The sequence below is a fragment of the Hesperophylax consimilis genome, chromosome 22 (genome assembly GCF_061612785.1).
Source record: "Hesperophylax consimilis isolate HC1 chromosome 22, BYU_Hcon_1.0, whole genome shotgun sequence".
Lineage (NCBI taxonomy): Eukaryota > Metazoa > Arthropoda > Insecta > Trichoptera > Limnephilidae > Hesperophylax > Hesperophylax consimilis.
In genome coordinates, this window is record NC_142857.1 from 23,414,222 (window position 1) to 23,675,060 (window position 260,839).

Here is a 260,839-nt window from a genome sequence, read left to right on the forward strand (position 1 = left end):
CCCACTATAATAGCTGGGGACACGAACGCAAAGCACGGATCGTGGCACAGCCTAAAAAATAACACCAAAGGTAACGTACTCGCAAATTACGCGAGTACCCATCCTATCGTAGTCGATGCTCCAGATAGACCAACAATTCATCACCATACCGGAAATCCGGACGTGATTGACATCGTCATTCTTAAAAATACTAGCCATCTGCACTCCCTCCGAGTACTTAACGAACTTTCATCTGACCACGATCCAGTTCTCCTCTCTCTAACAGGAGGCTCTAACCCTCTGGTCCCCGTTAATCCTCTACCAACTAAAATTAAATGGAATAAACTTAACGAACTAATGAATAAAAATATAACAATTCCCACATCAATTCCCGACGAAGCCACTCTTAACGCTGCTACCTCCGCCTTAATTCAAACATTAAAATCATGCATCAACGAGGCGTCCGTTGAGATTCCTACCAACACCACACGACATGGAATACCCGAAGAGATCAAAGATCTTATTAGGGAAAAAAATCTTGTTAGGAAAGAGTGGCAGAGATCTTGCAATCCAATAGTAAAGCATCATTTTAATAGACTAAACAGAGAAGTACGTGAGGCCCTCAGCAAATTCCGCAACGAGCGATGGCACGACTTCATCTCAACTCTCGAAGACGATAGAGCAGCGTACTGGAAGATCTCTAAAGCACTCAGACGCCCAAAAACTAAAATCTCTCCGATTAAAGGCCCCAACGGATTAGTATACTCCGCTGCAAACAAGGCTGAAGCCTTCGCAGATAGCCTTCAAAGTCAATTCTCTCCCAATACAGACTACGACGACCCAGCTTTCGTAGCAAAGGTGGATTCAAAAGTAGAATCAATCTTAAGTCTAGATCCTGAAGACCCTCCAATCAGGTTCGCAACTCCTAAGGAAATAAACAACATAATTAAAAAATTAAAGAAAAAAAAGCAGCCGGTCCTGACGGCATCTCAAATAAAATCTTAAAATATCTGCCAAAGAAAGGCATTTGCGCTATTACAGCCATCTGCAACGCGTCGCTGAGATTACGTTGCTTTCCAAAGGATTTTAAAGAAGCTGACGTAATTTTAATTCCCAAACCAGGCAAGGACCCACTATTAACGGAGAATCATCGGCCTATTAGCCTCCTTCCTTGCCTAGGTAAAATCCTGGAAAAAGTTATACTATCAAGATTAAACTCATTCACTCAGGACAGTAAATTCTTGCCAGACTTCCAACATGGTTTCAGAGCAGGTCATTCCACCTCTCACCAACTCCTGCGTGCTGTGGAACACATCACGGAGGGATTTAATACTAGGAAAAAAACAGTAATCCTCTCACTCGACGTAAGTAAAGCCTTCGATAAAGTCTGGCACAACGGCCTTTTATATAAAATGAACGCTCTCGGGTATCCTTTGAGACTTACGCAATTAATAGCTAGCTACCTGAGAGATAGATGCTTTAAAGTCAAGTCAGAAAACGTCTTCTCCACAACCCGCCCCTTATCAGCTGGGGTCCCTCAAGGCAGTCAACTCTCTCCATCCTTGTATAACATCTACTCTAGTGACATTCCTAAACCCATTGACCATAACATTCAAATCACTCAATTTGCGGATGACACTAACATCATGTCTAGTTCAACAGTCGAGAGCATCGCCACAAAGCGTGTTCAGAGACAGGCCACTCTAACTGAAGAGTGGTGCAAAAAGTGGAGAATTTCAATAAACCCTACTAAAAGCGCCGCGACCGTTTTCTCAAAGACACGGCCTAAGCGGCCCCCATTCATTAAACTGTTTGGGGAAAAGGTTCCATGGGAAAAGTCAATTAAATACCTAGGTGTAACGCTTGACTCCAAGCTCACCTGGAAGAAACATATAACTATTAAAATAACAGCAGCAAATAAATGTCTAGCATCACTTTATCCAATGATGGGAAAGAAAAGTCGTTTATCAACGGATAATAAATTACTTCTTTATAAAACAACAATAAGACCAGGTTTCACTTACGGATGCCCCATTTGGGGGCACGCCGCCCCAAGTCTAATACAAAAGATTGAATTATTTCAAAATAAAGCCATTAAACTTGCTTTAAATGCACCTAAATGGATTAGAATTTCTTCTATCCATAAAGACACCAACATTCCGTTGATAAAGGACTTAATTGTTTCCCAAGCAACCAAATTTTATGCCGGCCTTTCCAGCCACAGTAATCCAACAATAAATTCACTTTCCAAATATAGCGAAAACGATAAATTTAAATTTAAAAAACCCAAGATAGTCCTCCGGAAGGAATAATAACCTGCCTACAGCCGCAGTATAGTTTTTAAGCTCTTTTTCAACACCACTATAATAATAAAAATAACAGTAAAGTATCTAAAGATAATCAATTATAATTATGTTAGAGTCAGTAAACTCATGTTTAGGAACTCTGTAAAATAAAGTAAATCAAAAGTCAAAAGTCATGTCTATGTAAGAACATGCATTTAAGTCCACTTTTGGCACCTGAAATATGCGCGAAACAGAATTTTTATTAACTTGACGAGCCTTTAAAATGCGTCTTGCAGCGAGTTCTCTAGTGTGTTTACGGGAATCTGTTATCATACCCAACAACAAGTTTTCTGGATGAGCAAAGTAACTGTTTTGAATTATAACAGGGTCCACTATCTCTAACAACTCGTTGGAAAAATATCTAGTGCTGTTAATGAGCTTCCATAAATGATTTGAACCATCTTTGCAGGATGAATGTGTTTTGATAGCAAACCAAACAGGAGGGTATGATTATACGACAAACGTTGCCAAAGTCACAAGATTTTGTTGTGGATTTTCTTTCGAAATATACAAATGCAGTATGCGATTAGCTCTTGTCAACCAGCGAGCATGGGGTAGTTTACCTGGGCTTCTCTGTAATAAATCAGGAGAACAGGATCTATTTAAGACAGCAGTAGTAATTTCTTGTAAATATTTCTGGTCTGTACTGTTATCTGTGGATATTTGTGGAGGTAGTTCACCTTCTATCTTCTCAAAGTTGGCCAACGGCAGCGTCTCGCATATCTTGAATGCTTTACCAATTTGACCTGCAAATGATTTAGGTCCTGCAGTAGGGCCATCCAAATAGGTAAACAAATATCTCAATGGTAACTCATTGGCGTGTAAGACACAAATTATCCATTGCAATGGTCGAGATAGTCTGTTTTCCAAAAGACAAATCACGCCTCCCACTTTCCCTGTATTTGTGTTTGTTCCATCACAGCTAACAGCCATTAAACCTTCTAGTGATATCTTTTCAGTCGTTAAAAAGCTGTGGATAGCTCTTTCAATATTTTTTGCACTGCCCGATGCTGGAACCCCTTACCCAACATCAACAGTACCTGGTTCTTTAATAATCGAAATATGTTCCTCTTGAACAATCACTCTAAGCCTTTTCGATCTTTTTAAAACAGTTTTAGCCGTCTTTTCTTTTCCTTCCATCGAAATATAATGAAGGAATTTCTGTTACTCTTTCTTCGGTTAAAATTTGCTCGCGTACTTTCTGTCTTATTCTTCTTAGTTTAATCCTATCTATTATGAGACATGTGCCTTGCACAGCACATGTCAAAAGGTCATTGATGTGCAACAAAAACAAAGTCGGAGACAGAACCGATTCCTGTGGGACGCCAGCATTTATAGAGTGTGAGGAAGAGGTGAAACCGTCTGCAACCGCCTGAATCGACCTATCCCTTAAAAAGTCAGCAATCCACGTACACAGCGATGCGGGAAGTCCGTAAGAAGGCAATTTGTTGACAAGTCCTCGGTGCCAGACCCGGTCAAAGGCGTTTCGGATAGGAAAAGAAGGTTGGGACGTGACAAAAGATGGTGATGAACAGAATTTAAATTTGTGTGCAGGCCGCGAATGTTGGCAAAATTTACCAACAGTTTTGGCCCGCACCGGAGACGCCTGCTACTAGCCGCTGTAATGATGTTAAATTTGTTTTGATGTATATTCATGACTTTAAGTTTTTTTTTTTTTGGAAAGGAAATGTATGAGGGGTGGGTAGGAATCTGGGGTTCAGGCTGTCCAGGAGTGATTGGTTCCAGCCCACCCACTGCGGTGCTAGGCGATAGGCCGGGAGAGTCCGGCTGGAGAGGGCATCCAATGCGCCCCAAACGCTGCTGCTGGGTCCCCTCCGGTCACGAACCGGCACAACAGCAGTGGCGGGGTTTTTTCACTCGCTGATGGGGCAGCCCACCCTTAGTCATAACCCTTAGATATAAACCGTTTCAAACAATTTTAAAAAAAAATCGCTAAATTAGTCTGTTTCAAGCTCTAAATGTAGAAAAATGTAGTTTAGTAGCAAGACAAACAAAAATACATAGATACGATTTAATTAGAGGGGCTCTCTTCAGAACTCCACTTATGATTTGGAGAGGACCCGCGTGGTCCAAACCGGTTACAGAGAAAGGCCTGTTAGGGGTGATTTGGTCCATAGGCAAATTACCCATAATTTGCTGGCCTACGACGGGGCGGCATCTAAAACATATTATACAGTTATGTAATATTCGTTTTTCTGTGTTTTTACCGAATATCGGCCAAAATTTTAACCTTATTTCGGCTAGTAACGCTTGTGCTCCCGCATGTAAATTCGCATAATGGTAGTGACGTATTATTAATTCTGTCAACTTATGCCTTGCAGGTAAAATAATAGGATGTTTTTGTTGAAAAGTTAAATGTGTTGCTGTGGACAATCTCCCACCAACTCGTATTAATTGGTCATGTAAAAACGGGTTGAGAGCCTTTAAAGAACTAACTAACTGTATTTTTGTGACAATACAATTAAATATTTCAAAGCTAATTCAAATTCTTCAACGTTTAAATTTCCTGATATTTTGGTCTTTAACTTATCACAATTATTTATAAATCTTAATACATAGGCAGTTGCAGGTTTTAGTTTAGTTAAAGAAGAGAATATTTTAAAGATGTCCCATTCTTCCGGATTAGTTACAATCAAAACATTTTTTCCTTTAATTTCAGGAGGGTTTGAGCAAGATATTTTCGATACCGGCCAAGTGTTGTTTTCTCTAGTCAACCACTCTGGCCCATGCCACCATATTGAGGAATTCACTAGTTGATCAGCAGTAGCTCCTCTTGATAATATATCTGCTGCGTTGTCATAGGATGGCACATGACGCCATTGTTCTGGGTTACTAAGTTCTTGAATTTCAGCGACTCGATTCGCTACGAATGTGTTCCAACGTGCTGGTTGACCTTTTATCCAACATAACGCTATAGTAGAATCACTCCAATAATATTTTTTATTCTTGGGTTTGTCAGACAGAATTTTTTCAAAATTGTTCGGTCCGGCAATTTCAGCTTGGCCCGACTCGGATGACAAATCCAAGCCATTATATCTCCATTTTCGTAACCTCATGCCTGCAGACAGCAATATATCAATTGATTGACCTTTTAAATTTCTACAGGATTCCAAATTATCGTCTCCAGGTCATCCATGTAAAAATTGTTTTTTATGACTTGACTAGCTTTAGGAAAAGTAATTTGGTTATCCATACCAACTTGTTGTAGGCATCTTGTAGCTAGGAAAGAGGAGGGACTTAACCCGTATGTTACAGTTTTCACTTTATAAATTATTGTCATTACCCACGATACCTACTATCGCTGTAGACAACAATACTAAATTTTCTGCCTTACCTACGGCAGAATGATTGTTAACTGAGACATCTTCTTCCTCAGTTTCTAAATTTGGAGATTCTACACGGAATCCCTCTTTATGAAGCAACGTATTGTGATCATTACTGTCACATTGTTTGCATTTAAAGGTGATCCTGCAATCCTGTGCAAGATGACCCGGCTTCAAACATTTGAAGCATGCTTGGCTCTTTTTCAAGGCTTCTATCCTTTCCGACTTTTTGCAGTAAAAGATCGGATGATCCTCACCACAGAATGTGCATTTTCCCTTTTTTACAGATAATAACACAGCTGATTCCCTATTATTAATTCCTAAATGTGATTTAATTTGGCTGTGCGGTTTTTTGTCCATAGTTTGCATAAGTTCTAAAGTTTGAGCTCGTAAAGCTAAACATTTCAAGAACTCTTTCAGTGTTGGCAACTTCTCTTACCTTCAATAGGGCTTTGTTCCCAATGTTTTCTAGTAATCACGCCTAATTTGTTTGAAATTATGTAAATAATTAAAGCATCCCATTGATTTACTTGAACTCCTAAGTTGTGTAAAGCTTTTAAGTTAACGTTAGTTCCATCTATCAATGCAATGCGACTGCATCTTCCTGCTTCATTTCCTTCATTTGGAATATGAATTACAATACAGTTGCCCTTAAATTAGAATATCTCTCATGTAATAATTCCCATGCTCCTTGATATCCAGAATCAGAGATCTCTAAATTCGAAATGATTTAAATTGCTTCTCCCTTTAAGCAAGATTGCAAATAATAAAATTTCTGCACATTGCTTAACGAATTATTATTGTGAACTAAAGTCTTAAAAGTTTCTACAAAGGTGTTCCAATTTTTCTGGTCTCCGTGGAATTCTTGTAACTTTAGGTCAGGTAATTTTATTTCTACCCTCGATTGTTCTACGGATTCTAATGCACCTTTAACCGTTGCCATTAATGAATAATATTTATTTTCAAATGATTCTCTCTGAGAAGCATTTTCGATTTCATTTACATCTGAAATATCCTCAATTTCATCCTGAATAACTTAAAATTCATCAATTATCGATTTAATTCTGTCAGATCTTAGTTTTATTTCGTGAGTTGAAAGAGTATTCAATGCATCATTGAATCTGGTTAATTTTCCCCTTAAAACTCCGCATTTGTTCACTAATCCTTTCGATTTCTCCATCGTATTATGAATAGCGACAATAAATTTCCGATAATTAAATGATCACTACAATAAATCACTAAAACTAGTAAATTATTCGCGTATTAATACTCCAATTTGAGAGAAATGATGACAAGATCCTTACAATATTTACTATTTTCGATATAATCTGCATATAAAACACGTAGCTAATATTGTTATTGTGAAATGTCATACAAAATTAAGTTTTGATTTGCAATTTTTTTATGATATTGACAAACAGTAAATCGGAGATCTTGTAAGAAATTATTTCTGATTTTATTATTTGAATAAAATAATAAAGATATTTTGGAATTTTTGGATATGATAGGTGATGGATATGGAAGGATTGACACTTATCTGTCTGATCCGATGGCGTGTTTCCAGGTTCTCAGACTTCCAGCTGCCTCCAGCTTGATCTCTCACGGATCTCTTCAATATTTTTGGCCGCTTGGTTTTTGTGTAAATTTCTGTAATCTCGCTTGGATTACAATATCCGGCTCGAAGGACCATGTTATAAATTAGGGTACTTTTAATTAAACTCCGTTATTGAGAACAAACTGAATCACTTTATTTAACAATAAATATCCACTATCACATGATATGACTAGGTACGTTTTATAGGTAAATACTCTAGATACAGACTAGTTCCTGTGGTTCTTTAGGAAATGTGAAACCTTTGGTTGTTTTTGAGCAAGAGCGAGTTTTTAAGAAAACCCAACCTTTTATATGAAAAGACTTTTTTTTTTTTTTTTTTTTTAAAGAAAGACAAACATTCCCAGGTTACGAATAACCCAACAATGTTTGAAAATCTCCTACTACCACCACAGAAAGCCGAAAATGTTGCTTGTGTTGTGATGGAGGACTTAGCCAGCCGAGGAATCGAACACGCGACGCTCGGGTGAGACCCAAGCGCTATGCCCACTCAACCACTGACCGGTCAAACTATTGGCATACTTCAAATTCAAAAAGCCGCAAAACAGGAATCGGCCTTGCCGACGCGACTTAATTACAAACAAATAGCAGAGGCGAGAACTTTTCATAAATACTATTACCTAACCTTCATAGGTGTCACTAGTGGTACATAATTACTCTGAAAATTGTACAATGGAAACATAATTCCTGATTTTATCATCAAAGAGATCCCATTCAATTAAGTGGAGATTATCTCCTAATTCAATGTTTAAAATTTTGATTTTTAATTCAATGTTATTTCATTATTTATATGCATTAATTAAATCTTCTTTTAACCACGCCATTTTGGCTTTATTAATCGAAGAGGACACTGATAAATTATTATTAAAACTTCAAGTCAAATGATTGGGGAACACTTTCATTTTAATGCACTGTAGATAGAAGTTGATATTGAATACATTTTTGCTTGTTTAGCCGTACTCGTCGATATTAATTTTTCACTTATAGCAAACACTTTGAGGGTATACATAATACACCTTTGTGGGTTATACCGCTGGTAGAAATATATATCTAAACTCAGCATTCTGTATTTAATAGAAAAGTTTTTAAATAATGTTGCTTTGTTGGCCGTACTTTCCGATATTACGAATTTGTAAAAAGCATTAACTTTGTGGCTCGTCATAATTTACAAAAAAAATACATAAATTTGTTTTTGACCACTTTAATTTATTTAAACTCTAAATTTTTTTAATATTCTCCTGATGAAGGAAGAGTTCTTCCGAAATAGTTATTACCACAACATACCTACCGCATACATCCCGGTCAACTGTTGATTGAAATATATGTTAGCATCCATTATCGTCCTTATTTCTTTAGAAATCTCCTCGAATGCAGTTAGAGCTGACGTCACAAAGGTCGGTGTCAACTCGTGACTTTGTACGCCTGAGCCAGAATAATAATTCAATAACGTTGTAACGTATTCTATTACACATTAAAATTAACCGTAAATCAAATCTATAATAAAATACGACAGTAAAGAGCTCATTCAATTGGTTTTGAATAAATCACGGGAAAAGTGGAATGAAGGAAACAGCCTACCTGGAATTCCCATGAATCCGGGCAATAGGGCTCTCGATGCATGATTACTAATTAAAGGCGCCTTAAAAGAAGTGCTGCTTTCTTGATGATTTGGCATTTTATCCTCATTCTGTAAATGTAACAAAGTATTGTGTGAATTCATACCACACTTGCGATAATTATATTTGCTTTTACAACCAGTAAATCTATGACCTACCGATAAGCATTTTTGGCAAGCTTTTAACCGGCGTATTGTTGTCATTCTCTCAATTTTAAATTTAAAAATTTTTGACAGTTATAAATATAATGATTTTGATTACACTTTATACATTTTAACTGTTGCAATCATAAAGAAACCATAGCTTCCTTTTTAAAATTACGCGGAAATCCTTTGACTTGGTCATGTCGCTTATCGCTTGGTGTTGAAAATTATAAAACTTGTATTTTTTCAGTATAATTTTAAAGTTAAACTGCTGTAGTCTAACCGCCCACCGCGCTAATCTTCCCGACGGAGACTTTAAGTTCGTAAGCCATTTCAAACTATAGTGATCTGTGATAACTGTATATTTTTCTGGTTTTGGACTTTACTGAAAACACTTGGAGCTTATTTTAACTTTTTTTATTTTGTATCACAAAACATGCTTTTTATAATATTTACGTTGACAATAACAATTTATTGATAACGGGCCCGACCCTTGTACAGCTAAACACTGTTTACTGTAATAAATTTCTGAAGGAAAGAACACTTTTAGACTGGGAACAGGACCTTTATAGATTAAAAATACTAATCCATTGACAGTTGTTGACATACACAATGAAAAAGAAGGCAACTGTTTATCGACATATTCTTCTTCTTCAATGGCGCTACAGCCCATTTCGAGCCTTGGCCTCCTTTAACATGAGCCTCCACCGCCCTCTGTCCTCGGCCGTCGTCTTCCAATCTGCAACATGGAGTAGTCCTCTGGCATCTTTCCTGACATCGTCCTCCCATCTCAGCCTAGGTCTGCCCGCCTTTCGTTTGCCTCCCGGGTGTCCTGTTAGAACCTTCTTTGGTACACGTGTGCTTGGCATTTGGTGCACATGTCCGGCCCATCTTAGTCTTTGGAGCCGTAAATGAGTAGAGAGTCTGGGAGCTTGGTAGATGTCATATAGCTCCTTATTGTGGCGGATTCTCCATGCCTCTCCCTCTCGCACCGCTCCTAAGATTCTTCGAAGTACGTTTCTTTCGAAGGTGTCCAGCCGTTCTGCAGACTTTGCTGTCAGTGTTCCCGCCTCACATCCATAGGCCAAGACCGTTCTAATAATTGTTTTATACAGGGTTATTTTGGTTTTCCTATGGACATTTCGGGATTTGAATACTGGCAGCAACGCAAAGTAAGTGTTGTTAGCGGCTGTGATGCGCTTTCTTACTTCTACTGGGTCTTCGTTGTCCTGCGTTATGATGAAGCCCAGGTAGGCAAACTCTTCGACCACTTCAAAGTTATAGGAGTTTTTAAAATTCACTTTATCTTTTATTCTGCGGTGTGGGGTTCTGGTTTGCATCATGATTTTAGTTTTGTTCTCATTGATTTGCGCGCCCACCTCTCTTGCTGCAGTCTCCAAAGGGTCAAACACCTCTCTTACAGCCTGTAAGGATCTTCCGACAATGTTAAGGTCGTCTGCATATCCAACTATTTGATTGCTTTTGTAGCAAATGTTTGAGTCGGTAGCAATCATTGTCTTCCTCACGACGTGCTCCAGAACAATATTGATAAGAGTGGGAGCTAAGCCATCACCTTTTTTCAGCCCCTGGGAGACGTTAAAATCCTCCGTTGTTTCACCTCCTATCCTTACTCGACATCGTGAACCAACCATCGTTGCTTTTACAATCTTATCGACATATTAGAGCTCTAAAAATGTTAGCACATATTCACACCATTTCTAATAATTAACTATTCAAACAATACATAGATGGCGACTGTATCCAGATTATTAAAACTTATATTTTACAAAATTGAACATGCAGACGGGCCGGGGATGAGGAAATCAATTAAAAAATTGATTTGTGAAATTCCTAAAGACAGTAACTAATAATAATAACAAAATAATACTTAATCCACAGACAGAGCACAAGAAAATAATAAATCACAAAAAAATATCAAATTAATGAATTTCTACCTCTGAATCTGAGTCTTTACTCAAAAGGCAATATAATCTAATTCCATTAATCTACTAGCACTTATCAAAAAAAAAACATTTACGAATTATTCACAATTAGACACTCATTGTTATTTTCACTAAAACAACACAATTGTTCATTTTCTCTGGCCTCTGCTTGATCCGTCCAAGTTGATGTTTTTAAGGGCTTCTCAGGAAGTTGCATAGTAAAAACTCATAAAAATTCCTGGACATCTGGAGGTTGATTATAGAGTTAAATGAGTCATCATTGTATTACTCATCAGCGTATCAGTTGTTCCTGAAGTCATCTAAATGAGTGAGAGATTTTTTTTACACTTCGGGAGAATCCGGAATTTCCAAGCGTTCCAGGAGGTTGGGCCGGACAGTTTCAGGTTCTGGATCCGAGTCCATGGGCATCAAGCATATTTTGGTGATGGGCCTCACGAAAGTTCCTTGAGAGGTTTTTAGAGTGACCACTCTAACTACACCATCAGCGCCAGGATGAGTAGACAGGATCCGAGCCATTTTCCACATAGTAGGAGCCAAATCGTCTTCCTTCAGTATAACCAGGTCGTCTTTTTTTAGCGCCCGTTGACTGCTGGTCTGCCATTTAGTCCTTTTTTGTAACTCCATCAGGTAGTCCCGTTTCCATCTGGACCAAAAGGATTGAATTAGAGAATTGATCTTTTGATATTGGGTTAGCCTGTTGGCTGGTATCGTCTGGACGTTGCTCTCGGGTATGACGGAAGATGCAGTGCCTATAAGGAAATGGTTAGGTGTGAGTGGTTGGTAGTCATGGACGTCGTCGGACAATGACGTTAGGGGACGGGAGTTCAGACAAGCCTCAATTTGACAAATTAGAGTGTACAAAAGTTCAAAAGTTAATGTAGAATTGTTAGTGACTCTATACAAATGAATCTTTGCGGACTTTACCGCAGCTTCCCACAACCCGCCGTAATTTGGGGCTCGAGGAGGTATAAATTTCCACTCGATACTTCTATTAGCTAAGTAATTATGAATCTTGTCATTGTTTTCCCTTAAACTGGCGTAAAGCTCCTTGAGCTTGCTGCAAGCACCTTTGAATGTTGAGGCATTGTCGGACAATATCCTTTTAGGCTGCCCTCTACGGGAAATAAATCTTTTTAAACAATTTAAAAAAGCATCGCTAGTCAAATCTGAAACTAACTCTAAATGAACCGCCTTTGTGGAAAGGCAAACAAAGATACATAAATACGATTTCACGATAGAAGCCTTTCTTAGTGTCCCGCTTTTAATAGCTATCGGCCCTGCATAGTCGATTCCTGTGGTTGTTAATGGTCGGCTCGGAGTGATCCTCTCGATTGGCAAATCACCCATAATTTGATGACCGGTTCGAGAACGGCATCTAAAACACACAATACATTTATGTAGTATCCTTTTGACAGTATTTTTTCCAAATATGGGCCAAAATTTTAACCGTATTTCTGCTAATAGGGCTTGAGGTCCTGCGTGTAAATTTACATAATGGAAGTGGCGTATAATTAATTCCGTCAGCTCATGTTTTTCAGGTAAGATAATGGGATGTTTTTGCTGGTAAGATAGGTGCGTAGCTAAATTTAGTCTACCTCCCACATGTATCAGACCTTCAAATAAGAAGGGGTGAAGCGCCTTTAAATTACTCTTTTTATTTACTGTGCCGTGATTTTTCAATTCTTTCAACTCCTTTTGAAAGACTTGTTCTTGAGCTGCACGCAATAGGCATTTTAAAGCTGATTCCAGTTCAGCCACACTCAAATTGCCCGAACTTATTCCTTTGAGCTTTCGGCAATTATTTACAAACCGTAATAGATATGCGGTAACTCTCTTCAATTTCGTAAATGAAGAAAAATTTTTGAATACATCACATTCCTGAGTTTCAGTGGATAATAGAACATTTTTGCTCTTGAGTTCAGGAGGGTTTAGGCAAGAAAAATTTGATTTAGGCCAAGCGTTGACTTTGTAACGTGTATTACCACATAATAATAAACTTACCATATACCGGTTATTTGCTCTACTGTAGCTTGCAGCAATAAAGGGAATGAAATGAATACAGCAATATTAATTGTGATAAAACAACATGGGGTATATTTGAGATTTAACTTGAATACAAGAGCAATACTTATATTTAAATTATCAGGGGTGGTTGGCTACTAGATAGCCAACGTAAATTGAATTCGGCCACGATGTTTAACTTGTATGATTATATTAACTATGAAGCTAAAAAAATAAGACATCACCACTGAGCGCCAGTCTAGAAAACTCATCTAAACGAATTTATATTCATGGTGATATCTAAGAGATGTGTCTAATTCATGTGGATTAATCAAATTTGTCTCACGTGCGCGTATTAATCTCCGACATTCAAACAGCCCGTCTCTCCGATGTCCTTCCGCCACCTGCCACGAAAACCAACTGCCGGCTTCTCTAGAATTCCACGCTCGGCTACTTGAAATCAACGAGTGGCGGCAGAATTCTATGCCAACGAGTGTCTAGAATTCTTCTTATGTGAGCGGACAGTTCCTACCGCTACATTACCCCCCTGGCCAACAGAATTTCTGCAAGAAATTCCACTACGCCACCTGGCGCCTGAAGTCGCATGACAGAAGAGTGTTGCAGTTTCCAAAAGTAACTTGAAGCCATCCTAGAAGACCAACGTGAAGACGTCCAAGGAGCCATTCCCACAGAAGAAATAATTTCAGTACCCTCCATGTTACTTGAAGTCGGTTTGAATGTCAGACTGGTGAGGTATTCTGGAGTAAAAGTGGTGCCATCCGTAAAAGCGGTTCCAATTGAAGAGAGACTTCTGCATACTCAATGCCAGTTAGCTTCAAAATTACCAGCATACTGTAGACGTCCCGAGAAAACTGAAGAGCCTTTCTTGAAGAAGTTCCAATTGAAGAAATGTTTCTGCATACTCAATAGGATTTAGCTTCAAAATTACCAGAAGACTGTTGACGTCCCGAGAAAACTGAAGAGCCTTTCTTGAAGAAGTTCCAATTGAAGAAAGATTTCTATATTGTAGGTTAGAGATGGTTGTAACCGATGACTGATGTTGAGATCCAGAAAGAATTCCTAGTGACACGTGAGACCTACTGATGGATATACTAAAACTTACAAGAAAAAATCACTATGTTTTGAAAGATCTATGTTTTGAAAAAAATGAAATAAGATATACAATATTAACCGTGATAAACAAAATTTGAAAGCATAAGAGAAAAACTCTATTTTAAATTATCAATTGATCTCCACCTTATGTAGTTGCTGATGAAATATATAAATATTGAATTGAAATGTTAAATAATAGTATACTGACCCTATTATAGAACCCTAGAAAAGTAATATACAAGAACCAAACCTCGAAAGATTCATCAGAAATTTATCATTGAAAATTATTATTATTGTTATTTTTTTTTTTTAAAGATAAACAAAAAAATTAACTGTAAACATCTGAGATCCACCCCATAAAATGATCACTAGAACTAATTAAAACTTCAGTTGAATAAGTTTGTTTAAATTCTAGAAGAATAATATTCCTCATAATTAATTAATATTAAATTCGAGATTCGTATATCACTCAAATGTAATAACTTTTAAACATGCAACAGAATTTCCTAAAACTCTGGAAAAATAGATATTATGAGCTTCTGTAGCTATCATTTTCAATGTACATATTTATCTGGTGAGGAAAGTTAAACCTCCTCTGGAGAGCAAAATAACTCAAAAAAAAACTTAATATTCTAAGACAAACACTACACACATGTTAAGACTAAATAATACACACAAGATTAGGATCATCATACTTGTGAGAAGTATACATTCCAGGGATCAGAATGAACACTTCTAACAACCACGTTGTCATGCAAAAGACATTCCCGTTCCTTTCCTTACGTAATTATAAAAAAAACAACAATGTCAACTACAAATCCAACATGTCTGATATTTCTCAACTATACCTAATCAAAGTATGGTCGTGATGGCCAGTCACTCCCACACTCTGACAACACTTAAGAAAGATAAAAAAAATATATAATAAAGACAAAACAACTACAATACCCAACAAATACAAAACACAATCACCACAAACATTCAACGTAAGGACACAAAGCGCAATCGTGTTCTCACGATGAATGTAAGTTTGCAAACATAATGTCGGTTTATGTATGCCACACAAAAATAGCGGTACTACAGACCGAAATAAAATCTCACCAAGAGAACAAAGTTTTGCTAGAAAAAAAAAAGATTATGACACAGAACCATCAACTTGTTCTACTTTTAGCATATCTTTCACATGAAAGGTACCCAGTGCCTTCCCATTCATGTCAGCTAATTGATACGCAACCGGGGAAATTTTCCCTACCACCTTGCTTTTGATGAATTTTGGTGCAAGTTTAGCAGAAAAATGTTTGCTCGCATCTGAAAGAATGAACGATCTACTAGAACCTTATTGACGCGTTCCACCGGATTATTCTGCGGGTGGTACCTACAGTTGTAAAACAAATGCCTAATGTTGAATTTTTTAACTAAAGCCTTCATGTCCCGTGAAATGTACTGTGGCCCATTATCCAAGACGATGGTGTCTGGTACCCCAAACTTATAAAAAATTTCATCTTCAAGAATGTTAGTAATGTTATTCCCAGTAGCTTTTCTCAGAGCGAAAAGTTTGGTATATTTAGAGAAGAAATCAGAAATAACCAATAAATAAGTGTACCCTTTCTTGTATGAACTCGGATAAGGACCTAGTGAATCCGTCGCAATCATCTGCCATGGGCGTCGGACTAATTTGGGATTTCCCATAAGCCCTGGTGGAAGCAAATTAGTGCTTTTATACCCTAAGCAAATTTGACATTTGTTAATCAATTGTTTCACATCTGCTGCCATCTTGGGCCAGTAATATTTATGCCTTATCCTATTTAACGTTTTCATTATACCAAAATGAGCACAGACCGGAGGAACGTGGTGTTCTACAATAACAATCTTTCTAGCTTCTTTATGAAGAACCTCCTTCCAATCATACGACCTATGAAGGGCTTCCATGCTTTGAATGTGTTTGTAAATCTTATTATTAACCACTTTCCACGCCGAAAATTTATCAGGACTGGCAATAATTTTTTCTCTTAATTTGATGTACCATTTATCAGATGTGTCAAAGGTTTGAGCAATGATGTTAACTTGTAAGGGGTCACGCGATAAGGCATCTGGAATTATGTTGTCCTTTCCTTCACGGTGAATAATTTCAAAATTAAATTGTTGAAGCCTTACTGCCCAACGCGCCAACCTTCCCGAAGATGATTTTAGGCTAGTAAGCCATTTGAGACTATAGTGGTCCGTAATTATTTTTACCGGAATTGTTGAGCCTTCGATATAGCCTCTAAATTTTTCTAACGCGAAAATCATGGCATTTAATTCCCTTTCTGTAGTGGAGTGATTTCTTTCTTTTATTTATTTATTTATTTACACATATACGGCACAACACGTGCCATTAACATAATTGACATACTTATAATAGTACAACAACATGAAGAATAACAGTATAATGTTAGTAAAATTTAAGAAAATAGGTAAAAAGTAAGGTAATAAGTAGTGTATAAAAACTATAATGTATAAAAGTAAATTGTAAAGTGAATAGTTTAAAATATAAAGTATTAAAGTACAAACCATAATTTATTAGGAAAAAGTATAAATAAAAATAAAAATTTAAAGATTGAAATAAAACAATAAAATGTACCAATAAGATACCTATCTCAAGGTACCGACAATGATTTAAATATAAAAAGTAATAAATCCTGGATTATGTTAACCGATATGATAAATTTTACAAGTACTTATGATTTCAAGTGCATTAATAGTTTTAGAAGTACTGGTAGGCATATTATGTTTACATGATGTATTTACGTGGTACTAGCAAACAAATTTAGTTTAACGCATCTTTTGTATGAAGACAGATTACCGGCAGCGTGATCAATATTAGCATATTCATTGCCTAAAATATGCAAGCGATTGATGGTTGAGTTTTGTTCTGCGTTCGTCATAGTATTGTCACAGTGAAAAGGTGTTTTGAGTCGAGTCGGTCTACTAGGTACATGGTAATTTATTAATGAGACCAATTCAGGGGAGTCAAACCAGTTATTGTTTATTTTAAATAAGAAAATAAGATCATTGAGTATTCTTCTATCTTTTAACGATAAGAGTCTCATTTTTTGTAATAAAGATTCATAGTTTATGTCAACCGCAGGAATACCTAATTTGAAATTAATTGATCTGAGAAATTTGCGTTGGATTCTTTCAATGGAGTTTGCATGGCTTTTGTAGAAAGGGTTCCATATGGGGGAATTGTATTCTAAATGACTCCTAACCAGAGTTGTATATAGTATTTTAAATGTTTGGATATTTTTAAAATCTTTACAAATTCTTACAATGAAGCCCAGAATTTTCATTGCTTTACCCGTTATTATATCAATGTGATTGGTAAATAGTAGTTTAGAGTCGAAGGTTATTCCAAGGTCCCTTATTACAGGTACTGACAATAAACTGTGATTGTTAAAAGAGTAACTATATTTGATAGGGTTTTTAATTCTAAAGAAACTCATGATTTGACATTTTTTTATATTAAGTGTAAGTTTGTTAATGGTACACCATTCTACGAATTTTATAAAATTGGATTGGAGGGACAAGCAGTCGTATATATTTTTTATGATTTTATATATTTTCATGTCATCGGCAAATAATAATATGTTAACATCAGTGAATATGGAAGTGACATCGTTTATGAATAGTATAAACAATATTGGACCAAGGTGCGAACCCTGAGGCACACCACTAGTGGCTTCAAATTCGTAAGATAAGTGTTCTTTAATACAGACAGTTAGTACACGTTTTGATAAATAATTCTTAATCCAACATAATAAATTACCACTTATTCCTAATTTAGACAATTTATTTATAAGAATTTTAATGCAAACCTTATCAAAGGCTTTACTAAAATCCGTGTAAATTGAATCAACTTGTTCTCTATTAGCAAGAGCACCAGAGATAAAATGTTCATACAGTGTAAGGTTAGTTAAGGTAGATCGTCCAGAGATAAAACCATGTTGAAATGATGAGATATTAAATTTTATGCAAGAACATATTTTTTGGAGAATTAACTTTTCAAAAATTTTTGGTATTGACGATTGTATGCATATTGGTCTGTAATTTTCAACTAAAGACTTGTCTCCGCTTTTGAATATAGGAGTGAGAAAGCTATTTTTCCATATTTGTGGGAACTTGCCTGTTAAAAGTGATTGATTAAATAGTAGGTACAGAGGGTAAGAGACACTACTCCCACAGTTTTTTAGAAATACGGGGGGAATTTTATCTGGCCCTGAGCACGATTTAGGTTCCTGTAGTTTGATACATGCTGCAATTTCTTTAATCTCAATATGTATCTGAGATAGTTGTAAATTTATATCGGACTCAAAGTTTGGAATGTCTTCATCAGGGATATCTGTTTCATATACATCCTTGAAAAAATCTGCAAACAAATTGACAATATCTTTGATTTTACAGGAAGTTTTCAGTTTATAGTGCATAGTTTCAGGTATGCCAAGGTTGTTGTTATTTTGAGCTTTACAATAGTTGAAAAAATATTTTACATTGTTACCAATCGAAAATTCCACATTCTTAATGTAATTATTATAACAAATGTTTGATAATTTATTACAATCTTTTCGCAGCTTGCTGAAAATTATAAAATCAGAAAGATTTGTTGTTTCTTTGTAAATTTTATGCGCTTCTTTCTTCTCAATTACTATGTTAATGAGGTCCTTGCTAAACCAGCGAGGGAAATTTGAAGATAGTTTATAACTAATTGGGACAAAGTATTCTATGGTTTTATATAGATGATCGTAAAAGGCTTTAATATTCTCATCGAGATTACCTCCTTCTAGTATAGACCAGTCAGTGTTATAAAGATAATCGCGTATTGCAACATAATTGGCTTTATTAAAGTTAGGATATTGTGTCTGGTTTTTAATTTGGCATTTTATAGGGTTACATAATACAGTAATATCTAAAGGTGGGTGATGAGAATCAGGGGGAAGAACTGAATCGAGTGACTTTCCAACCGCAGTTGACAAGTCGGTACAAAGAACAAGATCTAGTAATCTATTATTGTCATTTTTTACATTGTTTAATTGAACTAGGTTAAGGAAATCACATAATTCAACTATTTCTTTTTCTGTGTCAGTTAAGCTAGAGTTTTGAGATAATGTAGAATTGTCGCGGGTACCCCAGTTGATTTTTGGTAAATTGTAATCACCGATGATAGTGATTTTACTATTTGGAAATTTAAACGACAGTTGTTCAATATCCTCGAAATGACTTTTGTATACACTTATATCTGATGATGGCGGAATATAAACACTGCCTATGATATTTTTTTGATTTTTGCCGTTTAGTAAAATGTAAACTTGTTCCACATTAGAATTTTTGGTTTTCAGAAGTTTTGAAGAATGTATCTTGTTGACAGCTATCATGACGCCACCGCCTCTAGATTTAGCGCTGGTTTGTTGACTTCTGTCAGACCGGTAAATATGATGGTGGGGTAGACCAAGCTCAGCAGAGTTGATGGATGGTTCCAGCCAGGTTTCCGTAAGAATGAGGATGTCATGTGGCAGTGTTGGGGCATGTATTTTAAAGTCCTTAAGTTTAGTTTTCATGCCTCTGACATTTTGGTAATAGCACTTCAGTTTGTTTACATTGTGTCGTTTTTTGGAAGGGTTGTAACAATAGTTGGTTTGGAGTTTATGTACTTTATGGTAAGGTTTGGTTCACCATTCTCTTGACGGAACAATAACTGCTTTCTAAGCTCCACCAATTGATTCCTTTGGAGGATGGTTAAGTCATTACTTGCTTTGATTCCGTCTTTAAATTTGGTGCTATTACGTAGGAGAGTTCTCGGTGCGATATTGTTTGTAAATTCCAATTTAATTGGACGATTTTTGTTGGCAATTTTCTTGGCACCCAGTCGGAATACTTTGACGTTGATTAGATCTAATGACGGGTCGATAGCTTTTATAGCCGAAGAAACTTTGTCTCTATCTTCCGTAATGATGACTGCCTTTTCATCAGAAAAGCTCTCGGGAACGTTATATAATATGACGTTGTTAGATCTGATGGCCCTATCTTCCATTTCGGTGACAATATCACCCATATTAATGTCAATCGGGTTGGTCCTGCTGAGTTGCGTATTATTTTTCATTGAATTTAATTCTCCTTGCATTACTCCAAAATCGACTACCAATTCTGCAATCGTAGCCATAAGTTCGGTTGTTTTTGGTATTATTTTTACGATATTTTCCTTAGAGAATTTATTGCTAGGCTCATGAACGATTGAGATCAATCCACTGATTATCGCATTTACTTTGGTAATGTACTGCGAAGCTTTATCACTCAGAGCCATTGTTATTTTTATTTTTATTTTTATTTTTTTTTAAACAGTTGTGAACCCCTGGATTTTTGGTAGGGCGTGTAAGTACTACCGCTGGCGGCGCGGGCGGTGTAGATGCGGGCGCGGGGGGCTTATAGCAACTGTCACTTGATTACACTAATCCTTGTTTTAAACACTTTTAATGCACTATATACTTTTCTGACAATTAGTAAACTTTAAGCCAGTGTTAATTTAATATAATTAGGTGAAACACTTTAAATTTAATACTTTTTATGACTGCTTTAGATGATTTTGTTAGGATAAAAATAATGCGTGTGCACTCTCCGTATTGTTGTTGTTGTCAAAAAAAGTGTGTTGTTGTTGTTGTTGTTGTTGTCAATCTTTCTTGAGCCGATAATGATCTCGATATGAAGGAAATGGGGTGTTCTATGTGATTATCATCATGTTGGCTAAGAACCGCACCGAGGCCAACACTTGATGCGTTGCAGCTAATTGTGAAAGGCTTATTAAAGTCAGGACAAGCGAGAACAGGAGCATTTATCAAACAGGATTTCAATTTTTCAAAAGCCGCCTGAACTTTCTCGTTCCACGCAATTTTTTTCCCCGCGAATTCTTTCTTTGTTAAGTTATGTAGAGGAGCAGCAATAATAGAAAAATTAATAATGAACCTTTTATACCAGGAAAGAACTCCTATAAATCTACGTAGGCTCTTTTGAGATGTAGGCGTTGGAAAGTCAACAATTGCTTTTACCTTATCTGACTCGCCTTCGACTTCACAGTCCCCACCAGCACTTTCTCAACTTCCTCCAACAAACTTTTATTCTCCTCATTCCCGTGGCCGATTCATAGTATACGCCCAAAAAACTGAGCAAGGAAAAACCATCCACCCTCTTGAATTTGGCAAATTCCTATCAAATAGCAAGAATCTTTCAATCAAGCCTGGAGGTGTAAAAGCCGAGGGTCGCTTCCGAATCTCCGTCGAATTCCTCTCAGGGCCAGCTGCCAACAGTTTCATCAAAAATATCTTCATTTCATCTAATTCAAAGTTTAAGGCATATATCCCTACTTTCAATGTCACTCGCATGGGCTTGGTCAGAGGTATCTCGACCGATCTGTCCATCGAAGAAATTCTGTCTTCACTTTCAACCCCCCAACACATTGGCAATCCCATAAAAGCCAGGAGGCTAAATTACAAGGACTCCTCTGAGGGTATAATTTCTTGGAAGCCCTCCCAATCTGTCGTTATCACCTTTGAAGGTCAATCTCTTCCCTCCCATATATATTTATTCTTCAACTCATTACCAGTTGAAATGTATACTTATCCCACCACTCAATGTTTCAATTGCTGCCGTTTTGGTCATACCAAAGCTGCATGCAGATCTCAACCCAAATGTTTTAAATGTGGAGAAAACCACGCAGCTGACCAATGTCCTTCTTCCTCCTCACCTAAATGTTTTAACTGCTCAGGCTCACATACAGCTATCAACACATCTTGCCCAGAACAATCTCGCCAAAAAAATATTAAAATTTCTATGGCCTCTCAGAACTTGTCTTTTCTGCAGGCTTCTAAACTATTCCCGCCTGTCAAAAAATCATTTGCTGAGGCTTTATCCAGCAACTCCTCATCCAACTCTCTTCCCTCCACTACAACAACTTCTTCTCGTTCAACTAAATTCACATACAAAAACGCTATCTCTAAACCGGCTCCTGGATACGATCAGCAACAACACAACTCACTGCTCTTAAATCCCAATGGTTGACCTCTTTCAAATGCCACAAATGGGTGTGCAAATAATTATAATCCGTCCTCAATGAACTCTCTTAAACTTTCTGAAAAACTCTCCCAAGACAATTCTTCATTTATCCAAACTCTTATTATGCTTCTAATTGACCTTATTTCTTCTCAAACTAATCTACCGTCCAACGCTGCTACTATTATTTCCACATTAAAATCATTTATTCAAAATGACTCTTCAGGATGTCAGAATACTTCAGTGGAATAGCCGAAGTGCTATTTCTAACAAATCTGATCTCCTTAACCTATTAAATTCCAACATAATTTCTTTGGCTGCTATCTCGGAGACTTGGTTTACTCCATCCACCCACTTTAATGTGGGAGGGTATTCCTGTCTCCGCGACGACCGCCCGGAAGGTTCGGGCGGCGGTGCTGCCCTTTTTATTAAAAAATCCATATCATTTTCCCCAATAAATAATATCAAACCCCCCAATGCTGACTTCCAAATGGTTGCAGCTAAAATAAAGGACACATCCTTTATTTCAGTCTATCTTCTCCCAACAGCCCACTTCAATAAACAAACTTGGTTGCAAATTGTAAGTCAACTAAGCCCTCCTTTCTTTATATTAGGCGATTTTAATGCCCATTCCCCCGTCTGGGGTTCTGCTTTCTCCGACCGAGATGGTCGAAGTGTGATGGATTTCCTAGATCAATCCAACCTTTTCCTTTTGAATGACGGATCTCCTACTAGGATCTCACGCCCCAGCACAAACCCCAGTGCAGTGGATCTATCGATATGTTCTACTAGTCTGGCTCCTCTCTCCTCGTGGGTGGTGTCCCCCGACCCTTGCTCCAGTGATCATTTCCCGATCATCATTACTTATCAAACTTCTTTCCAATCGGACAAGTCTCATATTTCGACAAAGATTAAAACGAAACACACCAAATGGGATGAATTTAACTCTCATATGGACAAGTTCCTACTAAATTCACCCGCCACCGATATATTTTCCGTCAAAGATGATTATAATAACTTCAAATCAATGCTCATAACTGCAATAAATAAATCAAATCCTCCCCCTAAAACTAAATCTCTCAAAAAACTCCCTCCAACTCCCTGGTGGGATGAGGAATGTTCCAAAGTAGTAAGAATTCGGAAAGCTAAATCTCTTTCCTATCGTTACAATATGACTATGGAGAACTATCTTATATACAAAAATGCTGAATCCAATGCCAAAAGGGTTTTGAGGTCAAAAAAAAAGATCTGGGTGGTACAACTTCTGCAGTTCAGTATCTCCGAACACTCCAATTTCGGAAGTTTGGTCTATGATCCGAAGATTTAGATCCTCCTTCAGTTCACCATCTCCTCGAGCGTCTCATTCTAAATGGATGGATGAATTTTTGGACAAAATTGCCCCCCCTTCTGTACCTAACTTAGATGAAATAACGCCCATCTATAATACTCCTATGTCTAATCATTGGCTAGACTCTCCGTTCACCTTAATTGAGCTAAAAAATTGTTTATCAACAGTCAAGGACTCATCTCCAGGCAGAGATGGTATACCTTACAGCATAATCAAAAATAGTAATGATAATGTTCTAAACCACTTCTTAAGCATCTTAAATAAAATCTTCCAGACTGGTATAATGCCTGATGACTGGAGTTCTCAAATAATCATCCCTATTTTTAAAACAAACAAATCACCAAATTCTGGATCCAACTACAGGCCAATCGCTCTTTCATCCACCCTCAGTAAACTTTATGAAAAATTAATTAAAAACCGATTAGAATTTTTTGTCGAGAGTAAACAGCTTCTCTCTCCATCTCAATTTGGATTTAGGAAAAAAAAATCCACTCAAGATAACCTTGCCATCATCAGTACTGATATTAATTTATCAATTTCTAAACAGGAAGTTTGTCTTGCCGTCTTTATAGATATAGAAGGCGCCTTTGACAATGTTTCCATCCCAATCTTGAAAAAAAAACTTCTAGGCCTTGGCCTTCCCCCCATGTTTGTCCAATCTATTATTAATCTATTTCTAGATAGAAAAAATTTCATTGAACTTCCATATATTTTTCCTCAAAGTAGGTCTATTTGGAAGGGTTTACCACAAGGCGATGTATTGTCCCCCTTACTGTATAATATATACACATATGATATGCATGTCGCTATTCCCCCACAAGTAAAAGTTATTGAGTTCGCAGATGACATAGCTTTCTTCTTATCATCCAAAATCATCCCTCTCGCCGTCAAATATCTTAACGAAGCCATGAATGCCCTTTGCACATGGCTCACGTTAAATGGTCTTGAACTTTCAATCCAAAAGACTCAGTGTGTCACCTTCTCAAACCGCCATAAAAACCCCCCCGTTCAAATTTTATTTAAAAATTCTCCAATCCCCAACGCTTCTGAAGTAAAATTTTTGGGAGTAACATTTGATAGGAAACTTAAATGGTCTTCCCATATTAATAATTTAGTTACTAAATGCGAAAAAAATTTAAATATCATCCGATCATTATCTGGCGTTTGGTGGGGAGCTCACCCTACTTGCATTAAGTTGCTTTACAACGCACTTATTCGAAGCCATCTTGACTATGCCTGCCCACTTTTTAGTACTGCCTCAAAAAATGTAATTGATAAATTAGACAAAATTCAATCTAAATCTTTGCGAATTATAACTGGAGCGATGCAATCGTCACCCATCAATTCCCTTCAAGTAGAATGTTCTGATCCTCCTCTTTATTTAAGGCGTCAACTATTTGCTGACAAATTTGTTCTTAAATGTTTAAATTCTAAATGTCATCAGGTTATCCCCAGCGTCTCGTTGTTCATTTTTTTTTTTTTTTTTTTTTTTTTTTTTTATTCACATTTAAACCCGCTAAACTACTTATGTAGTTTGTCAGCAGCTTGACTCAACTCATTCATCTACAATCAGAGCTTCAACTAAACCTATTCCTGACATCTGTAAAAATTTTAAGTCTCTCTCAGAGCTTCACATTATCCAAAATGATCTACTTCCCTTATACAAATTAAAATATAGTCACGTCACCCTATCCCCAACAATAATAGAAGGGATCGGAATCCTTAAAAGTTATTCCAATCTCCCGGCCCGAACTGTCAATAATATTATTATTTTTCGGAATAACTTATTGAGTAAAACCTCAAATTATAATATTTAAATATTGAAGACAATATTAGTGATTCTTAAACGCAAATCTCAGGTTTTACTCAATAAGTTATTCCGAAAAATAATAATTCATTTCTAGACTTGCAGAAAAAGTCAATAGATGTCGCACATTAAAAATAAAAACAATAAGATAGGTTTATCTATAAGACGCTGTCTAGGATTGCATTTAGTTCGGGTTGAATCTTGCGATCATACATAAAGATAGTTGCCAATAAAAATGTGCGGTGAAAAAATGAAGACAACGTTGGTAGTTCTTATTCGAAGTATGATACAGTTAAAAGTGACCGATGAGGATAGGGTCCCATTAGCGCAGTTGGTAGAGCATTGTCCCGGAAAGCCAAGGGTCCTGGGTTCGAGTCCCAGATGTGACCGTTTCCTTTTCTGATTTTTCTGTTTCAGATTTGCGTTTAAGAATCACTAATATTGTCTTCAATATTTAAATATTATAATTTGAGGTTTTACTCAATAAGTTATTCCGAAAAATAATAATTCATTTCTAGACTTGCAGAAAAAGTCAATAGATGTCGCACATTAAAAATAAAAACAATAAGATAGGTTTATCTATAAGACGCTGTCTAGGATTGCATTTAGTTCGGGTTGAATCTTGCGATCATACATAAAGATAGTTGCCAATAAAAATGTGCGGTGAAAAAATGAAGACAACGTTGGTAGTTCTTATTCGAAGTATGATACAGTTAAAAGTGACCGATGAGGATAGGGTCCCATTAGCGCAGTTGGTAGAGCATTGTCCCGGAAAGACAAGGGTCCTGGGTTCGAGTCCCAGATGTGACCGTTTCCTTTTCTGATTTTTCTGTTTCAGATTTGCGTTTAAGAATCACTAATATTGTCTTCAATATTTAAATATTATAATTTGAGGTTTTACTCAATAAGTTATTCCGAAAAATAATAATTCATTTCTAGACTTGCAGAAAAAGTCAATAGATGTCGCACATTAAAAATAAAAACAATAAGATAGGTTTATCTATAAGACGCTGTCTAGGATTGCATTTAGTTCGGGTTGAATCTTGCGATCATACATAAAGATAGTTGCCAATAAAAATGTGCGGTGAAAAAATGAAGAAAACGTTGGTAGTTCTTATTCGAAGTATGATACAGTTAAAAGTGACCGATGAGGATAGGGTCCCATTAGCGCAGTTGGTAGAGCATTGTCCCGGAAAGACAAGGGTCCTGGGTTCGAGTCCCAGATGTGACCGTTTCCTTTTCTGATTTTTCTGTTTCAGATTTGCGTTTAAGAATCACTAATATTGTCTTCAATATTTAAATATGTCAATAATATGTTCAATGACATTATTTCATCTAAATGGCCCAACTTTTCTCTTTTATTTACTGATGGATCCAAATCTCCCGACTCTCCTAACTGTGGTATAGGTATTAACGTTTACCACAATAATTCTAATGACAGAATATTTCATTCAATTTCAAATCAATTTTCAATATTTTCAGCCGAGTGCATTGCAATAATAGAATCTCTCAAATATATAATCAAAAATAATTTTGAACATTCCCTCGTTCTCTCTGACTCTCTCAGTTCCCTCCAAAAACTTAAATCCAGTCCTCTTCTTCATCCTGATGATCACTTTGTATGCCTTATTCGAGAGATGATAGCCTCCATTCAAAGCTCTGGTAAAACTGTAACTCTGATTTGGATTTCTGGACATGTTGGTATCATGGGTAATGATATTGCGGATGCCTTGGCAAAACAAGGAGCGTCCAACCCTGTTGTTACCCTCGTAAACCACATTCCCCTATCTGACATTTTTTCCATCATCAAAGATAGATCCCGCAATGTTTGGTCGGAGTATTGGCACATTGCTAGTCAATCCAAGGGAGCCTGCTATGCCTCAATACAAAGGACTATTCCATCAAAACCGTGGTTTCAGCAATTTCCTCATTTTTCCAAAAAAGAAATTTCTTCACTCATTCGAATGAGGATCGGACATTGTTCCGTTCCTTCCCATCTTTTTAAAATTCACGTTGTTGACTCCCCAGATTGTACATTCTGTGGTCTAGAAGTGGGAACTTTAGATCACATATTTTTTGGTTGTCCCTCTCTAAACAAATATCCTCTCTTCTATCAAGCCTTATCTAAAATTGCCTCCCCTCCATTCAACATCTCATCTCTTCTAAGTCTGAACTCGACTCCAATTTTCATTATAATTTTGAAATTTTCCAATTTAAATAAAATTAATATTTAAATTCACCTTTCATTTCTCAATAATTTTAAATGATGGCCAAGAACACCCTTGAAGGGTGAAAGCCAGAAATAATAAGAAAAAAAAAAAAAAAAAAACCTCAACGCGGACTTTTCTGGCAGTGATGTTACCCTTTATCGAGCTAACTTCAGCGTTTCGGCAAGGTGTTATCTTTATTAACAGACTTTTCTGGCAGTGATGTTACCCTTTATCAAGCTAACCTCAGCGCGTCAGCAAGGTGTTATCTTTATTAACAGACTTTTCTGGCAGTGATGTCACCCATTTATGTATAGCTAACCTCAGCGCGGACTTTTCTGGCAGTGATGTTACCCTTTATCAAGCTAACTTCAGCGTTTCGGCAAGGTGTTATCTTTATTAACAGACTTTTCTGGCAGTGATGTTACCCTTTATCGAGCTAACTTCAGCGTTTCGGCAAGGTGTTATCTTTATTAACAGACTTTTCTGGCAGTGATGTTACCCTTTATCGAGCTAACTTCAGCGTTTCGGCAAGGTGTTATCTTTATTAACAGACTTTTCTGGCAGTGATGTTACCCTTTATCAAGCTAACCTCAGCGCGTCAGCAAGGTGTTATCTTTATTAACAGACTTTTCTGGCAGTGATGTCACCCTTCATGTATTACTGCAAGCTAACCTCAGCGCGTCAGCAAGGTGTTATCTTTATTAACAGACTTTTCTGGCAGTGATGTTACCCTTTATCAAGCTAACTTCAGCGTTTCGGCAAGGTGTTATCTTTATTAACAGACTTTTCTGGCAGTGATGTTACCCTTTATCAAGCTAACCTCAGCGCGTCAGCAAGGTGTTATCTTTATTAACAGACTTTTCTGGCAGTGATGTCACCCATTTATGTATAGCTAACTGTAACGTATTGATGTTTTACAGGATAGAATACTGGGCCCTTAGTCTCCAGTATTCTAACGAGGATAGGGATCTGGTAATATCTCTATTAATAGTCGTAGATTCTTATATACGGAGGTTGTTTAATTCGGAATATAATAAACTGACAATACAAGTAACAAGTTGCCTGAAGGCCGTCTAGCGACAGAATGGCTTCCCGCCACCCGACGATGCAACCCGAGGCCTTTAGTAGCGTTCGGTTATGTTCGGTAGAACCCGAAGCTACCCGAATGCAAACACCAAACACTACACCTTCCCTCCTTCAACTCTGAAGCCACTTACAAACTTCGTTAATTACCACATTAGCCCTAAACGGATTAATGTATGAAATACTATTATTCTGGGATTGTTCAAAAATCGGATTAACCTTGTGATTCCTACATAATTTCTTCAAATGCCCTACCTTGTGACAATTAAAACATTTTGCGTTCTTGAATTTACAATATTTTTCTACATGATATTCACCGCAAATCGTACATTTTTTATTCCTCGGTTCGGGGCTCTTTGAACGAGATAACCTTGAAAAACTTTGAGTTTCTCCCGAACGTGACGAATGTCTCCCGGGCGAATTTGAACGTTTCGAAATGGCGTTCACATCCGAATTCCCTGCGGAAAATTCAGATTTAATTTCCGGAACCAGATTGTCTAAAGCTGAAACCGTTATTGCTAACTCTTCCATCTTGTTAAATGTTAATTTAGTTCCCTCTAGAAAAATTTTCTCCTTAGCCCGGCCTGGTAAAATACCGATTGCAAAGACATCCGCTAAGCTTTCTGGTAAGCGTGTTCCAAATTCGCAAAAAGAAGATAAACCCCTTAGACGGACTGCGAAATCTCTGACCGATTCCCCATGCGATTGCTTGGCTTGATAAAATTTCTCTCGTTCCTTGAATACCGATCGCGGTCTGGAACAATGTTTCTCAATTAACTCTATTAACTGATCGAATGCCACGTCTGTAACTTTAGCAGGGAAACATAAGTTGATCAAAAGAGTTAATGTCTCCGCTTCTAGAAGATTCAGCAAATAAGCGCGTTTCTGTGAAGCATCTAACTTAGTCGTTTTTATGTCATCACGAATTAAAAGGAACTGTTCTAACCTCAAGCGGAATAGACTCCAATCTCCATTAACGTGGGAGAACCTGGAAATTCCGCCCGATTCCATGATTGCAACGACAACAACAACAAAAAACCCACCCGGCAACAATAACACCTTCCAGAAAACAAACAAGAAACAAGACAACCTGACTCCAGGAACCGGCGCCGATGCAGTCCAGCGCCCAGCCGCTTCCCGGAATTCCAAGTCTTCTTCTTCTGTGAAACTTGTCTGGTCTTTGTTACCCAGGGCCACCGATCTGGTCTTTGTTACCCAGAACCACGTGATTATTTATTCTTCGCTGGATTCTTAGTCTGGTCTTTGTTACCCAGAACCACGAAATTATTGATTCTTCGCTGGATTCTTGGTCTGGTCTTTGTTACCCAGAGCCACGTAATTATTTACTTCCAATTGTCCTTAATATGCCCAGTTTATCTCCTTTAACCATTTATTGTCACCTTGACAATAAAATCCCGGAGATTTTTGCAAGTCACTGGTGTGAAATAGACCGACTTGCCGGCAATCCAAAAAAACTATTTCCGTATACTCCTTTTAAGCTGCGCCACTGTAACGTATTGATGTTTTACAGGATAGAATACTGGGCCCTCAGTCTCCAGTATTCTAACGAGGATAGGGATCTGGTAATATCTCTATTAATAGTCGTAGATTCTTATATACGGAAGTTGTTTAATTCGGAATATAATAAACTGACAATACAAGTAACAAGTTGCCTGAAGGCCGTCTAGCGAAAGAATGGCTTCCCGCCACCCGACGATGCAACCCGAGGCCTTTAGTAGCGTTCGGTTATGTTCGGTAGAACCCGAAGCTACCCGAATGCAAACACCAAACACTACACTAACCTCAGCGCGGACTTTTCTGGCAGTGATGTTACCCTTTATCAAGCTAACTTCAGCGTTTCGGCAAGGTGTTATCTTTATTAACAGACTTTTCTGGCAGTGATGTTACCCTTTATCGAGCTAACTTCAGCGTTTCGGCAAGGTGTTATCTTTATTAACAGACTTTTCTGGCAGTGATGTAACCCTTTATCAAGCTAACCTCAGCGCGTCAGCAAGGTGTTATCTTTATTAACAGACTTTTCTGGCAGTGATGTCACCCTTCATGTATTACTGCAAGCTAACCTCAGCGCGTCAGCAAGGTGTTATCTTTATTAACAGACTTTTCTGGCAGTGATGTTACCCTTTATCAAGCTAACTTCAGCGTTTCGGCAAGGTGTTATCTTTATTAACAGACTTTTCTGGCAGTGATGTTACCCTTTATCAAGCTAACCTCAGCGCGTCAGCAAGGTGTTATCTTTATTAACAGACTTTTCTGGCAGTGATGTCACCCATTTATGTATAGCTAACTGTAACGTATTGATGTTTTACATAATAGAATACTGGGCCCTTAGTCTCCAGTATTCTAACGAGGATAGGGATCTGGTAATATCTCTATTAATAGTCGTAGATTCTTATATACGGAGGTTGTTTAATTCGGAATATAATAAACTGACAATACAAGTAACAAGTTGCCTGAAGGCCGTCTAGCGACAGAATGGCTTCCCGCCACCCGACGATGCAACCCGAGGCCTTTAGTAGCGTTCGGTTATGTTCGGTAGAACCCGAAGCTACCCGAATGCAAACACCAAACACTACACTAACCTCAGCGCGGACTTTTCTGGCAGTGATGTTACCCTTTATCAAGCTAACTTCAGCGTTTCGGCAAGGTGTTATCTTTATTAACAGACTTTTCTGGCAGTGATGTTACCCTTTATCGAGCTAACTTCAGCGTTTCGGCAAGGTGTTATCTTTATTAACAGACTTTTCTGGCAGTGATGTTACCCTTAATGTACATATTACTGCAAGCTAACCTCAGCGCGTCAGCAAGGTGTTATCTTTATTAACAGACTTTTCTGGCAGTGATGTCACCCTTCATGTATTACTGCAAGCTAACCTCAGCGCGTCAGCAAGGTGTTATCTTTATTAACAGACTTTTCTGGCAGTGATGTTACCCTTTATGTATTACTGCAAGCTTACCTCAGCGCGGACTTTTCTGGCAGTGATGTTACCCTTTATCAAGCTATCTTCAGCGTTTCGGCAAGGTGTTATCTTTATTAACAGACTTTTCTGGCAGTGATGTTACCCTTTATCAAGCTAACCTCAGCGCGTCAGCAAGGTGTTATCTTTATTAACAGACTTTTCTGGCTGTGATGTTACCCTTTATCAAGCTAACCTCAGCGCGTCAGCAAGGTGTTATCTTTATTAACAGACTTTTCTGGCAGTGATGTTACCCTTTATGTACATATTACTGCAAGCTAACCTCAGCGCGTCAGCAAGGTGTTATATTTATTAACAGACTTTTCTGGCAGTGATGTTACCCTTTATCAAGCTAACCTCAGCGCGTCAGCAAGGTGTTATCCTTATTAACAGACTTTTCTGGCAGTGATGTCACCCATTTATGTATTACTGCAAGCTAACCTCAGCGCGGACTTTTCTGGCAGTGATGTTACCCTTTATCAAGCTATCTTCAGCGTTTCGGCAAGGTGTTATCTTTATTAACAGACTTTTCTGGCAGTGATGTCACCCATTTATGTATTACTGCAAGCTAACCTCAGCGCGGACTTTTCTGGCAGTGATGTTACCCTTTATGTACATATTACTGCAAGCTAACCTCAGCGCGTCAGCAAGGTGTTATATTTATTAACAGAATTTTCTGGCAGCGATGTTACCCTTTATCAAGCTAACCTCAGCGCGTCAGCAAGGTGTTATCCTTATTAACAGACTTTTCTGGCAGTGATGTCACCCATTTATGTATTACTGCAAGCTAACCTCAGCGCGGACTTTTCTGGCAGTGATGTTACCCTTTATCAAGCTATCTTCAGCGTTTTGGCAAGGTGTTATCTTTATTAACAGACTTTTCTGGCAGTGATGTTACCCTTTATCAAGCTAACCTCAGCGCGTCAGCAAGGTGTTATCTTTATTAACAGACTTTTCTGGCTGTGATGTTACCCTTTATCAAGCTAACCTCAGCGCGTCAGCAAGGTGTTATCTTTATTAACAGACTTTTCTGGCAGTGATGTTACCCTTTATCAAGCTAACTTCAGCGTTTCGGCAAGGTGTTATCTTTATTAACAGACTTTTCTGGCAGTGATGTTACCCTTTATGTACATATTACTGCAAGCTAACCTCAGCGCGTCAGCAAGGTGTTATATTTATTAACAGACTTTTCTGGCAGTGATGTTACCCTTTATCAAGCTAACCTCAGCGCGTCAGCAAGGTGTTATCCTTATTAACAGACTTTTCTGGCAGTGATGTCACCCATTTATGTATTACTGCAAGCTAACCTCAGCGCGGACTTTTCTGGCAGTGATGTTACCCTTTATCAAGCTAACTTCAGCGTTTCGGCAAGGTGTTATCTTTATTAACAGACTTTTCTGGCAGTGATGTCACCCTTCATGTATTACTGCAAGCTAACCTCAGCGCGTCAGCAAGGTGTTATCTTTATTAACAGACTTTTCTGGCAGTGATGTTACCCTTTATGTATTACTGCAAGCTAACCTCAGCGCGGACTTTTCTGGCAGTGATGTTACCCTTTATCAAGCTATCTTCAGCGTTTCGGCAAGGTGTTATCTTTATTAACAGACTTTTCTGGCAGTGATGTCACCCATTTATGTATTACTGCAAGCTAACCTCAGCGCGGACTTTTCTGGCAGTGATGTTACCCTTTATGTACATATTACTGCAAGCTAACCTCAGCGCGTCAGCAAGGTGTTATATTTATTAACAGAATTTTCTGGCAGCGATGTTACCCTTTATCAAGCTAACCTCAGCGCGTCAGCAAGGTGTTATCCTTATTAACAGACTTTTCTGGCAGTGATGTCACCCATTTATGTATTACTGCAAGCTAACCTCAGCGCGGACTTTTCTGGCAGTGATGTTACCCTTTATCAAGCTAACCTCAGCGCGTCAGCAAGGTGTTATCCTTATTAACAGACTTTTCTGGCAGTGATGTCACCCATTTATGTATTACTGCAAGCTAACCTCAGCGCGGACTTTTCTGGCAGTGATGTTACCCTTTATCAAGCTAACTTCAGCGTTTCGGCAAGGTGTTATCTTTATTAACAGACTTTTCTGGCAGTGATGTCACCCTTCATGTATTACTGCAAGCTAACCTCAGCGCGTCAGCAAGGTGTTATCTTTATTAACAGACTTTTCTGGCAGTGATGTTACCCTTTATCGAGCTAACTTCAGCGTTTCGGCAAGGTGTTATCTTTATTAGCAGACTTTTCTGGCAGTGATGTCACCCTTCATGTATTACTGCAAGCTAACCTCAGCGCGTCTGCAAGGTGTTATCTTTATTAACAGACTTTTCTGGCAGTGATGTTACCCTTTATCAAGCTAACCTCAGCGCGTCAGCAAGGTGTTATCTTTATTAACAGACTTTTCTGGCAGTGATGTCACCCATTTATGTATAGCTAACTGTAACGTATTGATGTTTTACATGATAGAATACTGGGCCCTTAGTCTCCAGTATTCTAACGAGGATAGGGATCTGGTAATATCTCTATTAATAGTCGTAGATTCTTATATACGGAGGTTGTTTAATTCGGAATATAATAAACTGACAATACAAGTAACAAGTTGCCTGAAGGCCGTCTAGCGACAGAATGGCTTCCCGCCACCCGACGATGCAACCCGAGGCCTTTAGTAGCGTTCGGTTATGTTCGGTAGAACCCGAAGCTACCCGAATGCAAACACCAAACACTACACTAACCTCAGCGCGGACTTTTCTGGCAGTGATGTTACCCTTTATCAAGCTAACTTCAGCGTTTCGGCAAGGTGTTATCTTTATTAACAGACTTTTCTGGCAGTGATGTTACCCTTTATCGAGCTAACTTCAGCGTTTCGGCAAGGTGTTATCTTTATTAACAGACTTTTCTGGCAGTGATGTTACCCTTTATCAAGCTAACCTCAGCGCGTCAGCAAGGTGTTATCTTTATTAACAGACTTTTCTGGCAGTGATGTCACCCTTCATGTATTACTGCAAGCTAACCTCAGCGCGTCTGCAAGGTGTTATCTTTATCAACAGACTTTTCTGGCAGTGATGTTACCCTTTATCAAGCTAACCTCAGCGCGTCAGCAAGGTGTTATCTTTATTAACAGACTTTTCTGGCAGTGATGTTACCCTTTATGTACATATTACTGCAAGCTAACCTCAGCGCGTCAGCAAGGTGTTATATTTATTAACAGACTTTTCTGGCAGTGATGTTACCCTTTATCAAGCTAACCTCAGCGCGTCAGCAAGAAGTTATCCTTATTAACAGACTTTTCTGGCAGTGATGTCACCCATTTATGTATTACTGCAAGCTAACCTCAGCGCGGACTTTTCTGGCAGTGATGTTACCCTTTATCAAGCTTACTTCAGCGTTTCGGCAAGGTGTTATCTTTATTAACAGACTTTTCTGGCAGTGATGTCACCCTTCATGTATTACTGCAAGCTAACCTCAGCGCGTCAGCAAGGTGTTATCTTTATTAACAGACTTTTCTGGCAGTGATGTTACCCTTTATGTATTACTGCAAGCTAACCTCAGCGCGTCTGCAAGGTGTTATCTTTATCAACAGACTTTTCTGGCAGTGATGTTACCCTTTATCAAGCTAACCTCAGCGCGTCAGCAAGGTGTTATCTTTATTAACAGACTTTTCTGGCAGTGATGTTACCCTTTATGTACATATTACTGCAAGCTAACCTCAGCGCGTCAGCAAGGTGTTATATTTATTAACAGACTTTTCTGGCAGTGATGTTACCCTTTATCAAGCTAACCTCAGCGCGTCAGCAAGGTGTTATCCTTATTAACAGACTTTTCTGGCAGTGATGTCACCCATTTATGTATTACTGCAAGCTAACCTCAGCGCGGACTTTTCTGGCAGTGATGTTACCCTTTATCAAGCTAACTTCAGCGTTTCGGCAAGGTGTTATCTTTATTAACAGACTTTTCTGGCAGTGATGTCACCCTTCATGTATTACTGCAAGCTAACCTCAGCGCGACAGCAAGGTGTTATCTTTATTAACAGACTTTTCTGGCAGTGATGTTACCCTTTATGTATTACTGCAAGCTAACCTCAGCGCGGACTTTTCTGGCAGTGATGTTACCCTTTATCAAGCTATCTTCAGCGTTTCGGCAAGGTGTTATCTTTATTAACAGACTTTTCTGGCAGTGATGTTACCCTTTATCAAGCTAACCTCAGCGCGTCAGCAAGGTGTTATCTTTATTAACAGACTTTTCTGGCTGTGATGTTACCCTTTATCAAGCTAACCTCAGCGGGTCAGCAAGGTGTTATCTTTATTAACAGACTTTTCTGGCAGTGATGTCACCCATTTATGTATAGCTAACCTCAGCGCGGACTTTTCTGGCAGTGATGTTACCCTTTATCGAGCTAACTTCAGCGTTTCGGCAAGGTGTTATCTTTATTAGCAGACTTTTCTGGCAGTGATGTCACCCTTCATGTATTACTGCAAGCTAACCTCAGCGCGTCTGCAAGGTGTTATCTTTATCAACAGACTTTTCTGGCAGTGATGTTACCCTTTATCAAGCTAACCTCAGCGCGTCAGCAAGGTGTTATCTTTATTAACAGACTTTTCTGGCAGTGATGTTACCCTTTATGTACATATTACTGCAAGCTAACCTCAGCGCGTCAGCAAGGTGTTATATTTATTAACAGACTTTTCTGGCAGTGATGTTACCCTTTATCAAGCTAACCTCAGCGCGTCAGCAAGGTGTTATCCTTATTAACAGACTTTTCTGGCAGTGATGTCACCCATTTATGTATTACTGCAAGCTAACCTCAGCGCGGACTTTTCTGGCAGTGATGTTACCCTTTATCAAGCTATCTTCAGCGTTTCGGCAAGGTGTTATCTTTATTAACAGACTTTTCTGGCAGTGATGTCACCCATTTATGTATTACTGCAAGCTAACCTCAGCGCGGACTTTTCTGGCAGTGATGTTACCCTTTATGTACATATTACTGCAAGCTAACCTCAGCGCGTCAGCAAGGTGTTATATTTATTAACAGACTTTTCTGGCAGCGATGTTACCCTTTATCAAGCTAACCTCAGCGCGTCAGCAAGGTGTTATCCTTATTAACAGACTTTTCTGGCAGTGATGTCACCCATTTATGTATTACTGCAAGCTAACCTCAGCGCGGACTTTTCTGGCAGTGATGTTACCCTTTATCAAGCTAACTTCAGCGTTTCGGCAAGGTGTTATCTTTATTAACAGACTTTTCTGGCAGTGATGTCACCCTTCATGTATTACTGCAAGCTAACCTCAGCGCGTCAGCAAGGTGTTATCTTTATTAACAGACTTTTCTGGCAGTGATGTTACCCTTTATGTATTACTGCAAGCTTACCTCAGCGCGGACTTTTCTGGCAGTGATGTTACCCTTTATCAAGCTATCTTCAGCGTTTCGGCAAGGTGTTATCTTTATTAACAGACTTTTCTGGCAGTGATGTTACCCTTTATCAAGCTAACCTCAGCGCGTCAGCAAGGTGTTATCTTTATTAACAGACTTTTCTGGCTGTGATGTTACCCTTTATCAAGCTAACCTCAGCGCGTCAGCAAGGTGTTATCTTTATTAACAGACTTTTCTGGCAGTGATGTTACCCTTTATCAAGCGAACTTCAGCGTTTCGGCAAGGTGTTATCTTTATTAACAGACTTTTCTGGCAGTGATGTTACCCTTAATGTACATATTACTGCAAGCTAACCTCAGCGCGTCAGCAAGGTGTTATATTTATTAACAGACTTTTCTGGCAGTGATGTTACCCTTTATCAAGCTAACCTCAGCGCGTCAGCAAGGTGTTATCCTTATTAACAGACTTTTCTGGCAGTGATGTCACCCATTTATGTATTACTGCAAGCTAACCTCAGCGCGGACTCTTCTGGCAGTGATGTTACCCTTTATGTACATATTACTGCAAGCTAACCTCAGCGCGTCAGCAAGGTGTTATATTTATTAACAGACTTTTCTGGCAGTGATGTTACCCTTTATCAAGCTAACCTCAGCGCGTCAGCAAGGTGTTATCCTTATTAACATACTTTTCTGGCAGTGATGTCACCCATTTATGTATTACTGCAAGCTAACCTCAGCGCGGACTTTTCTGGCAGTGATGTTACCCTTTATCAAGCTAACTTCAGCGTTTCGGCAAGGTGTTATCTTTATTAACAGACTTTTCTGGCAGTGATGTCACCCTTCATGTATTACTGCAAGCTAACCTCAGCGCGTCAGCAAGGTGTTATCTTTATTAACAGACTTTTCTGGCAGTGATGTTACCCTTTATGTATTACTGCAAGCTAACCTCAGCGCGTCTGCAAGGTGTTATCTTTATCAACAGACTTTTCTGGCAGTGATGTTACCCTTTATCAAGCTAACCTCAGCGCGTCAGCAAGGTGTTATCTTTATTAACAGACTTTTCTGGCAGTGATGTTACCCTTTATGTACATATTACTGCAAGCTAACCTCAGCGCGTCAGCAAGGTGTTATATTTATTAAAAGACTTTTCTGGCAGTGATGTTACCCTTTATCAAGCTAACCTCAGCGCGTCAGCAAGGTGTTATCCTTATTAACAGACTTTTCTGGCAGTGATGTCACCCATTTATGTATTACTGCAAGCTAACCTCAGCGCGGACTTTTCTGGCAGTGATGTTACCCTTTATCAAGCTAACTTCAGCGTTTCGGCAAGGTGTTATCTTTATTAACAGACTTTTCTGGCAGTGATGTCACCCTTCATGTATTACTGCAAGCTAACCTCAGCGCGTCAGCAAGGTGTTATCTTTATTAACAGACTTTTCTGGCAGTGATGTTACCCTTTATCGAGCTAACTTCAGCGTTTCGGCAAGGTGTTATCTTTATTAGCAGACTTTTCTGGCAGTGATGTCACCCTTCATGTATTACTGCAAGCTAACCTCAGCGCGTCTGCAAGGTGTTATCTTTATTAACAGACTTTTCTGGCAGTGATGTTACCCTTTATCAAGCTAACCTCAGCGCGTCAGCAAGGTGTTATCTTTATTAACAGACTTTTCTGGCAGTGATGTCACCCATTTATGTAAAGCTAACTGTAACGTATTGATGTTTTACATGATAGAATACTGGGCCCTTAGTCTCCAGTATTCTAACGAGGATAGGGATCTGGTAATATCTCTATTAATAGTCGTAGATTCTTATATACGGAGGTTGTTTAATTCGGAATATAATAAACTGACAATACAAGTAACAAGTTGCCTGAAGGCCGTCTAGCGACAGAATGGCTTCCCGCCACCCGACGATGCAACCCGAGGCCTTTAGTAGCGTTCGGTTATGTTCGGTAGAACCCGAAGCTACCCGAATGCAAACACCAAACACTACACTAACCTCAGCGCGGACTTTTCTGGCAGTGATGTTACCCTTTATCAAGCTAACTTCAGCGTTTCGGCAAGGTGTTATCTTTATTAACAGACTTTTCTGGCAGTGATGTTACCCTTTATCGAGCTAACTTCAGCGTTTCGGCAAGGTGTTATCTTTATTAACAGACTTTTCTGGCAGTGATGTTACCCTTTATCAAGCTAACCTCAGCGCGTCAGCAAGGTGTTATCTTTATTAACAGACTTTTCTGGCAGTGATGTCACCCTTCATGTATTACTGCAAGCTAACCTCAGCGCGTCTGCAAGGTGTTATCTTTATCAACAGACTTTTCTGGCAGTGATGTTACCCTTTATCAAGCTAACCTCAGCGCGTCAGCAAGGTGTTATCTTTATTAACAGACTTTTCTGGCAGTGATGTTACCCTTTATGTACATATTACTGCAAGCTAACCTCAGCGCGTCAGCAAGGTGTTATATTTATTAACAGACTTTTCTGGCAGTGATGTTACCCTTTATCAAGCTAACCTCAGCGCGTCAGCAAGGTGTTATCCTTATTAACAGACTTTTCTGGCAGTGATGTCACCCATTTATGTATTACTGCAAGCTAACCTCAGCGCGGACTTTTCTGGCAGTGATGTTACCCTTTATCAAGCTATCTTCAGCGTTTCGGCAAGGTGTTATCTTTATTAACAGACTTTTCTGGCAGTGATGTCACCCATTTATGTATTACTGCAAGCTAACCTCAGCGCGGACTTTTCTGGCAGTGATGTTACCCTTTATGTACATATTACTGCAAGCTAACCTCAGCGCGTCAGCAAGGTGTTATATTTATTAACAGAATTTTCTGGCAGCGATGTTACCCTTTATCAAGCTAACCTCAGCGCGTCAGCAAGGTGTTATCCTTATTAACAGACTTTTCTGGCAGTGATGTCACCCATTTATGTATTACTGCAAGCTAACCTCAGCGCGGACTTTTCTGGCAGTGATGTTACCCTTTATCAAGCTATCTTCAGCGTTTTGGCAAGGTGTTATCTTTATTAACAGACTTTTCTGGCAGTGATGTTACCCTTTATCAAGCTAACCTCAGCGCGTCAGCAAGGTGTTATCTTTATTAACAGACTTTTCTGGCAGTGATGTTACCCTTTATCAAGCTAACTTCAGCGTTTCGGCAAGGTGTTATCTTTATTAACAGACTTTTCTGGCAGTGATGTTACCCTTTATGTACATATTACTGCAAGCTAACCTCAGCGCGTCAGCAAGGTGTTATATTTATTAACAGACTTTTCTGGCAGTGATGTTACCCTTTATCAAGCTAACCTCAGCGCGTCAGCAAGGTGTTATCCTTATTAACAGACTTTTCTGGCAGTGATGTCACCCATTTATGTATTACTGCAAGCTAACCTCAGCGCGGACTTTTCTGGCAGTGATGTTACCCTTTATCAAGCTAACTTCAGCGTTTCGGCAAGGTGTTATCTTTATTAACAGACTTTTCTGGCAGTGATGTCACCCTTCATGTATTACTGCAAGCTAACCTCAGCGCGTCAGCAAGGTGTTATCTTTATTAACAGACTTTTCTGGCAGTGATGTTACCCTTTATGTATTACTGCAAGCTAACCTCAGCGCGGACTTTTCTGGCAGTGATGTTACCCTTTATCAAGCTATCTTCAGCGTTTCGGCAAGGTGTTATCTTTATTAACAGACTTTTCTGGCAGTGATGATACCCTTTATCAAGCTAACCTCAGCGCGTCAGCAAGGTGTTATCTTTATTAACAGACTTTTCTGGCTGTGATGTTACCCTTTATCAAGCTAACCTCAGCGCGTCAGCAAGGTGTTATCTTTATTAACAGACTTTTCTGGCAGTGATGTCACCCATTTATGTATAGCTAACCTCAGCGCGGACTTTTCTGGCAGTGATGTTACCCTTTATCAAGCTAACTACAGCGTTTCGGCAAGGTGTTATCTTTATTAACAGACTTTTCTGGCAGTGATGTTACCCTTTATCGAGCTAACTTCAGCGTTTCGGCAAGGTGTTATCTTTATTAGCAGACTTTTCTGGCAGTGATGTCACCCTTCATGTATTACTGCAAGCTAACCTCAGCGCGTCTGCAAGGTGTTATCTTTATTAACAGACTTTTCTGGCAGTGATGTTACCCTTTATCAAGCTAACCTCAGCGCGTCAGCAAGGTGTTATCTTTATTAACAGACTTTTCTGGCAGTGATGTCACCCATTTATGTATAGCTAACTGTAACGTATTGATGTTTTACATGATAGAATACTGGGCCCTTAGTCTCCAGTATTCTAACGAGGATAGGGATCTGGTAATATCTCTATTAATAGTCGTAGATTCTTATATACGGAGGTTGTTTAATTCGGAATATAATAAACTGACAATACAAGTAACAAGTTGCCTGAAGGCCGTCTAGCGACAGAATGGCTTCCCGCCACCCGACGATGCAACCCGAGGCCTTTAGTAGCGTTCGGTTATGTTCGGTAGAACCCGAAGCTACCCGAATGCAAACACCAAACACTACACTAACCTCAGCGCGGACTTTTCTGGCAGTGATGTTACCCTTTATCAAGCTAACTTCAGCGTTTCGGCAAGGTGTTATCTTTATTAACAGACTTTTCTGGCAGTGATGTTACCCTTTATCGAGCTAACTTCAGCGTTTCGGCAAGGTGTTATCTTTATTAACAGACTTTTCTGGCAGTGATGTTACCCTTTATCAAGCTAACCTCAGCGCGTCAGCAAGGTGTTATCTTTATTAACAGACTTTTCTGGCAGTGATGTCACCCTTCATGTATTACTGCAAGCTAACCTCAGCGCGTCTGCAAGGTGTTATCTTTATCAACAGACTTTTCTGGCAGTGATGTTACCCTTTATCAAGCTAACCTCAGCGCGTCAGCAAGGTGTTATCTTTATTAACAGACTTTTCTGGCAGTGATGTCACCCTTTATGTACATATTACTGCAAGCTAACCTCAGCGCGTCAGCAAGGTGTTATATTTATTAACAGACTTTTCTGGCAGTGATGTTACCCTTTATCAAGCTAACCTCAGCGCGTCAGCAAGGTGTTATCCTTATTAACAGACTTTTCTGGCAGTGATGTCACCCATTTATGTATTACTGCAAGCTAACCTCAGCGCGGACTTTTCTGGCAGTGATGTAACCCTTTATCAAGCTAACTTCAGCGTTTCGGCAAGGTGTTATCTTTATTAACAGACTTTTCTGGCAGTGATGTCACCCTTTATGTATTACTGCAAGCTAACCTCAGCGCGGACTTTTCTGGCAGTGATGTTACCCTTTATCAAGCTAACTTCAGCGTTTCGGCAAGGTGTTATCTTTATTAACAGACTTTTCTGGCAGTGATGTCACCCTTCATGTATTACTGCAAGCTAACCTCAGCGCGTCAGCAAGGTGTTATCTTTATTGACAGACTTTTCTGGCAGTGATGTTACCCTTTATGTATTACTGCAAGCTAACCTCAGCGCGGACTTTTCTGGCAGTGATGTTACCCTTTATCAAGCTATCTTCAGCGTTTCGGCAAGGTGTTATCTTTATTAACAGACTTTTCTGGCAGTGATGTCACCCATTTATGTATTACTGCAAGCTAACCTCAGCGCGGACTTTTCTGGCAGTGATGTTACCCTTTATGTACATATTACTGCAAGCTAACCTCAGCGCGTCAGCAAGGTGTTATATTTATTAACAGACTTTTCTGGCAGCGATGTTACCCTTTATCAAGCTAACCTCAGCGCGTCAGCAAGGTGTTATCCTTATTAACAGACTTTTCTGGCAGTGATGTTACCCTTTATCAAGCTAACCTCAGCGCGTCAGCAAGGTGTTATCTTTATTAACAGACTTTTCTGGCTGTGATGTTACCCTTTATCAAGCTAACCTCAGCGCGTCAGCAAGGTGTTATCTTTATTAACAGAATTTTCTGGCAGTGATGTTACCCTTTATCAAGCTAACTTCAGCGTTTCGGCAAGGTGTTATCTTTATTAACAGACTTTTCTGGCAGTGATGTTACCCTTTATGTACATATTACTGCAAGCTAACCTCAGCGCGTCAGCAAGGTGTTATATTTATTAACAGACTTTTCTGGCAGTGATGTTACCCTTTATCAAGCTAACCTCAGCGCGTCAGCAAGGTGTTATCCTTATTAACAGACTTTTCTGGCAGTGATGTCACCCATTTATGTATTACTGCAAGCTAACCTCAGCGCGGACTTTTCTGGCAGTGATGTTACCCTTTATCAAGCTAACTTCAGCGTTTCGGCAAGGTGTTATCTTTATTAACAGACTTTTCTGGCAGTGATGTCACCCTTCATGTATTACTGCAAGCTAACCTCAGCGCGTCAGCAAGGTGTTATCTTTATTAACAGACTTTTCTGGCAGTGATGTTACCCTTTATGTATTACTGCAAGCTAACCTCAGCGCGGACTTTTCTGGCAGTGATGTTACCCTTTATCAAGCTATCTTCAGCGTTTCGGCAAGGTGTTATCTTTATTAACAGACTTTTCTGGCAGTGATGTTACCCTTTATCAAGCTAACCTCAGCGCGTCAGCAAGGTGTTATCTTTATTAACAGACTTTTCTGGCTGTGATGTTACCCTTTATCAAGCTAACCTCAGCGCGTCAGCAAGGTGTTATCTTTATTAACAGACTTTTCTGGCAGTGATGTCACCCATTTATGTATAGCTAACCTCAGCGCGGACTTTTCCGGCAGTGATGTTACCCTTTATCAAGCTAACTACAGCGTTTCGGCAAGGTGTTATCTTTATTAACAGACTTTTCTGGCAGTGATGTTACCCTTTATCGAGCTAACTTCAGCGTTTCGGCAAGGTGTTATCTTTATTAGCAGACTTTTCTGGCAGTGATGTCACCCTTCATGTATTACTGCAAGCTAACCTCAGCGCGTCTGCAAGGTGTTATCTTTATTAACAGACTTTTCTGGCAGTGATGTTACCCTTTATCAAGCTAACCTCAGCGCGTCAGCAAGGTGTTATCTTTATTAACAGACTTTTCTGGCAGTGATGTCACCCATTTATGTATAGCTAACTGTAACGTATTGATGTTTTACATGATAGAATACTGGGCCCTTAGTCTCCAGTATTCTAACGAGGATAGGGATCTGGTAATATCTCTATTAATAGTCGTAGATTCTTATATACGGAGGTTGTTTAATTCGGAATATAATAAACTGACAATACAAGTAACAAGTTGCCTGAAGGCCGTCTAGCGACAGAATGGCTTCCCGCCACCCGACGATGCAACCCGAGGCCTTTAGTAGCGTTCGGTTATGTTCGGTAGAACCCGAAGCTACCCGAATGCAAACACCAAACACTACACTAACCTCAGCGCGGACTTTTCTGGCAGTGATGTTACCCTTTATCAAGCTAACTTCAGCGTTTCGGCAAGGTGTTATCTTTATTAACAGACTTTTCTGGCAGTGATGTTACCCTTTATCGAGCTAACTTCAGCGTTTCGGCAAGGTGTTATCTTTATTAACAGACTTTTCTGGCAGTGATGTTACCCTTTATCAAGCTAACCTCAGCGCGTCAGCAAGGTGTTATCTTTATTAACAGACTTTTCTGGCAGTGATGTCACCCTTCATGTATTACTGCAAGCTAACCTCAGCGCGTCTGCAAGGTGTTATCTTTATCAACAGACTTTTCTGGCAGTGATGTTACCCTTTATCAAGCTAACCTCAGCGCGTCAGCAAGGTGTTATCTTTATTAACAGACTTTTCTGGCAGTGATGTCACCCTTTATGTACATATTACTGCAAGCTAACCTCAGCGCGTCAGCAAGGTGTTATATTTATTAACAGACTTTTCTGGCAGTGATGTTACCCTTTATCAAGCTAACCTCAGCGCGTCAGCAAGGTGTTATCCTTATTAACAGACTTTTCTGGCAGTGATGTCACCCATTTATGTATTACTGCAAGCTAACCTCAGCGCGGACTTTTCTGGCAGTGATGTTACCCTTTATCAAGCTATCTTCAGCGTTTCGGCAAGGTGTTATCTTTATTAACAGACTTTTCTGGCAGTGATGTCACCCTTTATGTATTACTGCAAGCTAACCTCAGCGCGGACTTTTCTGGCAGTGATGTTACCCTTTATCAAGCTAACTTCAGCGTTTCGGCAAGGTGTTATCTTTATTAACAGACTTTTCTGGCAGTGATGTCACCCTTCATGTATTACTGCAAGCTAACCTCAGCGCGTCAGCAAGGTGTTATCTTTATTGACAGACTTTTCTGGCAGTGATGTTACCCTTTATGTATTACTGCAAGCTAACCTCAGCGCGGACTTTTCTGGCAGTGATGTTACCCTTTATCAAGCTATCTTCAGCGTTTCGGCAAGGTGTTATCTTTATTAACAGACTTTTCTGGCAGTGATGTCACCCATTTATGTATTACTGCAAGCTAACCTCAGCGCGGACTTTTCTGGCAGTGATGTTACCCTTTATGTACATATTACTGCAAGCTAACCTCAGCGCGTCAGCAAGGTGTTATATTTATTAACAGACTTTTCTGGCAGCGATGTTACCCTTTATCAAGCTAACCTCAGCGCGTCAGCAAGGTGTTATCCTTATTAACAGACTTTTCTGGCAGTGATGTTACCCTTTATCAAGCTAACCTCAGCGCGTCAGCAAGGTGTTATCTTTATTAACAGACTTTTCTGGCTGTGATGTTACCCTTTATCAAGCTAACCTCAGCGCGTCAGCAAGGTGTTATCTTTATTAACAGAATTTTCTGGCAGTGATGTTACCCTTTATCAAGCTAACTTCAGCGTTTCGGCAAGGTGTTATCTTTATTAACAGACTTTTCTGGCAGTGATGTTACCCTTTATGTACATATTACTGCAAGCTAACCTCAGCGCGTCAGCAAGGTGTTATATTTATTAACAGACTTTTCTGGCAGTGATGTTACCCTTTATCAAGCTAACCTCAGCGCGTCAGCAAGGTGTTATCCTTATTAACAGACTTTTCTGGCAGTGATGTCACCCATTTATGTATTACTGCAAGCTAACCTCAGCGCGGACTTTTCTGGCAGTGATGTTACCCTTTATCAAGCTAACTTCAGCGTTTCGGCAAGGTGTTATCTTTATTAACAGACTTTTCTGGCAGTGATGTCACCCTTCATGTATTACTGCAAGCTAACCTCAGCGCGTCAGCAAGGTGTTATCTTTATTAACAGACTTTTCTGGCAGTGATGTTACCCTTTATGTATTACTGCAAGCTAACCTCAGCGCGGACTTTTCTGGCAGTGATGTTACCCTTTATCAAGCTATCTTCAGCGTTTCGGCAAGGTGTTATCTTTATTAACAGACTTTTCTGGCAGTGATGTTACCCTTTATCAAGCTAACCTCAGCGCGTCAGCAAGGTGTTATCTTTATTAACAGACTTTTCTGGCTGTGATGTTACCCTTTATCAAGCTAACCTCAGCGCGTCAGCAAGGTGTTATCTTTATTAACAGACTTTTCTGGCAGTGATGTCACCCATTTATGTATAGCTAACCCCAGCGCGGACTTTTCTGGCAGTGATGTTACCCTTTATCAAGCTAACTACAGCGTTTCGGCAAGGTGTTATCTTTATTAACAGACTTTTCTGGCAGTGATGTTACCCTTTATCGAGCTAACTTCAGCGTTTCGGCAAGGTGTTATCTTTATTAGCAGACTTTTCTGGCAGTGATGTCACCCTTCATGTATTACTGCAAGCTAACCTCGGCGCGTCTGCAAGGTGTTATCTTTATTAACAGACTTTTCTGGCAGTGATGTTACCCTTTATCAAGCTAACCTCAGCGCGTCAGCAAGGTGTTATCTTTATTAACAGACTTTTCTGGCAGTGATGTCACCCATTTATGTATAGCTAACTGTAACGTATTGATGTTTTACATGATAGAATACTGGGCCCTTAGTCTCCAGTATTCTAACGAGGATAGGGATCTGGTAATATCTCTATTAATAGTCGTAGATTCTTATATACGGAGGTTGTTTAATTCGGAATATAATAAACTGACAATACAAGTAACAAGTTGCCTGAAGGCCGTCTAGCGACAGAATGGCTTCCCGCCACCCGAAGATGCAACCCGAGGCCTTTAGTAGCGTTCGGTTATGTTCGGTAGAACCCGAAGCTACCCGAATGCAAACACCAAACACTACACTAACCTCAGCGCGGACTTTTCTGGCAGTGATGTTACCCTTTATCAAGCTAACTTCAGCGTTTCGGCAAGGTGTTATCTTTATTAACAGACTTTTCTGGCAGTGATGTTACCCTTTATCGAGCTAACTTCAGCGTTTCGACAAGGTGTTATCTTTATTAACAGACTTTTCTGGCAGTGATGTTACCCTTTATCAAGCTAACCTCAGCGCGTCAGCAAGGTGTTATCTTTATTAACAGACTTTTCTGGCAGTGATGTCACCCTTCATGTATTACTGCAAGCTAACCTCAGCGCGTCTGCAAGGTGTTATCTTTATCAACAGACTTTTCTGGCAGTGATGTTACCCTTTATCAAGCTAACCTCAGCGCGTCAGCAAGGTGTTATCTTTATTAACAGACTTTTCTGGCAGTGATGTTACCCTTTATGTACATATTACTGCAAGCTAACCTCAGCGCGTCAGCAAGGTGTTATATTTATTAACAGACTTTTCTGGCAGTGATGTTACCCTTTATCAAGCTAACCTCAGCGCGTCAGCAAGGTGTTATCCTTATTAACAGACTTTTCTGGCAGTGATGTCACCCATTTATGTATTACTGCAAGCTAACCTCAGCGCGGACTTTTCTGGCAGTGATGTTACCCTTTATCAAGCTAACTTCAGCGTTTCGGCAAGGTGTTATCTTTATTAACAGACTTTTCTGGCAGTGATGTCACCCTTTATGTATTACTGCAAGCTAACCTCAGCGCGGACTTTTCTGGCAGTGATGTTACCCTTTATCAAGCTTACTTCAGCGTTTCGGCAAGGTGTTATCTTTATTAACAGACTTTTCTGGCAGTGATGTCACCCTTCATGTATTACTGCAAGCTAACCTCAGCGCGTCAGCAAGGTGTTATCTTTATTGACAGACTTTTCTGGCAGTGATGTTACCCTTTATGTATTACTGCAAGCTAACCTCAGCGCGGACTTTTCTGGCAGTGATGTTACCCTTTATCAAGCTATCTTCAGCGTTTCGGCAAGGTGTTATCTTTATTAACAGACTTTTCTGGCAGTGATGTCACCCATTTATGTATTACTGCAAGCTAACCTCAGCGCGGACTTTTCTGGCAGTGATGTTACCCTTTATGTACATATTACTGCAAGCTAACCTCAGCGCGTCAGCAAGGTGTTATATTTATTAACAGACTTTTCTGGCAGCGATGTTTCCCTTTATCAAGCTAACCTCAGCGCGTCAGCAAGGTGTTATCTTTATTAACAGACTTTTCTGGCAGTGATGTCACCCATTTATGTAAAGCTAACTGTAACGTATTGATGTTTTACATGATAGAATACTGGGCCCTTAGTCTCCAGTATTCTAACGAGGATAGGGATCTGGTAATATCTCTATTAATAGTCGTAGATTCTTATATACGGAGGTTGTTTAATTCGGAATATAATAAACTGACAATACAAGTAACAAGTTGCCTGAAGGCCGTCTAGCGACAGAATGGCTTCCCGCCACCCGACGATGCAACCCGAGGCCTTTAGTAGCGTTCGGTTATGTTCGGTAGAACCCGAAGCTACCCGAATGCAAACACCAAACACTACACTAACCTCAGCGCGGACTTTTCTGGCAGTGATGTTACCCTTTATCAAGCTAACTTCAGCGTTTCGGCAAGGTGTTATCTTTATTAACAGACTTTTCTGGCAGTGATGTTACCCTTTATCGAGCTAACTTCAGCGTTTCGGCAAGGTGTTATCTTTATTAACAGACTTTTCTGGCAGTGATGTTACCCTTTATCAAGCTAACCTCAGCGCGTCAGCAAGGTGTTATCTTTATTAACAGACTTTTCTGGCAGTGATGTCACCCTTCATGTATTACTGCAAGCTAACCTCAGCGCGTCTGCAAGGTGTTATCTTTATCAACAGACTTTTCTGGCAGTGATGTTACCCTTTATCAAGCTAACCTCAGCGCGTCAGCAAGGTGTTATCTTTATTAACAGACTTTTCTGGCAGTGATGTTACCCTTTATGTACATATTACTGCAAGCTAACCTCAGCGCGTCAGCAAGGTGTTATATTTATTAACAGACTTTTCTGGCAGTGATGTTACCCTTTATCAAGCTAACCTCAGCGCGTCAGCAAGGTGTTATCCTTATTAACAGACTTTTCTGGCAGTGATGTCACCCATTTATGTATTACTGCAAGCTAACCTCAGCGCGGACTTTTCTGGCAGTGATGTTACCCTTTATCAAGCTATCTTCAGCGTTTCGGCAAGGTGTTATCTTTATTAACAGACTTTTCTGGCAGTGATGTCACCCATTTATGTATTACTGCAAGCTAACCTCAGCGCGGACTTTTCTGGCAGTGATGTTACCCTTTATGTACATATTACTGCAAGCTAACCTCAGCGCGTCAGCAAGGTGTTATATTTATTAACAGACTTTTCTGGCTGTGATGTTACCCTTTATCAAGCTAACCTCAGCGCGTCAGCAAGGTGTTATCTTTATTAACAGACTTTTCTGGCAGTGATGTTACCCTTTATCAAGCTAACTTCAGCGTTTCGGCAAGGTGTTATCTTTATTAACAGACTTTTCTGGCAGTGATGTTACCCTTTATGTACATATTACTGCAAGCTAACCTCAGCGCGTCAGCAAGGTGTTATATTTATTAACAGACTTTTCTGGCAGTGATGTTACCCTTTATCAAGCTAACCTCAGCGGGTCAGCAAGGTGTTATCCTTATTAACAGACTTTTCTGGCAGTGATGTCACCCATTTATGTATTACTGCAAGCTAACCTCAGCGCGGACTTTTCTGGCAGTGATGTTACCCTTTATCAAGCTAACTTCAGCGTTTCGGCAAGGTGTTATCTTTATTAACAGACTTTTCTGGCAGTGATGTCACCCTTCATGTATTACTGCAAGCTAACCTCAGCGCGTCAGCAAGGTGTTATCTTTATTAACAGACTTTTCTGGCAGTGATGTTACCCTTTATGTATTACTGCAAGCTTACCTCAGCGCGGACTTTTCTGGCAGTGATGTTACCCTTTATCAAGCTATCTTCAGCGTTTCGGCAAGGTGTTATCTTTATTAACAGACTTTTCTGGCAGTGATGTTACCCTTTATCAAGCTAACCTCAGCGCGTCAGCAAGGTGTTATCTTTATTAACAGACTTTTCTGGCTGTGATGTTACATTTTATCAAGCTAACCTCAGCGCGTCAGCAAGGTGTTATCTTTATTAACAGACTTTTCTGGAAGTGATGTCACCCATTTATGTATAGCTAACCTCAGCGCGGACTTTTCTGGCAGTGATGTTACCCTTTATCAAGCTAACTACAGCGTTTCGGCAAGGTGTTATCTTTATTAACAGACTTTTCTGGCAGTGATGTTACCCTTTATCGAGCTAACTTCAGCGTTTCGGCAAGGTGTTATCTTTATTAGCAGACTTTTCTGGCAGTGATGTCACCCTTCATGTATTACTGCAAGCTAACCTCAGCGCGTCTGCAAGGTGTTATCTTTATTAACAGACTTTTCTGGCAGTGATGTTACCCTTTATCAAGCTAACCTCAGCGCGTCAGCAAGGTGTTATCTTTATTAACAGACTTTTCTGGCAGTGATGTCACCCATTTATGTATAGCTAACTGTAACGTATTGATGTTTTACATGATAGAATACTGGGCCCTTAGTCTCAAGTATTCTAACGAGGATAGGGATCTGGTAATATCTCTATTAATAGTCGTAGATTCTTATATACGGAGGTTGTTTAATTCGGAATATAATAAACTGACAATACAAGTAACAAGTTGCCTGAAGGCCGTCTAGCGACAGAATGGCTTCCCGCCACCCGACGATGCAACCCGAGGCCTTTAGTAGCGTTCGGTTATGTTCGGTAGAACCCGAAGCTACCCGAATGCAAACACCAAACACTACACTAACCTCAGCGCGGACTTTTCTGGCAGTGATGTTACCCTTTATCAAGCTAACTTCAGCGTTTCGGCAAGGTGTTATCTTTATTAACAGACTTTTCTGGCAGTGATGTTACCCTTTATCGAGCTAACTTCAGCGTTTCGGCAAGGTGTTATCTTTATTAACAGACTTTTCTGGCAGTGATGTTACCCTTTATCAAGCTAACCTCAGCGCGTCAGCAAGGTGTTATCTTTATTAACAGACTTTTCTGGCAGTGATGTCACCCTTCATGTATTACTGCAAGCTAACCTCAGCGCGTCTGCAAGGTGTTATCTTTATCAACAGACTTTTCTGGCAGTGATGTTACCCTTTATCAAGCTAACCTCAGCGCGTCAGCAAGGTGTTATCTTTATTAACAGACTTTTCTGGCAGTGATGTCACCCTTTATGTACATATTACTGCAAGCTAACCTCAGCGCGTCAGCAAGGTGTTATATTTATTAACAGACTTTTCTGGCAGTGATGTTACCCTTTATCAAGCTAACCTCAGCGCGTCAGCAAGGTGTTATCCTTATTAACAGACTTTTCTGGCAGTGATGTCACCCATTTATGTATTACTGCAAGCTAACCTCAGCGCGGACTTTTCTGGCAGTGATGTAACCCTTTATCAAGCTAACTTCAGCGTTTCGGCAAGGTGTTATCTTTATTAACAGACTTTTCTGGCAGTGATGTCACCCTTTATGTATTACTGCAAGCTAACCTCAGCGCGGACTTTTCTGGCAGTGATGTTACCCTTTATCAAGCTAACTTCAGCGTTTCGGCAAGGTGTTATCTTTATTAACAGACTTTTCTGGCAGTGATGTCACCCTTCATGTATTACTGCAAGCTAACCTCAGCGCGTCAGCAAGGTGTTATCTTTATTGACAGACTTTTCTGGCAGTGATGTTACCCTTTATGTATTACTGCAAGCTAACCTCAGCGCGGACTTTTCTGGCAGTGATGTTACCCTTTATCAAGCTATCTTCAGCGTTTCGGCAAGGTGTTATCTTTATTAACAGACTTTTCTGGCAGTGATGTCACCCATTTATGTATTACTGCAAGCTAACCTCAGCGCGGACTTTTCTGGCAGTGATGTTACCCTTTATGTACATATTACTGCAAGCTAACCTCAGCGCGTCAGCAAGGTGTTATATTTATTAACAGACTTTTCTGGTAGCGATGTTACCCTTTATCAAGCTAACCTCAGCGCGTCAGCAAGGTGTTATCCTTATTAACAGACTTTTCTGGCAGTGATGTTACCCTTTATCAAGCTAACCTCAGCGCGTCAGCAAGGTGTTATCTTTATTAACAGACTTTTCTGGCAGTGATGTTACCCTTTATGTACATATTACTGCAAGCTAACCTCAGCGCGTCAGCAAGGTGTTATATTTATTAACAGACTTTTCTGGCAGTGATGTTACCCTTTATCAAGCTAACCTCAGCGCGTCAGCAAGAAGTTATCCTTATTAACAGACTTTTCTGGCAGTGATGTCACCCATTTATGTATTACTGCAAGCTAACCTCAGCGCGGACTTTTCTGGCAGTGATGTTACCCTTTATCAAGCTAACCTCAGCGCGTCAGCAAGAAGTTATCCTTATTAACAGACTTTTCTGGCAGTGATGTCACCCATTTATGTATTACTGCAAGCTAACCTCAGCGCGGACTTTTCTGGCAGTGATGTTACCCTTTATCAAGCTTACTTCAGCGTTTCGGCAAGGTGTTATCTTTATTAACAGACTTTTCTGGCAGTGATGTCACCCTTCATGTATTACTGCAAGCTAACCTCAGCGCGTCAGCAAGGTGTTATCTTTATTAACAGACTTTTCTGGCAGTGATGTTACCCTTTATGTATTACTGCAAGCTAACCTCAGCGCGTCTGCAAGGTGTTATCTTTATCAACAGACTTTTCTGGCAGTGATGTTACCCTTTATCAAGCTAACCTCAGCGCGTCAGCAAGGTGTTATCTTTATTAACAGACTTTTCTGGCAGTGATGTTACCCTTTATGTACATATTACTGCAAGCTAACCTCAGCGCGTCAGCAAGGTGTTATATTTATTAACAGACTTTTCTGGCAGTGATGTTACCCTTTATCAAGCTAACCTCAGCGCGTCAGCAAGGTGTTATCCTTATTAACAGACTTTTCTGGCAGTGATGTCACCCATTTATGTATTACTGCAAGCTAACCTCAGCGCGGACTTTTCTGGCAGTGATGTTACCCTTTATCAAGCTAACTTCAGCGTTTCGGCAAGGTGTTATCTTTATTAACAGACTTTTCTGGCAGTGATGTCACCCTTCATGTATTACTGCAAGCTAACCTCAGCGCGACAGCAAGGTGTTATCTTTATTAACAGACTTTTCTGGCAGTGATGTTACCCTTTATGTATTACTGCAAGCTAACCTCAGCGCGGACTTTTCTGGCAGTGATGTTACCCTTTATCAAGCTATCTTCAGCGTTTCGGCAAGGTGTTATCTTTATTAACAGACTTTTCTGGCAGTGATGTTACCCTTTATCAAGCTAACCTCAGCGCGTCAGCAAGGTGTTATCTTTATTAACAGACTTTTCTGGCTGTGATGTTACCCTTTATCAAGCTAACCTCAGCGGGTCAGCAAGGTGTTATCTTTATTAACAGACTTTTCTGGCAGTGATGTCACCCATTTATGTATAGCTAACCTCAGCGCGGACTTTTCTGGCAGTGATGTTACCCTTTATCGAGCTAACTTCAGCGTTTCGGCAAGGTGTTATCTTTATTAGCAGACTTTTCTGGCAGTGATGTCACCCTTCATGTATTACTGCAAGCTAACCTCAGCGCGTCTGCAAGGTGTTATCTTTATCAACAGACTTTTCTGGCAGTGATGTTACCCTTTATCAAGCTAACCTCAGCGCGTCAGCAAGGTGTTATCTTTATTAACAGACTTTTCTGGCAGTGATGTTACCCTTTATGTACATATTACTGCAAGCTAACCTCAGCGCGTCAGCAAGGTGTTATATTTATTAACAGACTTTTCTGGCAGTGATGTTACCCTTTATCAAGCTAACCTCAGCGCGTCAGCAAGGTGTTATCCTTATTAACAGACTTTTCTGGCAGTGATGTCACCCATTTATGTATTACTGCAAGCTAACCTCAGCGCGGACTTTTCTGGCAGTGATGTTACCCTTTATCAAGCTATCTTCAGCGTTTCGGCAAGGTGTTATCTTTATTAACAGACTTTTCTGGCAGTGATGTCACCCATTTATGTATTACTGCAAGCTAACCTCAGCGCGGACTTTTCTGGCAGTGATGTTACCCTTTATGTACATATTACTGCAAGCTAACCTCAGCGCGTCAGCAAGGTGTTATATTTATTAACAGACTTTTCTGGCAGCGATGTTACCCTTTATCAAGCTAACCTCAGCGCGTCAGCAAGGTGTTATCCTTATTAACAGACTTTTCTGGCAGTGATGTCACCCATTTATGTATTACTGCAAGCTAACCTCAGCGCGGACTTTTCTGGCAGTGATGTTACCCTTTATCAAGCTAACTTCAGCGTTTCGGCAAGGTGTTATCTTTATTAACAGACTTTTCTGGCAGTGATGTCACCCTTCATGTATTACTGCAAGCTAACCTCAGCGCGTCAGCAAGGTGTTATCTTTATTAACAGACTTTTCTGGCAGTGATGTTACCCTTTATGTATTACTGCAAGCTTACCTCAGCGCGGACTTTTCTGGCAGTGATGTTACCCTTTATCAAGCTATCTTCAGCGTTTCGGCAAGGTGTTATCTTTATTAACAGACTTTTCTGGCAGTGATGTTACCCTTTATCAAGCTAACCTCAGCGCGTCAGCAAGGTGTTATCTTTATTAACAGACTTTTCTGGCTGTGATGTTACCCTTTATCAAGCTAACCTCAGCGCGTCAGCAAGGTGTTATCTTTATTAACAGACTTTTCTGGCAGTGATGTTACCCTTTATCAAGCGAACTTCAGCGTTTCGGCAAGGTGTTATCTTTATTAACAGACTTTTCTGGCAGTGATGTTACCCTTAATGTACATATTACTGCAAGCTAACCTCAGCGCGTCAGCAAGGTGTTATATTTATTAACAGACTTTTCTGGCAGTGATGTTACCCTTTATCAAGCTAACCTCAGCGCGTCAGCAAGGTGTTATCCTTATTAACAGACTTTTCTGGCAGTGATGTCACCCATTTATGTATTACTGCAAGCTAACCTCAGCGCGGACTCTTCTGGCAGTGATGTTACCCTTTATGTACATATTACTGCAAGCTAACCTCAGCGCGTCAGCAAGGTGTTATATTTATTAACAGACTTTTCTGGCAGTGATGTTACCCTTTATCAAGCTAACCTCAGCGCGTCAGCAAGGTGTTATCCTTATTAACATACTTTTCTGGCAGTGATGTCACCCATTTATGTATTACTGCAAGCTAACCTCAGCGCGGACTTTTCTGGCAGTGATGTTACCCTTTATCAAGCTAACTTCAGCGTTTCGGCAAGGTGTTATCTTTATTAACAGACTTTTCTGGCAGTGATGTCACCCTTCATGTATTACTGCAAGCTAACCTCAGCGCGTCAGCAAGGTGTTATCTTTATTAACAGACTTTTCTGGCAGTGATGTTACCCTTTATGTATTACTGCAAGCTAACCTCAGCGCGTCTGCAAGGTGTTATCTTTATCAACAGACTTTTCTGGCAGTGATGTTACCCTTTATCAAGCTAACCTCAGCGCGTCAGCAAGGTGTTATCTTTATTAACAGACTTTTCTGGCAGTGATGTTACCCTTTATGTACATATTACTGCAAGCTAACCTCAGCGCGTCAGCAAGGTGTTATATTTATTAAAAGACTTTTCTGGCAGTGATGTTACCCTTTATCAAGCTAACCTCAGCGCGTCAGCAAGGTGTTATCCTTATTAACAGACTTTTCTGGCAGTGATGTCACCCATTTATGTATTACTGCAAGCTAACCTCAGCGCGGACTTTTCTGGCAGTGATGTTACCCTTTATCAAGCTAACTTCAGCGTTTCGGCAAGGTGTTATCTTTATTAACAGACTTTTCTGGCAGTGATGTCACCCTTCATGTATTACTGCAAGCTAACCTCAGCGCGTCAGCAAGGTGTTATCTTTATTAACAGACTTTTCTGGCAGTGATGTTACCCTTTATCGAGCTAACTTCAGCGTTTCGGCAAGGTGTTATCTTTATTAGCAGACTTTTCTGGCAGTGATGTCACCCTTCATGTATTACTGCAAGCTAACCTCAGCGCGTCTGCAAGGTGTTATCTTTATTAACAGACTTTTCTGGCAGTGATGTTACCCTTTATCAAGCTAACCTCAGCGCGTCAGCAAGGTGTTATCTTTATTAACAGACTTTTCTGGCAGTGATGTCACCCATTTATGTAAAGCTAACTGTAACGTATTGATGTTTTACATGATAGAATACTGGGCCCTTAGTCTCCAGTATTCTAACGAGGATAGGGATCTGGTAATATCTCTATTAATAGTCGTAGATTCTTATATACGGAGGTTGTTTAATTCGGAATATAATAAACTGACAATACAAGTAACAAGTTGCCTGAAGGCCGTCTAGCGACAGAATGGCTTCCCGCCACCCGACGATGCAACCCGAGGCCTTTAGTAGCGTTCGGTTATGTTCGGTAGAACCCGAAGCTACCCGAATGCAAACACCAAACACTACACTAACCTCAGCGCGGACTTTTCTGGCAGTGATGTTACCCTTTATCAAGCTAACTTCAGCGTTTCGGCAAGGTGTTATCTTTATTAACAGACTTTTCTGGCAGTGATGTTACCCTTTATCGAGCTAACTTCAGCGTTTCGGCAAGGTGTTATCTTTATTAACAGACTTTTCTGGCAGTGATGTTACCCTTTATCAAGCTAACCTCAGCGCGTCAGCAAGGTGTTATCTTTATTAACAGACTTTTCTGGCAGTGATGTCACCCTTCATGTATTACTGCAAGCTAACCTCAGCGCGTCTGCAAGGTGTTATCTTTATCAACAGACTTTTCTGGCAGTGATGTTACCCTTTATCAAGCTAACCTCAGCGCGTCAGCAAGGTGTTATCTTTATTAACAGACTTTTCTGGCAGTGATGTTACCCTTTATGTACATATTACTGCAAGCTAACCTCAGCGCGTCAGCAAGGTGTTATATTTATTAACAGACTTTTCTGGCAGTGATGTTACCCTTTATCAAGCTAACCTCAGCGCGTCAGCAAGGTGTTATCCTTATTAACAGACTTTTCTGGCAGTGATGTCACCCATTTATGTATTACTGCAAGCTAACCTCAGCGCGGACTTTTCTGGCAGTGATGTTACCCTTTATCAAGCTATCTTCAGCGTTTCGGCAAGGTGTTATCTTTATTAACAGACTTTTCTGGCAGTGATGTCACCCATTTATGTATTACTGCAAGCTAACCTCAGCGCGGACTTTTCTGGCAGTGATGTTACCCTTTATGTACATATTACTGCAAGCTAACCTCAGCGCGTCAGCAAGGTGTTATATTTATTAACAGAATTTTCTGGCAGCGATGTTACCCTTTATCAAGCTAACCTCAGCGCGTCAGCAAGGTGTTATCCTTATTAACAGACTTTTCTGGCAGTGATGTCACCCATTTATGTATTACTGCAAGCTAACCTCAGCGCGGACTTTTCTGGCAGTGATGTTACCCTTTATCAAGCTATCTTCAGCGTTTTGGCAAGGTGTTATCTTTATTAACAGACTTTTCTGGCAGTGATGTTACCCTTTATCAAGCTAACCTCAGCGCGTCAGCAAGGTGTTATCTTTATTAACAGACTTTTCTGGCAGTGATGTTACCCTTTATCAAGCTAACTTCAGCGTTTCGGCAAGGTGTTATCTTTATTAACAGACTTTTCTGGCAGTGATGTTACCCTTTATGTACATATTACTGCAAGCTAACCTCAGCGCGTCAGCAAGGTGTTATATTTATTAACAGACTTTTCTGGCAGTGATGTTACCCTTTATCAAGCTAACCTCAGCGCGTCAGCAAGGTGTTATCCTTATTAACAGACTTTTCTGGCAGTGATGTCACCCATTTATGTATTACTGCAAGCTAACCTCAGCGCGGACTTTTCTGGCAGTGATGTTACCCTTTATCAAGCTAACTTCAGCGTTTCGGCAAGGTGTTATCTTTATTAACAGACTTTTCTGGCAGTGATGTCACCCTTCATGTATTACTGCAAGCTAACCTCAGCGCGTCAGCAAGGTGTTATCTTTATTAACAGACTTTTCTGGCAGTGATGTTACCCTTTATGTATTACTGCAAGCTAACCTCAGCGCGGACTTTTCTGGCAGTGATGTTACCCTTTATCAAGCTATCTTCAGCGTTTCGGCAAGGTGTTATCTTTATTAACAGACTTTTCTGGCAGTGATGATACCCTTTATCAAGCTAACCTCAGCGCGTCAGCAAGGTGTTATCTTTATTAACAGACTTTTCTGGCTGTGATGTTACCCTTTATCAAGCTAACCTCAGCGCGTCAGCAAGGTGTTATCTTTATTAACAGACTTTTCTGGCAGTGATGTCACCCATTTATGTATAGCTAACCTCAGCGCGGACTTTTCTGGCAGTGATGTTACCCTTTATCAAGCTAACTACAGCGTTTCGGCAAGGTGTTATCTTTATTAACAGACTTTTCTGGCAGTGATGTTACCCTTTATCGAGCTAACTTCAGCGTTTCGGCAAGGTGTTATCTTTATTAGCAGACTTTTCTGGCAGTGATGTCACCCTTCATGTATTACTGCAAGCTAACCTCAGCGCGTCTGCAAGGTGTTATCTTTATTAACAGACTTTTCTGGCAGTGATGTTACCCTTTATCAAGCTAACCTCAGCGCGTCAGCAAGGTGTTATCTTTATTAACAGACTTTTCTGGCAGTGATGTCACCCATTTATGTATAGCTAACTGTAACGTATTGATGTTTTACATGATAGAATACTGGGCCCTTAGTCTCCAGTATTCTAACGAGGATAGGGATCTGGTAATATCTCTATTAATAGTCGTAGATTCTTATATACGGAGGTTGTTTAATTCGGAATATAATAAACTGACAATACAAGTAACAAGTTGCCTGAAGGCCGTCTAGCGACAGAATGGCTTCCCGCCACCCGACGATGCAACCCGAGGCCTTTAGTAGCGTTCGGTTATGTTCGGTAGAACCCGAAGCTACCCGAATGCAAACACCAAACACTACACTAACCTCAGCGCGGACTTTTCTGGCAGTGATGTTACCCTTTATCAAGCTAACTTCAGCGTTTCGGCAAGGTGTTATCTTTATTAACAGACTTTTCTGGCAGTGATGTTACCCTTTATCGAGCTAACTTCAGCGTTTCGGCAAGGTGTTATCTTTATTAACAGACTTTTCTGGCAGTGATGTTACCCTTTATCAAGCTAACCTCAGCGCGTCAGCAAGGTGTTATCTTTATTAACAGACTTTTCTGGCAGTGATGTCACCCTTCATGTATTACTGCAAGCTAACCTCAGCGCGTCTGCAAGGTGTTATCTTTATCAACAGACTTTTCTGGCAGTGATGTTACCCTTTATCAAGCTAACCTCAGCGCGTCAGCAAGGTGTTATCTTTATTAACAGACTTTTCTGGCAGTGATGTCACCCTTTATGTACATATTACTGCAAGCTAACCTCAGCGCGTCAGCAAGGTGTTATATTTATTAACAGACTTTTCTGGCAGTGATGTTACCCTTTATCAAGCTAACCTCAGCGCGTCAGCAAGGTGTTATCCTTATTAACAGACTTTTCTGGCAGTGATGTCACCCATTTATGTATTACTGCAAGCTAACCTCAGCGCGGACTTTTCTGGCAGTGATGTAACCCTTTATCAAGCTAACTTCAGCGTTTCGGCAAGGTGTTATCTTTATTAACAGACTTTTCTGGCAGTGATGTCACCCTTTATGTATTACTGCAAGCTAACCTCAGCGCGGACTTTTCTGGCAGTGATGTTACCCTTTATCAAGCTAACTTCAGCGTTTCGGCAAGGTGTTATCTTTATTAACAGACTTTTCTGGCAGTGATGTCACCCTTCATGTATTACTGCAAGCTAACCTCAGCGCGTCAGCAAGGTGTTATCTTTATTGACAGACTTTTCTGGCAGTGATGTTACCCTTTATGTATTACTGCAAGCTAACCTCAGCGCGGACTTTTCTGGCAGTGATGTTACCCTTTATCAAGCTATCTTCAGCGTTTCGGCAAGGTGTTATCTTTATTAACAGACTTTTCTGGCAGTGATGTCACCCATTTATGTATTACTGCAAGCTAACCTCAGCGCGGACTTTTCTGGCAGTGATGTTACCCTTTATGTACATATTACTGCAAGCTAACCTCAGCGCGTCAGCAAGGTGTTATATTTATTAACAGACTTTTCTGGCAGCGATGTTACCCTTTATCAAGCTAACCTCAGCGCGTCAGCAAGGTGTTATCCTTATTAACAGACTTTTCTGGCAGTGATGTTACCCTTTATCAAGCTAACCTCAGCGCGTCAGCAAGGTGTTATCTTTATTAACAGACTTTTCTGGCTGTGATGTTACCCTTTATCAAGCTAACCTCAGCGCGTCAGCAAGGTGTTATCTTTATTAACAGAATTTTCTGGCAGTGATGTTACCCTTTATCAAGCTAACTTCAGCGTTTCGGCAAGGTGTTATCTTTATTAACAGACTTTTCTGGCAGTGATGTTACCCTTTATGTACATATTACTGCAAGCTAACCTCAGCGCGTCAGCAAGGTGTTATATTTATTAACAGACTTTTCTGGCAGTGATGTTACCCTTTATCAAGCTAACCTCAGCGCGTCAGCAAGGTGTTATCCTTATTAACAGACTTTTCTGGCAGTGATGTCACCCATTTATGTATTACTGCAAGCTAACCTCAGCGCGGACTTTTCTGGCAGTGATGTTACCCTTTATCAAGCTAACTTCAGCGTTTCGGCAAGGTGTTATCTTTATTAACAGACTTTTCTGGCAGTGATGTCACCCTTCATGTATTACTGCAAGCTAACCTCAGCGCGTCAGCAAGGTGTTATCTTTATTAACAGACTTTTCTGGCAGTGATGTTACCCTTTATGTATTACTGCAAGCTAACCTCAGCGCGGACTTTTCTGGCAGTGATGTTACCCTTTATCAAGCTATCTTCAGCGTTTCGGCAAGGTGTTATCTTTATTAACAGACTTTTCTGGCAGTGATGTTACCCTTTATCAAGCTAACCTCAGCGCGTCAGCAAGGTGTTATCTTTATTAACAGACTTTTCTGGCTGTGATGTTACCCTTTATCAAGCTAACCTCAGCGCGTCAGCAAGGTGTTATCTTTATTAACAGACTTTTCTGGCAGTGATGTCACCCATTTATGTATAGCTTACCTCAGCGCGGACTTTTCCGGCAGTGATGTTACCCTTTATCAAGCTAACTACAGCGTTTCGGCAAGGTGTTATCTTTATTAACAGACTTTTCTGGCAGTGATGTTACCCTTTATCGAGCTAACTTCAGCGTTTCGGCAAGGTGTTATCTTTATTAGCAGACTTTTCTGGCAGTGATGTCACCCTTCATGTATTACTGCAAGCTAACCTCAGCGCGTCTGCAAGGTGTTATCTTTATTAACAGACTTTTCTGGCAGTGATGTTACCCTTTATCAAGCTAACCTCAGCGCGTCAGCAAGGTGTTATCTTTATTAACAGACTTTTCTGGCAGTGATGTCACCCATTTATGTATAGCTAACTGTAACGTATTGATGTTTTACATGATAGAATACTGGGCCCTTAGTCTCCAGTATTCTAACGAGGATAGGGATCTGGTAATATCTCTATTAATAGTCGTAGATTCTTATATACGGAGGTTGTTTAATTCGGAATATAATAAACTGACAATACAAGTAACAAGTTGCCTGAAGGCCGTCTAGCGACAGAATGGCTTCCCGCCACCCGACGATGCAACCCGAGGCCTTTAGTAGCGTTCGGTTATGTTCGGTAGAACCCGAAGCTACCCGAATGCAAACACCAAACACTACACTAACCTCAGCGCGGACTTTTCTGGCAGTGATGTTACCCTTTATCAAGCTAACTTCAGCGTTTCGGCAAGGTGTTATCTTTATTAACAGACTTTTCTGGCAGTGATGTTACCCTTTATCGAGCTAACTTCAGCGTTTCGGCAAGGTGTTATCTTTATTAACAGACTTTTCTGGCAGTGATGTTACCCTTTATCAAGCTAACCTCAGCGCGTCAGCAAGGTGTTATCTTTATTAACAGACTTTTCTGGCAGTGATGTCACCCTTCATGTATTACTGCAAGCTAACCTCAGCGCGTCTGCAAGGTGTTATCTTTATCAACAGACTTTTCTGGCAGTGATGTTACCCTTTATCAAGCTAACCTCAGCGCGTCAGCAAGGTGTTATCTTTATTAACAGACTTTTCTGGCAGTGATGTCACCCTTTATGTACATATTACTGCAAGCTAACCTCAGCGCGTCAGCAAGGTGTTATATTTATTAACAGACTTTTCTGGCAGTGATGTTACCCTTTATCAAGCTAACCTCAGCGCGTCAGCAAGGTGTTATCCTTATTAACAGACTTTTCTGGCAGTGATGTCACCCATTTATGTATTACTGCAAGCTAACCTCAGCGCGGACTTTTCTGGCAGTGATGTTACCCTTTATCAAGCTATCTTCAGCGTTTCGGCAAGGTGTTATCTTTATTAACAGACTTTTCTGGCAGTGATGTCACCCTTTATGTATTACTGCAAGCTAACCTCAGCGCGGACTTTTCTGGCAGTGATGTTACCCTTTATCAAGCTAACTTCAGCGTTTCGGCAAGGTGTTATCTTTATTAACAGACTTTTCTGGCAGTGATGTCACCCTTCATGTATTACTGCAAGCTAACCTCAGCGCGTCAGCAAGGTGTTATCTTTATTGACAGACTTTTCTGGCAGTGATGTTACCCTTTATGTATTACTGCAAGCTAACCTCAGCGCGGACTTTTCTGGCAGTGATGTTACCCTTTATCAAGCTATCTTCAGCGTTTCGGCAAGGTGTTATCTTTATTAACAGACTTTTCTGGCAGTGATGTCACCCATTTATGTATTACTGCAAGCTAACCTCAGCGCGGACTTTTCTGGCAGTGATGTTACCCTTTATGTACATATTACTGCAAGCTAACCTCAGCGCGTCAGCAAGGTGTTATATTTATTAACAGACTTTTCTGGCAGCGATGTTACCCTTTATCAAGCTAACCTCAGCGCGTCAGCAAGGTGTTATCCTTATTAACAGACTTTTCTGGCAGTGATGTTACCCTTTATCAAGCTAACCTCAGCGCGTCAGCAAGGTGTTATCTTTATTAACAGACTTTTCTGGCTGTGATGTTACCCTTTATCAAGCTAACCTCAGCGCGTCAGCAAGGTGTTATCTTTATTAACAGAATTTTCTGGCAGTGATGTTACCCTTTATCAAGCTAACTTCAGCGTTTCGGCAAGGTGTTATCTTTATTAACAGACTTTTCTGGCAGTGATGTTACCCTTTATGTACATATTACTGCAAGCTAACCTCAGCGCGTCAGCAAGGTGTTATATTTATTAACAGACTTTTCTGGCAGTGATGTTACCCTTTATCAAGCTAACCTCAGCGCGTCAGCAAGGTGTTATCCTTATTAACAGACTTTTCTGGCAGTGATGTCACCCATTTATGTATTACTGCAAGCTAACCTCAGCGCGGACTTTTCTGGCAGTGATGTTACCCTTTATCAAGCTAACTTCAGCGTTTCGGCAAGGTGTTATCTTTATTAACAGACTTTTCTGGCAGTGATGTCACCCTTCATGTATTACTGCAAGCTAACCTCAGCGCGTCAGCAAGGTGTTATCTTTATTAACAGACTTTTCTGGCAGTGATGTTACCCTTTATGTATTACTGCAAGCTAACCTCAGCGCGGACTTTTCTGGCAGTGATGTTACCCTTTATCAAGCTATCTTCAGCGTTTCGGCAAGGTGTTATCTTTATTAACAGACTTTTCTGGCAGTGATGTTACCCTTTATCAAGCTAACCTCAGCGCGTCAGCAAGGTGTTATCTTTATTAACAGACTTTTCTGGCTGTGATGTTACCCTTTATCAAGCTAACCTCAGCGCGTCAGCAAGGTGTTATCTTTATTAACAGACTTTTCTGGCAGTGATGTCACCCATTTATGTATAGCTAACCCCAGCGCGGACTTTTCTGGCAGTGATGTTACCCTTTATCAAGCTAACTACAGCGTTTCGGCAAGGTGTTATCTTTATTAACAGACTTTTCTGGCAGTGATGTTACCCTTTATCGAGCTAACTTCAGCGTTTCGGCAAGGTGTTATCTTTATTAGCAGACTTTTCTGGCAGTGATGTCACCCTTCATGTATTACTGCAAGCTAACCTCGGCGCGTCTGCAAGGTGTTATCTTTATTAACAGACTTTTCTGGCAGTGATGTTACCCTTTATCAAGCTAACCTCAGCGCGTCAGCAAGGTGTTATCTTTATTAACAGACTTTTCTGGCAGTGATGTCACCCATTTATGTATAGCTAACTGTAACGTATTGATGTTTTACATGATAGAATACTGGGCCCTTAGTCTCCAGTATTCTAACGAGGATAGGGATCTGGTAATATCTCTATTAATAGTCGTAGATTCTTATATACGGAGGTTGTTTAATTCGGAATATAATAAACTGACAATACAAGTAACAAGTTGCCTGAAGGCCGTCTAGCGACAGAATGGCTTCCCGCCACCCGAAGATGCAACCCGAGGCCTTTAGTAGCGTTCGGTTATGTTCGGTAGAACCCGAAGCTACCCGAATGCAAACACCAAACACTACACTAACCTCAGCGCGGACTTTTCTGGCAGTGATGTTACCCTTTATCAAGCTAACTTCAGCGTTTCGGCAAGGTGTTATCTTTATTAACAGACTTTTCTGGCAGTGATGTTACCCTTTATCGAGCTAACTTCAGCGTTTCGACAAGGTGTTATCTTTATTAACAGACTTTTCTGGCAGTGATGTTACCCTTTATCAAGCTAACCTCAGCGCGTCAGCAAGGTGTTATCTTTATTAACAGACTTTTCTGGCAGTGATGTCACCCTTCATGTATTACTGCAAGCTAACCTCAGCGCGTCTGCAAGGTGTTATCTTTATCAACAGACTTTTCTGGCAGTGATGTTACCCTTTATCAAGCTAACCTCAGCGCGTCAGCAAGGTGTTATCTTTATTAACAGACTTTTCTGGCAGTGATGTTACCCTTTATGTACATATTACTGCAAGCTAACCTCAGCGCGTCAGCAAGGTGTTATATTTATTAACAGACTTTTCTGGCAGTGATGTTACCCTTTATCAAGCTAACCTCAGCGCGTCAGCAAGGTGTTATCCTTATTAACAGACTTTTCTGGCAGTGATGTCACCCATTTATGTATTACTGCAAGCTAACCTCAGCGCGGACTTTTCTGGCAGTGATGTTACCCTTTATCAAGCTAACTTCAGCGTTTCGGCAAGGTGTTATCTTTATTAACAGACTTTTCTGGCAGTGATGTCACCCTTTATGTATTACTGCAAGCTAACCTCAGCGCGGACTTTTCTGGCAGTGATGTTACCCTTTATCAAGCTTACTTCAGCGTTTCGGCAAGGTGTTATCTTTATTAACAGACTTTTCTGGCAGTGATGTCACCCTTCATGTATTACTGCAAGCTAACCTCAGCGCGTCAGCAAGGTGTTATCTTTATTGACAGACTTTTCTGGCAGTGATGTTACCCTTTATGTATTACTGCAAGCTAACCTCAGCGCGGACTTTTCTGGCAGTGATGTTACCCTTTATCAAGCTATCTTCAGCGTTTCGGCAAGGTGTTATCTTTATTAACAGACTTTTCTGGCAGTGATGTCACCCATTTATGTATTACTGCAAGCTAACCTCAGCGCGGACTTTTCTGGCAGTGATGTTACCCTTTATGTACATATTACTGCAAGCTAACCTCAGCGCGTCAGCAAGGTGTTATATTTATTAACAGACTTTTCTGGCAGCGATGTTTCCCTTTATCAAGCTAACCTCAGCGCGTCAGCAAGGTGTTATCTTTATTAACAGACTTTTCTGGCAGTGATGTCACCCATTTATGTAAAGCTAACTGTAACGTATTGATGTTTTACATGATAGAATACTGGGCCCTTAGTCTCCAGTATTCTAACGAGGATAGGGATCTGGTAATATCTCTATTAATAGTCGTAGATTCTTATATACGGAGGTTGTTTAATTCGGAATATAATAAACTGACAATACAAGTAACAAGTTGCCTGAAGGCCGTCTAGCGACAGAATGGCTTCCCGCCACCCGACGATGCAACCCGAGGCCTTTAGTAGCGTTCGGTTATGTTCGGTAGAACCCGAAGCTACCCGAATGCAAACACCAAACACTACACTAACCTCAGCGCGGACTTTTCTGGCAGTGATGTTACCCTTTATCAAGCTAACTTCAGCGTTTCGGCAAGGTGTTATCTTTATTAACAGACTTTTCTGGCAGTGATGTTACCCTTTATCGAGCTAACTTCAGCGTTTCGGCAAGGTGTTATCTTTATTAACAGACTTTTCTGGCAGTGATGTTACCCTTTATCAAGCTAACCTCAGCGCGTCAGCAAGGTGTTATCTTTATTAACAGACTTTTCTGGCAGTGATGTCACCCTTCATGTATTACTGCAAGCTAACCTCAGCGCGTCTGCAAGGTGTTATCTTTATCAACAGACTTTTCTGGCAGTGATGTTACCCTTTATCAAGCTAACCTCAGCGCGTCAGCAAGGTGTTATCTTTATTAACAGACTTTTCTGGCAGTGATGTTACCCTTTATGTACATATTACTGCAAGCTAACCTCAGCGCGTCAGCAAGGTGTTATATTTATTAACAGACTTTTCTGGCAGTGATGTTACCCTTTATCAAGCTAACCTCAGCGCGTCAGCAAGGTGTTATCCTTATTAACAGACTTTTCTGGCAGTGATGTCACCCATTTATGTATTACTGCAAGCTAACCTCAGCGCGGACTTTTCTGGCAGTGATGTTACCCTTTATCAAGCTATCTTCAGCGTTTCGGCAAGGTGTTATCTTTATTAACAGACTTTTCTGGCAGTGATGTCACCCATTTATGTATTACTGCAAGCTAACCTCAGCGCGGACTTTTCTGGCAGTGATGTTACCCTTTATGTACATATTACTGCAAGCTAACCTCAGCGCGTCAGCAAGGTGTTATATTTATTAACAGACTTTTCTGGCTGTGATGTTACCCTTTATCAAGCTAACCTCAGCGCGTCAGCAAGGTGTTATCTTTATTAACAGACTTTTCTGGCAGTGATGTTACCCTTTATCAAGCTAACTTCAGCGTTTCGGCAAGGTGTTATCTTTATTAACAGACTTTTCTGGCAGTGATGTTACCCTTTATGTACATATTACTGCAAGCTAACCTCAGCGCGTCAGCAAGGTGTTATATTTATTAACAGACTTTTCTGGCAGTGATGTTACCCTTTATCAAGCTAACCTCAGCGGGTCAGCAAGGTGTTATCCTTATTAACAGACTTTTCTGGCAGTGATGTCACCCATTTATGTATTACTGCAAGCTAACCTCAGCGCGGACTTTTCTGGCAGTGATGTTACCCTTTATCAAGCTAACTTCAGCGTTTCGGCAAGGTGTTATCTTTATTAACAGACTTTTCTGGCAGTGATGTCACCCTTCATGTATTACTGCAAGCTAACCTCAGCGCGTCAGCAAGGTGTTATCTTTATTAACAGACTTTTCTGGCAGTGATGTTACCCTTTATGTATTACTGCAAGCTTACCTCAGCGCGGACTTTTCTGGCAGTGATGTTACCCTTTATCAAGCTATCTTCAGCGTTTCGGCAAGGTGTTATCTTTATTAACAGACTTTTCTGGCAGTGATGTTACCCTTTATCAAGCTAACCTCAGCGCGTCAGCAAGGTGTTATCTTTATTAACAGACTTTTCTGGCTGTGATGTTACATTTTATCAAGCTAACCTCAGCGCGTCAGCAAGGTGTTATCTTTATTAACAGACTTTTCTGGAAGTGATGTCACCCATTTATGTATAGCTAACCTCAGCGCGGACTTTTCTGGCAGTGATGTTACCCTTTATCAAGCTAACTACAGCGTTTCGGCAAGGTGTTATCTTTATTAACAGACTTTTCTGGCAGTGATGTTACCCTTTATCGAGCTAACTTCAGCGTTTCGGCAAGGTGTTATCTTTATTAGCAGACTTTTCTGGCAGTGATGTCACCCTTCATGTATTACTGCAAGCTAACCTCAGCGCGTCTGCAAGGTGTTATCTTTATTAACAGACTTTTCTGGCAGTGATGTTACCCTTTATCAAGCTAACCTCAGCGCGTCAGCAAGGTGTTATCTTTATTAACAGACTTTTCTGGCAGTGATGTCACCCATTTATGTATAGCTAACTGTAACGTATTGATGTTTTACATGATAGAATACTGGGCCCTTAGTCTCAAGTATTCTAACGAGGATAGGGATCTGGTAATATCTCTATTAATAGTCGTAGATTCTTATATACGGAGGTTGTTTAATTCGGAATATAATAAACTGACAATACAAGTAACAAGTTGCCTGAAGGCCGTCTAGCGACAGAATGGCTTCCCGCCACCCGACGATGCAACCCGAGGCCTTTAGTAGCGTTCGGTTATGTTCGGTAGAACCCGAAGCTACCCGAATGCAAACACCAAACACTACACTAACCTCAGCGCGGACTTTTCTGGCAGTGATGTTACCCTTTATCAAGCTAACTTCAGCGTTTCGGCAAGGTGTTATCTTTATTAACAGACTTTTCTGGCAGTGATGTTACCCTTTATCGAGCTAACTTCAGCGTTTCGGCAAGGTGTTATCTTTATTAACAGACTTTTCTGGCAGTGATGTTACCCTTTATCAAGCTAACCTCAGCGCGTCAGCAAGGTGTTATCTTTATTAACAGACTTTTCTGGCAGTGATGTCACCCTTCATGTATTACTGCAAGCTAACCTCAGCGCGTCTGCAAGGTGTTATCTTTATCAACAGACTTTTCTGGCAGTGATGTTACCCTTTATCAAGCTAACCTCAGCGCGTCAGCAAGGTGTTATCTTTATTAACAGACTTTTCTGGCAGTGATGTCACCCTTTATGTACATATTACTGCAAGCTAACCTCAGCGCGTCAGCAAGGTGTTATATTTATTAACAGACTTTTCTGGCAGTGATGTTACCCTTTATCAAGCTAACCTCAGCGCGTCAGCAAGGTGTTATCCTTATTAACAGACTTTTCTGGCAGTGATGTCACCCATTTATGTATTACTGCAAGCTAACCTCAGCGCGGACTTTTCTGGCAGTGATGTAACCCTTTATCAAGCTAACTTCAGCGTTTCGGCAAGGTGTTATCTTTATTAACAGACTTTTCTGGCAGTGATGTCACCCTTTATGTATTACTGCAAGCTAACCTCAGCGCGGACTTTTCTGGCAGTGATGTTACCCTTTATCAAGCTAACTTCAGCGTTTCGGCAAGGTGTTATCTTTATTAACAGACTTTTCTGGCAGTGATGTCACCCTTCATGTATTACTGCAAGCTAACCTCAGCGCGTCAGCAAGGTGTTATCTTTATTGACAGACTTTTCTGGCAGTGATGTTACCCTTTATGTATTACTGCAAGCTAACCTCAGCGCGGACTTTTCTGGCAGTGATGTTACCCTTTATCAAGCTATCTTCAGCGTTTCGGCAAGGTGTTATCTTTATTAACAGACTTTTCTGGCAGTGATGTCACCCATTTATGTATTACTGCAAGCTAACCTCAGCGCGGACTTTTCTGGCAGTGATGTTACCCTTTATGTACATATTACTGCAAGCTAACCTCAGCGCGTCAGCAAGGTGTTATATTTATTAACAGACTTTTCTGGTAGCGATGTTACCCTTTATCAAGCTAACCTCAGCGCGTCAGCAAGGTGTTATCCTTATTAACAGACTTTTCTGGCAGTGATGTTACCCTTTATCAAGCTAACCTCAGCGCGTCAGCAAGGTGTTATCTTTATTAACAGACTTTTCTGGCTGTGATGTTACCCTTTATCAAGCTAACCTCAGCGCGTCAGCAAGGTGTTATCTTTATTAACAGAATTTTCTGGCAGTGATGTTACCCTTTATCAAGCTAACTTCAGCGTTTCGGCAAGGTGTTATCTTTATTAACAGACTTTTCTGGCAGTGATGTTACCCTTTATGTACATATTACTGCAAGCTAACCTCAGCGCGTCAGCAAGGTGTTATATTTATTAACAGACTTTTCTGGCAGTGATGTTACCCTTTATCAAGCTAACCTCAGCGCGTCAGCAAGGTGTTATCCTTATTAACAGACTTTTCTGGCAGTGATGTCACCCATTTATGTATTACTGCAAGCTAACCTCAGCGCGGACTTTTCTGGCAGTGATGTTACCCTTTATCAAGCTTACTTCAGCGTTTCGGCAAGGTGTTATCTTTATTAACAGACTTTTCTGGCAGTGATGTCACCCTTCATGTATTACTGCAAGCTAACCTCAGCGCGTCAGCAAGGTGTTATCTTTATTAACAGACTTTTCTGGCAGTGATGTTACCCTTTATGTATTACTGCAAGCTAACCTCAGCGCGGACTTTTCTGGCAGTGATGTTACCCTTTATCAAGCTATCTTCAGCGTTTCGGCAAGGTGTTATCTTTATTAACAGACTTTTCTGGCAGTGATGTTACCCTTTATCAAGCTAACCTCAGCGCGTCAGCAAGGTGTTATCTTTATTAACAGACTTTTCTGGCTGTGATGTTACCCTTTATCAAGCTAACCTCAGCGCGTCAGCAAGGTGTTATCTTTATTAACAGACTTTTCTGGCAGTGATGTCACCCATTTATGTATAGCTAACCTCAGCGCGGACTTTTCTGGCAGTGATGTTACCCTTTATCAAGCTAACTACAGCGTTTCGGCAAGGTGTTATCTTTATTAACAGACTTTTCTGGCAGTGATGTTACCCTTTATCGAGCTAACTTCAGCGTTTCGGCAAGGTGTTATCTTTATTAGCAGACTTTTCTGGCAGTGATGTCACCCTTCATGTATTACTGCAAGCTAACCTCAGCGCGTCTGCAAGGTGTTATCTTTATTAACAGACTTTTCTGGCAGTGATGTTACCCTTTATCAAGCTAACCTCAGCGCGTCAGCAAGGTGTTATCTTTATTAACAGACTTTTCTGGCAGTGATGTCACCCATTTATGTATAGCTAACTGTAACGTATTGATGTTTTACATGATAGAATACTGGGCCCTTAGTCTCCAGTATTCTAACGAGGATAGGGATCTGGTAATATCTCTATTAATAGTCGTAGATTCTTATATACGGAGGTTGTTTAATTCGGAATATAATAAACTGACAATACAAGTAACAAGTTGCCTGAAGGCCGTCTAGCGACAGAATGGCTTCCCGCCACCCGAAGATGCAACCCGAGGCCTTTAGTAGCGTTCGGTTATGTTCGGTAGAACCCGAAGCTACCCGAATGCAAACACCAAACACTACACTAACCTCAGCGCGGACTTTTCTGGCAGTGATGTTACCCTTTATCAAGCTAACTTCAGCGTTTCGGCAAGGTGTTATCTTTATTAACAGACTTTTCTGGCAGTGATGTTACCCTTTATCGAGCTAACTTCAGCGTTTCGGCAAGGTGTTATCTTTATTAACAGACTTTTCTGGCAGTGATGTTACCCTTTATCAAGCTAACCTCAGCGCGTCAGCAAGGTGTTATCTTTATTAACAGACTTTTCTGGCAGTGATGTCACCCTTCATGTATTACTGCAAGCTAACCTCAGCGCGTCTGCAAGGTGTTATCTTTATCAACAGACTTTTCTGGCAGTGATGTTACCCTTTATCAAGCTAACCTCAGCGCGTCAGCAAGGTGTTATCTTTATTAACAGACTTTTCTGGCAGTGATGTTACCCTTTATGTACATATTACTGCAAGCTAACCTCAGCGCGTCAGCAAGGTGTTATATTTATTAACAGACTTTTCTGGCAGTGATGTTACCCTTTATCAAGCTAACCTCAGCGCGTCAGCAAGGTGTTATCCTTATTAACAGACTTTTCTGGCAGTGATGTCACCCATTTATGTATTACTGCAAGCTAACCTCAGCGCGGACTTTTCTGGCAGTGATGTTACCCTTTATCAAGCTAACTTCAGCGTTTCGGCAAGGTGTTATCTTTATTAACAGACTTTTCTGGCAGTGATGTCACCCTTTATGTATTACTGCAAGCTAACCTCAGCGCGGACTTTTCTGGCAGTGATGTTACCCTTTATCAAGCTAACTTCAGCGTTTCGGCAAGGTGTTATCTTTATTAACAGACTTTTCTGGCAGTGATGTCACCCTTCATGTATTACTGCAAGCTAACCTCAGCGCGTCAGCAAGGTGTTATCTTTATTGACAGACTTTTCTGGCAGTGATGTTACCCTTTATGTATTACTGCAAGCTAACCTCAGCGCGGACTTTTCTGGCAGTGATGTTACCCTTTATCAAGCTATCTTCAGCGTTTCGGCAAGGTGTTATCTTTATTAACAGACTTTTCTGGCAGTGATGTCACCCATTTATGTATTACTGCAAGCTAACCTCAGCGCGGACTTTTCTGGCAGTGATGTTACCCTTTATGTACATATTACTGCAAGCTAACCTCAGCGCGTCAGCAAGGTGTTATATTTATTAACAGACTTTTCTGGCAGCGATGTTTCCCTTTATCAAGCTAACCTCAGCGCGTCAGCAAGGTGTTATCCTTATTAACAGACTTTTCTGGCAGTGATGTCACCCATTTATGTATTACTGCAAGCTCACCTCAGCGCGGACTTTTCTGGCAGTGATGTTACCCTTTATCAAGCTAACTTCAGCGTTTCGGCAAGGTGTTATCTTTATTAACAGACTTTTCTGGCAGTGATGTCACCCTTCATGTATTACTGCAAGCTAACCTCAGCGCGTCAGCAAGGTGTTATCTTTATTAACAGACTTTTCTGGCAGTGATGTTACCCTTTATGTATTACTGCAAGCTAACCTCAGCGCGGACTTTTCTGGCAGTGATGTTACCCTTTATCAAGCTATCTTCAGCGTTTCGGCAAGGTGTTATCTTTATTAACAGACTTTTCTGGCAGTGATGTTACCCTTTATCAAGCTAACCTCAGCGCGTCAGCAAGGTGTTATCTTTATTAACAGACTTTTCTGGCTGTGATGTTACCCTTTATCAAGCTAACCTCAGCGCGTCAGCAAGGTGTTATCTTTATTAACAGACTTTTCTGGCAGTGATGTTACCCTTTATCAAGCTAACTTCAGCGTTTCGGCAAGGTGTTATCTTTATTAACAGACTTTTCTGGCAGTGATGTTACCCTTTATGTACATATTACTGCAAGCTAACCTCAGCGCGTCAGCAAGGTGTTATATTTATTAACAGACTTTTCTGGCAGTGATGTTACCCTTTATCAAGCTAACCTCAGCGCGTCAGCAAGGTGTTATCCTTATTAACAGACTTTTCTGGCAGTGATGTCACCCATTTATGTATTACTGCAAGCTAACCTCAGCGCGGACTTTTCTGGCAGTGATGTTACCCTTTATCAAGCTAACTTCAGCGTTTCGGCAAGGTGTTATCTTTATTAACAGACTTTTCTGGCAGTGATGTCACCCTTCATGTATTACTGCAAGCTAACCTCAGCGCGTCAGCAAGGTGTTATCTTTATTAACAGACTTTTCTGGCAGTGATGTTACCCTTTATGTATTACTGCAAGCTAACCTCAGCGCGGACTTTTCTGGCTGTGACTTTACCCTTTATCAAGCTAACCTCAGCGCGTCAGCAAGGTGTTATCTTTATTAACAGACTTTTCTGGCAGTGATGTTACCCTTTATCAAGCTAACCTCAGCGCGTCAGCAAGGTGTTATCTTTATTAACAGACTTTTCTGGCTGTGATGTTACCCTTTATCAAGCTAACCTCAGCGCGTCAGCAAGGTGTTATCTTTATTAACAGACTTTTCTGGCAGTGATGTTACCCTTTATCAAGCTAACTTCAGCGTTTCGGCAAGGTGTTATCTTTATTAACAGACTTTTCTGGCAGTGATGTTACCCTTTATGTACATATTACTGCAAGCTAACCTCAGCGCGTCAGCAAGGTGTTATATTTATTAACAGACTTTTCTGGCAGTGATGTTACCCTTTATCAAGCTAACCTCAGCGCGTCAGCAAGGTGTTATCCTTATTAACAGACTTTTCTGGCAGTGATGTCACCCATTTATGTATTACTGCAAGCTAACCTCAGCGCGGACTTTTCTGGCAGTGATGTTACCCTTTATCAAGCTAACTTCAGCGTTTCGGCAAGGTGTTATCTTTATTAACAGACTTTTCTGGCAGTGATGTCACCCTTCATGTATTACTGCAAGCTAACCTCAGCGCGACAGCAAGGTGTTATCTTTATTAACAGACTTTTCTGGCAGTGATGTTACCCTTTATGTATTACTGCAAGCTAACCTCAGCGCGGACTTTTCTGGCAGTGATGTTACCCTTTATCAAGCTATCTTCAGCGTTTCGGCAAGGTGTTATCTTTATTAACAGACTTTTCTGGCAGTGATGTTACCCTTTATCAAGCTAACCTCAGCGCGTCAGCAAGGTGTTATCTTTATTAACAGACTTTTCTGGCTGTGATGTTACCCTTTATCAAGCTAACCTCAGCGGGTCAGCAAGGTGTTATCTTTATTAACAGACTTTTCTGGCAGTGATGTCACCCATTTATGTATAGCTAACCTCAGCGCGGACTTTTCTGGCAGTGATGTTACCCTTTATCAAGCTAACTTCAGCGTTTCGGCAAGGTGTTATCTTTATTAACAGACTTTTCTGGCAGTGATGTTACCCTTTATCGAGCTAACTTCAGCGTTTCGGCAAGGTGTTATCTTTATTAGCAGACTTTTCTGGCAGTGATGTCACCCTTCATGTATTACTGCAAGCTAACCTCAGCGCGTCTGCAAGGTGTTATCTTTATTAACAGACTTTTCTGGCAGTGATGTTACCCTTTATCAAGCTAACCTCAGCGCGTCAGCAAGGTGTTATCTTTATTAACAGACTTTTCTGGCAGTGATGTTACCCTTTATCAAGCTAACCTCAGCGCGTCAGCAAGGTGTTATCTTTATTAACAGACTTTTCTGGCAGTGATGTTACCCTTTATCAAGCTAACCTCAGCGCGTCAGCAAGGTGTTATCTTTATTAACAGACTTTTCTGGCTGTGATGTTACCCTTTATCAAGCTAACCTCAGCGCGTCAGCAAGGTGTTATCTTTATTAACAGACTTTTCTGGCAGTGATGTTACCCTTTATCAAGCTAACCTCAGCGCGTCAGCAAGGTGTTATCTTTATTAACAGACTTTTCTGGCTGTGATGTTACCCTTTATCAAGCTAACCTCAGCGCGTCAGCAAGGTGTTATCTTTATTAACAGACTTTTCTGGCAGTGATATCACCCTTTATGTATTACTGCAAGCTAACCTCAGCGTGTCAGCAAGGTGTTATTTTTATAACTAGACTTTTCTTGCAATGATTTTACTCTAACGTTAATACTGTAAGCTAACCTCATCGCGTCAGCAAAGTGTTATTTTTATAACCAGACTTTTCTGGCAATGATTTTAACCTCTATGTATTACTGCAAGCTAATCTCAGCAGTCGGCAAGGTGTTATTTTTATTACTAAAGTCAGGTCAAGTCAGCGGTAAAAAATTTTTGACTTTGATTTACTGAATTAATTTTGTCATTCTACTTTTGCTGGTGCGTTATCAACATTGATGTACATAGTCATATAGAAGTCCTGACTTCAGTCATTGACTAGTGAGGTACAAAAATAAACGTGAAATAAAGGAATTTTTTCCCAATCATGCATTTACTTACCAACTCAACCTTACCTAATATTTTACATATCTATTCAATTTGGTTTTATCCACTCGAGCGTTGGGTTTTCAGTTTTCGATTTGGTTAATTTCATTCCTTAAAATATTAATATATTTCAAAATATTATATAATGAACTGCTTATACTACTGATTGAAGCCAATGAACGCACTTAGATTTCACCAACTATCCCATATTTTTAAATCTGCCATAATACGCTAAGAATTGTTTGAGTGGTTATAACTCTTATAAGGTTGCATTATTAATATGTTGGTGTGTATTTTTTAATAAAAATTATGCAACAAAATTTGTGTTTTAATATTTTTTATTCGCCTTTGAATGCATGCATATTTTCGACAACCAAAATAAAATATCAAATCAATAAAAATTACAAATAAATTAGTTATAATAATATTTTTAAATAATGCAATAGATCTAACCTAGTGAACACTAGGTTTACATTGCACTTAAAGCTTACACAATATGTTCTTTGAAACACTGAAAAGTGTTAATTTTATCAAAAAGAAGTTTGGCATAGTACTTGTTTTGCTTTTTGACAGGAAAAATTAGGACATCTAACCACAGAAACTCTCGACACAGTATCAAGTAACATTTGAACAACTAATCTTGCTGACAAAATATGGAACAACAGACAATATAGCTGTCAAACAATAAAGTGATTACCGAACTCTTGCTGTCAACTGTTGAAAAGATAGTAATCTTGCTATCAAACAAATTAAAATCAAAATCTGGCTGTCAAACAATTGAACAACAACAATAAAACCAGTTGTCAAATAATATATTGCATAGCAAATCTTACTTTCAAGACAGACAATAATGGCTTTTGCTGTCAGCCAACAAATCATCCAACAATTTTGCTGTCAACAACGAATATAAACAAAAAAATTGCCGTCAAACAATCTAACGACAGCAAGATTTGTGACATTACATATTACAAAGAGTAGTTGTTTTATGGCTTATGTGATGTGAGTGCGCTCACTTGGCCTTGCCCTGGGCGGCCACGGCAGCCATGGCCTTCTTGACCGTCTCCTCGTCACCGAGGAACTGCATGGACACCACGGGCTTGAAGTTCTCGTCCAGCTCGTAGACAAACGGAATTCCGGTGGGCAGATTGAGCTCCATGATGGCCTCATCAGACAAATCTGTGGATTGAAGTCATTCATATTTAACATTTTTTTTCATTTTTGACAAAGTCTAACCTAGAATTTTATAAGTCTAATATTCACGAGCGAGCATGTTCCGTCGGACATGTCCGTGCGTAAAATTTTATGAGAATACCGCAAAAGAGTCCTAACTGCAACCAACTGTATGGAGCCAGTGAGAGTATGGAATCCCCAAGAATGAAGTTAGTGGGATGGGAAGAAGATGGGGAAGAGGAAGGTGGTGGAGTACCTGAATATTCAGATCTGATCATTTCAAGCAATGTTTCAATTCTGAATGGTGGTCTTACGCCAGGGCGATACTGAGAGTATCTTCTTCCACTCTGGAACGTACTGCATGTATACTATATATTATTTTAAATGTATAAATTGTGAAATAACACAAATTCATCATATAAAATTTACTCATGCATACAGGGATTTGAACCTGCGATCTTTGGATGGCTAGTCGACAGCCTGACCCCTCGACCACGGAGGTAATTAGACATTCAACAGTTACTGGTGATTTTAGACAACGTTGGACCTAAATTCGACTAGGCAGGAATTAGCAGGTTCAAATTCAGTTACTGGTGATTTTAGACAACTTTGGACCTAAATTCGACCAGGCAGGAATTAGCAGGTTCAAATTCTATAACATCCTAGATAAGGAAACAAAGGAAGACATAGCTTGAAAGCGTGCTGAGTGTCAATGCCGTGCTACGACCAAACTGCACGAACTATCAAAGCGGCCGCCGAATGAAAGTTATGCGTTTGGTAGGTAGAAATAAAAAGTGGTGTGACACATAGATGTGATTTGCAGTAGTATAGGTGAGCGCGGTTTCATACTAATAATGGTTCATAGCCCTCTCCCCATGGGTTATGGTTACTTGGATATGTTCACCACATGTGTTTGTTTAGTTTAAAACTTGTGTACTCACTGTCCAGATGTTTGACGATTCCTCTCAAGCTGTTTCCGTGGGCGGCGATGATGATCTTCTTTCCTGCCTTCATCTGTGAATCAAGATAATAATAATAAATTCAAATTATAACATTTTACAATCCATGCGACATGGCAACGCGCATGTGCAAGTCAGATATTTCAACAAACTCGTGGTATTCGAAAGAGAGACTACGAAAACGCTGCGCAATGCAGTTGTGAACAATACTTGAAAGACAAATAATTATAAGCAATAATTAGTCATCCGAAATACTAATACAAATTGAAAATATCTCCAGAGTAAAAATAAATGCCGCCGACGGGAATTGAACCCGTGCCTTCTGATGTCCGGTCGGGTGCTCTGTATCCACTGAGCTATGTCGGCTTATTTCCAATCCGCCAAATGATTCAATATGTACTAGTACCTCAATCAACAATTACTGCTTATTATATTTTTTCACCTGTAAACAACCAACTTTATTTTTGTAGGAAAGGCTTTGTTAGTGCTAAATTTCTCACTAGATGGCGTCGAGACATATAATATCTTCATTTATTGGTGAAATAATTTTGACTTGTCAAATATTATTATTTTTTAATGATAAACTAACGTTTATAAGACAAGGTTTTATGCATAACATAAAGGATAACAAATAATTAGTTAGTTTATCATTAAAAAATAATAATACTTGAAAGGAGTGGATGATTTTGTGTATTTGGGAAGTATGTTTACGAGAGATGGAAAGGCTAATAAAGAAATTGAAAGAAGGGTGAATGCAGGAAACTCCAATGGACTGTTTTTCGTGCACACGTGCGCCATTTTTTATGACCATGTTTGGCGCTCGCGCACATGTGTGATCTCTAGTACAGTTCACGCTAGAGATTATCGTGATGGGATTTTAAAACTTACGCTCCGAAAAACGCATAAAGGAAAAAATCAGAATAGAGAATTCTCTTCACACCAAAAATCACTTATTATAAATTATTCATATGTAGAAACACTTCAGACACAAGAATACATAGTTTTTATAATTTTCAAAAATCATTTATTAAAGTTATAATGACTTTAAAAACAGGCGCGAACTAAATATTTCAATGCAGCTAAAAACGCCCGGTGATTGATCAAGCGTTCAAGGGCGAACGATGACGTCACTGTTGACCGGCCCGAGTAGATCCTGCAAACCGATGGCGGTGGCAGCGGCAAAGGTGTGACGTAGCACTTGTGACGTAGCGGTCAAGATGGCGCATGACCGTTTTCAGAGCCGAAATAGCACGCAATTTTTTAAACAACTACAAAAAATTGAAAATGCATTTAAAAAAAAAGAAAAAAAAGAGGCACATAATAAAATAATTATCTTTATTGAAATAAATTATTTACAAAATGCACGAGAATTCCCTATTGCTTGCGCTAATGTCACTTTAGATTCTACTGTTTATTTCTACGACAGTTCATGACTAATTTCCACGACCTCTATCTATGACAGCTTAGAAAATAATTTGTCAATGAATGTCAAAATTGATGGTTTGGACCAAGGCTACCCAACCTTTTTAACATTTGGGCAAAATTGACGATTTAAAAGTCACTGGCGGGTCACTGTGACTACTGACGGTTCCTATTTTTGTTACCTAAGCTTTTTAATGTCTTGTTTTATGCAACAAACAAATAAACATATTGAAATTTTATTGTCGTTTATTGAAATAATAAAATAAATAGCATCTACTGCCACATAACGAATCAACATTTTATGTAACAAAAATCTAAATCCAAGTAATTTGTACAATCAATATGATTTTTGACATAGTTTTTGTTTTAATAATTCTCCTATGTTAGGAGTCAGTTAAGATGTTGACAGTAGCAAAAAATCAGACATATGTTGCTCAGTTAGAGATGCGCGGTATTTATTTTTTACAAAATTAAGATAAGAAAAAAACTTTTCACAAACATACGTAGATCCAAAACTTCCTTTGGCACCAATTTCTAGAAATCTCCAAATTCTTCTGAAGAAGTTTCTAACTTTGAAAATGTTTTTCCTGCAAAAAGGTTTTTCAGTGCAGAATGATTTTGCAGATCAGTGAGTTCCAACTGTATATTGGCAGGATTTTTAATTTATGCAGCGTACTACCGGCTCCATTATATCATTCGACTTTATGTCCTTTGCACACAACGCCTCCTGGTGGATGATGCAATGATACGAAAATATTTTTCAATCAAAGTAATTTTTAAATTGGCGGGTATTTTGAAAATTGTTCACGCGGGCCGCTTATAATTCGTTCACGGGCCACAATGTGGCCCGCGGACCTGGGGTTGGGCAGCCTTGGTTTGGACAATGTCCATATGGAGCAGATGAACGGAGTGTAAGGAGAACATTATGACACGAAAGTGAATGGTAGAAGGAGTCGGAGAAGTAGAATAGAAGAAGGGAAACAGTTTGAAGGGTACCTGCGGAATAATGACATCATTCCAGTAGGGCAGTGTACGCAGGATGGTGAGCTTGAGGCTCTCGCACTTGGGGAACTCGTCCTCCTTGAGGCAGTCGGCGTAGCGGGGGTCTTTCACGATGGCATCGTAGTACGGGTGGTCGGGGGTCATCTCCGGCGGGGGCACGTCGAAACTGCGGCGCCAGATGTGCACCTTCAAAACAAAACAATTCATTGTCATTAAAAAAATTATGAATAATACACCTCTTTAACGAAGTTCGTTAAATAAGAACAACGGAGAGTGACAATATTGATGACCTCAAACCCATCGGAAGTTTAGAATTTAATAGTTTCAACTGAGTTCTATGCCATATCAAGAAACAGGTATTTTTTTAGATCATGAAAATAGTACAATAATTCTAACATAGAGGACAGATTTTAACCTTTCAGACCTTTGTTTTTAGAATTTTTTGGTTTCATACAGGTGTACATTTTAATTATTCTGTCGTTAACAATTATATTACTTTATTATTCTGTAGATAACTATTTTATTATTCTGTAGTTAACTATTATATTACTTTATTATTCTGTAGATAACTATTTTATTATTCTGTAGTTAACTATTATATTACGTCATTATTCTGTAGTTAACTATTATATTACTTTATTATTCTGTAGTTATCTATTATATTACTTTATTATTCTGTACTTAACTATTTTATTATACTGTAGTTAACTTTATTTAGTAGTAGTAGCTATATTATACATTTTTTTAACATTTTTATAAGAATATATATATAAAAAATAGATGTTGATTATATTCATAGTCCTCCTCACTAGGAGATCCTGTGCTGAGGGGGACTAGGTTTTGGATAAGTTATTCAGCGACTTCTATGGTATGACTCCATGTTTTGGGTAAGGGTTTCCAGAAACTTCTACGACGATGTTTTAAATATGCTAGTAAGTTCTTTTTCCGGTAATTCCTTAAGCCAAGATTTAATGTTCTTAATGCAGTTGTTTTTTGTTTTGATTTGTTTGATACTAAGTGGGAGTTTGTTATATACCTTTACTGCTAAAAATTCAGAGCTTCTTTGTCCAAAGGTAGAGTTACACTTTGGTATAGTTAGTATCTCTGTTTGTTTGGCTCTGGTATTATGAGTATGTGAGGTGTTTTCCTGAGAATTATTTTTGAGGTGTTGTACCAAAATGTTTTTGGCATAGATTTTCTGTATGCTTGGAACGTCAAATTGTTTAAAAATTTCTGTTGTTGATGTCCTTATGGGAACCTTTAGTATGGTCTTTATGGTGCAATTCTGAGTTACCTTCAGCTGTTTTATATGTTTTGATACTGCTGAGCCCCATCCTATTATTCCATATTCCAATTTGGAGTGGCATAAAGCATAGTAAACTCTCTTTAAATCCCTAGCTGACAAAATGTTCCGTAATTTTTTGAAGAAGTAGATGAGTTTAGTTAACTTTTTTGAAGTTCGATCAATGTGTGAATCCCAGTGTAGTTTATCGTCAATTTCAATACCAAGATATTTTATGCTTTTGGTTTGAGTTATAATCGAGCAGGAACATTGAGGAAATTTTTTTTGACATTCATGTAGTTTGAGTATATGCTCATTCATTGGTTGTCCTCTTTTGTTTTTGGAGAAAATTAAATATTTGGTTTTATTCACATTTAATGTAAGGGAGTTTGCTTTAAGCCAGTTTTGAAGAACAGTTAGGCCATGTTCAGCCTCCTTATATGTGCTTGTCCAATCTTGTTCATGGAATAAAATTACAGTGTCATCTGCAAAGCTCATTATGTTTCCTTTGATGGGAAGATTCATAAGGTCATTTATGTAAATTAGAAATAGTATAGGTCCTAATACGCTTCCCTGGGGGACACCGTACTTAATTGGTAGAGTTTTGCTCCTTCTTTTACCAATTTGTACAAATTGTTCTCTTCCCGTTAAGTAACTTCTAAGTAGGTTTAGGGTTGTTTCGGTTATTCCATTTTTTTTTAGTTTTAAATACAGTATTTCGTGGTCAATGGTATCGAAAGCTTTTTGAAGATCAATGAAAACTGCTAGGCATTTTTTGCCTTCATCCAATTTTCTAATAATTGTATTTGTTACATTAGCTATAGCGTCACCAGTACCCAGGTTTTCCCTAAAACCATACTGCGTAGATGATAATATTTTATTAGAATCCAAAAATGTAAGCATTTGTTTTTTTATAACTTTTTCTAATATTTTTGATAGTGTAGTTAAAATACTAATTGGTCGATAGTTTGATACATCATTTTTGGGACCGTTTTTATATATTGGAATGATCGTAGCAATTTAAAGACAAGCAGGAAAAATACCATTTGATATTGACAGATTTATAAGATACGTCAGTGGGTGGATTAACTCATTTTGTAGATATTTAATTGATTTGCTTGATATCAGTTCATTTCCCGATGAAGTATTTATATTTAGGGAGGCTATAATATTTCTTATTTCATCACTTGTTATCTTGACAATATTGAGGCTGTTTTCTTGATTTACATCGTCAATCCTCACTGTATTTTCGATAGTACTAATTGAATTTTGTTTAATTTTATTTGCTAAGTTTGAGCCTATATTGCAAAAATAGTTGTTTATAAAGTCAAGAAGTTTGTCCGGGTGTTCTGTAAAAGATGTGGGAATCTCATCAATGTTTAATTCCTTAATGCTATTGTCATTATGTGAGGCTTTAGCATTAGTTATTTCATTTATGATCTGCCAGAGTTTACGTGAATCATTATTACATTCATCAATCTTGTTTTTATAGAATGTTTCTTTAGCATAACGTATTACATTTTTACATGTATTACGATATCTTTTGTAGAATCGAAGTGTTAGGATATCATAAGGGTTGTTTTTGACTTTTTTGTGCAGTTCATCTCTTTTTCTGATTGAGTTTATAATATTCTGACTAATCCAAGGTTTAATGTGTAAATTTTTATGAGATAACTTTTTTTCTATGGTTTTGGTGTTTGATAGGATAATGTTCTGTAAAACTTCTATAAAATAACTCCAAGCAGTATCAGTATCATCTTTTTCCAGAAGGCTTGTCCAGTCATTCACTGTTAACTCGCATTTGACGTTTTCCCAATTTGTTTCAGACTTCGTTAGGAGTGATTTCTTTTTTTGGTTTACATATGTATTTTTTTTTGCAATAGATAGAATTATTGTATAATGGTCTGTCAGTGTGGTAGTACAAATAATGGCTTGAGTTTTTCTATTAGTTTTACAAAAGATATGATCAATGCAAGTTTTGCTTTCATTGATCATATCTTTCAACTATTATATTACTTTATTATTCTGTAGTTAACTATTTTATTATACTGTAGTTAACTATTAATTATATTACTTTATTATTCTGTCGTTAACTATTATATTATTTTATTATTCTGTAGTTAACTGTAATATATTTTTATTACTATTATTATTTAATGAGCATGCAGCATTCTGCCGATGCGCTCATATCTGATTTTACAATAATTTAACAGTAATTGAGTTGTTTTAAATTCAAAATAAGTCAATCCTTAAAAGTGGTATTTTTTAAATGATGTTCTCTTTAAACATGTTTGTCAAAAACTTGCACATTTCTTCAGTTGTGGTGGTTTCCATAAGAGACCGCATTATATCAGGAGTGCTTAAGGTTTAATTTATTTTATCATAATCTGCTATGTGATAGTTGGGTCTCGCCTACGTGCCACCCGGGCCGGAGGATCTGTTGTTATGACTGGCACTTACTTGTAAAGTTGACAACAAACATATATCGTCACTTTTGCCTGTAGGTGCTAGGTACTGAGATCTTCATCATTGCACGGGACTAAATCCAAAAGAGACGGGATATTGTTATCCCTGAATCTTGTAGGTTTATCTACCAATTGCCAATAGTTACTATTCAGGTACGTATTCTCAAATAAGGCCTCACGGCTGTTTGAATTACGCTCTTCTGTAATGACCATACTAGTTTGGAATAATTGAAGTCTCCAAGGATTATTATGTTTATCAAATCAGCTATTGAGTAAGAGATTTTTTGATGGTTTTGGTAAGATGCATTTGGTGGGCAGTAAACAGTAAACCAGCTAGGATAGTTTTGAGATGGCCTATTTGCATATCAATGAATAAAGCGTCAATTTGTGGGTAATTAAATTAATAATAAATTACCCATCTGAACTCATCAAATACATTTTTTTTTTTAATAACTTTATTGAGTAAAACCTCAAATTGTAATATTTAATTATTGAAGACAATATTATCGATTTCTCAACGAAACTCTGAAACAGAAAAATCAGAAAAGGATACGGTCACATCTAGGACTCAAACCCAGGACCCTTGCCCTGCCTTGCCTTCCTGGGTTCGAGTCCTAGATGTGACCGTATCCTTTTCATGAGTTTTCTGTTTCAGAGTTTCGTTGAGAAATCGATAATATTGTCTTCAATAATTAATTACATATTTTTTTAATTTCTTCTAGAAATATTTTGTTTTTGTATGTAATATTACTTTATGTTTGTGATAACTCTATGTTTGCTTCACACAAATGTAAATCGTTAACAAGCTTAGTCCTAATGAGGTTAATTTTTATGAGAAAAAATGTGATTTATGTATAGTGAGATGCAATAAATAAATAAGTAATTAGAATTTTATTAAACTGGGCTCAGATTGTCAGGCCTATGGTCCTTTTCTTTACATATATAATGTATCTGGAATTTCTGCATGTAGCCATGTTTCAATCACTATTGATATTGTTTTTTTTACAAGGTTTATTTGTGCAAGAACAATATCAAATTTCCGTGTGAGAGAGCTTAAGTTCGTATAAAGTATTTTTTGTATTTTTAAATTTTTATTATTTTGAATATAAAGCTTGGTATTTTCTATTTCTAACACCGTTTAGTTAATATTTCTAACTATGACTGTAAGCGAGACAACACGATTTCTATAAGACCATATGAGCTGTTCCGAGAAGTGAACAAATTAGCCCAAGGAGTTAGAGAATATTAGACATTATAATGACAATATATTAATTTGGTAATGTAAAACAGACGAGGAAAGCAATAAAAGCGTTATGCGAGCCAGAAGCCTCGATTATATAATCGCTACTGTTAGTTAGTTTAAAATAAATATTACACACCTGTTCCTCTCCGTACTTGGCGGAGGTCTCGGCCTTGTTGAGTCCAGTGAGGCCGCCGTAGTGGCGCTCATTGAGCCGCCAAGTCTTCTCCACGGGCAGGTCGCTCTGGCCCGACTGGGCCAGCGCAGACGCCAGCGTCTTCTGGGCGCGGCCCAGCACCGAGGTGTGCGCGATGTCGAAAGTCAGGCCAGCTTCCTTGAGGGCCTTGCCGGCGGCCACGGCTTCATCCCTGCCTGGACGGAGACATTAATAAAGTTTATTTTAATATAAAATGGCTCCAATACCCTAACGACTGTTGTTTTTATTGTTTCACAGAATTTGAACAATTCATCAAAGTTCAAAGTTGATTTTCGAGTTCTGTGGAGGTTCTATTTAATTTCTGTTATTATATCATTACTGGCCAGTTGTTTCACAAAACTGAAATAATAATATAACTTTAAAAGAACCTGAAAATCAACATTCCAATTTGATGAATTGTTCTAATTCTATGAAACAACCTGTCCTAAGCAGTGGAATTATTTTGTTTTTCATTATCTCCACACAGACTCTGAGGAAAATATTTTTTCTCAGGGCCTATGTCATCTTTGGGGATGCAGTGCGGAAGGAATTTAAGGAGAGGAAATTCTGGGAAGGAAAAAGGTATGAGGGGTGGGTTGGAATCTGAGGAACAGCGTGTCCAGGAGTAACGGAAGTATAAATCCAACCCTCCCACTGCGGTGCAAGGCGATGTTTCTGTAGAGATCTCCCTCAACCAGTCTCCCCCGATCCAGTAAACGCGTCCGCCGCCAAAACACGGACAAACCTCACCCCATGAACCCGGGCACACCTGGTAAGTCACCAAACGTATCGAACCACTTGGGGTGACCTATGGCAGAGGTCCAGGTTATCCAATAAATGGTTCCCGGGGCGGCGGTACCCATACCTACCTCCCAAATTGTAAATCAATGTAATATCGACATTGCCATATAATATACAATAATTGGCAAGTTTGTCCTGCAGGTCGGGAGATAAAACTGGCTGCAATGATGGAGATTCATCGAATACATAAAAAGATGCTCAATCTATACATGATGATGGAGATTCATCGAATACATAAAAAGATGCTCAATCTATACAGAAATGTATAAGAGTGCACGCGTCCCTTCTAACTTCTGACCGTAGATAGTTCATTCCCAGCATACCCACGATATAACGTGACCACGGGTACGGATGTAACCATACTTCTACATTTAATAATATTATAAACACACGCATACATTTTAGAAACAAGTGATCAATTTCAATATCAAGCAGTCAATCTTCATAATGATACCCCATCAAGACTATCCTAACCTAGACTATAGTTATTATATTGAGTCGCAGCCAGGCCCTATTTTACACTCTGAGGAGCTGTACTTACCTAATAAATACGGACCTCAACAAGTAACCAAACTCATAAGAGATATAATCCCTTCCAGTTGAGGATGTGATGTTAATAATAACAGTTTTCTGACTCTAACTCTTTCAAATATCTGACCTTCTTCCAAGGTCACTGCATTATTTTTGTACAAAATAAGTGGAGAAAAGGAATAAACTACTTAATTCTTTAAAATATCTGACCTTGTTCTTCAGAGGTCACTGCATTTTTTTGTACAAAATAAGTGGGGTTTTAGCATAATGAAATATATTATATCTGTAGTTTTAATGCCATGCAATCAATAATCATTACAGATGTTAGATTACGTCTAGCAATTTTGTAAAAAGTTATTTCAAACAAAATACCTGAAGCAGAATGTAAATAAAGGATACAATAAATTCTGACAGTTACATTAAAAAAATACATGTAATGTTGTAAAATTATTCATTATGTGTCAATTAAATAATTAAGAAATACGTAACCTAGCTCTCAGGTGTTATTATGCGTATTATACTTTTGTGAAACCTATAGTATTTTGCCGGAACTTGTTAGTAAAAGCACCCAGTAAAAATACTGAATTTTCATTGAAAATTACCTTTATCGCTGAGTTCAGCATCGTACCAGCCGCAGAACAAGTTCTTCTGGTTCCATTCGCTCTCCCCGTGACGGACCATCACCACCTTATACTTGGCCATGTTAGAAGATGAAAAATTCTAAAAATTTAACCGCGAAGAAGTGTACCGGCAGGGAGCTGGAAAATTTTACAATTTACGTAAAAATTATTTGACTTTTCTGACCTTCAAAGGTCGTAGAAAATGTTGCCACATATCTACATATATTTTTTAGGTTGTTCAATAATCAACATTATTTTCGCCATTTATTCGGCGGTACTATTTTATATTCTATTATTTAATTTCAAAGAAATTGTTATAACTCTACTCAAGGGAAGTTAATAAGGTAATTAATAGTATTCAAGCTAAAGAAAAGGAGGAACGAGAAAAAAAGAAGTTACTTAGTTACAAAACACTCTTAAAATTTATTTAATAAAAATGTATAAAGAATGGTTAGTCTTAATCTAGTCGTAAATTATAGTTCTTATCTTGAAGCGCGGATCTCCACGTTCGCACTTATCACCGACATCACACAAGCGGCAACTTGGGTTGGATCCGAAGGGCGGAATTAGTTCAGCCTGGGCCAAGGCTCCGAAGTGCGGAGTCGGCAGGCAGCGACTCCTGAGAGGGCAGCTTCCTCGTAGGGATATCCTCAGCGCTGCTCCAAGGGGGAGAGCAGGAAGTTTCTCGGCGGAGGCGAGACGGTAACTTCTGCTAGGGCAGCTTCCTGGTCGGAAGAGCCTCGGTACCGCTCCAAAGGGGGAGAGCAGGAAGTTTCTCGGCGGAGGCGAGACGGTAACTTCTGCTAGGGCAGTTCCCTGGTCGGCAGCTGCCTCGGCGCCGCTCCAAGGGGGAGAGCAGGATGATGACTCCCAAGATGATGACTGTCGAGTGCGGAAATGTGAACTGTCGAGAACTAGGTGAGATCGTGACCGCCGAGAGGGCAGCCTCCTGGGCGGAGGCGCCTCGGCGGCCGCCCCAAGGGGAGGCGAGATGATCACTCTATGACTGGGTACTGGGTACTGTTTTGGTTGCGGAATCTGTTGAGCTGCGCAATCCGGCGACCGTAGCGCACCTGTCGTGGGGTGCTGGAACTAAAGTGGTTCCGCTTTACACCACTTCGGTACGTTGTTTGAGTCCGTGGCGCTGGCATCGACATTCTCACCGCTAGTTATTATTATTTTAAAAGATGTTAATATTTCATTTGTGCAAAAGACATTCAAACAATTACAATATAGCCGAGCCTTGGGCGAAGGTTTTTTTTTTTTTGCCGGGTCGCTGGTTTAACAATACACCCATTTCGGATTACGACTTGATGGGTGTATTTCCAAGTTGGCTTTCTATTTTTTTATTGAGGGACCGGTGAAACTATTGACAAAATATTTAAGGTCTAATAAAATCTGAACTGCCGCCTCCATCTGCGTGTAAAATCACAGAGACAAATGCTGGAGCACGTGTCTTTCTGTGAATTCAAGTCATGTATATACCTAGGGACATATCAAATTTAATTAATTTAGAAGTTTTTAAAATAGCTATTTGAAATTTAGTGGTTTTTAATATAAGTTATTAGCAATTAGTACTTATTTTACAATTAAAATACTTGCCGACAGGTATGTACAAAATGTACATGTAGCTCTTATGTTTTATGTTAAATTACAAATAGCAACAAGTATTTTCTTGGAATCTATCATATGAAAATAGCCTTTAAAGACCTATTTTTTTACTAGAAAAATAAAAAAATAGTGTGGCACTTCCTTAAGGCTGAGGAATTAAAAATGCAGATTTTCATTGCTCTTATTAAACATTTTTAGCTTTTTTGTATAAATATAATTTTATTATCTGTAAAAAAATATTTTTTAAATAAAAATAGCAATTTTTAGACACAATCCTGAGTTAGTGTTTTTTGTGCAATAATAATAATTTTCTGATTATATTTCTAGCCGTTCGTCGATCAATGTCAAAATCACCCAAACAAAGAGAAAATTTGAATTTCGTCTAGACCGCTCCGCCAACGTTTTTTTCATGAAGATTGTCTTCCGTTGCATTAATAAACATATCAAGAACATGAAGTCGGACAGCAAAATACTATCATTCCGGCCGTCGCGCGAGTGTGAAAATTCTGTGACCAACAAACGAAAGATATGTCAAAATCTGGAAGAAAAGTTCAGAGACGAACCGTCCGATAGCCCCATGAAAGAAAAATCGAAGTTTTCGTCGTGTAATCCCGGGGTTTTGACCAGAATGAATTTATCAAGTTCCAGAAAGGCCTTAAGAAATGGAGCTGAAAAACTAACGAAAACATTCAGAAGGGTGCGAACGACATTCGGCACACTTTCTCAGGTAAATTTACATCATACTTCATTTTTTTTCAATAGTCAAATTTCCAGACATTTCTGTTAGCTTTTTAACGGTCAATTTATTTTGTTTTGAATGAATGTCCATAATTTAAATTAATGTTTATTTAGTATACCACGAAACCAGACCAATAATTAACTTTACCTTGATAATGATGTGCTCAATATTGTACCATAATTATTACGTTTCGTATCTATAACTCTGAATTTGTCAAGTTATTTTCCTTCAAAATTTCACCTTTCGGGATGTTTTTCCTAATTTGTGCAACATGTGCTCCTTTGTCCAAACATTCTTATACTACGTCTCGTGGTCTGACGATTTCATACCTCTGTCTCAGACCTAGAGGGCTTGAGCAACGCAGGCTATCATAAACAATAATATGAGTAATACTCTGATATGACGATTGTTAAAATTACAAAGTAAAGCAAGCATTACTTGTTGCACACAAATTACTTTGCAATAAGACACCGTGACACCTCGTACTACGTCTTGTGGTCCAACGATTTCATACCAGACCTAGAGGGTTTGAGCATCGCAGACTATCATAAAATAACAAAAAATATTCAACCAGCAAACAAAGTGTATATTCTCTTTAGTCATCTGAAACAAAAGCACAAATATTAAACAAAACATGGCTTATCTGTTTTATACGTAGATATCCTTTAAAGACATCTCGATGAAGAGGTCCCATATAGCCCGAACTAATTGGACTGCTTGACACTTGAGAGGCTGTATATTCAGTCTCCGGCTGCCTTCGGAGTCTTTGTTCGTGTTTTATGTAACTCACTTTTTTTATTTTTTATTCTTTAAAGTTTCTTCCCGTTAAACTACAATTAAGCAGTTTGTCAGCAATATAGCTTCACTTTCAAAATTTTATCAGTTTAAAATATTATGACAGTTGCAAATTCCGGCTAAACGATAATAGTTATGCACATTTAGCTACTTTAGAAAGTAAGCACTACGTAAAACACTTTTGTTTAACAGTTTTCAGCAATCTCTTAGCAAGGGAAACCTTCTAAACAGATTAAACGAACAGGAGCGGTTATATCACGTCAGCTGTGACGGGTATCCACGCGCTTCTCCAGCTCTGGACCGGGCAGTTACTGGTTTAAATCCAAAAATACTCTCGGTAGTGTCCTTTTGATAGGTAACAATTCAACATCAAAACGATGCTTGCTATTGGCTGAAAGGTTTTGTGATTAGATCTGAATGGCCTAGAATTATTTAAACCTTACTCTTATCATCTCTTTCCCCATCCTCACTTCCTTCAGCCCCTCAAGATGTTATTTATTTATTAATTTTTGGGAAATCGACAGTTTACATAATCAGTTTGTACATAAGTATATTATATAGCCAAAATAAAACCAATTATGCATTTCCTCAGTGTGACTTTACCTCTACTGAGACAGCATAATATTGAATAATTAAATTAAATTTGTAAGAAAGGAATATGAATGAAAAAAATTATACAAAACAAAAGATTATATAAAACGAAAAATTTACAAAACAATACATCTATAGCCATTTATTTTATTTTATTTTTGGCTAATTTATATAGCGCCGCTTTTGTAAGAGATCACTTCAGGGTCGCTTTACAGTTGATGCAGGTATTAAAAAAATAAAAATATTACAAAAAGAAGAAGCTAAGTAAAGTAAAATGAAGTACAGGAACAGGTGGCAATAAGATAGAAGATGGAGACTGCAGCAAGAATCCTAGGTGGTGAAGAAACTGGACCAGCTGCTACAGCGAGAGAGTCCACCAACAGCGCCAGCACGAGGATCGTCATCCGTTCAGGTATGTGTCTGCTGCTGATAAAGCGCTGACACAATATCCTCACATAGATACCAGACCTTGGCAGCACCGCTGTGACGTTCGATGAATATAGAAGATGGAGACTCCGCAGCAAGAATACTAGGTGGTGAAGAAAACCCTGAGGTGATATCTCACTAAAGCGGCGCTATACAAATCATCCAATAAATAAATAAAAATAAATAGAGACATAATAATCAACCTTGGATAATATGCTATTGTAATTATTGCATAGTCTGTTCAGGCAAGAATTCTGCTTAGAGTTCGTTTTGCATTGATCCACCCTGAATAGGACACAAGAGCGCGTTGAACACGGAGGTACATTAAATGGAATGTTATATTATATTAAAGGGGGTTGTCGTAGTTCAACATAGTTAACAGTCAGGGGGCCTGTTCTGTATATTTTGAAACTTTCCCGCCCTCCGGTTTAGCCACGTCACGAACCCTTCCCTTACGGTGTTAAAAAATTCCACGTCCTTCAGTGCTATACACTCGGTAAATATTTATATATTATAACTACTTAATGCAATAAATAAATGTATTGCGGAGGAATACCAAAAAAATTGAACACTGTTTAGTATATTTACAGGGATATTTTATTAATTAGAGACGATGTTCACTCAGTTGACAGTACCGGTAAGGAAAGGTTAAACCACAAACTTACTGGTTTGTTAACCCGAAAGATACAGAGTAGGCCCCCAGATGCAGCAGTTCATCTAATATTTAGTGCAACCAAATACTGTCATATCACTCCTCTTTTCGGTGATTGCCTACATTGGCTTTGAGTCACAGAGTTCAGTATAAAAATTGTCTTCTGGTGTTTAAGGCACTGGACGGGCTGGAACCATCATACTTGACTGATCTCTGAGTTGCGTCGGCTAGGTCTGCTGCTTTGAAAAGACTGATTGAATCCTCTCATAGTAATTGGATAATTTGTACAGCGCCGTTTTGTGAAAAATCGCCTCAAGGGCACTGTTCAAATATTACTTTGACAAATATCAACAAATTTTAATGATTCTTTTTGCAATTAAACAAGTAATGAATGATATTTTATGCTTCTAATAAAAAAAAACTCTAAAAAGCAAAGTCCATGTGGTCCCGTTTTACACTGAGCTCTTACGAGGTTCGATCGCCTTATCTCAATGGAATCCCTTTTCCAATAAGAAAAATAGTGGCTCATCTTTTTATCTCCATTTCCAGTAAGACGGCAACGAATGCTTTTATTTCATTCACAGTAGTTTGTGTCCATTTTTTTTGCCCGTGAATTCAATTTCAAATTTCCTGTGTTCAAAAATTGTGCAGCATAACGATTGGTTTCTATGACAATATTTTCAAGAAATAAGGAGGTAAGTAAAATCGTCAGATGTTTTTGTAAAAACTTTTGTTGGAGGAATAATACCAAAAATTTCGTTTGTTTTTAAAAAACTTTTGTCAAACAAAGATCTCGTCGTCCGTAGTGTCGCTGTCATTTGATACATAGACAACAATCTCCAAATCGCAAATCATGGTATGAAAATCGACCAAAAACTGGACTAGCGGTGCCATCTCTCGTCAAACAACATCATTCAAATAAATATATACAATAACCAAGATGCTATGTTAGCATTGTTCGATGGCATACTGAGAAGCAAACTGGAGTATGCGAGCGATGTTTGGGCACCGTACCACCAGAAGTACATTGATATGATAGAGCAAATCCAGAAGAAATTCCTCAGGTATGTCTATATGCGGACGCATGAAACCTATCCTAGGTTCATGCACCATATCGACTTACTTGAGGTAACTAATTCTGTGAGTCTGGAAACTAGGCGGAAAGCAAGTCTAGCTATTATGTCGTTCAAAATTTGAAACAATTTTATTGATAGCCCATCATTCCTCTTGGGATGCTATGATTTATATGTACCAGACCACTACAGCCGAAGTCGATACCATGACTTATTCAGAGTACCAAAAGGCAAAACCGACGTCCTGGCAAAGCATAGCATGACGAGGGGAGTGGTGCTGTTGAACAAACTAGCAAAGAATTTGGATGTAAGTGACTGTTCTCTAAATGGCCTAAAACAATTATTGAAGAGTCACTTACCTAAATACTGATATGATGTAGAATTGTACTGTAACTGGAATGAATGTTCTGTTGTACAATAAAAAATAAATAAAAATCTGCTGTCTAAATGCACACATATAACTGAACTTCATTGACACGCCCCCTGCAGAGCTAAATCTATGCAAAAACGACCAGAGATGTCGGTACTATCCACTATTTTTTTTTAAAATTCTAAATTTAAAATGTTGTTAAACAACAAATATAAATTAACTAAACATCATCCTACTACAAGAAGTTCGCTTCTCCAAAGTCAATCTGCAATAACAATGGGTAAAGCACCCTTGTGGTGATTGAGTCACTAAACGCAGCACTATAATGTTGCCCATTAATATATTATGTAAAGTTCTTCTGCCGCATTTAAAAAAAATATATGTGTTTATTTTGTCAGCACCTACACATTGGTTCCCGCAGACGCCAGAGATTAACGGAAGTAGGAAACACGCCTTGTCATACGCCAGCCACCCCACAAGCCAGGTGTCGCAAGGTATGTCACAATGTCACAACCAATTATCTTAAGTTTTTTTCAAAAAATCTGTTTGTAATCCCGCTGAAAATTGGTAAACATTGAGCTCTGTAATATTCATTTATAAATGGGTGATTATAATTTGTTTTTTATAAAGCGGAGTCAGTTTACGGATAGTTCCCGTGAGCACTCAGACCATGGGTCCATTGTGATATCTCCCAGTTCACCTCATTGCTTTGACAGTAACCCGGTCACTTTAACCTTTCCTTATCTGTGGTGTGTATTTACTACACATTGCTTCTAATAACTTTAATAACTCTATAAATATAATAAATTCTTCATTCAGATTTTAGGTATTCCTCCGTTACACATCTATGCACTGAATTAAAAAATAATATTTTACATAGTTTTCAAATTCAATTAAAAAATCAGAGTTTTTTGTTAAAAATCGGGAACAAATACACCAATACAATCAACCGTGTGATACTAACACGCGAAGAGTGCGAGGAAATGACACGCTATTGATGTCCCGCTTTAGAGACATCCACACTTCTGCAGTTGTAGTTTTTGATTTAGACCATCGATACCTACGACCGCACAGCTGTGTTTGTGCCAGCCGCCAGCCGCACCGCTAGCCAGTTGGCCGCGAACCGTCGTTAGATGTGGACCCATCGCACGTTTCTTTAGCATCTGCCGATGGTTTTTTCATGTTTTCAGCAATTAAATTACAATTATTATCACTTTTGATATAAAATATAATAAACACAATCGATTAGCTATGAATATTCATATTTTTCCGATATTAAATCGCTTATTTTTAGATGTGTTTTGACTACACAGCACCGGAACGCGTGTATTTTTTTAGCACAGTAAGGGAAAGGTTAATAAAGTTTGTCAGGATTATCATTGGATGTTTGACTATGTCTCCCAGTTCTGCAATGTGTCTTCCTAGATAGCTGAGCCTTGTTCCCATCAGGGCAGGACATTGGCATCATGGGTAAATTGGAGTCTCTTCATCCTCTTCACATTCCGCGAATCTATTGGCGTTTTCCACTTCCAACAGCTGCATGTATCTTCTGAAGTGGCAGCGTCCTGTTAGTAGTCCCATTAGTTCCCTTAGTGAGACTTATTGAGTTGCTGTATGGCTCGTCTAGGATCTGGTCTGTTTATGAGTACTTTGGATTGTCTTTGATTCTGGGTGCCCTCTCCTATTCCGTCATGTGCTGATATTTGGCCCACCTTTCAAGATGTTGTTTGATTTCAGTTTATTATTACTACTAGCGGTACACCATTACCCTGTCACTAACCCAGATGTATGGCAGTGGGGCGTGGAAATGTGCAGAGGAAGAATGAAAGTAGACTGAATGATATAGAAATGCGACTCCTGTTGTAAAACCATGTTAGATTGTGTTACAAATGCAAAGATCCAGAAAGAATGCAAAGCTGATACAAGCGTTGTGAATAAGATTAAGAAAGGTACGCTTAGATGATTTTGGACATGTGAAGCGGATAATCTAAGAAAGGAATCTAAGAAGAATTGCTAATTGAATGGCGTCATATCAAGAGTCAGAATAAAAGAGTATGTATGAGAAAACGAGTTGTGTGGCAGTTCATCCTCTGCCTACCCTTGTGAAGATACACCGTGATTGGTTAGTTTATAAGCCAAACCACTTTAAAGGAATTTATCTTTGTGTAATTAATATAATTTAAATATTTTTAAATTGTTTGGCATTGTAATTAATGACCTCTAATTTATTTGCAGGTGCTGGGCCGTACGCCTACCAAGCTGTACAGCCCCTTTGGCATCGAGACCCCGCGCTGCCTGACTGATGGCAATGAAGACCTGAACCCCGACACACCTGAACACCTGTAAGTATTTGTCGGTCATATGGTACGTATGCATTTGCGAACTTAAACGCGAACCGAGCCACGAATTACGGGAAAGGAACGAAGCAACTGCAAGCGGCGTTTCGCACCATTTGCATTTGCTTTGTTCCTTTCTCATAAGTTGAGGTTCAATTCGGCAGTTCGGCTCGCGTATGTATATGTAGCATTAGATCTTACGCTCACCAAGCTATACAGCCCCCTTGGCATCGAGACCCCTCGCTGCCTGGCTGAAGGTATTCACTTATCTCTGCTTAATAACATACATACGAGGGGTGGAACCGATTTTAATACAATTTTTCAACGTAATTTCATCGAATATCATTGCATTTCTCCCATTTCATCAAAGTATTGTCGTGATATTAAAAGTGACAAGTAACGTTTGAATTTGTCTTGCGAATTTCAGTTAAAATAGTTATTTATAAGCATCATTTAAACAATTGGTTGTGTGAATCACATTATAAAAATCCCTCTAAACACTGTGAAATATAATTATACCATAATCGTAGTGATCCAAACGTATCAATCGGTTATTCACTAAATTCTATAAAATATTATCAGACATTACTGATTCCAGTGCGTGTGAGCGGTGCGACATCATAGTAGGTCACTATCACCCGTAAGTGCAAGCAGCGCAGAAACACTCCGGACGCAGTTGAGTGTGCAGGGTGCAGGGTCATCACTCACTTCCTAACTTAATATTACGAACCTCTAAAATAAAAATGGATGCTAATCAATGTATGGCGAAGGCTCAGGAAATTATTAACCAAATACATTTAATAATTACCGACTCATCTAATAAGTTCAATAAAGAACAACTTGCAAAAATAATGCCAAAAACTACCGAGTTACTGGGCGTCGCGGGACAGATGGCAGTGAAGATGGGGACTATGGAGGGTGAACTATCCGCATACAAAAATATTATTAATAACCAACCTGAAATAACTGGAACTACTCAATCTACTTCAATGGAAATATGTGACGCAATTACCGAGATAACAGAAAGGAATTTACGTTCGAAAAATATAATTCTGCTGAACGTACCTGAAAGTAGAGACGAGAATCAAACCAACAGGATATCTGATGACAACAACAAAGTATGTTCAACGTTAAAAATTATCGATGATACACTACAGATAAATATTTCTAAAATATATAGGCTTGGCGTAAGAAAAACTGACAAGATCAGGCCAATAAAAGTAGAACTCCAAGATTCATATCAAGCTAAGCAAATAATCATAAATAAATATAAACTGAAAAATGGCATCAAAGTTAAACAAGATCTCACGGAGCTGCAAAGGAAACAAATGACGGATGTTTGGAAAGAGTTTGAAACGAGAAAAGCGGAAGGGGAAACAAACATAACAATTAAGTACATAAACTCTGTTCCAAAAATAATAAAAAACGTGCCAAAAAACTTAAACAGCACCTAAAATTGTTTGGGTACTACCAAAATGTCCGCGGAATGAGAACTAAATTACAACATCTTAAAATAACTTCTCCCACATTCCCACATGATATTTTGTTATTAACAGAAACATGGTTAAATGAGGACATCAATTCATCGGAATTAGGTCTCAATAAATACAACATCTATCGTCTTGACCGTGACCCCATTACAAGCAACAAATCAAAAGGAGGAGGTGTAATGGTGTGCATATCTAAAAACATTTCATCTAAAAAATTGCCAGTTAAACACAAAAGCGTTGAACAGATGTTTGTAATGCTAAATATTTCATCCACAAAAATCATTATCGCTTGTACTTATATTCCACCAATGTCAGATCTGCAAATATACAAGAACCACATCGAGGATGTAGAAACACTAAAATATAAATATCCTAAAGCCAAATTTATAATTGTAGGCGACTACAATCTTCCGAAAATCGACTGGTCTTTCGATAAGAACAATGAAGTGATTATTAACGAAACAGAAGTGCAGTGTGTCAAATCTAAGGAAATGCTTGATATGTCTTTTTTCCTAGGACTAAAACAGTTAAATAAAGTGCATAATTCTTATAACCGAATGCTTGACCTAGTATTTTCTAGTGACTTAAGTACAGTGGTAGAACAATCGGATGAATTGTTGTTACCTTTAGACCAACACCATCCCGCGTTAGATATCATTATCACAAATGAGTCTAGAAAATTGCAGAAATTAAAAACTTCATCGTACAATTTTAAAAAAGCTAACTACCCAAATATAATTGATTATCTTGACCATATAGACTGGTCATTTCTAGAAGATGAAAACAATATTGTGAATCAAGTCCAACAATTTTATTCAATCCTAAACACTTCAAAAGAACGTCATGTTCCAAAAGTTAATTTTATTGCATCCCTTTACCCTACATGGTTTTCAAAAGAATTAAAAGAATTGATTTATACTAAAAAACAAACTCACCGAATATATAAGCAATCTAGAAACGTCGATGATTATATAATGTTTACTAACATAAGAAAGCAGTGCAAAGAATTGTCTAAAAAATGTTATAATGATTATATTAGTTTAATAGAAATGGAGGTTCATGATAATGTTAAAAAATTGTGGAACTTTACTAATGCTCAGCGTAAAAATGATGGTAGTTTACCAAATATTATGTATCTGAATAACAATTGTGCGGATAATACCGAAGGCATTGTCAATCTTTTTGCAGATTTATTCAAAAGTGTTTATGATGATAATATTACCGATAATGAAATCCCAAATGATATATCACTTGAAGAATCACTTAACCTAAACCATTGTTTTATTGAAATAAACGCTATAGAAAAGGCTATAAAAGCATTAGATACTAATAAATCCGCTGGACCGGATGGTTTCCCTCCAATATATTTAAAATCTTGTGTTCGCAGTTTGACTTATCCATTATTTTTACTATTTAATAAGTCTTTGTCGTCAGGGTGTTTTCCAAAACAGTGGAAAAAAAGCTATCTTACGCCTATTCATAAAAAGGGAGATAAAAGCGATGTATCGAACTACAGACCAATATGTATATTGTCCGCTATTCCCAAACTATTTGAATCGTTAGTCCTAGATGTAATATGTAAACAAATTAATAATATTATTGTACCCAACCAGCATGGCTTTATCACAGGTAAATCCACCCTAAGTAACTTGATCATATACGAAAATTACATAACTGATTCTCTTGCCTTGAAGCATCAAGTGGATTCAATATATACTGATTTTTCCAAAGCATTTGACAAAGTTAGGCGACATATCCTTGTACAAAAATTAAGTATGTTGGGTATCAAGGGTAATCTGTTAAGTTGGATTGAAAGTTATCTTAGTAAAAGAGAGCTATGTGTCAAAATAAAATCTGTGGAATCTTACATTTTCGAAGCCACAAGTGGGGTCCCTCAGGGGTCTCATCTGGGACCAATTCTTTTTTTGTTATTTATTAATGATATTGTTAGCATATTTAAAGATGTAGAAGTTCTTCTTTTCGCAGATGATTTGAAAATATATAAAACAATACGCAGTTTAGACGATTGTTATACTTTGCAACTTAATTTAAATAAACTATATCGTTGGTGCATCATCAACTCTCTGTTTCTTAATATTAAAAAATGTCAGGTCATTCGTTTTTGTAAAATACGAAATCATACAATTTATGAATATTCGCTTAATAATGTAAAATTGACAGCTGTCACTCAAATCAGGGACTTGGGTGTTATATTTGATGAACAGTTAACATTCAATCCGCATATAAATGAAATCACAAATAAAGCCCTAAAAATGCTTGGGTTTATATGTAGAACCGCATGTGACTTCAAGTCACTAGAATGTTTGAACACACTGTACACATCTTTAGTAAGAAGTCAAGTAGAGTATAATTCGCCTATTTGGTCCCCGTTTTATAAAGTACATTCCAACAATATTGAAAGGGTACAACACAAATTTTTAAGATTTATTAACTTTAAACTAAATATTCCAATCCAAAATATAAATTATATCCAACTCATGCATCAACTAAATTTGATTACGCTATCAGATAGGCGAATTATCTCCGACCTTGTTCTACTAAATAAAATTATTAATTATAGAATCGACAGCCCTGAAATTCTTGCCACAATAAAATTATTTGTACCTTCCAAAAATACGAGACAAAATTCCACCTTTTTCTGTAACAATTTCAAATCTAATTATCATGCGCACATTTCGTTAAATCGAATACAAAATTTTGGTAATAAATTTGGTAATGTTGTTGATATATTTAGAGATTCCGTAGCAGTGCTCAAACGAAATCTACATAAACACTTTGCTGATATGTATGACTTCTCCACTCCATAGTAAAAAACCCATTTTTTAGCTTCTGTTTTTTCACTCTTTTCTTTTATGACTTCTTTTATGACTTTTTAACTTTAATATATATGTTTTAACTTTACAAATTAATATTGTAATTTAAATAACAATTCGAATATGATTTTAAGTCCCTATAAATGCTGATTAATTTCAATCCATTTATTTTTCTAAGTAAGTAAAAAAAGAAAAAAAAAACTGTTCTCCATAATGGTATTCTGTATTATTTGTAAAACATTTATGTACTACAGATATAATAACTATTTTATTTATATATGTACGTAAACTTTTCAATGTCACATAGTTAATGTAATAACACTAATAACAATGTATGTAAAAGCCCAATGGGCGTTTAAATAAATAAATAAATAAATTTTTTTTCAACACATTGTGAGCTTGTTGGGAGTTAGAATTAAAAATGTGTTCTGTGAGTATCGCTCCTTTAAAGTTGAGACAGTGAATATATTTTTGTCTCCCCAGAGCTTCTCCCCACAAGAAGCACCGTTCCGGACACCCGTGGCACTTCATCAGCAGCCGACCCCGCTCCCTCTTCCGCTGATTGCCGTCACAACGCTCCCTACACAACAGTACGCTGCGTGCTCCGCGCAACAATATGCTGCGTGCTCCACGCAGTAGTGCGCTGTGTGCTCCACATAACATCCTCCATGCGGCATAACTGTATGTTCCATGCAACAGTAGTATGACGTGTGATTCGTACAATAATACGCTACAGGCTCCATATATTATCTATCGGCTTTCATGTAATCTCATACAATGTAACAAGCAGCTGCTGGTATTCAGATACTAGTTATTATTAGGTCTGTTTATATTTCTAGGGGTTATGAAGATGTCCGGAATTTGTTCCGAACATCCGTGCTCAAAGATTTAATCGCATGATGGTAAAATTAAGTTATATTTAACTTACAATGGAACTCTCTTGTAGGGTGTTTTAAGGTACTATAAAAACAAAACCACTTAATCCTTGATTGCATACAGTTCCAATTCAAGTCCCAATAAACGTCTCTGAATTTAGCGCGGGATTCGATTGCAAGTCCTGCAATGTGTGCAAGAATTTCACCGAGTTGTTGAAATCAGTGACTATTTTCTTAGTTATGATTGATTCTGAGATATGACCAGTTGAATAGACTATCCATATTGGCTAATTTAAATTAATGAGATAACCTTATAAGAGGGTTTTACTGTGTAATATCGTCATGTTCAAATGCCATTGAATTTAACCTCTAGAAAACAGCTAATATTTTTAACGCAACGATACATATTACTCCTATACGCATTTTATACAAAAATAACCAAATATTGGAATTGAAACTTCCTTAGGCTAGAAAATATCTTTTTTTATAACGAGTGTTTCATGTTATTTCTACGCCAAAATCATCATTATTGTTCTGCTCAAATCGCCATTGAAAAAAAATCTTTACTTTTAAATCATATGTATGAATTTTGTCCATAGCATTATACATGTGCCAATTTTTCTAATAGAGCGATATGTAATTGTTTTTAATTTTGAATTCAAATAATTAACATTTATTTTCACATTATTTGAGTTTGGAGCAAAAATCAAAATTTGGTTTTGGACACAACTCTACTTTCTTCAGGGCGGCAGTATAATCAGTTGTGTCTGTAACTACGGATTTACATACTTATCTGTGCAACCTAAAAACAATTGTGCTATATTTGCAGTAGTCAATCAGTAGGTGATTTTGAACTCAAATTGAAGTGACATATATGTACACAGTGTCCGGAACTTGTAGTACAAGCAGAAACTCATTAGTTTAATTGGGATTCGTTAATCTACATCACATTTATATTGGATTTTGTTTTATTGAATTGCGCTTTCGTTTTCGAGAAAATCGAGCGTGAAGTTGGAATTTTATTGATCAAATTTTAAAAGAATCTGTCGCTAGTTAATGTGTTGATAAATTGTTTGCTCTCTCTTGTTTCTATTATCTATGTGTCCAACAGTTGTTAATTTTTATAATTCAATATGATTGTTATTTAAATCAAGGTAAATTAAGAATTACATAAAACCGCAGGCGGAAATTTTGCGCAACTCTCCTATTATTTTAAAATTGGGCTTTTGAATTTTGAATAGCCAGGACTCACAGGCGGCTATCCAGAAAGTCTTCTAAATCTTAAAATCAAACCCTCCGATAAAGCATTGCCATCTAAATATTATTAATTTAATTATTTATTAACCTACACACAGTATTTTTTATTATTTTTAAAGGTACTTAAGTAATAAGTTATTGAATAATATTATTTTATATTTAGATTTAGGCTGAATTTTAAAAGCGACGCTTAATTACTCAGTATGGATTTAATAGTTTCGTTCACAAACCGTTTGGGCAGGCGCGTGAGCCATCCTCACGTAGCAAATAAATAATTTAGTTGTCAAAAGGGCAAAATATATGTGTGATATCATACATGATAATTGAGCCCTTATTCGGAAAAACAGCGTTATCAAAATAACAGTGTTTTTGTACAGATCCATTCAAATTACGTGCCGTATATCCAATTATGTTCGCAACAGACATCGTTTTAAAATCTCAACCACAGATAGCAGTACAAGGTCTATGGTGACGGCCGATAACACGCTCGCAACACAAGTCAGCGTTAATTGAAACTGACTGATTTATGCTATCGACGCTTGAGATATTTATCATTTTTATGGTGATGAAGTTTTATTACGGCATTATGTTATTTGTTAACTCTGCAAAAATATTAATAAAACATATCCAAAAACTGTTTTTGAAGGGTGTTGAAGTACGCTCTCAAATTTTATTAATAGAAATAAACATGTATTTTTTTAAATATTAAATTTTTTAATGCACACATTAAAAAAAAATTAAAATGGCTCACAAATGTACAACAAACTACATATAAATTAATTAGACTTTCAATGTGTATGCGCTCACTACAATCAAATGAAATATTTAACAGCCCTTTTCACAGAGCTGACTTTTTCACATAACGCTGTTTTTTCGCAAAAGGACTCGATTACATTATAATATATTCAAGCCTTACCATTAAAGTTCAACTATTTATTAACTTACTAGCTGTACCCTGTCACGTGTTGCTGTGGCTCAGTCTGTCTATGCAGACATAGAAATAATAATGCGTATTGCTTTTATGTCCAACAGATGGCGCTGTTTTAAAAAAAAAATGTTTTTACCTGTCAAAGATGACATCTATGTAATATAGTTATATAAAAACACACACTTATTCAAATGCAAAGTTGTGTCAAAATTTCAAAGCGATCGGAAAAGAACTTTCGTTAACATTTTAATTTATATAGATAGATTTTCTAATTAGGAATGTAAAAAATTTCTTATCTGATCAGTCCAAATTTATGTTCTATTTTGATTTGAATTACGAGCTTAAAATTTCTATGCCTGTTTGTGATAAATTTGTATTTAGCAATATGTGTGTTGAGCTAGTAGGTAACTTGCTAATGTTGAGACAATAATTTTGATGTATTTTAACTTTTTTATAAAAAAATTTACCTTTGGTGCGCTGTTAGTAAAGGCACAATGTGTGTAAAATTCGAAGAATACTTTACTGTAATAGTCATAATACTGATACTATCACGTTCTCCCTCAGAGTGGTAGGTACTCTCAGTATCGCCCTGGTGAAAGACCACGGTTCTCAATCGAAACGTTACTTGAAATGGCGTCAGCCATGTTTTTTAACCAGATCTTAATAACCAGGTACATCCCAACTTTCTTCTCTATCTCCTTCCCTTCCTCACTCTTCTTCAGCCTCGCAACATACCCTGATTGGGGATGCCATGTTCTCCTGGCTTGAACAGTTGGTAAGAATTTTTTTCTTACTAGGGAATTCCTGCGTCGAGACGAACAGCTTTACAATTATATTCAATCAAATAAGTAAATCACATACACACATAGATCGCATCGAATATGGGGCTCCTAAGGTGATTCATGACAGAAACCTTGACATGGGCAATTCTAAATCACCACTCTCAGCAAGTATGGAATTTTTTACCATTTTCTTGAATAGTTTCCAACGAACCTATATTTTTTATATTTTCAATTGATATACAGGGTTTTCCAATAAGAGGTGTTATTTTGAATAGCCCGCTATTTCGGTAGATGTTACTTTTGAAGCTGTCATTTTTTGACATTTGACAAGTAGAAACTACGCCATTAATAAAAATGGAACGATACACGCTTCGACAACGCATTGAAATTATTAAAATTCACTTGAGTGAATCAAATGCAAATCATCTTGAGTGATGAGGCCCATTTCCACCTCGGTGGCTTCGTCAACAAACAAAATTGTCGCATCTGGGGCTCGGAAAACCCAAGAGTTATTGTTGAAAAGCCTCTCTATCCTCAACGTGTGACTGTGGTGCGGTTTATGATCCGGCGGAGTCATTGGACGTTACTTTTTCGAAAATGAGGCTGGAGCAACAGTTACGGTGAATGGATTGCGCTATCGAGAGATGATTAATGATTTTTTATGGCCGGAATTGGATGGTATTGATCTGGACAACGTTTACTTTCAACAAGACGGCGCTACATGCCACACAAGCAATGAAAACATTGATCTTTTACGATTGAATATCAAAATAACACCTCTTATTGGAAAACCCTGTATATATTTTAATCTCTTCTTGCCATCCTTCCTCTACCCATCTTTCTCCCCTCCCCAACCCCTTCAACCTCACAAAATACTTTTAGCGTTATTATTGTAAAATTTTCAATATTGCTTTAAAAATTACTATTAATTATTATAAATTGCTCTTTAAGACTGCTAGATACCATTTTAAAAAGTGGATTCAAACCAAAAACTTTTCTAATTTGTATTGACACTACAATATTTATTTTTTTAAATCTTTTTTAATTTTTTCAAGTACCTATAATAATTTTACTCCACCGAAGAAACAGCTTCAGTGAAAATTAGGATTTAAATTTGATGACGTACAAAATTATTTTAAGTCTCCTAAATTAGTTGTTTTCAATTAATAATATTATTATTAATTGTTTTAATATAAATGCACTTATTTTAAGAATCTTTGTAAGAAAATGAAATGTATTATTTTATTTAATTATAAGATGGCGGTAGTTTGGTGATTGGCTCAAAAAAGTTGCTTTTAAAATAGTGATATTGATTCTAAATCACAATTTTTCTTTCAGCCGTCATATTTGCTATTTTCCTACTTCTGTTAACTTAATTTGCCGTCATCCCTCATTTGATATCAATCCTCGTTGGCTTAATTCCATTTTATTTTGCTAAAGTCCCTCATTTGGTATCATCTCTCATTGCTTACAATTCCTCATTGACTGTATGCTCATGCAGTGTAATCCCTCATTGCGTAAGATCCTCATTGGCTATAATGCTCATGGGTCATGGATCCCTCATCAGCTATAAATGCTTTTAAAATTTAGTATCATCTGTCATCGGCTATAATCCGTCATGGACCATAATCCCTCATTTGGTATCATCTCTCATTGCTTACAATTCCTCATTGACTGTATGCTCATGCAGTGTAATCCCTCATTGCGTAAGATCCTCATTGGCTATAATGCTCATGGGTCATGGATCCCTCATCAGCTATAAATGCTTTTAAAATTTAGTATCATCTGTCATCGGCTATAATCCGTCATGGACCATAATCCCTCATTTGGTATCATCTCTCATTGCTTATGATACCCCATTGGCTATAATCCTTCATGGACCATAATCCCTCATTTAGTATCATCTCTCATTGCTTATGATCCCCCATTGGCTATAATCCATCATGGACCATAATCCCTCATTTAGTATCATCTCTCATTGCTTATGATCCCACATTGGCTATAATTTGTCATGGACCATAATCCCTCATTTGGTATCATCTCTCATTGCTTATGATACCCCATTGGCTATAATCCTTCATGGACCATAATCCCTCATTTTGTATCATCTCTCATTGCTTATGATCGCCCATTTACAATCATCGATTATTGGCTATAATTCCCCATTTGATATCATCTCTCATTGCGTACAATCCCTCATTTGCAATCATCCATTATTGGCTATAATTCCCCATTTGGTATCATCTCTCATTGCTTATGATCCCCCATTGGCTATAATCCATCATGGACCATAATCCCTCATTTGGTATCATCTCTCATTGCTTATGATCCCCCATTGGCTATAATCCTTCATGGACCATAATCCCTCATTTGGTATCATCTCTCATTGCTTATGATACCCCATTGGCTATAATCCTTCATGGACCATAATCCCTCATTTAGTATCATCTCTCATTGCTTATGATCCCCCATTGGCTATAATCCATCATGGACCATAATCCCTCATTTAGTATCATCTCTCATTGCTTATGATCCCACATTGGCTATAATTTGTCATGGACCATAATCCCTCATTTGGTATCATCTCTCATTGCTTATGATACCCCATTGGCTATAATCCTTCATGGACCATAATCCCTCATTTTGTATCATCTCTCATTGCTTATGATCGCCCATTTACAATCATCGATTATTGGCTATAATTCCCCATTTGATATCATCTCTCATTGCGTACAATCCCTCATTTGCAATCATCCATTATTGGCTATAATTCCCCATTTGGTATCATCTCTCATTGCTTATGATCCCCCATTGGCTATAATCCATCATGGACCATAATCCCTCATTTGGTATCATCTCTCATTGCTTATGATCCCCCATTGGCTATAATCCATCATGGACCATAATCCCTCATTTAGTATCATCTCTCATTGCTTATGATCCCACATTGGCTATAATTTGTCATGGACCATAATCCCTCATTTGGTATCATCTCTCATTGCTTATGATACCCCATTGGCTATAATCCTTCATGGACCATAATCCCTCATTTTGTATCATCTCTCATTGCTTATGATCGCCCATTTACAATCATCGATTATTGGCTATAATTCCCCATTTGATATCATCTCTCATTGCGTACAATCCCTCATTTGCAATCATCCATTATTGGCTATAATTCCCCATTTGGTATCATCTCTCATTGCTTATGATCCCCCATTGGCTATAATCCATCATGGACCATAATCCCTCATTTGGTATCATCTCTCATTGCTTATGATCCCCCATTGGCTATAATCCATCATGGACCATAATCCCTCATTTAGTATCATCTCTCATTGCTTATGATCCCCCATTGGCTATAATCCATCATGGACCATAATCCCTCATTTAGTATCATCTCTCATTGCTTATGATCCCCCATTGGCTATAATTTGTCATGGACCATAATCCCTCATTTGGTATCATCTCTCATTGCGTACAATCCCTCGTTTACAATCATCCATTATTGGCTATAATTCCCCATTTGTGTTGATAATGTTTATGTATGTTGATCATTTATATCAAGGCTGCCCAACCTTTTTAGCAGTTGGGCAAAATTGACGATTTTGAATCACTGGCGGGCCACTGAATACCTGACGGTTCCTATTTCCATGGGGGGGGGGTTGTTAGAGAATTTCTATGAAAGATAATTCCCCACAAAAAAAAAATCTAAATAAGTGCTCCCCCACAAAATATTTAAAATCCATGGGGGGGGGGGTTGTTACGGAACTTCGCTGAGGAAAAATTTCCGCACACCCGAACATCATATGTGATACCCCACAGCAATTTTTCGAATTCCGTGGGGGGGGGGGGGGGGGGGGGTGGCTACAGGATTCCATTTCGACGCAAAAGATATTATGTCGAAAATGTCGAAAACCGGTGTATTTTTGTTTCAAAAGTAAGTTCAACAGGTTAGATTTTTTCGTCGCTGAATCTCGTCCTGAGTAGCCTAAATAGCGATAAATCGCCGTCGTTGGCAACACTGGTGACCGCGCGCAAGCTGCATTGTTTGTTTTACCGCGGGCCCGCGACACTTTTTCAAATTGGCGGATTGGCGGGTTTTTTGAAAATGTTTCACGCGGGCCACTTATAATTCGTTCGCGGGCCACATTGTGGCCCGCGGGCCTGGGGTTGGGCAGCCTTGATTTATATGATAAATCATTGGTATTGATTTTCTATCCATTAATGTTGACTTTTAATTCATTAAAGTTGATCATTTTTACAATTATATTCATCAATTTTTACTATTTTCGTAATTCATTGATGTTGATCATTTTCACAATTCATGGATGTTGATCATTTTCATGAATCATTAATATTGGATCATTTTTGCAATTCATCAATGTGGATCACTTTCATAATTCATCGATGTTGATCATTTTCATAAATCATTCATATTCATCACCTCACAATTGCTCAATGTTGATCATTTTCATAAATCATTCATATTCATCACCTCAAAATTGCTCAATGTTGATCATTTTCACTATAATTCACCCTTCATTTTCATTTTCGCAATTCATTAATCCATCATTTTCAAATCACCGTCATGTTGATGATGCCTTTTAGTAATTTAATGTTTTTTATCATTCCTTTTGGACAGTCATTAATTTGTTCTCTTTCACCAATTAAGCCATACATTTTCATTCAATGAATTCATTTGAATCATTAATTAATTAAAACTACTCTCTCAATTCAATTCATATTCCAATATTCTACAAGACACAACTTTATCACATCTGTTTTTTTCTAGTTACCAAAAAATCTAAATCCAGCATTGTTTATATTAATTATCTCAACTGGCAAATGTGAGCCTAACACTGTTAATATTATCCCAATTGGCAGACGTGAGACTAACACTGTTTATATTATCCCATTTGGCAGATGTGAATTCTATTTGTATCATCTCAGTAAATCATGTTTAACAATCTCGAAATTGTCCCCCCCCCCCGAACTACAAAAGTATTTTTATAATTGTATTTGTATAACATATCGAATTAAAAATAATAATATTGTATTATTATGTCAACGGCTCGAAGTCAAGATATTGCATCTCCATAAACAAGTAGGGACCTAAAATTTTGCATTGTTTTTGGAAAAAGTGGGGTTAATTTGAACGAAATTCACATTATTTCTTACGAATTCACAACAAACGTTGTTTAAAATAATGTTTTTTTTTTTAAGTATTTCTTTTTTTAATTGAAAAAACCATGACTGTTCACGGCGTTCTTGACATGAAGTTAGATGCATTGGTATTCAATTTTGATAGACATTATTTAGAAGACATAATCACAATTTGGGAGGCCGGTTTGAGTACCGCCGCCCCGGGAACCATTTATTGTGTAGGTCACCCCAAGTGGTTCTAAGGGATATGTGGGTCACTCCTGGACACACTGATCAAACCTTTTACCTTCCCTCTTCTTGCTTAAAAAAGACCCTCAATGCAGCATCTCAAAAGATGATGGAAAATTAGGGAAATTATTTTCCTCAGGGTCTCCTGTGTGAGGTTAATGTAAACAAAGAAAAATTCAGTTATTTATCTGAAAATCAATTGTTAAAACAATTGTTAAATTGTTCGATTGTTTGAACAATTATTGTAAAGTTAAAGATGCCATATTTTTGCATATACGAATTTAGTTTCTCTTCTATAGCCTAGTTTATACTCATTATCAAATGGAGATACAATCTTTTGGTTTTAAGCCTTAGGATCTATAAGAAGTACGCTTTAAGATTTTCTATGGGAAATTTACAATGTTTGTGCAAAAGCGTGTAAGCCTTTTTGAAATGTGTATCTCTTTGATGTAAGCCAGAAACCTGATGTATGAAATGGCTTCAAATAGTCTTATTTAAGAACAATAATCTGCTGGTATTTTAACATGTTTGTAATCTCTACCAATGCTTAGTATGGAATAATAAAAAAATTTAAAATGTACGTTGTTTTACTTTTTAAAAACATGTATTTGAATTTCGATTTTGTTTACGTGAATGAATGAATTAACCCATCCCACATCCGATCGAGTTGAAACTCACCAGATAGACTCGCTATCATTGACAATGCGTTCTATCAACTTTTGGTAGCAATCGCGCGTACACACGTGAAATTGGATGACATTACAGCAGTTAATACACAAAATAAATTTCAGTCTTACCCAGTCGAAATTTGGCTGGAGAGGATGTTTCAATCCTCAGTCATCCCAAAAAAACATTTTTTTAACTCTTTGCACGCGGCCGTGTTGGCTAGTTTCAACTGTTGTTACGGTAAAAAGTCCATACTCACACGCGGCTGTATTAACTGTTGATACGGAAACTTTGAATGCCGATATTCCAGCGGTCTTTCGACATAAATTTATTTCCCGCTCGCTTGAACATTGGTAGAACTATCACGATGCTGACATCTACAAGAATTTCTTGGAAATAAAATTGTATTTCATTAAAAAACATCGATAATCAAGTGAGCCTCTTTGCGCCTTCGAGTGCCATAGTTTACAATTTTGTCAACGGATGGCGTTAGTCCAATTTTGTTTTATTTTATTTTATTTATTTATTCGAGACACAAACAGGATATTTATAAAAACATTAATTATGGTTTACAAAATAAAAAAGTACAATTATAAATATCCCTAGACTAATGTGTCTGCAGCATCACATTTGCACATTCACATAAGCAAACATGTAAAATAATAACAGTATTTATTATACAAAACATAAAACTTAATTACAAAGATTGAAGCACATAATAAGTAGAAAATTTATTATATTAAGTGACATAAAATTTAAGTGTTCAGTTTTAGAAAAAGTTTTCATAACTAAAAATGATAAGTGATCATGGTGTCCCACTTGTGTCTATCACCTAAGTACACACACGCCGAGTGAATGGCGGGACCACATTCAAAAGATACGGTACGTCTTTGTATGAAATTTTATGTTTTTGTTTTTATAAACATCTAAGAGTGTTGACACACGAGGATTTGTTATCATATTGTGTAGAATAATCTGTTCTGTCTATATAGTCCAATAAATCATGCCAGAATTCTATAATTTGACATTTAATTGCGTGCATAGGTATTTGAAAATATATACCGCGTACGGGTATAGATAAAACGGAGCAAATTAACGCGTTCAAAAGGTTAAGTTTTAAAAGTTCACAGCAGTTAAGATCCAGTTCCTGGGGAGGAAAGTTCAATCCTCACTGAAACTTTTTTTACAGGTTGATTTTTTGTTTTGAATTTAATTTTCAACTTAATATCATCCTTGGCCACTGCATATTATTTACATCTCATTCCAGAGTTTTAAGACTCCTGCAGTATTGTTCTGTTTCCCAGCTCGGCGTCGCGCTTTCAATCCTCTGCTAGCTAAATCCTCCATCATGGCACAAGCAAATTTTTCCACTTATGATGCAAAAAACTAGCCAAAATAAAATAATAATTATCTTTGTTGTATCGGTATTTTAACAGCCCTATGCATACGAACGTACGTAATACGTCCGTCAAAGTATCACCCAAACGCAACAAGCCGTATCACGTACGCTCAGGTACAAAAAAAACTTTACCGAAACCCACAAAACGTTCGTGCGCGTCAAGTTTGTTCCTGTGTCATCCCGTTTAGGATTTCGAAGTCAGCCGAAGCAAACGGGTGAGTTTTCGTCCCTCCCATACAAGTTACGTCGCTAGTCAGTGGTTCTCAACGCAAGTGGCGCAGTTTTTATAACAATATTATTACGTTACGTGTTTTTTAGTGAACTTCATGTGAATGTATGTCTATTTATTAGTGACTTTTATACCGTTTATGTACTTTGTTTTATCATAAACTGATTTTTTTGTGTTCCAATATGTCAAGTGAGAGTGAATATAAAAATATTAGCTCCTCCGGAAGTGAGACCACTATAAGTGAGGATTTTTCTACATCACAAGATGAACATGAAAGCGAAGTAGAAGACGTTCCTACAAGACTCTAAAAGAGATGTTTTGCAACCACCATTTGAATTTAGATCGACATCTGGCTTTCCTGAAGCACTCAATAATTGTAAAGATGAATATGAATTCTTCACCTACTTTTTTGATGAAGAACACTGATGCAACTGATAGTGGATCAAACAAATTTGCTGAGAAATTTAGCAATTCTACTTCACCTTCCACGGACGGATGGATGCCACAAACTTACAAGGCTTGTCGAAGCCTTGTAAGTTCGTGGAATCCAACAACAATCAGCGAAATGACAATATTTTTTGCAATCATTTTAGTGCAAAGTTTGGTAAAGAAACCAGAAGAAAAGATGTACAGGTCCAAAAGTCCGATATTTGAGGCTCCATTTTTTGCACGTACCCTTTCATACAGGTGGTTTTTATTGCTAAAGAATTTTTTGCATTTTAGCAATAATGCTGAATACAACGAATCGACCCACCCCAATCCCAAACTGAACAAAATATGGCCTGTGTATCAATATTCGCAAAAAAATTTCAACAAAGATATATCCCCGAGAAAAATGTGACCATAGACGAAAGTTAGATGTTATACAAAGGACGTTTAGGATGGATACAGTACATGCCACTCAAAAGATGGAGATTCGGCGTGAAGACATATATGTTGTGTGATTCCACCTCAGGATAAATATAGTCCACAATTATTTATACAGGAAAAAATACCCTTTTTGACCAGAGCTACAAACATCTTCCAGTCTCCTCTCAAGTCGTTTTGTCACTAATGAGACCATTGCTCAATAAGGGGTACTGCCTGACAACAGACAATTTTTACTCGTCACCAGAATTAGCGGAGTTATTAGTTACAAAAAAAAAACGGATACATATGGAACACTAAGATTCAGACAAAAAGGAATACCCAAAATATTTTTTTTCCTAATAAGGTTGCTCGTGGATACACCAAATCCTACAGAAAGGGGAAAATCATGATGATGACGTGGAGAGATAAAAAAAGATGTGTTTTTTCTCTCCACTGATGCAAACTGAATCGGGTAAACAACGCCCAACTGTGGCAAACGAATACAATTTTACGATGGGTGGAGTAGATTGGGTTGACCAGCATTTGGTGATTCGCCCTGTCACTAGAAAACAGGGGAAAAAATATTACAAAAAAATATTTTTCCATTTTCTGGAGCAAGCACTCCGGAATGCATTTGTGTTGTACAAAAAAAAGGGTGGTGTTTCAAATAACTCTACATTTAGAGAAAAGGTAATCTTTCAATATTTACAAAAATACCATGCAGCAGATTTTTCATCCAAAGAAGGAAGACCATCAAGCAACCCAAACAACTTATGTCTAACTGAAAGGCTAGCTTTAGACTTGTAAGTTTTTTCGTAAATTTACGACTTCTAGCCAATGGGCATCTTGCATTTTGAAAATCCAATACGCCCATTGGCTAGAAGTCGTAAATTTACGAAAAAACTTACAAGTCTAAAGCTAGCCTTAGACATTTTATTGATGTAATTCCCCCTACCGCAGGCAAACTGAATGCTGCAAGACGTTGCGCTGTTTGCTGCTCCAAACTAAATGAAAGTGGGAAAAAAGTGAGGAAGGAGACAAGGTATTACTGTCCTGACTGTGATGTGGGGCTTTGATCCCTTGTTTCAAAATTTATCACACAAAAAAATCTTTTAGAGTAACAAAATAAATAAAGAGTACTAAAATATATGGTTTTATTATGAATAAATATCCTCGTAGCAGTGAGGTCCATGGCTATCAGTAAACTCCTACTCTTTTTTGTGATTGTCTCGTATGAAGAAGGAATTGGTAAAACGTCATAAGTCATAAACCTCTCCATAATCAGCAGTTCACTTTGAAAGTGTAGTGAAAAAATGGCCTAAGAAAAGGTGTTATGTTCATTTTGACCGCCCACCAACAATCGCTGGCTACCTCATATGCAGAATGTATTGAGATTATGTTGATTGACATATTATATTCAATAGAATATTATTACAAAAAATATTCGGTGACATCTTATGTTGAGAACCTCGGACTTACAAAAGGATATAAAAAGGGTCATAAATGAGTCTGTTGTCTAAAAGTAATGTCTGGTATGTTGAAAACAAGTATTGTTATTGCAAAATCTAATGAAAAAAAACCCGATGTTTTTTTACCTACATTTTGAATAATAACCCAAAGGTAGGGGGGTTAATGAAAGATGCTCCGGGGAACTAGCATAATTGATCCCTTCGGCACCGGTCGGTGATTGAATGATTTACCGGTCTGTGTTTCCTCCCTCCTACAACATATTGTTGTGAGTTACCCATATTCTCCATTAATCTAGCATCCCTACGACTACAAATCATAGAGGACACCACATCGATCACGTAGCAATATAGTATAAAACATGCCTTGGTCACGATCACCTTATATGGTGATCGATGATAAACATCAGTAAGCGCTTTTAAATATATGGTACCTCTAACAAATGTAATGAAACAGAGCCAGTAACTTCCAGCATACAATTGTTCCATGCAATTAGGTTTAAGATAATTTCATAATAATACGCATAACTTTATTGCCAAATGTAATGTATGGTAAAAAGTTGGGTATTCTAGCGATAGATGGCACCAGCCATAAAGCTTACTCCACAGTCCGACAGATGTCGCTAGTGTGTAGCAATTGCCTGTGGGGTATCTTTGTCAGACTTCAAGCTTGCAGAAACAGAGAATTACCAACCCTCGGGTAGTGAACAGTATAGCTAAATCCAGACTTATATTTATTGTAACGTAAATACGCGCAATTAAGAGTAAAGAACCTTTTACTTAATCAAGAGTTCCCAACACAAACTAAATCTGCTAGTAAGCAGAGATATAATACCAAATAAATTGTATACCAGAATACCTTCATAAAGTGTTTTCATTTCGATGGTTCCTTGAGAGATGGCCTGAACTAGAGATCCCTGAGATAGATGTCAATAAACCAGCAAGTGTTATAAAATAAAGTGTTTTCCAATAAGAGGTGTTATTTTGAATAGCCCGCTATTTCGGTAGATGTTACTTTTGAAGCTGTCATTTTTTTACATTTGACAAGTAGAAACTACGTCATTAATAAAAATGGAACGATACACGCTTCCACAACGCATTGTTATTATTAAAATTCACTATTATTAATTATTAGAATTCCGTCGAAAAATCATCTTGAGTGATGAGGCCCATTTCCACCTCGGTGGCTTCGTCAACAAGCAAAATTGTCGCATCTGGGGCTCGGAAAACCCAAGACTTATTGTTGAAAAGCCTCTCTATCCACAACGTGCGACTGTTTGGTGCGGTTTATGGTCCGGCGGAGTCATTGGACCTTACTTTTTCGAAAATGAGGCTGGAGCAACAGTTAAGGTGAATGGATTGCGCTATCGAGAGATGATTAATGATTTTTTATGGCCGGAATTGGATGGTTTTGATGTGGACAACGTTTACTTTCAACAAGACGGCGCTACGTGCCATACAAGCAACGAAACCATTGATCTTTTACAAGAAAAGTTTCTTTGAATATCAAAATAACACCTCTTATTGGAAAACCCTAAAAAAAACCCTGCATATCCTTTTTAACAATGGGTTGTTGAGAAGGCCTTTTTCCTCAAAAAGGCCTTCTCAACAACATTCCAAAGATTCCTGTACGAATTTAATGTTAAAAATAAAACACAATGTAGAAGAAATCGAGTATTTAATATAATTATATATTTTTTATTATAATGATAATTAAAGGCACCATGTCGGTGTTTTGCTTAAATATAATAAACTTACTTACATTTTAAAAATTAGCAATGCAATAATTTTTGTATTCATTGAAAATACATAACACTAGGCATAATCATTATCAATAAAAAATAGTGTAACATTATTTATATTGTATTACAATTCAACAACCCAAATGGGTGGATAAAAAGTTTGATTAAGTATTCAATGGCTAATGGTAACATAAAATATATAAGTAATATGAAAACACTTGTTCATATGACACAACATCACAACTGTCCGGAGCCAGTGCAACTATGGCATCACCAAATTGTGGAATATTGTGATAAAGAAGAGGTTATGTTAGCTGTACTGTTCTAATGACCGAACATAGCAAAGCCATCTCAAGCAATGTTTTGATTCTGAATAGGGCAATACTAAAAGTATTGAGATTGCAATATCGAGATTCGGTACAGTTTAAGATGGCAGACAGTATTTGACATCTGTCATTCTTTCACGCAACTATATCAGGTGGAATTGTTTATTTCTTTTTATATTAAAAAATAAATGATAAAAGATTATACCATAACTTGTTTGAAAGTTTTTGTTGATTGATCAACGGCAATGGCAAAGGGAAAATGACAGATGCTTTCATGTGATCTATGGTTATGTTCAAAGTGTTGCCTTTTAATTTAGTACCGTCCAAAAATATTATTTCTCTAATGGCAACTTTCTGTATGAAATCATACCAATAACACACTCTTGATAAGTGATAAAAAAACAACTAGGTTAGGTTTATGTGATTGATAACCAGATCTAAACAGGATGTTTCCCAACAATCCTCTTTCTTTTCCTTCCCTCCTTCAAATTAACAGCATTATAAATCCATATACAAAGTCGCACTAGCTCTGGTCAGTTGCGATTCCTATACGGTTATCACAATAAATAAAAACTGAAAGCGTAAATGTCAAATTGACAATAAATGGAAAGCGCACGGCGCACGGTGGGATTTATATCCATCCCATAGGATATATATATATAGTACACATTAAGTTACAGTTGTTTGCAGAAATTCACGTGTGACAAAGTCATCAAATAGCCATTCAGCATCATTTCTTTTTTTCGACAGTTGAAAGGTTCCCGTTAAAAGCCGATTCTAAGTCCGTTTCAGCTTTTGACCAATTTGTGATCAGCAGAAGATGACAATTATCATGTTGTTAAACTTATCAGCCTATTACAATTTGATAGAATGCTGAAACGCACTTAGAACCGGCGTTTAATGCGGACCTTTCAAATGTCAAAAAAAAAAATGGTGCTGATTAGCCATTTGATGACAATGTTACATTTGAATTCCTCTAAAAATCTTGGCCTAACCTTTTGGCTGCTCAATGGCACTCACGGTGAGAATTTTTTTTTCGTCCCATTCAAACAACGGTTACCGTGGATGAGGTAACGGCGTGATGGGGTAGCCCAGTAATAACGCAAACCACAATGGTGCAATACAAACACGACACGCAGCGATAGTGAAATTGTAAAATATATATGATTTTCTTGTCCGCTAAATAGATAATTGATAGAAGTGTATTACTGTGGGCTTGTTTGCATTCCCAAAGTAACATCAATTTTCCCAGACTTCATCAGTTCTAATTAATTTTCTTTCAAATCGGTATTGATCAAACTTCTTATAGATTTGCTGTTTAGTGACCGCGGTGTTACAGTTGACCGAATGAATCGGTGATACAATTAGACAAATGTCTTGGTAATACGATTCGTCGAACAAATCAGAAATATGATTCTTCAAATGGTTCAATGATATAATTAGCAGAATACCTTCAAACTGCAAATCACATCAACGCATAGCGGCACCCTGTTTCTACCTGCACACCGAAAGCATAACTTTCATTGGCTTTGATAGTCTGTGAAGTTTGATCGAACAGTTGACACGCTTCCATGCCATACCTCCTTTTTTTTCTATTATCTATGATGTCCTGGCTATACGATTAAAGAGTGTGGAGCATGTGTGACGGTGAAGCGGCATCACATGGCTGGACGGCGTAGCTGCTATGAAATATGGCGCGCCTAGCTCAGGCGGGAATACTTGCCGATGTAGGTGTTGCAACGCGGACAGCTGTGGTGCACATCCTGGCACGGCTCGATGCAAAACGGAATAAGGCAACAGCCCCAGAAGCATCTGAAAAGGAAAATGTGAAAATTACTAACAATCAGAGGTGTATTTAGGACCAGAGGGCCAAGCACGATCAAATTGAAAACATAACAATATTGATACGCTCAACTTCCGACAATTTTATACATATATCCCCAGCACGGTTGCATCCATTTTCTCGTATTGGGGCATTGAAGCAACCAATTGCAACTTCTACACAAGCGTTTCATGAATTTTATAGCTTGCGTCTGGAGTTGGCCTCTTTAAGTCTGATTGTAGCACTAAAAGAATATTTATTCTACCTTGACAAATAATATAACCTGATGTAAGCATTATGCTGGCACTGCAAGACCTCGGTAGCCGAAACTATCGTCTACAAGCGCTGTTGGATTGAACACATCATATGGCATCTGGCTCTCGTTCTCGAGTATGGTATCCACCGGTCTGCCATGTAGAGTTTAGCGCAGAATGCACCGTCAGCACGCGCGAGGCCTGAGGGATTAATACGCATGGCTTGTAAAGTAAGTGTGATGTAATAATTACCCGAGAATAGCGATGACGCTGCAGCTCATCCAGGCCAGCATGTTGGGGGAGCTTGTAGCCGTGGTGCGTACCACCTCCCCGCATTTGGGACAGACGGCGGAGCACGATTGTGGGCCCAACCGATGCTCGGGCGCCAGCAGCACCGGCACTGTAACTACATATAAATAAAACACAGATCAAAAATGTGCTCAAAATTAGCAGTTAGACGGGACCATACACATTACAAAACAGTAGACTGAGCCCTAATGTAAAATCTGAGTATCATTTCGAATAGCTGGAGACTAACCACGTGACCATCTTTTCCGCACTACGAGGATTCAAGAATGCTTTAACCCTTGGGACCTTCTAAGACCCAAACAGTCCCAAATGCCGTGCGCGCATTATACTCTCCTAAGACCATATTTGTCCCAGAACGACCGCACATTATTAAAATGCATGTATCTCTCTTCCTCTCATCTAAAAATTAATTATTTCTTTTATGTCAGAAAGAGAACGAAATAGTGCTTGTTATTGTCTTTGAAAAAATGGAAGCTTGTAGAAGGTTCGATCAGTGCAAATCAACAACGTCTCAAGGGTTAAATAATGGGCAGGCCGAGTAAAATTTTGAAGAGCCTTGTTAAAACCAGTAGACGCCGATAGGCTATCACTGTAATCAATAATATTTGGATGGTTTGTATTTCTGTGTAGCGCCGTTTTTATGAAAAATAATCTCAAGGGCGATATGTTAGGACTGTTAGGTATTAACAGTGCCTTGACAATTCGGCGCCTGGAGCGGACTGCTCCAAATGCGCCCGCATTAGGCCGGCTCTGATTGAAATAAACAGACCCTGCGCAGAAAATCAAAGTTCGCTAAAATAAGGTAACGGTTTGCAGTGCAGTCCATTGTGGGACTTTTCTGCGCAGGGTTTGAATGTTCATTTTTAACCAAACCGTCTAGAAAATGAGTTGCGTAGCGATGTAAAAAAATTATGAATTGAATAGATGATAACACATTAGTAAAAGTGTCTAACTAAATAAGTGTTATGAGTTGCCCATATCCTCCACTAAACAAGTATCCCTACGAATAAAAATCATAGAGGATACACCATCACATCGATCATTCAGCAATATAGTGTGAAACATGAAACATACGGTGATCGACGGTAGAGAAGCAAACGCTAACGCAAAACTCAGTATTTTAAAAGAAATATCAACTCTACTTTGGTTTTCTACTTTCTCTATGGTAATCTTCTAATAAATGTAATATCATTAGTAATGGAGAGTAAAAGATCAAATGTAAAATCAATGTCCAGTGTTTTTACTATATTGTCCTCTGCGTGTAACAGTCGTCAACATTTTAATAAAAGTGTGTTTATCTGAAGTGACCAGTCAGATAAGTATGTTCTTCGGTATCTGTTTGTAAATAATAAGTATGTTTTTCTGAATCTGTTTAATTTTTACTAATTTTTTGTACATGAAATGAAAAAAAGTGAAGTATATACATATAAAGTAGGCAGACTGATGGAACCTAAGCGCAAGCCAAATACTAAGTTTGGTGATCGCGCTTATACCTGTAGTTAATAGAAACGAGGGAGATGGGATTAACCGTTATTAGTATGAAACTGCGCACACAATACGTCGCGTGTCGCCAACATCGTTCAGAACGAATCGCTTCTACGCACGGTGCCATTCTTTTGTTCCAACATACACAGAAAATGCATAACTATCAGCGTGTAGCTGCTTTGATATTCCGTGCAATTTGGTCGAAGTTTCAGACTGTAACGCTTCCATACCATATCTCCGTTTGTTTCTATTATTATCCATGGGTATACCTCCTCAGTGCCTATAGCTGTTAACATCTTCAGTGCCTATAGCTGTTAACCTCTTCGGTGCTATAGCTGTTAACTGAATAAATTGGAATAGTCACAAAACAAAAAACAATATGTTAAGTTAGGTAAAGCGTTTTTTTACAACTTCACTTTTTGTTTTGTCATGTAACCGCTACATCTGTAACCAGAGCAGACAATCTTACCGAAAGTATGCGTGTTCCCCCCGAACTGTTGCTGCTGGAATTGTGGCTGCTGATACTGTGTACCGGGAGGAGCGTACCCAGGATCACTGGGCGCCGTGGGCTGATGCCCGCTAGCATCCCCCATCCCAGGATAGTGGCCCTCTTTGCTGGGCAGCGGGTAGTTAGGATTTGAGGGCGGGCCCGTGCTGAATCCCTGAGTAGGCGCGGGGCCGTGGGGGTAGCCAGCCCCCGGAGCGGGCCCGGTACCGTGAGGGTAGCCAGCTCCAGGAGCGGGCCCGGTACCGTGAGGGTATCCAGCCCCCGGAGCGGGAGGGTAACCCGCTTCCGGGGCCACAAACCCGTAGGTGGTGGAGTTGTGCATCGCCTGAGACTGCTCGTACGGCGGGAGGTAAGGCTGCTGCTGTCTATCCATGATTGCTGTAACAAATATAACATTTTGCATAATTGAAGTAGGTATTTTACTACAGATAAAGTTCACCACGGTTTTCATTGAGTATGTCTCCTGGTTCCAAAATGTGTTTCCAATTCCAGGAATCTGAGCCTTGTTCCCATCAGATCGTCATGGGTGAATTGGAATCTCTTCATCCTCTTCACATTCCTGCATTTATTGATGTTTACCACTTCCAACAACTGCATGAGTCTCCTGAGAAGGCAGCGTCCCGTTAGTAGTCTTACCATATATCTTGAGTAATTATCTGGTTCGTCTAGGGTCGTGTCCATTTACGAGTATTTTGGAATTAAATTAAGTAAATAACATAGAAAATTATGACAAAGTGGGTGCACAACTAGAACCTAACCTAACCCAAAAAAAAATCTTTCAATCTTTGCCTGAAAATGGATTGTGCGCATGAGACTATCATAAAATTATGTAGGTCCCAGAGGAAGTGATCCAGAGGCAAATCAAGTAGGCAAGAGGTGGATAGATTGTGAGGAAGAGGATTAGACCAGAACGGGAATGACTGAGGACTGGGGGCGAATGGTGAAGGACGGCAGCCTGTGAAGAAGGTGGATGAGGATGAGGACAAATCCCATCCTGGGATGTAGCACCTTCATGATGAAATAACATAGAAATTGTGGAGAGCAACTCCAGAAGGAGAAGGACAGGGAAGCCTGGAGGCAAGTCGTCGAAGCTATGGGTACCCGACCAGAGTCTAATCCGTTGTATATACTTGTACTAATAAACTTTGCCTAAAAATATGATATCACTAAAATAAAATGGTTTAAATTTCAATTAACCTCTCAGGACTCCATATTATACTTCTTAAACTTTATTTACTGCCATATTATACTTCTTAAAGGTGCTGTCAGAAAGTCAGAGAATTTGTGTGTATATCTGCTTCTCAATAAAATCCAAATAATGGGATATTTTTTAATGTATCCGAAAACTAAAAACTGTTTTTGAAAGGTGATAAAATACGCTTTCAAACATGGGTTTTTTTTAAAACAGCACCATCTGTTGGAAGTAAAAGCAACACACGCTATTATTTCTCTACATACACAGACAGACCGAGCCACAACAACGCGTGGAGAGGTACAGCTAGTAGTAAATACTTTCCTAACTGCTGCACTTTTAACAGGCACACATTATAACTCTAAGCAGAATATTTGCCTAAACAGACTATGCAATAATTACAATAGCGTATTATCCAAGGTTGATATTTTCAGTTGCGAACTTACCAAATACAAGAGGTCCATAAAAGAATATTTCTCTGATGGTTTGTGAATAATGTTTATATCTCTATTGTTAATATCTCGATTATGATTTGATTTATATCTAAAACCTCTCTCCATGGCTATAAATGTATCGTTATGTAAATTTTTCGTTTTATATAATCTTTTGTTTTGTATAAATTTTTCAATTCATATTCCTTTCTCACAAATTTAAATAACTTATTCCATATTATGCTGTCTCAGTTAAAGTCACAAGGAGGAAATCCATAATTGGTTTTATTTTACTATATAATACTTATGTACAAACTGATTAAATGTTAACTGTCGATTTCCCGAAAATGAATAAATAAATAAATAAATTATGGAACTTACACTTCGTTTCAACTTAATGACTACAAGAAACAACTATTTACGTCAGAAGAGATGGTAAAAGATGCATTAAAATTCCATTTTTATTCAAAATTTTCCTTATTAAACAATCCCTTTCCGCCATTTTGGTTTTTAGCGTAATAAACGTTTGTAAAAGTTTCATTTCTATCTAAATATGCATAAATTACTCAATTAACCCGAAATAAGAAACTAATAACCTATTTTGTGGGTGTAAATAAATTGTTTCTTGTAGTAATTGTAGAAATGAAGTTTAATTTCCATAATATGTGACTAAAAATGAGGCGGTTAGGTAAATAATTACCGAATTCATGCTAGTGCAAAAATTATAAGAATCTGACATATCCATGGGGAAAGTGTGTTTAACATTGCTTGGAATGGATTCGGCCATGTTTGTTGACAAAATCTGAACAGCCAGTAGGTACTCCCATCTTGCTCTTCTCCATCTCCTTCCCTTCCCCACTCTCTTCGGCCTCACAACCACAACTCTAGCGCGGTATTCACAAATAAAATAAATAATAACAAGGGTCCGGAAGATGTGCGTGAAGTCGCACCTTGCACAAAGCCGCATTTTCATTGAATTGATTATGCGGCTATCACCGGTCTATCGGTCTATGTGTTGAAATGATGTTTATCTGTTTAGAAAAATGGCTTTGTTAGATATTGACCTTGGTGTATTTCCTCTCAGAACAAATTAGGCAGTACAAGTTTCGAGGCAGCCTTGACACTGTCCCGCTCAATATTAAATAAGTTTACATTTTATAAAGACACTTAATAATTAATCAATTGGTGAGAATATGCTATTTACTTTTACCTTTTCGCGACGAAGGCGTTGCTTTTAGGTCGAAACACAAACGATCAAAACTACAAAACACGACCAGAAACAAAGTTTAGCTAGCTGTCAGCTGTCAAATTTAAAATAAGAACGCTTTTCTATGTAATTTCCCCGAACAGAGCAAAGTGTGAATTAAACAGCAAATAAACAGCGTGAACGGTATTGAAGCCAAATCTAGGGTGAGAGGAAATTGCTTTGCAGTCATCTTGTATGACTTTTTGAAATGATTTTTAGGCAAAGTGGAATAAAATGAACTATTTCATCTATTTTTTTTCATTGTTAATGCAATTATAACGGCTAATGATTTTTTTGTATTTTATGAAACATTGAATGGTATATCTCATCCCGCGGCTACATTTTTTCTCGAATTAGTCGATTTATTGTCATCAGAATTCAGAATGTGATTCAAAAATAAACCATTCTCATGTGAGTGGTGTACAGGGTTGCTAGCTTGAGGGGAATTCCCCAAATTGCGGGGAATTTCAAAGATTTTTCAAGAATTTTATATTTTTCTGGGATAACCTTTTTTGTGTGGAAAATGCGGAGATTCTGGGAAATTCTTAACTATCCAACCATTTTGAAAAATTATATTAAAAATAATTGTTTTATTTTACTCATACTAATAGGTTTATTTAAAATATTGTCTTTCGCAGTATTTACAGTGCGGTGGATATTTTAGAACATATGCATTGGCAACTCTGGTGGTTTATTTATGATCGGAATGTATGGAGACATGGACCTAAATTTGAAGCCGCGTGTAAGGAAAAAGATGTATGAACATGTCAAAGCATGTATCCCATTATTTGTAACATCAAATACCCTCTAAAGCATACGCCGCTTTAACTGAGTTAGCAAGACAAAAATAAATTTTATACCACTTTGCGTACAAATCCGTTCAAAAGTTAGTCATTCAAGATGGCTTCCGACAATTTCCCTTCACCCTAGATTTGGCTTCAATGCCATTAATACAAAATCGTACAAATGCTTTATCCGGGGGTCCTTTTTAGGTCCATGGTAAGAAATGTATACAGAAGAAGTATTATTAATATCGTGGACCTAATTAATATTATAAGGTATTTGTATTTGCAGCGATTGGCAGCAGGAACTGCTTTACACCATACTATTTTACATACCGACTCCAAATCGGGACCCACACGAAATTTATTCTCTTTAAACGTTCACATTTTCATATTTATACCCCATTCACACAGAGCGCTTTTAAGTCGGAGTTGAATGACACTTGAAAGCTAATCGACAACTGTGAACAGCCTTTCAACAGAGTTGATCAAGTTTTTAGTTGAACGACGAAAGTTGAAAGCCCGTCTACTTTTGTTGTTCCAGTATGAGTCATCTTCGATTTTCCCGCCAAATCGAAACGTGTGAACATATATTTCAAGTCGTTTGCGATTTTTAGTTCCCTGCGGCCGAAAGTAGACGTTAGATGTCTCTACTGAGTAATTTATTTACGCCTACATAATTTCTATCATCATGGCATAGATGCCATGCCAAGTAGACTTCAATGAAAAAATGTATTAAGTAGTCGGATGATATGATGTTTAGATTTATTGATCTATACCAAAGCCATCCTTATCTTTGGGATCAGAAGCAAGATGTTCGCAAAAATAAGAATGCCGGTGACACTGCAATTAATAATATTATTTTAATAATGTAAGTTAGTAGTTTTTATTATTAAATAACACGTCTCTGAACACTTCTTTTATAAACAATGAAATCGTATTTTTTGGAACTCTGTGCATATAAGCAAGACTTGAAAAAGAATCCCCCCCTGCCAGGTATCTTAGCGTAATTTGTAACTTAGTTTTTGCCGGGACAGCCGCTCACATAACTGTGTACTGTTTTTGGATTTTTTTTTAAATCTTAGACAACAGTACATCGAATTGTTCTTCCGAAATTCGTAAATGATTGCGATTGACTTCGGTATCTTCTGACGCCATCTCTCTCAATATAGTGTTAGAAGCACCCAATTCGTTTCTCCTTATAATCCATTTTCTAGCCCACATTCGAAATTTTTTGCGCATTTCAAAGTTCGCTAAAGTTCCTTCAGTAAAAGGTACGAAATCATAAGGGCGCACGCAGCGATAACTTTACTTGATGCCATTTAGATTAACAATATCGGTTCGAGTTAAATTGAAACGTCTGAACGATATCTTGTTCAATTTTTGTCGTTCAACTAAAATCGCTTTTTCTGAATGGGGCATTAGACATCGTTTGACATCTGTGACTGGTTTATTTATGGACATCTCGCTCAAGGCCAAGCGTGACATGACACATATTATGATGACACAGTGTCGAAACCCCTGGAATATGCGTAGAATGCTCTTATTTTGTGTTTTAAATATAAAAATATAAAGCCAGGGTCGGATTAGCGAGTTACAAAAATATATTCAATTTGAACTAAATGTAGGTACTACCTACGTAAGTTCAAGTTTAAAGTGATTTTGGGGATCTGGTGAGGAGACAATGAAATATGCATGTAGTGTTGTGTCACAGCGTTTATACGAGTCAGTTGAGTTGCGCAGTTGCGAGATGACTGGGACCGATGATGATAATGACACCAAGTGTAGACGGCGATGACGAAGAAGCGGTCGAGGCGTGGAGAACCTTACCCTAAGGAAACATTTCAATGTTTTTCTGCTACAGGGACATTTTTATTTTTAAAATAGTTTTTTGGGCTAGTGAATGAATAGCTGAGAGCAATTATACTGTCTATAATTGAGAGAGCTATAATTAGCTGAGAGAAATTATATTGTCTAAAAAAAATGTAACAAGCAGTAATTGTTGAATGAGACACTAATATATATTGAATTATTTCGCGGATAAGAGAAAAGCCGCCATAGCTCAGTGGTCAGAGCTGTCGACCGGAAATCGAAGGGACACGGGTTCGAGTCCCGTTGGCGTCATGAATCTTTTATCAGGAGATTTTTCAATGTGGATGAGTGTTTCAGGCGAATAATTATTGCTTGTAAAATAACTGTTATATTGTCTATGGATGCATGTTTCTTTAAAGACGAGTTTTTTCTACCTTGTCTGCTGCTCCGTTCCGTAGTCAGTGTTGCCAACGAAGGCGATTTATCGCCATTTAGGCTACTCAGAACGAGGATCGGCGACGAAAAAATCTAAAAGGCGACTGGTCGCCGATTAGGCTACCTCAGAGACAAGTTATTTAAATCAGCCAAATTACAAATAATAAATAATTGAAATGAAAATTTATAATTTCAATGGAAAAATGTGAGGAATTTTTCGAAATGGAATTCCGTAGCCACCCCCCTCCCCATGGATTTCAAAATTGTTGTGGGGAATCACATAATGTTTTTGGATGTGCGGATTTTTTTATCAGCGAAAACAACCCCCCCCCCATGGATTTCGAATAATTAAAGGGGGAATCAAGCTCACAGACAATATTTGTGGGGAATATGTGGGCAGAATTTATGCGAGTTCATTAGAATTACTGCAACTGAAATTCGGCTACATTAGGCTACTAAATGTTTGAAAAACGGCGACATTAGGCCAAGATCCGTTGGCAACACTGTCCGTAGTCCGTACGTCAATTCACGACATTCACGTCAACGGTGTAGCAGGGGGGGTCGACTCCGACCTAAATTTTGGTCCTAGAATGGTGGTGGTTTGGTGACGTCATAGCAATATTTAAAATGCCAATATCCAATAGGAACACTTTGAACGCCATAGAAGAACTGAGTTGTATAAAATGGGATATCTGTGGTAACAAAAGTCAAAACACCACATTCAGTGTTACCGAAGCTCCCGATTTTTCGGGAGATCTACCGATTTTTCACTTCATCTCCCGATCTACCGAAATGGCACCAAAATCTACCGATTTTTCGGTGTTCTCAGCGATTTATCGTTTCTCGTCGATTTTTTTGTTTATGGTCCGCACAACAGGCAAATAATTGTCTATGGTTAAAAAAAAAAAAACTAAAAAATTCCCCGGATTCGGGAATTGACCAGAATATTTACAAAATACTGCAATCTAAGCATATCTCTATTATACGCGGTTCACACGGGGCGACTTTTGTTGGTTGGACAATTGAAAGCTAATCGCCACGTGTGAACACTCTGTCAACAAAGTGATCAACTTTTTTTGTTGCCTAGCAAAAGTTGAAAGCCCGTCTACTTTTGACGTTCGAGTACGACCATCGCCATTTTGGTTTTACTTGTCGTTCGAGTTTTTCACCGAATCGCCCCGTGTGAACACATGTTTCAACTCGCTTGTCTTTTTTAGTTACTCGCGGGAAAAAGTAAAATTTGAAACGGAACTCCTTCGGCGAGGAGTATTTTTATTGTAATTAAATTTAATCTAATAAAATATAACAGGAGGAACAAATTGAAAGAAGCTATGAACGTTATTAATTGGGCATTTATTCTATAGTTCCGATTAGAATGGGTTAATTAATTAAATAAATTAATTATAATTTTCAGTTGACGCCATTTTGAATGTCAAAATCATGCGCATGGGCGGCCGACGGTCGGCCGCCCATGCGCCGTCTGCTTTTCCCGCTTTCTATGTGGAAGGACCCTATTGATGGGTATTATTTTTATGCTTTCCGGCAGCACATTATTATTTTTTATTCCTTATAGTTATGATATTGTTTTGTAATATGTTTTCATTATCATTATTATTTTGGTAACACATTGTTTATTATTTTTTTTTTTTGTATAAATATCATTGTTTTTGATATCTTTGTTTTACTTTGTACATCGTACAAAAAAAAGGATTGTTGAGCAGTGATAGAAATGCGGAGTTGTATACTGCGCTCACAGCTTTTTGGGATAATTTTTGAAGGATTCTTCCCAGATAAGAGATTCTACTGCCCAATTGTCTTTTGTATACACTCAGCATGCTTGTAAAGGTTTAATTTTAATCTAATATAACTCCATTTATAACAATTTCTGTATAATTTCGTTAACAATTTTAATTTGGCCCATGCACTTTCTTTTTGTTTTTGATGATTCAACTGAGATATTTGTAGGTATTTCTTAATAAAGGATTAAGGATTACTAAACAGTGTACCTACCGTTATCAAGCATCTGTCGCCAGGTGACAGGTGTTTTGAAAAAGCCCATGAGGTGGTTGATTGGTTCCTAAATAAAATTAAAATTCATAAATTTTTTCGTTTCATTTAATTGTACACATCCCGATGACGAAGGTCGTTACTTGTATGAATGTCGCTCACTTTTAAAAGTAAGTAGGTATTACATGATTTTTGACGTCTCGCAAAGTGACAGGTGACAGTCCAAGGTCGATGTTTCACAAAAATTTGCGCCGAGTTGCCAGACGTAAAATAAGTCCCCGTTAAACGTTAGGGCAAATTGCGTTATTCCACGGGCAACATCTACAATAATCATATTGACGGCGCTGCTTATGGGTTTTTTCGTTAGTTGTTAAGGTTATGCTTCGGAATAATAAAAGGGATTCGTATTATTGACAAAGGAGAAATTTTGTTAAAATAATTCTAGTGATCTCCCGATTTCTAAGAAAATCTCCCGATTTCTCCCGATTTTTAGGCGTAAATTCTCCCGATTTTGAATTTTTGAGTTCGGGAACACTGCACCACATGTTTATGGTTCTTCGCCGACGTAAATATTTGTGAAAAGTGAAAGTAGTTTTTTTGCAAAGTTCGCATTTTGCAAAAAAATTAAAAACGACTTGTGGCTCGTTGAAAAAAGATGCTTTGCCGACCCTTAATCTTCCAGATATCGGAATATATCGGGATTTACCTGGTGCACAAGGGACCCGGGATGTTAACCAAAATGCAGGTGCGAATCTTCCTCTGTTTGTTCAATGTTTCTAATGTAACTTATCATTAACTTGAATCACCTCAGAATTGAATCTATTTTCTTTTTTAGACCGTATTCGTGTTCCACGTGTACCCCCAGTGTACTACTGCACAAATTGTGGTGCCCTCCAAGATCACAATTACAGTTTTAAAGGTATAAATCTCTATCGACCTTAATATTATTCATATGATTGTGAGTGTTGGTAGAGAGATAGAATGAAAGAATAGACGTTGATTTGAGTCGTTATTATGATAAAGATATTCATTCAATAGAATTATTATTTCTTCAAACCCAGCAACTGAATTACAGATATAATATTCTATGTTTTGTTTGAGTAATGTGATGTTTATTTATTTCAGAAGCTAATGTCTTCCCTGAACCCAGCAACTGGCCCATTGCTGCCAAAATGGACGTAGAAGCGTATACCTTCATACGCTTCTATATACAACTGTTTTATTTTTTTCTAAAGGAAATAATATTCTAATATTCTGTTTTGGTGTGTTAACATTTTATTGTCATTTAAAATGTGTTTTGTGTTTACACAAGCTTGTATGTCCCTTTTTTGTGTTATCTGTGTTTGAGTAATAAAATAATTCATGCAATTACGAGTTTTTCATTTTTAAATAATATTTTAGGCTAATAAATGGGGACCGTATTTATATTGTCTATGGTAGTACCGTTTTTTTTTTTTTACTTTCCTCTATCTTTGGTCGATGGTTTGTGACGTCGTGACAACATATTCCCTTCTCTTTCTTTTTCTCTTAGTTCCAAAAAAATCCGTCGGACGAAATATGTTCAGTACTAAAAGCACGAAGATGACGATCTAGGTGTAGGTTCATTATAGTTGATTTATGGGTTCATTTAAGACGTCAACAGTCAAGTCAAGTTCTGCTTGATCTGTGGTTAAGTAGGTTAAGTACTGAATAAACTTTTTGGATTATGATAAAGCCGTGAGTGGTTTATTTATGATAAAGCCTGAAGATATCGATCTTGAGAGTGGTTTATTTATGTTTATGATCTAGAATCTAGAGACTGGTTTATTTATGTGGGTTGTGGGTGGCAGTGTTTTTTTTAAAAATTTATTTATGTTTATGGCACAAATGCTCGTGTGGTGAGTGGTTTATTTATGCAAGCGTGAGTGGTTTGCAGTTAAAGCACGTGTTGCAGTTTGCAGTTGCACTTTCGAAGAACATGCGGAAAAGTTTCGGTATGTTGTCAAAAATCATCGAAATTCTTTGGTTTGTTCCGTTTGTGGGTCTTTCCTGTCATTTTTCGTAAAACGCATTCAACAGTTTATTTTAACAGTGAACTACCGTTACCATACCAACTATTAAAAGCACTTAAAAAAAACAAACATTTTATTCAACTTAATGACAATAAACAACAACTTTTTGCATTGTTGGATCGCTGACCACGCTTAACCTTTAACTATGGACGTCGGGTCTCAGAGGCCCAACCCCTTCTTCAATTTCTCGGAATAAACACCTTCCCCGCGCGTAGTGGTGAGTCCAAAAACGACAAACACGTTTGCACAACATGTTTGCAGTTAAAAAATGCCCAAACTGTTATTTATAATCCGCACAAACAGTTTGTCCGTTTTGTCGACTCTTCTAACTTATATCAAGAAAGCACGAGTATGAATGAAAAAGAACTATTCCAAACGAATAACATTATCTTACTCTCTCGCACTAACGTCGTAATAATATGTAAGAGTGAGATAGGTCTGTTGCAGGCGAAAAACAGCATCTGTTATTCCGGGAAAAAACACTATCTTAACGTTTCACACTTAAGGCCCATTACGGGTAAAGAGCGAGAAGGCAATCCATAACAGGTAATGGCAGTTTTCTGTAAGGCACCGTGTTTAGCTGTTTTTTCCGGGAAAAAACACTATCTTAACGTTTCACACTAGGCCCATTACGGGTAAAGAGCGAGAAGGCAATCCTTAACAGGTATTTATTATTTATTGGATGATTTATATAGCGCCGCTTTTGTGAGATATCACCTCAGGGGCGCTTTACAGTTAATGCAGATATTACAAAAAAATATAAATATTACAAATTGAAATTGAAATTAAGTTAAATAAAATTAAGTACAGAAACAGGTGACACGAAGATGGAGAATCTGCTGCAAGAATCCTATGTGGTGAGGAAACTGGACCAGCTGCTGTAGCAAGAAAGTGCACCGCGTCCACCAACAGTGCCAGCACGAGGTTCGTCATCCGTCCAGGTATGTGTCTGCTGCTAATAGAGCGCTGACACAATGTCCTCTCATGGATTCCAGACCTTGGCAGCACCGCTGTGACATTCGACGAAGGTAGAGGATGGAGACTCTGCAGCAAGAACCCTAAGTGGTGAGGAAACTGGACCAGCTGCTGCAGCGAAAGAGTGCACCGTGCCCACCAACAGTGCCAGCACGAGGTTCGTCATCCGTCCAGGTATGTGTCTGCTGCTAATAGAGCGCTGACACAATATCCTCACATAGATAACAAACCTTGGCCGCACAGCTGTGACGTTCGGCAAGTCCATCTCCTTGTACACTTGTTCCTGGTGATTATGTTAGTGGTGCATTGTCATAATAAATTACCCTGGGCACTTGTTAGGGCTTCCAAGAATTCCATTGAAAACATCTGGCGTACCTACAGTTACCGATTCTCGTCCCATGTTCAACTTCATCGAATTTAGAATATTTTTTAGCACAATTTTCGATTATTCATTTTTAACACACTGCACTCTAATCACATTACTATAAAGTTCTGATTACTAATTGGTAAGTTAATTTAAAATGTTGATTGACTGATTTTTAAAATAATTTCAAAGGGATGTTGCCTCGTTTCCCTTGAAAATACTAAAAAAAAACACAAAGCGGTTGGAAGTGGCATGACGCGTCCAGCTGCCACAAAGGGCGCTAACTAAGGTAAGGGCTGTTTTCTGTAAGGCACCCTGTTTAGCTGTTTTTTCCAGGAAAAAACACTATCTTAACGTTTCACACTTAACACCCATTACGGGCAAAGAGTGAGAAGGCAATCCTGTTATTTTTAAAACGGGCTGAAATTGAAATCACATAAATAAGGGGCTGTTTTCCATTCAGTTGTTTATTATTACAAAACGAGCACGAGAGTAACGAGAAAAACGAACAGACCTCACCAAACGGCTCGTATACTGAGTGTTGATAGTGTAAAGTTGTTTATTTTCTGAACGACGAATTCTTGGTTTTGTGAATATAACTTAATTTTAATGATACCTAGCTATCTCGCCCCTATAGATAGCAGGGTTTTATTACTTTTATTGTTATGGACTGTAACTTACAGTTACGCTACTTACCCATTACTAATTCACACAAATTACCTCAAAAACGGCTCGTTTTTTTTCAACAGTTTGGGCAAACAGTTGACGTTTTACAAATAACAGTTCGTTTTCGTTTTTTAAAAAGAACAAAAACGCCCACCACTACCCGCGCGTCTCAGTAGCTTCAGTTTTAGTTGTGTTATGACCAAGGAGGGAGAAGGTTGCGTCATCCGGCACTTATTACGTGAGTAATAATCATTTAAAATTTGATCAGGGCCTGGGAGACCCGTTGACTATAATTTCCATACAAATATACTCGGGCCTATGTGACCCGTCTACTATAATTTTCTTACATTTTAGTATTATAATCTTTTTTAATTTGTTCTAGATTTAAAAACAAAATGGTAGATTTTGCCCATCAAAGCTCTCTAGAAAGACAACCCATGCCTGTATTAACTGCAAGAAGCCAGTTTGTCTTCAGTGTTCCAATATGTTATGTATATAATAATATATCTATGTTCTGAGTGCCAGTAATTTTACATAAGTTTGATCCTTGTTAGAATTTTTATTTTATTTCTTTTAGAAGTTTTTTTTATGACTTTTTGTTACTGTTTCTTTTATTAGCTAGGAAAAATTATTGGTTTTGATTTTTGTAATACCTACTATAGTTAAAGAGCCTTAATATGATCTCAAGTCAATTAAGACTGAAAACTGACTAGGTTTGTTAAATTTGGAGATAATTATTAAAATATGATTAAAAGTTGATTTTTTTTATTACTCGATGTTTTATTTATAAATACTTTATACATATAAACTCCTTGCTAAAGTCAGATTGGTCCAGGTTTGAAAATCAGAAGAATTTTATGAAGGGGTCTATGTGACCCGACGTCCATGGGAGTGTGATTTTTTTTTCACGTCCATAGTTAAGGGTTAACACACTTTTATCGGGTTATTTTTTCGCCGGCAGACCGCTGAAAACGGGCGAAAATAAAGGTCCCGCGCGAATTTCTTTAATTTTTTTTAAATCGCTATATCTCCGAAAATAATGGAAATATTTCAATAAAATTTTCTACATACTAACTCAGCATACCCAAGCTATAAAATTTCTAGCCGAAAACCAAGTATTATTTCTAATGCAACTTAATAAATCTAAAACAAAGTCATTGTTGGGTCATTAGGGTTCAATTTTTTAAGTATAAACTAGGTTTAAATTTTATAAAATTACAAATTATTATATTTTCACCAAGCCCAAATCATTACGAAAACAAAAACAATTGCCACATCTCTAGTATCGTCAGAGTAACACATTATTACCCATTCAAATACCACGTGTGCAATTGCCCCTCGCACGGTACAGCGGACCAAAACCATCGGAACGTGCTAATAATATCGGTTATTTTTTAAAATGAAATTTAAAATAATCACTTAGCGTAGAATGCTTCTCGTATTGCTCACGTAATATTCTTTATTGTTTTTCACCATACAATAATAGGTTTAAGTTTCTAAGTTTCTAATCACCTAAAAATTGTTCATCTAATATTTCATTGTTATTCCTCCATATCACTTTCTTCAGAATCACTGAACTGTAATGGCATCACTGACATTCTTCTCCTACAAGGAATTTCTTCACTTCCACTAGGTATGTTTTATCGGGAAGGGTAGGACTACCCTTCCCGATTAAAGTGTGTCAGTACGATTTTTTTTAAATAAAACTTTTGATTTTAGGTTTGGTTATGTTAGGATAGGTTAGTTTAGGTTAGGTTAAGTTAAGTTAAGTTAAGTTAAGTTAAGTTGGGTTAGGTTAAGTTAAGTTGGGTTAGGTTAAGTTAAGTTGGGTTAGGTTAGGTTAGGTTAGGTTAGGTTAGGTTAGGTTAGGTTAGGTTAGGTTAGGTTAGGTTAGGTTAGGTTAGGTTAGGTTAGGTTAGGTTAGGTTAGGTTAGGTTAGGTTAGGTTAGGTTAGGTAAGGATAGGTTTTGTTTAGTATAGGATAGATTAGGTTAGGTTAGGGTGGTGATGTTGTTGTTACTACATTACGGCGTGAGTCATACCTAACGCACAACCAAACCAACAACAGGCCACACTGGGGACAGATGATAATTCGAGCTGATGACGTCATGACGGATTATAAAAGGCAGTACGATATTTCCGATAATATGGATCTAGAAATACACGAGTGACAGTTTCAGAACAAAGAAGAATTACAGGAAAAATGACAAACCAAGAATGACAACAAATATTTGCAGATAATAACAGAAGAAGGAAGGAATATCAAGATGAACAAGAAGGACACGGCTCTACAGTGACTTGGAAAGAAGGCAAAAATGTGCAATACAGAATCCCTAATAAACCAATGGAAATTCCGCCGCAAACTGAACTTTTGGAAAGAAATATATGCAGTCGGGAAAAAAATGTAAATGTAAATATAAGGGATTGTAGAGGTTCATTTTTTTAAAACAAACACAATTTTTTTCATCCTCATACATCAAGGCGTTACCGAGTTATGAACTTTTGAAATATTTTCTTCACTTTGCAATCCAACACCACAAAAAATAGACGAGATCAGTCTCTTATATACCTACAATAATATTAACTTTGAAAATTTAAAAACCTCAATTAAAAATAAATCTTGGCAAGAGCTTTTCCAAATAAAAAACTCAGATGATGCATGGAGATATTTTGTTGACTTTTTGAAAAATGTGTCAAAAAAAATTCCAAACTAAATTAAATCCTTGAAATCATGGATAAGTCATTCAATCATCAACTGCATTCGCAGAAGAAATGCACTACACAAAAAAGTGAAAGACAATCCTTACGACATAATCTCATTAAACATCTATAAAAGATACAGAAATACGTGCGGTGAAGTCATTAGAAAGGCAAAAGAAATCTACTATAGAGACAAAATCAAAGGAAGCAATAACGATCCCAAAAAAATATGGCAAATTCTAAGAGAAGCCACAAATACTCAAAATGCCAAAGACAAACAGGACATACGAAAACTCTACATTGATGGAAAAATTATTGACACCTCAAAAAATCCTAAGCTCGTTGCGAATTACATCAATAATTTCTTTATTAATATTGGTTCAAATCTTGCTTCTCGTCTGCCAAATTATGGAAATGTTCAACCTACTGAAGCAGGACTTCAATACTCCAACAGAAGACTCAATTTCCAAACGGTGTCAGAAGAAGAGATTCTAAAAATTATCAATTCCCTAAAAATCACTTCTTCAACCGGGGTTGATGGCATAACAGCCAAGATCTTGAAAACGCTGTCTACGGAAATTGCATTACCCCTAGAACATTTAATAAACCTTAGTATCATTCAGGGCCACTTCCCCTCAAATCTTAAACAAGGTATCGTTATTCCTATACATAAAACAGGAAACAAGACAGATATAAATAATTACCGACCAATAACCCTACTAACAAGCCTATCAAAAGTATTTGAAAAAGTCATCAACTCACAGCTGGTAAGATCGTCGTGAGCCATAAACTGATCTCAGAAAATCAATACGGGTTTCATGAAAACAAGAGCACCTCGGACGCTATTGCCGCTGTCACAGATTTCATTGTCAAACGCCTTGATAAAAGGAAAAAATGTATTTCAATCTTCTTAAATCTTTCCAAAGCCTTTGATACAATATCACACAGTAAATTAATAAATAAACTTGAACAAATCGGTATTACGGGAAACGAACTTAACTTTTTTAAAAGTTACCTTAATGAGCGCAAGCAACAAGTTAAAATAAATAACATACTTAGCAACACTTGTTCATCTAACTACGGTATACCACAAGGTAGTATATTAGGTCCGTCTTTGTTCCTGTTGTATATTAACGACTTATGCAACGTTAATATTCAGGGGAAAATCGTTAGTTTTGCCGATGACACCGTCTTACTGTTTGAAGCTGACACTTGGCTAGCTGTCTACAAAAAAGCTGAAACGGACATAAGCATGATAAAAAAATGGTTGGATATAAACACGCTCACACTGAACACCGAGAAAACTAAATATGTCACACCAAGTATTAATATTACTGGTCAACCTCCTGATGATGCCTCCATCAGAATACACTCATGTTGTCAGTGCCCTTACATTGAGCGCTCTACTCAGATGAAGTACCTCGGCCTCACCATTGATCCATATCTCAAGTGGAACCTTCATACCCAAATAATTGCAAACAAAATAAGAAAAACCATGCACTTTTTTAGAATCATACGAAACTTTCTCGGCTTTCAACACCTGAAAATGATTTATTTTGCAGTCTGCCAATCTATTATTGAGTATGGTATCATAGCATGGGGAGGCGGCACTTCATCTGCACTAGACCCAATCATAAAGGCTCAGAAAACAATTTTAAAAATAATTCTATGGCTACCTATAATTACAGACTCGAATCTAATTTTTAATATTATGAATGTGTTTGATGTTCGGCAACTATATGCAAAAACTATCCTAACTCATCTATACTCAAATATACATAATTACTACGTAAAAAGTTCAAATACACGATGTACTCGAAGCAACAACAAAATCTTACTACAAATTCCGATAACACATACTACGTTTGGTCAACGAAACTTTAAATACTTTGCGACAAGACTCTACAACATTCTTCCAGACAGCATAAAACAATGTGATTCACAAAAAAATTTCAACGATAATGTAAAAATTTGGATTAAAAATAAGAATAGGGCCTTTACCGGTGCATTCACCCAAATTCGCAGTTATTGAAGTCACCACATTATTGAGCGAATACTTCTTAATACAAGTATAGGTATGTTCAATGGTATTAGGAACTAACACGAAAAATTCTGCCTCAACACAGTGAGGCGGTATTTGAGAAACCACAACTGTACTTTTATTTTCTATTTACCTTCACAATATTATGTTTGTATTAATAGTTCTTCATTTTGTTAATTTTATAACCTTAAATATAAAAGTTACAAATCAATGTACACCATAATATGTATGTATAGTTGTAATGTGTAAACTTTCCTAAATAAAGATATTATTATTATTATTATATTTCTAGATGACTTCTGTATGAAAGCTACCTTAAGGAAGGGTCCTAGAGAAATTCTAACGTTTTTTTGGGGTTTATAAACTCAAATTTTTTTTAAATTTTGTCCAACATTACCTTGGAACATTGACTGTTCATCCATAAACTCTTTCCATATAATATCCTCTGCATATATTTTTGAACATGTCGAAGTGAATCATAACGAAGAAAGCCAAAGTGTGCAGGAACCCGATTAAGGAATTTAAGGACAGCCTAGAACTAGACATGGAGAATCCTGCAAACAACAACATCCGACCATTGGAATACGGAGAATGAATTAAATGTATCTTCGGAAACGGAATTACTAGAGAATTTTAAACCTGAGGTTCCACAATTGGAAAAAATAAAGAAGACCCTTCTTCAACATCTACTAAATGAAACAAATCGGAGAATATTTCCCAACTACTCAATAAATAATAAAAGAGTTGAAAACTCGCGATGTTCCATTGGGGAACGAAAAGGCCCCACTGGCACTTTGTTTTCATATCTACAGGGTTTTCCAATAAGAGGTGTTATTGTGATATCCAATCGTAAAAGATCAATGGTTTCGTTGCTTGTGTAGCAGAAGTCGGGGACGCCCGAGGAAAACATGGCACGATCAAGTGAATCAAATACTCGAGTCGGGTCATGTCAAGAGTCAGAATAATAGAAGAGTATGAATGAGGCAAGGAGTGTGTGCCAAGACTGAGTTGTTTGGCCGTCCGTCCTCTCTGCTTACCGCTGCGGTGAAATGGGCCTGATGATTAGTTAGTTACTTAACAAAGTTACTAAACTTTGCTCTGTAACTACTTTTGTAGTATCTCACAGTACTTATTTTGTACTCTTGTATACTTATTGACCTCCTTTGTACAACTCTCTATGAGAATGAAGCTGCATACTTGTATTGTATTTACTTATATCTCTCTACTCAGCGAACTATTTTATGTTCTATGCACTTATTATTATACAGGGTGCGGCAGAGTGGACGGACATTTTTGAGATAGGTAGTACTCTCCCCCTCCGTCTACGAGAGAGGTGGGGGGGGGGTACCGCTTGACTCGTTAGTTCCTAGCATTGTTTTACCAGTTGTCATCATGGAGCCGTGGACGGTGGAGCACCTCCTTTTTCGCCTATGATTGTTTCGTCCAAAATAATGAGTCAGTCACTGTCGTACTGCGTGAGTTTCGTCACCACTTCAACATTCATCGGAATAGAGCTGTTCCCTCTCGAAACACCATCCTACGTTGAGTTGAATCACTTCGCAGGCGCGGTGAACTGATCAACAGAAGACCAAGAGGACGCGATTCGCGTGGAAGTCGCCCAAGTTGAGAGAGCGATGTTGGAGAGAGTCTACGCGAACTTCCAAGAACGCCTCCAGCACTGCATCAACGATTTCGGCCACAACATGCCTGATGTGATTTTCCACACTTGACTGTCTCAAATGCTATTTCCTCGCGAACCTGATTCCATCAATAAATTTGTTTTTGAGTAAAAATTAACTATTTTATGATTTTTTTAAAACCGTCCGTCCTCTCTGCCGCACCCTGTACTTGTAAAAGCCTTCAAGGCGTGAATGAATAAATGAATACTAATAACTAACTGCTACACTTTTAGCACAGATTATGGAAATTTCACTGTGATTTAACAATTACTACAAGAAACAACTATTTACATGTACAAAAAGTAGAGCTTGTTTTAATTAAGTAATTTATGCATATTTAGATTTAAATGAAGTGTCACTTCACACAAAAAGTTAAAAATGGCAGCAAAGGGGTTGTTTTATAAGGTAAATTTTGAATGGAATTATAATGCATCTTTTACCATCTATCCCGACGTAAATCGTTGTTTCTTGTAGTAATTAAGTTGAAACGAATTGTATTTTCCATGATCTGTGCCTAATAAAAGTGCTGCGGTTAGGTAAATATTTACTATCGTATGTAAAAGTTTACAGGGAAAGGTTCCATTTCAATCTAAATATGCATAAATGACTTAATTAACTCAAACTAAGAACCTAATTACTTATTTTGTGCATGTTGTGCCATCTCTCCCCGATGAAAATAGTAATTAAGTTGAAACGAAGTGTAATTTCCACAACCTATGCCGATTAAAAGCGGCAGATCAGTAAATAATTACGAAAATTTTAACACATTTTTTACAGCGTGCACATATGTGTGGGTTTCAGAAACTTTATTTTGCGGCGGTGTCTTGCGTTTATCATCCTCTGAAGGATCTTCAGAAGACATCCCTGATGTAACCTTGGATTGGTCAGAATGCAATCCATTAGGAATTTGCCTGATTTTGAAGGTGTACGGGGTCTAAAATAGCTAAGGAAACTAATATATATATGATGAGAGAAATCATCTCAACCATCCGAGATCAGCTCACTCATTTAAATGGAAAGATATAACTATTTGGCTTAGTTCTTATAGTGGCGATAGTTGGGAAAAATACCATTGGTGATATTGGTCCACGAATCATATCAGATAGAGTCAAGTCAATGATGGATACGAGCTCCACAGTTTGAAGTTTTTATTTTATTTATAGAGCGGAAACGTTTATTTATAGTTCCCGTGAGCACTTAGGCCATAGGCCCATTGTGTTATCTCCCATTTTACCTCAATCCTTTAACAATAACCCAGTCCCTTTAATAAAGTTCACCAGGGTTGTCATTGGAAATGTGGCTATGTCTTCTGGTTCCACAATGTGACTTCGTCTCTCCTCTCCACTCCTCCTTGGTTCCCTAAAGGCCCCACGATGGAAGAGGGTTTTGTCTCTCCTCTCCACTCCTCCTTGGTTCCCTATAGGCCCCGCGATGGAGGAGTCTACTCCTCCTTGGTTCCCTGAAGGCCCCATGGCAGAAGAGTCCACTCCCCCTCGGTTCCTTGAAGGCCCCACGAGGAAAAAGGGAGCTTTCAAATGGTCCAATATTCGTCTACAGGTATCTAGGGAAATAGAAGGTCTACTCCAGCAGAGCCCCGAGTGCTAGAGTAAGGTTTAAATACTCCGAGATGCGACCCTGTTTCTCGGAGGCACCGTTCGTGACACTTTCAGCAGACTGAGCACGGTAGCTCACACCTTAGCATGGGATGGCTATTGCATGTCGTGTTTCCACTCCCTGAGCGATGTGTTCGCCACACTCCCTACGCTATAACGTATATGTATATGTTTGAAGTTTACTGACATACTGCGATCTGATCTCACCCGCAGCAAATTACATTTTTTAACACACATCGCCGTAACTAACTGTTAATTATTCTGACCTCGACAAGACCCGACTCCTTCATACACGTCCTAAATTTCTACCATTCAGTTTCACGCTAATATTCTCCTTCTTCGTTCTTTCGCTCTACATGTCCAAACGGTCTTAAGTGGCATTTTCTTAATCCTATTGATTATTTTAAAAGCTATTTGTAACCTCATTCAGCATCCATGGCCATGGCCACCACACCAGTATAATTAAGAAGTTGGTCGCAGTGAAAGTGAAAGTTCCCTCGAATCATATCATATTTATTAGCTATTATTTATTGCAGGTCAGTGGGCTTGATGGTGATACAATGGCCAAACTCAATGCTAACTTGTTGGACCTCGTGATAGACAAGTGTCGAATATGTCTGGAACACCATGGTTCTATCAGCATCTTCAACACTCCTCGACTAGCCGAAGACATCAGCTTGTGTACACACATCAATGTAAGTTCTTTATTTTTTTATTTATTTCTTTTTATTTAGGAAGCAAACAGTCGTACAGTAAAAAATTATAACAATAAACATTCATATGTTCTAGACCAATTAAGTTCCATTGAGTTAAATGTTGATTTAGTATTTTTTACCTACACTACATATTAAATGGCAAAAAAATAAACATAATAAAGAAATACATAAAATTAAAAACAAAAAGAAAAAATACAACTTTTCGCATAGCTATACTATTCACTACGGGTGATAATAATGTAATTTTCACAACAAAAAAATAGAATAAAATAAAAGTATTTTAATTTATTAATTTATTAAGCTGAATTTTATATGATATCAAGTTATGGTTGAAAATTTCTACATCTCGTAAGGCATTGTGAGTTTCACAGATACGTATTATTACAGAGTTTTGCGCGTTTTTGGATTTACAATGTGGTATTCTAAATAAATCGTTCGATCTGGTGTTTTGCTTGGGGCAACGAAATGCAATCCTTTCTAACAGATATGATGAATCAACAAGGCAGTTCACGATTTTGTGTAAGAATAATGCATCAGAGATTTTTCTGCGTTTATATAAAGTGACAGGGACAAATCGATGGTCACTAAAACGATACGATAGGTGTTTCATAAATTTGTTCTGAATATTTTCAATGCGATCAATATATGTTTGATATTGAGGATTCCAAATTACTGAGGCGAATTCTAGTTGTGACCGTACTATGACATATATAACAGAATTAGGGTGTTTGCTACCGTAAAAGGCTTTGTAATGCGAATAATGAAACCCAATTGCTTATAAGCTTTTTTTAGAATATTTTCAATATGATCCCTAAATAACATTTTAGAATCTAGTATTACTCCAAGATCTCTTATTGTTTCTACTCATAGACATATGAATATTAGTAGACCTGCCCTAAGTGATTAAAAGCGTATTATCCCCACTCCCCATACCGGTTCCATTGGAGCCGGCTGTGCTCGCGTATGGCCTCAAGTGAAATTTGAAAACGTGACGTCATCATTCTTGTGCGAACTATGGTCGAGGCATCATCGGTTCATTTTACGAAATAACACGGCAAAATGTTGACTTGTACTATGAAAACTTGTAAAAATAGATTTGAAAAAGAGAATAAACCCAATTGTCGTATTACATTCCATATATAAGCATTATTTTACTTTATTTTAAGCATATTCACATCGTATAATATAGATCAGTTTTAGAAACATATACTATCACATCGAGAAACGTCTGGACGCGAAACACAAAGCTGGTTGGTTGCTGGGAAGTAAATTATGAGACATTTGTAAAAGTGTCTTAACTAAATACTTAAACGAAATATTCGACTCTGAAAATAAAACCGAATTTTTTTGCCGAATTTGGACTTAGCAAATTTGTTCATAACGTGGCGAGTAATTTGCGCTCCCATGTAAAAATGTCTATTCATTCAAAAGCAGATTTTACTTTTAAGAAGTAAGGTGATATTATAATGCGAGATGCCTATTTACTGTCAGATTGATTTATTGACGAATCACAGTCAGCTTCACTCCCTTCGTTCTTCAACAGTTGATTTTACCCCTCGCCATTATCTTCTCGTCTATTAATTCCTATGTCTGTGTTTCTACTCAATCAATTCTAAAATATTATGTATTTATTTATTTAAGAGAGATACATTCCCTTTTTAAAAACAATATTTAAATACGCCTTGAGGTGCTGATAAACTAGCATGATACATTTCCTATTGCCCAACAAATGTCTTGCTCGGCAATAATCTTGCAGAGCGAGGTGTTGGCCGACAGTATTGCACAAACTTGAAAAAGGAGACGGACATAATAGTATGTAACAGCGAAAACGAAATAGTTGCCCAGCAATATTGCCGTAATATTGGTAGCCGAACAAATTCACCGTCAAAACAGGGCAATAATAGTCTGTAGTCAGCATACGAATATCTAATAAATATCTGGCAATACGTAAATCATAATGGAAATACCTTGCCGGCAAGAAATTGTCGTAGAAAGTTACTTGTTTACAAGAGGCTCTACTTGAGTCTCTTGTTCGCCGGCATATCCTTATAGATACAATTATAAAATGATTTCTCTGAATAGAATCTGATCCCCATAAAAATTATACTAAAAAAATCTTCAGACTTTCCCACTGAATGTGTATTCGAAGAATTCAAAGTTCCTACATTTAGGACTTTTTGTTTCAGAGAACAATTCATCAAATTTCAAAGTTGATTTACAAGTTCTGTGGAGGTTCTATTTAAGTTCTATTATCATATCACTATTGGCCAGTTGCTTCACAAAACTGAAATAATAACAGAACTTGAATAGAACCTTCACAGAACTTGAAATACAACTTTGAAATTTGATGAATTGTAATTGGAATTGAAATTTTGTGAAAAAAACCCGTCCTTAAAAACTTATTTGTGAAAAATTCAACTATTTAAATTATAAAAGAAAAATATATTTACTCATTCATAACTGAAAAACATAACAGACTCAAATATACATTTGAATGCCCTAAACTAAATACTTCTTTTGCCCAGTACCATTATACTCACCAAGGAAAATACCAAATTAAATCAGAAGCATTATGCAATGATAAAATACAAATTTTGAACTATCTTAGAGAAATCATTAACAAAAAACTGTTTCCCTATTCCCTCCCACCTAAAAATTGTTATGAGTTTTCAAAGTGAACTTGATATAATGTATGTAATAGTAATAGTGTACTGTGAAGTCATAAGCAGTCGTAATTGTAATTGCAGTGCTGCAGTATCGCCGTGCATGTCCCGTAACGTAATACACTTTTGGGGCGGCCGCAAAAATCAACATTTTGACGGCTTATATCTTAGTTAATATTCTGTATTTTCCAAAAATTCTAAAAGTTCTGTCCTCAGTATTGCCTATTTAATATGATACATACATTTGCAAGAAACATGAAATTTCATTATAGGAGACGACCTCATTGAGTCCACGGTGTTTGGGTGGGAACCTGGTGCATTTGTACCTTGGTTCTTACTTATGGTAATTTTATTAACTTACGGTAATTTTATTAACTTATGGTAATTTTATTAACTTATGGTAATTTTATTAACTTATGGTAATTTTATTAACTTATGGTAATTTTTTTAACTTATGGTAATTTTATTAACTTATGGTTATTTTATTAACCTATGGTAATTTTATTAACTTATGGTAATTTTATTTATGGTAATTTTATTAACTTATGGTAATTTTATTAACTTATGGTAATTTTATTAACTTATAGTAATTTTATTAACTTATGGTAATTTCATTAACTTATGGTAATTTTATTAACTTATGGTAATTTTATTAACTTATGGTAATTTTATTAACTTATGGTAATTTTATTAACTTACTGTAATTTTATTAACTTATGGTAATAAAATTATGGTATGTTAAGTAAGAATTTTTACTGGGTTTTAATGGTTACTAATGCTACCACACACTACAATATCGATAATTCAAAATAGCTTTGACGGCCGTTTTGACGACAGTGTCAAATGTAGCGGAGGTTTAAGCAACTCATCATCACGGTATCTCGTCCACAAATCCTCTCCACTACAGTTCATAGTCCTTCCCTTTTTTTCATTGAATGTATTTTGTTTATAGGTGAAAGCAGATGATGGTTTTCCTAAAAATATTTGCATTTCGTGCAAAAGAAGCGTCAGTGCGGCCAAGGCCCTGCGGAAAATGGCCCTTGGCACCTTCGCTAAACTTCGTTTCATCACCGGGGAGACTAGCAAGATCGAGCCCATTATTCCAGCCGTTACAATCCTCGAACCCAACAATGTATGTATGAAGTTAAAAAAACTAATTCCTTGACCGAGCGATTAACCTGACCTACGCGGCTGTCGCCACATGTAATCCATCGGCCACTATCTCCCCGTAAGCCATAAAATAAAGATGAGCTCTAGAAATGCCTTCCGTGTAGATCTGAATGGATACCAATGTCGCCACTGACTTTGCCTTTTCGTTCCAACACACACTCTTAGCACACACTCTGTCTCACTTTTATTTCATAAAAAATAATGTAGTATAATATATTTTTGGGACGATCCAGAGCAGTGGATATTCTATTCTAGTCTGGTCTAGTGGCTATACCCGTGTTTAGTGACTAGATCTGAATAGCCAGGTACTTCCCAACCTTCACCTTCTCTTCCCACACCCTTTGAAGTGACTCATTTTTCCGTTATAAAATAATGTATAACTGCATTGTAAGATCAAAACTAGAATACACTTATGCAGTTTGAGCCCCCTATACAATCAAATATACATAGAATTATTGGAAGACATTCTAAAAAGCTTTTAAGGTATCTTTATACTAGAATGCATGGTGAGTACCTGTGATTCATGCATCACATGGATTTGCTATAATACCAAAGTCTACAATTTAGGAGGAATGGGGCCCTTCAGTAACAACATTTAAAATAACAAACTACAGGGTTTTCCAATAAGAGGTGTTATTTTGATATTCAATCGTAAAAAATCAATGATTTCGTTGCTTGTGTGGCACGTAGTGCCGTCTTGTAGAAAGTAAACGTTGTCCAGATCAATACCATCCAATTCCGGCCATAAAAAATCATTAATCATCTCTCGATAGCGCAATCCATTCACCGTAACTGTTGCTCCAGCCTCATTTTCGAAAAAGTAAGGTCCAATGACTCCGCCGGACCATAAACCGCACCAAACAGTCACACGTTGAGGATAGAGAGGCTTTTCAACAATAAATCTTGGGTTTTCCGAGCCCCAATTTTGCTTGTTGATGAAGCCACCCAGATGGAAATGGGCCTCATCACTCAAGATGATTTGCATTTGATTCACTCAAGTGAATTTTAATAATTTCAATGCGTTGTTGAAGCGTGTATCGTTCCATTTTTATTAATGGCGTAGTTTCTACTTGTCAAATGTCAAAAAATGACAGCTTCAAAAGTAACATCTACCGAAATAGCGGGCTATTCAAAATAACACCTCTTATTGGAAAACCCTGTATTTCATTAACAACCCACACCTACTGGAATGCTATAAATTGTTCATTCTGAACGACTACCGCCATGGAGGGCACCATGACCTGCTATGTAATCCACATGGCAGAGTGGACACTGTACATGCTGGCTCAGCATAGCATTACAAGGCTGCTAAATGGTATCTCTCGGTCTCTTGACATTTGCAACATTGGCCTTGAAGGTTGAGTCGGGCCATGTCAAGAGTCAGAATAATAGAAGAGTATGTATGAATGTGAATGAGGCAAGGAGTGTGTGTGTGTGTGTGTGTGTGTGTGTGTGTGTGTGTGTGTGTGTGTGTGTGTGTGTGTGTGTGTGTGTGTGTGTGTGTGTGTGTGTGTGTGTGTGTCTCTCTCTACCTGCCCCTGCGGTGAAACGGCGTGATGATTAGTTAGTTAGCCTTGAAGGTTTCAAAAGTTACTGTCCATATTAGATGTCGAAAAACTCTCCATAAATCCTGGGCAACGCCGCACAGTGGGCTGAAAATCGCCTTTCATAGACATAGAGACTTGAATTTTTAAGGGTATTTATTTTGGCTAGAAATAGATTCTGCTGATCATTACTATGCTATAAAATTTCGTATGAAGCAATTGCGTGTACAAATGAAGGAGTTATCATTTTTTTAAGAAAAAATTGTATGGCACTGACATTAAAAATGAGGCTATATCTGGAATCATAAGGTTGGCCATTATATCCTTACACACAGATATACTACTATTTATTTGTATTTTTTTGACATACTTCGTATTGTGACGCAACTTGCGCTTTTTTTTTTAAATCCTCAAAGTTAAAAAAAACTTTTTATGTTGATGATTCATTTTAATGCTTAAATGCTTTACATAAGTGTCTATTAAAGGCGATTTTCAGCCCACTGTGCGCCGGGAACTTCAGCTAGTAGGATTATAAATCTATAATACACAATAAAAATATATATATATATAAATATAAAAATACTATTTAAATTTAAATGCTTTTTTTTTTTAGAACAATGAAGGACCTTTGATAGAAATGAACAGAAAAGAGAGCAAATCGAAGAGTCACCACAAGAATCGGCGGACAAAAAGTCTTCTCGACATACCGAGAAAAAATAAATCAGTCTCTCCAGATGTTGTAAAGAAAAATATCCTGTACTCTTCAAACGAAAAGAAAATCCCTAAAATAATCTTAATCGCTAATAACTTTAGTGACTCTGCCTACAAGATTAAAAGAAATGATTTATTATCAAGTCAATCGAATGAAGATGTTGCTGATCCAAAGAAAATTGATACAAATGTTGACAGCACAACAAAATTACCGCAATCTCCTTGTAAGAAGGTAAATTTTCTTAATTTATAATATGTCATTGGAATGTTTGTTTTATGCTGACGAAGCGGTGCTTATTTCTAACAGATAACTAGATCTTCAGGTTTAGGATGAACCAAGTATGTGTGAGTTAACCTACATGCCACTATGCGCACATATCGCATCCCCGCAAGAAAAGTGTCACTATTAACCACTCAGAACATTAGAACGTGAAAAGACGTAAATATGATAATAGCGGTCAAGACATTAGAACGTCTTTTCACGTAAACGCGCAAGATTTTACAAAAATCGATTTATTTCCATCACTAGTATACGGATTGCCATGATTTAAAAAACAGAGTATTGATAATGAATAACGCTACGCGTCTGTATTCAAGAATATCTATGGAACGTAGAGGTGCATTATCTAAGCCGATTGAATCTGTCATCTTGTTCGTTCATAATTTATTGCGTTTCTAAATAATTTATTAAAAATATTTTAGTTTGGACGGTTAATATTTTGAGGTGACTAATAGTTTTTAATTATATTTCTTCAATTTATAAAGTGTTATTTCTTTATGATACTCAGAAAAAAGTACATTTTTCAAGGCTTTGAAATAATGGTAAGCCATTTTTACATATTTTTGACGTTTTCATAAAATGTATATTTAGAAACGCAAATATTTACGTATAACAACACAATGCGATAGTGGATTTCATAATATTTCCAAAATATTTTTTAGAATGAGGCTACGTTTCCCAAAACGTGAGTTATGAAGCTTTTAGCAAAACTCGTAAATAACACAAAAATTATCACGTTTTGACAGTTCTCAAAGGAACACACAGTAAATAAAAGTCTTTGTCTGAGAGGTTAAAAAAGTTGTGACTTTTTATTTAAATTTGTAGGTACATTCCAAATTTCTTAATCTTTGTTTTATTTTATAACTTTTTTAATTAGAGTCGTATTGAAGTTGAGTAAAAAACGGTGTTAGTAATAATGATAATATATGCTTAGTAATTTATTATCAAATAATTACCTTATATTAAACAGAAAAACTCAAACGATGGGGTATTTATAAAATAAAAGCCCCGAGCGATGGAGATTTCTCATTATCAATTCAAATCATACTTTTGAATATTAATAAAGAAACATAAAAATTACTTTCTGTGGTTTAAAGCCAATGAATGCACCTGTATTTCATCATTTATCCCTTGTTTGTAGGTTTTAGGCTGCCTTTACATACATAAGTTTTTCCCGTAAGTCACTTACATAAGTGACTAATAGCAAAATCGTCTCTTACTGTTATTTATAGCAAGTTACAAAAGTTGTAAAAGTCGTAAGTTTTTGACAGGTCTAATCATGTCCCAGCGAACTTACAACCTTCTCACAGCTTTCAGTTTGATAAGTTGAGACGCTTACCGTAAGAAATGGTATCTAAACGTGCCGCTGCGAAATGTCAAAAATTAGAAAAATAATTTTTTGTTCCTATAAAAACTAGACTATTGTTGACAAAATCACGTAAATTTGACAGCAGCAAATCGTTGTTTACAGGAAGCCATTATACCGCAAATAAAATTACAGATGTAGCGGTCGCTGTGAGCGCTTACGTAAGTTAATCCTCTGAACAACTTCCGTGAGCATTAATTACCATAATTTGGATACATATGTAATCGCTCCTGTGAGTAACTTATCAAAAAATTACGTAATTAAGTCATAAATTTTACATAGGAGTGTAAAGCCAGCCTTATAATAGAGCTGTTTGTGGAAATTTAAAAATAAATTCGAAAAAATCGTCAACCTAAATTTAGGTAGCCATCACTCAAATGTTTTTTAAAATGTTTCTTTACGCCATATTCTTCAAAAACTACTTGTATATTTTTTTAAAATTCTTCACTTTTATAACTCTTAGTATAAATTCTAACTCGATAACTTATGTAAAACTTATTTATAATCTATGTAAAAGCCCCTATGGGCGTATAACAACAACAATAAACAATAAACAATAAACTCAAGGCCTATAGTGAAGGGATCTAAATACAGGGTTTTCCAATAAGAGGTGTTATTTTGATATTCAATCGTAAAAGATCAATGGTTTCGTAGCTTGTGTGGCACGTAGCGCTGTCCTGTTGAAAGTAAACGTTGTCCAGATCAATACCATCCAATTCCGGCCATAAAAAATCATTGATCATCTCTCGATAGCGCAATCCATTCACCGTAACTGTTGCTCCAGCCTCATTTTCGAAAAAGTAAGGTCCAATGACTCTGCCGGACTATAAACTGCACCAACTGCCGGACTATAAAACAGTTACACATTGAGGATAGAGAGGCTTTCCAACAATAACTCTTGGGTTTTCCGAGCCCCAGATGCGACAATTTTGCTTGTTGACGAAGCCACCGAGGTGGAAATGGGCCTCATCACTCAAGATGATTTGCATTTGATTCACTTATGTGAATTTTAACCTTTTGAACGCGTTAATTTGCTCCGTTTTATCTATACCCGTACGCGGTACATATTTTCAAATACCTATGCACGCAATTAAATGTCAAATTATAGCATTCTGGCATGATTTATTGGACTATATAGACAGAACAGATTATTCTCCACAATATGATAACAAATCCTCGTGTGTCAACACTCTTGGATGTTTATAAAAACAAAATCATAAAATTTCATACAAAGACGTACCGTTTCTTTTGAATGTGGTCCCGCCATTCACTCGGCGTGTGTGTACTTAGGTGATAGACACAAGTGGAACACCATGAGCACTTATCATTTTTTGTTATGAAAACTTTTTCTAAAACTGGACACTTAAATTTTATGTCACTTAATATAATAACAAAATTGAACTAACGCCATCCGTTGACAAAATTGTAAACTATGGCACTCGAAGGCGCAAAGAGGCTCACTTGATTATCGATGTTTTTAAATGAAATACAATTTTATTTTCGAGAAATTCTTGTAGATGTCAGCATCGTGATAGTTCTACGAATGTTCAAGCGAGCGGGAAATAAATTTATGTCAAAAGACCGCTGGAATATCGGCATTCAAAGTTTCCGTATCAACTGTTGATACAGCCGCGTGTGAGTATAGACTTTTTGCCGTAACAACAGTTGATACGGCCGCGTGCAAAGAGTTAATAATTTCAATGCGTTGTTGAAGCGTGTATCGTTCCATTTTTATTAATGGCGTAGTTTTTACTTGTCAAATGTCAAAAAATGACAGCTTCAAAAGTAACATCTACCGAAATAGCGGGCTATTCAAAATAACACCTCTTATTGAAAACCCTGTATATACCCTGGCTCAAAACGGGGTTGTGTACCATAAAATACATGTTTATTTTTCTTTCAGAAGGCAAACTCACCAGTCAATTCAGAAACCAAGGAAAAAGCAGATTTTCATTGTCAGGTATGCACATTTATTATACATTATAAATGATAAAAAGTTGTTATCAGCCTAACACGGTTTATTATGTAATTAGCTCAAACGATAGTCTGTTCCTTGTTTTACCGCCTGCAAAAATAATAATAATATTTGGATGATTTTTATAGTGCCGTTTTTGTGCAAAAAGATTCATTGAAATGTGTTGAAAACTTTGAATGCAATTTTAGCGATAATGCATCTTTTCCATCCAATGGTTAAATAATAATATTTGAAAATGCTTTTTAATTCTTATTGTATTGCAAACGCTCAGAATGAAACATCTAGAAACGTTTGCAGCATCCTCCATCTATTTTGATTAATTAATATGTATGTATTTTCATTGGCAGAAATGTGGCAGAAATTGCCCCTCGCGCACCTCGTTGTTCCTTCACCTTCGCTCGCACGACTCCTCCAAGATCCTGCACTGCTCCGTGTGCAAGAAGGCCTTCCTCAACAAGTCGGACCTCATTAAGCACACCCGCACGCACACCGGCGAGAAGCCCTTCGTGTGCCGCCGGTGTCATAAGGGCTTCACGCAGAACTCTACGCTCAAGGCCCACCGAAAACTAAACAAGTGCTCAAAAATTACCCGAAAAAAATACCTTAAAAAGAAAACTGAAAAGATCCACGATAAAGATACCTTAAACGATCACGCAAATACAACACCTGAAAAGACACCTTAAAAGATTACCCAAATAGGACACCTGAAAAGACACATTAAAAGATTACCCAAATAGGACACTTGAAAAGAAATTATAGTAGTTTAAACTGTTTTGAAAAGTGTGCAAAAATTTTAACCTGAAAAGGAAAAAAAAAGTTTTTGTAAATAAGTCGTCGACTACGAAACCCGCTCTGCAAATTTGTGCTGGTTCTGGTACGTTCACAAAAAGCAAATTATTAATATTTTTAGCTAAATATCATAAAACAATGTATAATTATGTTGATATTTAGCACAAAAGGTATATTCAAAGTGTTTCAAACAGTTTTTCGTGACATCTAAAGGTTTCTGAAAAATTCCCTAGCTTGTTTTGCACGTGTTTTTAGCGTGTTTTGACGACTCAAATATGAAATAATATATAACAAAATCAGAGTGAAATACAACACGAAATTGAGCTGATTGGCCGACAGTCAACAAACTTTGAGGAATGTCAACTTTCTGTGGCACGTCCAATTCTATTTTGTGGCGAGTGTTCAGAGTATTGGAGATTTTTTAGCGGTTTTTATGTCTAAGTATAACTGATGTCGGTTGTCTTGGTGTTGTTTTCTTGCCGCTGTGAGCGATATCTAGTGGTAGTATTATGAACTAAGTATATAGGCGGAATTCGCTTCTCTACTGGATTTTATTTAAAGATTGTTTCTTCGTCGACGATATGTAAGTACATATTGTTTGTATTCTAAATTTTCAAAGACTGTAGTTTAGTTTTAAAAAACGATAAATAATTGATCTATTTACCAGTTATTTGTTATATTATTATAGCACTTTAAACTGAAGGTAAAGTTTGTGTTTTTTTATAGATAATTTGTAGTTTATTATATATATATATATAAACAAATGTGTAAATGTTTGTTTGTTCAAAATCATAAATCTCTGAAAGTGTCTCACCGATTGCTTTGAAATTTTGCCACAATGTTGCATTAGAATATACATTTGTTTTTATATACCTAAAATGTTTTTTAAAAAAAAACAGCGCCATCTGTTGGACAAACAGGCTTTTTTTAAAAATCATCACCAGATGTTGGATGTAAAAGCAACACACGCTGTTGATTCTTTATCTGCACAGCAGACTGAGCCACAGCAACGCGTGGCGGGGTACAGCTATTTAATAATTCATCTCTTGTTTTCTTTAATTGTAAAAATATTTTTCTAACCCCTTGCACAGTTTTGTGTACTTTACGGCACAAACTGAGACGTACTCATAAAAGTCATTCTATCTCATTTTGTAACGGTGAGATTGTAATGATTAGAATATATAATCATTCTAATAAGCCACGTTGAGGACCATTGTAACAATTAAGAATTAACTATTGTAAAAATTAAACAGCTATAACCACGCTGGGTCGCCATTGTAACAATCTGAAAGGGAACCAACATCGGGTTGTTACGATTGCAATAATAAAAGTAAGTATTTCAACATTGCATTTATTAAATCACGTAAAGAGCAAGGCTAGAGATCTCTAATTAACAAAATAAAATGTTACATCCGAGGGGGTGAGCGTCAGAACGAAGTACTAGGCGCTCGGACTTTATTTAAAATTGGTAGCAAATGAATTTCGTGTGAAAACATAATATTCTAACCTGTTTTAATTAGAAGAGGGCGCCAAACAACACATCACGCATTGTCAAATTTAGATTTGGAGCAAAAACGATGACCAGTGATAACGTTTAACAAAACTGCTGCGTCATTCCTTGCCCGGTAAAGTGTCGTCTGGAGCGCTCGCTCGTGTTCCTCCTGAATCGCGTGGTCCCCAGAAGGCTGCCCGAATGGTACTAAATTTGTCCCGTCGTGTCGTCAGTCTCGAGCTCCCTTCTCGAAGGCGCCATTGTGGATACGTCACATAATAATAGTGAAATCGTAGCAGGGCAACATTGAACTGCTACAAGATATATGATTTAAACAGTGATAGAAAGAGAAAACACCACGTATTAATTGGCATTTTTATTTCGATTCCACATATTTAAGAATGTATGAATACAAATATAATTTTATGTATTTTAATCATCGATAAAGGTACTTATTAATTCCATGGCTTTAAAACAAACAAAATCAATAAAGTTATGGCATTTTTCTACAAAAAATAATTCAATTGCTGTGGTTGGTTTTATTTTAGTCAAAATAACTTCAGATGGGTTTGGTTAATTTTCACAATATTTTACAATAATAATTTGTTTTCTAATGTGAAGTGCCACCAATAGTCTGATTTGCAATAGTATAAAATACATATTTATATATTGTTAAAGATTATATTTAAGAGTTTTTAAGGTTATTAGTGGAGATGTTTTTTTCTCGTATTTCTGGCTTTCTATGAATTCAATCAAATAATAGTGTCATACATAAAAACCACAAAAAAATTGTTTTGTGATTTAATTTTTTTTTTCAATGATGGACAGAAACCAGTGGTGCAAGCGATAGACTAGTGAATCTACAAATAATTATAAGAAATAATTAGTCATCCGAAATACGAATACAAATTGAAAACATCTCCCGAGTAAAAATAAATGCTGCCAACGGGAATTGAACCCGTGCCTTCTTGGGTTCAATTCCGTATTTCGGATGACTTATTATTTGATATCCTTTATGCTATGCATAAAACCTTGTCTTATACGTTATTTTATCATTAAAAAAAAATAATAGTGAATCTACATCATATTTGGAGTTGACTATATCGAATTTGAATTTTTTAGGTAAAATTTAAAAAAAAATCGTTTTTTTTTTAAATTTGTTGAAAAATCCTGGATCCAAGAGTTTTCAAAAAAAGTTTAAAATAAAGCAAAATACTCGGGTCGGAAAAAATTTTTTGGGTTCTTTGTGTGACCTAGATCCACCAGTTTCTCTCTTGTGCCACTAGTTTCCGGATACCATGTATAAATAGGTAAGATACAAAGTAAGTACTTTTGACTGATAAAATGTGATTTAAAATTACGAGGCTTTAGAAGCACCAAAGGTAAAATAATATTGAATTTAGTATGCGGCCTATTTTTAATTATGAATACTTAGATCTGTTTACCAAATACAGCAAACAAAGCTATCTCAAGCAATGTTTCGGGTGGTCTCACCAGGGCGATACTGAGAGTATCTGCCACTCTTCTATATATTTTTTATGTTTAGTTTATATGTTCAGCCATATTGTTTTTGCGGTGATGGAGGTTTTTTGAGATGTGAATCTATAGCTTAGACCACTTGTCCACAGGATACCGGGTACAAGTGCTATGTTAACACAGACATATGAATATTAATAGACGAGAAGTTAAGGACGAGGGGTTAAAACAAGAGTTGCGGGACGCAGAGAGGAAAGCTGACTGTGATTCGTCAATAAATCAATCTGACAGTAAATAGGCATCTCGCATTATAATATCACCATTTACTTCTTAAAAGTAAAATCTGCTTTTGAATGAATAGACATTTTTACATGGGAGCGCAAATTACTCGCCACGTTATGAACAAATTTGCGAAGTCCAAATTCGGCAAAATAAATTTCTTCTATTTTCAGAGTCGAATATTTCGTTTATGTATTTAGTTAAGACACTTTTATAAATGTTCATAATTTACTTCCCAGCAACCAACCAGCTTTGTGTTTCGCGTCCAGACGTATCTCCATGTGATAGTATATGTTTCTAATATGCTTAAAATAAAGCAAATAATGCTTATATATGGAATGTAATACGACAATTGGGTTTATTCTCTTTTTCACATCTATTTTTACAAGTTTTCATATCACAAGCCACTATTTTGCCGTGTTATTTCATAAAATCCCTCGACCATAGCTCGACGCTAGTTCGAACAAGAATGATGACGTCACATTCTCAAGATTCACGGGAAGCCATACGCGAGCCCAGCCGGCTCCAATGGAACCGGTATGGGGAGTGGGGAATAATACGCTTTTAATCACTTAGGGCAGGTCTACTAATATTCATATGTCTATGTATGTTAACAATTTTATTTTATTTTACCCGTAATCAATTTTATACCACGTAATCATTATGTAATTCATTTACATTTCGCATGTTTTTATATGGCAGACAGAGTATTGTACTCACTCTGTTCAGCTGAATACATACATTATTATTTTAAATAATTGTGTAATATTTTTTTTATCTCTACATAGATGATGGTATTACATTACTTAAATAAAAATACAGTATTTTTTTATTCAGTGTTTTATTCTATTATTTTTTTTATTGTTATTCAACAAAATAATAAAATATATCTTAGGGTGAAAAATTAGATTTTGTTTCATCTAGACACTTCACATAACGCACGTGATACGTTACCAACTAAATAGTATGACTACCGTCGCCGTTGGAATTAATTTGATAACAACACCTTTGCCACAGGTTACACCGAGTAGATCGCTACGTGATTGCTTAGCAAGGGTGTCTGGGTACATAGGGGGAGGTATGACCAGGTGTTATGTGCGGCGGGAGAGGTCAAATGAGGGGGACCCTTTGACCTCTCCAGTCCGAACTCTCGATCCAACACCTTACACCACAGTGACTCCCAGATTTTTACCTCTTTCTTTCCCAGAACTTACTTCACTTAAAAAATCCCCCACACATTAAAGATGTCAAAAAGCTAAATGACTTATTTAGCTTTTTTGACCGTTTAAATATATTTATTTGCTATTTGGGACAGACTCACATGCGTTATGTTGGGTGTCTCTAATCTTAGCCAACCACCTACCAGTGGCGGTCTATGACTCAGCGAGTGGTAAGATTGAAAAATACAACATTATCGACGTTGTAGTTGAAATTTTTAAATTTCAATATATTTTAGATTGGGGAAGCGCCTCCGTAAACTGTAAAAGTTTTGTACAAATTTTTATTTATTTTTTAAATGGTACTTTTCAATCTACGAAAGTCTAGAACTGCCCATGCTACCTATGTAAATATAATTATGGATTCAACCAAATCACTTATGTCCACATGTAGGTTTACATTGGAACCAAAAAAATATATCTACTCTCCAATAATACTGGAGTAAAAAAATACATATAATTATAAACATTTAATAAACTATTTTTTGTAACAGGTATTACAACCAGAGTTGATGCAAACACAGATGCGAAGCGTATTATATAAGAGGGGGTTTAGGGGGTTCAACCCCCCTCCCCTTCATTTCGGCCTTAGTATTGCTTAGAAAAAAAATTGAAGAGTTACATAAACTACATAATTACATAAACTTTCTAATAAATTTTCTAAACCCCCACCTCCCTCGCTTTCTCCCCCTAGAACCCCGAAATAGCTACACCCTTCTGCAGATGAATTATTTGCTTACAGCACTTATCAAACTTTTTATTTGACTTCGTAAAAGAAATTCCAGTGGTATTGAAAAAAATATTTTTAATAGTTACAAAAATAACTGGAAAAACTTTCCGATATTATATTTTCAAATGTATACACTTATTGGCCCTTTCTCACTGAAAACAATAACAGGCGTAAACAAGACAAAATACTGTTTCTCAGTGATGTTTGGCAAGGATATCACTGCCAGGAGTGAATACACACTCCTAAGTTTGTTTTGTTTGGATCAACTATACTTATTGTAGATATTATGTTATATTGCCTGCAGAAGAAATGGTGGCCAGTCTACGTTGTGTTATCCACGGTCATAAAGTGGAAATAAAATTCAGCAACTACAAGGTTACATATGTACACTGCAGGGATTTGTATATGTTATTGTATAATTCACTAGGAATGTATGAAATTTAATCCCCTCCTCTAAAAGAGGAACCAATGAATAACCTGACAATATTTGAAAATCTCCTACTACCGTCACAGTAAGCAGAAAATGTTGCTTGTGTCGTGATGGAGGACTTAAGTCAGCTGAGGAATTGAACTACCGTCGCCTGGGCGGGAACCAGACGCGATGCCAACTCAGCCACTGACCAGCCGAATAAAACGTAATATATTTCTTTTAGTACATATATTTATTGCATCTCACGAATTGCGAAATTTGCCCAAATGTTTGTATCAACCCAATTTCTTGGTCAACGTAACTATTTTATATTGACATGAACATTTCTTTGAAATTTTCACATTTCTGTTAAAAACAAGAAGTCATGTTGTTTGTCCTATATTTTAAATGAATTATTTTATAAGAAAATATAAAATTGAAACTAGTACTTTTAAAAGTTAATTACAAAATGAAAACATACAGAATCTTTGATATGATTTTTTTTTTAAATCTTACAGGGTGTATGAGAACAAACCTTACAGAATTTAACCAGAAATTCTACCACACGGCAGAACAGATGTTCTAGCACAGCATAACACGAAAAGAGCAATGGTGCTTTTGAATGAAATTTATAAAACAGTAGATACATTATATTTAATTGCTCTTTACCTTAAAAAAATTTTGTATAGGTACCTATTTTCCAAATGGTAAAATTAGAAATCTTTTACTGTAAATGGATAATTAATCTGTCGTAAATGCTCAAGGGGTAAATCATTTGAGCTTAAGTTCATCGTTGAACTCTATTTATATTGTTTATAGAATAAATATTAAATTTTACGAATTTCAAGAATCAACACAACACAATTGTGTGGGTATATCTCTTCCATTTCATTATTTTATTTTTCACATCATTTACCAGTCACCCTGCATATTAAATGCAATCCGAGATGTGTTCAATTAGAACTTTAAAAAAAGCTGATATTTTTAAATCCCCAAAACCTGTTCATAAGATAAACACAATTACATATTATAAACATATTGCACAATCAATCATCTCATTAAAAAATTGATACTTTTTTATTTTTACATATTAATTTATTAATGTTTTATAATAATTAATTATTTTAAATCACTGACATATATAATAAATAGATAATCTTCCCGGCAGGATGCCACAAAGGATTTTATTCGTAGGGTCCAAATTCATTTGATTTAGTGCTTTTTAATCAATCGTAATAAAATATTATTGCTGCCAATCTATTATTGCATAATAACAGTGTGCAATAATAATTACATATTTATGTAGATTTTAGAAAGAAATAAGAGGCATTTCCATTCAACTTAACAAAAAGAAAAGGTTATATGTGATGCAAATCGCACTTTAGTTGGACAAGTTTGTAACTGACATTTTTTTAAAAAGTGACTTTCAAATGCAAAACCATTTCTTTTGCACATTTCTATAACCAAAATAATTTTCAGAGCTATCTGTGTTGTATTTCCGTAGATACTTGTACGATAAAATTCTAACATCAAGTTTTTAAAGTTTACATTTATTTTACAAGGTTCTAACATCACTTTGAACCTTTTACAATTGCCATTTTGTTGTATATGAGAGTTGATCATTGTTACGAGGTGCAGTGTTGTTCATCACTTTGGTTGGATAGGGTTCTAACTTCGCCTTACCATGTTCTGAGGAGACAAAGTTTGCAAATAGAAATTATTTTAGATTTTGAGACATCGTCTTTGTAAAGTTAGAACCCTGTGTAAAAAAATATAAAACTCTAAAATTCCTTTAAAAATTAGTTGGAAGTTACGCCACTCATTGTGAAAAATGGCGCTAGTGTCCAAGGTATACAAAAAAATATCAAGAAAATTTTATTGCATGAACGAGAAACTGGTACTCAGGAATTCTTACAAAAATCCTCTAAATGATGTGAAATCTAAGATTTGATAAATTCTATTATTTAACTTTGTATAATAGTTGTTTTTTTTTGTTTACAGAATAATGTACATTAAGTATTATGCGGTATATTTTTTTAGCGTGCAGCAAAAATATAAATGTGTTTAGCAATGGAGGCATGTATTATTTGCGCATCATATATTGTGATGCGGTTAGGTTAAAAATGTACACAAAATCAATGCCATAATTTTAGTAATTTAAAAAGCTTGTCTCTTTTGGAAATTTCTAATTATGACAAAAGGAGATAGATTTGCATCAACGATATACGCAAGGCGACGAGAAACTAGTGGTTCAAGCAGAACATTGGGAATCTACTGATGTAGATAGGGAACTCGATTTACTCGAGAACGAAAGCTTAAATCAAAAAAATTAAAACCACAAAATTGACTACAAATAGTCCAAATTTGACGTGTATTCACTGGTTTCCGCTTGTACCGCTATTTTCCAGACATCGTGTATTTTTAAAAGACTTGTAAATAAATAAATTATAATAATTTTCATGCACTCGTTAATATAATATTAATATTTGGGTTCTTGCGTGTTGTGTTCCCACCATTGAGACAGTTGTCGCAAGCAATTTGGCAAAAGTTTACAGCTTGACACACTTAAATATGCAGACAGCTAAAAGGAAAAACTAACAAACAATTTAAAAAAAATCAATATATACGTTTTGTAGCCACAAAATCTGCGCTAGCAATGCCACCAATGTGAACCGTATCAAGAAAGAATTTCAAAATTTGAATATGTTAAAAATTAGACGCAGTTATGCGGAAAGCATTCAGCCCACAATTTGCCAAAATCGAGTTATACATTTTTTCCTACAGAAAAATATGAAATGTTTTTCTGCTGAAATCATCCAAGCTCCAAATGCAATAATATACTAACCAAAATTTCAGTTATCTAACTTATTGTGGTATGTAAGTTTTATATGTACTATGCAGTTGCAACATTTTTTTCATATTTCATAGAATACGTTCAACGTGCATAGTTAAACAAAGTGCGCCTTTCAATACCTCGCAAACCATTTCATATAAGATAACCAACCCACTTGAAATGAATTAATTTCAACATTTTGTAGAAAGCATCCAAATTATCAAATGTGGAATAACGTAAGAAATACAATTATTATTTTTTTTATAAATATGATAAATTATTTATTTACACAAATGCTCATATTAAAAAAAAATCTAAGTTTATTTTACTATAATACATCTATTTTAAAATGTCTCTAAAACTTTTTTTTTTACTCAGGATTGAATCTTCCTACACATAGTATGAGCAGTTCTCCAGGAACTGGATTCGACAACTCTATCAACCTCGCCAAATGCCGATGGGCAGGACTGACATTTATTTAGTATATTAACTGTAGTAATGTCATATGATTTCAGACAAATGGGCGTGCGTACACGCGATTGCCATCAAAAGTTGATAGAATGCGTTGCCATTGATAACCAGTCTCTCTGTCGAGTTTCAGCTCGATCTAATGTCGGTAAGTAGGTTAATTTCCGCTTCCAAGATTTGCATTCATCATTACCGAAAAACAAAAGCGAAATTCACATACATGAATTTAAAATCCCTGATATTCACTTCAAAATGCAGTAATATGCTTTTGTATCTTCAAATTTTCAAACGGCTTTTACTCAGTTTCATCTTTTTAGGGGTTGGACGCCTTCTGCATAACTACATACATCTATTTGATTTTACGTCGAGCACATGCCCGCAACACGATTCTGTCTTTAGGGCATCTACGTAATATTATTAAAATGAACAAAATAAATCCATTAAAGACGTCATATTTGTAAAAAAAATGCACCAATGAAATTTTTTTTAAATGTACGAAACGTACAAAAATTTCATGCCGCTACCGAGCGAACAAACAGCTACCTTATAACTTGCGACAACAGTCTCACAGATGGGTATAAAACAGACGAGTACCAATGTTGTGTAATACCGTTTTCCCTCAGTCATTCTTAAGTGTGTAATTTTCCCTCAGTTGAATGCGTAGAGCAGCATGAGGAAGGTGCAGACCCCCACCACTATCCCGATGATGAGGGAGTCTCGCTTTTTCCTCGAGTTAATTCTGTGGATTAGACTGTGGATGGCGGGGAATCTGAAAACATGAATAGACGGCTATTTAATAAAAGGTTAATTCTCTCGGAATTAAGAAGTTTAATTATTAAATTCACCAGATTTCCTATGACACAACTGTGCTGAACCAGGTGACCCTCGATGCTGTTGTTTTTTATTATTTTTTTTTACATTAACTCCTCAGACCTTTGGCAAATTCTGTCAGAAAGTTGTAGATAAGAGTATTTCCACTATCGAATCAAATACAAATAAATGGAATATTTCTTAATCTATCCGAAAACTAAATACTGTTTTTGAAGTAAGTAACTAACCATCACGCCGTTTTCTCTGCAAGGGTAGGCAGAGAGGACGGACCACCAAACAACTCGGTCTCGACACACACTTCTTGCCTCATTCACATTCATATATCGTCTCATACATACTCTTCTATTATTCTGACTCTTGACATGGCCCGACTCGAGTATCGGAGTCACTTAATTGTGCCATGTCTACCACGGGCGTCCACGACTTCTGCTGCCATTCGCATTTGCATCATATATCCTCCTTACACTCCTTCGCTCATTTGCTCTACATTCCCAAACCATCTAAGCGTCCCATTCTTAATCTTACTCATTATGCTTACATCAGCCTTGCACTCTTTGCGGATCTCCACATTTCTCACACGATCATATATGGTTTTACCACACATATGCCTCAGGGATCTCATTTCAACAAAATCCAATTTACTTTCATCCTTTCTCTGCCAGTTCCATGCCTCACTTCCATACATCAGCGTAGGTATCAGCACTCCATTTTGGACTGCTAACTTCGCTTCTTTGGTCAATTTTTTGTTAGCGCCAACTGCGTTCAGTCCTCCATTAATGGAGTTACCTGCATTTACCCTTCTTTCAATATCTCTGTCAGCCTTCCCATCTCTCTAGAACATACTTCCTAAATACACAAACTCATCCACCTGCTCCAAGTATTCCTCATTCACAACTATATTGCACACTGTTTTTGAAAGGGTGATGAGTACACTTTTATTATTACAAATAAACATACAAGTTTTGAAATATAAAAATTTTAAAAGCAAACATAAATATATATATATATATATTTTTTTTTTTTAAATAAATAACACATATTTTATTAGACTAACGTATTACAATTATTACTGTCACCTCAGTTTTTTGTCATTTCGTATAAAAATAATTAACCTTTGTGTACATTTTAATTATTCTGTGGTTACCTTCTAGATTTGAATATAAAGCTTGAGGTTTTCTCTTTCTCACACCGTTATCATATTTATCACCATGACAGAAAGGGAGATACAGCGATTTCCATGAGACCATATGACCTGCTTCTAAAAGCGAACAAATTAGCCCGAAGGATTCCACATAGGAGGCCCTGGGGAAATTAATTTCTCTCAGAACCTATGTCATCTATGGGGTTACTATGTGGAGGGTTTTTTTGAGGAGAGGATGGAGTGAACTTGTGAAGGAAGTAAACACAGAAGACGGAAAATCGAACCACAGCCGAGCTGTTGAACTGACAAATGTTGTGACAAGTGTCAACCTCGGTGTGTTTCCTGACTATGCCCAGGTGTTGAAGGGATCAATGAAGCTAGTTCCTCGGAGCATCTGCCATTGAAATAACGGTAGAACAATGATAGCATTCCCAACTGATGCCTGTGCTAAAAAAATTGCAATCCGTTTGTCAAGATAGGGAATCCATCTATCTATCCCCCACAATACGACCAAGAAGAATAATCAGTCAGTCTAAAATCACCTACCTAAATTAGGGTAGCCATCACTCGAGTGGTTAAGTTAAATAAACATGTACATATAAATAAGAGATTCTTGCGTCTGTAGTGGTGTATTGGATGGATTGTTGTTACCTGTTGGACATATCGTTGAACCTGGTCTGGAGTCTCTTGAAGGAGTGTCTCTGGGAGGTGAGGTGGTCGCGGGTCTCCATGGCGATGTTGATCTGTTCATCCACCAGGTGGTGGGAACTAAGGAAAGAAAACAATCAGTATTAAATGTCAGGCTTAGAAGAAAAGGAAGTGCGTATTTCAAATTCTAAAACTAAGGGAAATCTTTCCTTCAAATATTTATCTATTTATAGAGCGGAGACGGTTTAAATATAGTTCCCGTGAGCACTTAGGCCATAGGACCATTGTGTTATATCCCATTTTACCTCATTCCTTTAACAGTCACCCGGTCCCTTTTATAAAGTTCACCAGGGTTGTCATTGGGTATGTGGCTATGTTTCCTGGTCCATAATGTGTATTCCCAGGTCTCATATCTCCTCTCTAATCCCCTTTGGTTCCCTGAAGGCCCCACAAGGGAAGAGAGTCTCATCTCTCCTATCCACTCCCCTTTGGTTCCCTGAAGGCCCCACAAGGGAAGAGTTCACGGAGGTGGCCTTATCTCTCTTCTCCACTTCTCCTTGGTTCCCTAAAGGCTCCACGAGGGAAGAGGGTCTCATCTCTCCTCTCCACTCCTCCTTCGCCCCATGGGGAAAGAGTCCACTCCCCGTTGGTTCCCTGAAGGCCCCACGACGAAAGAGTTCACTCCTCCTTGGTTCCCTGAAGGCCCCCTCGAGGGAAGAGAGCCTTCTTTCAAATAAGTATTGAAACTCTCGATCATTATTATTTATTGAAGCGGAGACGGTATGCGAATAGTTCCCGTGAATACTCAGGCCATCTCCATTGTTCAAACTCCCATTTCACCACATTCTGTTTGTTTCCAGGTCCCGTGAGGGATCCTCTGGAGGATCCTGTAGTGGTAAGGGTTTTCCCATTGAAAGTTCCTCTTTGTTTGGTTCCTGGAATGCTTTAAGAGAGAAGAGTCCATCGAGATGGTCCCAGCTCTCCTCTCCACTTCCCCCATGGTTCCCTGAAGGCCCCAAGAGGGAAGAGTTCATATAGGTGGCTTCAGCACTCTTCTCCACTCCCCTAATTTCCCCAAAGGCTCTATTTAAAAGGTCGACTTTTGATCCCACGAGTATACAGGGATATAGAAGGTCCACCCCGAGTGCTGGGGCAAGGTCTAAATGCAACCCTGTATCTCAGAGGTACCGTTCATGACACTATTCCCTAGTGTCTTTCATCCTGAACATGGTAGCTCACACCTTGGTTTGAGATGGCTATCGCAGGTTGTGTTTCCACTCCCTGATTGCATAGGTTCACCACACTCCGTACGCTAGCTACCGTGAACAGATTACATATCAATTTCATTGGCCTGTCTGAGGAGGAAGGGTCCAAATATCTTTATGTAAACTGACAACATCAGTTTTCTATCGGTGTAGACGACATTTCTAGGAATTATCGGATGCTGTGTTGTAGATTATAACTTATTGTGAACCCAACTGTGAATTAAACTGGGAGGGTTCTCTATCCCTCAACCGCGGCCAGTGCAGTAACAGTGACTGTGTGAACATTTATGATGCACAAATAGAGTCCAAAAAACTCTGAATTGTGCCAATGTAGACATACTCAAACAACACAACATATATGGAAGAATGTCCCCTTCATTAGTTTCCTTTTGGCACATCTGTGCTAAACCAGGTGACTCCCGATGTTACCGACTGGCTAGATAACTTCAGCATTCCACTTATGATCTCCACCATATGAAGAAGAAGATGGCGTAGATTGACTGACCTATGGAGATGGGCCCCCTCCTTGACGTACTGGTCTCTCCTGGACAGGCCGCTGGCTGCATCGCTGGTGTTGCCGCCGCTTGCCCCCTTCAGTAGGTCCTCGCGCTCCCTTCGGGAAACCCAGTTGCCCTGGGTCTTGCGGAACTCTTGCTGATAGTCCTGCAATCAGATACATCGAATTGGTCCTATACACATTTTTAACTACAGAAAAATACATAAGGAGAAGAATTAATCAGTTCTCAAGGGTATAAAAAAACAAAACTTTGATTTTAGTATGGGATGACCGTTATTTAAATAAATAAAATAGTTCACATCCATACTAGATGTTTGCAATAACTTTTGATTAAAAAAATATATATATATATATTCAGTTTGGTTGAGTATTTTGAGCCCATTATATGTATAATATTTTCAACGTACCTGTAAGATTTCTCTGTGCCTTTGTCTCGTATGTAGCATGGCCGCCCCGCTGGGGGGCTGCTCAGCCATTTTGTCATTCACCGCCCCCAACTAGAAGCAAAAGAAAAGAGTAATGTATAGTTGCACAGTATTTAGTAAAGAAAAGCTCACCAAATTAAAATAACTCAATGAACTAAAGAATAAAGAAGATAATTTACAATGCGCCTCATAGCCATTCAGTATAATAGGCTTGCCAGAATTGCTTCGTCCTGAAGATTATAAAGAAGAAACTTTGGTGGACGGTTCTCTTCCATTCTTATTGCAGTCCTGTCCAGTGTAGCCATAACATTTATTTATTCATTTTAATAAAACATAAAACGAAAAATTTACAAAACAAAACATTTATAGTCATGGAGAGAGGTTGTAGGTATAAATCAAATCATAATAGAGATATAAACAATATAGACATAAACATTATTCACAAACCATCAGAGAAATATTCTTTTATGGACCTCTTGTATTTGGTAAGTTCGGAACTGAAAATATCAACCTTGGATAATACGCTATTGTAATTATTGCATAGTATGTTCAGGCAAGAATTTTGCTTAGAGTTCGTTTTGCTTTAATCAACCCTGAACAGGACACAAGAGCGTGTTGAAAGTGCAGGTACATTGAATGGAATCTTGTTTAGCAACTCTGGGCATTGAATATTATTGTTAACTACTTTATACAGTAATAGTGTATCCTTATGATGCCTCCGTACACTCAGTGAATCAATTTTAAAGTATGAAGCTGCCTCTGCAGTCTGCATATATTATATACATATTTTAAAATACAAAATGATATTTTCACTTATAACATTAAGATTAAACCACACAACTTTAACCCTTGTCTTTGGTACTATTCGAAAATGTCGAAAAATTCTATTTATGGGAATCTAAAGTAAAGTGTGTACTCTATGTAGGTATTTGGTACGGTATTACATTCAAAATTGTCTTTGATTCTAGCTTGATTTTTTATTTATTTTTTTATTTATCTATTCACTTATACACACAGTTTATAGGTATACATATTGACATTGGGTGCAAGTAATACAGACAGATGTTCCATATATAAAACATGGTAGTAGAACGAAATGTGATATGCAACTGTATATACATGATTGAAGCTTAGGTAGTAATGTTCTGTGAACACCTCACTAGGAGAACCTGTGCCGAGATGTTAGCATGGGTGTTATTCTGCCGTCATAGGTGGAAACACAATATCCTCCTTGGGAGTCTCCACCGTAGTTCCACCCATGGTGGCGGTATTTACATTATTAGGTTAAAAGTTAGAAGCTGTGTTGACATGTTCATCATAAGATTATACAGACACAATGTAGTAATTTGAGGTAAGTTACGTATCAAAATGTTATGAAATATCTATAGACACCTATTTATTTTATTTCGAAGTTATTGTTTTTTTGCTCTTGTAAAACAATACCAAACATCACAATCTCAATTACGATTGTGTTAAAATTGTCTTCGGTTCTCGTCTGATTATATACACCTATTTTAAAATAATCCCACTGTCGGTTAGGATTGTGTTACACTAAAGAATGACTAATTTTCGTGATGGTGGTCCTAAATGCCACTTTAAAAAAGAAAATACTGATAAAATAAACATACAAATTAATATATTTAGACATATAAAATGACACATTAGTCCCATTGGGGCGGGGGACTAGTTACACTTTTAGGTGAATGAAATTAGAGAAAATACTCTGCTGGACAATTAACCGTTTGTAGTTTAGGACAGTTTTACACTAGATGGACGATATGTGATCCAACCGAGGCTATCGCCAAAGACAGATGTCGCAAATGAGATATTTGAAGTTTCTCTAAAATACACATTGGTACGTGGTGGGATAGATTGCGTTGAACAGGACAAGATTTATAAGTAAACAATTAGTTTGTTTGTCTTATTTAAATATAATAAAAGAAAAAACTAACCCTATTGATCAGCTGCTGTATCTCCATGGCCATTGTCTCTACCATGTCCTCCGGGCTCAGCAGGGGCACTTGGTCGGGCTGCAGCGCCCCCGAGGCCCCCGCTCCCAGCTTGCTGAACGCAACGAGCTTCACGTCAATGTCATTCTCCAGGTTGCGGGCTTGCTTCCGGAGCTCTGGAACGCCAAATAGAAAATATAAGTTTAGATGACAAAAAGAATACAAACAACGAACTTAACCTAACCCAATAAGTCTGATTAGTGACTGGGTTGACAAATGCATCAAATTATCCCAGTCGTCACGCGTCCAATAAAAATAAAAATAAAAAACCAACCTCACCTGGCTATTTTTTTAATTTTGTTCTGTTTTGTCAATGTTCTGATTTAACTGCTTATAACATTAAATCACCATTATGTGACTAGAACAAGTGCACTTCCTTAGAGTTTCTCCGACTGCAGTCAGACTGGACTCAGGATGAAGATTGCCCTGATGACAGTCAACCTCCGATAGGAGAGGGCACCGAAATAACCGATTTCTAATTTCTTTAAGAAAAAAGATAAACATCCCCGGATTATCAATAACATGACAATAATTAAATTACTCCTATTGCCATAATTTATCAGCGGAGTATGTAGCTTGTGCAATGATAGAAGACTTAGCTAGCTGAGGATTGAACCCATGACACCTGTGTGGGAACCTGACGCATTTGTCCACTCGGCAACTAACCATCCAACGGTACAATGATTCAGAAAGTTACGGAGTAAATACAAATGAAAACAAGATAAAACAAAATTTCAAATAACCTGATAAGGTGTAGATATTAATCGTATCGTGTTTAACATTACCACTCACGGTCGCTCCCACCAATCAGTCGAGCGTAGTGTTTTTGCATCAAGGTTGTAATGGTTGCAGCGGAAAATAAATTCAGAGGATGAATTTTTACTTGCAGCAACCCAATATTTGTATTTATAAGAAAAATAAATCGAAGAATAAATTGACAATAGGCTGGTTGCAAAAACGAAGCCAATATTCTCAATCAAATTTACTCAACATGTTGACCCTAAAACCATCAGACTGGCAAAATTATTTTAGAATGGACGAAGATATTTCAAAACTAATTGGATACTGTTTGTTAGTCAGTAGGTTTAAACGATGTTCAGTAGATAAATAAAAGAAAACATTTACATAGCAGATCATCATAAAAAAATATGTCAATACAATGCAAAATAAATAAACGTTAGACACGTCCAAATTCTACGTGACATGCGAGCGACTGAAGTTATTGGCATAAAGCGGTCGGTGCGGTCGACGATATTCACATTCACCGTAGGTCAGATATCTAATCCGACCGACTACTTCGTTAAAATTTCATAGGATTCCACACTCAAGGACAGATTTGGCATGGAGTCCCACAAAATGGAGATTTAAGCGGTCGGGCCCCCATTGACGACCTAAAAACTATTAACACTTGCTTCGCTGCACAACAATTGAATAACACAAAAAAATAATAACAATGGTAAATGTCTTCATGCTTGACTTTGTGGAACAATTATAAATTAGTAATAAACCAGCAATTGGTTTGATAAAAGCTTTATTATTTCTGGAGACTTGGTAGATTATCGCTTGAATACCGAAGGAACAAATATTATGTGGTTATTATTATTATTTGTTGATCGTTTGGTATTGTGATTTTTCTATGACCTACGACCCAACATTAAAAAAATAATGCATGATAATATGCAACCGGAAAAAATTACGGTAATGTTTAGTATGTAAACAGAACTAAAATAAATAGGAAATTCTGTAAAAGAGTAATGAAATATTTGGCAAAATTAACAAATAATAATAGAAAGCTTTATGTATAAAAACAACAAAGTGCCTACGTCAAAGTTTGACAGCTATTTTGCCATGACAATGAATCATCTAGAAAACTGATTAAAATCGAGATTTTCTGGAATAAATTAATTAGAACTATTCCACATCAATATTTCATGTAATTTTCCGATATCTAAGTGCATTTGTCACGTATTTTGATTACCTTCCCAGCCGGTGGTAGCTCCATTCGCCATTTTTCGTGTTTTCCCTTTTTTGACAACCTGTCCAGGGTTGCCAACCATAAAAAAAATTCCCTCGTACGGATGCAGCTAAAAATCTCGTACTTTGACTTTCAAACCTCGTACCAGAGATGGTATGCCCAAAATAATTATTTCCCCAGATTTCGAGGCGAAATTTCCCTAGAATTTCCCTACATTTCGCAAACCTTGAACAAAACAAGATCTTGGCAAACAAAACCCGCTTCGGGGGGGGGGGGGGCACACACGGCCGGCATGCAACAAATGGAACTCGTAAAAAACAGAGATAGTAGAAATTTGCGCTCTGTGTCATAGCGACGACTAATGCGAAGAACGAACTGTTTTATTATTCAGGGATTTCAATATTTTTATTATTCGGGGATTTCTCGGTTGGTGGGATAACTACCATAGACAATCATCGCGCAAATACGGCAATGTAATTTTTGGTGTAAGAAGTTCCTACAAGTTCTGATAGATGGCACTAGTTTTTACTGTTATATAATAGTGATGTAAAATGTTCGTATAGCCAAATTATCAAAATCTCGTACATAATTGTACGAGGTTGATAGTCTCCTCGTACCTCGTACGGAAGGCCACAAATCTCGTATTTGTACGAGGAACCTCGTACGTTTGGCAACACTGAACCTGTCATTGGCTCGGGGCTGCCATACACAAAAAACATTAATTTTGTCCCTTGTTTATTCAAACAGCGCTTGGGGCATTATTGATCACACGCTTGATATTGAGTAAAAGGTATTTCCAGGATCGGCCCTGTGCAGGCGCACTTGAAGTAGCCTGCTCCAGACCTTGACTTACCAAATACCTAACACACTGCCCTTTACCTGCAAGTTTCTCTGTATGGCATACAATTTGTATTACTTGATGGCCATATCACCAACAAGTGCAGAGATTGGAGATATAAAATATCAGAATGTCAGTAATGCCACTGATGCAGTGAGTAGTTTATTTATGCACTAATGCCTCGTTCAGACGTTTCAATTTGAGTTGATCAACTCTCTGTTCAATGATACTTGAAAGCATATTGACAGGATTCATACTTAGTGTGAACCCTTTTTCAAAAAAGTTGATGAAGTCTTAAAACGGGTCGATAAGCAATCGACATATCGTCGCTGTGAAATCAAACCGGCATATCTGCAAAATGCTTGTTTTTCACCAGAGCGCTTTAAAGATTTCGCATATGATATTTTCCTTTTAACGTCCGTTTGGTTCACCTCAATGCCACCTTATGAATGAATAAAATTTAGACGAATACTGCTTATTGAAGTAGTAGTTGCAAATAAATCGAAAATTGCTTAAATTAAGAGTAAAATGCAGATATGCCAGTATGGCTTTAAAATCAGTGTAATATTTGCATTTGTGTCACAGTGGCTTCTTCTTTTGGAACCTGTTTAAGGTATAAAAAAAGACAATGTTGTCAATGAAAAATTAATTTATTGCTTCACAATTTTTTTTTATAAACAATTAACATAATACTGCTCTTTCCTTTGCTGGTAACTTCAAAGTTTCCCAATCGTTTATGGAAATCTGAATAAATTGACGGTATTATCCCGGCGGTAACTAACTTTAGGATACCATTTTTCTTCTTCTCATCAATGGTCTCTTGGAATAAGCGTGCATCAGAACAGGATTCACGCTCCCATTGCCCCGTTTATTCCTTTTCTTCGCCTCCTCCCAGGCATGTGATCCGTAGGAGGTTTTGAAGTAAAAGTTGCCGTCGTAAATGAGACAAACATCACACAGATCTTTCTTCGGTGTGAAAGTTTGTATGACTTGAAAAAACCTCTGTACTGGTAGTAGCTGATTCCTGCAAGGTTTGACTCCTTTCTTTCTGTTAGATAATCTCTGTGATCAGCGATAGATTTTCCACCATCAATATACTCCCGAGAACTTTGAGATCTGTAGTAATGACTAGGAACACTTGCATTTACAGTTGTGGCAAGGAGGCTTCTTGCTTCGTTGGTTCACTCTTCCACGGGTTTTAGACTCGTATTCCTCACAGCAGTTTCGCATCTTTCAGTTTGCTAAAGTTTTTTTTATAAAATTTGCCTATTTTAATTTATTTTTTTAACCGGGAGAAATTTTACCCGGGTCAGACATTTTGGCATATATGCCGGTTTGTTTTAGTTGAGGCTGCTATAAACGCTTTTGTTAAGTGAAAACCGGATTATCTGCCAATAAGTCATACAATAAGTCATATTTGGTAGTAATATAAATGTACTATTGTGAGATAATCCAGTTTTACTTACATGATGGACTCATTTCCCCCTTGAAAGTTTTGAAGCAACTGGCGTATTGCGGAATAGGTCTGTCTTCTGCTAAAAAAAATGGCGATTCACGCGTAAATGCATACCGGCCCAACGCCATCTGACAGATTTTTATTCAACTATACGACATGCCGGTTCGACATAAAAATAGAAGGGAAAAAAAGAAATTTTTTGACACCAATAACTCAAAATCTCCAATTTTGCATATATGCCGGTTTGATTTAACAGCGACGATATATCGAATTCTGCAAGACCCTGAGCAGAAAATAAAGTTCGCTATAGTAAGGTAACGGTCTGCAGTGCAGTTCAGCGTGGAACTTTTCTGCATTTTCTGCATTCTTGGTCTTACAGCATTTGGTTTATATCTATTACTTACTGAACCGTGAGACAGATCAGTAAGCGTGTAGCAGTGCGTTACTAGAATATTCTGGAATGTTCGCCCATGCAAAACACATCGTATTAGAACCTGCTAGTGTAGGTGTAGCACATCTACCTACTCGCTGGATTATTCTCGATGCAAGCGCACCTATATAACAGCACGACAAGAGGTACTTCAGTTACAAGGGAGTACCCTGCGAGCCCTGCAAGCGCCCGCTGCCAACTGAACGGCCGACCACCTGCGTTGCGTCCCGCCATTACCCCACCGCACCACTACGGGCCACGGATGTACTATGCCCGGCGTTGCACGAACCTTAAAGGAGAGGCTACGGATAATAATCAACTCTGCTGGATTACATCAGCACCCTGGCCTTCCATCATCCCTGTCCAGAGCTCCCCACGCGCCTAGACCCCTTGACATCTTCGTGATTAGAATGTGTGATGTATGGTAATTAGGTTGAGTGTTAATCGATAGATGGCGGTAGTCAAAAAGCTTACGCCAGAGTCTGTCAGATGTCGCTAGGGTCTAACAGGTACTTGCGAGATTATATTATCAGAGAGCAAGCTCCTGGGGCGCAGAGAATTTTCTACAGCGCCCTTGAGGTGATTTTGCACAAAAACAGCGCTATACAAGTCATCCAATTATTATTATTACCCTCGGGTAACGAACAGTGTAGGTTAACCAGACCTTTTATTGTAACATCAATAAACGTAATTATATTAAGAACCTTTTCCTTTTTAAGAGTTCCCAACACCCGAAGTCTGCATAAGTAAAGGCAGATATAACAGAACACGATAACAGTGAGTTTAGACCGGATTCATTAGTGTTGGGATAAGTGGAGGTAAAAAAGCGGAACCTATTTTTTCGCTTCATGTCTCATCTAAATATAATACATCAATGATTTCAAAGCTGTTAGCTCATAAAATAAAATACCATTTATTTGAAGTATTTAAAAATATATTTGAAATTAACATAAATCATAGAACATGTACAACTTATGTACACTAAATTAAAACCCACATACAATACTAATTAAAATAATAACAAACAAAAAATTATTGAATTAAAACAATAATATTACGATAAAAAGAAAATAATAGTGCATCCTTAATTATTAGTAATTACCCTTATAAACGATGACAAGTTTCATATGCAGATATAATTAATAACCGCGGTGATGTTTTAAATCTCTTTGATAGAAACAATAAAATGACAAATAAAAATACAATCGCGATTCACGAGTAAAAAATATCATAACATAGGTGAAATAAATGCTTTATTATATTTGTAATTTATTCTCATAATGCTGGTTAATTAACAAGATGTTCTCACAACACAAGAACATTGTGATTTGTCTGTTTATGGTTATATTCTATTAGCGCATGTTCACATAATGCGATAACTGACTCTTAAATAATGCTGATAATAAACAATCATTTAGGAATATTAACAGGATAGTCATCTAGGGAGATACACACAGGACTAATTGCTGTAGGAAATGAGAAGGATAAAAAAAAACAACTCATCAATAATGTAAAAAATGGGCCTATGGCTTGAGTGCTATGTATACCGTCTCCTCACCCTTAGGTTATTCGTACATGGAGATACTTACAAGCGACTCGAGTTTAGTGCGCGTAGCGCTAGAGTATCCGCCATACTATTTTGCTAGTGTTCGTACACGACGCGACGCATCAACTACAGGTTTGATGTCAGTTGCACACTACTGACAGTGCTGGTAGCACGCTAAGGACGGGTTGTTTCGGAGAATTTGAACAATTCATCAAATTTCAACGTTCATTTTCAAGTTCTGTGAAAGATTTTTTCAAGTTCTGTTTTTATTTCAGTTTTGTCAAGCAACTAGCCTACAATGATATAATAACAGAACTTGAATAGGACTATCACAGAACCCGAAAATGAACGTTGAAATTTGATGAATTGTTCAAATTCTCCGAAACAACCCGTCCTAAGTGAGTCACATTTGCATCTACTACTCGTTTGACAGAAATGATGTCTGAACATGATTCGAATGTTAAATTTGTTCTGGAGGTGGGAAAATATCCATCTTTATATAACTATAATTTACCAGAATACGTTAGAACAAATTTAGCGGAAAGGACGTGGATTTGAGGTGGGAAAGAAAAATCTATTTGACATTATTCTCACGTAATTCCTTGGAGGCAACGAATGTTCTACAATTAACAGTTATTTCGTTGTATGGGTGACATCGTATTAATTCCACGGATGCACTCGAAAATATTATCAAATTCATTTGTTATATTTCGGATAGTGCCGTGTGTACAGAAACCAGTTCTAAAGAGTAGCATATCAGAAGGCTACTTGTGGTTGCGTCAGTCACGTAGCTCGTAAGTATTTCTGTGTACGAAGGGCCTTAGAAAAAAAGGTGATGTGCATTTTCCTTGAGACTGGAAGCAGCAATTGTCAAGAAGAAAGGTTATTGAAAACATTAGCGCAATGTGTGAACGACAGCTTACTCACATACTAATATTAGTAATAGATACACGACATAATAGGAAAGCGTAAAATTAATATTCCATTCAACGTACGACAAAGACCAGGGTGACTATTTACTAAGTCAAATTACATATTTAAAAGATGGATCAAATAGTATTCATATTTGGCATCTTCTGGCGAGCAGAATTGGTACCAAGTGACTATATAATATTATTGTATAAATCAGTTATCATCTCCCTTAAAAAAAAATAAAACATGTATTTTCGTGGTTTAATAAATGAAAATGAAAATCAAAATAAATAATAAAATTCTTTGTTACACTTCAACGTTCTTCTTGGAACTTCCATAATATTTTTTCAGTGCATTATTTGGTGCCTTTCAAAAAAAAAAAACTCTCTCCCTCTCTAACTAACTACTATTATTATTAATAATTAATACATAGAAAAATGTTTGGACACTTAAAAATAATTACAACAGTTAGTTATTCAACAATGTTACAAGTTATTTATTTATTGTTAAAATGTGTAAGATTATATTATATGCACTCATCCAGAGAATGGCTGAAATTTTTATTACTTAAAACCGTGGGCTGAATATCAGCAGAAAAAAAAAATCCGCTGAAATTTACCAAAATATTTTTGAAAATTTGACTTGGAAAATAATTGCATATTTGAAAAAATATACAGTCATAATATCACACATCATCGGGCGAAAACAAGGGTCCCATTTGAGAAAATGGATTTTGTTTTAATCAGCTGTATCTTTGAAAATAATATTTTTTTTTACTTATTCTCACTACACTAAAGTAAAGCGCACTTGAAGTGAAATGACACTAACCTGCGCCATAAATCAACTTATAGATTGAAAACTTCGGGCTTTTTGTATGAAACAAATTTGTTCTAAAAAACCATAGATATGCCAATATATAGACCAGCGATTCTTAACCTCGGGTAGTGACCCAAATTTGGGTCGCGAGAGGTTTTGGGTTGGGTCGCGGAAATCGCGTATTGATATCCCGATCGATGTCACTAAACTAGTATAGTCACAATTATTACTACTCTCAGAACAAGGACATCTATTGTTCACAATCGCGACATGTTAGTTCTGTTTTAATGGGCGGAAGGGCGCGGGGCGCAAAGCGAGGAGTGCGCGCCATCGCCACCGCTCGGCTCACGCAGTCGGCATCGCTCGGTTCGGCTCGGTCACCACCCGCGCCGCCCGCCACACCGCGCTGGTCGGTCGGTCTCGTCTCATCTCGGTCAGTTTGCTAGCGAGTTTGTTTACGATTGCACGCTCGTTCTCATACTGTTTTACGTGAATAACGTTTATACTTGACTACAATACACTCTTTGTTGACAACTACAAAGTGCTACAAAATTGTGATAATCAATTGTGGAAGATTAAAAGTGCAACTCGCGATTGCTGTTATCGAAAGAAGGTAAAATATTTTTTTCCAATAAATGACATTGTTAGCCTACAATTCGCCGATGAACGAATAGAATAGTATATTTCTATAATTTGTCGTTTTGTTTCAGTAAGTCTTTCGAATTGTGGACAGTCATGGCGAAACGGATGTTAACATACAAGCAAGAATTTTTAGCCTTAGGATTTATTGAAATAAAAGATCGCTCTGGTGTGCCACGTCCACAATGCGTGGTTTGTACGCAACTTCTTTCAAATGAATCGCTAAAAATAAACAAATTGAAGAGACATCTCGAAAAAGTCCATCCAACGTACGCAAATAAACCGCTTGCTTTTTGGAAAGAAAAAGAAACACAAACAAAGCGCATGAGACTTGATGCACCATCAAGTTCAGCAACAGTTTCGTTAGAAAAAACTACCTACGCTTCTTTCGAAGTAGCTTTAAAAGTAGCTCAATGTAAAAAACCCCATAGTATTGCTGAGCAGTTGATTAAACCAGCTGCAATAGCCATGGCAAGAACTGTCTGTGGAGATGAAATTGCGAAGAAGCTGGAAATGGTGCCAATTTCAAACGATACTGTGAAAAAGAGAATAGATTTAATGTCATCAGATATTTTAGAACAATTAATAACGGATCTCAAAAAAGCCATCAAATTTTCAATTCAAATCGACGAATCAGTTGATATTGAAGATTTCCCACAGCTGTTGGTGTACGTAAGATACAGAACTCCACAAAATTTCAATGAAGAGTTCCTGCTTTGTGAAAAGCTCTCTGAAACTACAACTGGGGCTGATATATTTCTTTTAATAGACAAGTTCTTTGTGGAACACCAATTACTGTGGGACAATTGTCTCGCAGTCTGTACAGATGGAGCACCGGCAATGATAGGGAGTCGCATCGGGTTTTGTGCCAAAGTCAAGGAACGAAATCCAGAGGTTGTTTTAATACACTGCTTTTTACATCGAGAAAACTTGGCTACACGTGATATGCAGCCAGATCTACATCAGGTGTTACAGGACGTAATACAAATTATAAATTTCATAAAGGCACGCGCTATGAACTCTCGGATATTTCGACTGATGTGCGAAGAAATGGGTTCAGAACACCAGAATTTATTATACCATTCGGATATTCGCTGGCTATCCCGCGGAAAGATTCTAGCTAGAGTTCTTTCTCTTAAAACAGAAATAGAAATATTTTTGACAGATAAAAGACACGAATGTGCTGATCGCTTCAGTGACAACAAATGGATGGCTAAATTGGCATATTTGGGTGATATTTTCCACCACTTGAATCAGTTGAACACAGAAATGCAAGGTCAAAATCGCACTGTAGTAGACATTTATGAAAAAATTACTGTTTTTAAAAACAAAACAAAACTTTGGCAAAATAAAATTGCTCAATGTCAATTGGCAGCGTTTCCAACATTAAACTTGTTTTTGGAAGATCTTAATCTTAATGGCAACCGTATTTTCGTGGAGACCATGCCTATTTTTTTAGAACATTTGAGAAGACTTGAAAATGAAATGGAAAGATATATTCCACAAAATGTCCATATCGTGAAATACAGTTGGGTAAGAAATCCATTTGAAGTAGATGTAATGGGCGTTGAAAACGATTCAGCTGGATTACAAGAAGAATTGCTCGAAATGCAAGGTGATGCACTTTTAAAAGAGAGATTTGCCAGAACGAGTCTCACAAAATTTTGGGCACAATTATCTGGGAAGCCTGTTCTGAGCAATGAAGCTGAAAAAGCCCTGCTACCTTTCCCAACTACTTATTTATGTGAAGCAGGATTTTCATGCCTTGCTGTTATGAAGAATAAGTACAGGAATAGGTTGGATCCTCAGCATGACATGCGCTGTGCACTTTCTATAAACATAACTCCACGTATACATGATCTTTGTTCAAAAATACAACACCAGGGTAGTCACTGATTATTTTGCTGTAAATTTTTTAACTGTTTTAATGCTGGTCTGATTTTAATACAGAACATTTAAATAAATTTGTTTATTTCTAATTTTACCAATACATCGTATAAATTTTATAGTATAAAATTACATAACCTGTCAATGGAAAAAAATAAAAAATTAGATTAGGGTCGCGTACTTCAAATATATTCGTACCTTGGGTAGCCAGCCAAAAAGGTTAAGAACCACTGATATAGACAGTAAAATCCTCATTCGGAGCCTACTTATTATAGTATACACCAATGAAAAACTTAGAAAGTTTATTCCATAGATTTTCAGAGTTTTTCATTGGTGGATATAGTTAGGCAAACATATGACGTCACAATATTTAGGTTTAAACTTTCGATCAGAGTTATACCCCCGGACTTGCGCTATATAAATGCTATGTTATCATTGTTACACTCCAACTTTAAAATGGTTGTATGAAATTAGAGGGAGTTTTTGTAACACTGACTCCATAAACTGAAGTTAAAGTAAGTGTTGGGCTATTTACTGATGTTTTATGTTTAAACGTATATGTTATTATACTATATGTTTGTAGTATAATGATTGTCATAAAGACGTTTTTATAGGGGCGTTTACCCCTACTTGGTGATTCCTCACAACCAATATGAATTAATATTTGCTTCACAACATTTTAAGCACCAAAATCATAAAGTCTAATCGATAAAGAAGGAGAAATCTGATTGTACAAAGCAGCAAAAGCAGTGAGCTATGAAGTCATGAAATTTGCACAGCTTTTGTTTGGAAGTTCTAGGTCGATGTAACAATATCACCTCATCATTTCCGTCACGAGCTTTTCAATAACACCCATAAAAACATAAAAAAAAAAAAAGACAATGTTTCAGATAATTTGTTCTACCTTTTTTATGGGCCAAATTTTGTTCCTTCTGTCCATTAATTATCGTTTCATTACAAATAGATGGTTATTTGAATAAGGATAAAGCAGAAAAGTTCAGCCATTCTCTTTACACAATACAGATATATGATTATTATCTAAATCACAATCAAACGGTTTATAAAACAGGTTTTTACTTCACTTTAAGTCGTCCATTATTTAAACAACTCCATCTTCAAGGCATCAAATTTTCACTTAACACTTAAACACGCTGTTGTAGTCATCAACAACCATCGAAACCGTTATCTGTTCATAATATTCATATTAAAATAAAAATAAACAGTGAAAATTATAAAATTGTAACTTCGTAAAATTGAATTAGAACAGAAATTAAAATTTACGGAAACTGAAATAATGAACATGTGATGTTATCTTATAACTAAGATAGAAGCGAGTCCAAAAAACTCAAAGCTATTCAAATTTAGGTTCCGCAATTATTTTTACACCCTACGTACAAGTACTTAGCCAAAATATTGTTTTTCAGCCACAGAGCAACACAATTTTTTGAAAATTCGAATATAGAACAATAATGCAACTAAATTGAGCATGTACCGTCACAATTTGTTTTTCTTCAATCGAGCTGCTTTTAAATTAGGTAGGTACTGTCCAAACATTTTTTTTATACCCTTATTATTTCCCTAACTATTTCATAAAACTTTGTTTAATTTAAAATATCAGATATGCAGAACTAGTAATTAACATAGGGCATGTTGTTAATCTAGTGTTTTAAAAATGAACACGCAATAATTATCGTACCATATATAAGAGAAACAATGGAAATTATGGCACCAAATTTCGCAAAGCCACGATCAAACTGCACAAACTATCAAAGCAGCTATTCAATGAAAGTTAAGCGTTTGGTGTTTAGGCAGAAACAAATGTGGGGCGCCGCTGTGCGTAGATGCAATTTGCAGTAGTATGTGTAAGTGATGTTGGCGACACTTGCGGATTCATACTAACAATGGTTCATAACATAACCAATCTCCCTTGTTTCTATTATCTATGATTTATAAAATATATCATAAACTTTTGAGGGCTTTAAACTGAAACATATTTGTGTTTAAAATCTATCAAACTAACGATAATAAATATTACATCAGTCGTCGGCTTTTGATATTTATGGAACTTTTTGTCCGAGGGTTCCGGAATTGGGGCCTATGCCGTTGTTCTGGGGGGGCGGCGGGTTGCTCTGCGGCGCTTGGGGGCCCATCTGGGAGTTGTTACCGACTATGGACATCGGGTTGGCAGGGTTGCCAGGGGGAGGGGGGGCACCGGTCTCAGGATTCATCTGAATAGTGCCATTGTTCATGGTGAACATGCGAGTTCGCCTGCGCGTGTAGTGCTGCCAGAGCAGGATGGCCTGGTCGTCGATGAACTTGCAGCAGTGAGCGTTGACGGCCTCGCGCCGAAAGTGTTCGTACTGCAGAAGGTCCAGGAAGTACAGACACATGGGGTATTTGAGATAGCGCGCATATTCCGGTTTCTTCCAGTACAGCAGATATTTCAAATAGTTCACAAAGGTAGTATCTTTAAAGTAGCCACGTTGAGCAAGGACTGAAATAATAATAAAAAAACAAATTAATTTTGTATTTTAAAACAATGGTAACTAAAAATATCAGTTATATAACTATTTATTTTAATTCTATATTCGAGGCATATTCTGTATCTGAGAGACTTAGGGGGTATTTCACTATCTCTGATTATGTTCTGACTAAGCACTAATCCGCGGATTAGTCATTTTTTCGTTTTCACTATATCTGAATAACGCTAACGCTCGGGTTAAAGTTCGATTTGACTAATCAGTGCTCGAACCTCACGTTAGGCGCTATTCCTCGAATCAAAGATGGCGTCAAAACATTCCGAGTTTGACAGCGGAGAAGTGAGTCGAATTTTGTTGAATGAATTTGAATGCTTGTATGATCCATCCTGAATTATTTGATTGTGTTCAAAATAAGAAACAATGTATTAATTCGACACGAATCTATCTAAAATGACCTGATAATCAACATAACATAACCAAAAAATGCACACTTTGCGGTGTGCGGACTGTGACGCATGACAGCCGTGGCAGTAGATGGAGTAACTGCAAACATTTTGCGATGTTGCCAGACTATTTCGAGTGTTATCTATCCGGAAGCTCGGCAACAATGGTGAAACGGTCGCCGTTGAATAACGAAGTTATTCTGATCTTTAAAGCCAGCCAACGGGTAGCTAGTCAGATATTTAGCCCGACATAGTGAAATACCCCCTTAGGACATTGAAACACATTCCCAGGTTACGAATAACTCAACAATATTTGAAAATCTGAACAAAGTTCCTTATTCAATGATGGAGGACATGGCTAGCAGAATAGAACCCACATCGTCTGACCGACACATTTGTTCACTCAGCTAACAGTAAAGTAAATTTAGAGTACTTAACAAGGAGTTGAAAAATAAATAAAACATTTATTGATTTAGAATAAAAGTAAAAAATGTCCCAATAGATGTCCATGTTGGGGTTATATGCCCTTGAACAGAATACATAATATAAATGTTGGATTCCCCATTGAGAAAAAATATCCAAATAGATGTCCATGTTGGGGGTGTATGCCCTTGAACGGAATACATATTATAATGTTGGATTCCCCGTTGTGGAAAAAATGTTTAATGTCATCATATATTTTTTATAAAAACATAGACGATTTCTTGTGCCTTTGAGATACAGAATAATGAATAAGTACCTTAAATATCATAATTTCTTGCAATTAATAACTAAAATAAAATTATTTATTATATTTAATAATTAAATTTTTTTATGTGGTCTTAGGTCAAGCTAAGATAAGTGCAAAAATTATATATTTCACGAGAACATTTGATTATTTCTGAGAACTGAAAGTCCATATTGAGTTTGTTTGGTTTGGTGTACCATTTGTTTTAATGCAAACAAAAGAAAAGATAAAACTTAATGCAGTAATATATATCATTTTTGCACCTAATCATATATTGACATAAGGCTGGCCAATACACGGACTGCTACAAGCAGTCGATATCAACAGCTCCCAGCAGTGGATGCACAGTTTACATAGAAAAAAAATTACTTAAACAACATAGCAGTCTGTGCGTTTGGAATATCGACTACTTGGAGCAGTCTCTCTATTTCAAACATCGACTGCTTGAAGAAGTCCGTGTATTCATACTTGATATTTTTTTATAATAATAGTATATTTACACTGCTTTGAGGCGGGCCTTACAACGTGATCTGTACATCAATGCGGAAGATTTTACAAAATTCCATTTTCTAGGAAATTATCAGTAACTGATTGCCGAATTTAACTGGACACTTTATTTTGCTGTCACTATTTGAATCATTTACACACAAAAATTTATATTTCATAGAGCAATTATATCAATACAAAGTAATTTCCGCTATGTATATATATTATTTTTCTATTGCTTATTAGCTAGCACTGAATTTAATTTTTTTTGTTGAATTATGTTGTTCGCTAGTGTTTGCAAATCTGTGTTTGTAACACAGATTTAATCAGATACGGGTTATTTACTTGTATTGTATGTCAGAGCGACGTATTCCACACGCCCCTTTCATTAAGCACAATAAAACAGATTTTTTAATCAACTGTACAAAATATTAATAGACAGATTTTAAGGTCATTGCTACATAACTAAAAGTTTTTCTGTTTGTTGTATGTTTAAAAACAGGTATAGAGTTTATCATCCACTACATGGAGACAGTAATTTGCTCTCTCCATTGGTGAATTCGAGCATAGATTAGTGCAAAAATACATACATATATAAGGATATGAGATAGTACATTAGACCTTTATCACATTCATTACATCATTTTCATCACATACTTCTCAACTAAACATGCGTTCATAATTAATTTACAACTAGGCATTACAGATAGGCATTGGTATTTTTCAGCGAAATAAATGCTTTGTTGAGGATATGCCAAATAAAATTAATCTGTACTATATCGATTTGTCACTGACGAATATTAAAACATCTAATAATTGCCATCCAAATTCTATATCCAATCCAACACGAGTTTTCTATCGGGACTTAAAAAAATTGTCCTTTTGAAAATTATTACGAGTCGGGGGGTTAGTAAAGCTCTCGTAAGCACTTAAGCCAAGGCTCGTAGTAAGTCCACAAGTTTGTTCAAGTATCTTGGAGGCTGCCGCCACACACCTACGCGGAAGTTCATACACAGGCTCACATTACCAACATTTTTTAACTCGTCGGCGATACCAGTCTCCCGCGATCAGCCAGGCGAGGTCGTCACTCGCATCATCGACTTTATACATGGCGTCACCTGTGTCAGACATTTGTGCTTTATAATGAAACAAAACAGTCAACAAAGAATGACAGGACATAAAAACGACTGTTTGGTTGTGAGTGAGGTTATGGCATTCTAGTTTTGACGTTTCGAGAATTCAACAATTGTGGAGGCGACGCGGGTCTTGTGATCATAGCGACGTGTGCAGACCGTGCGCAACAAGTTGTTTGCGACGGAAGTACACAACATAAGCATCGGATAATAGCGTATTCCTGTGGACGAAAGACATAACCCAGTCCCTTTAATAGAGTTAACTATAAGTTAATTTTAATATTATTAGTTGATTGGGTATTTGGCAATGTCTTCTGGTTCCACGACGTGTTTTCCCAGGTATCAGATCCTCTTTTCGATCAAGGCGGGACAGGTACTCCGTGTAATTATGAAATTTCATCAGCCCCTTCATATTTCCTACAGCTATTGATTGAAATTTGAAAATCTAAACAAAAATTAAAGTAAACAAATTGTAATTTCATCACATTGGCACTTGACTCGTCTGTTTGAATAAATGTAAGCATTGAGTACACTTAAAATGTAAACGTCAAAAAGAGAAAGGCCAAACGATAACTCCCGAGAGTGAACAAGGACAATACTTGACATGAGCACACTTCATGTGGTAAGTAGGGGCTACTTGGCTTGCTAAATTTATTTATAAGTTGCTGTACTTCGCTACGCGTTTCTGTGGATCAGTCTGTTGCAGATAGAGAAACAATAGAGCGTATTGCTTTTACATCCAACAGATGACGCTGTTTTTACCTGTCACAGGTGACATCTACAGGAGGCAAGGAACTGATAATACCCGACACCTAATACAGCAGGTTTTTGCCAGCGCAAGGCGCAATATAGCTCAGGGCCGGCCCTGCCAACGCTTATATTGAATATGCATTGTTTTCAGAACACTTCATTTGTATTTCGGTCACGGAAACTTCATCACACATATACCAAATTGATGACTGCTAAAAATTTTCAAACATTCCGGGGTTACGAATAACCTCTTAGTACCATCACATTAAGCGAAAAATATTCTTGTGTCGTGATGGAGGACTTAGCCAAGGAATTAAACTCACGATGCCCGGGTGAGACCCAAACGCGATGCCAACATATGTAAACCTCATTAACCCCACTTCTACAGCATTTTATACTTTCGTCCGTTCCCCATCAGTTCATAACCTCACACGGTTGTTATCAGATATCCGTTCCGAACTGCAATCACATTTATTTCTTCCATTCACCCTCACATTGCAAACAATCAAAATCCAACCAGACCAAATCCCGCCATTGAAAAATAGATAACATTTAGAATGCATGTATCAGTTTATAAAACTAAATAAATAAGAAAATTGATAATAATATTTTTAATGATTGATATATGTTAAATAATTTCAGAAAGAAAATATGTGTTCTTTAGAAACTGGATTTGAAAAAAATAGAATTTATCCGTAGAAAGTTCTGGATTAGGAAGGGTTAACCTTTAATCATAGCACATTTAATAACCTAACACAAAAGAAAAAAAAAAATTATAAATCATATTATCCAATTATTATTATTATTATTATTATTATCAAAAAGGTTGCCATGTAGCAGAAAAAATAATAATAAAAATATCTGTTTTCGTGAGTTAGAATGGACTTTCAGCGCATTGTATCATGCGCCAGTGGGGTAAGGATTAAAAAAAAAGAAGTTTACTGGCAAAATTCCAGTTAAATTTAGGTGTAAATGCGTTTTGATGTTTATCATATAAATAAAACGGTTAGATATTTTTTGAACACACAATATACTAGCATTCACAGAAACAGGCACGAAATATTTTAACAATTATTGATTAGAAACAGGTCAGAGAAGTTGTCAATATTGGATAGTAACTCATTTTTAGTTGACACATAATTTTATTGTTTCGCAGTCATTATGGCTGAAATTCAACAAGCAGTCAAAATACTCTCGGCATTCATTTGAATATATCTAATATAAAAAAAAATGAAAGAAGGGTTTTGTATACTTGTAGAATTCCAGTCTACGAATGCAAGAAATTTTATTAAGCGATATGTTCAATGCTTATATCGCTCTCAGCCACATGATGAATATGGAATTAAGACTGCAGATTGAAATTAAAATTACATTAATTCAACATAGAACAATGGTACATACATAATACATTTATTAAATAAGTAAAACCGGAATAAATCAGAACAAGACAAATATAATTTTTAAAGATTTCTTCTACACATTCAATCGCCCTTCTTCACTTTGATCACAAACAAACAATACAGTAAACAAAATACATATATATACATACATAGGAGCTTATTGAATGGTTCAATATATAAAATATACATAATACACATACATAATTAATATGATAATGTTGTCATGTGAATAAACTTATTTTTAGAAACTGTTATCTTTTCAGAAACTTTGTCACTTGGAACAATCGATCCGCCCATGCACACTTCAGGAAGTATTTTCACAACCAAAATTAGAAGCAGTATAATCATTGGCACACTTTTTTTTGGTTAAAATTGATCAGCAATCTCTTCATAAATTACACAGGTCACAGTTTAAAATAGAGAAAAATCAAGGTGACGCTTTTCTATGTAGGTCATCACCACAAAATCATAATTATCTAGCATTTAATGTTTAGTTTTAGGTTTTAAGGAAGGACGATACATGGCATTTTAGATATATCTTCTTCAGGGTTAAAACAAAGTTTATTAAGGTCAAACAAAGATGTAAGGCAATTGCAATAGATAATGAAGATACATAACAAAGTAAAGTATGTGAAACTTTGATAAAATCACTCTTTGGTTGAACATTTTTAGGGAAAACAATGTATGATATGGCATTTATTCGACTGGCCATATGTATGGCTTTTTTTCTATGACAAAAAAAGCAGTTTGCCCGGAAAATTTACGACGCAATAGAGGTGAATAGTTACGACTAATGCCTTTTAGCATCCGCCCTTACAGTCTGTAGCTTCCGCACTGGTTTATCTTACATCACATAGAATACACAATATAATATCGCAACAGTAGTTATTGATGGCGCATCACCTCGAATCGAGAGATTTCCATCGGGAACACGGGGTAATACTCACAATGTATATAGTTCGGGTTGGCGAGGCATTGTACAAATTCTAATTCTATTTGAAAACGCAGTCTGTGCTGGTCGTCTGTCTCCGCACCAACTGTAAACAAAATAACGCATAGGTGTGAGCTACTGCTGTGCCTAGGTGCCAGCCGACATATTCGATTTTTTCACAACAAGGTTACGACATTGAGACGTGCAGCGCATGAGTTAGACAGTAAAGGAACAAAAAACCGGGAGAATGGGTGATCTTTTTAAACGAATGAGCGAAATAGGGAGAAGCAGGACGACATTTACTCACACTTACCCTTCCCCGCCATTTTGACAGAATACAGAATAATCAACGATGAATGTCATAGAACTACTAACGAAAGCAAAAGCTTTGGCAAAAGCGTAGAAAATCCAACGACAATTTTTGGACTTGTGACCACCATAGACAAGAACATATAATTATTTTTTTAATGAAAAACTAATGCTTATAAGACAATGTTTGTGAGTGGTATATTTATGCAAGGCTTTTTATGCATAGCAAAAAGGATAAAAAAATATTAAAAGCCATAATTATTTGCCTGAAATAACCGTACAAGTTGAAAGTATTTCCCGATTAAAAATATATGTCCCTCGACGCAAATTGAACCTGCACTAACAAAGCTTTTCCTTCAAAAATAAAAGTGGTTGTTTACAGGTGAAAATATGTAATAAGCAATTGTTGTTGATTGAAATAATAGTACATGTTTAATTATTTGGCGGGTAGGGAATAAGCCGACGTAGATTAGTCGTTCAGAGCACCTGACCGGCAATCGGAAGGTGCGGGTTCAATTCCCGTCGGCGGCATTTATTTTTATTCAGGAGATATTTTCAATTTGTCTGGGTATTTCAGGCGAATAAAAAGTTGTTAAGAAAATATATTTCGTGGAAAGTTTCCTTCTACGCAGAGATATTTCTATGGTATTATTTTCCTGTGTGACGTTTGTGTTTGTCATTGAAGTGATAATAAATAATTGAGTAGAATAGTAACTGATTTGTCAGTCATATTGTGCCCTTTATTGTGGTTTTACTGTAACGTTCTGAAAAGTTTACGTGTGTATTCATCATCATGTCGGGGCATCAGTATTTGAGCAACACTAGCAACTTGTTTGGCGACGACGATGTTGACGACGAAACATTTCTCAGAAATTCTCGTCCGAAGATCACGCATGACCCGAATTACGGAGGACAAAAGCCTCACTACACAACCCCGACCCCGACGGATCTCGATGAACAGCGCCAGATGATGCTGCAGAAGAAAATGGATATTGAACAAAGGACGATAGAATCTTCCTCGCGCAGTCTTGGAATTTTACGAGACTCTGAACAAATCGGAATTGCGACTGCTGAAGAGTTGTTGAAACAAAGAGAGCAACTAGAAAGAACGAGCAAACGTTTAGATGAAATCAACACGAATCTCCGCTTCAGTCAGAAACACATAAATGGAATTAAATCAGTGTTCAGCAGTTTGAAGAATTATATCTCAGGTAAAAACGGAGACGCTGTGCCGAGGATGTCATCTCCTACAGAAATCAGACCTAACGATAGTCCACTTGCAGAACATCTCGGTCGACAAACCGAGTCAGGCAACCGAGAGGAGTTATTCGACAATCATCCTTCCACAAGACTGCGGGGACTAGACGAACGGTCACAGCGTCAGAACTATACCGGAGAGCCCTCAGGCAGTAAGCAGATGAACCAACTGCTCGAAGCTAATTTAGACGAGATGGTTCACTCAATCACGAGACTGAAGGGGCTCGCCACAAACCTCGGAGAAGAAATCGAGTCTCAAAACGACCTGGTGTCCACCATCACTGATAAAACTGAAGCTGCCGATTTGACTCTCAACCGACAGAATAAGCAAATGAATAAACTGCTAGGCAACAAATAAAATTAAAGTGTATAAAGTTATCTAAATTAACATTTATCTAAGTTAATGCTAAAACCATTACCACATTCGGCCATTTAAAATTTTTGAAAAGAGAACATTCGGTGTGTTGCTTGTTGTTAAATAAGCCATTAACATCCTTGTGTTCCAAAATAAACCAATAATTTCAGTTTATGCAACTATCGCTTTTTTCAGCTGTTCATATTTAGGTACTATTTGTAGTTTATAAGATCTGTTGCAATTCAAGTGTTGTTATAATATTATGCATGAAATAATTTAAGTAGGTTTTGGCATTTTTCATACATCTCCCCCCTCACAGGGGCAGCTTCAAATAGTCCCCGAATACCCTTTTAGGTTCATGATATTATGGTTGTACAATAAATTCAATTAAAAATAAGTGTTGTAGTTTTCTGCTGCAAAGAATGATTTGTACCTTTCATACGCTATGTATAAAGTTGCAACACTGCCATTCCTTAAAATGTAACAAATAAGATTCCATAGAGCAGTAATAATTTTCCTAGCCATTTGCAACTTAGATATAAAAATGTTTTATAACATTTTGTAGATGTGCATTTTCAGTGTTTTTTTTTTTAAGAAAAGTATTTCAACAATTTCTAAACTATTCAAAAATAAGCGTGGAGTTAAATATGCTAAACAAAAAAAACTATTATTTTTAAACATGAATGTATAATGCATAATAATGAAGAAACAAACATTCTTGAGTTACGAATAACCTGAAAATATTTGAATCCCTCCAACTACCATCATTATAATTGGAAAATGTTGCTTGTGCAATGATGGAAGATTTAGTTAATTTAGATTGAAACTGCTACCCATGAGTGTGAACCTGAAGCATTTGTTCTCGGCTACTATACCAGTCCCATCGAGAGATCGTATGTGATATCTCTATTCTAGTATCTTTTGTCTTTTTCATTTTCAAACAAGACGCAAGGGAAGGAAGAGGACTAACGTGTACGACGTCCGTACGAACTTTCGCTGGGACTAGTTTAATTGGTTCAGTTAATTTATATTAATTTCGTTTGTTTGTTTTCCGTTGTTTCTTTTTATTATCATTAAGTAGGTAGCATTAGCCATACAACAATATTATCATATTAGACACAAAGTTCATTCTTATACTATTCATGTCGGTAATATTTAATTTCAATGATTCATGTAATTATAGAGAAACTGGGTGTTGGTTTTTCTGCTTTGTTTGTTGCATTGTTCAAATAATTCAATATGTAATTATTACAGGGTCACTGGAACTTGATATCTGATCTGTTTATTTCCACTTTGAAATTAAATCAAAATAAATGGAATATTTCTGAATGTATTTGAAAACTAAAAACTGCTTTTGAAAGGTGATAAATAAAAATGTTTGTTTTTACAAATCTTTAATTCGCATATGCGTGTGTTTTTATATACGTATATAAAAAATTACCTGTGACAGGTAAAAACATGCTAGCGCCATATGTTGGACGTAAAAGCAACACCGCTATTGTTTTTCTATCTGCACAGACTGACTGAGCCACAGCAACGCGTGACGGGGCACAGTTATTTATAAATAAAAATATAATTTTTGAAATATTAAAATTTTGTATGCTAACATAAAAAAAAATTTAAATGGCTCACATTACGTTTTTTGTTACTAAAATTACTGATAAGGCAAAAATACACAAAAACACATCCATTTTATTAGAAATCGTATTACGAACGTAACTGTCACCTCATTTTTTGTTGTTTCATATAAAAATAATTGTGCTTTTGTTTATTGTTCTGTAATTATAACCTTTTTTATATTTTTTGTAATCTTTATAATTGTTTGTAAAGTTTCTATTTTTTTAATTCGATGTTTTCATTTTTATAATGCATAAATGAAAAAAAATAATAATTTGAAATTACGTCCTTCGGGCGTGACGTACTGATACGTCCTAGCGAAGGAGTTCGCGGCCGTTATATGCTGCGTAATTCAAAACGGAATTCCCCGGTTAACAGGTTAAAGGTGCATGATTTAATTCTTCTGTGGTTAACTTCTAGATATTAGGCTGAAGAGTTAAATAATAAACTACCTAATAAATGAAACAACACCAAAATAGTTCACGTAAACATTGTTTCAATAGCAAAATAAGTGAGAGTATTTTTTAAAATGTTTACTTTATTACGGTTATTCCCTTCCGCGGATTTTGCAAATGTGATTCGTGTTTGGCTAAAAAGCATATATTGTGTCAAAACGTGCCGTATGGTAGGATAGAGTGCTTTATAAAGGTCAGCTTAGAAAAGGTTTTTCATTTTAACATTGTTGATAGTTGCAATATAAACACATAAATATATTTGAAACCGTATATTTGTCATTAGTTCTGTGAAGTCTTCAAGTAAAAACTAATTTATTATTTTTTCTTTGCTTTTAGTAGATGAAGATAGATTTGAAACTTTCCATATGAAATTAAATGGGTATTTAAGGCCAATTTATTCCTTGCGAAAGAGAATTTAACGATGCAAGTATAGTTTTTTTTTTCTGCATTAACAGTCAACTGGTTAGTGGCTGATTGGTCCAAGGCATCGGGTTCGTACTCCGGCATCGCGATCTTTCGCAAGCTAGGTCCTCCATCACCGCACAAGCAACGATATTACAGTTTTTGATGGTGAGAGTGAGCAGAATTTAAATATTGTCAGATTAACGCGTGAATGTTTATCTTTTTGATATTATGTGCAGCGCTGGCCTTTAGCCAAATGGCGCTGGAAAAAACCTCAAGGGCAGTGTATTAGGTGTTAGATATTATCAGCGCCTAGGCTCCCTAGCAAGTCAGCGCCCGGAGCGAACTGCTCCAATTGCGCCTGCACGGGTTGTGTATTTATTAAGTCGATCAATATTTTGCATTGAGTACCAGTCAGTCTGTATAATCAATTTCCAAAGTCCTTGTAATTTATCTTGTTTACTTACTGTCTGAATCAATTTGTACTCGTCAATCGTAATGCTGATTATATAAATAGAGATAAATATATTTTGTAACTATGCCTTTGGTTATTCCTCTTAATTATAGATTTCAATGCCAACTGGTTTCATACATAACCGTACCTTCTTCAAAGCTGATATAATATGTCAGTATAAGTATTATACAGGGTGTATCGGCACGTACCCGACAAACTTTAACCAGCTATTCCTCAGCATATTTGGAGTAAAAAATCTTATGTGCACTTTGCTGTCCGGTAACGTTTTTTTTTAATAAAAAATTTATTATTCATATTTTCACCACATGTCACCACTGTTTTATCCTTTGTCAAAGTTTGAAAACCCACCTGGCAAATATTTTATTCGAATTCCGTTGAATAATGCACATGTGTACCTATATTGGCGCACTTTTACAATCACAACGAAATGGCACGGCACCATTTGTCTCATTTTTAACTATTATTATTTAGTGTGTGCGAAAGAGCGAAGATGCTTTTTGACATACTTGCTTATAACAGCTGTTGAACATGAAACGCAATGCCAATGACAGTGATGTAGTGTGGAAATTTTTTTTTTTTTTGTTTTTAATTGAACAAAAAATGCTACCGGACAGCAAAGTGCCCATAACATTTTTTACTCCAAATGTGCTAAGGAATAGCTGGTTAAAGTTTGTCGGGTTAGTGCCGATACACCCTGTATATAAAGTGGTGTAAAATAAAATATTTTTATATTTACCAAAAAATTACTAAAATTACTTTTTTTTGTGTTATTTTTGTCAAATCTCATACATTCGAAGCCAGTGGTTCTTTTCATATTGTCATCCATCTCATCTGTGGGCGATCTCTGCTCCTCAATGATGTCGTTCTATGATATTGTAAAATAAATGTTTACTAGCATAATTGAACTGTCCGCTATGCAGTATTGTTATTGAATATTATGAATGATTCGCTCTTATAGAATCTTATAGGCAGTCTGTGTAGGGAAATGATATACGCATTTGACATTTTTCTGTATGGTGCGAGTTCAACTCCAACTGCAACCAAAAATTCACTCTCGGAATCATTATCAAAAGTATCTCTCATTTTTCGGTTCTGAAATTGAAACTTTGATTGAAATGACTTTAGCCATGTTTAGTTTTCAGCTCTAAATAACCAAGTATAACCTACTCAACTCTCTTCCGCCTCACAAAATACCCCAATTACGGCCAAAGTCTTACTGGCTTCAGGCAATCTGGACTCTTGTTCGTTGTTCACATAAAACAAGGAAGAATTAAATTTGTATTATTTGGAATCCAAAAATGTATATTGATTAACCCAATTTTATCTAGTTTCTATAATTTCTTTGACCAGCTGAAGTCCTCGGCTTTTACGCAAAGTTTTTCGAAATCGACTGTATACAGTAATTATTTTACTCTTATTTTAAACATAGAGTGTGCAAAATATCATCAAAATTCTGTTTTAAGGGGTGAGAAAAGGGAATGGGGGCGATCTTTTTAGAAAGCGCATTTAGACAGGGACCTTCCTATTTTTTGAAGGTCAAGTGTGCAAAATTTCATCAATCTCGTAATAAAACTGAAATTTTTTATAAAAAACAAACCCACTCATAGACAATATTTTTATATACATAATACTAACTTATTTCCCCCCCGGCATTGCCCGGACTCTTGTTTTGAAGGTCAAGTGTGCAAAATTTCATCAATCTAGGATTAAAACTGTAGATTTCTATGAAAATTAAGTCCACGCCGCCCACCCGATCTTCGCGACGTGGCATCCCGCCCTCTCGCCACAAACACAGACATAAATATATATAGATTAATAATTGAATGAACTGGTTTTAATATTTGGTAATTGTTTCTTCAATCAGTTTTATCAATATGTTTTGTTCCATTGCATTTAATCGAAAACAATAATGATTATAATAATTCTTTTTAGCCACGCGTTATCAGTATTTTTAATGTTTTATCTTGAATTAGACATTTTAGACACAAGGTAAGGCTATTTTTCAATGATAACTTCGCGGACACGTAAAACTATATTATTGCCTATTGTGTTTTAAATACAATTTGTCTCACTTGGCTGAACACATTATCGCCGTATAGCTAAAACTTGGTAAATCGTTTTAAAGAGGCCCTTGCTTGTGTAGTGGTGTATTTAACCTGGTTTCATGATAACTCAACACAGTGACAATTCAATACACTTTTAAAAAGTGATATAAAGTCATTAAAAACGATGATTTTTTTTTTTTTTAACCTAACGTAACCTACTTAACCCAGTTAATAAAGTTTTTGTTTCATCACTTTCCATGACTTTATATAACTTTTTAAAGAAGTGATGAATTATCATTGTGATGATTTATCCGGTCACCATTTAACCTATTGTAACCTATTTAACCTAGTTTATTTTCATCATTTTTCATAACTTTATATCACTTTTCAAGAGTTTGCTGAATTGCCACTGTCCTAAGTTGACCAGTTACCGTGTGTACCGCAGAAGGGTCTCAACTGCTCCCAACCTTCTGTAGGCAGTGAGACTATAGCGGGAGGGTAATGACAAGATAGGGAAGTACCTGACTATTCAGACTTGTCACCAAAACACGGCTAAAGCTATTTCAAACAACGTTTAGATTCCAAATGGTGGTCTTTTACCAGGGTGATACTGAAAGTATCTACCTCTCTGGAACGTGCTGTGTGTAAACTCGGTATCAATGGCGGCTTGTGAATTTTTTGTGTACTAGAGTGCTAATATTACAAAAAAACGGCATTATTGATATTGTTGTAGCTGAAAAATCACTCAACTGTGAAGGCCGTCTTAGTAATAATAATTTTGCTTTTGTTAGGAAACTGAAGATTGAAACAAAAAAAACAAAAAAGCATTGTCTAATTGAATCATGATTCTAAATATAAATGAACGTCACCTTGCACTCAGTATTTTTGGGTATTTGCAGGGTAAGAGAGGACTGCGGGCGTGTGTTCCAAACTAGTTTAAAAAACTTTTATAAAATTTTTTAAAGTGATTTGTTTTTGGGGTATTATGTCGTCTTGCGTTACCTCCTTCTTTAGTCAATGTTAAACGGATTATATTAATTACACATCTGCCCTGATGATGGACACAGCAATGCTGTCCGAAACGTTGGCTAAAGAAGGATGTAAGGCAACACGGCATAATACCCCAAAAACAAATCACTACAATACTTTTGGCCGTGAAAATCTCAATTCATACCTAACTTTTATGAAACTTTCGATACTATGGGTGTGCATCTTTAAAATGATTTGCTTGCACCCTACTACAAAATTACATATCGTTCGGTATGCAATACAGTGAATGTGACATGAAGCAAGTAATTATTGTTCAGGAGAGAGAAAAATTACGAAACATTTAATGCAGTATTGTTGTTGAATACCGTGTTACATATTGTCCAAAAAAACAAAAACAATTTCAAATATTCAGCATTCTGTCAATAAAAGTATTTATTATTTGCCATTCGTGGCAATGAAATATTTATTTTGCAATAATTGTCACAATCCACGGTATTGTGTGCCGAAAGATGATAATTTACAGGAGAGCAATTTAAAGATGTTGGTGTTCTTTGTACATCTCCAAATAATGCAAGTTTCGAGTTAAAATGATTCTATTAAATCAAATAAAACACTTTGTTTATTAACCACGACTTTTACATTGTTGCTTTATTAGCTGTACTTGCTGATATTATTTTTTCGTAGGAAGCAATCACTTTGTGGTTAGACATATTATATTAAATCAAATAAAACACTTTGTTTATTAACCACGACTTTAAAATGATTCTGTAAGTTTTTTCGTTAACATTTTCATGTTTGGTATTAAAATTTTAATATTTGAAAACATCAATGTTTATTTTAATTACAAACATCTGAATGATAATTATATCTAGTTTCTAAAACGGTATTTGTTTTTACGACAACTCGTAAAATATGAAATATATAGCATATTTAAAATACCTCGAAGCATTTAATTAGAAATTTCACTATTCTTTTTGGTAAAATTTTTAAAAAATCTGAAGAGTTAATAATGCTTGATATTTCATTTTATTGTCTTAGGACAGATTGTTTCAGAAAATTTGAACAATTCATCAAATTTCAAATTTAAGTTCTGTGAAAGTCCTATTGAAGTTCTGTTATTATATCAACATGGGCCAGTTGCTTCACAGAACTGAAATAATAATAATAACTTGAATAGAACTTTCACAGTACTTGAAAATTAATTGTTCAAATTCTCTGAAACAACCCGTTCTTAATGTCGCTTATTCAATTTATCAGATATTTCTATCCCCTATATTACTCCCCAAATACTCCCCAAATTAAAATACAAAATAATCTCCCTTTACTCAACTGATAACAGTGAGTCACTTTTACCAGACATGCATAATAGAATTTAGAACAAATTCCGAAATACGTGTTTTTGAAGATATTTTGCAATTTCCGTTCTACGACGACTGTACTTTTGTTATAATTGTTTTTATCAGAATAATAAATTTGTTGGTTTCAGTACGCTATCTTAATTGTTAGTTAATTCAATCGCTACATATTTAGCGTTATGTTATTTCTTCAATTCCTTTTAATTTATTTATTATTGTGATTAAAAAACTTAAAATTTTAGCTGCTAGTTTATTATTCAAGATGGCACCGGTTTCGCCTACTACGAGATGCTTGTAGAATGATGACGTGTACAATTTAAACATCTCTCAAGATATTTACAGATCTGTTAGACAGTTGTAAAGTTTTTTATGCACAATATTTTTTGAGAATTGTAAGGATTCACGCAACATGAAGTTAAATTGTCATTTGATCATGACAATTGATAGAATTATGTTAAATCACTCATGATTATCAATACAATGTGATTAAAAAGCATAATAAATAAACAATAATTTGATAATACATACATTGTCCGTAATACAACATATTGCAGACATACAAGGAAAACAGAATCAATGCAAAAGTCAATTTTTAGCACGTAAATCCATTTTTAAACTTCTGCTGTTCATAAGTCAACATTTATGTCTGTTTTTTCTTACCACTATTGCAAATGAACACTTGTACATACATTTAATGTACCCACTAGCGCAGACCCGTGAAAAATCACTGGATATTATAATTGTAGGATTTATGAAGCATTTTTACTAAAAAATATTTGCCAAAAACAACCAACATCAATTTTAGAGACAATTGAAAATTTACCTTTCGAATTAAAATTAAATTAAAGAAATACACACTTTAAATTTAGAATTGTTAATTAATTAAAATGAAATGTGTTTGTTACCTACTGTAATCGCTTGTCTAAATTGTTTCCACAATCTGTTTTCAATTTTGGAAATGAATCTTAAATTCAAAGCAAATCCAAGTTATAGTCTTCATTGAACAGTTCAGAGTAACAGACATAATCACAGCCGAAATTAGTATACATACAAATTTTTTTTGTTACAAGAATATTATCTTCCTCACAGGGATTTCCGTCATGTATTTTGTCATAAGTGAGATTAAAAAGTTTAAATTTAGTAAAGGAAGTATCTAAAACTAGCAGACCCGGCAATACTTCGCTATTGCTAATATCTTCCTCGGGCGTTGCCGATATCTTCTACCATTTAAACTACTCTCTAAACACTCTAGGCACTAATAAGAACAAATTTTTCAATTTTCAGCAAAATCTGACGAGTAATTTTTTAGTCCGTTTGGCACAAACATACGATAATATCCATTTGTATAAATACAGGGTTTTCCAATAAGAGGTGTTATTTTGAATAGCCCGCTATTTCGGTAGATGTTACTTTTGAAGCTGTCATTTTTTGACATTTGACAAGTAGAAACTACGCCATTAATAAAAATGGAACGATACACGCTTCAACAACGCATTGAAATTATTCAAATTCACTTGAGTGAATCAAATGCAAATCATCTTGAGTGATGAGGCCCATTTCCACCTCGGTGGCTTCGTCAACAAGCAAAATTGTCGCATCTGGGGCTCGGAAAACCCAAGAGTTATTGTTGAAAAGCCTCTCTATCCTCAACGTGTGACTGTTTGGTGCGGTTTATGGTCCGGCAGAGTCATTGGACCTTACTTTTTCGAAAATGAGGCTGGAGCAACAGTTACGGTGAATGGATTGCGCTATTGAGAGATGATTAATGATTTTTATGGCCGGAATTGGATGGTATTGATCTGGACAACGTTTGCTTTCAACAAGACGGTGCTACGTGCCACACAAGCAACGAAACCATTGATCTTTTACGATTGAATATCAAAATAACACCTCTTATTGGAAAATCCTGTAGATGGAATAATTTCGTAAATCTGTGAATAAATAAATTAAAACATTGGGATTCATAATTCTAAATATTTTAGTTACCTGCTTTTCCTTGTATGTCATTATTATTAATTTTTAATAATATATATTGTCTAAATTAAGTTAAATTAAGTTTCTCACTAAGTTAAGTCATTTTTGTTTTCTGATTGATGTGGGTCTGATATGTGAATAAGTTTAATGTACTTTTAACTTCAAAAGTTTGTATAATAGACTTAACTTTTCTACTTTTACAGCATCAATACTATAATACTGTATACTGTAAGACTATTGTAATATTGATTTTATTTACTGTATACTGTAATACTATTGTGTATTGATTTTATTTTAAGGGTACACTAAAAAGAATTCATAATCTGCTCTTTCATAGGTGGCGCTAATTTAATTATTTTAGGAAAAGACACTTGAAGCAGTATAGTTTGTGTATGTATAAAACTATTTATTCATATTACGTATGTACAGGCCGCAAACAAATAATGCGTCTTAAGGCGATGCACTACGTAGTGTAATATTTTAAATTGAGCAACTATCAATAACAACCCTTACATAGATGGCGATAAGGTTTAAATTCCCGCTTAACACCATCCGCCTGTTTTGATTTATGCAAGAAAATAACATGGCCAAAAAGTGCCTTTTATTTTATTTTGTGGATGTTCAGTCATAAATATTTAATTTTTTTCTGATCAATTTATAAATAACTTAATTTGCCACATTATACAATAAAATCATAACCGAAAATGGGTTCGTAAGTAGGAGATTTTGAACTTTAAAGCAGTTTTCATACGCCTATACATTATTTTTTTCTGAGCTTATAAAAAGACTTATCTAAAAAATACTCGATTATTTCAAAGGCCAAGATGTATTCTACTCGCAGTATTTAATTAAAGCATCTGAAACATTTCTAGGCGACCAAATTTTCAAACCAAAAACACATGATTTTGCATTACTACGTATGGCATCGCCTTAAGGTTAAACGCAACGTACGTTATAATCTACGCACTAATTTAAATATTTTACACACTTATTGCAAGTTATGCTTTAAAATATTAATATGAATTATTTGTATGCGTCCGTACATAAGCAATATTGTTGTGTTTCAATCCAATATTGTATTTGTATGCCTCTCTTGAAAGAATTGAATTTTTATACGGGATTTTAAAGAGATGTTCCTGGTTCCTAAGTTAGCCAAGTCTAACATTGGCTGTATGATTCTGAGGTTGGCGGCAGACTTCACACCGCAACGACAAGACTGCAGACTTAATACTAAATGTCTTGTATTAAGTCTGCAGTCTGCCATTATCATTGTACAGTTTTTGGCAAGCGATGTTTATTTCTACCAAATATCAATGTGGCTGTCACCTATGTGATCCATTGGCGGCTATTCCCGTACGCCGATTTCTCATACATATGTGATTCTCAATCAAGTTTCACTAAATCACATATATTGTGTTAAAACGTGCCGCACAATGGGATAGATTGCGTTGAAAAGGCTAGCATTGAAAATGTTAAATGACATTAAAAGAATCACATCAATGATTGTAAAAATAATTTAAATAGTTATAAGAAAAATCATTCCAAATGCACCTATTTAAAAAAAAAAACTTTCACTTGGCTGTTCAAACATATGTACATATAAATATTCTCTACAATTACTATTACTATGTATTTTTAATATGTCCAGTTTGTGCTCAAGAAAGTGGCTCATAACTCATTACCAAAAATGGTAACTACTATTATTATTACTATACCGTTCGTAATCAAATAATCGTATGTTAAAATATCATGATTATCATTTGACCCTAATCCCATTTGATCGTAAATTACTATTTGATTGTGTTATTTGCTTATTATTTGCCTACAATCATTTTGCTAACGATCATTTGATTACAATCATTTTGTTTATGATCATTTTACATATGAACACCAAAACTTCTCTGATAAAATAATTGAATTTAGAAAATATCATAATTATTCTTATTCGTTTCAACGTTTGCAACAATGATATGGTACATTTTTTGTTTTCAGTGTATTTTCTGCTAGCTATGCTTCCTCTTGTTTTCATTTCAATTACGTGATTAATTTTCGCATAAAAAATTATACAATTGTCAATGCAACAAACTAACTAACCATCACACTGTTTCTCTGCAGGCGTAGGCAGAGAGGATACCCCAATAAATAAGTTGGTCTTGGCAAATGATTTTAGCTTCATTCAAATTCATATATTGTCTGATACATACTCTTCTTTTATTCTGACACTTGACATGTCCCGGCTTAAATATTTGATTCACTTGAACATCTCTTCCTCAAGTGTCCTCGACTTTTTCTATCATTAAAATTCGCGTCAATATATGATGCAAGTTTTTTTTTTTTTCTGTATTTCATATTCTTTGACCATTATTAATATTGTTAAAAAAAATTAATAAAGATGATTTATAAATCAGTTTTCTCCGGAAACATGAACAATAAAGTTGCAATAAAAATACAGGTGCATATTATTAAAAAAAAATGTTAATTCAATATAGTTATTAATACAGAACTATTATTTGATTTATATTATCTTCATATTCTGTAATAGATATTATATTATTTTTAATTTAATTTTAGTTTATCCAGTGGCCTTCGAAACCAAAATGATACTCTGCAATCTCTCATTTAGCCCTAGATTTAATGTAGCCCAAATTCAATGTTGTAATGCTGTTATTTATTTAACAATATAAATAAACTAATCTTTGTGTATCGCAACCAAGTTGATTTAAACACATCACTCACACAGATGCATTGAACAAAGAAAATCACAAATTGAACAAAGTTCATTTACACTATAGTAAAAAAGCAATATGAATTTTGGAATAAATGTACTTAAAAACTTTTAGAATATTATATTTGAATGTTATCCCTTCTCGCTAATGACAATAAGTAGGCGTTTAGCAGGACAAATGCTGTTTCTCAGTGACTTTTCGCAAGTCATTGGAAGTGTATACATACACACCGATACACAATCCTAAGTTTGGATCAATTTGGATTATGTGACCTATACCTAGAAGTGTTTTTGTGGAATTTAAGTTGTCAGACAAGTTGGAGACACAATTTTCAAGTGTTAGTTTTCTGATCTTTGCAAATTTTGTAAGCTTTAATTTTTGTAAGCAGATCACAGCTTACAACAATAATAATACATAAATCTAGAGCTAATATGTTTGAGATTTAATTTATTTTTTGTAATTTAAGAAATTATTTCTACTCTAGTTATATTGTTACCATAATTTTTCTTTTAAGAGTGTAAATAAATGTTATATCATAGCCATGAAAATATATTAGTTTGGCATTTCACAATTGTTTTTTTAAAATTTAAATATTTGTTTTACAGATCGACGATCTAATGTCCTGTCTTTTTCAACGGAAGCAGTCTTCCCAACATGCTTTCCATTGATATGCTTGGTGTAACTCTATGTACACAGAGATGCTTGCAAGCTACGCAACTGTGATGTAACTACAAGATGCCTGCCGATATGCTACTCTTTAAAGCTACTTGCACGACGCTACCCTAATTATGCTGAACTCAATAATTTCACATGCAGCTGTAGAGTTAACACAATGCCAAGTGACTAGCGATCAGAGATGTGCAAAATGGGTACCCAAAACCATTTGAAATGCAAAATGGAAATGGGTCAAAACTTTTCCATTTGAAAATGCAAAATGCAAAATGGTTTTTAGAAAAGCATTTCAAATGCAAAATACCTATTTTCAAAATGCATTGAAAATGCAAAATGGTTTCTCAGGTTAAACAATTAAAATAATTATAGATTTTTTATTTTTTTAAATAAATTTAAACTAAATCAAATTTAATAATGTTATAATAATTATTAAGTTCTGCAAGTATTTCTGTTATTTTTACAGTTTTTTAATGTGACAGCTGTTTCGGCTTTTGAGGCAAACTGTTAGTTTGATAATAGCCGAAACAGCTGTCACATTAAAAAACTGTAAACATAACAGAAATACTTGCAGAACTTAATAATTATTATAACATTATTAAATTTGATTTAGTTTAAATTTATTTAAAAAAATTAAATGGAGTACTACGAATTACACACCAAAACAATAAATAGATTTTTTAACCCTTGAGACGTTGATTTGCATGGATCGAACCTTCTACAAGCTTCCATTTTTTCAAAGACAATAACAAGCACTATTTCGTTCTCTTTCTGACATAAAAGAAATAATTAATTTTTAGATGAGAGGAAGAGAGATATATGCATTTTAATAATGTGCGGTCGTTCTGGGACAAATATGGTCTTAGGAGAGTATAATGCGCGCACGGCATTTGGGACTGTTTGGGTCTTAGGAGGTCCCAAGGGTCCCAAGGGCTCCTACCAGGGAGCAACTTGACAAATGTAAATTATCTCTCATAGCGAGGTTGAGGACCGACTGATATTTGGGGCTTATGAAAAAAAATCAGTGGAGATAGTAGGAAGAATGTTGCAAAAAAGCATTTAAAATGGAAAATGCATTGAGAAAAGCATTTAAAATGCAAAATGGGTTTTAGAAAAGCATTTAAAATGCAAAATGGAAAATACCCATTTTGCATTTCCATTTGAAATGGATTTATTTGAAATAAAGCACATCTCTGCTAGCGATGAACACAATATTGTTCTTTTTTATAATCTTAACCCGTTAATTATGAGGAAACCAAATTTGGTCCCAAACATCATATGTAATTGGTTTCCTAATATTCAACAGGTTAAAGAAGATTTTAGGTTTATCCATACAACGAAATAAATATTTATTGTAAGAGATTCATCGCCGCCAAGGTACTACATGAGAATGATGTCAAATTGACTTTTTTTCCAACTATTGTAGTCATATAAAGATGGATATTTTCCCACCTGTAGAACAAATTTAACATTCAAATCATGTTCGTACACTATTTCCGTCAAACGAGTAGTAGATGCATTTGCAACTAGTGTAACATGCTGCCGGCACTGTCAGTAGCGCTCAACTGACGTCAAACCTGTAATCGACAGAGATGTGCTTTATTTCAAATAAATCCATTTCAAATGGAAATGCAAAATGCAAAATGGGTATTTTCCATTTTGCATTTTAAATGCTTTTCTATAAACCATTTTGCATTTTGCATTTTAAATGCTTTTCTCAATGCATTTTCCATTTTAAATGCTTTTTTGCAACATTCTTCTTACTATCTCCACTCATCTTTTTTTCATAAGCCCCAAATATCAGTCGGTCCTCAACCTCGCTATGAGAGATAAATTACATATGTCAAGTTGCTCCCTGGTAGGAGCCCTGGCAATTGAGTGATACCATTACAAAAAATACTGAACATGGGGCAATGACGCTGTAATATTAAATGTTGGATAGCAGTTTCTATGTTTTTACGTTGGCAACATTAGTCCCGCGCAAATTTTTTGTGGTTTCATAATCTGTAGTCGTGGTGTTTTTCTATTTACCATCATGTATTGCTCTACATTGATATCCATTATTAAATGACAAAAATGTTTAAAAATTCTATAATTATTTTATTGTTTGACTTGAGAAACCATTTTGCATTTTCAATACATTTTGAAAATAGGTATTTTGCATTTTGCATTTGAAATGCTTTTCTAAAAACCATTTTGCATTTCGCATTTTCAAATGGAAAAGTTTTGACCCATTTCCATTTTGCATTTCAAATGGTTTTGGATACCCATTTTGCACATCTCTGGTAATCGAGGTGTCTCGTTGTGTACAAACACTAGCAAAATAGTATGTCATATACTCACGAGAGGCACGTATGCTACGCGCACTAAACTCGAGTCTCTTGTAAGTATATCCGTGTACGAATGGCCTAAATGATCAGCTGGGTATACTATACAGGGCCCGCAGAAACTTTAATAGCACTTAACAACTGACCCTGTATATATCTCAAGTGCATCCCGTTGTTGACTTTGGCAGCCATCTCTGGTCCTCAGTCACATAGTACCTTGAAAAAAACCCTTGTCTGTGCTGAAACAGGCAGTCCTTTTTATGGAACACACATAAACCTAACAGTATAATAATAGTCAGAGAGAGAGGTCATTCGTATACAAAGTCTTCTTTCTCACACATCTTGTGTAAACAGGAAAGAGGCCAGATACCGTAACAATGACATCAAGTATAACCTCTCTCTGGGAGTTCTTTGACCTAGCTTGCCCTATTAACTTTTAATAGTAGGTAGGAACTAGACTTACCAAAAAATACTCATTTGCATTAGGATGGTAGTCCATTTAGCATTATAATTTTTTTTGTTATGCAACTCCAATTCAAATTGCCTGGTGCCAGAGGGATGCCTGTGGCATCCCCAATCAAGGGTATATACATGGTGTCCGGAAACTACTTATACAAGCGGGAACTGGGGAATCCACATCACCAAATATCGATGAGTGGAACCTAACAAGTTTATGATGTTATGTTCATTTTACAATGTAATTTTCTTATAAATAACTGTTTGATTCCTAAACGTAATTAAAAAAGTTTGACCTGGGTCCACGCCACGACGTATTTTGAAAATAAATAGTAACTAACTAATAAATTTGACCTGGGTCCGTGATACGACATATTTTGACAGTAAATAGTAAATTACTAACAAATTTGTTTTACTTAGGTCCACCCTACGACATATTTTGACAATAAATAGTAACTAACTAACAAATTTGACCTGGGTCCACGCTACAACGTATTTTGATAATAAATAGTTACCAACAAATTTGTTTGACCTGGGTCCACCCTACGACGTATTTTGACAATAAATAGTCACTAACTAACAAATTTGACCTGGGTCCACGCTACGACGTATTTTGACAATAAATAGTAACTAACTAACAAATTTGTTTGTCCTGGGTCCACCCTACGACGTATTTTGACAATAAATAGTAACTAACTAACAAATTTGACCTGGGTCCACGCTACGACGTATTTTGACAATAAATAGTAACTAACTAACAAATTTGTTTGACCTGGGTCCACGCTACAACGTATTTTGACAATAAATAGTAACAAATTTGTTTGACCTGGGTCCACCCTACGACGTATTTTGACAATAAATAGTAACTAACTAACAAATTTGACCTGGGTCCACGCTACGACGTATTTTGACAATAAATAGTAACTAACTAACAAATTTGTTTGTCCTGGGTCCACCCTACGACATATTTTGACAATAAATAGTAACTAACTAACAAATTTGACCTGGGTCCACGCTACGACGTATTTTGACAATAAATAGTAACTAACTAACAAATTTGTTTGTCCTGGGTCCACCCTACGACGTATTTTGACAATAAATAGTAACTAACTAACAAATTTGACCTGGGTCGACGCTACGACGTATTTTGACAATAAATAGTAACTAACTAACAAATTTGTTTGACCTGGGTCCACGCTACAACGTATTTTGACAATAAATAGTAACAAATTTGTTTGACCTGGGTCCACCCTACGACGTATTTTGACAATAAATAGTAACTAACTAACAAATTTGTTTGACCTGGGTCCACCCTAAGACGTATTTTGACAATAAATAGTAACTAACTAACAAATTTGTTTGACCTGGGACCACACTACGACGTATTTTGACAATAAATAGAAACTAACTAACAAATTTGACCTGGGTCCACGCTACAACGTATTTTGACAATAAATAGTAACAAATTTGTTTGACCTGGGTCCACCCTACGACGTATTTTGACAATAAATAGTAACTAACTAACAAATTTGTTTGACCTGGGTCCACCCTAAGACGTATTTTGACAATAAATAGTAACTAACTAACAAATTTGTTTGACCTGGGACCACACTACGACGTATTTTGACAATAAATAGAAACTAACTAACAAATTTGACCTTAAAAACTCAAAAGTTTATTTATTTGTTTGTCGATTTACCTTCGATTAATTTCGGATTCGATTTATTCGAAAAAAAAAACTCAACTGTTCTAAAAAAGTTATACCTTTCACAATATTGACTCCAAATGTGTTGTAGATTTACCAATATCTAGTTCCCCATATCCTCCATTAATCAAGTATCCCTACGACTACAAATCATAGAGGATACACCACAATAATAATAATAATAATGATTGGATTATTTGTATAGCGCCGTTTTCATAACAAAATCAACTCAAGGGCACTTTTCCTATCCCTTAGACTTATCACATCGATCACGCAGCAATATAATGTAAAACATGCCTTGGTCATGTGCAATTAGAAGGATCACCTCATATGGTGATTGACGGAAGAGCAACAAGCGCTAATGCTAAAATCATGCCCATAAAAGGAATTATTAACTACAGAAGAGGGTCAGAGATGAAACAGGAGGGATAGTGGGAATACACAGGGAGACTGAACTTGAGTATGGAGAACTCCTCACTTCAGTGCGGAGAGCCGTGGACGTGGCAAGGCTGAAAACTGTTTTACCATAAACTCTGGAGGGTTGAACAACGCGATAATGACACGAAAAAAGCAACACAAACCTCCCACATTAGTGCACAGCAGTAAGCGCTTTTAAATATATGGTACCCTTAACAAAAGTAATGAAACAGAGCCAGTAACTTCCAGCGTACAATTGTTACATATAATAGTTTAAGCTAATGTAGTAATATTATGCATAACCTTGTTGCCAAATAAATGGTATATCAGTATAACTGGAAAAAGTGTTTTCATTTTAATGGTTCCTTGAGAGATGGCCAGAAACCCGCGATCCCTATGTCAATAAACCTGTAGTTGATAATGTTTTCTTCTTTTAACACTATACAGAAGGATATTGGAAAGGTGAAGGTTGGGACAAAGTTTTTGTTCGGAAAAGTCAGTAGATATATTTGCAACAGGTACATGTACAGAATAGGGTGATTTCATTGTTTTTATCTTTCGGTTTGCTGTCAAAACGACATTCATTTTAATTCGTGAATTCAGTGGCGTTGACATTACGCCAGGCGACGTCGGTGACAGCCGTCTTACCGGACATGTTGATGTTGTAGCCAGTTGGAACCGTTTCTAAATGTGCGGTTTTAGATCGTTTTTGAAATGAATGAAAATATTAAAGTTACATATTTTTAGTACACTTCCATGACTGTCACAAACAATTTTTAATCCGTTGGGACCTATATTTGTTGCAAGCGAGGAAGTTAACACTCTGAACTCACGTAGCACAGCCGTTGCGGTGCGGTCCGACCCGGGCGCCGTAGAATAAGTCGGGGACGACCGAGGAAGACTTGGCACGATCAAGTGAATCAGATACTACTTAAGGCCCCGTAGTAAGCCTTCAAAGATGGTTTGAGAGGGAGGAATGTTAGAGGGAGCGTGCTTATTTTAAAAACGATAATAATTAATAAGTAATAATATTTAATAAAACACGACTCGTTTAAAATAGAGCAAAACCTCTCGACAAATGCTTTAGTTGCATTTAAAGATACACTGTGATTTTTTTCATGCCCATAACATATTAAATAACAGAACAAAACGTGTTTTAAATAATTTTCTTTGAGATTTTTTTTCTATCAAGGGGTTTCGTATAATTAACGTTTCGGCTTAACAAATGTATAGATATTATCATAAAAAATAACATATATTTTTTCTGGAACTAAAAAAACTTAAAGAGTTAACGAGAAACTTGTTATAAATCGGTAGAAATTTGGTATGCGGGGGCTTAAGTCAGTGCGTACTAGACGATATATGAATGTGTATGAAGCGAGGAGGGTGAGCCAAGACAGAGTTGTGTAGCGTTATATCCTCTCTGCCTACCCCCGCCGAGAAACGGGATGATGGTTAGTTAAAATTCATAAAAAAAATATTTTTTTATACGTAATGGTCAAAATGATGTTAAATATTTAATCAATTTTCCGACTTTATGTCCGGGTTAAATCTTCCCCACAGGAAAAACTAAACCCTTCCATACACTTTTCCACAAATGATCATCTAGTCAATGTGCATTATGCAAGTGCATTATATAAGCATAATAAATACAAAAACTACACATCAAATCACCAGAGATCAAATGGGAAAATAATTCACAGACTCCAGATATTTTCATATCAGAGGGTTCGGCTCGGTAGAACTCCTAACTGGACCTATAAATCCTACTGATCCCTCAATATGAATATTTAAAAAATCTTTCGTAATCCTACATGTATTTAATATGGCAGATATTTGCATTTTTATCAATAAATTCTTTGACAGATCTAATACGCCTAAATTTTGAATGAGAGAGCTAGGTATAATGCCCGTAGCCGAAATAACAAATGGTAATATTTTTATCGTCTAAGAATGCCAAATTCTTTTTATCTCATTTAAAATTATTTATTATTATCATTAAATACGTAATATTATTTTTGGTAATATGTATTAGAAAAATGCGCAGTAAAAACTTGTAAATACATGTGTGATAATTAATTCATAAGTCACGCACCCGACCTCCTAAAAAATCCTAGAGCCTGTTTTTTTCACACTTTATCCTTATCATTATTACAATGGTTAAAAATAATCCTTTGCCGAATTCTCTTGCCATGAAAACCTGTATTTTACCTGTTGAAAAAATAACAACCGAGAACTAGTTGTTTTAGCGAACCGGTTTACATTTCAGTTTGTTTCGGACAATTGTGCAGAAAGGTTGATCAAATAAACTGAATATGGTTAATATTTAAATTGTTGAATTTTATCCATTGACTTGAATATTAGACGAAATACGTTTTAAGTGTGATCGATTTTTGTTCTCTACATAAAGGTAACCTAATAATGTAAATATTTACTGTAAACAAAATATCTGTTGGTACTTTCCACCGGTGAACTGTGGCGTCATGTTTTGTTTATTTCAACGCAACTTTAAGAGCATAACGTCATTTGCTAGACTTTGAAATGTCAATTAAAATGTAAAAATCTATGACAATGTTTTTTTTTGTAATAACTCTGACATTTTAGAAGCAGGATTTCCGTTTTCGCTAGATAACACGCTTTTTAAATACACGGTGTCCGGAAACTAGTGATACAAGCGGGAAACTGGTGATCCCAAAAACATATTTTTTTTACCCCTCTGGCCTCAGAATTAGTATTTCAGCTTAGCGATAAAATCCAATTAAATGGAATATTTCTATACGTATCCGAAAACTAAAAATCGTTTTAGAAAGGTGATGAAATACACTTAATTTAAAAAAAAAACATAATTTTTGAAATACAAAATATTTGAAAGCAAACAATTTTTTTTTTTAAATTACTCACATTACGTTTTTTCTAACTAAAATTGCTGATAACGAAAGAAAAGAAGAAAAAAAACACATATTTTATTAGACAAATACATTTTACACGTTATGGATAGGTAGCTAACTTTTTATTGTTACATACAAAAATAATTTGTAAAAAATGATTATTTTTTTCTCAATTTGCGTGAGGAAATTTTGGAAGGCTGGTGGTCTCTCACTCTAATCCCTAGATTCCTACCCAACCCTGTTACCTCTCCTTCCTTTCCCTAAAAAAGTCCTTACATACAACATCCCAAAAGATGACACGGGCCCAAAGGGACATTATGTTTCTCAGGGTATCTTTACCGAATTGAAAGAATATTACGTTTTGTTTCTGAATGGTGATTTAAAAATATCTACGACTCCAAAACGTGTCGCAAATGTACAATATATTATTTCAAATTAATAAATTGTGAAATAACACAAATAATCAAATAAAATTTACTTGCGCACTCCAAGATTTGAACCCGCAACCTCCGGATTCGTTCCAAACTATCTCGCAAACCTGATTTGAATCTTTCAATACTATCGGTATGCACAAATACCGTCTGGTTAAATATTTATATTTCGTATATCCTATTTCAATTCGTCAGCTCCAATTTCGAAAATGTCACACACGGACGCACAAGAAAGAAGTAAATTAAAATATTATAAAGGTTTATGTGAACAACCATAATTTGATGTCGATCACGTATTTCAAATTTAGAATTAACAACATTATCTTGCAACTAATAAATTTTCATAGTTGAGACCGTTATCTGTTTATTTTCCTAGTTGAGACCGTTATCTCTTTATTTTCCTAGTTGAGACTGTTTTCTCTTTATTTTCCTACTTGAGACCGTTATCTCTTTATTTTCCTAGTTGAGAGTGTTTTCTCTTTATGTTCCTAGTTCAGACCGTTATCTCTTTATTTTCCTAGTTTAGACTGTTTTCTCTTTATTTTCCTAGTTTAGACCGTTATCTCTTTATTTTCCTAGTTAAGACTGTTTTCTCTTTATTTTCCAAGTTGAGACCGTTATCTCTTTATTTTCCTATTTGAGACTGTTTTCTCTTTATTTTCCTAGTTGAGACCGTTATCTCTTTATTTTCCTAGTTGAGACCGTTATCTCTTTATTTTCCTAGTTGAGACCGTTATCTCTTTATTTTCCTAGTTGAGACCGTTATCTCTTTATTTTCCTAGTTGAGACCGTTGTCTCTTTATTTTCGGTGTTTTGTTCAAGATGAAAGATCATTTTTCGTTTAGACTTATTAGTAGTATTTTTGTCTTTTAGTGATATAAAATAAATCATATTTTTCCACACTATTTCGGATAAGAATCCTTGACCTTTTACATTAATTTTATAAGAATTGTCTAAATTTAATACACGTTATTTATGCATGTAAAAACGTTACATTAATTATTTGGCAGCGAGGTCATACAATTTCCATAACAACGTGTTTTCAACATTTTTCCTATTATATAGTACAGTGAATGTTATATTACTAACTAACAAATGAATATGTTCAAGCGGACTAAAGGAATGTTCAAATTAATATTTTAGTCAAATCAATTTAATTTTTTTCCAAATTTTTATTTCATTTTAAACGAACTCTAACTAACTAACTAACCATCACACCGTTTCCCCGCAGGGATAGGCAGAGAGGACGGACCGTCAAACAACTCGGTCTTGGCACACACTCCTTGCCTCATTCACATTCATACATACTCTTCTATTATTCTGACTCTTGACATGGCCAAACTCAAGTATCTGATTCACTTGATCGTGCCATGTCTTCCTCGGGCGTCCTCGACATCTGCTACCATTCGCATTTGCATCATATATCCTCCTTACACTCCTATCTTCGCTCATTCGCTCTACATTTCTCACACGATCATACATGGTTTTACCACATACGCCTCAGGTATCTTATTCCAACAGCATTCAGTCTACTTTCATCCTTTCTCTGCCAGTTCCATGCCTCACTTCCATATATCAGGGTAGGTACCAGCACTCCATTGTGAACTGCTAGCTTCGCTTCTTTGGACAATTTTTTTGTTAGCGCCAACTGCGTTCAGTCCTCCATTAATGGAGTTACCTGCATTTACCCTTCTTTCAATATATCTATCAGCCTTCCCATCTCTCGTAAACATACTTCCATACATCAATATAAATTCATATAATTATGTTATTTGCCCATTTATATAAAATTAATACCAACATTTATTTATTTATTTTATTGAGACATGATTTAGAGCAGGGGTTCCCAACCCCGTGCCCGCGAGTATCATGGCGCCCTCGGAACGATTCGTATGTGCCGCCACTATTCGACAGTGAAATAATTTTTTCATAAACATTGAATAAAAATGTGAATTATTTTTATTTATTTGTTGGAGTTTAATTTTTTCGAGTGCCTAGGTTTATTAAATACGTTCGTATGTTTGCGATATTGTATGAACGAGTGGTTTCTTTGCTGACAGTACTTTTCGCAACTTGTCTGGCGGCGAGCCAGACTGCACTCTTCACGCTAGCCTGGAACGCGAGAAGTTCTATTTGCACATCACTCTTTGTACACGCAGAAAACCCCAAGTGAACGAACGCTACGAACTTAGCCGAAGAACGCCGAAGGCGCCAAAGCACACGGCACATGACTCTGCCAGCTCTGCATGTCAGTGAAAACAATAAGCATGTCCCCGACAGCCAAACTGACAGTACGCACGTGCTCGTACCGTCCCGATCGGTTCGGCGATCATCCGCTCACTTCGGGTTTTCGGCGTGTACAAGGAGTGATGTGCAAATAGCATTCCCCGCCTGTAACCGCGTTATTGTCATTTTGATTGCGATTGCTGCCCCGAGTGTGTCGATTAAAAATAGGTAGTGCCCGCCACACTATCGATGTTTTAGAATGTGCTCTAGAGTACAAAAAGGTTGGGAACCCCTGATTTAGAGAGTACGTGTTGTTTTTTGTGATATTTCACCCTCCATGCTAGGGATGACCATGTGTTAGGTCGGGTGAATTTTACAGTTTGTGAACATTGAATAGGACATAGAACATGATATATAAACAAGTGTCATTACACTCTCTTTGAGCTCTTTGCCACATTTGGTAAAGAGCTCAAATCGAGTTTGAATCATCCATATACAGGGTGTATCGGCACGTACCCGACAAACTTTAACCAGCTATTCCTTGGCACATTTGGAGTAAAAAATGTTATGGGCACTTTGCTGTCCGGTAACATTTTTTTTAATAAAAAAATTACTATTCATATTTTCACCACATGTCACCAATGTTTTATCCTTTGTCAAAGTTTGAAAACCCGTCTGGCAATATTTTGTTCGAGTTTCGTTGAATAATGTACGTACGTACCTACGTTGGCGCGCTTTTACAATCACAACGAAATGGCACGGCACCATTCGTCTCATTTTAACTATTATTATTTAGTGTGTACGAAAGAGCGAGGACACTTTTTGACACACTTGCTAATAACAGCTATTAAACACGAGAAACAATGCGAATGACAGTGACGGAGTGTGGATTTTTTATTTATTTTTTGTTTTTAATGGAAAAAAAATGTTACCGGACAGCAAAGCGCCTATAACATTTTTTACTCCAAATGTGCTAAGGAATAGCTGGTTAAAGTTTGTCGGGTACTTGCCGATACACCCTGTATAATTCGATGGCTTTCATAGACAAATAAATAAATTTACTTTCCCTCTCTCCATAATTTGAAATAATGACCCAGGTCCCAGAACAAACACCCTAGGAGGGTGAAAGCCAGAAAATAGAAAAAAAAATAATAACCAACAATGACCGTAATTAACAAAAAAAAATTATATGTATATTTGACAGTTTTAATTAATCCAAGGAATAGTTGACCAATACAACAAAAAAACAGAAAAATAATTTGCGTAAACTGAAATACTAACTTCTCATTATTATATAACTGACATAATTAAAAAAAAAAATTAAGCATGTCGCTGTGTTCCCTGTATTTCCTAAACAATTATTTTTAATGATAAACTTATGTTTAAGAGACAAGGTTTTTTATGCACAGCCAAAGGATAACGTATTATTGAAAAGCAATAATTATAAGCCTGAAACGCTTGTATACATTGAAAAAATACATGCCGCCGACGGGAATTGAATTATAATTGCCGGTCAGATGCTCTATTAATTGCTTATTCAAAACCCGCTAAATTATTCAATATGCACTGGTATTTTTCATTCAACAATCATTGATTATTAGATTTTTCACTAGAAAAAAAAAAACAACTTTATTTTTGTACGAAAGGCATTCATTACTAGATAGCGTCGAGATAAATTATATCTTTATTTTTTTTTGGAAATATTTTAACTTGACAAATATTTTTATTTTTACTGATAAACTAATTTAAGACATTATTTTTAACCACCTATATAAATTGAAAAAATCTTCCGAAAAAAAAACATGCCGTCGGCGGGAATTGAACCCGCAGCCTTCTGATTGCCAGTCAGGTGCTCTACCAATTGCGCTATGTCGGCTTATTCAAATTTGTGCAATGCAAACAAAACCTTGTCTCAAACATTAGTTTATCATTAAAAATAATATAATAACGTAGTTAAATTAAGTTTGTTAAGGCGGTGCACTACGTCGTGTAATATCACTCAAAAGACTGGGCGGTTTATGTGTAAAAAAATTAAAAGTATTAAATAATAGAAACATAGAAAAATGTATATTCGTTATGGAGTGTTAAACTCGTATACTTTGGAAAAGTAATAACGAATATTTCTGATCGTCAGTGACGATACGGAATCTAAATGTCTACAACATTCCCAAATCTATTTCACAGTTTAAATGTATAGGAATTTTCATTGATCTAAAGACAGCATTTCCCATGAACGACTTGTATTAAAATTAAAAGAAAATGGCATAAACCACATAGCCCTTAAATGGATAGAAAGCTACTTAACAGACAGACCTCAAATTGTAAAACTAAAAAAATATTTAGTACATCACTAACAAGTAAATTTGGCATTCCTCAAGGCACGGTTCTCGGTCCATTATTATTTCTAATATATGTAAATGACATTTTCCAACAGAAAATTAAAAGGGAGTTAATGTGTTACGCAAATGAAACTATATTATTAATAAAAGGTCAAACAGGGAAAATAGTTAATATACTTGCAAATGAAGATATTAATGCTTTTAAATCATGATTTGATAATAACCTGCTCACAGTCAATACAAAAAACAACATATGTCTTATTCTCCTTAAAGAAAATACCTAATCAGAAAGTAAGTATTATAATCCACGACGAAAAATGTGATAATATGAACTGTAAACAACACGATCCTATTTGTACTGTAATCAACTTTTCTTCTGAAGTTAAATATCTCGGTATGATCATTGATAAAAACCTGAAGTGGAAAAGCCACATTACAGAGCCAGTAAAGAGAACAAGGAAATATATATATATATAAATATATTTGTTTGGTTAAGAAATATTATAAATGTGAAAACAATCAATAATAGATTATAGAAAAAGTTAGCAATTTATCTCGTATTTCTGATCACTTCATGTAATTTTATTTTGGCGAGAATAGCAGGGCTGTCAATACAACCATTAATAATTTTATTTAATAGAACAATTCAGAGATAATCCACCTGTCTGGCAGCGTTATCGAATAGAGTTGTTTCTTATTGGATATAGTTAATATGTTGAATTGGAATATTCACCTTAAAGTTCTAATCTTTGAAATTTGTGCTGTACCCTTTTTATATTGTTGAAATTAGGACCAAATAGGTACAGTTTTTTAAAATATTCTAGTGACTTCAAGTCACTTGCAGTTCTGCATATAAAATCAATCATTTTTATAAAGTTATTTGTAATTTCATTTGCGTGTAGAATAAATGTTAGCTTTTCGTTAAATTTCGTCAAAGGACCCTGATTAAATTGAAAATTGACCACTGGTGTAAATTTTGTATCATTTAACAAGTATTCATGAATTATATGACTCGGTATCCTATAAAACCGAATGATTTTACAATTTTGAATATTGATATAAATAATATTACAAAAAATTGACCAGACGTGAGATCCTTGGAGAACCCCGCTCGTGACTTCGAAAATGTAAGATTCTACTGAATTTATTTTAACACAAAGCTTTCTTTTACAAGTAACCGTTAGTAAAAATAAATAAAGTGCCCTTAATGCCCAACAGAGTTAGTTTGTGTACAATAATAGGGCTGACCCGATCCAAATGGTTCCCGACGATGTATTGTTAGCGCCTTGGCTACTTGTCGCCCTGACAAAAAAAATCTTAAATCATGAGCAAACTGCAAAGGGCCGGCCCTGTGTTAAGTCTACGGTATATAAAGCTGCCCTTGTCAAACTTCAAATAAAGGAAAGGAAAGGGAAATATACCACCTTGTTTTTTTAACAGCTTATCATCAAAAGGTTTATATTTTTGCAGGAGTAAAGGAATAAATAACAAACATGGCAATTACACTACAAACAGCAGAGGAAGAATATAGAAAGAACCCCGACATACGAAAGGAGGACATCACCCGACTGAAAGAATGGCTGGACAGACAACCCCACCTACCGAACTTAACAGGTAAACTACTTACTGAGGTTGGAGTGTTGACCCTTAAACAGTGTTTCGTTTCATACATGTTGGACGGTAAAAACTCTACACAACGATTAAGTAAAATAAATCATTTTTGAAACTTTATTTTTTAAGGCGATGCACTACGTCGTGTAGTATTTTAAATTAAGCCGCTATCAATAACAACCCTTACGTATATGGCGATAAGGTTTAAATCCCCGCCATCATCCGCCTGTTTGGATTTATGCAAGAAAAAAACATGGCCAAAAAGTGTCTTTTATTTTATTTTGTGGATGTTTAGGCATAAATATTTCTTTTTTTCCGATCATTTTATAAATAACTTAATTTGCCACACTATACAATAAAATCATAACCGAAAATGGGTTCGTAAGTAGGAGATTTTGAACTTTAATGCAGTTTTCATAGGCCTTATACATTATTTTTTTTTGGGCTTATAAAAAGACTTATCTAAAAAATACTCGATTATTTCAAAGGCCACGATGTATTCTACTCGCAGTATTTAATTAAAGCATCTGAAACATTTCTAGGCGACCAAATTTTCAAACCAAAAACACATGATTTTGCATTACTACGTATGGCATCGCCTTAAAGTGTTGATTTTTTTTTGGAATATGCATACATTTAAATTACCCTTTGTGGATTTTTTTATTTTTATTTATGACCATTTTTAGACACAGTTATTGTAAGACACAGTTTTTATAAGACACAGTTTTTATAAGTACAGTATATTTATTTATCGTTATTTATGGTAGAACATTGAGAGCATTCCAGCCCATATATTAATTGCTTTTCTTTGTCGTTCAATATCTTCTATCTTTCATATCTTCTGTAAGGTTATGTTTACGTTTTGATCTGAGTCTTTAGAGATTTGTCTTTATTTTCCAGAGGTGGACCTTATTGTCTTCTACCATAGCTGTAACTGCAGCATGGAGTTGACCAAAACCACCATAGACCTCAACCTCTCGTTAAGAACTCACCTCAAATATTACTTCACGCACAGGGACCCCATGGACAAGGCCAATATTGGGGGGTATGATTTATGGTAAGCTTTTTCATGGTAGTGTCTTTTTCAATTAATTTAATTTTTAACCGTCGTAGTACATAGTTTAAGGTAATTTTTTATGAATATTTTTAATTTAAAATAAGGTATTTAATTATTTATAAGATTTCACTCTAACAGGATAGTACATTCCTAGTTTGCCATATCACATGAGAAATATACGAGAGGTGGGTATTTTGAAAGTGCTTTGTGTTCAATTTTGGGATTTTAATGTTTTTCTGAAATCTTTTCAGATATTTAAATTGTAAGTTATTTTAATTTAACTTTTTTTTTAAATTTGTATAATTCGGTTTTTTATACATTTTGTCTATTGTACATACATTGTTTTTTGCAAATGTTTTTGGCTTTCATCCCTTCTATGGTGTTCTAGGCCATCATGTAGACCTTTTTAAATGTGTTTCAGTAGAAAATTGTGGGCCCCCCCAGATAATACCCATTGAATATTTTTTCATAGCTGTGCACTATTTCTTGAGTTTTCCTCAGACATTCTTCTTTATATACAGGGTTTTCCAATAAGAGGTGTTATTTTGAACAGCCCGCTATTTCGATAGATGTTACTTTCTAGCTGTCATTTTTTGACATTTGACAAGTAGAAACTACGCAATTAATAAAAATGAAACGATACACGCTTCAACAACGCATTGAAATGATTAAAATTTACTTGAGTGAATCAAATGCAAATCATCTTGAGTGATGAGGCCCATTTCCATCTCGGTGGCTTCGTCAACAAGCAAAATTGTGGCATCTGGGGCTCGGAAAACCCAAGAGTTATTGTTGAAAAGTCTCTCTATCCTCAAAGTGTGACTGTTTGGTGCGGTTTATGGTCCGGCGCGGAGTCATTAGTCGAGACCTTACTGTTTCGAAAATGAGGCTGGGGCAACAGTTACGGTGAATGGATTGCGCTATCGAAAGATAATTAATGATTTTTTATGACCGGAATTGGATGGTATTGATCTGGACAACGTTTACTTTCAACAAGACGGCGCTACGTGCCACACAAGCAACGAAACCATTGATCTTTTACGATTAAATATCAAAATAACACCTCTTATTGGAAAACCCTGCAGGTAGATAGACTATTACGAAAGTGACCTTCATCTTGTTTTGAAGAACAAGTGCCCAAAATTTCTTTATAATCAACTCAAGCTCGCCTTCCCGCCCGCCATAAATACTCTTCTTCATAATGTATACACTATCTAAGGTCCCCTGCGTTGTGCTGGCTTTACACTCGGAATTAGGCTTAGACATTGACCTTCCTCTTGTTTTGAGTAAAAATCCACGATGCCCCCCACAGACACTCTTCTTGGTAATATATAGTTTCATTTCAATTTCAGTTGTTTCGCTGATCTCCCGGAGCTGACAGCCGAGGGTTATAAGGTTTTCTACAACATTCTCCTGGACACTGACCCCACCCACTTCAACCTGGAACTCTGCGTCAAGGCCTTTGTGAACGTCAGCGACCTGGTGCAGTGGGAGTACGGCACCTTCCCCGGCGTGGTCATCATCATAGATCTGCAGGGCGTGGTGTTTGGCCACGTCACCAGGCTGAATATCATGACGCTTAAGGATGTGCTGTTTTATCTGCAGGTTAGTTTTTAAAACAAACTAGTGTTAGGCAAAACCCGTGTCTACCGATAACGATTTAAGGATTAAGTAATAGGTACTGGACCCACGTACACATTTTATGCATTACTAAGTTCCTAAGCTGACGTGCACACTTATCCTACGCATGCAAATGAAATTTAAATGTGATGCAGGGCCGGCCCTATGTGGGCGCAATTGGAGCATTCTGCTCCGAGTTGTTAAGAGGAAGCTACAGGCCAAAAATGTGTATATTATTGGTATACCTTATATTGTAACGTATATAGGCATTAAAATCGCTTGACAAACGGAGTCAAGAAACGCTCGATTTCAAGCACAAAAGTGTTTTTTATTTATTTTGTCAAGAATTTTATATAAAAGCAAAAAAGTTAATGAAGGGAAACTGTCACAGATAATCTAAGCCACAATGTTGTATTTTTTTAAAGTTGTTTATTTTATGCGTGTACGGGTTCAATTCAGAACACCTGCAATTCTTGTTTCCAATGCGGAGACACTGGCACTACTCTCACCAAATTCATCATAATTATAGTTCTAAAATTATCATGTGTAAAACTTTTATTGTATCGTATTATTATTTTTTTATTGTACTTGTTTTGAGGTATCACATATATTGTACTAGTGTCAGAATCAAGAATCCGGTAAAAGATACTATTCCTATTTCTATAGCTTTGAAACATCAACATTATTTTCTAACATTGCCAACAGTAAAAACTCTACATACAACTTGTTTTCTAAATTGCTCGCCAAGTTTTGTTCAGCTTCTAGTCTTCATCCAAAGTTTAACTACCAACACCCTACACCAATTTAAAAAATGGAAGATAATATAAATAATATTTTAGACAATTTGTCGCAGATTCCATGTATCGAAACAAGTAGTTCTGTAGAAGTTCAAAAAACCCTAAATAAATCCAACCTAAAAATATTTTCCATGAATATCAGAAGCATGAATAAAAATTTCAATGAAGTAATGATACTACTTACAAAACTTGACTCAGACTTTGACTTGATTATTCTGAGCGAATGCTGGATCAGAGATAACTATATTCCTAAAAACATAAAAAACTATAATCAATACAGTACTCAGAATAACCAATTACAAAATGACGGCGTTATTATATACATAAAAAATCATATACAATACTCTATAAAGGAAATCACAATAACTCACTCAAATTGTCTTAAACTTGAAATAGAAAATAGCGTTACTGTTCTAACTATATACCGATCACCGAGCACTTCCAATATAACACCATTTTTAAACTCGCTTAATCAGTTTCTGGCATGTATTAGAGATCATGAAAATGTTCTAATTATTGGTGACCTAAATATTAATATTATAAATACAATGCATCCCCAAGCAAACGACTACATAAATTTATTAACTCTTCAAGGATTTATCCCAGCTATTACAGCCCCTACTCGTGTCTCAGAGTTATCCGCCAGTTGCATAGACCACGTCTTTGTCAAATGTAAGCTAAATATCAAATCTCTCATATATCAGTGCACTGTGACAGATCACTACGCTACTATCACCTCCATTTCTCATAAAATTCAAAAATTACCAGCATCCACTATACAACTAAAGAAAATTTCTTATGACACTCTCTTCAAACTGGTTTCCAATGAAAACTGGTCAAATTTCTACAAAATTAGCGATCCAAACTTAGCGTGTGAATCTCTCATCAACATCCTACATAAGCATCTGAAAAATGCCACATCCCACACACACAACAATCAAAGTAGTCGTACAATTAAACTAAAACCTTGGATAACTACTGGTATTTTACACTGTATCCGCAAACGTGATAAACTTCATAAATATTGTAAAAATAACCCCACTGATTACGAATCTCTCTTATTTTATAAAAGATACAGAAATGCCTGTAAAAAAATAACCTGTACGGCCAGAGAAGATTATTATAGGAAACAGATAGAGGAAGCTGCGAATGATAATAAAAAAATCTGGAACATTGTCAAAGAAATATGCTACACCGACAAAATTACCACACCCATAAATAAAATAACCATCACAAATAAAACACTAAATGCAACCGAAAATTCAGAAACAATCGCAAATCACTTCAACCAATTCTTCTCTACAATCGGATCGGATCTAGCAAATAATATTTTAAAAAGAAATAGCAAGTCTGAAAATAATCTTGCAAATACTATCTTTCTCGATAATCTGAGTTATGACCCTTTCAATCTCACACTAACAACAGAACAAGAAATCACTGAAATCATCAATTCACTCAAAAATACACACTCCACGGGAGTTGACAATATATCCACTAAACTAATTAAACACATTAAACCAATCATTGCTAAGCCCCTTGTATACATCACAAATCTAAGTTTTCGAACTGGCCTTTTCCCAAACACTCTAAAACATTCAACAATTATTCCTATCTTTAAATCAGGGGACAGATGAATCGTCAATAACTATAGACCAATATCTCTACTGAGTCCAATCTCTAAAATAATCGAAAAAACAGTAAAACAAAGGCTCTACAAGTTTCTCGAAGAAAATAAAATCCTGTCAAAAAACCAATACGGCTTCCGCAAAGGTCTTAGTGCATCAGATGCAATTGCAGCTTTTACTAAATTAATTTCTGATAACCTCGATAAAAGTCGCAAGCCCCTCGCTGTATTCTTGGATCTGGCTAAAGCCTTTGACACTGTATCTCACCGCATACTTTTGAAAAAACTCTCACAGATAGGAATAAGAGGTGTTCCTCTTAAATGGTTTGAGAGCTATCTAACAAATAGGTCCCAGTCAACTATTATTAACTCCGCTAAAGAGTATAGAAGTACAAGTTTGCCAATCACATATGGCGTGCCCCAAGGCAGTGTGTTGGGCCCACTTCTGTTTCTAATATACATTAACTCGTTATGCAATTTGGATACTGGTGGCACTATAATATCTTTTGCCGATAATACAGTTATCATATTTGCAGATGAAAACTTGAATTCAGCATTTGAAAAAGCAAATCATGGTATAAATGAAATAAAACACTGGTTAGATTCCAACCTCCTCACTCTAAATATAGAGAAAACTAAATACTTACTTTTTTCCATACGCAAACCTAATCTCCCTCAAAACTATCATAAACTTACCATACATTCATGTTCACAGAACTTCAACATGGCTACATCACCTCACAAAAATTGTTCATGCGATAACCTTATAATATCAAACGAAATTAAGTACTTGGGGGTCATTATAGACAATCAACTGCGATGGGAGGCCCATATAAATTCTACAACAAAAAGGCTTCGCAAATTATGCTACATTTTCTACTCTCTCAGATCTATCCTTAACCTACAAACACTAAGATGTGTATACTTTGCACTTTTTCAATCAATTACTACATATGGTATAGTGGGATGGGGAGGTTGTGCAAAAACGATTCTTCATCCCATGGTTTTAATTCAAAAACTGTTACTAAGGATAATATTCAAATGTAAGCCAACAAACCCATCAGAACCACTTTTTAGAAAACTCAGAATATTAGATATTCGACAATTATATGTTAAGACCATTCTCATATACATACGGAAAAATGACTTGGTGAATAAAACACAACAAAAAATTAACACCCGTTACTCGTCACACCTAAAATGTAAAATTCCCCAAACGAAAACAGCTTTCGCCCAGCGGCAGTTTTCTTATATTGCTCCCAAAATATTCAACTCGCTGAGTATTGATATCAGAAAATCAAAAACTCACAATTTGTATGTCATAAGTGTTCAAAATTGGTTATTTATAAAAGGAAGGAACTTTTTCAAGGAATGCCTGCCATCATTAAATTAAGCTCATTTTCTTTATTAGTCATTTTTGTTTTTCATTCAATTCTGTAAAGAAAAAAGTTTAATAATTAATTAATTAATCTTTATTTTCATTATTTCAACAAGTTCATTTTCATAATTTCTACTTTATTTTCATTATTTTAACAAGTAAAGTAACCTATTTATTTGCTGAATGTGTTCATTTTATCTCATTAATATCAACAGTTAAAAATACGGTTGATGTACACTTGAGCAATCTACTGAACTGGGAACCAGTAAAAGTGTCACCTATTATACACATACATTGCATGTAAGAAAAAAAATACTTAGATTAACAAGTTATCAAATATTACATTTATATAATTATATAAACCTATGTATATAAATTTCGACTACCATAATACGGGCGTGTGTCTAGTGTGGTAGTCGAAAAGCATGTAAAAACTGTACACATTAATATTTCATGAATAAAGAAAAAAAAAAAAAAAAAAAAAAAAAAATTCCCGTTGGCGGCATTTCTTTTTACTCGGGATATATTTTCAATTTCTATTGATATTTCAGGCGACGAATTATGGCTTATAATTATTGTGTTATATAGATGTGTTAGTGTAAAATCAGGCTTTTTTTAAATACAACGCCATCTGTTGTACGTAAAAGCAACACGCGCTATTGTTTCTCTATCTCCACAAACAGACTGAGCCACATCAACGAGTGGCGGGTATTGCTAGAAACTAATAAAATGGTATTAACATTTTTAGGAATTATTTCAGTAAAAAAATTCATAAAATTCACCTTTCTTTCAAAATTTTTAAGACCGATACAGTTCAATTTCAAATGAATTTTGAATCAGACAACATCACGAAGTCAATCTGAAGTACCAGATTGCCCTGCTACGATTTCACTATTATTATGTGACGTATGCACGCTGGCGCCTTCGAGAAGGGAGCTCGAGACTGACGATACGACGGGACAAATTTAGTACCAAACGGGCAGCCTTCTGGGACCACGCGATTCGGGGAAGGACACGAACGAGCGCATTTTTCGGCAAGGAATGACGCAGCAGTTTTGTTAAACGTTATCACTGGTCATCGTTTTGCTCCAAATCAAATTTAACAACGCGTGATGTGTTGTTTGGCGCCCTCTTCTAATTAAACAGTTTAGAATATTATGTTTTCGCACAATGTCACACCGAATTCATTTGCTACCAATTTTAAATAATGTCTGAGCGCCCAGAACTTTGTTCTGATGCTAACGCCTTGGGATGTAACATTTTATTTTGTTAATTAGAGGTCTCTTGCTCTTGCACTTTACGTGATATAATAAATGCAATGTTGAAATACTTAATTCTTTTATTATTGCAATCGTAACAACCCGATGTTGGTTCCCTTTCAGATTGTTACAATGGCGACCCAGCGTGGTTATAGCCGTTTAAATTTTACAATGGTTACAAACTAATTTCACTATTAATTAGAATCATTATAAGCCGTTTTGATAGTCCGTACAGTTTATTTGTAAATTTATTTTTCAGGAGGCCATGCCCGTGCGTTTGAAGAGTGTGCACTTCATGAACGCGCCATCTTTCATGGACCGCATCCTGGCGCTGATGCGGCCTTTTATCAAGCGCGAGATGATGGCCATCGTGCACGTACACTTGCCCTGCGCGCCCGGCGTGCCCGGCACCATGGACCGGCACGTGGCACGGCGCACGCTGCCCAGGGAGGCGGGCGGGGAGTATCAGTGCCTTGAGAAGATCAAAGGTAAAAATGAGATATCGGCATAGTGTCCGGAAACTAGTGGTAAACTAAGCGGGAAACTAAACCTGCATCACATAAAGAACCGAAAAAACCTTTTCTTTATTTTTTAGCAACTGAACGCATTTTACCGATATTATAAAATGCTTCCCTTGTAATTGTTGAAACAAAGTGTAATTTCCATAGTCCGTGCTTAAAAGTGCGACGGTTAGGGAATATAGAATAAAAAAGAACGTGAGAACTGAGAATTCTCTACTCAAATTCCATATGCAGAACTGTGTTCCACCCTCAATATAAAAGGCAAATGGGATGGCCATATACAATTTCAAACCAGCAATCGAGAGACAGAGCGCGTGCTAAATGGGCTAGAGTCAAAAAGTATCAAGTCAGCGGCGAAATTTGTTTCCATTCAAATCTATATGGAAAGCATTTCCTTATCTACTCTGCGGTGTACCCCAAGGCTTCTAGAATAGGCCCATTATATATTTTGAAATAGTGTATCCTTAATAAAAGATAGTGTTACCTACTTATTGTGACTTTGCTGAACAGGGTTACTATTTTCACGTTTAATTTTCTATTCTAGCAAACACACTGTTCAGGATGAAAGAAAATCGGCAGATTTTGATTGATGAACAGCAACTCCGTGTTCAGGAAGCCAGGAGACCAGGCAAGCCGAAGGACCTCAGCTCAATCTACGGCATGGAGGGGTCCTTTAAGAAGCTGGACATTGACTGAATAGTGAACATCGTGCGACTATAATAAGAATGGTAGTTTATCTAAAGTTGGGTTGATTCAAAGATATTGTCATCAAATCGCCAATCAGCCATGGAAATCACTATTTTTGATTAATTATTAATTATTACGAATACCAAAAAATATGCCATATATATAATAATAACCTTTACCTACCGTTTCGCTGGAGAATAAAAATGTTAATTACGTTTTTAACAATATTGGTCAAAACTGCTAACTAATTCATTTTATTTATTGTTTTTGTGTTTAATTCGTAGAAATCCATTTAATTTTTTCAAAAATTTAATTAAAATCAAATTTAATAATATAATTTTTAAGTTCTGCAAGTATTTTTTGGTTTTTGTTATTGTTACAGCTGTTTCGGCTTTCAAGGCCATTTTCAAACTGTGGTTTAGCCACGTTTAGACAACTTATCAATATGATTCTATTTTACGCCCTCCCAATTAAAGATAATTTATTACCGGCTATACCTATTTACTGATAAAAATAATTGTGACAATAGATTTCATATTCTATGGGGGTATTTCGAAGTCTGTTTTCCCCACATTAATGTTATCTTAATTGTTTAATAATGATGTAGCAGTTATTAATTTATTTAAATGTGTTATATTGTTTAGGTAATTGTTTGTCTGGTATTGGTATTGTTTAGGTAATTCATTTTGCCTACCTAGAAACTATAAGAAACTAGATTCTAAATTAAATTCTATCTTTTAAACCTAGATTCCTACCCACCCCTCTTATCTTTCCCAGAATCCTTCCTTTCCTAAAAAGACCCCACACAGCATCCCCAAATATGACACAGGCCCATCAGAGCCTCCTGTGTTGGGTTAATGCATAGACATATGAATATTAGTAGACCTGCCCTAAGTGATTAAAAGCGTATTATCCCCACTCCCCATACCGGTTCCACTGGAGCCGGCTGTGCTCGCGTATGGCCTCAAGTGAAATTTGAAAACGTGACGTCATCATTCTTGTGCGAACTATGGTCCAGGCATCATCGGTTCATTTTACGAAATAACACGGCAAAATGTTGACTTGTGCTATGAAAACTTGTAAAAATAGATGTGAAAAAGAGAATAAACCCAATTGTCGTATTACATTCCATATAAAAGCATTATTTTACTTTATTTTAAGCATATTCACATCATATAATATGGATCAGTTGTAGAAACATAATATACTATCACATCGAGAAACGTCTGGACGCGAAACACAAAGCTGGTTGGTTGCTGGGAAGTAAATTATGAACATTTATAAAAGTGTCTTAACTAAATTCTTAAACGAAATATTCGACTCTGAAAATAGAACCGAATTTTTTTGCCGAATTTGGACTTCGCAAATTTGTTCATAACGTGGCGAGTAATTTGCGCTCCCATGTAAAAATGTCTATTCATTCAAAAGCAGATTTTACTTTTAAGAAGTAAATGGTGATATTATAATGCGAGATGCCTATTTACTGTCAGATTGATTTATTGACGAATCACAGTCAGCTTCACCCCCTTCGTTCTTCAACAGTTGATTTTACCCCTCGCCATTATCTTCTCGTCTATTAATTTCTATGTCTGTGGGTTAATGTAAAAAAAGAAACAACTTTATTTTGTGACAGTTTCCCTTGAATAACTTTTTTTCTCACAAAATAAATGACAACCAGTTTTACGCTTAAATTGACAATTTCTATCTTGCCAAGCGATTTTCAAGCCTATTACATTACATATTGGTGTACAGACTAACAAAATAAGATATTTATTGGTTTTTATTCTTCCCTAACGCAGATAGGGAAGTAGGAACTAGGGCCATTTCGGATTTATATAAAAATTTGATCAGCTTACAAGCATGATAACATCACAAGTGTGCTTTTCTGCTGAACACAATTTGTTCAAAAGTTGAAACGGACCTAGGATCAGCTTTTAACGGATCGCTATTTGGCATGGACTTATGGCAGCGTGGGGTCGCCAGTATGATAGCGATGTGTGGAGTGTAATTTACGGTGGCTGCCGGTACCGTAAATCTGTGTTCAAGGAATTCGGATGATTGAAAGATAAAGGTCTGCGATCTTTGTTGAATTTATTTGCGAGAATGATTTTACAAGTTATGCGAACGCAGAGACGGTGGTAGTGGAGAGTAGTGGTCTGGTCGAAAGTTGAAACTAGAATGACGGAGAGCCGTCTTCCCGTCCGCGCCTAGCTCCTCCGGGGCTTCAGGCGGCGGAGTAATTATTTTAGTGTTATCATATGTGGGATGAGTTAAAGTAGTCCCACAGACTAAATGCCATTTCATGACAATGTTACACAGAATCACAGAATTTTAACAATTCGTCAAATTTAAAAGTTGATTTTCAAGTTCTGTGAAGTTTATATTCAAGTTCTGTTGCGATTTCAGTTTTTTGAAGCAACTGGCCAATAATTATATATTGATAGAACTTGAATAGAACCATCACAGAACTTGCAAATCAACTTTGAAATTTGATGAATTGTTCAAATTCCGTGAAACAACCGGTCCTAAGTATCTCCCTCATGAAAGACCACCACCCAGAATCGAATTGTTTGAAATGGCTTAAGCCGTGTTTAGTGACCAGATCTGAATAGCCAGGTACTTCCGAACATTCTTCCTACCCGTTTACTTCCTTCCCAATTCCTTTAATATCACAACCTACCCCAATTGGGTATGCCATTGTTACCCCATTTGAACTGGCTTCGTGCAAATGCGAATCTGGTGCAAATTGTGATTTTAAGTAAAAAATATAAAATGAATTTTTAATAATAAATATTTATTTTTTATTAAGATTTTTTTTGTATTTTTAATGAGTAAGATTAATGCGATTTTTCCAATAAGAGGTGTTATTTTGAATAACCCGCTATTTCAGTAGATGTTACTTTTGAAGCTATCATTTTTTGACATTCGACAAGTAAAAACTATGCAATTAATAAAAATGGAACGATACACGCTTCAACAACGCATTGAAATTATTAAAATTCACTTGAGTGAATCAAATGCAAATCATCTTGAGTGATGAGGCCCATTTCCACCTCGGTGGCTTCGTCAACAAGCAAAATTGTCGCATCTGGGGCTCGGAAAACCCAAGAGTTATTATTGAAAAGCCTCTCTTTCCCCAACGTGTGACTGTTTGGCGCGGTTTATGGTCCGGCGGAGTCATTGGACCTTACTTTTTCGAAAATGAGCCTGGAGCAACAGTTACGGTGAATGGATTGCGCTATCGAGAGATGATTTATGATTTTTTGTGGCCGGAATTGGATGGTATTGATCTGGACAACGTTTACTTTCCACAAGACGGTGCTACGTGCCACACAAGCAACGAAACCATTGATCTTTTACGATTGAATATCAAAATAACACCTCTTATTGGAAAACCCTGAATAATGTATATAAATTTGAAGGAGAATATCTGACAAGGAGAGTTAGAATAACAGAAGGGTATGTATGAGAGGATGTATGAATGTAAACGATGCAAGGAGTGAGTGCCAAGACCGAGCTGTTTGGCGGTCAACTCTATCTGCTGACATTATCTATTCTATGGTCTATTTCATAGAACAAAAGTTGAAGTCATTTCAAGTTTGGGTTTCTTTTGCATAGAAATCAATGATATATAGATTATAACATTTTATCATTGTAGTGAACTATCGACTACACCAATTTGTGGTGACTTTTGACTGAGTCACTTTGTAACGGACGTGTTCCTCTTTACACTGTACACATTGACAAGTTTGTATAATACTGGAGCGATCAATGGATGATTTATGAAAATATAAATATGTAAAGAAAAATATAATTTTCTTTAATTCAAGGCAATGCCGAGCTTGTCTCGTCATTGTGGCTGTGTGTGTCGTGGACTGGCTGGATGTGCGCCACAGTACCTACACAGTCGACTCGATATTTCGTAATCTATGGTGACATAGTAAAAATAATCTATGGGTTGTGACATGACAGATTGATGGAAATAATTTAAATAATTTGTAATTGCTATTGTGATTGTGATAAAGGAATTGACATAACAATTAATAACATTAAATGTCGTTTCTTCCATTACAGGTAATGTTTTGTTACTGAATGCTTTCTTTATGTAAATCTTGTGGGATTAACTAAATAAACTTCTTCTTTCATTACAGAGAAACTCAATTGTGTTTTAATTGACTGTCATTCAAATCACAAGGAAAATATCATTATAAATAGGTACATATTTATTTTTATGTATAAATGAATGGTTTTTTTTGCGTGTCCCCTACGATATCCTATACCATTCATCCGATTGCGATGAAACTTTGGATTCAATGTTGTTATTTTAACAGTAATAATGTGGATTTCTTGGATTTTTAAGTGAACAGTATAACAAGTCGGGGATGCACGAGGAAGGCATGAATCAAATAATTATTTGTAGTAAAATGAGACGTGATCAAGTGATCAACGAAGAAAGGGGTGTAAGCAGAATGTATGACTTGGACGTAAATGGTTGAAGAGTTCAAGGACACCCGAGGCAGACATGGCACGATCACGAAGTGAAAAAAATACGTATTACATAATATTATTGTATTGTATAATATTATTTTGTATAATATTGTATAATATTATTATAATAATATTCACGCTCTTGTTTCCTGTTCAGGGTTGATCAAAGCAAAACGAACTCTAAGCAGAATTCTTGCCTGAATAGACTATGCTATAATTACAATAGCGTATTAGGGGCCATTCAAGTATTACGTAAGCAGATTTATTACAATTATTTACCCCCTCTTCCCCCTTGTCATCAAAAGTAAGCAAAGCTCTTACCCCCCCCCTCCCATGCTTACGTAAAAATTGGTACCTACATATATGCATTTTCTGTTAATGTATTCTGTTTTGTTATTGATTCATAAGCAGCACTTATAAAATAGACTTAGGATAGAGGACTTTAATGCACATAATATTCATTTAAACAAACTTTATTGACACAGTGGGAATCCCCGAATATGTATTCGGTTTTCAAACATAGACAATGTGTGGGTTGCCAATGTGTAAAAAAAAAATAACTACTGCTGAGCAGTGCTGACATAATCACTATCTCGACCCCCCCACCCCCCATGTCATCAAAAATAAACAAAATAAAGACCCCCCTGCCCCCCTATAGTGCTTACATAATACTTGAACGGCCCCTTATCCAAGGTTGATATTTTCAGTTGCGAACTTACGAAATACAAGAGGTCCATAAAATAATGTTTCTCTGATATTTTGTGAATAATGTTTGTGTCTCTATTGTTTATATCTCTATTATGATTTGATTTATATATACAACCTCTCTCCATGGCTATAAATGTATTGTTTTGTAAATTAAACGTTTTATATAATCTTTTGTTTTGGATAAATTTTTTAATTTATATTCCTTTCTCACAAATTTAAATAACTTATTCCATATTATGCTGTCTCAGTAGAGGTAAAGTCACAAGGAGGAAATCCATAATTGGTTTAAATTTACTATATAATACGTATATACAAACTGATTAAATGTAAACTGTCGATTTCCCGAAAATGAATAAATAAATTATTTACACCATAAAAATGCACCGATTTGCATTCTAGAAATAATAACCTCAAAATTTTACCCCAAACTATTTGACACAATGTCCCCGAGCTATGTCAGCTATCTATATAAATAATAATGTAAATGTTCGTTTTTTCAAAATCTTAAATTTCAGAAATTTCTTCACGGATTTGCTTTGAAAATTTGACACAACATTTTTATATACATATATTGTAAAAAAACATACTTTTTAAAAATAACAATGCTGTACAGCCATCTGTTGGACGTAAAATCAACATGCGCTATTGTTTTTCTATCTGCACAGACTAAGCCAGTGCTCCGCAACCGGTGTGCCGTGGCACACTGGTGGCAGACTAATGGATACATATTATGTATTATAGACCAGAGGTTCCCAAACTTTTTCGCCCAGTAGACCACTTGCCAAATATATTTTTTTCCGTAGACCCCCTGCCTGTCGAATATTGAATTTTCATAAAACTATTAACGTCCCATGTGATAATCATTTCTCTTTTTCGTAAGAAGATTCCCTTCCCTTGCCTGTCCAACAACCGGGTGGCAGTATAGTTGCTTTGTCTTTACATTGTGCAGACAGGGGCGCCCTTGTGAGGTATTACACCAAATGAAAATGCAATGCAGGCCCTACAAAACTGCCCCTTAAGTTCTTTGTTAGCGCTTATTCCGATCAGATCTTCTTGTCATATGATATCCGATTCTTCAACATTCCACTTCCACAGTCAAAATGTCCTCAAACTTATTTTTGAAATCTGTGTGAAGTACATTTAAGTGTTGAACGTCATTATTACCCTGGACGTTTTTCAAAAACAAGTTGGGAATCTAGGAAAATTCGCGGCTTCCGATGTGCAATGTTTTGCTTTAATATATTAATACTGACGAGAAAAGGAACGTATACTTTTATTTATATACCTCAAAAAACAACTTTACGAAATATAAAAATAAAAATATCAAAAAAGTAATTTCCCAGTCTATTATTAGTATTACGTAAACCGTATTATTTGTGTTAGGTGTATTGGGTCATTTACGGAACTCCTAAATGTTGACTTGAGGTAAATGGGGGTCCGCTCGTATGTACCCCCATTTGAATCTCGTGGACCCCCGTATTTTTTTCTCGCTGACATAGACCCCCAGCAAGCCGATATCGACCCCTGGGGGTCTATATAGACCACTTTGGGAACCTCTGATGTAGACTAATGCATACATAATTATATACATAATTATCTTTCGGTTTTCCCATGTCTTTTGTACTTGTGTAAATGTATTGTATAATTTCTCTGTGTTTGTTATATTTATATCATGTTGTCTCCCTCATTTTTTTTTAAATATAAATAAGCTCACACTTTGTACTTCTTGTTTAGTAATAATTTGTACCCTGAAGATGGTTGAGTAAAGCGAAACCGGTCGGTTATAAAAATTATTAAAAACTCGTGGTTTTAAAACAAAAAGTATTTTATTTTATTTTATTAAATATGTCAAACCACAAAGTGATTGCTTTCTACAATAATTAATAAATATGTTATAGTTATATGTATGTATACTTTTCAAATAAAAAAACATTTGTTTATCAATTTAATACCTATATATTTTAGCTTTTGGTGTGCCGTGGAATTCCAGGAAGAATTTGAGTGTATCTTAGGTGAGAAAAGGTTGCGGAGCACTGGACTAAGCCACAGCGACGCATGACGGGGTAAAGCAAGTATTTCTGTAAATACTGTTTCCAAATACGAACTCTAGCTATTATGAATAATTGATATCGCATGTAGGACTTAATTAAAGAAGCGAAGGAAATGAGAAGGTTGTTTATAAGTGAATAGATATTAATTAATACCTGTCGCTTCCGCGAAAACAATTACTTATAAAGTACTAACACGTGTAGGTACAAGCGATTTGGGGTAAAAAACAAAAGCAAACCTTAACCTGATAAAAGTTCCGAAGGCTGTCGCAGTACAACTGGACGGCAATATAGGTAAGAAGGTAAATACGTACACGTTGTCGAAAGGTTACGTGCCTTTTATAGAACTGGTTTTGCGGAAAATGCAACAGAAAACTGTATAATATTTAACCCTTTCACTGGTTTTGTTATCATCATTCATCCACTGGTTGAATGTTCTTCCTTGTGTTGAACTGCTTCCCACTTCTGTATTATTTGGTATTATTAGTATTGTTTGGTATTAGGGTTGAATGATGAGTAAAATATAGACTTCGTTCCTTTGCGCATGACTTCCTCTGAGAGAAGAGACAGTGGGACAGGAGAGAGTTCATATTGGAAATATTCTTTAATTATTTTATAAGCAATAATTATTAGCCTGAAACACTCATCCACATTGAAAAATCTCCTGATAAAAGATACATGACGCCAACGGGACTTGAACCCGTATCCTTTAGATTTCTGGTCGACAGCTCTGACCACTGAGCTATGGCGGCTTATCTCTTATCCGCGAAATAATTCAATATATACTAGTGTTTCATTCAACAATTATTGCATGTTACATTTTTTTCACCTGAAACAACCAACTTTATTTTATATGAGAAAGACATTGTAAGTGCTAACTCTCTCACTAGATGGCGTCCAGACAAATTGTCTACATTTATCTGTCTATATTTGTCTACGTCATGTATCTTTTATCAAGAGATTTTTCAATGTGGATGAGTGTTTCAGGCTAATAATTATTGCTTATAAAATAATTGTTACCCTTTGTGCTATGCATCAAAAAATCGTGTCTTAAAACATTAGTTTACCAAAAAAAAAAATTAATATTCTTTAAGTTCACCTTCAGACTTTTTGGCATTACACATACAATGGAATAGCATAAATGGTTCTATTGCCATAGTCACACCCTGATTTTTGACAATGCTGGTCACCGCCGCAAGAGAAACTATCGCATCATTACGTTTTAAATGTAGGTTTCCAAAGTTCTGGTTGATAACTTTAGACATTTCAAATTTCCCCATCTTTTCAGCCATGTAACAAGTGACTTTGCTATCCCCGATTGTGCCACTGCTAATAGACATAATCACGTTTGTTTTAGGAAATGGTTCATGGCAAGCAAACCAATCAATGAGAGTTTAAACGTCTCGATCATCCCTCTTAATTATTGTAGGCTTCATCTCTACATGATGCTCTGACGTTCCTGATTCAATCCCTCAGAATGACTCGCTACCCTCACAGATGTTCAATTCACAAAGTGATAATTTTTTGATATATTTGTTAATTCTTTCACTCCCAGCTGGACTTTTACATGTTTTTTTTAACAAAGAACATCTAATGCACAACCTAGGGGTCATTATTGATTCACACTTACGCTGGACTGACCACATAACTTTCATTACTAATAAACTAAAAAGAGTCATGCACCTAATAAAGTCAATCAAAACCATTTTCCCACATTCAATACTTAGATCTATATATTTCGCACTCTGTCAATCGATTGTTACATATGGCATACTGGCTTGGGGAAGCGCTACAAACACTGCAATCGACCCAATACAAAAAATTCAAAAGGCAATAATTAAAATCATCTTGCAAGTACCATTCTACACAAATTCAAGCGAAATTTTCAAAACATTAGACGTCATGTCAATAAGACAACTTTATGCCAAATCTGCACTACTAAATTTCCTCCAACAGAAACTACACATTCCAATGCCACCTCAAACAACAATAAAAACAAGGTCGACAACAAACAATACCCTGAACATACCGATAACATACACCACACACGGACAAAGACACTTCCAGTATTACGCTACAAAACTTTTTAATCGTATGCCCACCACTCTGAAACTACTACTAATGGGAAATACATACACAAAAACTACGCAATTAATAAAAATGGAACGATACACGCTTCAAAAACGCATTTAAATTATTAAAATTTACTTGAGTGAATCAAATGCAAATCATTTTGAGTGATGAGGCCCATTTTTACCTCGGTGGCTTCGTCAACAAGCAATTTGTCGCATCTGGGGCTCGGAAAACCCAAGAGTTATTGTTGAAAAGCCTCTCTATCCTCAACGTGTGACTGTTTGGTGCGGTTTATGGTCCGGCGGAGTCATTGGACCGTACTTTTTCGAAAATGAGGCTGGAGCAACAGTTACGGTGAATGGATTACGCTATCGAGAGATGATTAATATTTTTTTATAGTCGGAATTGAATGGTATTGATCTGAACAACGTTTACTTTCAACAAGACGGTGCTACGTGCCACACAAGCAACGAAACCATTGATCTTTTAAGATTGAATTTCAAAATAACACCTCTTATTGGAAAACCCTGTAGATAAATAAGTAGAAAATCCTGTACTAATAATCTAGTTTTCTTCAATGAAATCATTCTTGGCAAAGAGCCTTACACGATCCCGTTAAAAAGGTGCTAGCAGACCATTTCCTGATAAACTATTAGTACTTTAATAATAGACCGAAACACGCGTTCATGCAGCTGCGTTTATCCTGCTATTATATAATGATGAAATGCGAAAATATTAGAATTTTTATGAACACGTGTTCCAACATCACCATTACATATCGAATTCAGGATCTCTGTCTTACCGGGACAACGCCTTAACCAACTTGGCCATTGAGACATAATTATTTTACGTCATCTTCTTCGATCTCATATTTCAAATTCAGACTAAACAATATTATCTTCAACTAATTTTTCCCATATTTTTGGCTGCTATCTTTACTGGTATTTCAATGGAAGGTACAAGGTCATTGATCCCTTTTTTCAAATTTTTTTGTACGAGTTTTACTGACATTCGCCACATAAGAACGGGTCGTCTGTGCAATGATTTTCCAACTTCTGTGTTTTGTCCCTCTTGCAAAATGTGTATCTTCAAGGTTCACTCCTTCTTTTCCCAAAACGACCATACGTCCTCAAAGATGACAAATGGCCTCTTCTGTGGAGTACCCAAATAAGTAAATACAAAATGATAAAAACTCTCAGGTCACAGGTACTGCTAAAAGTATGACAGATAAAACTACAAATGATTGGTACAAATATACAAATATTAAAAACAAATTGAATAAAATGATAATTTTTTTAAAATTTGAACCCGAAAGGGTTAATGGATTCTACCTACAACAGGGGCTAATTAAGGTAATTTCATTCACAACCACTTATTAACCGCAGTGTAGGGGAGATGTGTACAAAATAGCATTGATGGGTAATTTTTTTTGTGAATTACACATATAGTATCCAGGTGAGAAAAATTAAGATAATGTTGGTAGTTCTTATTTGAAGTATGATTCAGGTAAAAAAAATAGGGTCCATTAGTGCAGTTGGTAGAGCAGATCCCCGTTAAGGCAAAGATCCTGGGTTCTTGTCCCAGATGCGACCGTAACTTTTTTTGATTTTTTTATAATCAAATATTGCTATCAAGTTTAATTTGTAGAACACCGTTTTAATTTAAAGTTCAGTTTACAAAAAAATAGTTTATTTATAAACAAGTTTTGCTGTGATATTATTATATACTAACGATATGTTTATATTATTTCCATGGACGTACTTACAATGCAGAAATAAATTGATTTTATTTTTATTACCTGTGCCATTACTAATAATCTAGTTTCCTTCAACGAAAGCATTCTTCCCAACGAGCCTTACAAGATAGGTTCACGGAGAATAATGACTATTGCTGATTTATAAAAATCCCATTAAAAAGGTGCTAGCATGCCATTTCCTGATAAACTATTAGTACTTTAATAATACACGTTCACGCAGCTGCGTTTATCCTGTTATTATAAAATGACGAAATGCAAAAATATTAGAATTTTTATGAACACGTGTTCCAATATCACCATTACAAATCGAATTCAGGATCTCAATCTTACCGGGGCAACGTCTCAACCAACTCGGCCATTGAGACATAATTATTTTACGTCATTTTCTTCGATCTCATATTTCAAATTCAGACTAAACAATATTATCTTCAACTAATTTTTCCCATATTTTTGGCTGCTATCTTTTGAATGATTCGATGATTAAAACGTTTGTTTTATTTTTAACTTATACAGGGTGTATCGGCACTAACCCGACAAACTTTAACTTTTTCTGAGAAAAATTAATAAATTAATAACCGTTCATAATTACGAAGTAACAAACACAAAACGCAGCGCTGGGCGCTCCACTCCCACCGCCCTATTATTTACAACGTGTCAAAAGCAGGAACTAAGTATAAAACATGACGTACATGTTATCTTCAAATGTTGTGTTCTTATTTTTGAAGAGATTTTGTAATTAAATTCATGATCAATAGCTCTGTCTAGCTTTTCTTGAAGATAATTTATTTAAACGAGTAATTAAATCGACTTCCTCTATAATTTCAATGTCTAATTCCGGCACGGGGAAAGTCTTCTTTAATTCGACTGATTTCGACATGCAGCAACTATTGAGATAGCAGTTTTGTTGAAACACACATACTGAATTTTATTCAATAAAACAAGGTCGTGAAACCAACAAACTAATACAAGCGCAGCACTGGGATTACGGTGCCGACAAAGGTCCGGGATTCCCAGGATTGAAAGCTCTAATCCTAACCAGCTTCGGCTACAGCTTAGAAACAGCTTAGAAATTTGTAGCGAAAACTAGCACGATGGATATTTTTATTTAAAATATTAATTCATTCGCTCTTTAGGCTGGCCGCATAGGTACATACGTTTTCCGTATTCGATTTCCGAATTCGTTTTCCGTATTCGGACATCCGAATGCACGGAATCAGTAGAAAATACATTAACTGCCGCACACGTTCGTTTTAGTTCCGAACGGAACAAATTCCTTACGCACGTTCCGAATGCTAGCCGGCGCGTTCGGAGAAACCGAATGGAAAAAACCTAATGACGTCATGTGGAACGCAGCTCTTGCATACAATTTGTTTGTGCCGACGCAAACGTTCGGAAATTTCCGTTCGTAATTCAGTGTTGCCAACGGATCTCGACCTAATATCGCCGTTTCTCATACATAAGGTAGCGTAAAGTAGCTGAATTTGCTGTTAGGTGGGACATGTTTAAAATTGAAGAATTTCAAGAAAATATAAAATTTGTCCCCAGAAAAATAAAAAAAATTCATGGGGAGGGTGGCTAGAGAATTTCAAGAAAATATAAAATTTGTCCCCAGAAAAATAAATTTCATGGAGGGGGTGGCTAGAGAATTTCGGGACATGTTTAAAATTGATGTTTTTGAAGTAGCTTAATTGGCGACCAGTCGCCTTTTAGATTTTTTCGGCGCCGATTCTCGCTCTGAGTAGCCTAAATGGCGATATATCGCCCTTGTTGGCAACACTGGTACTGACGTTTATACATTCCGAATGAAGAAAAACGAACGTTTGCGCTAGTCTCAAGGAATTCCGAATACGGAAAACGAATTCGGAAATCGAATACGGAAAACGTATGTATGCGGCCAGCCTTATCCTACTGACTACTCTGATTACTTCTTACGCCGTACTCACAGTTTGCTGGTACGGGACACAAACAGCAGAAACTAATTCTAGTTTTGATCGTAAGCATTTGAAAATCGATTTCATTGCTTCGTCATTGAACATGTTTTTATGTGATAATATTATCAATAATAAATTAATACGCATAAAAATAATTTTATAAAATAGTTCTCTGTTTTGTACACCTTTCCCCGCACGTGGAAACTGCGACCGTTTTTGCTTTGTAGCATCAGTTTGTTGCAAGCAATGACTAAATAATCAATATTCAATTGTTGCAAGAGACCAACAGGCAATCATTAATAGTTATAACACCAACTGAGTTGTATTTATTGTCTTAACAAAAGGTAGCGTGTGAAGTTAACTCAAATACTTCTGTGACACAAGAGAAGAACTGAAATAGACAGGTAACTTTTATGATTTAAATGGTCAGGGTATTTTAAGGTTTTGGTCAGCTATAAAATGATATCAGTCGACAAAAATAGTTTAGTACCCATTTGTGATCAGCAAGTGAACGAGATTGATCAGTAACCAAAGCGAATCTAACCTAACCTAACCCCGTATTGAGACTGATATTTTTCCCTGCTGTCAGAGGTGTGGTATAGTATTTATAATTCTTTATAAAAAATCAATTTGTTCTAGAAAGGCACGCAAATACAATAATGTACCGATGATTCAATTCAATATTATATTTGAATGCTTTTCTTGAAAGAATTCAGTTTTTATGTGGACAAAACTATTTATTCATATTCATATGCATATGTACGGGCGAAAAACAAATAATTGGTCTTAATATATATACACATTTTTTAATTTTTTAAAATTTATTTTATAACATATCTTCGAGATAATTATTTAAATTAACATAATAAGTCGTATTTCAAATTATAATTAAACATATTTACCTTTACGAGATTCTAAAGCGCGTGTGTGAAGGGAAAAAAATAAAAGTTAAAACTTAACATACATATGTATATGAGCAGAAAATTAAAAAAAAAAACATATAAAGTGATTGAGTGATTGTGATGAAGATTGGAGAGGGCCCAAAATAGTGCCTTGTGGTATTCCAAAGTGACTTGTGTTCGGTTCACTGAGAGTGTTGTTTATTTTTACAAATTGATTTCTAGAGTTCAGGAAAATTTTTATCCACATTTTAGCGTTATCTATAATTCCGATTTTGTTAAGCTTGTACAGTATTTTTTTGTGAATTATGCTGTCGAAGGCTTTCTTTAGGTCTATGAATATTGCAAAAGATTTTTTTTGTTTAGTGCTTGATGTATTTTTTTTTGTTAAATCTATGATTGCGTCCTGTGTTCTAATTTTTGCGCGAAATCCAAATTGTTGGTCACTCAATATATTATTAGTTTCAATAAATTTTTGGTAGTTACGTTTTTGCTACCTTTTCAAAACAATTTGAGAAAATTCATAATACTGATATAGGTCGGTAGTTATTAATTTCTTTCGTATCACCTGATTTAAAGATTAAAATTTTGGAGAAGTTTCCTTATTTTCACAGTCCTTGTAGGAGTCACTTGCACAGTGCATACACAACATTTTATTGTTACTTTTTATAGGCACCTGCTTGATGTGTGCCCAAATTTAATGCAGAAATATCATTATACGGCAGGATTTGTGTCTTCCACGTATATTCGCTGGTACCCCGAATTGATTTTTCCTTCTTTTATGATTTCTTTTCTGACTTTGCTGTTTATTTCGACAATGTAACTTACATTGTCATTAAATTATTTTTATTTATATTTTTTTAAATTTCTAATAGGGTACTTCTGTTTAGACCTTGAGTTGTTATTTTAATGCCTTCATTCTGGTTGATTATGTCCTCAACCAAGCCTCCTTTATAGTAATAATTTGAAATTCCCTTGAAGATCATTGTGGGTTGTTTTTTCTTCATTTCTTCGACATTTACTTCCCTGACTTCGTTATTTATCAAAGTTGATAGTTTGTCTACATCTTTTTTTTCTGGACACTTTATGACGAGTCTGTTCGATGAAATCTTTTAAAGCGTTGATTTGAATACCTAATTTCCCCGACTTGACTTTTTCTTGTATTTTTTTTCAGAGTTTCACTAATTTCGCCGCTGTTTTTTGGTGTTATAAGATTGCAGAATTCATTTATTTGCTCTGAGTTTTTTTTATATACTGTATGCTGTCGAAAGCATTCTTTAGGTCTATGAATATTGCGAGAGATTTTTACATTTGTCAAGGTGCTTGATGTATTTTTGTTGTTAAATCTATGATTGCGTCCTGTGAGCTTATTTTTCCGCGAAATCCAAATTGTTGGTCACTCAATAATATATTATTAGTTTCAATAAATTTTTGTAGTTGCTTTTTTGCTATCTTTTCAAAAAAAATTGAGAGATTTTGATAATACTGATAAAATTATCAACTGATACTGTTAATGTAAAGCGTAACTTGCAAGAAGCGTATTTTAGTAAAATAATTAAATTAACGCCATCTATGAACATGTATATTATAACTAACATCGCGTTTAACCTTAAATGGTCAGGATACTATTGAGGTTTTGGTAAGTCATAAAATGATATCAGTCAACAAAACCAAACATATAAAAAGTGCTTATTTAAAAATATATATTTCACAGTGTATAAATACAAACATAAAATACAAAAAGTAAATTGAGTCTAAACGTAATATCGTAAAGGGGAACTGTCATTATTTGGCGCTGAAATAAACCTTACAGATAAAATAGACGTCATGTGGAATATCCATCACAAGCAATATGCAAAATACGGGGCTATTTATTTCACAAAATCAAGAGAAATTTAGTATTCTTCACGTTTCTGAGGAAGAACACTGATATAAATAAAGTATCAATGGACAAAGACGGACTTAAATGAAGTACACCAAAGGACAAAGCATTGTCATCTAAAACTCAATGTCGAAAAATGCACTGTCCTACAATGTTGGAAAAACTAATACTAAGCTTTCATACAAACTCAATGGAACAATGTTACAAAAAGAGCTAGGAGTTACCATATCAGAAGACTTGGAAATGGAAACTGCATATCTCTGGGATTGTCAAAAGAGCAAACTCAATAACACATTTAATCGGGAAAGCTTTCCTTGAACAGCGTTATTCGGAATTGATGTTAAACACATATAAAACAAAAGTGCGACCTCTCCTGGAATATTCTTTCCAAATATGTGGTCCATATTTTGCGAAAGATATATATCTAATAATACATATAACATTTACAAGAATACTAAGAATTTTAAACTACCGGCAACATGAAGATAAATTCAAGGAACTAAGAACATTAAAAGAAAGAAGAGAAGAGGGTGACTTGATGGATGGGGACTTGATGGATGGATGACTTGAGGGTGACTGTTTTTCAAATTTTATCTGGGCATTATAGTTGCCCTAGCAACCAAGAAATCTTCACCACCAACAAAAATATAAATTTCCGTGGACAAAACAAACACTTTTTGCTTCGAATCCTAGGAAACACTTCCTTGCAAGTAGTGTACGAGATGCATGGAACAAGCTTCCACAACATGTTATTGATTCTACTAATATAAACCAATTTTAAGCTCGATTGGATTCTTATTTGGAGAGAAGACTGGGATAACTTACTTTAAATTTAAAAAAAAACTGAATTGCTATAACTAATTGTGTAATCAGATATCAGCGCATCAGCAGAATGCTGCCTGCTCATTCAATAATGATATTGAAAAGGTTAAAAATGAATCATCATAAATAATCTATTGCTCAAAATCTAAAACTAATAAACAAGACAAAAGCATTGTTTAAACATCAACAATTACGGATCATTATATAACAATGCTCACATTGCTATCCGACACCACGAAAAATAGCAGAGATCAGGCAATCGCATACAATAATTATGATAATTTAGATATATCATTATCAAAAATAAATCTTGGTAAGCTTTTCCAAATAAAAAATTCATATGATGCATGGAGATATTTTTATGACTTTTTCAAAAATTAATTGATTAATAATACCACAATTGTGACAAAAACAATCTCAAACAAAATTAAACCCTTAAATTCATGGATAAACTATTCCATTATTCGTAGATGAAGCTCTACACAACAAAATGAAATAAAATCCATACGACATAATATCATTAAACATCTATAAAAGATGTAGAAATACGTGCGGTAATGTCATTAGAAAGGCAAAAGAAATCTACTATAGAGACAAAATCAAAGGAAGCAACATACCAAAATCCCCAAAAAATCCCAAAGCTCGTTGCAGATCATATCAATAATTTTTATATTAATATTGGCTCAAATCTTGCATCTCGTCTACCAAATTGTGAAAATGATCAACTTACTGAAGCAGGACTTCAATTTTCCAAAAGAGCAATCAATCTTCAAACTGTGATGGGGGAAGAGATTATAAAAATATTTAATTATAAAAAACACTTCTTCTACCGAAGCTGATGGGATAACAGCCAAGATTTTGAAAACGCTGTCTACGGAAATTGCACTGCACTTAGAATAAAACTTAGAATCACTCAGGGACACTTCCCCTCAAACCTGAAACAAGGTTTCCTTTACACAGAGAAACAACTCGGTCTTTGCACACACTCCTTGTCTCATTCACATTCATACATCGTTTCATACACACTCTTCTATTATTCTGACTCTTGACATGACCCGACTCAAGTATCTGATTCACTTGATCGTGCCATGTCTTCCTCGGGCGTCCCCGACTTCTGCTACCATTCACATTTGCATCGTATATTCTCCTTACACTCCTTTCTCTACTTGCACAAACCATCTGAGCGACCCTTTCTTGATCTTACTCATTACGCTTACATCAGCCTTGCACTATTTTTGAATCTCCACATTTCTCACACGATCATACATGGTTTTACCACACATACGCCTCAGGGATCTCATTTCTACAGCATTCAGTCTACTTTCATCCTTTCTCTGCCAGTTCCATGCCTCACTTCCGTACATCAGGGTAGGTACCAGCACTCCATTGTGGACTGCTAGCTTCGCTTCTTTGGACAATTTTTTTTTAGCGCCAACTGCGTTCAGTCCTCCATTAATGGAGTTACCTGCATTTACCCTTCTTTCAATATCTGTCAGCCTTCCCATCTCTCGTAAACATGCTTCCTAAATACACAAACTCATCGACCTGCTCCAAGTATTCCCCATTCAGAACTATAATGCACTATGTTTTCGTACTCACTCTTTCAAACACCATTACTTTAGACTTACTTACATTCATCATTAACTCATTCTTCATACATACTTCGTTCATCCTAGACATGAGAGACTGTAGATCTTCCATTCTATCAGCAATCAGCACCGCATCATCAGCATACAACAGGCAACATACTCTCAGATTACTCAAATTCGCGCCCAATCCCACCTCTTTCAATTCTTGCATCAATGTATAGATTGAATAACCATGGTGATACATTATGATATATTATTATTATTATATGTTTGTTTTAGCACCATGGCGTTAACGCAGATATCGGTGGAAAAAGAATTCGAGAAGAATCCAGATTTGAAGCAAGAAGATCTTGACAATATTAGAGAGTGGGTCGAAAAACAGCCGCATCTACCGAGTGTGTCAGGTAAATTGTTGTGTTTATTTAGGGATTGGTATAAAAACTACTAGCACCTAGTTGTCTATATATTGTTATTGCGTTTGAGACTCCGTAGTAAGCGTTCAATTAGAATAAAAATATAAAAATACGAATGTAAGATGGAGCGCGCTAATATTTAAATAATCTACCCGTAAAAACATTTTTTTTACTGTAATATACAGGGTGTATCGGCACGTACCCGACAAACTCCAGCTATTCCTTAGCACATTTGGAGTAAAAAATGTTATAGGCACTTTGCTGTCCGGTAACATTTTTTTTTAATAAAAAATTTACTATTCACATTTTCACCACATGTCACCAATGTTTTATCCTTTGTCAAAGTTTGAAAACCCATCTGGCAATATTTTGTTCGAGTTTCGTTGAATAATGTACGTACGTACCTACGTTGGCGCGCTTTTACAATCACAACGAAATGGCACGGCACCATTCGTCTCATTTTTAACTATTATTATTTAGTGTGTACAAAAGAGCGAGGACACTTTTTGACACACTTGCTAATAACAGCTGTTGAACACGAGAAACAATGCAAATGACAGTGACGGAGTGTGGATTTTTTATTTATTTTTTGTTTTTAATGGAAAAAAATGTTACCGGACAGCAAAGCGCCCATAACATTTTTTACTCCAATTGTGCTGAGGAATAGCTGGTTAAAGTTTGTCGGATTCTTGCCGATACACCCTGTATATATATATTTATATTTATCGGTGTATTTGACTGAGAACTCTTTTTTTTTGGGTTTGACTGTTTTAAACTTTTAAAATGTCTTTTAAAAATAAAAAATAAAATGGGTTGACTGGGGATTGAACCTTCCTCCCCAGGGAATGACTAAAATGAGTGAACCATTGCTTAATCCTAATTGTGTGGTACCGAGAGTTATTTCATATATTCTGATGTAAATTTTAATAATTTCTTTCAATTTAAGAGAAATGCGCGTATGGGAAAATTGAGTATTGATACTTTATTCTCTTCATCCTTATAAACTTTTACTAAATTCGTATAATATCGGAACACGTGTTCATGCACGTGTGTTTGTCTTAATAATGTATAATGACGAAATGAGAAAATGTAAAAAAAAATAAAAACAAGTGTTGATAAAACATACATTGATGATTTACTTAAAGGTTACCAGTAATCCTATAAATTGATTCGTTAAGGGTTTGCAATCCCGTTTTTAACCGGATAACGAATAATTTGAAGACATTCTTAATAAATTAGCAATTTTTTTTTCAATTAGTTTTCTCGGTGTGCGGGTGTGCGCGTGAGTGCCAACAAATGCATTGTCATCCACAACGAGTCTATCTAACGAGATGATTATGCAATTCTATTAGCAATAACGAAGCTATATACGAAGTAGCGTCGAGTCTTCCGTGTAGTTATAATGTATGACTGTTACCATGTAATAAGATAGTCCGTACTATAATAAAAACCAGTAGTTAGAAGTTAGATCGTGTATCAGCTTATTATAAATGTAGTCAACTATCTAATTACAAGTATATTAAATCATTAAAATTTTATACTACTATTTAGAATCTGTGTCCTTCTTTGCTCGGGTCACAGTAACATGAGGAAATTACACCCATTACACGCTATTACAAAAAATAACAACGTAAATAAAAAACATCAAGTTTTTTTACTGCACCACATCTATTTTAAAACATTTTTTGTTTAACCCAGGATTGTGCCCTTTTACAAAGGACTGGAGTCAAACGTCACCAAATTTTGATCTGGTAGGACCGACATATACAGGGTTTTCCAATAAGAGGTGTTATTTTGATATTCAATCGTAAAAGATCAATGGTTTCGTTGCTTTTGTGGCACGTAGCGCCGTCTTGTTGAATGTAAACGTTATCCAGATCAAAACCATCTAATTTTGGCCATGAAAAATCATTAATCATCTCTCGATAGCGCAATCCATTAACCGTAACTGTTGCTCCAGCCTCATTGTCGAAAAAGTAAGGTCCAATGACTCCGCCGGACCATAAACCGCACCAAACAGTCACACGTTGAGGAAAGAGAGGCTTTTCAACAATAATTCTGGGGTTTTCCGAGCCCCAGATGCGACAATTTTGCTTGTTGACGAAGCCACCGAGGTGGAAATGGGCCTCATCACTCAAGATGATATGCATTTGATTCACTCAAGTGAATTTTAATAATTTCAATGCGTTGTTAAAGCGTGTATTGTTCAATTTTTATCAATGGCGTAGTTTTTACTTGTAAAATGTTAAAAAAGGACAGCTTCAAAAGTAACATCTACCGAAATAGCGGGCTATTCAAAATAACACCTCTTATTGGAAAACCCTGTATTATCTACTGTTGTCATCGGATTTATTTATGTAATTGATTACCACCAAAAGTTGATAGAATGCATTGTTATCGACAACGAGTCTATCTGTCGAGTTTCAGCTCGATCGGATGTCGGGAAGTAGTTTATGGCAGCTCACATATAATAAATGAAAAAGGTGTTCACATTCGTTTAGATATTACAACCCGAAATCTAAGTTCGTTCTATTTGTGGTTTTCTAAGGTTTTTGTAGCAAAAGTGCATATCTTTCCGTCACTATCAAGGTAGCAACCTCCAACATGCATGCACTACAAAACATTAAAAAAATTATATTGTTAATTCTTATCAAAATTGCTTATATTTTCAGATCAAACTCTGATCCTCTTCCTCCACAGTTGCTACTACAGGGTCGAGTTTGCCAAACAGACGCTAGATACCTACTACACTATAAGGACCCACGTGCTTGAGTTCTTTGCCGAAAGACATCCATCTAACCCTGCCGTTGTCAATGCATTTAACATCATGTAATTAATTTGCTTTAATTGTGTATTTAAAAAAATTGAGAGTGTTAAAAATTCCACACAACTCCATTGTTTCACCGTGCAATTAAAAATAAAAATGGTTCAAGATCTTTTTTCGTATAGTATAAATAAAACAGGTACCGGCACAGACCCCTGCGTCATGCCAGAATTTGATGGAAAAGATCATCAAAAATTGAGTTGTCGATAAAACATTTTAATATTTTAGCGAAAGCTTATAGAATAAGTGATTTTTAATAATGTTAATAATTGGAGAATATGCAGGTTATCGATTAGTATAATTTGTTTTTTCAGATCATATGCCGTCATGCCGGAGCTGGGAAAGAATGGTGAACGTGTTTTGTATGTCAAAGTGAAGGATTCAGACCCTTCTAAATTCATTTTCACTGAAGCTCTGAAAGCCTTTCTAGACGTAGAAGAGATATTTGCATACGAAATGGTAAGTATTTAATTGTTTGTATCGTTTTTATTTTTGAAATTATTGTTACACTTCCTCTGCATGCCTTTTTTACAATTTGGGAGGTGGATTTGGGTATCGCCGCCCAGGAACCATTTATTGGATAACCAACACCTTTGACATAGGTCACCTCAAGTGTTTCGGTACGTTTGGTGATTTAGCAGGGTTGCCCCAACATCGGGTGAGGTGTGTTTAGGATGCCCTTGACAACCAGATGCGTGGCGTGCCAGATTGGGAGAGGCTGGTTTGAGGAGATCCTTTAACCACTCCAACTGGTCTCTCGAACCATGGCCTTGCGCTGCAGTGGGAGGGATATATTCATACATACTCCTGGACAAACTGATCCCTAGATTCCTACCTAACCCTCATATCTTTGACCTTCCGAGAACTTCCTATCATTCCTTTCCTAAAAAATAGACCCTCAGTGAAATTATTTTCCTCAGGGTCTCTTGTGTGGAGTTTATGTTAAAAAAATGCCTTAAGAACTGAAATATTAATTGAATAACCTGATTTTTATTATTTTTGATGATTAGTAGAGTTGCTGCATATTCTTATATATTTCGTAAGACCTCAGTAGTAGTCCTGTCCGTTTAGTTTTCACCAGATCTGTCATTTGGTGTGTGTTCTCCTCTCGTGAGTTCATTAGACATCTGGGGCTGGATTGGGACTGTTTTGGGACTATTTTGGATGCTGTTAACACACATATTATGTATCCGTATCAATGTTATTCAATTTTTTTTATGGTTCCAGGGAACAGCAGAAGGGTTCGTAATCATCTTCGACATGGACGGAGTTATGTTTGGTCACGTAGCAAGACTCGGGCTTTTGACCATGAAGAAATTCCTCACCTATCTACAGGTATATTTTCATGTCTCTTAAATGAATCTGCTCAAAAAACCAAAGTCGAACTAATCCATACAATAGCCCTGCACCAACAATCTCTCTTAGCTTCAATTTCATCTTTCCAACATCACTTTTAATTTCAACTTCATATATATATCTTTCCACTTCAAGGACGCCATGCCAGTACGCCTTAAGGGTCTCCACTTCGTGCGGCCTGTACCATTCGTGAACACTATCCTGGCGTTGATGAAGCCCTTCATGAAGCCGGAGCTGAATGCCATGTTCATGGTGCACAGCCAGGGAAATGACGCGCTCTTCGAGAAGCTGGGAAAATCCTGCCTGCCCAAGGAAATTGAAGGAGATGGACCGAACATAAAGGATATTGCAAGTGAGCGCATTATTTTAATAATTATTGGCACTAAAAAAAATTACATTCGCTCCAAAAAATAATTAAATAATTTCCCTCGGGGTCTATGTCATATTTGGGGATGCGGTGTGGGGTCTTGATGATGAGAGGAGGTTCTGGGAAGGAAAATGTATCAATGTGTCCAGGAGTGACAAACGCATGAATCTATACCGCCCACTGCAGTGCAAGGCGATGGGTCGAGATATTCCAGCTGGAGAGGTCACAGGGTCTTCCCCAACCCGCTTCCCCCAATCCGGCCCGCCACGTATGCATCCGTAACCAAGACCTGGACAAACCTCAACCCGCGTATACCTGCTAAGTCATCAAACGTAGCGAACCACTTGGGATTACTTATGGCAGATGTGTTGCTTATCAAATGAATGGGTCCTGGGTCGGTGTTACTCTTACCCTCCCCCCATAAGGCCAAAAGAAAGATATTTATTTTCGGTAGCGTCCGTCCATAAAATAAATGAAATTTTTTATTAATTTATTTATTTCTTTAAAATGGTAAAAACAATAATGAATATACAGGTATACAAGTATAATTACATAACGTGTAAGTGCACACAACGCGTGTTGTCAACATCGTTCTTCCATACTTCTGCTAATCTTATTCTAGACAGCGAAAAATACCTTGGCTCACATATTGATAAACATCTGACATTTAAACAACACGTAGAAAAATTAAAAGCAAAAATCATCCCACTAATTGGTGTATTTGGTAGAATTGCCCATCTCCTACCAACAGAGGTAAAGAGGGGATTATACTTTAGTTTAATCCAGTCCCATCTAAATTATTTAATAGAAATATGGGGAAACAAATACATTACATACCTAAATGATTTACAAACAATACAGAACAAAGTTATTAAAAAAACTCTTCAATTATAACCCGGACACTCCCACAAAAAGCTATAACAGGAAATGAAACTCTTGAAAATAAGAAAATTGTACGAATACAACATATGCCTCCTAATCTACAAAATCCAAAATGGACTTATACACACAAACACAACATTTAAACAAACGTCACAAGTACACGAACATTATACTAAGCAACATAACAAATTGTACACAAATACTATAAGGAGTGAAAGTGGAAAAATAGGCATTGGCCACGAGGGTGTACAAATATACAATCTCCTTCCAGATAACCTTAAAACGGAGAGTATAAATGTATTTAAAAAAAACTTTTCACTCTTAAGTTATCAGAACAAAATTAGAAAACTACTTATTTAATGTTGTATGTACTTTAATTTAAGTTAAGAAAGTGAAATGTAAAATTTCTTTTAACTTAATAAATAAATAATTCCATCCTTCCATGTGTGACCATTATTTGTCAAACTGTATTCAATAACTCTTTTATTTACGCTATCTTTTTGTAATTTTTCAGATGAAACCGTGTCCAAAGTCAACGCCAACGGGGACTATTACCTCCTTGAAGAGAAGCTGCGAGTCACAGAGTCTTTGAGACCAGGAAAGGCCAAGAACGAAGGGGACCTTTTCGGGGTCGAAGGATCGTTCAAGAAACTGGACATAGACTGATTGGGATCCAAACCAAATGATCCATTTATCACAATTTTAAAATTTATTTAACCACTAGAAAACAATGTACATAATTTATGAAATGGAAAACATGGTTCAAATTTGTTTGTTGTATTCTGTATTGTTATTGTTGCGTGCGGTTGCTTCTTACACAGCATTAAATAATGTCGTCCGTTTATAAGAGTTATTTATTTGCAGTTATTTTATTAAGATGCCATTTATGTAACTATGTATATCTGATGAAGGCAAATATAATATCCTATGCCAACGACACAGCTATCATAGTGAATGGGATCGACTGGAATATAGTTAACGAACAAGCAAATAATAGCATGAACACATTGAAACAATGGTTTGATACAAATCTTCTCTCATTGAACACTAACAAGACCTACTATATACATTTCTCAATTAACAAACTACAAACAGTCCCTAACATTAAAATAACACTGGTCGACATTTATTTTTTTAATTGCAGTCCCTTAAGCATAGCCAATTTTTTTATATGTATTTAGTATCCATAAACACGAAATGAATCCAAAAAATTTTTTGATAGGTCAGGTTTTTTTATTATTTAACAAAGTTTTTTTACATAATTCTTCTATAGTATGAGGGGTACTTAACAAAATTTCAAAACTAATTCAATTTATTTTTTTTGCTCCTGATTTGCGCTTGTGAGTATCTTTAGAGTCTCTCTGCAGGGTTCAGCAATAGTCTGCTAGCATAGATGGACTCCACTTTCCTTGGTATCGCTTTTCCATAGCCGGGATGTCCTGGTGAAATCGTTCGCCGTGCTCGTCACTGACATCTCCCATATTTTCGGGGAAAAAATTCAAATAAGAGTGAAGGAAGTGTATTTTTAGTGACGTGTTACATCCCATATTTTTATAGGCCATGAGCATTTCAGACACAATGCTGATATAGTCTTCACTTTTATGACTTCCAAGAAAGTTTTCGGCAACATTCTTGAAGGCTGACCAAGCGGCTAGCTCGACTGGTCTCAACACTGTTATAAAATTCGGATCAGTCAAGACCTCCCTTATTTGTGGTCCCACGAATATTCCTTCTTTAATTTTTGCCTCGCTGAACTTAGGAAATGTTAATCATGCCATTTACATCCTTAGACAAGCCTTTTACAAAAATTTTCATCAAACCCAATTTAACGTGTAAGGGTGTAAGTAAGATATCTTTAGATTTTACTAAGGGAGCATGTTGAATATTCTTCGTGCCAGGTTTAAGGTGCTTTCTAGTAGGCCAGTCTTTCTTGGCATAATGGTTTTTCCTGTCTCTGCTGTCCCACTTGCACAGAAAACAACAATACTTTGTATATCCCGCTTGCAGTCCTAGTAGGAGCCCTATTACTTTTAGATCACCACATATTTTCCATTCGTATTTTACATATTTATTTTTTGTTAACAGCAGCTTGTTGTCATAGTTATCTTTCATGTTTGCAGCATGACCAAAAGGAATGGATGGTCAAAAAATCAAAAAATCAATGATAACTCACGAATAAATATGAATTAATACACATTTTAGTAAAACTTAAAACCCATAAAAACCTGACGTGATAGAAAAAAACTAATCACATATCTGAAATCAGCGTGAAATTTCCTGTCAGATTTGGCTATTTTCGGTTAAGGGACAAAAAATGTGTGGACCAGTGTAATTATTCACAATAACAAATGTAATAAAAACATATGTATCCAAGGCTGTTCAATATTAAACTAAGTATCAGAAATTAAATATCTCGGAGTGATAATAGAACAACATATGAAGTGGAAAAGACATATCTGTGAATTGGTTAAGCGTATCAGAAAGTGTGTATACATATTCATAAGATTAAGAAATATTTTAAAAAGAAATAACCTAAAAAGAGTATACTACGCACTAATCCAGTTGTTAATTCAATACGGAATTAGGTCATACAATAAGATTCTAACCCGATCAAAGTGGTCCAGAAGCTAATCCTCAAAGTAATCCTCAAGAAACCCTCCACGTATCCAACAGAAACACTATTCACAGATTTCGGGGTGCCCCGAGTAGAAGATATATTCAAGAAAAATGCAATTATCCAAATTTATAAAGATAATATAATCAAAAAATTTGAAACCCACTTATCTAAAAGATATCAATACAATATCCAAATTCCAAAATGTAATACCAAACAAATGCAAAATAACTATAAATATTTAGAAATAAAGTATTTCAACAACCTTCCGATTGAAATAAAGAAATTAATACTTAAACTAAAACTGAAGTTACTCTTTTAGAAATAATTAACTAAATAATTGCCTGTTTTTCCCTTCATTGATATTTATTATCAGTCTATACTCATCTCCACTGTTTTTAGATTTTGTCTCTTTATACAAGGTGTCCGGAAACTCGTAGTACAAGCGGGAAACTGGAGAATCTACACCACGTGGGGAACCCAAATTAACATAAAGTTTTTTGATTTGAGCATTTTCACAAAAAAAAAAAACCAAAAAAATATATTTTTCGGCTATTTTAGGGTTAAAGTTTTTTCTGGTGTTAAGGGTTGAACAACAGATGTTTTAACCCTGCAGAGCAGAAATATTTTATGATTACACCGGATTAATTGAAGGGTGATTTCGAAATAATGCTTCAAATCCGAGTTTATTCATTTGTTTTATTTTCAAATAGTTTTAATTAGTTGGGTACTTTGATCTTCAGTAATAATTTATAAGAATTTGATTAAAAAAAAAAAAATCAACTTCTAACTCGATTTACTCGATAGCGAAAGCTCAAATCAAAAAAATATATACTACAAAATCGACTCCAAATGTGATGTAGATTCACCAGTTTCCCGCTTGTACTACGAGTTTCCGGACACCCTGTATATTGTTCCTATCATATATACAGGGTGTCCGGAAACTCGTAGTACAAGCGGGAATCTGGTGAATCTACATCACATTTGGAGTCGATTTTGTAGTATATTTTTTTTTATTTGAGCTTTCGTTATCGAGTAAATCGAGTTTGAAGTTGATTTTTTTTTTATTTATTTATTTTTTTTTTAATCAAATTCTTATAAATTATTACTGAAGATCAAAGTACCCAACTAATTAAAACTATTTGAAAGTAAAACAAATGAAGAAACTCGGATTTGAAGCATTATTTTGAAATCACCCTTCATTTAACCCGGTGTAATCATAAAATATTTCTGCTCTGCAGGGTTAAAACATCTGTTATTCAACCCTAAACACCAGAAAAAACTTTAACCCTAAAATAGCCGAAAAATATTTTTTTTTGGTTTTTTTTTTTTTTTTGAAAATGCTCAAATCAAAAAACTTTATGTTTTTTTGGGTTCCCCATGTGGTGTAGATTCTCCAGTTTCCCGCTTGTACTACGAGTTTCCGGACACCGTGTATACTTACTCATAGCATAATGATTCTATTTTTCTTATAATTAGTGTAACTCTCTCACCAAACACAAGAACCAGTTTCTTCATTAGTGAGATAGCGAACATGAATATATTTTGTAATGTAAATATATTTTTTATGTACTCATATTATATCCTGTACCCACTTTATATATGTTAAATTAAAACAAAATATGTCTGGAACTTTTTGGAAGTGGTGTGCGTATTACAAAGAAACATTTTCAACTTTTTTTTTATATGGGCAAATTTTTTCATAATGATAGTTTCTACTTTGACTATCTCGCTGGAAAGAGTTGAAAGTCAGTGAGACAATGCCATCCCCGATTGGGATATGTTGTGAGGCTGACGGTAGTGGGGATGGGAAGGAGATGAGAGATATAGAAAAGTGGGCGAGTACCTGACTATTTAGATCTAGACATCAAACACGACTAAAACCACATATAATTCACCATTGTCCAGAATATGTAGAATGGTCAACTCACCTTGATTTTTTTGGTATAAGTCAGAATGTTTTTTGTCGCTCACTATTCAATTGAGGAAATTTTGTATCACTATAGTTTTAGCGAGATCTTGACTTGACTTGAGACTTCTATTTCATTTCTATTTTCTTATGTTTTCCCTGTTTGTCTCTGCTTTTATATACCATCCTTTACTCTTGCATTGTACATTGTCACAGATCTCGTTTCGGTTTGTAATATATTGGACGTAAGTCCGTTAATTAATTATTAAATAAATAAAGCCATTTCAAGAAAAGTTTCAATTCTCAATGGTGGTCTTACAACAGGGCGATACTGAGAGTATTTATTGTCCTCTCGGAAACGTGCCGCAAGTGTACTATATATTATTTTGAATGAATAAATTGTGAAATAACACAAATTTATAAAATAAAATTTACTTGCGCACGCCGGGATTTAAAGCAGCGATCTTCAGCTTGCTAGTCGAGAGCCTTACCCCTCGACCATGGAGGCCGTCATTAAATTAATTTAATTGTAATTATTATTGTTAAATCTCTAAATTGAATTATACAATTCAGATAATAATTATTTGCATTCACAATTCTACCCTGGTAGTGACGACACCATAGACGACACCACCGACTGAAAAGATAAACGTGTAGATCAGGATGTATTTTTTAACAAAACACGTTCTTACAGTAGGTACCTACTGCAATTAATTATTGTCTGTTTAAAATGTTCATAGATATTTAGTACCTACCCACACATTTTTAAATAAAGAAAATTCACATTTAATGTGTTCGTATGTTTGTTCCACAACTGACAGACAGCATTAAGCAAAAGTCACAATAATATTTACGATTGGCGATAATTAACATTTTTGATCATGGTTTTACTATGTTCATTGTCAACTTAACATTTGTATGGTTGGTGATCACTACATCTATGAAAGAAGTTGACAGTTTTTCGGGATTGGAGGTGAAAAGAAAAATGACAGCCTGCGACAACGACACCATAAAATCTATGACTAGTGCTACATGCAAACCGCTTTACAACGGCTTTGAAAGGATGAACTTTGGCACGGAGTCCCACAGGGTCTTGGTAGACTCCCTGTTGTTTAAAAATAACACTTGCATGTCTATTGATACCGATGAATCTACCACAGTTATGAGGGCAAGGATGCTACTGTTAACAGGAACACATTTAGGAGGACACAAACGATGTCTTTTTCACCATAGAATCTCTGTAACGACCAGTGAAATGAAATTAAGGAATAACATCGTTCGGATAAAAAAACATCTTGTTTATGAATATCAGATTCCAGAAAACACCAAAAAAGTAAGGATTTATTTTAATTTCTTTCTTTTTTAATTTATTAGTAACATGAACCACTAACGAAATAAAAGTGATAGAAATTTACAAAATATGTGATAAGCTTGTCGAATTCGCAATACTTAAGGAGATGCACTACGTAGTAATGCAAAATCATGTGTTTTTGGTTTGAAAATTTGGTCGCCTAGAAATGTTTCAGATGCTTTAAATAAATACCGCGAGTATAATACATCTTGGCCTTTGAAATAATCGAGTATTTTTTACATAAGTCTTTTTATAAGCCTAGAAAAAAATAATTTATAAGGCCTATGAAAACTGCTTTAATGTTAAAAATTTCCTACTTACGAACCCATCTTCGGTAATGGTTTTATTGTATAATGCGGCAAATTAAGTTATTTATAAAATGATGGGAAAACATTTAAATATTTATGCCTGAACATCCACAAAATAAAATAAAAGGCTTTTTGGACATGTTTTTTTCTTGCCTAAATCAAAACAGCTGGATAGTGTTAAGTGGGAATTTAAGCCTTATCGCCATCTACGTAAGGAGTGTTATTGATGGCGGCTCGATTCAAAATATTACACGACGTAGTGCATCGCCTTAATAAATACGCAAAAAAATATGAACAGTTCTTTGTTTCAAATTAATTACTACATGAAATAACTATTTATGTCGTGGCAGATGGTAAAAGATGCATTCAAGTTAAATAAAGTTATGTTTGAAGGTTACAAAATACGCCAAAAATAACCCAAACGAACAACCCAAAAAGCTATTTTGTGTGTGTTTACTTAAGGCGACGTTTAATGCTAAATCACTATTTTGATTTATCTTTATAACGAATTGGTGCACATTATGAATAAAAAAAATAAGCTTTAGATAAATTGAAGGTTTCCTATAGTTTCGCTTGAGTAGAATACAAATAAAATAATAAGTTACTCAATAAAAAATATAAATGTAAACTACTAAAAAATTTTTTTTCCCTAAAATGTATGAACGCATAAAGGAAACAACTTAAAAAAATACAATATAATAGCTAAGATTATTTGTGACAGTTTCACTCGATTAACTTTTTTGCTTTCTTATAAAATTATTTTTTTTGATTGAAATCGTACGTTTCTAGACTCCGTTTGTCAAGCGATTTTAATGCCTATTACCTTCAATATAAAGTATACCAAGAATATACACATTTTTGGCATGCAGCTTCCTCTTAACCCCCGACTTAAATAGTTGTCTCCATTTGATATTTAAGTTGAAATCAAGTGTTGTTTTTTCTTTTCCGTGTTCTTGCATTCGTGAATTCTGCGCGTTGATGGTTTATTTATGCTGCTGCAATTGCGCCTACACAGGGCCGGCAGAAGTGATTGATGTGTTTTAATAAAGATGTTTTTAGTTGCAGATTGTTCTCAAGTGTGCCATGCGATTGGACTATCGATGTCAGAAAGAAAATAATATCAACTGCCATGCCCTCGACTACATCAAACTTCTGGGCCCAAGAACCAAGCCCAGAGCCCGTCAGCAACAACAACCCAGAACGAGAAGACCCAGCAAAAAGTCTTTCAAATCGTTCAGAAATTTTTCTAATGAAGAAACTACCACTCCTATTACCTTCATATTTAACAAGAAGGCAATTCTAGTAAGCATGATTATTGCAACAACTTTGTCTATATTTGCTTGTCTTTTTGGGGGTTTCCTTCTGACTTTTGCATTTAGATCGTCGCGGTGCATAGACGGAGATAATAATTGTAAAGAAAATGTCGTACCATTGAGGCAAATACGTCGCAGCGAAGAACTTGAAGATTCAAAGATTGAAGAGGTACAGAGTTAATAATGATGCTAATAATGTCTACAAGAATGAGATTGCCATCTCTACTGCTTATGACTTGTGACCCTTTTCATTTGTCAGTTTACACGGGTTTCCGGAAATCACTTGTTCAAGAAACTTGTTGTTTATGATCTGCATAAAGACACTGATGCTGATTGATTGGTTATGGAATAATGTTTGTGAAATGCTAAGTGGTTCACCCTAGAAAACCAATCTTCGTCGAATCGGCATCTAACACTAAATATTGGCGCACCTTTTTCGTGGTTACAGCCTGTAAGGCTGATTATAAAAATGAGAAAAAAGCCAAAAGTTGAACCACGAGCGGCGCGGCGTTTCGCGCCATTTGCGGTTGCTTCGTTCCTTTCCCATAATTCGTGATTTGGCTCGCGGGTTTTTTCCCCCTGTTTATACGCAGCATTAGACCACGCGCGTCGTAGATTCAAACATTCAGACATTGCAAAAAATGAATAGCCCAAATTCTAACAATACAGGATGTATCGGCACGTACCCGACAAACTTTAACTAGCACATTTGGAGTAAAAAATGTTATGGGCACTTTGGTGTCCGGTAACATTTTTTTTTAATAAAAAAATTATTATTCATATTTTCACCACATGTCACCAATGTTTTATCCTTTGTCAAAGTTTGAAAACCCATCTGCCAATATTTTGTTCGAGTTTCGTTGAATAATGTACGTACGTACCTACGTTGGCGCGCTTTTACAATCACAACGAAAAGGCACGGCACCATTCGTCTCATTTTTAACTATTATTATTTAGTGTGTACGAAAGAGCGAGGACACTTTTTGACACACTTGCTAATAACATCTGTTGAACACGAGAAACAATGCAAATGACAGTGACGGAGTGCGGATTTGTTTATTTATTTTTTGTTTTTAATGGAAAAAAAATGTTACCGGACTGCAAAGCGCCCATAACATTTTTTACTCCAAATGTGCTGAGAAATAGCTGGTTAAAGTTTGTCGGGTACTTGCCGATACACCCTGTATAATTTTTTTAATAAATAATATATTTCTTCCGACGTGATGTTTGATCTATGTAACTTTTTAATAATATATTTGTTTGGTATCGTAATTATGACGGGAACTGAATGTTTACGACAATTTTACAAACATCTTTAAATTAACAGGTTTAAATGATTTTTTTACATGTTATATCAAATAACTACACAATTTAATTCAATTTTTGCAATAAATAATCTGCTGTATGCATTTATAATTATTTTTATAACACGTGGCCGAATCAACGATGGTTTATAATAAGCGCATATAAAATAAGGTTTGTAATCCAGAATTAAAAAAATAGCGGTCTAGACACTAGATGTTGAATGTTCACTAGTAGAGGTCTAGACACTAGATGTTGAATGTTCACTAGTAGAGGTCTAGATACTAGATGTTGAATGTTCACTTGTACATACATATTATTATTTATTTTTATTGGGACGAGCAGTCTCGATAAAAAAATTTTATAGAAAATAATAAACGTATCAATTCATATTTTGGTTTAGTAGCGTCATATATTTTATACAATTAATTCTAGAAGCATGTAAAAAGTATAAATAAAAATGTTTCCAACATCGCCTTTTGTAAGTCTATATTTAACTAGACATTTTATGGAACTCTGTATTTTATAGTAGATATAGGAATTATATTAATAAACAAATATGTTTAATAATGAATTTTGTTTCTTTCAAAACTGAAGGTAACAATGATAATAAGAATTAATTATTATTTCAGAAGGAAAATAAAAATATGTACAGCTTAATATACTTGAGCCATTTTTTTGTTATTTGACTGCCATTTTTTTTTATCAATTTAACTTGGCAGCCACCTCTTGTCTGGAGAGGGTCGGCTCTGACCCAAACAGCGCCTGGCACCGTATTATGTATTCTTGGCTCCTTGCCACCTTGGAAGGTCGACGTCCGAAGTGGACTGCTACAATTACGCCAGCCCTGGGCCCCCAAAATACACGAAATAAAACCCGATTCTTTGCAGAAACTGGCGGTATATTCAAATGATTCTCCTATCTTGAATTGAAATCTTTACAGCACAGGCGTCGGATGGGAATGCTGTAAGTATTATACAAGTACCAAATATTTTCAAAATTCAAATAAATACAAATTGAAAAGCAAAAACCTAACTTTTGAACCCAACTCCGTGTACGACGATATTCCTGTCACGTTTTTTTTTGTCCCGGTGACTTTGCGGTGATCGCTGGATGTTATTATTCCAAGAAACCGGTTATTTAGAGAATCGGTTCCATTTGGCTTTTATAAAATTCAAAAATTTGAACAGAGCCCACGAACAAAAAAATGTATATAAAATTATATTTTATATAATATTATGTAAATGGTAATCTTGAAGTTTTAGAGTTCTCAGAGCGATTTGGTTAAAAATTGCTGTAGGGGATTAATGTATAATTAAATACACAATTTCGGCGGCGTTCTTTACTTTCTTGAGTTCTGACTTCCAATAGATTTCTCGGTGAAGGCGATGCCATACGTAGTAATGCAAAATCATGTGTTTTTGGTTTGAAAATTTGGTCGCCTAGAAATGTTTTAGATGCTTTAATTAAATACATCGTGGCCTTTGAAATAATCGAGTATTTTTTAGATAAGTCTTTTTATAAGCCCAGAAAAAAAATGTAAAGGCCTATGAAAACTGCTTTAAAGTTCAAAATCTCCTACTTACGAACCCATTGTCAGTTATGATTTTATTGTATAATGTGGCAAATTAAGTTATTTATAAAACGATCGGAAAAAAAAAAATTATGCCTGAACATCCAAAAAATAAAATAAAAGCATAGACATATGAATATTAGTAGACCTGCCCTAAGTGATTAAAAGCGTATTACTCCCCACTCCCCATACCGGTTCCATTGGAGCCGGCTGTGCTCGCGTATGGCCTCAAGTGAAATTTGAAAACGTGACGTCATCATTCTTGTGCGAACTATGGTCGAGGCATCATCGGTTCATTTTACGAAATAACACGGCAAAATGTTGACTTGTACTATGAAAACTTGTAAAAATAGATGTGAAAAAGAGAATAAACCCAATTGTCGTATTACATTCCATATATAAGCATTATTTTACTTTATTTTAAGCATATTCACATCGTATAATATGAATCAGTTGTTACTATCACATCGAGAAACGTCTGGACGCGAAACACAAAGCTGGTTGGTTGCTGGGAAGTAAATTATGAACATTTATAAAAGTGTCTTAACTAAATACTTAAACGAAATATTCGACTCTGAAAATAGAACCGAATTTTTTTGCCGAATTTGGACTTCGCAAATTTGTTCATAACGTGGCGAGTAATTTGCGCTCCCATGTAAAAATGTCTATTCATTCAAAAGCAGATTTTACTTTTAAGAAGTAAATGGTGATATTATAATGCGAGATGCCTATTTACTGTCAGATTGATTTATTGACGAATCACAGTCAGCTTCACTCCCTTCGTTCTTCAACAGTTGATTTTACCCCTCGCCATTATCTTCTCGTCTATTAATTCCTATGTCTGTGAATAAAAGGCACTTTTTGGCCATGTTTTTATTGCATAAATCAAAACAGGCAGATGGTGTTAAGCGGGAATTTAAACCTTATCGCCATCTACGTAAGGGTTGTTATTGATAGTGGCTCAATTTAAAATATTACACGACGTAGTGCATCGCCTTAATGGGAATATATAACTTAAAAGAAACTAGTTAACACGTGATAAGTAATTTTTTGCACACATTCTAATAATTGCTGTTGTAGGTACGCAGAGAGGCGCAGAATTCTACTATCAGGGAAGTTTACTAAATCGGGCGAAGCCTTAGACATATGAATATTAGTAGACCTGCCCTAAGTGATTAAAAGCGTATTATCCCCACTCCCCATACCGGTTCCATTGGAGCCGGCTGTGCTCGCGTATGACCTCAAGTGAAATTTGAAAACGTGACGTCATCATTCTTGTGCGAACTATGGTCGAGGCATCATCGGTTCATTTTACGAAATAACACGGCAAAATGGTTGCTTGTGGTATGAAAACTTGTAAAAATAGATGTGAAAAAGAGAATAAGCCCAATTGTCGTATTACATTCCATATATAAGCATTATTTTATTTTATTTCAAGCATATTCACATCGTATAATATGGATCAGTTGTAGAAACATATACTATCACATCGAGATACGTCTGGACGCGAAACACAAAGCTGGTTGGTTGCTGGGAAGTAAATTATGAACATTTATAAAAGTGTCTTAACTAAATACTTAAACGAAATATTCGACTCTGAAAATAGAACCGAATTTTTTTGCCGAATTTGGACTTCACAAATTTGTTCATAACGTGGCGAGTAATTTGCGCTCCCATGTAAAAATGTCTATTCATTCAAAAGCAGATTTTACTTTTAAGAACTAAATGGTATTATTATAATGCGAGATGCCTATATACTGTCAGATCGATTTATTGACGAATCACAGTCAGCTTTACCCCCTTCGTTC

General features: G+C 36.5%; 9 protein-coding genes across 11 annotated transcripts; 5 read left to right on the forward strand and 4 right to left on the reverse strand.

Annotated features, from left to right (window-relative positions):
- Positions 1–76,278: 76,278 nt before the first annotated feature.
- Positions 76,279–87,832, reverse strand: LOC149413274 (phosphoglycerate mutase 1-like). The gene is made up of 5 exons (XM_089645202.1): positions 87,629–87,832; positions 85,638–85,870; positions 80,506–80,697; positions 78,070–78,142; positions 76,279–77,134 (listed from the first exon to the last, which is right to left on the reverse strand). The coding sequence occupies exons 1-5, from the start codon at positions 87,726–87,728 to the stop codon at positions 76,968–76,970; spliced, it is 765 nt and encodes a 254-aa protein (XP_089501328.1). The 5' UTR covers positions 87,729–87,832; the 3' UTR covers positions 76,279–76,967.
- A 1,774-nt stretch (positions 87,833–89,606) lies between these two features.
- Positions 89,607–103,757, forward strand: LOC149413275 (uncharacterized). Of its 2 annotated transcripts, XM_089645025.1 has the most exons (4): positions 89,607–89,984; positions 94,302–94,397; positions 96,139–96,245; positions 101,047–103,757. In XM_089645025.1, the coding sequence occupies exons 1-4, from the start codon at positions 89,667–89,669 to the stop codon at positions 101,123–101,125; spliced, it is 600 nt and encodes a 199-aa protein (XP_089501151.1). In that variant the 5' UTR covers positions 89,607–89,666; the 3' UTR covers positions 101,126–103,757. The 2 variants fall into 2 exon arrangements, with proteins under 2 accessions (XP_089501151.1, XP_089501152.1); XM_089645026.1 differs by lacking the exon at positions 94,302–94,397.
- A 12,344-nt stretch (positions 103,758–116,101) lies between these two features.
- Positions 116,102–123,809, reverse strand: LOC149413276 (lipopolysaccharide-induced tumor necrosis factor-alpha factor homolog). Its single transcript, XM_089645630.1, has 4 exons — positions 123,688–123,809; positions 120,816–121,232; positions 118,805–118,958; positions 116,102–118,288 (listed from the first exon to the last, which is right to left on the reverse strand). The coding sequence occupies exons 2-4, from the start codon at positions 121,225–121,227 to the stop codon at positions 118,177–118,179; spliced, it is 678 nt and encodes a 225-aa protein (XP_089501756.1). The 5' UTR covers positions 121,228–121,232; positions 123,688–123,809; the 3' UTR covers positions 116,102–118,176.
- A 6,582-nt stretch (positions 123,810–130,391) lies between these two features.
- Positions 130,392–147,986, forward strand: LOC149413277 (uncharacterized). The gene is made up of 5 exons (XM_089645450.1): positions 130,392–130,475; positions 141,385–141,543; positions 145,180–145,359; positions 147,555–147,884; positions 147,960–147,986. The coding sequence occupies exons 2-5, from the start codon at positions 141,409–141,411 to the stop codon at positions 147,984–147,986; spliced, it is 672 nt and encodes a 223-aa protein (XP_089501576.1). The 5' UTR covers positions 130,392–130,475; positions 141,385–141,408.
- Positions 147,987–158,362: 10,376 nt separating this feature from the next.
- On the reverse strand, positions 158,363–169,838 carry Gos28 (golgi SNAP receptor complex member Gos28). Its single transcript, XM_089645546.1, has 6 exons — positions 169,781–169,838; positions 167,746–167,918; positions 165,776–165,865; positions 165,357–165,514; positions 163,590–163,706; positions 158,363–161,735 (listed from the first exon to the last, which is right to left on the reverse strand). The coding sequence occupies exons 1-6, from the start codon at positions 169,809–169,811 to the stop codon at positions 161,615–161,617; spliced, it is 690 nt and encodes a 229-aa protein (XP_089501672.1). The 5' UTR covers positions 169,812–169,838; the 3' UTR covers positions 158,363–161,614.
- Positions 169,839–173,447: 3,609 nt separating this feature from the next.
- On the reverse strand, positions 173,448–187,041 carry MED31 (mediator complex subunit 31). 2 transcript variants are annotated; one of them, XM_089645076.1, is made up of 3 exons: positions 186,959–187,027; positions 186,668–186,757; positions 173,448–180,795 (listed from the first exon to the last, which is right to left on the reverse strand). In XM_089645076.1, exons 1-3 carry the CDS (start codon positions 186,975–186,977, stop codon positions 180,359–180,361), a joined length of 546 nt encoding a protein of 181 aa, XP_089501202.1. In that variant the 5' UTR covers positions 186,978–187,027; the 3' UTR covers positions 173,448–180,358. The 2 variants fall into 2 exon arrangements, with proteins under 2 accessions (XP_089501202.1, XP_089501203.1); XM_089645077.1 differs by having other exon boundaries at positions 173,449–180,795; positions 186,965–187,041.
- A 575-nt stretch (positions 187,042–187,616) lies between these two features.
- On the forward strand, positions 187,617–191,410 carry Snap29 (Synaptosomal-associated protein 29kDa). Its single transcript, XM_089645075.1, has one exon. It carries the CDS (start codon positions 187,754–187,756, stop codon positions 188,573–188,575), a length of 822 nt encoding a protein of 273 aa, XP_089501201.1. The 5' UTR covers positions 187,617–187,753; the 3' UTR covers positions 188,576–191,410.
- Positions 191,411–208,462: 17,052 nt separating this feature from the next.
- On the forward strand, positions 208,463–231,670 carry LOC149413281 (alpha-tocopherol transfer protein-like). Its single transcript, XM_089645282.1, has 6 exons — positions 208,463–208,595; positions 215,540–215,683; positions 216,581–216,737; positions 218,090–218,342; positions 223,675–223,903; positions 224,481–231,670. The coding sequence occupies exons 2-6, from the start codon at positions 215,563–215,565 to the stop codon at positions 224,630–224,632; spliced, it is 912 nt and encodes a 303-aa protein (XP_089501408.1). The 5' UTR covers positions 208,463–208,595; positions 215,540–215,562; the 3' UTR covers positions 224,633–231,670.
- An 11,432-nt stretch (positions 231,671–243,102) lies between these two features.
- LOC149413282 (alpha-tocopherol transfer protein-like) lies at positions 243,103–249,327 on the forward strand. Its single transcript, XM_089645452.1, has 6 exons — positions 243,103–243,223; positions 245,905–246,061; positions 246,371–246,515; positions 247,284–247,391; positions 247,548–247,764; positions 249,176–249,327. The coding sequence occupies exons 1-6, from the start codon at positions 243,103–243,105 to the stop codon at positions 249,325–249,327; spliced, it is 900 nt and encodes a 299-aa protein (XP_089501578.1).
- The last annotated feature ends 11,512 nt before the right edge of the window (positions 249,328–260,839 follow it).

Coding starts and splice junctions, on each gene's coding strand:
- LOC149413274 (XM_089645202.1), bottom strand. CDS start 87,728: ATGGCCAAGTATAAGGTGGTGATGGTCCGTCACGGGGAGAGCGAATGG. Junction 80,698..85,637: donor CCAAGTACGGAGAGGAACAG/GTGTGTAATATT, acceptor TTTGTTTTGAAG/GTGCACATCTGGCGCCGCAG. Junction 77,135..78,069: donor AATCGTCAAACATCTGGACA/GTGAGTACACAA, acceptor TTCAATCCACAG/ATTTGTCTGATGAGGCCATC.
- LOC149413275 (XM_089645025.1), top strand. CDS start 89,667: ATGAAGATTGTCTTCCGTTGCATTAATAAACATATCAAGAACATGAAG. Junction 89,985..94,301: donor CATTCGGCACACTTTCTCAG/GTAAATTTACAT, acceptor TTATTTTGTCAG/CACCTACACATTGGTTCCCG. Junction 94,398..96,138: donor CACAAGCCAGGTGTCGCAAG/GTATGTCACAAT, acceptor ATTTATTTGCAG/GTGCTGGGCCGTACGCCTAC.
- LOC149413276 (XM_089645630.1), bottom strand. CDS start 121,227: ATGGATAGACAGCAGCAGCCTTACCTCCCGCCGTACGAGCAGTCTCAG. Junction 118,959..120,815: donor GGGGAACACGCATACTTTCG/GTAAGATTGTCT, acceptor ATTTATATGTAG/TTACAGTGCCGGTGCTGCTG. Junction 118,289..118,804: donor AGCGTCATCGCTATTCTCGG/GTAATTATTACA, acceptor TTTCCTTTTCAG/ATGCTTCTGGGGCTGTTGCC.
- LOC149413277 (XM_089645450.1), top strand. CDS start 141,409: ATGGCCAAACTCAATGCTAACTTGTTGGACCTCGTGATAGACAAGTGT. Junction 141,544..145,179: donor GCTTGTGTACACACATCAAT/GTAAGTTCTTTA, acceptor TTTTGTTTATAG/GTGAAAGCAGATGATGGTTT. Junction 147,885..147,959: donor CGCAATCTCCTTGTAAGAAG/GTAAATTTTCTT, acceptor TATTTCTAACAG/ATAACTAGATCTTCAGGTTT.
- Gos28 (XM_089645546.1), bottom strand. CDS start 169,811: ATGGCGAATGGAGCTACCACCGGCTGGGAAG. Junction 167,919..169,780: donor AGCTACCACCGGCTGGGAAG/GTAATCAAAATA, acceptor TTGGCGTTCCAG/AGCTCCGGAAGCAAGCCCGC. Junction 165,866..167,745: donor TACAGCAGCTGATCAATAGG/GTTAGTTTTTTC, acceptor TTTTGCTTCTAG/TTGGGGGCGGTGAATGACAA.
- MED31 (XM_089645076.1), bottom strand. Junction 180,796..186,667: donor CAACCCGAACTATATACATT/GTGAGTATTACC, acceptor TTATTATTTCAG/TCCTTGCTCAACGTGGCTAC.
- Snap29 (XM_089645075.1), top strand. CDS start 187,754: ATGTCGGGGCATCAGTATTTGAGCAACACTAGCAACTTGTTTGGCGAC.
- LOC149413281 (XM_089645282.1), top strand. CDS start 215,563: ATGGCAATTACACTACAAACAGCAGAGGAAGAATATAGAAAGAACCCC. Junction 216,738..218,089: donor ATTGGGGGGTATGATTTATG/GTAAGCTTTTTC, acceptor TTTCAATTTCAG/TTGTTTCGCTGATCTCCCGG. Junction 223,904..224,480: donor GTGCCTTGAGAAGATCAAAG/GTAAAAATGAGA, acceptor TTTCTATTCTAG/CAAACACACTGTTCAGGATG.
- LOC149413282 (XM_089645452.1), top strand. CDS start 243,103: ATGGCGTTAACGCAGATATCGGTGGAAAAAGAATTCGAGAAGAATCCA. Junction 246,062..246,370: donor GTCAATGCATTTAACATCAT/GTAATTAATTTG, acceptor TTGTTTTTTCAG/ATCATATGCCGTCATGCCGG. Junction 246,516..247,283: donor AGATATTTGCATACGAAATG/GTAAGTATTTAA, acceptor TTATGGTTCCAG/GGAACAGCAGAAGGGTTCGT.